Source organism: Mytilus trossulus, chromosome 4 (assembly GCF_036588685.1).
Source record: "Mytilus trossulus isolate FHL-02 chromosome 4, PNRI_Mtr1.1.1.hap1, whole genome shotgun sequence".
In the NCBI taxonomy this organism is placed as follows: domain Eukaryota; kingdom Metazoa; phylum Mollusca; class Bivalvia; order Mytilida; family Mytilidae; genus Mytilus; species Mytilus trossulus.
This window is the reverse complement of record NC_086376.1, coordinates 51,281,428-51,569,785: the sequence shown is the minus strand read 5'-3', so window position 1 is coordinate 51,569,785 and position 288,358 is coordinate 51,281,428. Positions and strand designations below refer to the sequence as shown.

Here is a 288,358-nt window from a genome sequence, read left to right as displayed (position 1 = left end):
TAGACGGCAGCAATTTCAATATTTAAACTTATAGAAATGATGAAGAAAATAGAAACTACAGGAGACAAAACAGAAAACTGAACTTCCAGACCAGTACATCCTGCCCTTACCATGAAATTCCATTCTCTCACAGATTTCCTCCCTCTCTAAATTCCACTCACAATCATATACCCTCACCCTCTCAATCATTTTATTTTCCTCCCTCCCTTCCTCGCCTTTTCATTTATTCGTAACACCCTTAACCACCTACCACCTATACCCCTCAGTTCTGCTTCGTGTTAAGTCCCTATGAGAAAATTTGGTTAGTAGATGAATACGATATTTTATGATGTATCAGATATGGAAGAACTTAAATTTTAGAAATAAGAAGGAAACTTAGAACTTGATATTAAACATAAAAATATGATCCTGAGCCACTTTTAGAAATGTAGTCTTATTTTCTACACATAATGGTTATCATAGCATTGGTACAAAAGATTAACAGCCAAAGTTACAGAAAGCCAAATTGTGTAATGTAAATTTTAAAAATAGAATGCTACCTTGATTAATAAACATCATGAATGCCAAAAGTGTATATTTAACTCTCAATTTAAGTGTTTTGGGCGTGTTGAAAAAAAAGTACATGAAAAATGCCAAATGTTATAAAAATCCAAATAGTTCAAAACACATAAAGCAAAAAGCCAAATGAAAAATGCCAAAGTTTAAAAATGCCAAATGGTATTAAAAAAAACTGTCTGCTTGTACTAGCCAGCTGGCCTGTGGGTTAGCTGGACTTTAAGGTGTTATTTCAAGAACTTATAAATAGTAAAATCTATCTGGTGTCTTTTAGGCTTGTTCAAATCTACTTGGGCAACATTTTAAAAGTACTTTGTTTCTAGTAAATTCTATTAGGTGCCTTATAATTACTTTTATTTCAAGGATATTATGATTATTTATTATTACAAATGTTCATAAACAAACTGATATCGTTGTACAATTTATTCATATGAATTAATAAATGTCAGCGATTGTTGGAGTATTTAACGATGTTTGCATGTTTTAATTTCTAGGACACCTTCATCAGAATAAGTAAGTAATAATTCGCACTTCAAAGTGTCAACAGGGGGAATAATCATAAATAGAAAATGAAAGTAGGTATGAAAGTAAACTTTAAAAAGAATGTTAAACAAAATTTGTTTAAAAGTGTTTAATTAATTTTGCAGAGGTACATGCTTCCAATTGGCTTCACTCAGAGTTACATGCCTCTAATCGGGACCGCTCTGCCAGTGGTACATTACTTCCAATTAGTGTTAGCAGACAGAGATATACATGCACTGCTTCCAACTGGCTTCGCAAGGACAGAGGGTACACTCCCAATTAGCTTCACTAAGAGGTACATGCTTCCAATTGGCTTCGCTCAGACAACCGTACATACTTCTTCAAGTGTTGAATTGGTACGGGACTACAAGTCTGTACTATTTCCAATGTAGGAAATGATACATAATTGCAAGTAAAATGTCGTCCAAATTTATAAAAAAAAAAAAATGTATTTAACATTCTTGATCAAGTTATCTTTCACATCTACTTTCACTACCTATTTATAATTTCTCCTGATGGTGACATTGTAAAATACTAATTTTTTCTTCAGGCTTTAGTATACCTCTGTAGTTTTAATTCTGATGAAGGTGCCATAGATACCAAACTATGTCTATCTTATCAAATCACTTCAGCAATCCCTAAAATCTTGTTCTTATAAATCATTTTATTCTGTGATTTATCAAAACCCAACCATTCATATATGAATCACTTTCAGATTATATCATATTGGATTTTGGATTGATTGATTGTTTGTTAAATTTTAGACTGCAGCAATTTCAATATTTAAACTTAAAGAATTGATGAAGAAAATAGAAACTACACGAGACAAAACAGAAAACTGAACTTCCAGACCAGTACATCCTGCCCTTACCATGAAATTCCATTCTCTCACAGATTTCCTCCCTCTCTAAATTCCACTCACAATCATATACCCTCACCCTCTCAATCAATTTATTTTCCTCCCTCCCTTCCTCGCCTTTTCATCTATTTATAACACCCTAAACCACCTACCACCTATGCCCCTCAGTTCTGCTTCGTGTTAAGTCCCTAAGAGAAAATTGGGTTAGTAGATGAATACGATATTATATGATGTATCAGATATATGGAAGAACTTAAATTTTAGAAATAAGAAGGAAACTTAGAACTTGATATTAAACATAAAAATATGATCCTGAGCCACTTTTAGAAATGTAGTCTTATTTTCTACACATAATGGTTATCATAGCATTGGTACAAAAGATTAACAGCCAAAGTTACAGAAAGCCAAAATGTGTAATGTAAATTTTAAAAATAGAATGCTACCTTGATTGATAAACATCATGAATGCCAAAAGTGTATATTTAACTCTCAATTTACGTGTTTTGGGTGTGTTGAAAAAAAAAGTACATGAAAAATGCCAAATGTTCTAAAAATCCAAATAGTTCAAAACACATAAAGCAAAAAGCCAAATGAAAAATACCAAAGTTTAAAAATGCCAAATGGTATTAAAAAAACCTGTCTGCTTGAACTAGCCAGCTGGCCTGTGGGTTAGCTGGACTTTAAGGTGCTAGTTCACCAAGACAAATGCCCACAGTTAGGTCACCATCTTTTCCTTTCGGAGTACCAGTTTTTAAGTCTTTGATTTGACTTGGGGGCTTAACATTTTTACTAAATAAAAAAAAAACCAAAAAAAAAACCAAGTCTCTTGTACAAGTAAAATATTCAGTCCCCCATTCCCAAAATGGATTGATAAAATAAAATAAAATACCCTTTTCCCCTTAAAAGCATGTTACAGAGCTTTCACATGCTGAGCCCTATTTGGAAAAAACATTCCCAATTAGAATTTGATAAAATCAAATAAAATACCGAGTCCCTTTTCAAACAATAAGATATTTCCAATTAACATTTAGATAAAAACAGTAAAATAGAAAATTTTCAACTTTGCTATCATGTGTAAAAACATACAAGTGTTCGGTAAACAGGAAGTTGTCGAGTGATGAATCTGAAAACGCATCACACGGTATAGCTGACTTATATAAATCCTGAAACTAAATTTCAGAAATCCTTGTATTGAAGTTCCTGAGAAAAATGTTACGAAAATTTTCAACTTGGCTATCATGTGTAAAAACATACAAGTGTTCGGTAAACAGGAAGTTGTCAAGTGATGAATCTGAAAACGCATCACACAGTAAGGCTGACATATATAAATGTTGATATTTCCCATAAAAGCATGTTACAGAGCTTTACATGCAGACTGAGCCCCCTCACTCTCAGTTTGTATAGAAAAAACATGTTACAGAGCTTCACATGCAGACTGAGGCCCCTCACTCTCAGTTTGTTCTAGTAAAAACAGTAAAATACCCCCAATTAAAATTTGATAAAAACAAATAAAATACCCTTTTTTTTCCCCATAAAAGCATGTTACAGAGCTTCACATGCAGACTGAGCCCCCTCACTCTCAGTTTGTACCAGTAAAAACAGGAAAAACAGTAAAATGTCCCCAATAAAATTTGATAAAAACAATTAAAATACCCACTTCCCCTTAAAAGCATGTTACAGAGCTTCACATGCAGACTGAGCCCCCTCACTCTCAGTTTGTATCATAAAAACATGTTACAGAGCTTCACATGCAGACTGAGCCCCCTCACTCTCAGTTTGTATCGTAAAAACATGTTACAGAGCTTCACATGCAGACTGAGCCCCCTCACTCTCAGTTTGTACCGTAAAAGCAAATATGTTTTGACTGAGCCTCCTCACTCTCAGTTTGTATCAGTAAGAATGGATACTTGATATGTATGGTAGGGGACGTTACTATACCCAGAGCAGAGGTATAGTATCTGTGAACCCTAAACACAGATGGCGACTTAACTTCCCATACGTGTACACAAGTATCTAATGCTAACTGATACATAATGTTGTCATGTTTTTCATTTTCAGTCACTGAAAATAATTTTTAAATGTAACAACTAAAAGATTAACAAAATCCTTGAATCCAAGTTGCCTGTGTTAAGAAGTGAAATAACTTCTTTATACAAGATATCTAGTTTTGATATCATTGATGGTTTTTGTAAGGATTGAATAAGATGTTGCATTCCAGTAAATACAGTACAGTGTGACAGCAACTCAACTAAAGAGTAAAACCAGAAAGATATGACTTGGATGGTGAATTGCCTCATTGACACTCATACCTGACACATATTCTTATATCTATTTAATAATGAAGTTTTTTATATGGTAAGCTGTTTTACTATTTATTTGAATTTCAAGATATCTCATATAATTAATAAGATATCTTATTTATTATATACGATATCGCATATAACAAATAAGATATCTTATATATTACATACGATATCTCATATAATAAAAAAGATATCTCATATAGCAAAAATGATATCTTATATAATATGTTTTTTCTAAGATATCTTATGGGGTATAGAAGATATTAGATATCTTATACAGTTTATAAGATACCCTATATAGTATATAAGATATAGCATGTACTTTATCTCCTAGTTTATTAGATATCTTATAAATATATTTTATATAAGATATCTTATAAATTAAATATGATATCTCATTATCTATATGAGGTATCTCATAAACTATATATGATATCACATGAACTATATAAGATATCTAATGAATTATGTAAGATATCTAATGAACTATATAAGATATCTTTTTAACTATTTGAGATAACTTATAACTACATAAAATATCTTATAAAGTTAATGAGATATCTTATGAAGTTAAAGAGATATCTAATAAAGTTAACGAGATATCTATAATATCTCAAATGCTTTTCTTTATAAGATATCTTATAAATTATAGTAGATATCTTTTATAATATAGAAGATATCATAGATATCTTATAAATTGTATAAGATATCTATATATATATATATTATACAAATATAGCCTTTGTATGAGGTCGATACACGGATATATTGACCTGAAAGAAGTATATTGACTGAGGACGAAGTCCGAGGTCGATATACTTCTTTGGGTCGATATATCCTGTATTGACCTCATACAAAGGCTATATTTGTTATATTATTAATTTCCGACCATATTTGTATCAAAATCGTCATTTAGGTTTGTTGGAATTTTATAAATATTACATCAATTTGTCTCCTTGACAATAACAACATTTCAGTTGTTATTGAATTTACTTTTTTTTGACATCTTATGTATTTGAAGATTTTCCGTCAAATTATTGATCACAGATAGCATGTGTTTCAAAACGTTAAACAATATCCTGAAATTCATTACATGACGTCACAAAGTATATCGGTTTTTAGATATTCTAAAAATAACCGTGCGATATGCATTTTGCCGGTCAATATGCTTTTTGCTATACGCCGTTTTCTCTCTACCTTCGAAAATATAGTTTAACATGTGACTATGCCTAAACGAATCAAATTTGTTAAATAATACGAATTAATAATATTATAAAATATCTTATGTAATTTATAAGATATCTTATAAAGTATATAAGATATCTTATATAAAATATGTTTATATAGTAATCTCTCTTTTGCTTTAAATCCATGATACACTATATATGTATACATTATCTTTGATCATTGGCATTTATTTTAAGGATAGTTGTCTCATTGGCAATTCTACCATATATCATTTTTTTTTAATATGACTGAGAGATAAATGTAGTTTTTGTGTGAATAACCAGTGCATTGAGTTGTACGTTCAGACTAAAAATAAACTTGTTAATTTCAAGAACTAGTATATAAGAATTTATTTTGTAAGAAGTTTCAAGAAAGAAAAAATAATTTACCGGTATGTTGTTTTTGTATATTTAAGATGCAAAACATTTTCATAATTCATTTAAATGAGCAAAAATTCTTCAATTCATACTCAGAATTTACTGTCTTAAACAAATTCTACTGAAATCTGAAGAAGGCAGTACAAGTTCTTCAAGTCTTTAAACATGATAAATGCATACACATGTTGCCACAGCCTGCCTTGTAAGTCTTCATATGAAAAATACCACATTTGGGTCATACAAATGTTATTCCAGATAACATCCATGTAGTCTTTGAATTATTTGATAATTGTCTCATTTCTGTTTAGGCTTCACTTCTAATACAACTGACTTTATTCAATGATGACGTGCTGACAACTCCTCTTCAAACATAATAGCTTGTTCTGAACTTCTCTCAACATACTGAAAAGTAAAAATAACATTTATTATTCCTAAAGTATTCTTGACCTATAATGGTTTACTTTTATAAATTGTTATTTGGATGGAGAGTTATCTCATTGGCACTCATACCACACCTTCCTATACATTTTGTTTGAGTTAAATCAGCCATTCATATGACAAGTTTAGTTTGATAAATTTTGAATTGGCAAATTTTTATAAAAAAAGATGTGGTTTGATTGCCAATGAGACAACTCTCAACAAGAGACCAAATGACACTGAAATTAACAACTGTAGTATAAGTCACAGTATGGCCTTCAACAATAAGCAAAGCTCATACCACATGGTCAGCTATAAACAGCTCCAAAATGTTCATTGTAAAACAATTCAAACAAGAAGACTAATGGCCTATATATATATAGCTAATATAATTACAAAATAAGGAACAAAAAACAAATACATGAGACAGCCACAAATAACTACCACTGAATTACAGTCTCCTGACTTTGGACAGACACAATCATACATATTGTGGTAGGGTTAAGCATGTTAGGGGATGCCCAATCCTCCCCTTCAAAAGGGAATAAGGGAGAGGCCAAAGGTTAAAAAATTTGTGTACATAGGAACTAGACAAAATAATAAAAATATATTATAAAAAATTGCAAGAGTTTCACCTACTTTTGCTGTAAGTCACAAGCTCAACAAAAAAAAAATTAAAAAAAATCCTCCAAGTTTGGTAAAAATCCAGGAAGATTTATGAATCTTATAAATGTGTTAAAAACTTGAACTGCAGACTTTATGTAATATAAACTAGAAGAAAAATTAACAGGAAATCAGTTTTTTTCAAAATTCTCTTCTACTAAGATCATGAAGATACTAATTTTCTATCATAAATCATTTTTAAGCTTCTGTCCATGTTTAGTAGACATCCAGGTTAAAATCATGAATTAGGATTAACAAATAGGAATACTTTTGGAAAATAGATATTAAGTATTAAACTATATATATAGCTAGGTAATTTTGGAATAACAAGTCAACCCTGCACTACAAATAAGCAGTACAAAGAAAGATAACTCTGTTCATTTTATATGACATTATCAACAAAAAAAATGCCAGCTTTAAAAACTATGGTTTAACATGTTTTGGATTAAAAAAAAATTCAAAATGTAAAAATGTCTGATATGTGGCTTGGTGGAGAAAGAAACAGAAATAAGTCAACGGAGAAAGAATATCGGGGAAACTGAAAGTGACATAAGAAAATGGTTTCACCATTATTTTCAGATAAAACCTGTTAACCAGAATACGTGAATGATAGCTTTGCTGATGAATACATTCCTGATATGCCATTTACCGTAGTACATATATATAATTAAATTTACAGAATTGGCTCAATTAGATGATCATTTTATTGGCACAAATGATACATTCATACAGTCTTTTTTAAATGAAATGGCGCTGAGGTAGTATTGGCACAAATGAGTTCATTTTTGGTGCAAAACGGTATATTCTACCAATATAGATCCCCTTAAACTGACACAATCACGAGTTGTCTCATTGGCATTCATATCACATCTTCCTATATCTTCAATCAGGAACTAATATCAGGGATGGTTCCAGGTGTTTTCAAATGGGTCCCTTGACTATAAAAATTGGGAATTTTCATGCAATTGGGATTTTTTTTCCGGCATAAAATCTATGATGAATTGACACTATTTTCCTGTAAAAACGGAAAATGTATCAAGTTTTACCTATATTTATATATACAATTACTGCTGTAAGAAGTTGTAACATTTTGAATAATCCTTATGGAGCTACTCAGCGGATTATCAAATAATAGTATATAAATTTATTATGATTACCAGATGAAATTCTGACATTGGATTGGGACGGGTAAAACTAAAGTTGTTACATGTACATGAAGTTTATTGTACTTCTATTAGTAGTTTGCATCTTAGCTTTGGTAACCTTTTTACATATATAGCAAATAAAAAAATCCATTGGGTAATTTTAAACAACTAGTCATCTTTATAAATTGACATTGCTTGAAATTAATTTCAAATTGGACTAGCACATAAGTTCTGTTGAATTCACGAAAGCATTTACAATGGTTTAAGTCATATTTTGGCAAGATATTTTTTGGCAATTTTGTTGCTGATAAAATTATATGGGAGGTTGTCATAGTTTTACCCTAGGTGTAATCCTAAGGAACAATAAAATTTAAACATTGAACCATGATAATTTGTTTTCAAATTTTAATTGTTTGGATGATTTCCACTATTCATATCATTTTCATCTAGACTACAAAAGAAAGAGTAAATTCTGTATTTATTTAATATTAATTAAGTTTAATTCTCCATGAAGAAACAATATTTTTTTCTGTGCCCAATAGCATTGTATCTTCTTAAAATACTAACCCGAACCTCAACCCCAAAACATTTATATTTAAATACTTATTTATATTTTTCATAAATATATTTGATAACGAGTTCTGTTAATCGATCTGCTTTTACGATAGTCCAAGATTACTCTGACGTCCAATGGCTGTTTAGCCAGACAAGCTGGTCACATGGCCCAGCCTGCTGGCTAAACAACCGTTGGACGTCAGAGTAATATCGGACTACTTTTACAAGATCGGCGCACATTAAAATCAAAGGTATTGTCAAAATTAATAAGTTTTGCTCCCTGCCAAGGTCTGCTCACAGGGGCTTGTAACAAGCCCCTGTGGTCTGCTTTTACGAGACCCATTTTAGCAAAAAGCATCTGTAATCGACCTGCTGGGCGATCGGCTTTTACGAGATTGAATAGTCTCCCATGTAAATTTTTTTTGTCAAATTTATGATATTCTAACTATAAGGTCTCACTCTGCTTTAAAATTACGAGAACAAAGGTATTGAAAAATTTCTCTTAAACTCTTGAAAGAAAACTTGCTCATTTACCTTATCTTAACAATCTTCCGTTGACATTATTCTTATTCGGTTTTTAACACGCTTTGACGAGAAATGCGAAAATTGTAATTGCCTAAGTCAAAAACGGAAAAATTTCTGGATTTTAAAAAAACCTTTCAATTGGGAATTTATTTTCACCCATTTTTTTCAGGGCCGCTAAAGGAATCGAGGGCCTAAACTATATAGTAGAATCATCCCTGAAAATAATTGTTGACACCAACAATTGCGGTCTTGCATTTTGGCTTTTCAAGTCCAGATATTAAACAGAATACAAAACTTACCATGTATGAGGTACAATTGTCCTGTATACACAAAACTGTGAGGACCCTGGATGTGGTACTACATCATGTACAATCTTGGAACAGTCTGATTCAATATCTGCAATAAAAAACATTATCATAACTGTTGTGGGTAAGAGTTTCAGTTTGATCAATTTATAATAACAAATATGTCTTAACATACAAGTTAATAATCAAATCAAATCAAATAAAATATTTTATTGTCATATAAACTTTACAGTTTGTGACCATGGCCAACATATATTAATACAATAAACACAATAAACATATATACATACATATTAAACATACACAATAACAACAGCCTTAAAATTTATAACAAACAAGCTGTTAAGAGTCCCCTGCCCTCAGTTCTAATGACTTTTTCAAGAAGGATCCTAACTTATTTGTTTGTAAAGACGATGATGGATTTAGTAAATAATGATTTTTTTCTTCTTCATTTCTTAGTTTTATTATATTCACAATAGAGTAAAAAATGTTTCTCATCCTCTAGTATTTTACATTTATGGCAAGGTCGTTCCTCTCTTGGGATTTTAAAATATTTCCCCTTTTATCACTTATTCTAAATTTAGTGATTAATCTCCTTATCTGAAAATTAGATGTATTTAGATAAGGTTCTAGTTTGTAATCTTTTTTAAGTTTTAACTTTTTTATAAAGTAAAAATTTACTTTTATCATCAATGTTTTGAAATTTAGTTTGAATTAAATCTTCATTTCTATTTTTCATTTTTAACTTTATATTGTTTTTAAAATGAGTTTTTTATTTTATTTACATCTTTTATGTCCTTGCAAGTAGAAAGAATATTAAGGTCAACACTAGTCTCTTTAACAATATTTTTTGCATATGTATACCATGAGTATTTAAAGTTCCTGTCAAGTCTAGAGACTGCTAGAGAAAAAGCTTCCTTTAACAATGGATTAATATTATTTTATATAGTCTAGCTAAATATAAAAGGGTTTGTGTTTTGATAAAACATTCTATAGGCAATCTTCCTAATTCAACTCTTGCTCCTAAATTTGTTTTTTTTCGTCAGCTCTAAAGTACTTTGTGATAAATTTCCATTACAGTTTATCAACATTCCCAAAAACGAATATTCTGTTACACTCTCTATGGCTTTATTCTCATAGTAAATATGTGATATTTCACTATTATGTTTTGACTGACTAAAATCATGGATTTAGTTTTGTATGTATTCAAAGAGAGTTGCCATTTGTTACAATAAAATTTAACATTATTTAAACTCTTTTGTAGACCCTCTTTTGATTCTGACAGGATTAAAAGATCATCCGCAAAGAGAAGGACTTACTTTTAATTGGTCAGTGAATTGTATCTCAAATAAGGTATAATTCATCATTTGACATATAATGAGGTATAATGACATTTTTTATCCACAAAAAAAACATAAATAAATATTGAATGAAAACAGGGCGATTTGACTCTATTGGGGTACAAACTCAAGGCATACTTGACGGTCAGACCTGATACCAGAAATATTGGAACATGACTTCTTATATTTCTCCGCCATTGATGTAATTGATTCACAAAACTCGTCAAATCAATAGTTATTCCTGACATGTTTAATCTTTAAAATATTTGGAATCTTTTATTTTGACCATTTATGCAATAAAATCATATCAGACCATATCAGTTATATGTTACAATTTGAGATATTGCAAATGCCATAAAAGAAAACTTACCTTTTGTTTTAAATTTAAAGATATCTATAAAATATGAGTAAAAACTATATCAGCACCCCTCAGTTCAAGATATAAGCAAATTTTAACCAAGACAAAAGAATTTCCCTCCAAAAAAAAGACATGTGACTAAATGAACCAATCATTATAAAGAAGAGAGACTTGTCATAACCCAAACTTGTAAAACCTAAGAGGTTATAACAAACCTAACTCACTGATCCATGGAGATAATCACTAGTGCATGACTTGAAACTACTCACTAAGTAATTTAGGATTAAAAATATTAACTCATCAGATATATTATTTTTTAGAATATTGTTACAAGAATTTATAATTGTTATATAATTACCTCCACTAGTCTGTCTATAAGTTTATTCACTGGAAGTTCTGCAAGTTTCATGTGATATGGGGTAATCTGAATCTTAAAAAAAAAATCAAATATAATTTTCAAAATTTCTATTATATGGAAGTGCAGTAATATTGCATACAAGTGTTATGTAATACCAAAAGATTATGGATATGTTGATAATTTTAATAGCCTATTAGTCCAGAGCCGTAAATTACATAGAGGCATGTAGGCAGTAACGTTGCCTCCTATTGCAAACCGAGAAAAAAAAGAGAAAACATGAAGAAAAAAACACTGAAAAAAAACAAACAAATGGTTAAAATCATGCTTTATTTTAATAGTACTGGTTGTTACTCTTACGCCTTTTAAAGAGGTTGGGTAAAAATATTCGATAGAGCAAGCATTCAAACGTAATGTCTGAATGTCATGCAATTAAAACATGGAACAGGTGAACAATGACAGAAAGCAGATCGTGTAATCTCTCTGTGCAACACATACATCTACATAGAAGTCACAATGTTGCAATATTGAATGCATATAAGTGCTAAAGAGATGGGATTTCGACCAGGCATAGAAAAATCCCTTTAGCATTTGACAAAGCCTAACCGAATAAAACTTTCAGTGTAAACAAACTGTGTTACGCTATAATAATTTGAATTTGAATTTGATTAGTATGCATTTTCATTTTAAGGTTTGAAAATTGTGTCTCTGAAATGAAGTGAAATAGCTCCATTTGGAAAGCCAAAAAAACCCTGATAAACCATCAAAATAGATATTCAACTTCGGGGGCATTTCATTTTAAGTACGCAAATTGGTTCCCTAAAACTTAGCCAATAATAGCTTTTGAAGAGTCATAAAGCAGGACAAAGGATAATAAAAAGTCATACTTTAACTGCACACGCTATCCTACTTTGGATAATAAATATTTTCAATATATTATCATATATATTCCAGGCGCTTATTTATTGAAAAATTACAAAGATTTAACAAGAGGTGAATTCTGGGGAAGTACATTGCATTTTCTGCATAAAAAGGTCCACAAAATGTTTCGCCTCGCGTCCTCAACTGCCTCCCCTTATAGGGAAGGCAATTTACGGCCCTGTTAGTATACATGTACAGTAGTATCTTTTAAAAACACTGCTGCTTACAAAGTTGGCAAGTTATAATTGAACTCAGAAATTGTGTTTCTATTCCTTTCTTTTCTTTTATAGTATAGAAGTATTAAACATACATGTACAACTTCAAAAGCTAAAATCAGCCAGTACTAGCAAGCTCTCTCTGTATAAATTTCTTTTCATGCCTTGTTTATCCAAAGTTCTGTTCGTGTTTTGTCGGCTCTGTTTTTGTCTGCCATATATTCAAAGTGCCATTTGATCTGATATAACACGTGTTATAGTAGTCGCAGCATTTGATGAACTAATGGGAGATAACTCTATATGAGAAGCACTTCCAGAGTGGAGTGGGGGTCAGGATGGGGTAGGGCACCACTTTTTAGGAGTTTGAATGTCCTTTTGCATCTTACACCTATTCACACCTCTCTTGGAACATTTCTATATGCACTCATATGGTCTTTATTATGAAGTTTAAAACAGATAGAAGACGTAATTAACAAAAGTAACAGAAGCTCATTTATGTAGTCAGGTGCGGATCCAGCCTTTTAAAAAAAGGGGGGGTTCCAACTATATGTCCCTATTCAAATGCATTGATCGGCAAAAAAGGGGGGTCCAACCCCCGTACCCCCCTGGATCTGCCAATGGTAGTACTGAACAGGTACTGTTGGGCCGTAGCGTAATGGAGGCAAATGAGGCAAATGCCTCACTTTTGAAACGACGACCAAACTTTAAAGTGTCACTTTTTTAGTTATATTTTATATTATCAATATGCGAGTTTCGCGTTTCAAATTATCTACCAGCACACTACTACATACAATATGTCCAATCTGCAGCAGCGATTGCTGCTTTTATCATGGCGATGACGGTAAAAAAATAAATGTTCCGAATACAAATCAAAGTAAAAAAAAATGAAACAAATATTAATGTCCTTACAAAACTGGTTGAACATGGGTTCTTTAAGGTAAAAAAATATGAAAAAGGTAACTCATGAGTATAAACACCCCCTTTAAGTATGCTGGCTTATTACTTTCCTTGTTGTTTTTTTAAATCGATAACGCTATAGTTATTAATCTTTACACTGAAATAATTCATTGGCCAAAAATATAATAATTATTCATACTTAATATAAACAAAATCATGAAGCGCCTTTTCTATGGAAGTCTTTAATGTATAAGGCAATTCTTGATTTTTAATTTATCTTTAAGAAAAGTATGAAATATATTTTTGGTATTGTTTGAAAATATCTTTTTTCGTGTTTCTTTTTCTGTTAATGATCAGCATTGTCTGGTTGTATGCAAGCGTGTTTCATTGATTCTAGCGCGGTAGGTCGTGTTCGAACCCCGGTAGGTCAAACCAATTTAATGACTTAAAAATTGATAGAATAATGTGTCCAGGTATAGGTCTTCCAGCAGAATAATGTGTCCAGTCTTCCAGCGGAATGTTTACAGATAACTTGTGATCACTTGTGACAGTAGAACGTAAAAAAATCGGTTAAGTAACAATTAATTAATGTTAGTCTATTTTTCTCTGTACCTATTCTTATGGTTAATAATTATGTACAATAAATATATTTTTATTGATGCTCGTCTTTTAGAAGCTTATCACTTGCTGTTGGACATATATATATATACATAAGAACTTTTGAATAGTGCAGGTCACAGGAGAATCGGAAAGTTTTAGTTGACCAACAGAGATTAACTTTAATATTAAAACTTGATTTGTTACTTACTAGGCCAATTTTTTTTTTTTTTTTTTATTATAGATGGTAATGCTGGAAAAAGCTTCTCCCGTTTCAGGCACCCGAACCACCCTAAAAAAAAGCCAAAAATTTGTTCGCCTCGCTCCGCTCGGCGAATTGCCTCACTTTACGGCCTTGCTGTAGATGTTTTCTATGAACACTAAAATTGGATCTCTTTTATTCACAGAAGATCACAGAAGCACCAATAATTTTCTATGTTAACTTCTAGTTTGACCTCATCTAATATAATGTTTTAATGTACAGTTGAAGTTGAATATTATTTTTTAAGTTCAATAAAAGATGGATAAATTAATCTACATTAACACTGAGCAAGATCTCTTTTACTACAGTAACAGTAAGCTGTTTTCTTTGTTCGGTAGCAGCTGGAACTTTTAATTTAAAGTATTTCTATGAATACACCTTATAACATTTGTCCACATTTACAGGACATCACAGAGGTTCCAATAAAAGAGAAAATGTCTGAAGTCCCAATGGAAAAGTGATAGATGTATGACGTCAAATTAACTTTATTATTGATATTGAACGTTATTCGTCGTACCAGAAACTGTTGCGTATCACGTCATATGTACTACGATTTATAGAAAACTGTAGAATTGAAAGGAGTTTAAGGACATTAGAACATTTAAAACCAAGTGAGTTATGGATTCGAAATTGTCAGGAAACGGTTTTTGCTACGGAATATAACGCATTGAAGTTTAACAGTAAATCACATAACAGTTTACCGAGAATCAGACAATTAAGATTATTTCTTGACGACAAGAACATCCTCAGATGTGGAGGAAGAATCCAGAATGCACCCTTATCGGAGTCCACCAAATTTCCGTATATCTTACCTAACGATCATACAATTTCTAAACTTATTGTATTAGATGCCCATGAAAGAATCTGTCATTCAGGAGTAAATGCCACAATCGTACATTTGAGACAAAGTTTTTGGATACCCGCAATTCGACAGTTTGTTCGTAAAACACTCAGGAAATGTGTTACTTGTAGACAGGTTGTTGGACAACCATATGCAGCACCGGATCCACCGCCATTGCCTAAAATTCGACTACAAGAAGCTGATCCTTTTACAGCTACAGGGATAGATTTCACAGGCGCATTACAAGTAAAAGATAACGAAAATGTCATAAAGAAAGTCTACATATGTTTATTCACTTGTGCCTCTACTAGAGCGATACACCTTGAAGTCGTTACAAATTTGTCAGAAGAAACATTTTTACAAGCTTTTCGGCGCTTTTCAAGCAGAAAATCTTTACCAAAAGTAGTTATGTCAGACAATGGTTCTACTTTTGTATCCGCGTCAGAAGACATCAAACAACTTTGTAATTCAAAAAAGTTAAAAGAGACATTATCAGCACAAGGAATCGACTGGTTTTTCATCCCTAAACGTGCTCCATGGTTTGGTGGATGGTGGGAGCGTCTTATTGGAATGACGAAAACGAATTTGAAAAAAGTACTAGGAAATTTAGAGACTCTTCAGACAATCGTTACAGAGATAGAATCCGTCTTAAATGATCGACCCTTAACATATGTGTCTTCAGACCCGGAGGATCTTCAACCACTTACACCAGCTCATCTTCTTTAAGGACGAAGAATCTCGACAGAAGAAAGAACCAAGTGCGACCACAAGCCGGATGTTGCCAAACCGAGAAGCAGCCAGAAGAGCCAGGGAAAATATTAAAAAATGGACTAAATAATGCGTAAACTATTAACTGTTCAGATTTATTATGGACTTTTACGAATATACCTGATTTAATTGGCTAAGTGCAAAATACAATAATTTGACTATGTGAACAAGTGCGCGAAAAATATAGACACTGTTAATTATCGAAATAGACTGATTGGGATTTAATCGAAAGATAACTAGTCTGGAAGCAAGTGACTGTGCTAAAGATTTAAGTTTAAGTTTGAATTTGAGAGACAGTAAATTTAATTCATTTTTTTTCTTGATTGTAATTTAATTTTGATATTTACTTTTCGCCGCCCGGAGAATGTCGAGAATACCGCGGGAGTCAACACGACGTCGCGTTTTACTGTTTATGTATCTAGGGTTGACGTCAGGGAGACGTCGCCTTAGCAGTTCTGATATAATGAAGTAAACGTCAAACTGTATGGTTGTTCTTGTTTTCTGTATACGATATTAGAGAAGTTAGCCTCGACAAGTTGCTTATCTGTTTATCTTTCTATTAATAATACTGGCTTTTATAGACTAGAGATTTCATGCGTTCAAACCCGACCTAAAAACCCATGTTTTATTGACCCTCATGGGATCCAGGCCGTCCTTTTTTGAATTTCGTGATGTCGGGATATGATATTTTTTAAATTCGGGACTTCGGGATTTCATGTTTTTTATTTCAGGATTTTGGGATCAGGACCACTCCGATCCCACTCTTAAATAATGACTTATTTAGACTTACATTCTGTAATACTATATAAAAATCACAACTCAGAACAGCAATGACACTGACATGTCTAATTTACTTCGACTACTGGTCAGCTGATATGCAAAGCTAAAAACAGACGCAAAAATGACATAAAATAGTGATTGAAAGATTGATTGCACTTTAAATGTATAACTAGAAAACACCCGCGAAATCGCGGGCATATACAGCTTGTGGACTGTTGTAGGATGATTTTTTGTAAAAGATATTATATATATGTATGGAGAATTTCATAAAAGGTATTAAAAGCCTCTCCCTTTTCCAATGTCCGATAGTTGTTTCCTTTCTGTTAAATTCAATTATTTTCGTGTGTATGGCCTCAGGCCACAATTATTCTTCTTCTTTGCTACAATGAACATGAAATAAATGGAACTGCTTATATTTAGACCATTATTAGTCTAATGAAATGTGCATCTATGGGACAATTCATCAGTGGTTTTTTTCTTTCTTTTGAGAGCCTTATTAAAATGTCAATGGTAGGATATGAATCATGCATAAATGACTAAGGCCAATCTGAGGGGTGGTCGGATGGGTCCTGATCTCGGATCCCCGGGCTTAAAACCATGAAATCCCGAGATGCAAAATTCAAAGAAATGCATATCCCAAAATCTCAAAATCGAAAAATATATTCCCGGATCCAGTAAGTATCATTCCCTAAATCCCGAGCTTAAAAACACCCGATCCCGACGCCCCGAAAAAGGTCATGTCTACTACTAATCAGGAGAGAGGTATAGAAAGACCATTCACAATTTGTTTTACATTCGGTTTTTTTCTTTAATTAAGTAAAAATAATAATAAACCTTTCAAATGTAGAGTTCATAAGATAAAAATATTCCCGTGTCTGTGTCTGTCCCGCTTCAAGTTAAAGTTTTTGCTCAAGGTAGTTTTAGATGAAGTTGAGCATGTTTTACTTATTTTAATATACATTCAAGTGGTATGACCCATTAAATAGGAAAATTTCAAAGAAAACAGGAGACAGAATCAGGGCCGACTTTCTATACTAACATACTAAATCTACTAACATACTAACCTACAAAGTGACTGACAGAATACAGACAGTTTCTATATATTAAAGTAGTATAATCGTAGTTTACATGTAGATAAACGCGAAAACTTGATAATTATCTTCTCTAAGGAGGTATAATAGTTGTGGTTCTAGCGATCTAAACACCATGATATAAAACGCGAAAAATAATTGTCCTCTCTAAGGTGTGATTCTTGCGATCTAAAAACCATGATATTGAGAACGCTCTGAATGGCTCATTTTTGTTTTCATTTTTGTTATCCATCATCCAATCAGTGGATGTACTTGTGTCAATTGTTTTACTTATTTTAATATATATATATACAGCTGGTATGACCTAAATAGTAAACATTTCAAAGAAATCAGTAGACAAAATAGAGAGAGTCTCTATATAAAAATCGCAGTTTACTTGTAGATAAACGCGAAAATAATTGTCCTCTATAAGGAGGTATAATAGTTGTGGTTCTTGCGATCTAAGCACCATGATATGGAGAACGCTCTGATTGGCTTATTTAATATTCATTTTTGTTATCTATCATACGATTGGTTGTATTTGTGCATCTTAAAAATCGGAAGTCTTATCTTTGACTAAAAGTCAGTCCGATGACGGAATCATATCCGGACTCATTTTTTGTCGTTTTTCTCCCAAAATAACTCAATCTGAATAATCATAAGAATGGATGACAAATGCGACTATGCATGTAACTTATAGGACACAGAGGCATGATGATTGATTTATTGTGGAAGGAAGAGAAGCGACACCCAAAATGAGGTCTTCTCGTTTAATAGTATAGATTCAGACACGTGTTACATGAGGAGCCGGTTTGTTTACAAATAAGAATGTCACGTGAAGGCGCACTGACGTCACAATTGGATTGATCTCGCAATACAGTACAGTTCACTCATACAGAACCCATTATCATGCAAACATGCAACGTGAATGTGATTGAATATAAAATAATACAGAATAATTTATCTATGTACAGTTTTGGAGGAAATTAGTTCATCAAATAGATTTTGACACGAATAGGTCGGGTTGACATTTTTGGGGATAATATTGGGATAAATGGGATTAAACTGACTGTCAAAAATGTCTAGAGAAGCACATCTCGAGAACCTTATAATTAATAAAAAATACTTACCAAAATTCCACTATATTGATAAACCCTATGTGTAAGTGAAATTTCACAATGATAACGATAAATAATTTTGATGATGGCGATGAATTAAGCTGGTTAAATTGGCGCCAAAAATATTCTTACTCTTATTGCTTTGCGTAATAAAATTTGTATAGAATTAAATTTGATTGAAGTTCAGCATTAAACAATGTGAATTTGCAGAAACATGACAATATATTAATGATAAAGTGTGTATATATTTCTGTAAACGCAGTTGCCTGTATACTTCACTAAGGATTACATTTGAGCGCAAGGAGATCTCTATTTGTGATTCAGTTTATTAACACCTTTGAACCCAGGGTCGAAGTTCAAGGTGTTAAAATATTAACGGAAATGTTTAGCGTTGCTTTTACCATTGAGGCCATCTATTTCTATTTCGGTTTTTCACATATTTAAATTGGAATTATAGAAAAGATGGAATGTTGTAAGCAGAATCAAAACAGAAAATAATGAACACTTGATTATTTTCAGCAATACATAAATTGGATTGAGGGTCTATGTATTCACATTATTTGTAAAACTCTTCTTATTCCTGTGAAGCGTGTGCTTTCCACTAAGGCTTGGTATGCTTTAAATCGACGCCACACAACTTCAACCAATCACGGAAGGTTTAATTGGGGCGTTTGACCTATTTTAACTCAGATTTTGGCACATCTTAATCGAAGTAATAGAAAAATGGAATATTGTTAGTACATATAAAATAGAAAAAAATGAATACTTTTAGCTAAAGATGATTTGGATGGGGGTTCTGTGTTTTCACATTATTTGTACAACTCTACTTACTGATGCCATATTTTGGAATTTCCGTGACCTAAATGGTTCGGGAAAATTAATATTTTTTATATATAGAATAGTAATTAAATATATGTGTTTGTACAATTTTAAGTATAACGGAGGACATTTCTGAAACTTATATACAACAAACCTTCCTCTTATTTTAGCAACATTTAAACATCCTTATACTTAATGTAGTAAGTCGAGTACACCCTTTCAAGCTAAACATGTTTCATAAGTTTTCAGGATGTGAATTTATTGAAATGTATTCGTGTTATTTAGAAACATACCACCTTCTAATGTATCGTAACTAACTTTGAAATCACCACTAGAATACAGTGAAATAAAGACTGATCATACAGTTTCAAAATATACAAGCGAGACTGATCATACAGTTTCAAAATAAAAAAGCGAGACTGATCGTCCAGTGAAAAATTCAAAGAAGTTTAATTTTCTTATTTCTGGCTTCAAAGATCTGGTTGAAACTTTTACCACCAGTTGGAATATACTTCATTTACTTGATTAAGTCTGGTTTTTACGTTAATTTGTACAGGAGGAGGGTAAAACAGATTTGTTTTTAGGTTCACCGACTGATTTTCCTTAGTGATGCACTTGAAAATCTCTTGAAAAAGGCAAAGATACGAATAATGAATGTGCTGAATTCTAAAGCATTTGAGAATATCGATGTCAGCTGAATTAATCATAAAGAAATGTACAGATGATCAACTTGCCGTACAAATTTGGTTAAAGTCATATGAAACCAGTGAGTGGTGAAAAATAATGTTTATCCAATTATTGAACCAATGCATGTATATATCATAAACTTAGTCCTTTGTGCACGATTTTTATCATTTTTTACGCAAATATGTTGTATAATCGTCATTTTTTCTCTCTCTGTCTGGTATGCTTTAACAAAATAATGGCTGCTAATTAAATGTCGTGTTTTGAAGCCGAAGTTTACCGATTGTCACCTTATAGTAAACAAATAACAAAAAGCATGGGTATTGAGCACGTGTTTAACATGTACAATTAGATAATTGTTTATTTTAATGACAGATTCATGCGCATTGCGATCACCGGATTTTTACGAGGAGGGTTACGCTCAGGTCACTTTGCATACGGAAAATATGTCGGCGAATACACCTAATCGCTATTTATTCCATTCCGGAGAAGTTCTAAAATTACACATCTTTTTCATCCAGTCGAAGCTATCTGGGACCCTGTTTGAACAATTCACCATGCATGATACTTTTTAATGAGACCTGTTTAAACTACCGTAAATACTTCAAACAGAATATTTTTTTACTTCAATTTGAAAAAAGTGGATCCTACTATATCAAAGTTTCTTGATGATCACTTTCTTAAGTTTTTCCTCCCTCAGCTCACTGCTGGTGACCTCCATTATGGGCCCGCGTGACCTAAACAGGAAGTTATATAAATGACTGTTTTTTTCAGGAATGGACTAAATAACGATAAGGTGTATTGCTTCCCGGAAGCAAGCAATTAAAAATAAGTAAACTTCTTCTTAATGCGGACAGATTAAAGAACTTTCCTCAGAAAAAAAGAATCTTTACATAAGTTGTATAATGAAAACTATCCATTTAATTTTAAAAAACATATACCTAATTTTTTTTAATTTGAGGTTTCTTAAGGGCTCGAATTAATACTCAGATATATAACCAACAATGTGATTAACTGTGCATAAAATTTCTATAATTATCGGTATATAGTCAAGTCGACTCTAACGACATGTTTTTTTTTCTGTTAAAACCATTTATTTTTCTTTGAATTTTGAAGAACCTTTTCAAAAAGAAGGGCTTATATAGAAAACTGTTCATTTTAGGGGAATTATGACTTTTTCAATAATTGTGCAGTGATTTTTTGAAGAAAAGTATTAAATTATAGTTCATCTTGTACACTAGTAAGAATATAAATTTGAGTGTACCAGCGCAATCGCAAACTTGAAATGCGCTAAAAGTCCGAAGTCATTTCTTAAAGATGATATGGTAAAAGAGACAAAAATCACTAAAATATCCTGAATATTTTTTGCAAAGTTGAAATAGATGTAACAAAACATGGTTTCGTCAGCGTTGGGGTATGATAAAGTTGAAAACACTTTTTTTCACATAAAGGAACATGCATATTTCAATGGGGAAATGACTGACTAAGGAGTTGATTCTTCCAATATTTGCGTAAAAATCATGCAGTTAGCAACAAAAATATATCATCTGAACACATAATTTCTAAAAGAAAAGAAAATGAGAGAGCATCTTCTTAATTTTTTTTTCCGATTTTGAGTAGTCGAGTTAAGTACTTACATTTCAAATGTTTCCGGACTCTGCCAGTGGTACAGGGGTATGCTGTACTATCCCATGGAAGAAAGTTCGTGTGTTCGAATCTCACTGCCGGGTGTAGAAAAATCATCTCCTATCTTAAATGTTAGTTTTATTTCGGAGTTTAGTACGGCATCCATTATCACTGAACTATAGTACACATTTTTTTAAACCAGTAAAGCAAATTTGAAGATATTTTTGGGGCATTTAGACTTGTTTCATCGCCATTTGCTGACGTACAGTTTACTGTGCATCAAACTTCTACCATTATCGGTTTATATATACTAGTAGTCAAGTCGGCTCTAATGACATGTATTTTTTTTCTGTTAAAATCATTTATTTTTCTTTGAATTTTAAAGAATATTTTTTAAAAAGAAGGGCTTATATAGAAAACTGTTCTATTTAGGGGAATTATGACTTTTTCAATAATTGTGCAGTGAGTTTTTGAAGAATAGTATCATAGTAAATTAATAGTTATAACTTGTACACTAGTTAAAAATGTAAATTTAAGTGTACCAGCGCAATCGCAAACTTGAAATGCGCTAAAAATCCGAAGTCATTTCTTAAAAATGTTATGGTAAAAGAAACAAAAATCACTCAAATATCCTGAATATTTTTGGCAAAGTTAAAACAGATGTAACAACACATGGTTCCGTCAGTGTTGGGGTGTGATAAAGTTGAAAACACATTTGTTCACATAAAGGAATATGTATATTTCAATGGGAAAATGACTGACAAAGGAGTTGATTCTTCCTATATTTGCGTAAAAATCATGCAGTTAGCAACAAAAATATATCATCTGAACACATAGTTTGTAAAAGAAAAGAAACTGGGAGAGGATCTTCTTAATTATTTTTTTTTCGATTTTGAGTAGTAGAGTTAAGTTACTTAAATTTCAAATTTATCTGAACTCTGCCAGTGGTACAGACACGGGTATGCTGTACTATACCATGGAAGAAAGGTCGCGTGTTCGAATCTCACTGCCGGGGATGGAAAAATCATCTCCTATCTTAAATGTAACTTTTATTTCGGAGTTTAGTACGACATCCATTATCACTGAACTATAGTTCACATTTTTTTAAACCAGTAAAGCAAATTTGAAGATACTTTTGGGGCACTTAATACTTGTTTCATCGCCATTTGCTGATGTACAGTTTACTGTGCATTCAACTTCTATCATTATGGGTTTATATACAGTCAAGTCGGCCCTTATTACATGTACCCTTTCTGTTAAAATCATTTATTTTATTTTAAATTTTGAAGAATATTTTCAAAAAGAAGGGCGTAGAAAACTGTTCTTTTTAGGGGAATTATGACTTTCTTCAATAATTGTGCAGTGACTTTTTGAAGAATAGTATTGATTTAAAAGTTATAAAATGTACACTAGTTAAAAATATAAATTTAAGTGTACCAGCGCAATCGCAAACTTGAAATGCGCTAAAAATCCGAAGTCATTTCTTAAAGATGTTATGGTAAAAGAGACAAAAATCACTAAAATATCCTGAATATTTTTGGCAAAGTTGAAATAGATGTAACAAAACATGGTTTCGTCAGTGTTGGGGTATGATAAAGTTGAAAACACTTTTGTTCACATAAAGGAACATGTATATTTCGATGGGAAAATGACTGACAAAGGAGTTGATTCTTCCTATATTTGCGTAAAAATCATGCATTTAGCAACGAAAATATATCATCTGAACACATAATTTGTAAAAGAAAAGAAACTGGGAGAGGATCTTCTTAATTATTATTTTTTCGATTTTGAGTTGTAGAGTTAAGTACTTAAATTAAAAAAAATTCAAGACTCTGCCAGTGGTACAGGGATATGTTGTACTATTCGAAGGAAGAAAGGTCGCCTGTTCAAATCTCACTGCCGGGGATGGAAAAATCATCTCCTATATTAATTGTAACTTTTATTTCGGAGTTTAGTACGACATCCATTATCACTGACCTATAGTACACATTTTTGTTTAAGCAGTGAAGCAAATTTGAAGATATTTTTGGGGCATTTAAACTTGTTTGGTACAGGGGTATGCTGTACTATCCATGGAAAAAAGGTCGCGTTTTCGAATCTCACTGCCGGGGGTGAAACATTTTTTTTCCTTTTGATCACAATCGATCATCTGGTAGATTCCCGCCACGTTATTTCATGATTTAAGTTCTTTAAATTCTTAAATTAGTACATTTTAACCCCGTCGCATTCTTGCACCTGTCCCAAGTCCAGAGTCTCACTGACCTATGTGTATAGTCTTTTAGGTTTTTATGTCCCACCTATACGATAGTAGGGACCGTGGCATTATGTTTTCTGGTCTGTGCGTCCGACCGTCTGTCCCGTTTCAGGTTAATTCTTTAGTCAAGGTAGTTTGTGATGAAGTTGAAGTCCTATCAACTTGAAACTTAGTACACATGTTCCTTCTGATATGATCTTTCCAATTCAAATACCAAGTAAGATTTTTACCCCAATGTCACGGTCCACTGAACATAGAAAATGATAGTGCGAGTGGGGCATCCATGTACTATGGAAACATTCTTGTTTTAATTTTAGAATGCTTTGGAGTTTAGTATGACGTCCATTTCCCCTGAACTAGAACACATTTCTATTTAGGGGCCAGCTGAGGCCCACTTCAGTCCGGGTGCCGGATTTTACAAGCTGCATTGAAGACCCTTTGGTGGCTTTCGGCTGTTATCTGCTCATTGGTCGGGTTGATGTCTCTTTTACATATTTCCCATTTCAATTTTCAATTTTACATAAAACAATGATATAGGAAAATTAATTACAAATCTGTTTGAAAATGACGTGCTTGAATGTGAGAAAATATGAGAATACTTTTCTATAGCTAAGGCTATATTGTCTTGAATGATTTACTTGCAATACTCATAGAAGAAGACCCTATATAATACTGAACGAATAACAATGAGATAAAGAACAACGATCAAGAGTTGTTGACTTTTTTTTTAACTATGTTGAAGCCCTTCCTTTAATCACAAAGTGATAAATGGTTCAGTACAGTTGATTATGCTATTGCAAGTGAGAGTCTTCTGCCTGAGGTAAAATACTTTAAAACAAATGACTTTACATATAATATCAGATCATGTTCAAATAAACTTATATATGATTTGTTCTATTATATCAGATACATGTATGAAGAAATGTTTAGATGAAAAGAGATGGCATTTGATAAAATCATACAAATGGACAGAATTGTCATCTTCAAAATTAATTGATGTTCTATCATGTCATGGGTTCGATATGGTAACCAAAGTTCAACTTTCTTCAACTGTGGTGTTGGTGTTAGGCAGGGTGAAAATTTATCACCGTTTTTATTTTCGGTGTTTTTGAATGATTAAGAAAACTTTTTTTGTGGAAAATGATGTAAAAGATTTAGAATATATTTCTAAAATCTGTGAAGAATTGTTACAAGTGTTAGTTAAAATCTTTTTTGTAATTTTGTACGCAGATGACACTGTTATTATGTCTGATAGTAAGGAAGAACTACAACATGCACTCGATGTTTTTGAACAATATTGTAACATATGGAAACTCCAAGTTAATATAGATAAATAAAAAATTATTGTGTTTAGTAAAAAAAAAAAAGCTACGAGAAAACTTTGATTTTCATGAATATAGTAATGCTATAGAAGTTGTAGATTCTTACAATTATTTAGGAATAACTTTTAATTATAACGGTATTTTTTGTACTGCTAGAAAAAGGATTTTTGATCAAGCGCAAAAAGTAATGTTTGCTCTCTACGGGAAGAAAAAAACATATATTATTGCCTATTGGTATTCAGTTACAACTCTTCGATGCTGTAATTGCACCTATATTAATATATTCATCAGAGGTTTGGGGGTTTGAAAATAAACAGAATATTGAGAAAATGCATTTGCAATTCTGTAAAAATATTCTTTGTGTTCGGAATAGTACACCAAATTTTATGGTTTACGGGTAATTAGGTCGGGTTCAGTTAGATATCTCTATAAAACTTAGGATGGCATCATTTTAGTGCATAACTATTAAAACAGAGAAACAGAGAGCAAACTGTCAAATATCCTTCTAAGACTTATGATTAAACTACATGAAACTAATCCTACCAAATTTAAATGGATTCAATATGTAAAATCTATATTTGATGATACAGGTCTTAATAGTTTTATATTGAACGATCAATTAGTTGTAAATATTGATTGGTTAAAAAGTATGGTTAAACTATCAGCATTGGTTCTCGCAGATACATAATGCATCTAGGGGGAATTCTATTCTTTATTCAAACTCGAGTTTGGTTTGGAACCGTATCTATTGCGATTATTACCAAAGGACAGATATTACATATCTAAACTTCGATGCTCGAATTTGAAGTTACCTATTGAGACGGGTAGATGGGCGGGGATCGCGAGGGAAAATAGAATATGTACATTATGTAATGAGGGAATAGGGGATGAGTTTCATATATTGTTTACTTGTAAAAATGCTGATGTTTCTGCTCTTAGATCAAAGTTTATACCAAATTACTATGTAATGATCCCAAAACATGTATGATCAGCTGGACCGTACGCGTATACTCATACGGTCCGACCGTATGCGTATGGTCGGACCATACGAGTATACGTATACGGTCCAGACCGTACGCGTACAGTCTAAATTCTCATTTGGTCTGGAACATATATATTGTTCTCTTGTACACAAGTATGTGTCTGAGGTTATGAATAAAATCTCTTGAAATCTCTTGAATCAACAGAAAATGTTAAAAAGGAAATTTTAGATTTAAAGATGCAACATTTTGATAGCAATAAACTAGCAGGTCTAGATATAATTGTGAATGAAATACTCAAACACTCACAACCTGTGATAATTGATTCTATTGTCAAAATTTTTAATTTGAATGAATGAATGAATTCTTTATTTGCAAAGCAGTAGTTACATGCTATAGCAACACAAACATATTTACATTGCGACACACAATAAACAACAGAGAACAATTTCATTAGATAGTACAATAGAAAAATGCAGTCGTACATTTCTATACACAGTACACACTAAAGTAAAATGGTACTCATCTTCAACACTTTTCATATTACAGCAAGTACATAATCTGTTTTCTCTTAGTATATTTGTATAACGGCCTATCTCAACATTTAACTTCATAGTACTACTACGTAGCTTTGTGAAAAAATGTGAATTATAGTTATAATCTACGTAATCTTCAAAACAAAAATCTAATTTTAAAATTCTGTACATAGTTAGTTTCTCACAATCCTGCATAGATGCAGACCAGCTTTGAATATATTGATCTTTTAATCTAGTTTTTATAACATCTAATGATATATTCATACCAGACTGCTGGTACCATACAAAGTTTAAACCAATACTAAAAAATAGGTCACGAACATTAGAAACCCAATTAGTTTTACCAGTATTTGCATCTCTGAGTAACAATATATAGATATCATACACAATAAGTGGTTTATGAGTTACAATTTTTAACCAGTATTTTAAAACTTTTTGTTTTCTTATTACATTCATTGGCAAACGCCCTAGTTCGCCATATAAAAATACATTTGGAGTACTTTTACCAAGTTTCAAAATAGATCGACAAAAACGGTTATGGATAATTTCAACATCATTTCCACGATGGAAACCCCAAATTTCCGAAGCATTATTTATCACAGACGCAACCATACTGTCGAACAATTCACATTTCTTTTTCTTCGTCAAGTATAAACCATTTGTAGAATTATTCAGAGCTGCCAAAGATCGTGAACCTTGTGAGGCTAATCGCTTCTGTGTTTTTAAACATTTTCCATTACAGTGTATCAAATAATTTTATGTATCAGCATACCAAGATATATATATACGAATCGACAATTTCTAGTTCTTCGTTGTTGTAGAAAAATTTTGCAGTTACGGGTTGCCAGCCATTTTTGAATACAACAACTTTCGTTTTTTTAATATTCACTTCTATATTCCATTTATTACAATAAATAAGTAGTTTGTCTTGGTAGTTCCTGTAGAATTTCAGGAGATTTCCCAAATAATATAGTATCGTCTGCAAATAGTATTAAGTATATCAGAACTTCATTAATGTTAACTATGTCAGCTGAAGGACTAATGTTCATGTCTTCAATCAAGTCATTTATAAAAAATAAAAACAGTAAAGGTGATAAGGGCTCCCCTTGTTTTACACCAAGAAAATTTTCGAATGAGTCGGACAGTAAATCGGCAGTTTTGACACGCATTTTTACAGATGAATATACTGATCTAACCATAGTTACAAATTTTGAGATAACACCACTCCGTAATAGTTTATAAATGAGAATCCTCCTGCTAATTTTGTCGAACGCTTTACGGAAATTCACAAACGAACAATAAAGTTTTTGTTTATTTTGAAGTGTATGCGAAATTATTCCAAATAAAATAAATATAACGTCTACAGTTGACTTGCCGGGTCTAAATCCAAATTATCGATTAATATGTCTTCTTCTTCGGACCAACTGAGTAAACGATTTGTCAAAATAGTAGTATAAAGTTTCGATAAAACACTGATCAATACAATCGGACGATAATTATTAGGATCTGATAGATCACCACTCTTTGGGACAGCAACTACTAGACATTCTGACCACGAATCTGGGTATATTCCCGAACTATAAATGTAATTAAACAGAGTCTTTAATATTGGCGCAAATACGTCAGGACATGCAGAAAATATTTCACTTATTAGTCCATCGTTACCTGAACTTTTACCGGACTTAATTTTTTTTATTGATGCTACTACTTCGTCTTCAGTTATATCAGAGTCTAATTGTGTAACATTTATATCGCCAAATACCGTATTGTCTATGCGATTACGAACTTCTTCACATAGATCCTGCGAATTATCTTCTAGTTTTGACTCAAAATGTTTCATCATGGTTTCGTTATCAATTTTACACTTGTTGTTCACTTCTCTTCGTTTTAACGACGACCAGAACTTTCGCGGTTCGGTACTAGCTAAGTCGCAGAGTTCGATACCTTTTTGACGTTTGTATTTTTAAAAATTGTGCTTTTCGTTTCATTTTATTATAGTTGTTTCGTGAAATAACGTATGCCTTTCGGTTGACGTCTGACGGGTGATGTTGGAAAAAGTTTCTAGCCACATGAAAATCTTTACGTGCAATCGTACAAAAAAAATGTTACTCGAGAGATTTAAAAAGATATATAAAATTGATTTGATTTTAAAGACAGCTAGGTAATTATCCATATTCTTGGAAATTATCTTTCATGATCCCTTTACATTAAAAAGGTGGACCCTAATAAATATAGAGGAATTTCTCTTATAAGTAATCTACCAAAAAATGCCATATTGAATAATAGGCTAATTAAGATTGTTGACAAACAATTAAGTGATTGTCAGTTTGGTTTCAGAGAAAATCACAGAACAGCTGATAGCATCTTTTTATTGAAGTCCTTGTTTAATAAATATTTACATAAAGAGAAAAAAAAAAGTTTATGCCTGCTTCATAGATCTGAAAAAGGCTTTTGATTCAGTATGGAGAACTGCTTTACTTTATAAATTATGTAAAATGGGAGTTGGCAGGTCTTTTTACAGAGTTATAAAACAACAAAACTAAATACTAAATCATCTTTAAAATATAAAGATTATGTATCAGAATATTTTAATATTGCTAGAGGGGTTAAACAAGGAGACACACTAAGCCCCACATTATTTAATGTCTTTATAAATGATATTGTAAAAAAATTTGAGGGAAATGATTCAAGTCCCCTTAAGGTTATAAATAGTAAGGTGGGATGCCTCCTTTTTGTGGATGATCTTTTAATCCTGTCAGAATCAAAAGAGGGTCTTCAAAACAGTTTAAATAATGTTAAATTATATTGCAACAAATGGCAACTCTCTTTGAATACAAACAAAACTAAATCCATGATTTTTAGTCAGTCAAAACATAAAAGTGAAACATCACATATTTACTATGAGAATAAAGCCATAGAGAGTGTAACAGAATATTTATTTTTGGAAATGTTGATAAAATGTAATGGAAATTTATCACAAAGTACTTTAGAGCTGACAAAAAAGGCAAAAAAAGTATTTTTTGCAATAAACTCCTATACTAAATCATTGAATAATCTCCCTATAAAAGTAGCACATAATCTTTTTGATTCTTTAGTAAAACCAATTATGACCTTTAATTCAGAAGTAACATTTTTGGATACATATATTTCTTTTCATAGAGCCAAAAACAGAGACCTCATCTTCAGGAAAACAAATTAATCAATTTGATTTTATAGACAAAACCCCTATTGAAAATATGCATCTTAAATTTTGTAAATCTACTCTAGGAATAAGAAAAAATGCATCCAATTTAGGAGCAAGCGTTGAAATAGAAAGATTGCCTATAGAATGTTTTATTAAAACACAAACCTTTTATATTAAGCTAGACTATATAATTCCATTGATAAATGAAGCCTTTTCTCTAGCACAGTCTCTAGATTTGACAGGAACTTACTCATGGTATACATATGCAAAAAATATTGTTAAAGAGACTAATGTTGACCTTAATATTCTTTCTACTTGTATGGACATAAAAGATTTAAATAAAATAAAAAACGATATAAAGTTAAAAATGAAAAATAGATATGAAGATTTAATTCAAACTAAATTTGAAAACATTGATGATATTAAAGAGTAAATTTTATCTTTATAAAAAAACTGAAAAAAGATTACAAAGTAGAATCTTATCTAAATACATCTAATTTCCAGATAAAGAGATTAATCACTGAATTTAGAATAAGTGATCACTCCCTCTCGATTGAAAAGGGGAGATATATTAAAATCCAATGAGAGGAACGACTTTGCCATAAATGTAAAATACTAGAGGATGAGAAACATTTAATTTTTTACTCTATTGTGAGTATAATAAAACTCTAAGAAATGACTTTTTTCAACACATATGTACTGAAAATAATAACTTTAATAATTTAAATGAAGAAGAAAAAAATCATTATTTACTAAATCCATCAACGCCTTTACAAACAAATAAGTTATGATCCTTCTTGAAAAAGTCATTAGAACTGAGGGTAGGGGACTCTTAACAGCTTGTTTATTGTTATAAATGTTGATGCTGTTTTTATTGTGTATGTTTGATACGTATGTATATATGTTTATTGTGTTTATTGTGTTAATATATGTTGGTCACAAACTGTGAAGTTTATACGACTATAAAATATTTGATTTGATTTGATTAAAAATTAATCTAGAGTTGTCTCTCTTTGTCTCTTGTTAATTGTAATTCACAAATACCAAAATTAAAATACTACAGACTTTCTTTATATTATACTCATTTGTGTAGAGGTTCCATCCTCTGTTTTTCATTTATAACTTTTACAACTTATACAAAAACAATCCTTTGAATTAAACATACATTTTATTACACTCAAGAGTATTACCAATGCTCCAGTTATTAGTGCCCCACCTGTTGGCAGGTGTAGGCCTCCCCTCTATAAGATGAGGTGGAGGAGGTCACAGAGTTACCCATCTGTAGACCCAATCGTAACCACTAACCACATTTTCCAAACCTTCAAATTGAAGAACTTGTCAGGCCCAGAGCAAAGGCCGAGTGGAATAATCCCCAATCACTACCAGTCTCCCTGGACCGCGACATGAGAGCCCAAGTCAGCCACCAAATCTGACTTGGGTTCTCGCCTCCACAAAAGTTTCATTATTGAATCATTGGAATAGTTGATTTTGTTCTAATTACCCCTCCCCCTTGGATATTATTTAAGAAACCTGATTTCCAGTTTGTGACGAGTGAGTTCCATCTGTTCTGTATAGAGACACTTCACTTGCCCTAATGTTCTCATGTTATATAGCGACGAGGTTACTGTTATGTATGGAAGCCCAAACGAAGAACTTAACTCTAGTAATACTCGCGTACGTAGAACACAGGCTTTTCTTATCCGGGCTCCACCAGCATGTTCAGTAGTTTGGCCAGGATGTTACGGCGAATACGACATCCCATCGGAAATAGAATCGGATTGCATTCTCGCGGTCGAGCCTCACACTGACGCTTCTCGTACGAAAGATTGGCTCAGTCCCCAAATTGCTCAGTCCGTCGCAGGCAAAATACGCATCGTGAATAACACGTCGGTACCGCAGTTCATACAACGAAATGAACATTTCTGTCGAGTACGACTTACGACTACCATAGACAACGCACCAGAGGCTCCGGACAATATCCGTGATATAAAAACAACATACTACATAGACTCCACACATACTTCCCAATTTTTCAAACAAGTCTCTGTAGACCCAGATAATTTACTTAGTCCAGATCTCCAAACCCAGTTTAATGAACTTCTTCGAAAGTTCAGTGAAGTTTTTAGTCCTAACTTTGAAGGTTATAATGGGGAAATAGGTCCTTTTGAAGCATCTGTTAATATGGGTCCTGTCCAGCCTCCCCAACGGAAAGGTAGAATGCCACAGTATTCAAAAAATAATTTGGTAGAACTCCAAAACAAATTTGACGAATTAGAATGCAAAGGAGTGTTCCGTAAACCCGAAGACGTCGGAATTTCAGTTGAGTATATTAACCCGTCATTTCTTGTCAAAAAAGCTTCCGGTGGTTTCCGACTTGTAACAGCATTTGCCGATGTTGGCAGATATAGTAAGCCGCAACCTTCTCTTATGCCTGACGTGGATTCCACACTCCGTACGATCGCACAGTGGAAATATATAATCAAGTCTGATCTTACGAGCGCATTTTATCAAATCCGCCTGGCAAAAGATTCGATGAAGTATTGCGGAGTCGCGACCCCTTACCGTGGAGTTCGCGTATATACACGTTGCGCGATGGGAATGCCTGGTTCCGAAACGGCTCTTGAAGAACTAATGTGTCGTATAGTGGGGGATTTCTTACAAAATGGTTGCGTAGCTAAGTTGGCAGATGACTTATTTTGTGGCGGTAATACACCGGAGGAGCTTTTATACAATTGGGAGTGCGTTCTTCAGTCGCTACAAAAATCAGGTATTTGCCTATCACCTAGCAAAACTGTTATTTGCCCAAAATCGATAACAATCCTAGGTTGGATTTGGTCACAGGGTTCGATTTCCGCTAGCACACACAGAGTAGCAACACTAGCCTCGTGTCCCGTACCAGACACTGTGCGGGGTCTTCGATCATTTATCGGTGCGTACAAGATGCTAAGCCGCGTCATTCCGAATTGCTCCAACTTAATTGCCCCATTAGAAGAGAAAATAAGTGGTATGAAATCAGCTGACAAAATTATTTGGTCCGACATGCTAAGAGAACATTTCGAGTTTGCCCAAAAGTCTCTGAGCTCCCGTAAAGCCATCACGCTACCCAAATGCAGTGATCAACTGTGGATAGTCACAGACGGTTCCGTCACTAAACGCGGTATCGGAGCGACCCTATACATAAATCGTGACGGTAAAGTGTCCGTAGCAGGATTTTTCAGTGCTAAGTTGCGTAAACATCAAGTGTTGTGGCTACCGTGTGAAATCGAAGCGCTTTCCATTGCCGCTAGTGTCAAACATTTCAGTCCCTTTATTATCCAGTCAAAACTGCAAGCTAATTTGTTGACAGATAGTAAACCATGCGTACAGGGATTTGAAAAACTATGTCGCGGTGAATTTTCGGCCAGTCCGCGTGTCACATCGTTTCTTTCTGTTGTAAGCCGATACCAGGTCAGCGTCAACCATTTATCCGGTCGTGCAAATATTCCATCCGACTTTGCAAGTAGAAACGCACCCATTTGTACAGAGCCTAATTGTCAGGTTTGTTGCTTTATATCGCGTACCGAAGATTCTGTCGTTCGAGCCGTAAGCATTCAAGACGTTCTCAATGACGAATTTCGCTTACCTTTCACCACCAGGTCGGCCTGGATTAATATTCAATCAGAGTGCCCCGATCTTAGACGCACTCACGCTCATTTAAAACAAGGCACTCGGCCCTCCAAAAAACTGACAAACATCAAAGATGTCAAACGTTACCTGAATGTTGCATCAATCGCCAAAGACGGTTTGTTAGTTGTTCGCCGGTGTGATCCTCTTGCTCCACCCAACGAATTGATCGTTGTTCCACGTAACGTTCTTGACGGACTCGTCACAGCTCTACATATTAAGTTGGACCATCCGTCAAAACACCAATTAAACCTCGTCTTAAAGCGTAACTTTTACGCTTCAGACATGCCAAAGACGGTCGAACAGGCTAGTGACTCCTGTCACACATGCGCGTCTTTAAAACGGTTTCCTAAGAGCCTCGTCGAGCAGTCTTCAGAAGACCCACCGGACTTGGTTGGCATATCTTACGTGGCCGATGTTCTTACGCGCAACCGTCAACTCATACTGGTCGTCAGAGAAACTGTAACGTCGTACACTAGTACATGCTTTATCGAAGACGAAAAACTATGTAGCTTGCGAGATGGGCTAATACACCTATTGATACCTTTAAAGCCTTTAAACGGTCCAAGTGTCACTGTTGTCGTTCGAGTTGACCCGGCCCCGGGTTTTCGCCCTTTATGTGACGATTCATACTTAAAGCAACTCAACATATCAATTGAAATTGGCCGTGTTAAAAATCGGAACAAAAATCCAGTTGCCGATAAAGCCATCGCTGAGCTCGAAGACGAGTTACTTCGTGTGGAACGCGATCATTCTACTCTATCTGAAAATACACTTGTAATAGCTACTACGAGACTTAATTCTAGGCTTCGCCAGCGTGGATTGTCCTCCCGCGAACTATGGACTCAAAGAAGTCAGTTTACTCATGAACAGTTGCCAATTTCTGACATGAACCTTATTTGCGCACAGCACGAAACTCGAAATAAAAATCACGGATTTAGCGAAAAGTCTAAATGCAGTCGACCCGGTCGTCCGACCCCTGATATTAATATAGGGGATTTAGTTTACCTTTATACCGACAGATCAAAGACCCAATCGCGAGATCGGTACCTTGCTGTAGCCCGTGATGGCGAATGGTGTTTCATCAAAAAATTCTCAGGCAATCAACTCCGCGCCTCGTCCTACAAAGTAAAACTTTCGGAATGTTATAAAGTTTTAAACACTGTAAGTGCCCAGCAAAATCCAAGATATTCTCAGAATGTGTACAATCAGGAGTCTGATTCAGATGGCCATGACGAAGATAGCCTTTCTGGGCCTATCTGTGACCTACCACCAGATCGCGCGGAGCCCCCGCCAATTCTTATTTGCGAAAATATCGACGATGTTGAAAATCTGGACGAGCCGACTGCGCAACATGATAATAGTCTAGAACGTGTGATTGATGGGTTATTTCCCTTTACTGTTTACCGCCTCACGATCATTATTAAATGTGCCTTTCTAACGATCACATGTGTTATGTTTTCTCTGCTTACTGGCGCAGGTTGCCCAATCCAGGGGTGCGCTCGGTTGGCGAGTTCCAGACGATCGGAATGCACGGAATTAACCGGAAACTCAATAAAACAAGACAGAACTGTGTTCTGAACGAGTTCCAAGTGTGCCGAAAAAATAGTAGGTGCAGACAGAATTCAAAATGGCGGAGAAGGCAATTATAAGATAAAGAAACAAAATGTTTAGCTTTCCGAGATATAAAAACTGCAAATTTATAATCTGTTCAATCAAGAATTTGTTTAGTAGGACTATACAAATCATTGGTTCTATGTATTTCAACGTACTTGATCATAAAAGCATTATTTTTAGGGAAATATGCAACAAAGCTCTCTTTTTCTGTAAGTATAACACTTTATAGTGGCCGTCTGATGTCTTTATCTTATAAATGATACTCATGACAACTTCGAAATCAGTCTTTTTTATTTGGACACTAAAAGATGTAATGTTTTGTTCGGAAAGGCCAAAGATTCAGCCTACGGAAAAGGGAAGCAAGTTGCAATTATGTCTTGCCACTCCAAAATTAAAAATATTTATTATCATTTCCAGAGACATGTCTCTGTCATTTCTTATTTTTTTGATATATTGTTATAAATGACAATCTACGCAATCTACAATGCTGACTTGTTCACTTCATTTTTTTTTATAATACATAAATACTAGCAGGCCGAGTTTATTATGATCCGAGTTTTCGATATGCCGAGTTTGTTCCTTTAGGCCAAGTTAATAGCAGTGAGATACATCCGGTTCCAATTCGTTCGATTGACGTCTGGATTCAAAACAGACGGGACCTGTTCAGAACACGCCAACCGAGCGCACCCCAGAATGTTGTAACACCTTTTGACGACAGTCGCAAGTTGTTCCTACCACATTTCTTTGCCTCTACGTTGGCCCAATGAACAAGGGAACTTCCAACAATCCATAAAATCTTGGGACCTGTGAAAACATGTAGCTTGTTAGCCTTTTGAAACTAGGAAAATTGCAACCTAAAACAGCAAGAATAAGCATGCGATTTCCATCTGCCTAATTTCAAAATGACCTTCTCTGAGACCCCCTGCCTGGCTAGTTCCGTGGCGCCCCCGTTTCTAAAACTATGTGACCTAAAATGACCTTGAGGCTTCTTCGTCGTAAGTATTATAACTTGAGACTTAATTCTAATCTGATATTTCAGCCAATTTATGTCGAGAAGTTATTTTACGGATGCATCTCTATGCTAAATAGTATTTATAAATATCAAAGTTAAAACCAATAGAGATCATACAAGTATGTTTAGCAAATGATCATGTTCCATAGAAAACAGTAAGAAAGGGCTGACTCGTGAGACTGAACCGAAACATAAAAACAGCAATTACTAGTATTTCCAAATAAACTATGTATCGATCTGATAGTATCCAGACCTGCTGAACGCTATCTTAAAAACAACTACAACTTATAAATAAGGAATAATTATCAAGTTTATAATACTGATCAACTATGTCGTACTGTTACACCATTGACCTAGTATGGATGCGTCTATCCCAATTCAGGAACCTGTAATTTAGTGCTTATCGTTGGTTGTGTTTTCGTTAAAAAGCCTTATTTGTTTAGGGGCCAGCTGAAGGACGCCTCCGGGAATTTCTCGCTACATTGAAGACCTGTTGGTGACCTTCTGCTGTTGTGTTTTTTTATTTGGTCGGGTTGTTGTCTCTTTGACACATTCCCCATTTCCATTCTCAATTTTATTGCTTATTGTTGTAAGCCGTACAATGGCCTAAGGTTGTTAAAATTTCTGTGTCATTTGCACTCTTGTGAAGAGTTGTCTCATTGGCAATCATACTACACCTTGTTTTTAGTACATTTCACAAATTAAGTATACAAAATTCATTGACAGTCTAGAAAAGCAAGACTTTTCGTCATGTAAAGAGCACAGTGTCTGTCGGACTATTAGTGGTCATAACTGTATGGCAGATTTGTAGTTTCCATGTGTCCATTAGATCACAGGCGCTTGGGACTATGATACAGTTTTTTTTTTATTAAAATATTCAATTTTCTATTTTTATAATACATATCTATCACTTCTGTGCATGTCTCACCTAGTTTCGAGTGATTTAAACGACCCAGAGAAAATACCAAATTTTACTATCCATACTAAGAAATGGATAGTAAAATTTGGTATTTTCTCTGCGTCGTTTAAATCACTCGAAACTAGGCGAGACATGCACAGAAGTGATAGATATGTCTTATAAATTTAGAAAATTGAATATTTTAATAAAAAAAAAAAAAAATCTGTATCATGGACCCAAGCGCCTGTGCATTAGATTACACGTTAGTGTCACATTTTTGTGTTCAGCGAGCTACTAAATCACGGAAAAAATCAAATTCAGTATGTAGTCTTAACTCATAAATCTCAAGCGAGATGTCTAATGTTCAGACATTTTTGTTTATGAAGTATTTATCAAAGTCAAACGACAATCGTGTAAGTTTTATTCTTGCAATACAATTTGTGATTAAGATATTTGAAAAAGGTAACCCGTTGTAGTTGTCGATAATTGATTTCATACTGACAAGCGGAGCGATGCGAAAAATAATGTGGACAATTATACGCTAAAAAGTTGTATAGATATTGTGGAAACATGAGATTTTCAGCGATCGAAAAGGGGGGAAGGGGAGGGGGGGTACGCCATCTACCCTGTATCCTCGAATGCACGTTAAAGTATACATGGACATACATTTGTTGGTAAAGACGAAAAAGTACTGTTTGAAAAATATGACAATGATATCATATGAATCAGTGTATGTAAAGTGTATGGAAAGCCAACGGGGTCAAAATTCTTAATTCGTAACTTGTCAATTCGTAACTTGTAACTGTGTAATTTCTAAATTGTTATTTCGTAAATATTCAATTTGTAACTTGCACCTTTGTAGTTTCAAAATACTTCATTTGTTAATTGTCAATTTGTAACTTGTAGATTTCATAATTCTTTATTGGTAAATTGTCTTTTTGTATATTGATGTTTTGTAACTTGTAACATGTAACTTGTCGATTCGTGAATTGTCGATGTGTGAAATGTCGAAGTGTTAAATGTCCTCGAAGTTGTATTATGCTAACGATAATTATGACGACAGATGGCGCTCGGGTTCTTCTTCGATGTATAATCGTCTTGTAAGTAGGAGTACCGCCAAGTGGAATGTATACCTAAGTGATTTTAATCCATTAATTACAGCAAATGCGTCTAAAAAAGAAAACCAAAAATGTATAGGATCCCAGTTTTATTTGTTTACTAACGTGGACTTTTGTTTGAGAACGGAAACTATAGAAAAAAAAACATCCCGACTAGTTCAGTCCCTCAACGTAATTGATCTCTCCTAATTTCGGGGTTAATGTAATAATCGTTGGTCAGTGGAATATTACGACTGGATTATTCAGGTATATACAATAAGGAGATGTGTTAATACGAATACAAATAAAGTCGATGTAAGCATCTATAGGCAACCTGGCTACGGCCTTCATCAATGACAAAACCTAATACCATATAGTCGGCTTTAAAAGGCTACATCATTACTGGAAAACCCAGGTACTAGTAATAAACGATTTCTATTAATCATAAAATGCCATTATCGGACCATTTTATTCTGACAGTAAAGGACTGACATATATATTCTATTCTGCTGTTGTCGGTTCTATGGTCGGGTTGTTGTCTCGATGACACATTCCCCATTTCCATTCTACATTTTATGTATTAATATATATGCCTTCTGAATTTTTCTGGTAAAGAAGCTTAAAAATTGTCGCTACCAGATTTCCTAATAAAAATGTATAACCAAAAAGTCAAATATTCACGAGTCCCTCGATCTCAACAGCTGCTGAATGCCCCGTACTCCCGATATGAACCCCACCTGGTGCCACACCTCCTTATAGCCCGCCAACCTTACTAAATCTAACATGTTGCCAATCGTTAATTAACTGAAATGATTTACGATTTTAATCAATAAATCTGGGTTTTTTTAAACTTGCATGACAAATATAAAATAAAAAATCATTTGCAATGAATTCGTAACAATAAAATCCTAATATCCTATTGACAAACCAGGTTGTATTCCGCCTGCCTCTTCTGTCGAGCAGTCAGCCAGGATCCTAGGCTATCATTTTACTCTAAAAATGACCAAATACATACTCTTTTGGCCAAACCCCAAATAATGTGCAAATATGTTCTCGGAGTAATAAAATTTAAGAACCTTAGTGAGCGCGCTCACATGCCCCACGCCCCCACATTGGCAATGGAGAAATAAAATACCTTTAAGAAAAAAAGTTGTATAAGAAAAAAAATTAATTATAATTTCTTGTCGATAAATCTAAATAGTATATGACTTTGTCCTTATTATCTACAAGGTTTCATGAAATTCTGTAGTGTGGTTTCAGAGGAGTTGCGACGATAAATTGTTGCAGAGGTATATCCTAAAGCACATAAGTTCAAAGGGGCGTAACTTCCAGGAAAAAAAATGAATTGTAATTTCTTGTCGATATGCAAATCTACTTAGTATGTCCTTATTATCATGAAACTCTGTTGTGTGGTTTGAGAGGAGTTGCGATGACAAGAAACAGGACCGAGAGAATGACGTACGTACGGACAGGTCAAAACATTACACCCTCAGCAACTTCGTTGCGTGGGGTATAAATAGTGTAAGCATATATAAGAGATAATTGCCTCTTTCATGCAAACGGCGATATGGCAATATCTTTTCTCTGACAAGTCAGAGGGAGAGGGCGTCAATTTGTTTAAAAGTGGGAGTATTAGGAAGGGGGGTTTGAGATTTCCAAAAAACACTGGCCTTTGTTAGTCTTGTATGATTTTTATTTTAAATTTTATTTATTTGGTTTAATTCGGAGTTCAGTATGACGTCCGGTATTACAGAACTAGTATACATATTTAGGGGCCAGCGGAAGACTGACTCCTCCGGGTGCAGGAGTTTCTCGTTGCATTATATACCCATTGGCGGCCTTCGTTTCTTGTCTGCTCCATGGTCGGGTTGTTGTCTCTTTGACACATTCCCCATCTCCATTCTCAAATTTATGTAGGTAACGCGTGTAGTAAAAAATAAACAGTTTCATAGTTTAACGATCATGGTCATTAAAAATATATATAGAGGGGACACCTCCTAGTATATTTCGATCTAGTACCATGATCATTTTATATCTGTATCTGTAGAACGTTGTAGATACAACAAGTGAAACTGCGAGCTACTGCTCACTGATGATACCCCCGCCGCAAGTGGATAATATAAATAGTGTAAAAATATGCAAGTGTTCGATAAACAGGAAGTTGTCGAGTGATGAATCTGAAAACGCATCACACGGTATAGCTGACTTATATAAATCCTGAAACAAAATTTCAGAAATCCTTGTATTGTAGTTCCTGAGAAAAATGCGACGAAAAATATTCATTGGACGGACGGACTGACTGACGGACTGACGGACTGACGGAAGGACAGACAGAGGTAAAACAGTATACCCCCTTTTTTTTAAAACGGGGGTATAAATACCGGCTTTAATACAACGGTAGAGATGTATTGACGATGCACGAGTGTAGTTTCTGAACGGCTGTCAACGCTCGGTGTACGCACTACGCTTCTTTAATGTGGTTCTATTTGAATACTGTTTTTAGGAGAAAAAAATTAGTTAAAATATTGTTGTATTTTACTCGTTGACATCTCAAAACGTTTCGTGTAGTTTTTAATCTGGATGTTTGTTCACAATAGTTCTTGACTGATTATTGTTAAATCGGGTCCTTGGCAGCAATTTAGTGTTCTTTTGGACGAGCTTTTTTTTCAAATTGTCTGGTTCTATATCACTGCGACCACCTTGTACAGTAATATTAGCTTCTGATTTGAGCGTCTTGTCTGTATGTCTTGTGGTTTCAGATTGGTGAGCGTGTTTGAGACGCAGCCAACTTCTCTGGATTTGTACTCTCCTGTTATAAATCTGACAGGTTGTCGGTATATTCTTTCAAGCTTATTGATGTTTGTAGATGTGAACTGGTCCCATACTATTGTCGATATGATATCTTATTATTGACCTGAACATTTAAATATACGCTGTTTTCTCGCATTCCGATTGACAATATCTCAAATTTTAGGACCTCGGTTAGTTTTCTCGTTCCTTTATATTTTATTACAAAATAGTGCATATTCAACACAGTCTTGATATATAGTATACATTAAAAAAGTGAGTCATTTAAAGTAATTTGTCATTCAGTTTGTTTTGCAAAGTACCTATATGATATCATTAAACATTTTTATAGATATTGGAAGATGTCACGGGTATGAGCACCAATGAGACAATTATCCATCCAAATAACAAATAATGAAAGTAACCTATTATAGGTCAAGATACTGCCTTCAACGCGGAGCCTTGGCTCACACCAAGCAACAGGCTATAAAGGGCCCGAAAATTACTTGTGCAAAACTATTCAAACGGGAAAACCAACAGTCTAATCTATATAAAAAAAAAACAAGAAACGAGAAACACGCATAAATTTTATAAACAAACGACAATTACTGTACATCAGATTCCTGATTTATGTTCATCACTCGGGAGCTAAATAAAGACTGTTCGTCCATTTGTTTCTTGTATTAAAACATAAAAATTATCATTAGATATTTACATTCTTTTCTGAAATTTCAATATTGAGATTATAATATTAATGAATGATGGTTGTCAAACCATTTCTGCCATAATACATTGAGTCCCGGAAATTTGCGGGCCCAGGACAATATTAGTATTTTTCCAGCACCGTCTTATATTTCATGTTTTGAGTCTTGTTTTGACCCGTTTAAATATTAATTAGAAATTTCTTGCCAAGTGACAGTCATAAATTTGCGAAGTTGATAAAGAAGCGCGTTCCAGTGACACATCCATATACCATGTATACCTTCATATTATATAAAAGGAAGTGACATACCTCATTGCATGTTAGGTGACCAGTACATTAAATAAATATGTTTATACGAGGTTACCTAAATATAAAACCGAGTCCCTGTTATACATGCCATATAAAACAAACAATGTATTTATTTATTTGTTATCTTTTATATGTATGCGCTGTACATAATTGAATTAAACTCCTTTGGTATATATTCCATATGGCGGTGCTCCTACTTACAAGAGGATTATACATCGAAGAAGAACCCATGCGCCATCTGTCGTCATAATGATCGTTAGCATAATACAACTTCGAGGACATTTAACACTTCGACATTTCACACATCGACAATTCACGAATCGACAAATCACCTGTTACAAGTTACAAAACATCAATATACAAAAAGACAATTTACCAATAAAGAATTATGAAATCTACAAGTTACAAATTGACAATTAACAAATAAAGAATTTTGATACAAAGATACAAGTTACAAATTGACAATTAACGAATGTAGCATTATGAAATTGCACAGTTACAAGTAACAAACTGACAATTTACCGATTAAGAATGTTGAAACTACAAAGGTGCAAGTTACAAATTGACAACTTACGAATTAGGCATTATGAATTTAACAATAACAAGTTACAAATTGACAATTTACGAATTAGCAAGTTAGAAATTACACAGTAACAAGTTACGAATTGACATGTTACGAATTTAGAATTTTGACCCCGTTGGCTTTCCATAAAAGTGCGGATCCTAAAATATCATTTTTACTGTATATGCCATAAATGTCTAATGTAGAATGATAAATAAACAGACGAACTTTTTTTTAATTTTTGAAGGAAATGAAGAAAATTAGTTAAAATGTATATATGTTCAGAAATACATAATACTAATTAAACAAAGTAAGAGATGCGAGCGGGGTTTCATCGCGCCTAAAGCCATCCAGCTGTGAAATATATACCAAAATAGGTGAATATTTAGGACATTTCACGAACAGATCGTGCAGGTGCTTTATAACTAACGTGTAGGATGTTGTTGCAGTAAAAAATATTCATTTTAATACAATTATTAAGTTGTGTAACGTAGAATATGTTTTGTCATTCAGTTTCTTCATATTTAACTAAATTCCACTATGATGATTTCGTAATGCTAGTCATGTTTACTGTCGAATAATGATACTATTCTTTCATTTTCACTGTGGAGCGAATCATTAGTATTGTATATGCGGTGCATTTTCACTGTATTATTTTTTTATCTATTACAGCTCATTTCTTTAAGCATGTAGAGCAAGACTTTAGTTGATTTGCTTGCTTTTTTTTTTTATTGGATAATCATTATGATAACACCCAATTTAATTCAAATATTAGAAATACAGGTTAAACTATGCCTATTCATATTGTTTAAAAATGTCAATCTTATTTACAAAGTTTGTATAAACAATTTTACAAACAAAGCAAGCAAGCCAACCGAAGTTTTGCTTTACATGCATTAGGAAATTAGCTGGAAAGCCTTAATTTAGCCGACTTGCTCAAACAATAGATAAAGTTAGAGAAAGATTTGATAAAATTTAACTTACGGTGGAAAGTTTGGTTTTAAAACACTCTAATAAATTCAATAGAAATAACATTTATTTCAAATGTATTCCATTTAGTTTCTTATAAAGCGTAAAGGGATCTTTATCCTTATTTTTTTTATCCATTTCCATGACACTTCACCACTAATTACGTACATCTTGATATATATTGCACCTTTGTTTTCCCGTTTAAAAGGTTTTTCACTGGAGCCCTTTATAACTTGCTGTTCGGTGTGAGCCAAGACTCCATGTTGAAGACCGTATTTTGACGTATAATGGTCTACTTTTATAAATTGTGACTCGGATGGAGAGTTGTCTCATTGTCACATACGACATGGTCATCTATATATGGCTCAAAAACGAAACGAGACGGGATAAAAAATCCACGCTACTTTTTTAATATATTTATAATGGACTTAATATGAGTCAAAATAGAGTAAAATAGTGGGTCGCATTTGGGTATAAGCGTCACGCAAGATTGCCGATTTTTTGCTAGCGTGACAGGTGAAAGTCAAATGATTGTGTAGTGAAAAACGGGAAATGAAGTCTAGCGGGACGCGGATAATTACAAAAAATTAGAACTGCATAGTATAAGCGGGATACGGGAATCTGACAAAACAATAAGCGGAATACGGGAATCTGCCAAAACAATAAGCGGGATCCGGGATCAGAACCCCCCAATGAGACCCCAGAATAAGACATTTTTGTATATTCATCCTATTGTTACAGTCATGCCTTCAATAACAAATGAATCCGATGCATGCATTTTTTTTTATATTTTTGATCCCATTTTCAATTTTGTGGGGTCCAAATTTATAGACAAAAGTCCTTTAATATAGATATTTGGAATTCGTTGACATGCTGAATCTAACCGTGTATCTAGTTTGGGGATGTTTTGCCTAGTTGTTGAAATAGCCCACATAGAGTTCCCAAGGGTCTAAATTCAACAAAAATGAATTGTAGCATGCATTTCGTGTACAATAACCCAAATGTGCATGGTTTTACCTCTGCGGTAGTATCCATTCGCGGATCTAGATTTTTTCTTAAAGACAAATCCTTCTATTCAGATCTACCAATAATATCTTCTTTATATTTTATATTTACTTTAGGTAAGGCAAAAGCTTCAAAATAAGCAAATAAAAAAATGGGGTCACCGACCTCGTTTTCGATTTAGAACGCCGTCTTTTTCATGGAATTTGGAAATCGGGACCTCTAGTCAATAGCAGTGTGATATTTTTTTTTAAAGTTGGTTTCCCATAAAATTTGTTTGTTCTGTTAACCAAGTTGTTAATACAAACTATTTTAATAACATTACCAATTTCTGAGGGGAAAATAATGGCGATAAGTTGCTATGATAATTTTCCCGCCTTTATTTATTGTGTAATAACTATAAAAGAATGATGTTTAAAAAAAAAATACCAATATTTTCTCGATGAGTATCCAACAGAATATGCGTTGTTTATTTCTAGATAAAATCATGAAATAAAACGATGAGTTCACCGGAATTGAAAAAAAGATATTTCTACAAAAGGGTAAACAATTTGAAATGGCGGGAATACATTGCGCCAATTCTAATATAACGTCGAAAGCCGTTCCGCCGGTTTTGGCGTTATTCCTATACAAATTACGGACAACACATTTCTCGTTATTTGCTGTTATGTTTTTTGTTTGTTTTCAACTACTATTAATGCATATTAATTTACACGTGATCATGAGTACTTAGTTTTCAGTCAGTTTCACAGACACGTAATATAAATGCGGTGGTTGGAAAACAATGCGTTGAACAAATGTACACGCGAATGGATTATGCTTCTATGAACAACATTTCTATTCAACTTATTTATAGTGCTTATGTGTTGAACAGAAATTCTACTTAAAATAGTGAATACATTTGTTATATCATTTCATAGTTCAGTCAAAGTATATCTGAAAGACAAGACAGACCTTTGCTTTTGATATCATGAATTCTAATTTCGGCTAAGAATGTTGTTCCTTTTTATTTTGATGATAATAACTTAAAATCAATAGAAATCTAAGACCCCTAACAATAAAGATCGAGGAGCCGGTATTGCAAATATGACTCGGAAAAATCGGACTTAAAAATACCACTTCCAAATGTAGTTTTAAAAAGATTGATTTTTTTATGAACCGGTTCCGTTCATATCGTAGCGGATATTTACATACGTAGTTCTACATAGATTTTGATCTTATGAACGAGTAGCTAGGCTAGCTGCAATCAATATCTATGTAGCAGCTAGACTAGTTACATGTTCAATAGTCATAAATCTACGTAGCCCTATGTAGCCACTACGATATTGAACGCAACCCTGATCTTTGTTTAAGTTTAAACGCTTAGATAAATCGATCTTCAATTCAAAATGTGTTATGTAGATATGAAAATAAATCTGCGCATGGTCAGTTTAATATATTCTTATAAGCAACTGATTTCAGAGTTTCATCCGTATACACAAATGATTTGACAGAACATGAAGATACAAAAAAAATGTATACGTCGTTTTTTTGCGCAATTTTTCTGAAAGATAAAGATATGATAGCAAATAATACAAATTTCCACAAGAGACCAATTGACACATGAACTATTTATAATAGGTCACCGTACGGCCTTCAACAATGATCAAATCTCATAATGCATATAAAGCTATAAAAGGTCCAGAAATGACAAATGAAAAACAATTCAAACGAGAAAATAACGGCTTAATTTATGAACAAAAAATAAATACATGAAAAACAAATATGTAGCACTTAAACATACGACAACTACTTAATTACAAGCTCCTGACCTTGGACAGGACCCGTTTCAGTGCTCGACTGATACCGTTACTTATTCGTTCCGTATTCGCTAAATATACGTGTGTTAATCGGTGCACATTTTAAGAAATATCTTTTCAATTGTAATTATTCATTATTATTTATTTTTTTATTATTTTCTGTAAATTCCTCATCTGCAAACAACATGACCGTTATAAGTAAAATTATTCTGACATTTCTTTGTTTTAAAAGGATTTATGACATATTAATCAAAAAGATAATTAATAAATGCAGAAGCACATCTAATGAACCAAATATTTTCTAATTCTATTTACTACGAGTTTTTTTTTTTAACGAATTGACCGATTATTTTAGGATTGCAATGTATACTAAATTTAAAATCACAAGTTCTAAAAAGATCGTAAATGAGAGATGCTCTTAAAAGATCGATTCAATTTCGTGTTAAGTGTTAACGGGGTCTATTTAACATACTACTGTTTTGGTCATTCATCCATAGGCATCTATCATATCAAAATATTCCGACATTTTGCTAGAAACTCGGTCTAAGTATACTCTTCCAGTTGTCATCTCGTGATTATGAATGGAACATAGTCCGACTTTTCTTCTCAAATCAACTATTGATTTTTTATGCCCCACCTACGATAGACTAGTAGAGGGGCATTATGATTTCTGATCTGTGCGTCCGTTCGTCCGTCCGTCCGTCCGTCTGTCCCGCTTCAGGTTAAAGTTTTTAATCCAGGTAGTTTTTGAAGTTCTCGTTGCTTATGATATGATCTTTCTAATTTTAAGACCAAATTTGACTTTTGACCCCAATTTCAAGGTCCACTGAACATAGAAAATGAAAGTGCAAATTTCAGGTTAAAGTTTTTGGTCAAGGTAGTTTTTTGATGAAGCTGAAGTCCAATCAACTTGAAACTTAGTAAACATGTTGCTTATGACATGATCTTTCTAATTTTAATGCCAAATTAGATTATTTTACCAAATATCACTGTCGATTGAACATGGAAAATGATAGTGTGAGTTGGGCATCCGTGTACTTTGGACACATTCTTGTTGCATATGCATTCCTCTTTAATTCTCCATTCCGACAACTTTTAAACACAGACAGGCTTATGTTGTTTTTTGTAAAAAAAAAATTGCGCACCTAGTACATAAATATAAAATTTGGCAAATCGGATCATACTCGGGAGTGGTCAAATACAAAAAAACCTACAATGTTAGAAGCGTAAATGTTAACTTCTCTAGATGGACTTTATTTTACACGTATGCGTCGCTTGGTTACTGATTTGTTGGTGCTTATCAGAAATCTGAATATTATATTCGTGTAAAAATGTTATCGCCTTAGACATTAAAAATACGTATGTACAATTTGCCATATACATATAACGTTAGGGACGTAAGGTTTCTAATTCTATAGATACATTGAATTTTGATGACATGATTGATGATTTTCGTACTTTCTTAATGATTTGTGGACATATAAATACAATTTAAAACCTAGGCTACCAAAGAAATTGTTTCTATAGAACATATAAATACATACACGTAGCAAAGTATGGTAATTAGTTTTATATTATAATATGATTGGCCAATCCCGAAATCCCGGACTTAACGAGGACTTATCCCGAGGTCCTGAATTAAAATAAAGTAAAGTTAAAAAGGATTCCCGGATCCCGAAATCCCGAGCTTAAAACACTCGATCCCGGAGTCCCGATAAAGGTCCTATCCCCTTTCATCTTGTTGTCGAGTATGCAGATTTTTGTTTCGTTTCTTGACAGTTGTTAGTTTGCTGTATAGTTGACTCTCTTTTTATTCATATATTTTATCATTTGCTGTTTTGTTGTTTGTTTCAGACACACTTAATTCACATAATTAATTTATATATCCAATTCTGGAACATGTCTACTATATAAAAACAATTTTCATTTTCTTCTCGGAAAATCTACTTATCATAACGTTTGTCACTCTTTCCATCGGCTCAAAAAGGAATAACTCTCGTTAACGTTTCGGGTTCGCGGAAACCACGACGTCATAAAACGCTGACGGCATAGTACTGTTGCGCTGGTATATGCGCATAAACAATAGAGGGATTTGTCTTTAAGTAGGGGCCGACTGACTGCCTTAGAGGGCCCAATGCCGTCACGCTCCAGTGATTCCCTATATAAGTTAAAATCAAGGAGAAACGTAATCTGAAGAATACAATATGACATTTTGAGAATCGCTTTTGTTACAAGTTTGAAAAGCTATATATTTGATGAAGAATGAATGAGGAGTTTATATTTCAATTTGAAAATACATGTATCATAAATCCTAAAGTCATCAAATAAGTTTTTTTCATTTGCTGCAAGTGCATTTATGACATAATTCTACAATAAAAATTCCTCGCATCTTTGAAAATTCTACATTAATAATGACTCCACTAACAGTGATAATTCATCGCATCTATAGTTAAAATGGATCGCTTTCAATATGCTATATTATGATGCTTTTATAACACTTATTTGAACTTTAATGCTATGTTTGTATATTATAAAGACATATCACAATGAAAATATGTTAAAACTTAACTTAAAATCCTTTAACTTGATATTTTCAAAACGTAAACAAATAAAGTTTCCCCATGATCCTTTATTCTACAATAGACATTCCCGCATATAACAGTCAAAATGAACTAGCTGGATTCTCACTTTATATACACTGTGAATTGCATGCCCACATCAAATAATCTCCAATTAAATTATAAATGGTCGAGTACACCTTTTACATTCGGGTGTGTTTGAATCTTCTTGGAATGTTAAAACTTGTAAAAACAATTAAAATACAACCTTCTCGCTTCGGAATTCATTATTTTAATATTTTCATGCTAAATTTTGTCTTGGAAGTTTTTAAAATTCATAATTGGAGAAGAATTAAAATATGGGTCAAGTGAAATGACAAGAAATGATGGGTGTATTTGATTCAAGTTTCTAACTTACGTATTCCATTATAATATTTGTGTCAATAAACTCGTTCAAAGTTTCATGACAAAATATTTAACGATTATAAAAAATAGTTAGGGTTGATTTTTACTTAAAATATATTCCAGCAAACAATGCGTATTCAAAGAGCAAAAAATGTATGCAGTGTATTATCAACGTGAATCTCGACTATAGAGCGAATAGTCGAGATTCACGTTGATAGTAAACATGCATATTTAGAGTATAAATATGGTATATTAGTATATATATGGTACAAATAAGTGATATATATAGAAAAATCTGAGATTTATGATAAAAAAAAAGGGGGGGAGGGACTATATGGGGCTCATACAGGATCCTGTCCTCAAGCACCTGTGGGTTGGACGGAACTAAGTTAAACTTAGTAAATAAGGTCGTTAGTTTTCTCGTTTGAATTGTTTTGCATTGCCATTTCGGGGCCTTTTATAGCTATTTCCTAAAAAAATTATTCTGATCCTCAATTTGATGAAAACATAGTGGTCAAGGCTGAAGCAGATGTAAAAAAGATCAAAAAAGTTTATCATGAATCCAGATTTTCCCCATCATACCTAAAAGCGTTAAATTTGAAATAAACTTTGAAATGACTCGGTTTGATTGATAGCGTCGAAAAATTACAAAAAAGTGTTTCAGTGGCCCTGCTTGATATTGTATTTTCTGACTGAGACCGGATACCACACCCCCTTTGAAGTTAAATTGTTGCTCCCTTACTATTACACAATGACCAACACAACAGGGTGTGTATTTTCAGGTGAGCTATTTACGTTAAGTTCAAGGTCAAATATACATTTTCTGTTTACAATGAAAAAAAAGGGAAATCTTAAATATTTGAAAATTAAACAAAAGTATGCAAACAAATAATATTATTTATTTTCTAGCTTTTATACTTTGATAATATTAAGAAATTTAATTACATTACTAATAAATAATCGACCATTTTTACTCCGGGACTGTCTGACTTCGCTCTTTGTTCGTCCATTACTGCATGCTATTTTAGACGTTATTTTATGTTGTTCCCACTTCGAAGAGATTTTACTGCAGATTTAATGATAATAAGACTATGACAGTGAGTGTAATTTAGTAGTTGAGGGAAATATTTATAATTGCAATATCTATCTTTTTTAATGTATTGACAAATTGGCTTCAAGAAAAAAGATCATAAAAGGGGGGAAGATCTATCTGCCCTGAAATTTTCAGACCATTCAGGCAATCCGTTGTAATGTTGCTGTTCTGAATTGGTAATTTTGCAGCTTTTGGTAGTTATCTTGAATATAATTACAGATAGAGATAAACGGTTAACCGGCAGCAATAATTTACAGCATAGAAAGACCTGAAAATTATTCAACATGACCAAAATGGTCAAGTGACCCCTTAAGAAGTTAATGCCGTTTAAAGACAATCTTTAACAATTTTATTAAATTTTTTAAATTTTAACAAAATATTTTCCACTGCAACTACTGGGCCAGTTTCAATATAGATCTATTCAAATAATTGTAAGCAGCAAGAATTTCAGGAAAGTATTTTAAAGATCCATCATCAAAACACAATTTGTCATGAATCATTCTTTGTCCTTTGTTGAACAGGTTGGGAACAAACCCCCTGGATGGTGATTATACCTGTATAGAGGGATAAACCTTCTTTAGAGGGATACAATTATCCCTCTATAGAGGGGTAATTGTGTTTGCACTGGATTTAAAGCAAATTAGGGCAGAATGGCATTTTCTAATTATATTGGCTATAATCTCTAGCAGTAGGTGCATCAACATATGCACTTTACTAAAAATAGGGATAACCCGTTTCTGCTAAAGTGACAAAACTTGAAATCTATTGACATATTTAAGACACTTTTTAAACACTTAAGTGTCTATTTCAGTTAATTCAATATTAAAGTGAATGTGAAAGATTTTAACTGATTTACTCATTAAAATTGCTCCGATTCTAGCTTAGATATGAAAAATCTTTCAAATATGCCCAAAAGTGTCACTTTTGGTTTTTGTCATCCATGTTCATCCTCAATCTTTATATAAATGTTATGTATAATAACCAAATACAACTTACATTTCAATATTAAGAATCATCCTCAATCTTTATATAAATGTTATGTATAATAACCAAATACAACTTACATTTCAATATTAAGAATGAACACGAATGCGGCCACTTTCGTTTCATATGGAAACAGTCTAAAATTTAACTAAAATGCTAAAATTGTGAAGATTTCAGTAATTTAGCATGACTTAATGATGCTAGTATCCGATATATGTGCATTGTATTGTCAAAAACAGCCCATATTTGTGTAGCAGAAGCATTCTACTTTCCAATAAATAACTAAAAGTATACATTTTAAGAGTTTTGTAAAACTGCTATATTTTGGGGCCAAAAAGGGGTCTTACTGAACCTACTCCTTTTTAGCTCACCTGGCCCAAAGGGCCAAGTGAGCTTTTCTCACCACTTGGCGTCCCTCGTCGTCGTCCGTCGTAGTCATCGTCGTTAACTTTTTACATTTTGATCATCTTTTAGAGAACCACTGAATGGAATGAAATCAAACATGGCATGAATGTTCCTTATGAGGTGCTGACCAAGTGTCGTTACTTTGTAGCCGATCCATCATCCAAGATGGCCGCCAGCGGGGGACTTAGTTTAACATAGAACCCTATGGGAAATGCATACAAATGACTTCTTTTAGAGAACCACTGAATGGAATAAAACCAAATATGGCATGAATGTTCCTTATGAGGTTTCGACCAAGTGTTGTTACTTTGTAGCCGATCCATCATCCAAGATGGCCGCCAGTGGGGGACTTAGTTTAACATAGGACCCTATGAGAAATGCATACAAATGACTTCTTTTAGAGAACCACTGAATGGAATGAAAGCAAACATGGCATGAATGTTCCTTATGAGGTGCTGACCAAGTGTTGTTACTTTGTAGCTGATCCATTATCCAAGATGGCCGCCAGTGGGGGACTTAGTTTAACATAGGACCCTATGGGAAATGCATACAAATGACTTCTTTTAGAGAACCACTTAATGGAATGAAACCAAACATGGCATGAATGTTCCTTATGAGGTGCTGGCCAAGTGTTGTTACTTTGTAGCTGATCCATCATCCAAGATGGCCGCCAGCAGGGGACTTAGTTTAACATAGGACCCTATGGGAAATGCATACAAATGACTTCTTTTAGAGAACCACTGAATTGAATGAAACCAAACATGGCATGAATGTTCCTTATGAGGTGCTGACAAAGTATTGTTACTTTGTAGCCTATCCATCATACAAGATGGCCGCCAGTGGGGGACTTTTGAATGAAATTAAACATAGCTTGAATGTTCCTTTCCGTATGAAGTTGTGTTGTCACTTTTAGCCAAATTTATATTTTTTTATATGATTTCAAAAACCTAAGTAGAATCAGGTGAGCGATACAGGCTCTAGAGAGCCTCTAGTTATACCCTAATATCAACAATTTACAAGGATTACCGACCTTGCAAGGGCTGAATAGCCAGTCGAGGTCGTTAAAAACTTCCATTAGTTGTTATATAAGGTTTGATGTTAAAGCTGCACAAATGTATGTAAAGTAAAACCATATTGCCACATTGTGTGCTATAGTATGAATATGAAATGGAATTAAGGTAGTGTAACACAAATCTATTTATGGCCTTCAAGTGCAATGAAATAATAAAATGTAGTTATAGGACTGCAAAAATTAATAAAAAATTTTGGTCGTATATTGGTATCACGTCGTCGTCAGCATCGTCCAAAGACAGATTGTTTCCAGATAATAACTTTTGAATAAGTGAAAAGAAATCAATAAATTTTAACACAATGTTAATAACCACAAAAGGAAGCTCGGGATTGATTTTGGGGGTTATGGCCCCAAAGGTTTAGGAATTGGGGGTCCAAAGGGGCCAAAAACAACATTTATCTAGTTTCAGGTCAAAAAGTTGTGTATAAGTATTTCAATTGTTTTGAAATTGTACCACAATGTTTAAAACCATAAGTAGAAGGTTGGGATATATTATAAGGGGTTATTGGGCAAACAGTCTAGGAATTGAGGGCCAAAACGGGGCCAAAAACAAGCATTTTTCTAGTTTCAAGACAATAACTTGTGTGTAACAGTTTGGATCACTCTGACATTGTACCACAATTTTCCATCTAACACAGGGAAGGCTGGGATAGAGTTTGGGGTTAATTTTCCCGAACATGTAGGAATAAGGGGCCAAAAAGAAGCATTTTTCTAGTTTACAGACAATAACTTGTGTTTAAGTGTATGGATCTTTATAAAAAAATTTCAATACCACTAAAGGAAGGTTGGGATTGATTTTGGGGGTTATGGCATCAATAGTCTAGGAATTGGGGGCCAAAAAGGGGCCCAAAATATTCATATATGTTGTTTTCAAACAATAACTTATGTTTAAGTGTATAAATATCTCTGAAATTAAACCACAAGTTTCCATACCATAAAATGGTGGTAAGTATTAATTTTGGGAGGTTATGGCTCAAAATATTAAGGTTATAAAAGGGGGAAAACTAGGTATTTCTGGTCAATGGACAATAAAGACAATTTAAAAGCAGTGTAAGGGAGGTAATTCTAAAACATTTAACATACAAAGTTGGGTATGTTCAGATTAACCTCCCTTACACTACTTGTATATTATGTATAAAGAAATGTCAGGTTTTGGACTAATTGCAAAAAGAAAAAGGAGGGTGGTAATTGTTTTCAGGTTTTTTTTCTTCAAATTTCTCAAATTCCAAATTTTTGAAAAGTTAAAAGAAGAAATCTTTTATTGCACAATATTGCTCAATAGATTTGTAAGATCTTGACATTTGTTTTGTGTCAGAAACTCATATTATGTCAAAATTTTGATCGCAATCCAAATTCAGAGCTGTATCAAGCTTGAATGTTGTGTCCATACTTGCCCCAACTGTTCAGTGTTCAACTGCTGTGGTCGTATAAAGCTGTGGCCTGCGGAGCACCTGGTTTTAAATTACTTGACCATGTGAACATGTTTTGGAAATTGCTTACTTTAAATTATATGAAAAATGTCCACTAAATCATGAAGTTCTCCTAAAAAAGTTGGTACGAGTTATGACCTGAAATTTCTTTGATGCATTTTCTTTCACTGTCATAGGTTGACAGGTATGCTTGTCACAAATTATTTTCCAAGGCTGAGCATTAACGTTCAATGTACAATAATCATTTAATTGGAGATTTTTTATACACCCGTGATGGGACATATTATGGTATACACATGTCCGGTGTCCGTCCGTCTTTCTGTCCGTGCCTCTGTCTGTCGGTCGTAAACATGTCGCACCGTAACTTGTCTCCCGCCATGTCTCAAAAACTATATATGGTTATTGCTTAAAACTTTCTCAGAAACTATTTATGATTATTGCATATAACTTCCACATAAGATGTTGGGCGTATCATGCGCTCTTAGCGCAGCTGTTTATTTTCTAAAACATCAGGGAGGATTCCACTATATAGTTTACAGCTGCTGAGAAGCCCTTAAATCAGTCAGTTGCCTCTAAAAATTGTATATGAAAATAAATTCCCAATTCTGAAAATGAAACAAAAATCGATATTTCCGGTAAAAAATTCCATCACTGATTTAGGCAACTAATTTTTAGCTCACCTGAACTGAAAGTCGTTATCTTTTACAAAAATCTTCTCCTCTGAAACTGATTGGACGAATTTAACCAAACTTGGCCACAATCATCATTGGTTATCCAGATTAAAAAATGTGTCCTGTGTTAGTTACAAAATGTAGTATATTACGGAAATTTTGAAGTTTTTTGCTATTATCTTAGACATTATTATACATTTGTGTAGTATCTAATCATATCTTATGCTATAAATTATGATTTTAACCTCATAAATTTACATGATTTCCAAAGCATCATTTAATGCAGGTGAGCAACACAGGCTCTTTAGAGCCGTTTTCCTAAAGGGTCGCATATAACACATGATTTTAACTCCGGAGGAAAAACCTACATTTTTTATGAAATTAGGTACAATCATGTATTTGAATATAAAGTTAATGTTGTTTTACACTAACTTTATATTCTGACATTTTTCAAATTGTCCAAATAAAGTTTTGCAAAAACTTACTAGTCCAAATGAAACTTTACTATCAGACTAGGGGCTAACTGTGCACTGACTGCATTTCAAATCAATGATTGTCAAAAAAAAAATGGTCCAGGAACCCTTTGGATCCACCACTGCTTTGTGATGGATTTTCAGATTAAGAATCATCATGTTTACCAATGCAATCATACAGGAAATTTTCTTTGCTTATTTTGCAAAAACTAAAATTGTATTATAACAAGATTTATTACTGGTGTGTCACTTTTATAATGCTTTAATATACTTGAAACAAAAATTATAGAGTTATACAAATTGGTTACAATTTGCTCACCAAAGTTACAAGTCTCCAGAAGTGTGTTACAGTGTATGCAAAGGTTCATTTAAAATTTGTTGATACAAAATATTAGAAATTATTTTAAATTAAGGAATGTATCTCCCTCATGCAAAGCTCTGATTCCTTTCACAGATTTGGCTATACTTTTTGGACCTATTGGGTTATAGCTCTTCATCTTTTATATAAGCTTTGGATTTCAAATATTTTGGCCACGAGCATCACTGAAGAGACATGTATTGTCGAAATGCGCATCTGGTGCTACCGTGCAAGAACATTGGTACCTTTAATTTTATTATAGACATCACCTTTGTAGCACTATGTCATTAGTATATATGTTAGAATTTTTCTCAGTTTCACAAAACCTAAATTGGATATGCCTGCTTAACTAGTAGTCCACAGTTCTGATGGAAATTTTAAATTGAGTTTTTATTATTGTAGAAGATGATTTGGTAGAGGTGGATCATAGTCCTAGTGTCATTTCTTGAGATGACTGCTTGGGATGTCAGATAGAAAATACATGTTGAAGAAATCATATTTTACAGTGGATGCAGTTCTAGTCACACTGGACTTGGGTAAGTATGATACTAGCATAACCTGAAGGGTGATAATAATTAGCTTTTATGTCTTTGCGTCTGCCTGTGTTGGTGCAACTGTCCATTCAAAACTCAAGCATATATATGAAAAGCATTTACCCTGGATAAAGGGGGTTCCAACCATATGTCCCAATTCAAAAGCGTTGATTATAACAAAAAAGGGGGTTCCAACTCACCCCCTCCCTCTCCCTTCTGGACCCCCTACTGAGTTGTAAGATAAAAGTTAATTTCTTCAACAGGATAAAGAAAAACTGGACAAGAATTACCAAGACTGATTTAATAAGGAGTACTGAGTTGACTTGTGATTTGAAGTATATTCAAACGTCATGAGACAAAATCATGGCAATGAGGATTAAAATAGTTGTTCTTTTGTCACATAGGTCATTTAAAGTCACGGAAACAATTTCAGTTGTAGACAATGATTATCTCTAAAGACTGCATGCTTGCCAAAATTTGTGGAAAGTTAAATACCAGATGTAATTTGATTGTTGGTCAAGCCAAGCTGATATTTTTGGCTTAAATAATGTTTTAAAATTTTATTTAGAAATTAGTGTATTGGAAGTATTAGTTTTAGGATGGTCTTGATTGGAAGACAAATTTGGCCATGTTGACTTATTTGAAGATCTTACTGAACATTATTGCTGTTGAGAGTTAAATCTATTTATAAAAATATTCAAGACAATAACCAAAAAATAGCAAAATTCCCTCAAAATTAGCAATTCAGACCCAGACACCCAACAACGGGTTGTCTAATTCGTCTGAAAATTTCAGGGCAAATAGAATTTGACCTGAAGAACAATTTTACGCTATGTCAGATTCGCTTTAATGCTTTGGTTTCAGAGATATAAGCCAAAATCTACATTTTACCACTATATTCTATTTTAAGCCATGATGTCCAACTTGGTTGGCAGGCCTGGTCATGGAAAACATTTTTATACAACGGCAAAAAGAATTTGGCTTTGTATAATGGTATGAAGTCATCGTCTTCTGCTTTAAAGATGGTTCAATACCACATAAGGAAGGTTGGGATTGATTTTGGGGAAAAGGGGCCCAAAACAACCATTTTTATACGCCCATCGTCTTTTAGACGGGACATATTATGGTATACCATTGTCCATCTGTCCGTCGGTCTGTCCGTCCGTCGTCTACACTTCAGACAATAACTCAAAAACACTTTCACCAATTTCCATGAAACTTAAGTGAATTGTTTATATCTATTGACGTAAGCTCCTTTTCGGTTTTTTTCAATTTCAGATATTAAGTTTTGGATTTATGGGGCTTTATTCATAAAAAAGGGGGTCCATCGTCCACACTTCGGACAATAACTCAAAAACACTTACACCAATTTCCATGAAACTTAAGTGAATTGTTTATATCTATTGACGTAAGCTCCATTTCATTTTTTTTTAATTTCAGATTTAAAGTTTTGGATTTATGGGGCTTTATTCATAAAAAAGGGGGTCTGTCTTCCACACTTCGGACAATAACTCAAAAGCACTTTCACCAATTTCCATGAAACTTAAGTGAATTGTTTATATCTTTTGACATAAGCTCCCTTTCGGTTTTTTTTAATTTCAGATTTTAAGTTTTGGAATTATGGGGCTTTATTCATAAAAAAGTGGGGATTTTCAACACTTCAGACAATAACTCAAAAAGACTTTAACAAATGTCCATGAAACTTTGGTGAATTGTTTATATCTATAGATGTAAGCTCCCTCTCAATTTTTATAAATTTCAGATTATAAGTTTTGGATTTATGGGGCTTTAGCATAAAAAAGGGGGATTTTTAAAACTTCAGACAATAACTCAAAAAGGCTTTCACAAATGTCCATGAAACTTTGATGAATTGTTTATATCTATTGATGTAAGCTCCCTTTCAATTTTTATAAATTTCAGATTTTACATTTCCGTGTTATGAATTTTATGCTTTAAAAAGGGGGGATTTTCCATTTTTTTTTAAAAGAGCAACGGACGTATCATGCGCTAAAGCGCAGCCCTTTATTCTACTTTAGGATAAAAACTTGTGTATAAGTATTTCATTTGCTCTGAAAATGTACCACAATATTAAATACAACAAGTAGAAGTTTTGGATTCATTTGAGGGTTATGGTGCCATCGTTAAGAAGTTAAGGGCCAAAACAAGCATTTTTGTTGTAGTTTCTGGACTATAACTTGTGTGTAAGTGTATCGATCTCTGACATTTTAGGCCTAAAAAAAAAAGATATGTGTTTCCGATAACATCATTTTGAAAAATAGGGTCGGTAGGTTGGAATTTTTTTTTTTTTTTTTTTTTTTTTTGACATCGTAAATGAAATCCGGAAAATTATCATGGTTTAACCTGATGTTCCATACATATACTCTGGCTGAATCCACCAATCGGAATTGGTGTGAAACAAGATCCAATAGTGCTGAAGGTAGAAAGCAGTATGAAAATGGTAATCAAGAATTCTCTAGTCATTTTAATGGAATATTACTACCATACAACTTCTTCCATCATTAAAAGCTAGGCTGCACAACAGAACCAATTGCGGTTCAATTAGCATTATGGTAATTTCCCCCTTTTCCAGTCTAGTTTTAAGGGGCTGTAATATCTGCCACTGTTTTTGTTTTGATGGTTTTTCTTCAAAGGTTCAAATAAAAACAATGCATGAAGCTTTAACATTTTTGATGTTTCAAACAATAATTCAATTCTTTTCATTGCACATTCCTTGTTTGCGCTGCTGTATATTTTACTGCGGAAAGTTTGTGTTGTTTAAACAATTGAGTTCTTCTAAATTTTAATGAATCATAGTTAAATTTGCCATCTTCAAAAAAAAAAAGTAGATATCCAAAATTTTTTAATCTTTTATCTTTAATTTAAAAAAAAGTCCATTGTACAGTTTTTTGTCCAATTAAGACCTAGGCAAGACAACAGAAGGTAGTATTATGGTAATTTTAGACCTTCCCAGTCCATTTGATGGTGTGGTATTATCTGCAGCTATTTCCTTCCTAAGGGCGTTGTTCCATACATATACTCTGGCTGAATCCACCAATCGGAATTGGTGTGAAACAAGATCCAATAGTGCTGAAAGTAGAAAGCAGTATGAAAATGGTAATTAAGAATTCTCTAGTCATTTTAATGGAATATTACTACCATACAACTTCTTCCATCATTAAAAGCTAGGCTGCACAATAGAACCAATTGCGGTTCAATTAGCATTATGGTAATTTTCCCCTTTTCCAGTCTAGTTTTAAGGGGCTGTAATATCTGCCACTGTTTTTATTTTGATGTTTTTTTTCAAAGGTTCAAATAAAAACAATGCATGAATCTTTAACATTTTTGATGTTTCAAACAATAATTCAATTCTTTTCATTGCACATTACTTGTTGGCGCTGCTGTATATTTTACTGCGGAAAGTTTGTGTTGTTTAAACAATTGAGTTATTCTAAATTTTAATGAATCATAGTTAGATTTGCCATCTTCAAAAAAAAAAGTAGATATCCAAAATTTTTTAATCTTTTATCTTTAATTTAAAAAAAATCCATTGTACAGTTTTTTGTCCAATTAAGACCTGGGCAAGTCAACAGAAGGTAGTATTATGGTAATTTTAGACTTTCCCAGTCCATTTGATGGTGTGGTATTATCTGCAGCTATTTCCTTCCTAAGGGCGTTGTTCCATACATATACTCTGGCTGAATCCACCAATCGGAATTGGTGTGAAACAAGATCCAATAGTGCTGAAAGTAGAAAGCAGTATGAATATTGTAATCAAGAATTCTCTAGTAATTTTAATGGAATATTACTACCATACAGCTTCTTCCATCATTAAAAGCTAGGCTGGACAATAGAACCAATTGCTGTTCAATTAGTATTATGGTAATTTTCCCCTTTTCCAGTCTAGTTTTAAGGTGCTGTAATATCTGCCACTGTTTTTATTTTGATGGCTTTTTTTCAAAGGTTCAAATAAAAACAATGCACGAAGCTTTAACATTTTTGATGTTTCAAACAATAATTCAATTCTTTTCATTGCACATTCCTTGTTGGCGCTGCTGTATATTTTACTGCGGAAAGTTTGTGTTGTTTAAACAATTGAGTTATTCTAAATTTTAATGAATCATAGTTAGATTTGCCATCTTCAAAAAAAAAAGTAGATATCCAAAATTTTTTAATCTTTTATCTTTAATTTTAAAAAAAGTCCATTGTACAGTTTTTTGTCCAATTAAGACCTGGACCAGACAACAGAAGGTAGTACTATGGTAATTTTAGACTTTCCCAGTCCATTTGAGGGTGTGGTATTATCTGCCACTATTTCCTTCCTAGGGGCGTTGTTCTATACATATACTCTGGCTGAATCCACCAATCGGAATTGGTGTGAAACAAGATCCAATAGTGCTGAAAGTAGAAAGCAGTATGAATATTGTAATCAAGAATTCTCTAGTCATTTTAATGGAATATTACTACCATACAGCTTCTTCCATCATTAAAAGCTAGGCTGGACAATAGAACCAATTGCGGTTCAATTAGCATTGTGGTAATTTTCCCCTTTTCCAGTCTAGTTTTAAGGGGCTGTAATATCTGCCTCTGTTTTTATTTTGATGGTTTTTCTTCAAAGGTTCAAATAAAAACAATGCATGAAGCTTTAACATTTTTGATGTTTCAAACAATAATTCAATTCTTTTCATTGCACATTACTTGTTGGCGCTGCTGTATATTTTACCGCGGAAAGTTTGTGTTGTTTAAACAATTGAGTTATTCTAAATTTTAATGAATCATAGTTAGATTTGCCATCTTCAAAAAAAAAAGTAGATATCCAAAATTTTTTAATCTTTTATCTTTAATTTAAAAAAAAATCCATTGTACAGTTTTTTGTCCAATTAAGACCTGGGCAAGTCAACAGAAGGTGGTATTATGGTAATTTTAGACTTTTCCAGTCCATTTGATAGTGTGGTATTATCTGCAGCTATTTCCTTCCTAAGGGCGTTGTTCCATACATATACTCTGGCTGAATCCACCAATCGGAATTGGTGTGAAACAAGATCCAATAGTGCTGAAAGTAGAAAGCAGTATGAAAATGGTAATCAAGAATTCTCTAGTCATTTTAATGGAATATTACTACCATACAGCTTCTTCCATCATTAAAAGCTAGGCTGGACAATAGAACCAATTGCGGTTCAATTAGCATTATGTTAATTTTCCCCTTTTCCAGTCTAGTTTTAAGGGGCTGTAATATCTGCCACTGTTTTTATTTTGATGGTTTTTTTTCAAAGGTTCAAATAAAAACAATGCATGAAGCTTTAACATTTTTGATGTTTCAAACAATAATTCAATTCTTTTCATTGCACATTCCTTGTTGGCGCTGCTGTATATTTTACTTCAGAAAGTTTGTGTTGTTTAAACAATTGAGTTATTCTAAATTTTAATGAATCATAGTAAGATTTGCCATCTTCAAAAAAAAAAAGTAGATATCCATAATTTTTTAATCTTTATCTTTAATTTAAAAAAAAGTCCATTGTACAGTTTTTTGTCCAATTAAGACCTGGGCAAGTCAACAGAAGGTAGTATTATGGTAATTTTAGACTTTCCCAGTCCATTTGATGGTGTGGTATTATCTGCAGCTATTTCCTTCCTAAGGGCGTTGTTCCATACAAATACTCTGGCTGAATCCACCAATCGGAATTGGTGTGAAACAAGATCCAATAGTGCTGAAAGTAGAAAGCAGTATGAATATTGTAATCAAGAATTCTCTAGTAATTTTAATGGAATATTACTACCATACAGCTTCTTCCATAATTAAAAGCTAGGCTGGACAATAGAACCAATTGCTGTTCAATTAGTATTATGGTAATTTTCTCCTTTTCCAGTCTAGTTTTAAGGTGCTGTAATATCTGCCACTGTTTTTATTTTGATGGCTTTTTTTCAAAGGTTCAAATAAAAACAATGCACGAAGCTTTAACATTTTTGATGTTTCAAACAATAATTCAATTCTTTTCATTGCACATTCCTTGTTGGCGCTGCTGTATATTTTACTGCGGAAAGTTTGTGTTGTTTAAACAATTGAGTTATTCTAAATTTTAATGAATCATAGTTAGATTTGCCATCTTCAAAAAAAAGTAGATATCCAAAATTTTTTAATCTTTTATCTTTAATTTAAAAAAAAATCCATTGTACAGTTTTTTGTCCAATTAAGACCTGGGCAAGTCAACAGAAGGTGGTATTATGGTAATTTTAGACTTTTCCAGTCCATTTGATGGTGTGGTATTATCTGCAGCTATTTCCTTCCTAAGGGCGTTGTTCCATACATATACTCTGGCTGAATCCACCAATCGGAATTGGTGTGAAACAAGATCCAATAGTGCTGAAAGTAGAAAGCAGTATGAAAATGGTAATTAAGAATTCTCTAGTCATTTTAATGGAATATTACTACCATACAACTTCTTCCATCATTAAAAGCTAGGCTGCACAATAGAACCAATTGCGGTTCAATTAGCATTATGGTAATTTTCCCCTTTTCCAGTCTAGTTTTAAGGGGCTGTAATATCTGCCACTGTTTTTATTTTGATGGTTTTTTTCAAAGGTTCAAATAAAAACAATGCATGAATCTTTAACATTTTTGATGTTTCAAACAATAATTCAATTCTTTTCATTGCACATTACTTGTTGGCGCTGCTGTATATTTTACTGCGGAAAGTTTGTGTTGTTTAAACAATTGAGTTATTCTAAATTTTAATGAATCATAGTTAGATTTGCCATCTTCAAAAAAAAAAGTAGATATCCAAAATTTTTTAATCTTTTATCTTTAATTTAAAAAAATCCATTGTACAGTTTTTTGTCCAATTAAGACCTGGGCAAGTCAACAGAAGGTAGTATTATGGTAATTTTAGACTTTCCCAGTCCATTTGATGGTGTGGTATTATCTGCAGCTATTTCCTTCCTAAGGGCGTTGTTCCATACATATACTCTGGCTGAATCCACCAATCGGAATTGGTGTGAAACAAGATCCAATAGTGCTGAAAGTAGAAAGCAGTATGAATATTGTAATCAAGAATTCTCTAGTAATTTTAATGGAATATTACTACCATACAGCTTCTTCCATCATTAAAAGCTAGGCTGGACAATAGAACCAATTGCTGTTCAATTAGTATTATGGTAATTTTCCCCTTTTCCAGTCTAGTTTTAAGGTGCTGTAATATCTGCCACTGTTTTTATTTTGATGGCTTTTTTTCAAAGGTTCAAATAAAAACAATGCACGAAGCTTTAACATTTTTGATGTTTCAAACAATAATTCAATTCTTTTCATTGCACATTCCTTGTTGGCGCTGCTGTATATTTTACTGCGGAAAGTTTGTGTTGTTTAAACAATTGAGTTATTCTAAATTTTAATGAATCATAGTTAGATTTGCCATCTTCAAAAAAAAAAGTAGATATCCAAAATTTTTTAATCTTTTATCTTTAATTTAAAAAAAAGTCCATTGTACAGTTTTTTGTCCAATTATGACCTGGACCAGACAACAGAAGGTAGTACTATGGTAATTTTAGACTTTCCCAGTCCATTTGAGGGTGTGGTATTATCTGCCACTATTTCCTTCCTAGGGGCGTTGTTCTATACATATACTCTGGCTGAATCCACCAATCGGAATTGGTGTGAAACAAGATCCAATAGTGCTGAAAGTAGAAAGCAGTATGAATATTGTAATCAAGAATTCTCTAGTCATTTTAATGGAATATTACTACAATACAGCTTCTTCCATCATTAAAAGCTAGGCTGGACAATAGAACCAATTGCGGTTCAATTAGCATTGTGGTAATTTTCCCTTTTTCCAGTCTAGTTTTAAGGGGCTGTAATATCTGCCTCTGTTTTTATTTTGATGGTTTTTCTTCAAAGGTTCAAATAAAAACAATGCATGAAGCTTTAACATTTTTGATGTTTCAAACAATAATTCAATTCTTTTCATTGCACATTACTTGTTGGCGCTGCTGTATATTTTACCGCGGAAAGTTTGTGTTGTTTAAACAATTGAGTTATTCTAAATTTTAATGAATCATAGTTAGATTTGCCATCTTCAAAAAAAAAAGTAGATATCCAAAATTTTTTAATCTTTTATCTTTAATTTAAAAAAAAATCCATTGTACAGTTTTTTGTCCAATTAAGACCTGGGCAAGTCAACAGAAGGTGGTATTATGGTAATTTTAGACTTTTCCAGTCCATTTGATGGTGTGGTATTATCTGCAGCTATTTCCTTCCTAAGGGCGTTGTTCCATACATATACTCTGGCTGAATCCACCAATCGGAATTGGTGTGAAACAAGATCCAATAGTGCTGAAAGTAGAAAGCAGTATGAAAATGGTAATCAAGAATTCTCTAGTCATTTTAATGGAATATTACTACCATACAGCTTCTTCCATCATTAAAAGCTAGGCTGGATAATAGAACCAATTGCGGTTCAATTAGCATTATGTTAATTTTCCCCTTTTCCAGTCTAGTTTTAAGGGGCTGTAATATCTGCCACTGTTTTTATTTTGATGGTTTTTTTTCAAAGGTTCAAATAAAAACAATGCATGAAGCTTTAACATTTTTGATGTTTCAAACAATAATTCAATTCTTTTCATTGCACATTCCTTGTTGGCGCTGCTGTATATTTTACTTCAGAAAGTTTGTGTTGTTTAAACAATTGAGTTATTCTAAATTTTAATGAATCATAGTTAGATTTGCCATCTTCAAAAAAAAAAAGTAGATATCCATAATTTTTTAATCTTTATGTTTAATTTAAAAAAAAGTCCATTGTACAGTTTTTTGTCCAATTAAGACCTGGGCAAGTCAACAGAAGGTAGTATTATGGTAATTTTAGACTTTCCCAGTCCATTTGATGGTGTGGTATTATCTGCAGCTATTTCCTTCCTAAGGGCGTTGTTCCATACAAATACTCTGGCTGAATCCACCAATCGGAATTGGTGTGAAACAAGATCCAATAGTGCTGAAAGTAGAAAGCAGTATGAATATTGTAATCAAGAATTCTCTAGTAATTTTAATGGAATATTACTACCATACAGCTTCTTCCATCATTAAAAGCTAGGCTGGACAATAGAACCAATTGCTGTTCAATTAGTATTATGGTAATTTTCTCCTTTTCCAGTCTAGTTTTAAGGTGCTGTAATATCTGCCACTGTTTTTATTTTGATGGCTTTTTTTCAAAGGTTCAAATAAAAACAATGCACGAAGCTTTAACATTTTTGATGTTTCAAACAATAATTCAATTCTTTTCATTGCACATTCCTTGTTGGCGCTGCTGTATATTTTACTGCGGAAAGTTTGTGTTGTTTAAACAAATGAGTTATTCTAAATTTTAATGAATCATAGTTAGATTTGCCATCTTCAAAAAAAAGTAGATATCCAAAATTTTTTAATCTTTTATCTTTAATTTAAAAAAAAATCCATTGTACAGTTTTTTGTCCAATTAAGACCTGGGCAAGTCAACAGAAGGTGGTATTATGGTAATTTTAGACTTTTCCAGTCCATTTGATGGTGTGGTATTATCTGCAGCTATTTCCTTCCTAAGGGCGTTGTTCCATACATATACTCTGGCTGAATCCACCAATCGGAATTGGTGTGAAACAAGATCCAATAGTGCTGAAAGTAGAAAGCAGTATGAAAATGGTAATCAAGAATTCTCTAGTCATTTTAATGGAATATTACTACCATACAGCTTCTTCCATCATTAAAAGCTAGGCTGGACAATAGAACCAATTGCGGTTCAATTAGCATTATGTTAATTTTCCCCTTTTCCAGTCTAGTTTTAAGGGGCTGTAATATCTGCCACTGTTTTTATTTTGATGGTTTTTTTTCAAAGGTTCAAATAAAAACAATGCATGAAGCTTTAACATTTTTGATGTTTCAAACAATAATTCAATTCTTTTCATTGCACATTCCTTGTTGGCGCTGCTGTATATTTTACTTCAGAAAGTTTGTGTTGTTTAAACAATTGAGTTATTCTAAATTTTAATGAATCATAGTTAGATTTGCTATCTTCAAAAAAAAAAAGTAGATATCCATAATTTTTTAATCTTTATCTTTAATTTAAAAAAAAGTCCATTGTACAGTTTTTTGTCCAATTAAGACCTGGGCAAGTCAACAGAAGGTAGTATTATGGTAATTTTAGACTTTCCCAGTCCATTTGAGGGTGTGGTATTATCTGCCACTATTTCCTTCCTAGGGGCGATGTTCTATACATATACTCTGGCTGAATCCACCAATCGGAATTGGTGTGAAACAAGATCCAATAGTGCTGAAAGTAGAAAGCAGTATGAATATTGTAATCAAGAATTCTCTAGTGATTTTAATGGAATATTACTACCATACAGCTTCTTCCATCATTAAAAGCTAGGCTGGACAATAGAACCAATCGCGGTTCAATTAGCATTATGGTAATTTTCCCCTTTTCCAGTCTAGTTTTAAGGGGCTGTAATATCTGCCACTGTTTTTATTTTGATGGTTTTTTTCAAAGGTTCAAATAAAAACAATGCATGAATCTTTAACATTTTTGATGTTTCAAACAATAATTCAATTCTTTTCATTGCACATTACTTGTTGGCGCTGCTGTATATTTTACCGCGGAAAGTTTGTGTTGTTTAAACAATTGAGTTATTCTAAATTTTAATGAATCGTAGTTAGATTTGCCATCTTCAAAAAAAAAGTAGATATCCAAAATTTTTTAATCTTTTATCTTTAATTTAAAAAAAAGTCCATTGTACAGTTTTTTGTCCAATTAAGACCTGGGCAAGTCAACAGAAGGTAGTATTATGGTAATTTTAGACTTTCCCAATCCATTTGATGGTGTGGTATTATCTGCAGCTATTTCCTTCCTAAGGGCGTTGTTCCATACATATACTCTGGCTGAATCCACCAATAGGAATTGGTGTGAAACAAGATCCAATAGTGCTGAAAGTAGAAAGCAGTATGAATATTGTAATCAAGAATTCTCTAGTCATTTTAATGGAATATTACTACCATACAGCTTCTTCCATCATTAAAAGCTAGGCTGGACAATAGAACCAATTGCGGTTCAATTAGCATTATGGTAATTTTCCCCTTTTCCAGTCTAGTTTTAAGGGGCTGTAATATCTGCCACTGTTTTTATTTTGATGGTTTTTTTCAAAGGTTCAAATAAAAACAATGCATGAATCTTTAACATTTTTGATGTTTCAAACAATAATTCAATTCTTTTCATTGCACATTACTTGTTGGCGCTGCTGTATATTTTACTGCGGAAAGTTTGTGTTGTTTAAACAATTGAGTTATTCTAAATTTTAATGAATCATAGTTAGATTTGCCATCTTCAAAAAAAAAAGTAGATATCCAAAATTTTTTAATCTTTTATCTTTAATTTAAAAAAATCCATTGTACAGTTTTTTGTCCAATTAAGACCTGGGCAAGTCAACAGAAGGTAGTATTATGGTAATTTTAGACTTTCCCAGTCCATTTGATGGTGTGGTATTATCTGCAGCTATTTCCTTCCTAAGGGCGTTGTTCCATACATATACTCTGGCTGAATCCACCAATCGGAATTGGTGTGAAACAAGATCCAATAGTGCTGAAAGTAGAAAGCAGTATGAATATTGTAATCAAGAATTCTCTAGTAATTTTAATGGAATATTACTACCATACAGCTTCTTCCATCATTAAAAGCTAGGCTGGACAATAGAACCAATTGCTGTTCAATTAGTATTATGGTAATTTTCCCCTTTTCCAGTCTAGTTTTAAGGTGCTGTAATATCTGCCACTGTTTTTATTTTGATGGCTTTTTTTCAAAGGTTCAAATAAAAACAATGCACGAAGCTTTAACATTTTTGATGTTTCAAACAATAATTCAATTCTTTTCATTGCACATTCCTTGTTGGCGCTGCTGTATATTTTACTGCGGAAAGTTTGTGTTGTTTAAACAATTGAGTTATTCTAAATTTTAATGAATCATAGTTAGATTTGCCATCTTCAAAAAAAAAAGTAGATATCCAAAATTTTTTAATCTTTTATCTTTAATTTAAAAAAAAGTCCATTGTACAGTTTTTTGTCCAATTATGACCTGGACCAGACAACAGAAGGTAGTACTATGGTAATTTTAGACTTTCCCAGTCCATTTGAGGGTGTGGTATTATCTGCCACTATTTCCTTCCTAGGGGCGTTGTTCTATACATATACTCTGGCTGAATCCACCAATCGGAATTGGTGTGAAACAAGATCCAATAGTGCTGAAAGTAGAAAGCAGTATGAATATTGTAATCAAGAATTCTCTAGTCATTTTAATGGAATATTACTACAATACAGCTTCTTCCATCATTAAAAGCTAGGCTGGACAATAGAACCAATTGCGGTTCAATTAGCATTGTGGTAATTTTCCCCTTTTCCAGTCTAGTTTTAAGGGGCTGTAATATCTGCCTCTGTTTTTATTTTGATGGTTTTTCTTCAAAGGTTCAAATAAAAACAATGCATGAAGCTTTAACATTTTTGATGTTTCAAACAATAATTCAATTCTTTTCATTGCACATTACTTGTTGGCGCTGCTGTATATTTTACCGCGGAAAGTTTGTGTTGTTTAAACAATTGAGTTATTCTAAATTTTAATGAATCATAGTTAGATTTGCCATCTTCAAAAAAAAAAGTAGATATCCAAAATTTTTTAATCTTTTATCTTTAATTTAAAAAAAAATCCATTGTACAGTTTTTTGTCCAATTAAGACCTGGGCAAGTCAACAGAAGGTGGTATTATGGTAATTTTAGACTTTTCCAGTCCATTTGATGGTGTGGTATTATCTGCAGCTATTTCCTTCCTAAGGGCGTTGTTCCATACATATACTCTGGCTGAATCCACCAATCGGAATTGGTGTGAAACAAGATCCAATAGTGCTGAAAGTAGAAAGCAGTATGAAAATGGTAATCAAGAATTCTCTAGTCATTTTAATGGAATATTACTACCATACAGCTTCTTCCATCATTAAAAGCTAGGCTGGATAATAGAACCAATTGCGGTTCAATTAGCATTATGTTAATTTTCCCCTTTTCCAGTCTAGTTTTAAGGGGCTGTAATATCTGCCACTGTTTTTATTTTGATGGTTTTTTTTCAAAGGTTCAAATAAAAACAATGCATGAAGCTTTAACATTTTTGATGTTTCAAACAATAATTCAATTCTTTTCATTGCACATTCCTTGTTGGCGCTGCTGTATATTTTACTTCAGAAAGTTTGTGTTGTTTAAACAATTGAGTTATTCTAAATTTTAATGAATCATAGTTAGATTTGCCATCTTCAAAAAAAAAAAGTAGATATCCATAATTTTTTAATCTTTATCTTTAATTTAAAAAAAAGTCCATTGTACAGTTTTTTGTCCAATTAAGACCTGGGCAAGTCAACAGAAGGTAGTATTATGGTAATTTTAGACTTTCCCAGTCCATTTGATGGTGTGGTATTATCTGCAGCTATTTCCTTCCTAAGGGCGTTGTTCCATACAAATACTCTGGCTGAATCCACCAATCGGAATTGGTGTGAAACAAGATCCAATAGTGCTGAAAGTAGAAAGCAGTATGAATATTGTAATCAAGAATTCTCTAGTAATTTTAATGGAATATTACTACCATACAGCTTCTTCCATCATTAAAAGCTAGGCTGGACAATAGAACCAATTGCTGTTCAATTAGTATTATGGTAATTTTCTCCTTTTCCAGTCTAGTTTTAAGGTGCTGTAATATCTGCCACTGTTTTTATTTTGATGGCTTTTTTTCAAAGGTTCAAATAAAAACAATGCACGAAGCTTTAACATTTTTGATGTTTCAAACAATAATTCAATTCTTTTCATTGCACATTCCTTGTTGGCGCTGCTGTATATTTTACTGCGGAAAGTTTGTGTTGTTTAAACAAATGAGTTATTCTAAATTTTAATGAATCATAGTTAGATTTGCCATCTTCAAAAAAAAGTAGATATCCAAAATTTTTTAATCTTTTATCTTTAATTTAAAAAAAAATCCATTGTACAGTTTTTTGTCCAATTAAGACCTGGGCAAGTCAACAGAAGGTGGTATTATGGTAATTTTAGACTTTTCCAGTCCATTTGATGGTGTGGTATTATCTGCAGCTATTTCCTTCCTAAGGGCGTTGTTCCATACATATACTCTGGCTGAATCCACCAATCGGAATTGGTGTGAAACAAGATCCAATAGTGCTGAAAGTAGAAAGCAGTATGAAAATGGTAATCAAGAATTCTCTAGTCATTTTAATGGAATATTACTACCATACAGCTTCTTCCATCATTAAAAGCTAGGCTGGACAATAGAACCAATTGCGGTTCAATTAGCATTATGTTAATTTTCCCCTTTTCCAGTCTAGTTTTAAGGGGCTGTAATATCTGCCACTGTTTTTATTTTGATGGTTTTTTTTCAAAGGTTCAAATAAAAACAATGCATGAAGCTTTAACATTTTTGATGTTTCAAACAATAATTCAATTCTTTTCATTGCACATTCCTTGTTGGCGCTGCTGTATATTTTACTTCAGAAAGTTTGTGTTGTTTAAACAATTGAGTTATTCTAAATTTTAATGAATCATAGTTAGATTTGCTATCTTCAAAAAAAAAAAGTAGATATCCATAATTTTTTAATCTTTATCTTTAATTTAAAAAAAAGTCCATTGTACAGTTTTTTGTCCAATTAAGACCTGGGCAAGTCAACAGAAGGTAGTATTATGGTAATTTTAGACTTTCCCAGTCCATTTGAGGGTGTGGTATTATCTGCCACTATTTCCTTCCTAGGGGCGATGTTCTATACATATACTCTGGCTGAATCCACCAATCGGAATTGGTGTGAAACAAGATCCAATAGTGCTGAAAGTAGAAAGCAGTATGAATATTGTAATCAAGAATTCTCTAGTGATTTTAATGGAATATTACTACCATACAGCTTCTTCCATCATTAAAAGCTAGGCTGGACAATAGAACCAATCGCGGTTCAATTAGCATTATGGTAATTTTCCCCTTTTCCAGTCTAGTTTTAAGGGGCTGTAATATCTGCCACTGTTTTTATTTTGATGGTTTTTTTCAAAGGTTCAAATAAAAACAATGCATGAATCTTTAACATTTTTGATGTTTCAAACAATAATTCAATTCTTTTCATTGCACATTACTTGTTGGCGCTGCTGTATATTTTACCGCGGAAAGTTTGTGTTGTTTAAACAATTGAGTTATTCTAAATTTTAATGAATCGTAGTTAGATTTGCCATCTTCAAAAAAAAAGTAGATATCCAAAATTTTTTAATCTTTTATCTTTAATTTAAAAAAAAGTCCATTGTACAGTTTTTTGTCCAATTAAGACCTGGGCAAGTCAACAGAAGGTAGTATTATGGTAATTTTAGACTTTCCCAATCCATTTGATGGTGTGGTATTATCTGCAGCTATTTCCTTCCTAAGGGCGTTGTTCCATACATATACTCTGGCTGAATCCACCAATAGGAATTGGTGTGAAACAAGATCCAATAGTGCTGAAAGTAGAAAGCAGTATGAATATTGTAATCAAGAATTCTCTAGTCATTTTAATGGAATATTACTACCATACAGCTTCTTCCATCATTAAAAGCTAGGCTGGACAATAGAACCAATTGCGGTTCAATTAGCATTATGGTAATTTTCCCCTTTTCCAGTCTAGTTTTAAGGGGCTGTAATATCTGCCACTGTTTTTATTTTGATGGTTTTTTTCAAAGGTTCAAATAAAAACAATGCATGAATCTTTAACATTTTTGATGTTTCAAACAATAATTCAATTCTTTTCATTGCACATTACTTGTTGGCGCTGCTGTATATTTTACCGCGGAAAGTTTGTGTTGTTTAAACAATTGAGTTATTCTAAATTTTAATGAATCATAGTTAGATTTGCCATCTTCAAAAAAAAAAGTAGATATCCAAAATTTTTGAATCTTTTATCTTTAATTTAAAAAAAAATCCATTGTACAGTTTTTTGTCCAATTAAGACCTGGGCAAGTCAACAGAAGGTAGTATTATGGTAATTTGAGACTTTCCCAGTCCATTTGATGGTGTGGTATTATCTGGAGCTATTTCCTTCCTAAGGGCGTTGTTCCATACATATACTCTGGCTGAATCCACCAATCGGAATTGGTGTGAAACAAGATCCAATAGTGCTGAAAGTAGAAAGCAGTATGAATATTGTAATCAAGAATTCTCTAGTCATTTTAATGGAATATTACTACCATACAGCTTCTTCCATCATTAAAAGCTAGGCTGGACAATAGAACCAATTGCGGTTCAATTAGTATTATGGTAATTTTCTCCTTTTCCAGTCTAGTTTTAAGGTGCTGTAATATCTGCCACTGTTTTTATTTTGATGGTTTTTTTTCAAAGGTTCAAATAAAAACAATGCATGAAGCTTTAACATTTTTGATGTTTCAAACAATAATTCAATTCTTTTCATTGCACATTCCTTGTTGGCGCTGCTGTATATTTTACTGCGGAAAGTTTGTGTTGTTTAAACAATTGAGTTATTCTAAATTTTAATGAATCATAGTTAGATTTGCCATCTTCAAAGAAAAAAGTAGATATCCAAAATTTTTTAATCTTATATCTTTAATTTAAAAAAAAGTCCATTGTACAGTTTTTTGTCCAATTAAGACCTGGACAAGACAACAGAAGGTAGTACTATGGTAATTTTAGACTTTCCCAGTCCATTTGATGGTGTGGTATTATCTGCCACTATTTCCTTCCTAGGCGCGATGTTCTATACATATACTCTGGCTGAATCCACCAATCAGAATTGGTGTGAAACAAGATCCAATAGTGCTGAAAGTAGAAAGCAGTATGAATATTGTAATCAAGAATTCTCTAGTGATTTTAATGGAATATTACTACCATACAGCTTCTTCCATCATTAAAAGCTAGGCTGGACAATAGAACCAATTGCGGTTCAATTAGCATTATGGTAATTTTCCCCTTTTCCAGTCTAGTTTTAAGGGGCTGTAATATCTGCCACTGTTTTTATTTTGATGGTTTTTTTCAAAGGTTCAAATAAAAACAATGCATGAAGCTTTAACATTTTTGATGTTTCAAACAATAATTCAATTCTTTTCATTGCACATTCCTTGTTGGCGCTGCTGTATATTTTACTGTGGAAAGTTTGTGTTGTTTAAACAATTGAGTTCTTCTAAATTTTAATGAATCATAGTTAAATTTGCCATCTTCAAAAAAAAAAAGTAGATATCCAAAATTTTTTAATCTTTTATCTTTAATTTAAAAAAAAGTCCATTGTTCAGTTTTTTGTCCAATTAAGACCTGGGCAAGACAACAGAAGGTAGTATTATGGTAATTTGAGACCTTCCCAGTCCATTTGATGGTGTGGTATTATCTGCAGCTATTTCCTTCCTAAGGGTGTTGTTCTATACATATACTCTGGCTGAATCCAACAATAGGAATTGGTGTGAAACAAGATCCAATAGTGCTGAAAGTAGAAAGCAGTATGAATATTGTAATCAAGAATTCTCTAGTCATTTTAATGGAATATTACTACCATACAGCTTCTTCCATCATTAAAAGCTAGGCTGCACAATAGAACCAATTGCGGTTCAATTAGCATTATGGTAATTTTCCCCTTTTCCAGTCTAGTTTTAAGGGGCTGTAAAATCTGCCACTGTTTTTATTTTGATGGCTTTTTTTCAAAGGTTCAAATAAAAACAATGCATGAAGTTTTAACATTTTTGATGTTTCAAACAATAATTCAATTCTTTTCATTGCACATTTTCTGTTGGCGCTGCGGTATATTTTACTGCGGAAAGTTTGTGTTGTTTAAACAATTGAGTTATTCTAAATTTTAATGAATCATAGTTGAATTTGCCATCTTCAAAAAAAAAAGTAGATATCCAAAATATTTTAATCTTTTATCTTTAATTTAAAAAAAGTCCATTGTACAGTTTTTTGTCCAATTAAGACCTGGGCAAGACAACAGAAGGTAGTATTATGGTAATTTTAGACTTTTCCAGTCCATTTGATGTTGTGGTATTATCTGCAGCTATTTCCTTCCTAAGGGTGTTGTTCCATACATATACTCTGGCTGAATCCACCAATCGGAATTGATGTGAAACAAGATCCAATAGTGCTAAAAGTAGAAAGCCGTATGAATATTGTAATCAAGAATTCTCTAGTGATTTTAATGGAATATTACTACCATACAGCTTCTTCCATCATTAAAAGCTAGGCTGGACAATAGAACCAATTGCGGTTCAATTAGCATTATGGTAATTTTCCCCTTTTCCAGTCTAGTTTTAAGGGGCTGTAAAATCTGCCACTGTTTTTATTTTGATGGCTTTTTTTCAAAGGTTCAAATAAAAACAATGCATGAAGTTTTAACATTTTTGATGTTTCAAACAATAATTCAATTCTTTTCATTGCACATTCCTTGTTTGCGCTGCTGTATATTTTACTGCGGAAAGTTTGTGTTGTTTAAACAATTGAGTTATTCTAAATTTTAATGAATCATATCTTCAAAAAAAAAAGTAGATATCCAAAAATTTTTAATCTTTTATCTTTAATTTAAAAAAAGTCCATTGTACAGTTTTTTGTCCAATTAAGACCTGGGCAAGAAAACACAAGGTAGTATTATAGTAATTTTAGACTTTCCCAGTCCATTTGATGGTGTGGTATTATCTGCAGCTATTTCCTTCCTAAGGGCATTGTTCCATACATATACTCTGGCTAAATCCACCAATCAGAATTGGTGTGAAACAAGATCCAATAGTGCTGAAAGTAGAAAGCAGTATGAATATTGTAATCAAGAATTCTCTAGTGATTTTAATGGAATATTACTACCATACAGCTTCTTCCATCATTAAAAGCTAGGCTGGACAATAGAACCAATTGTGGTTCAATTAGCATTATGGTAATTTTTACCTTTCCAGTCTAGTTAGCTCACCTGATATGAAAGGTCAAGTGAGCTTTTCTCATCACTTGGCGTCTGTCGTCCGTCGTCCGTAAACTTTTACAAAAATCTTCTCCTCTGAAACTACTGGACCAAATTATACCAAACTTGGCCACAATCATCTTTGGGGTCTGTAGTTTAAAAAATGTGTCCGGTGACCTGGCCATCTAACCAAGATGGCCGCCATGGCCAAAAATAGAACACAGGGGTAAAATGTAAATTTTGGCTTATATCTTTGAAACCAAAACATTTAGAGAAAATCTGACAAAGGGTAAAATTGTTGATCAGGTCATGATCTATCTGCCCTGAAATTTTCAGATGAATCAGACAACTCGTTGTTAGGTTGCTGCCCCTGAATTGGTTATTTTGTTGAAATTTTGCTGTTTTTGGTTATAATCTTGAATACTATTATAGATAGAGTTAAACTGTAAACAGCAATAATGTTCAGCAAAGTAAAACCTACAAATAAGTCAACATGACCAAAATTGTCAGTCAACCCCTTAAGGAGTTATTGCCCTTTATAGTCAAATTTTAACAAATTTTCGTCAGTTTTTGTAACTTGTACAAAAATCTTCTTCTCTGTTCTCTGAAACTACATGGCCAAATTAAACCAAACTTGGCCATAATTATCATTGTGGTATATTGTTTAAAAAATGTGTCTGATGACACCGCCTACCAAACAAAATGGCCGACATGGCTAAAATTAGAACATAGTGATAAAATGCAGTTTTTGATTTATATCTTTAAAACTAAGACATTTAGGGCAAATCTTTCAAGATTTAAATGTCCATCAGAATAAGATCTATCCCCTTGCAAATTTTCAGATGAATCTGACAACTCGTTGTTGGGTTGCTGCCCTAAAATTGGTAATTTTAAGGAAATTTTGCAGTTTTTGGTTATTATCTTGAATACTATTATAGATGGAGATAAACTGTAAACAGCAATTTTGTTCAGCAAAGTAGGATCTAAAAATAAGTCAACATGATAAAAATTGTAAGAGTACCCCTTAAGGAGTTATTGTCCTTTATAGTCAATTTTGAACAACTTTTCGTCATTTTTGTAACTTGTACAAACATTTTCTTTTTCTAAAACTATGGGCCATATTAAACTCAACGTGGCCACACTCATTACTATGGTATCTATTTAAAAAAAGTGTCTAATAACCCCATCTACCAACCAAGATGACCGACATCAGTAAATGCAGTAACATGTGAGCGACACAGGCTCTTGAGAGCCTCTAGTTTTATACTGCAACTGTGCCATTTTTAAAGTTAAATTGAATTTGCTGTACTGATAAAGATTTATAATCTGCAATCACAGACTGTTAAACAACTTGTTTCACCTACGTTAGTAGAGGGGCATTATGTTTTCTGGTCTGTGGCTCTGTTTGTCTGTTCATTCATCCGTTTGTTTGTTTGTCTGTCCGTTAGTTTGTTCGTTTGTTTGTTTGTCCGTCCGTTTGTTTGTTTGTCAGTTTGTTCGTTCATCCTGCTTCAGGTTAAAGTTTTTGGTCAAGGTAGATTCTGATGAAGGTGAAGTCCAATCAACTTGAAACTTTAAGTACACTTGTTGCTTATGATATGATCTTTCTAATTTTAAAGCCAAATTAGACTTTTGGCCCCAATTTCATGGTCCATTAAACATAGAAATTGAAAGTGTGAGTTTCAGGTTAAAGTTTTTGGTCAAGGTAGTTTTTTGATGAAATTGAAGTCAAATCAACTTGAAACACTTATTGCTTACAAAATGTAATGTTTTTTTTCGTTCTCAATTCTATTCTGTATGTTATTGTGATTTAAAGCTTTATTCTATACCTAGTTTTATTTGAAAAATAAATAAATAAATGCCTTCAAACGACATATGTATATGGGAATTTCAACATTTACTATTTCATTATGGATTTATAAATACATTTATCTTAATTTAGCAGAAAAGGATTTGCAGAACAGGATGCAACCCTCTGGCGCACTGTGAAAAGTCGTAAGGTTGTAAGTCCCTGGCGTAGATGGAAAATGCTCGTAAACTTGGCCTGCTGCAAATCAAATTATGCACATGTTTTTTTTGTGAGGATGGGTAGGAGGGAACATTTCATTAAAAATTAGACTTGTATGCATGTTGTTTTGTGAGGTATTTCAATAGTAAATTCATTTGTTTTTCTTTCTCATTTCTATTCTGTATGTTATTGTGATAATTTAAATGCTCTATTCTATACCTGTTTTTATTTGAAAAATATATAAATAAATGCTTTCAAACGACATGTGTATATGGGAATTTCAACATTTACTATTTCATTATGGATTTATAAATACATTTATCTTAATTTAGCAGAAAAGGATTTGCAGAACAGGATGCAACCCTCTGGCGCACTGTGAAAAGTCGTAAGGTTGTAAGTCCCTGGCGTAGATGGAAAATGCTCGTAAACTTGGCCTGCTGCAAATCAAATCTTGCACATGTTTTTTTGTGTGAGGGTGGGGAGGAGGGAACATTTCATTAAAAATAAGACTTGTATGCATGTCGTTTTGTGAGGTATATCAAAAGTTAATAAATTTGTTTTTCTTGTTTTTTTACTCTTCAAACATACAGACATTTCAAATAATTAGAAAAATATTCCTTTTTAAACTAAATTTATCACCAAAAAAGTAGTTATTACTTGTGAAATAAAAGGCTAGTTGTCAAAAGCAAATATTTTGCTTTTTTTTTTGGTCCAAATTCAATAATTACCTGATTTACTAAATCTGCACACTAGTTTCGTGATAATGGATGCCATGCTAAATTCTGAATTATACATGAGAAACTGAAATTAAAAATCATACTAGACTAACAAAGCCAGAGGCTGCTGACTTGGGACAGGCGCAAGATTGCAACAGGGTTAAACATGTTTTTAGCTCACCTGACCTGAAAAATATGCAACTAAAAAAAAGTCCAGAACCTAAAATTTTATGGTGCTGATTTCTATTTGGAAAACTAGATATAGCGATTCTTTTCATATGTCCTGATTTTCAAATGTATCGCAGGACTGGATTTGATTTAAGGTACCCATTCTGATAAGACTTGGCTGAGTAATTGTAAATTTATCACTGCCTTGAGCGGTTTTGAAAAAAAGTACAATTGTTTAGTCATAACATTATGATATCATTTGACAGAACTAGTGTTCTTACTAATCATTTTTTTTTTAAAACCACAAAGATTGTTTCCATGACATTTGGTATATGGATGTAAAACCCATGATTTAGGAAGACTTTTGTTTGACTGATAAAATAAGATGACTAGTGTTCGCACTGTTTATCTTATAACATTTTAACAACACTTTTACTTTTTGGGAATTGTGCCCCTTAAAATTGTTGATCAGGTCATCATCTATCTGCCCTGAAATTTTCAGATGAATCAGACAACTCGTTGTTAGGTTGCTGCCCCTGAATTGGTTATTTTGAGGAAATTTTGCTGTTTTTGGTTATTATCTTGAATACTTTTATAGATAGAGTTAAACTGTAAACAGCAATAATGTTCAGCAAAGTAAAACCTACAAATAAGTCAACATGACCAAAATTGTCAGTCAACCCCTTAAGGAGTTATTGCCCTTTATAGTCAAATTTTAACAAATTTTCGTCAGTTTTTGTAACTTGTACAAAAATCTTCTTCTCTGAAACTACATGGCCAAATTAAACCAAACTTGGCCATAATTATCATTGTGGTATATTGTTTAAAAAATGTGTCTGATGACACCGCCTACCAAACAAAATGGCCGCCATGGCTAAAATTAGAACATAGTGATAAAATGCAGTTTTTGATTTATATCTTTAAAACTAAGACATTTAGGGCAAATCTTTCAAGATTTAAATGTCCATCAGAATAAGATCTATCCCCTTGCAAATTTTCAGATCAATCTGACAACTTGTTGTTGGGTTGCTGCCCTAAAATTGGTAATTTTAAGGAAATTTTGCAGTTTTTGGTTATTATCTTGAATACTCTTATATTTAATGCGTTTCCCTCGGTTTTGGTTTGTTGCCCTGATTTTGTTTTTTGTCCATGGATTTATGAGTTTTGAACAGCGGTATACTACTGTTGCCTTTATAGATAGAGATAAACTGTAAACAGCAATTTTGTTCAGCAAAGTAGGATCTAAAAATAAGTCAACATGATAAAAATTGTAAGAGTACCCCTTAAGGAGTTATTGTCCTTTATAGTCAATTTTGAACAACTTTTCGTCATTTTTGTAACTTGTACAAACATTTTCTTTTTCTAAAACTATGGGCCATATTAAACTCAACGTGGCCACTATCATTACTATGGTATCTATTTAAAAAAAGTGTCTAATGACCCCATCTACCAACCAAGATGACCGACATCAGTAAATGCAGTAACAGGTGAGCGACACAGGCTCTTGAGAGCCTCTAGTTTTTTAAAACCACAAAGATTTTTACCATGACATTTGGTATATATGGATGCCAATTTTGATAATCCCTTCAGGGAATTGGGTACTGCAGAGAGGGTTTTTCTGTTTGACCGCCAACACAATCAGAAAAATTCTGCCTAGGTATCTTAAACCCAAAAGTGATTATCTGGTTCTCAAGGATTAACAAAATTCAGCTTCTATAAGCGTCAATATGCACTCAACTAAAACAAAGTTCAGAACCCAAAATTTTATGGTGCTGATTTTCAACTTGTAAACTAGATACAGGTATGGCAATACTTCTTTAATGTCCTGATTTTCAAATATGCTTGCAAACGGCTTCAGATTTAAGGTACCCATTTTGACAAGACTTGGCTAAATAATTGTACATCCTTCACTGCCTGGCCTTATAGAAAATTGGGTACATGTTAAACATCACATCATGATATCATTCGACAGAATTAGTGTTCTAAAAAATCTTTTTTTTTTTAAAACCACAAAGATTTTTACCATGACATTTGGTATATATGGATGCAAAACCCATGATAAGGAAGACTTTTTTGACTGATAAAATGACTTGTCATAAGATGACTCATGTCGCAATGTTTTATTTTTATTTTTTATTGCTCAATCCACAAATTAGAGTCGGAGAATTTTCTATAGATCAATCAAAGGCTTACTTGATCAAACCTTATCAGATTTTATAAAGAGTTGTCTTTTCCTAGATGCATTACCTCCCAAGGCTGATGATTTTCATCTGGTTAGCTACTAACCTATAACTGGAGCAAGATTAATGAGTGCTAGTCCATGTCCACAGGCAAGGGGCCTCACACTACACCTAGGGTCCCTGCTAATCAGATCTGAGTCTACAGTTATGCCTAGGATACTAGATCCTAGTAACCATATGCTGTCACAATGAGGCGGGACTAAACTTAACGGTCACCAGGTCACCTAATGCAACCAGATATTTTGGCTGGATGAATATATATCATCCAGATTTCCAAGCTGGCGACAAATAATATTTTGCATTGAATCCAATGTCTATCCTTTCCTCACTTTATACTTTCATCATGGAGGAAAATAACAGCTTAAGCAATATTGATAGACAGATGCCAAGTGATAACTTTTGAAACCTACATGACATGTAAGCACACAGGAGATAATGAATGGAACACAGGAGACGATCAGCCAAGTGACGCCCCTAACACATTCTATGTAATCCTGGATACTACTGTGCTTTATGATTACCTCAAGTCACCTCTAACTTAACTTTCAGAGATCCTCTTATATGATCGTTTCTTCAAGTGTTGCTCTTTAACCCTGGCATGGCCGGTGTCAAATTATACTCAACATATACATGTACATGTATATACAACATGGGACTGTCTCTCCACAACATTGAATTTCTCATTGTTCTGTCCATCAAATCCTCCAAGCACTTACCACCTTGTGGTCTATCCTGTGTTTAGACTGCTCCCACCAGCTCACTATCAGTATGCATTGCATCTTTCTATTCAGCTTATAATGTAAACCAAGAAATAAGATAGACAATGAATAATATCTTATGGCAGATAAATCTCAAAGCACAGCTTTTATGTGTGACCCAAGACAAAAAATATTACAGCTTTTTATGAAAGCTAGTACTTTGTATATGAAATGACAAGCCAGGTAAAATCAAAAGGACAGAACTGGAAAGCAGAGACTAAATAACACTATACTTAAATAAAATGATTAAATTCAGTTCAATTCTCAATAATGATTATGTTTTTTTTTTTAAAGCGGCCATTTTGAAAATAGTCACCTTTTTTAATTTGAAATATAGATCAAAACAAAATCATGTTAAGTACACCAAATCATTAAAATATGTTGAATTTTGTGTTTCCAGCATCAAATCAACTTTGGGTTGTGTAATACTTGAAAATCATTTTAGAATGTATGACCGCCATCTTGAAATAAGCCACCATATTGAATTTTGAGGGTGGATCCATAGCTAATATTGCTCAGTACACAAAAATGTACCTTCATGCAAAATTTGGTGCTCAATTCCTCATTATTTGAGCAATTTTTTCACCGATCAACTAGAATATTCATCAAAGAATTACACTTGCCATCAGGCCACATTGAGTCCACACAAATACTATAGGCAACCATGAAATTGAACTGTATTCAGTGGTAATGAATTTAAAAGTTTCTTTTGTCAAATACTAAATAAAAGTTTTCATTGGTAACTTTCAAGAAGTTAGAACTGGTAAAAAAGGGTGACTCATTTATTAAACTAAAGACCAGCCTACATTTACTTTAAGGTATCAATTTTACCCCAAGGGTGACTGGGGAATAGAAATATGGTCACTTGGTCATCTGACCGGCAGTAAAACCCTGACCAGGCCAGGCTGTCCAGGATGTACAAGTACTCAGCCAAATCTGATCAGAAGGGGGACCTGAAATTTGATGCTTTGATCTGTAGTAAATATATTTGAAAATCAGAAAATTCAAGAAGTATTGGCATATTTATAGTTTACAAGTAGAATATCAGAGACATGAAATTTTGGTTTCTGAGCTTTGTTTTTGGTTGAGTGCATATGAATGTTACAGAAGCTGAATTTTGACAATCCTCGAGAATTTGATAATCCCTTCAGGCAATTGGGTACTGCAGAGAGGGTTTTTCTGTTTGACCGCCAACACAATCAGAAAAATTCTGCCTAGGTATCTTAAACCCAAAAGTGATTATCTGGTTCTCAAGGATTAACAAAATTCAGCTTCTATAAGCGTCAATATGCACTCAACTAAAACAAAGTTCAGAACCCAAAATTTTATGGTGCTGATTTTCAACTTGTAAACTAGATACAGGTATGGCAATACTTCTTTAATGTCCTGATTTTCAAATATGCTTGCAAACGGCTTCAGATTTAAGGTACCCATTTTGACAAGACTTGGCTAAATAATTGTACATCCTTCACTGCCTGGCCTTATAGAAAATTGGGTACATGTTAAACATCACATCATGATATCATTCGACAGAATTAGTGTTCTAAAAAATCTTTTTTTTTTTAAAACCACAAAGATTTTTACCATGACATTTGGTATATATGGATGCAAAACCCATGATAAGGAAGACTTTTTTGACTGATAAAATGACTTGTCATAAGATGACTCATGTCGCAATGTTTTATTTTTATTTTTTATTGCTCAATCCACAAATTAGAGTCGGAGAATTTTCTATAGATCAATCAAAGGCTTACTTGATCAAACCTTATCAGATTTTATAAAGAGTTGTCTTTTCCTAGATGCATTACCTCCCAAGGCTGATGATTTTCATCTGGTTAGCTACTAACCTATAACTGGAGCAAGATTAATGAGTGCTAGTCCATGTCCACAGGCAAGGGGCCTCACACTACACCTAGGGTCCCTGCTAATCAGATCTGAGTCTACAGTTATGCCTAGGATACTAGATCCTAGTAACCATATGCTGTCACAATGAGGCGGGACTAAACTTAACAGTCACCAGGTCACCTAATGCAACCAGATATTTTGGCTGGATGAATATATATCATCCAGATTTCCAAGCTGGCGACAAATAATATTTTGCATTGAATCCAATGTCTATCCTTTCCTCACTTTATACTTTCATCATGGAGGAAAATAACAGCTTAAGCAATATTGATAGACAGATGCCAAGTGATAACTTTTGAAACCTACATGACATGTAAGCACACAGGAGATAATGAATGGAACACAGGAGACGATCAGCCAAGTGACGCCCCTAACACATTCTATGTAATCCTGGATACTACTGTGCTTTATGATTACCTCAAGTCACCTCTAACTTAACTTTCAGAGATCCTCTTATATGATCGTTTCTTCAAGTGTTGCTCTTTAACCCTGGCATGGCCGGTGTCAAATTATACTCAACATATACATGTACATGTATATACAACATGGGACTGTCTCTCCACAACATTGAATTTCTCATTGTTCTGTCCATCAAATCCTCCAAGCACTTACCACCTTGTGGTCTATCCTGTGTTTAGACTGCTCCCACCAGCTCACTATCAGTATTCATTGCATCTTTCTATTCAGCTTATAATGTAAACCAAGAAATAAGATAGACAATGAATAATATCTTATGGCAGATAAATCTCAAAGCACAGCTTTTATGTGTGACCCAAGACAAAAAATATTACAGCTTTTTATGAAAGCTAGTACTTTGTATATGAAATGACAAGCCAGGTAAAATCAAAAGGACAGAACTGGAAAGCAGAGACTAAATAACACTATACTTAAATAAAATGATTAAATTCAGTTCAATTCTCAATAATGATTATGTTTTTTTTTTTAAAGCGGCCATTTTGAAAATAGTCACCTTTTTTAATTTGAAATATAGATCAAAACAAAATCATGTTAAGTACACCAAATCATTAAAATATGTTGAATTTTGTGTTTCCAGCATCAAATCAACTTTGGGTTGTGTAATACTTGAAAATCATTTTAGAATGTATGACCGCCATCTTGAAATAAGCCACCATATTGAATTTTGAGGGTGGATCCATAGCTAATATTGCTCAGTACACAAAAATGTACCTTCATGCAAAATTTGGTGCTCAATTCCTCATTATTTGAGCAATTTTTTCACCGATCAACTAGAATATTCATCAAAGAATTACACTTGCCATCAGGCCACATTGAGTCCACACAAATACTATAGGCAACCATGAAATTGAACTGTATTCAGTGGTAATGAATTTAAAAGTTTCTTTTGTCAAATACTAAATAAAAGTTTTCATTGGTAACTTTCAAGAAGTTAGAACTGGTAAAAAAGGGTGACTCATTTATTAAACTAAAGACCAGCCTACATTTACTTTAAGGTATCAATTTTACCCCAAGGGTGACTGGGGAATAGAAATATGGTCACTTGGTCATCTGACCGGCAGTAAAACCCTGACCAGGCCAGGCTGTCCAGGATGTACAAGTACTCAGCCAAATCTGATCAGAAGGGGGACCTGAAATTTGATGCTTTGATCTGTAGTAAATATATTTGAAAATCAGAAAATTCAAGAAGTATTGGCATATTTATAGTTTACAAGTAGAATATCAGAGACATGAAATTTTGGTTTCTGAGCTTTGTTTTGGTTGAGTGCATATGAATGTTACAGAAGCTGAATTTTGACAATCCTCGAGAATTTGATAATCCCTTCAGGCAATTGGGTACTGCAGAGAGGGTTTTTCTGTTTGACCGCCAACACAATCAGAAAAATTCTGCCTAGGTATCTTAAACCCAAAAGTGATTATCTGGTTCTCAAGGATTAACAAAATTCAGCTTCTATAAGCGTCAATATGCACTCAACTAAAACAAAGTTCAGAACCCAAAATTTTATGGTGCTGATTTTCAACTTGTAAACTAGATACAGGTATGGCAATACTTCTTTAATGTCCTGATTTTCAAATATGCTTGCAAACGGCTTCAGATTTAAGGTACCCATTTTGACAAGACTTGGCTAAATAATTGTACATCCTTCACTGCCTGGCCTTATAGAAAATTGGGTACATGTTAAACATCACATCATGATATCATTCGACAGAATTAGTGTTCTAAAAAATCTTTTTTTTTTTAAAACCACAAAGATTTTTACCATGACATTTGGTATATATGGATGCAAAACCCATGATAAGGAAGACTTTTTTGACTGATAAAATGACTTGTCATAAGATGACTCATGTCGCAATGTTTTATTTTTATTTTTTATTGCTCAATCCACAAATTAGAGTCGGAGAATTTTCTATAGATCAATCAAAGGCTTACTTGATCAAACCTTATCAGATTTTATAAAGAGTTGTCTTTTCCTAGATGCATTACCTCCCAAGGCTGATGATTTTCATCTGGTTAGCTACTAACCTATAACTGGAGCAAGATTAATGAGTGCTAGTCCATGTCCACAGGCAAGGGGCCTCACACTACACCTAGGGTCCCTGCTAATCAGATCTGAGTCTACAGTTATGCCTAGGATACTAGATCCTAGTAACCATATGCTGTCACAATGAGGCGGGACTAAACTTAACGGTCACCAGGTCACCTAATGCAACCAGATATTTTGGCTGGATGAATATATATCATCCAGATTTCCAAGCTGGCGACAAATAATATTTTGCATTGAATCCAATGTCTATCCTTTCCTCACTTTATACTTTCATCATGGAGGAAAATAACAGCTTAAGCAATATTGATAGACAGATGCCAAGTGATAACTTTTGAAACCTACATGACATGTAAGCACACAGGAGATAATGAATGGAACACAGGAGACGATCAGCCAAGTGACGCCCCTAACACATTCTATGTAATCCTGGATACTACTGTGCTTTATGATTACCTCAAGTCACCTCTAACTTAACTTTCAGAGATCCTCTTATATGATCGTTTCTTCAAGTGTTGCTCTTTAACCCTGGCATGGCCGGTGTCAAATTATACTCAACATATACATGTACATGTATATACAACATGGGACTGTCTCTCCACAACATTGAATTTCTCATTGTTCTGTCCATCAAATCCTCCAAGCACTTACCACCTTGTGGTCTATCCTGTGTTTAGACTGCTCCCACCAGCTCACTATCAGTATTCATTGCATCTTTCTATTCAGCTTATAATGTAAACCAAGAAATAAGATAGACAATGAATAATATCTTATGGCAGATAAATCTCAAAGCACAGCTTTTATGTGTGACCCAAGACAAAAAATATTACAGCTTTTTATGAAAGCTAGTACTTTGTATATGAAATGACAAGCCAGGTAAAATCAAAAGGACAGAACTGGAAAGCAGAGACTAAATAACACTATACTTAAATAAAATGATTAAATTCAGTTCAATTCTCAATAATGATTATGTATTTTTTTTTAAAGCGGCCATTTTGAAAATAGTCACCTTTTTAAATTTGAAATATAGATCAAAACAAAATCATGTTAAGTACACCAAATCATTAAAATATGTTGAATTTTGTGTTTCCAGCATCAAATCAACTTTGGGTTGTGTAATACTTGAAAATCATTTTAGAATGTATGACCGCCATCTTGAAATAAGCCACCATATTGAATTTTGAGGGTGGATCCATAGCTAATATTGCTCAGTACACAAAAATGTACCTTCATGCAAAATTTGGTGCTCAATTCCTCATTATTTGAGCAATTTTTTCACCGATCAACTAGAATATTCATCAAAGAATTACACTTGCCATCAGGCCACATTGAGTCCACACAAATACTATAGGCAACCATGAAATTGAACTGTATTCAGTGGTAATGAATTTAAAAGTTTCTTTTGTCAAATACTAAATAAAAGTTTTCATTGGTAACTTTCAAGAAGTTAGAACTGGTAAAAAAGGGTGACTCATTTATTAAACTAAAGACCAGCCTACATTTACTTTAAGTTATCAATTTTACCCCAAGGGTGACTGGGGAATAGAAATATGGTCACTTGGTCATCTGACCGGCAGTAAAACCCTGACCAGGCCAGGCTGTCCAGGATGTACAAGTACTCAGCCAAATCTGATCAGAAGGGGGACCTGAAATTTGATGCTTTGATCTGTAGTAAATATATTTGAAAATCAGAAAATTCAAGAAGTATTGGCATATTTATAGTTTACAAGTAGAATATCAGAGACATGAAATTTTGGTTTCTGAGCTTTGTTTTGGTTGAGTGCATATGAATGTTACAGAAGCTGAATTTTGACAATCCTCGAGAATTTGATAATCCCTTCAGGCAATTGGGTACTGCAGAGAGGGTTTTTCTGTTTGACCGCCAACACAATCAGAAAAATTCTGCCTAGGTATCTTAAACCCAAAAGTGATTATCTGGTTCTCAAGGATTAACAAAATTCAGCTTCTATAAGCGTCAATATATATGCACTCAACTAAAACAAAGTTCAGAACCCAAAATTTTATGGTGCTGATTTTCAACTTGTAAACTAGATACAGGTATGGCAATACTTCTTTAATGTCCTGATTTTCAAATATGCTTGCAAACGGCTTCAGATTTAAGGTACCCATTTTGACAAGACTTGGCTAAATAATTGTACATCCTTCACTGCCTGGCCTTATAGAAAATTGGGTACATGTTAAACATCACATCATGATATCATTCGACAGAATTAGTGTTCTAAAAAATCTTTTTTTTTTTAAAACCACAAAGATTTTTACCATGACATTTGGTATATATGGATGCAAAACCCATGATAAGGAAGACTTTTTTGACTGATAAAATGACTTGTCATAAGATGACTCATGTCGCAATGTTTTATTTTTATTTTTTATTGCTCAATCCACAAATTAGAGTCGGAGAATTTTCTATAGATCAATCAAAGGCTTACTTGATCAAACCTTATCAGATTTTATAAAGAGTTGTCTTTTCCTAGATGCATTACCTCCCAAGGCTGATGATTTTCATCTGGTTAGCTACTAACCTATAACTGGAGCAAGATTAATGAGTGCTAGTCCATGTCCACAGGCAAGGGGCCTCACACTACACCTAGGGTCCCTGCTAATCAGATCTGAGTCTACAGTTATGCCTAGGATACTAGATCCTAGTAACCATATGCTGTCACAATGAGGCGGGACTAAACTTAACGGTCACCAGGTCACCTAATGCAACCAGATATTTTGGCTGGATGAATATATATCATCCAGATTTCCAAGCTGGCGACAAATAATATTTTGCATTGAATCCAATGTCTATCCTTTCCTCACTTTATACTTTCATCATGGAGGAAAATAACAGCTTAAGCAATATTGATAGACAGATGCCAAGTGATAACTTTTGAAACCTACATGACATGTAAGCACACAGGAGATAATGAATGGAACACAGGAGACGATCAGCCAAGTGACGCCCCTAACACATTCTATGTAATCCTGGATACTACTGTGCTTTATGATTACCTCAAGTCACCTCTAACTTAACTTTCAGAGATCCTCTTATATGATCGTTTCTTCAAGTGTTGCTCTTTAACCCTGGCATGGCCGGTGTCAAATTATACTCAACATATACATGTACATGTATATACAACATGGGACTGTCTCTCCACAACATTGAATTTCTCATTGTTCTGTCCATCAAATCCTCCAAGCACTTACCACCTTGTGGTCTATCCTGTGTTTAGACTGCTCCCACCAGCTCACTATCAGTATTCATTGCATCTTTCTATTCAGCTTATAATGTAAACCAAGAAATAAGATAGACAATGAATAATATCTTATGGCAGATAAATCTCAAAGCACAGCTTTTATGTGTGACCCAAGACAAAAAATATTACAGCTTTTTATGAAAGCTAGTACTTTGTATATGAAATGACAAGCCAGGTAAAATCAAAAGGACAGAACTGGAAAGCAGAGACTAAATAACACTATACTTAAATAAAATGATTAAATTCAGTTCAATTCTCAATAATGATTATGTATTTTTTTTTAAAGCGGCCATTTTGAAAATAGTCACCTTTTTAAATTTGAAATATAGATCAAAACAAAATCATGTTAAGTACACCAAATCATTAAAATATGTTGAATTTTGTGTTTCCAGCATCAAATCAACTTTGGGTTGTGTAATACTTGAAAATCATTTTAGAATGTATGACCGCCATCTTGAAATAAGCCACCATATTGAATTTTGAGGGTGGATCCATAGCTAATATTGCTCAGTACACAAAAATGTACCTTCATGCAAAATTTGGTGCTCAATTCCTCATTATTTGAGCAATTTTTTCACCGATCAACTAGAATATTCATCAAAGAATTACACTTGCCATCAGGCCACATTGAGTCCACACAAATACTATAGGCAACCATGAAATTGAACTGTATTCAGTGGTAATGAATTTAAAAGTTTCTTTTGTCAAATACTAAATAAAAGTTTTCATTGGTAACTTTCAAGAAGTTAGAACTGGTAAAAAAGGGTGACTCATTTATTAAACTAAAGACCAGCCTACATTTACTTTAAGTTATCAATTTTACCCCAAGGGTGACTGGGGAATAGAAATATGGTCACTTGGTCATCTGACCGGCAGTAAAACCCTGACCAGGCCAGGCTGTCCAGGATGTACAAGTACTCAGCCAAATCTGATCAGAAGGGGGACCTGAAATTTGATGCTTTGATCTGTAGTAAATATATTTGAAAATCAGAAAATTCAAGAAGTATTGGCATATTTATAGTTTACAAGTAGAATATCAGAGACATGAAATTTTGGTTTCTGAGCTTTGTTTTGGTTGAGTGCATATGAATGTTACAGAAGCTGAATTTTGACAATCCTCGAGAATTTGATAATCCCTTCAGGCAATTGGGTACTGCAGAGAGGGTTTTTCTGTTTGACCGCCAACACAATCAGAAAAATTCTGCCTAGGTATCTTAAACCCAAAAGTGATTATCTGGTTCTCAAGGATTAACAAAATTCAGCTTCTATAAGCGTCAATATATATGCACTCAACTAAAACAAAGTTCAGAACCCAAAATTTTATGGTGCTGATTTTCAACTTGTAAACTAGATACAGGTATGGCAATACTTCTTTAATGTCCTGATTTTCAAATATGCTTGCAAACGGCTTCAGATTTAAGGTACCCATTTTGACAAGACTTGGCTAAATAATTGTACATCCTTCACTGCCTGGCCTTATAGAAAATTGGGTACATGTTAAACATCACATCATGATATCATTCGACAGAATTAGTGTTCTAAAAAATCTTTTTTTTTTTAAAACCACAAAGATTTTTACCATGACATTTGGTATATATGGATGCAAAACCCATGATAAGGAAGACTTTTTTGACTGATAAAATGACTTGTCATAAGATGACTCATGTCGCAATGTTTTATTTTTATTTTTTATTGCTCAATCCACAAATTAGAGTCGGAGAATTTTCTATAGATCAATCAAAGGCTTACTTGATCAAACCTTATCAGATTTTATAAAGAGTTGTCTTTTCCTAGATGCATTACCTCCCAAGGCTGATGATTTTCATCTGGTTAGCTACTAACCTATAACTGGAGCAAGATTAATGAGTGCTAGTCCATGTCCACAGGCAAGGGGCCTCACACTACACCTAGGGTCCCTGCTAATCAGATCTGAGTCTACAGTTATGCCTAGGATACTAGATCCTAGTAACCATATGCTGTCACAATGAGGCGGGACTAAACTTAACGGTCACCAGGTCACCTAATGCAACCAGATATTTTGGCTGGATGAATATATATCATCCAGATTTCCAAGCTGGCGACAAATAATATTTTGCATTGAATCCAATGTCTATCCTTTCCTCACTTTATACTTTCATCATGGAGGAAAATAACAGCTTAAGCAATATTGATAGACAGATGCCAAGTGATAACTTTTGAAACCTACATGACATGTAAGCACACAGGAGATAATGAATGGAACACAGGAGACGATCAGCCAAGTGACGCCCCTAACACATTCTATGTAATCCTGGATACTACTGTGCTTTATGATTACCTCAAGTCACCTCTAACTTAACTTTCAGAGATCCTCTTATATGATCGTTTCTTCAAGTGTTGCTCTTTAACCCTGGCATGGCCGGTGTCAAATTATACTCAACATATACATGTACATGTATATACAACATGGGACTGTCTCTCCACAACATTGAATTTCTCATTGTTCTGTCCATCAAATCCTCCAAGCACTTACCACCTTGTGGTCTATCCTGTGTTTAGACTGCTCCCACCAGCTCACTATCAGTATTCATTGCATCTTTCTATTCAGCTTATAATGTAAACCAAGAAATAAGATAGACAATGAATAATATCTTATGGCAGATAAATCTCAAAGCACAGCTTTTATGTGTGACCCAAGACAAAAAATATTACAGCTTTTTATGAAAGCTAGTACTTTGTATATGAAATGACAAGCCAGGTAAAATCAAAAGGACAGAACTGGAAAGCAGAGACTAAATAACACTATACTTAAATAAAATGATTAAATTCAGTTCAATTCTCAATAATGATTATGTTTTTTTTTTTAAAGCGGCCATTTTGAAAATAGTCACCTTTTTTAATTTGAAATATAGATCAAAACAAAATCATGTTAAGTACACCAAATCATTAAAATATGTTGAATTTTGTGTTTCCAGCATCAAATCAACTTTGGGTTGTGTAATACTTGAAAATCATTTTAGAATGTATGACCGCCATCTTGAAATAAGCCACCATATTGAATTTTGAGGGTGGATCCATAGCTAATATTGCTCAGTACACAAAAATGTACCTTCATGCAAAATTTGGTGCTCAATTCCTCATTATTTGAGCAATTTTTTCACCGATCAACTAGAATATTCATCAAAGAATTACACTTGCCATCAGGCCACATTGAGTCCACACAAATACTATAGGCAACCATGAAATTGAACTGTATTCAGTGGTAATGAATTTAAAAGTTTCTTTTGTCAAATACTAAATAAAAGTTTTCATTGGTAACTTTCAAGAAGTTAGAACTGGTAAAAAAGGGTGACTCATTTATTAAACTAAAGACCAGCCTACATTTACTTTAAGTTATCAATTTTACCCCAAGGGTGACTGGGGAATAGAAATATGGTCACTTGGTCATCTGACCGGCAGTAAAACCCTGACCAGGCCAGGCTGTCCAGGATGTACAAGTACTCAGCCAAATCTGATCAGAAGGGGGACCTGAAATTTGATGCTTTGATCTGTAGTAAATATATTTGAAAATCAGAAAATTCAAGAAGTATTGGCATATTTATAGTTTACAAGTAGAATATCAGAGACATGAAATTTTGGTTTCTGAGCTTTGTTTTGGTTGAGTGCATATGAATGTTACAGAAGCTGAATTTTGACAATCCTCGAGAATTTGATAATCCCTTCAGGCAATTGGGTACTGCAGAGAGGGTTTTTCTGTTTGACCGCCAACACAATCAGAAAAATTCTGCCTAGGTATCTTAAACCCAAAAGTGATTATCTGGTTCTCGAGGATTAACAAAATTCAGCTTCTATAAGCGTCAATATGCACTCAACTAAAACAAAGTTCAGAACCCAAAATTTTATGGTGCTGATTTTCAACTTGTAAACTAGATACAGGTATGGCAATACTTCTTTAATGTCCTGATTTTCAAATATGCTTGCAAACGGCTTCAGATTTAAGGTACCCATTTTGACAAGACTTGGCTAAATAATTGTACATCCTTCACTGCCTGGCCTTATAGAAAATTGGGTACATGTTAAACATCACATCATGATATCATTCGACAGAATTAGTGTTCTAAAAAATCTTTTTTTTTTTAAAACCACAAAGATTTTTACCATGACATTTGGTATATATGGATGCAAAACCCATGATAAGGAAGACTTTTTTGACTGATAAAATGACTTGTCATAAGATGACTCATGTCGCAATGTTTTATTTTTATTTTTTATTGCTCAATCCACAAATTAGAGTCGGAGAATTTTCTATAGATCAATCAAAGGCTTACTTGATCAAACCTTATCAGATTTTATAAAGAGTTGTCTTTTCCTAGATGCATTACCTCCCAAGGCTGATGATTTTCATCTGGTTAGCTACTAACCTATAACTGGAGCAAGATTAATGAGTGCTAGTCCATGTCCACAGGCAAGGGGCCTCACACTACACCTAGGGTCCCTGCTAATCAGATCTGAGTCTACAGTTATGCCTAGGATACTAGATCCTAGTAACCATATGCTGTCACAATGAGGCGGGACTAAACTTAACGGTCACCAGGTCACCTAATGCAACCAGATATTTTGGCTGGATGAATATATATCATCCAGATTTCCAAGCTGGCGACAAATAATATTTTGCATTGAATCCAATGTCTATCCTTTCCTCACTTTATACTTTCATCATGGAGGAAAATAACAGCTTAAGCAATATTGATAGACAGATGCCAAGTGATAACTTTTGAAACCTACATGACATGTAAGCACACAGGAGATAATGAATGGAACACAGGAGACGATCAGCCAAGTGACGCCCCTAACACATTCTATGTAATCCTGGATACTACTGTGCTTTATGATTACCTCAAGTCACCTCTAACTTAACTTTCAGAGATCCTCTTATATGATCGTTTCTTCAAGTGTTGCTCTTTAACCCTGGCATGGCCGGTGTCAAATTATACTCAACATATACATGTACATGTATATACAACATGGGACTGTCTCTCCACAACATTGAATTTCTCATTGTTCTGTCCATCAAATCCTCCAAGCACTTACCACCTTGTGGTCTATCCTGTGTTTAGACTGCTCCCACCAGCTCACTATCAGTATTCATTGCATCTTTCTATTCAGCTTATAATGTAAACCAAGAAATAAGATAGACAATGAATAATATCTTATGGCAGATAAATCTCAAAGCACAGCTTTTATGTGTGACCCAAGACAAAAAATATTACAGCTTTTTATGAAAGCTAGTACTTTGTATATGAAATGACAAGCCAGGTAAAATCAAAAGGACAGAACTGGAAAGCAGAGACTAAATAACACTATACTTAAATAAAATGATTAAATTCAGTTCAATTCTCAATAATGATTATGTTTTTTTTTTTAAAGCGGCCATTTTGAAAATAGTCACCTTTTTTAATTTGAAATATAGATCAAAACAAAATCATGTTAAGTACACCAAATCATTAAAATATGTTGAATTTTGTGTTTCCAGCATCAAATCAACTTTGGGTTGTGTAATACTTGAAAATCATTTTAGAATGTATGACCGCCATCTTGAAATAAGCCACCATATTGAATTTTGAGGGTGGATCCATAGCTAATATTGCTCAGTACACAAAAATGTACCTTCATGCAAAATTTGGTGCTCAATTCCTCATTATTTGAGCAATTTTTTCACCGATCAACTAGAATATTCATCAAAGAATTACACTTGCCATCAGGCCACATTGAGTCCACACAAATACTATAGGCAACCATGAAATTGAACTGTATTCAGTGGTAATGAATTTAAAAGTTTCTTTTGTCAAATACTAAATAAAAGTTTTCATTGGTAACTTTCAAGAAGTTAGAACTGGTAAAAAAGGGTGACTCATTTATTAAACTAAAGACCAGCCTACATTTACTTTAAGTTATCAATTTTACCCCAAGGGTGACTGGGGAATAGAAATATGGTCACTTGGTCATCTGACCGGCAGTAAAACCCTGACCAGGCCAGGCTGTCCAGGATGTACAAGTACTCAGCCAAATCTGATCAGAAGGGGGACCTGAAATTTGATGCTTTGATCTGTAGTAAATATATTTGAAAATCAGAAAATTCAAGAAGTATTGGCATATTTATAGTTTACAAGTAGAATATCAGAGACATGAAATTTTGGTTTCTGAGCTTTGTTTTGGTTGAGTGCATATGAATGTTACAGAAGCTGAATTTTGACAATCCTCGAGAATTTGATAATCCCTTCAGGCAATTGGGTACTGCAGAGAGGGTTTTTCTGTTTGACCGCCAACACAATCAGAAAAATTCTGCCTAGGTATCTTAAACCCAAAAGTGATTATCTGGTTCTCAAGGATTAACAAAATTCAGCTTCTATAAGCGTCAATATGCACTCAACTAAAACAAAGTTCAGAACCCAAAATTTTATGGTGCTGATTTTCAACTTGTAAACTAGATACAGGTATGGCAATACTTCTTTAATGTCCTGATTTTCAAATATGCTTGCAAACGGCTTCAGCTTTAAGGTACCCATTTTGACAAGACTTGGCTAAATAATTGTACATCCTTCACTGCCTGGCCTTATAGAAAATTGGGTACATGTTAAACATCACATCATGATATCATTCGACAGAATTAGTGTTCTAAAAAATCTTTTTTTTTTTAAAACCACAAAGATTTTTACCATGACATTTGGTATATATGGATGCAAAACCCATGATAAGGAAGACTTTTTTGACTGATAAAATGACTTGTCATAAGATGACTCATGTCGCAATGTTTTATTTTTATTTTTTATTGCTCAATCCACAAATTAGAGTCGGAGAATTTTCTATAGATCAATCAAAGGCTTACTTGATCAAACCTTATCAGATTTTATAAAGAGTTGTCTTTTCCTAGATGCATTACCTCCCAAGGCTGATGATTTTCATCTGGTTAGCTACTAACCTATAACTGGAGCAAGATTAATGAGTGCTAGTCCATGTCCACAGGCAAGGGGCCTCACACTACACCTAGGGTCCCTGCTAATCAGATCTGAGTCTACAGTTATGCCTAGGATACTAGATCCTAGTAACCATATGCTGTCACAATGAGGCGGGACTAAACTTAACGGTCACCAGGTCACCTAATGCAACCAGATATTTTGGCTGGATGAATATATATCATCCAGATTTCCAAGCTGGCGACAAATAATATTTTGCATTGAATCCAATGTCTATCCTTTCCTCACTTTATACTTTCATCATGGAGGAAAATAACAGCTTAAGCAATATTGATAGACAGATGCCAAGTGATAACTTTTGAAACCTACATGACATGTAAGCACACAGGAGATAATGAATGGAACACAGGAGACGATCAGCCAAGTGACGCCCCTAACACATTCTATGTAATCCTGGATACTACTGTGCTTTATGATTACCTCAAGTCACCTCTAACTTAACTTTCAGAGATCCTCTTATATGATCGTTTCTTCAAGTGTTGCTATTTAACCCTGGCATGGCCGGTGTCAAATTATACTCAACATATACATGTACATGTATATACAACATGGGACTGTCTCTCCACAACATTGAATTTCTCATTGTTCTGTCCATCAAATCCTCCAAGCACTTACCACCTTGTGGTCTATCCTGTGTTTAGACTGCTCCCACCAGCTCACTATCAGTATTCATTGCATCTTTCTATTCAGCTTATAATGTAAACCAAGAAATAAGATAGACAATGAATAATATCTTATGGCAGATAAATCTCAAAGCACAGCTTTTATGTGTGACCCAAGACAAAAAATATTACAGCTTTTTATGAAAGCTAGTACTTTGTATATGAAATGACAAGCCAGGTAAAATCAAAAGGACAGAACTGGAAAGCAGAGACTAAATAACACTATACTTAAATAAAATGATTAAATTCAGTTCAATTCTCAATAATGATTATGTTTTTTTTTTTAAAGCGGCCATTTTGAAAATAGTCACCTTTTTTAATTTGAAATATAGATCAAAACAAAATCATGTTAAGTACACCAAATCATTAAAATATGTTGAATTTTGTGTTTCCAGCATCAAATCAACTTTGGGTTGTGTAATACTTGAAAATCATTTTAGAATGTATGACCGCCATCTTGAAATAAGCCACCATATTGAATTTTGAGGGTGGATCCATAGCTAATATTGCTCAGTACACAAAAATGTACCTTCATGCAAAATTTGGTGCTCAATTCCTCATTATTTGAGCAATTTTTTCACCGATCAACTAGAATATTCATCAAAGAATTACACTTGCCATCAGGCCACATTGAGTCCACACAAATACTATAGGCAACCATGAAATTGAACTGTATTCAGTGGTAATGAATTTAAAAGTTTCTTTTGTCAAATACTAAATAAAAGTTTTCATTGGTAACTTTCAAGAAGTTAGAACTGGTAAAAAAGGGTGACTCATTTATTAAACTAAAGACCAGCCTACATTTACTTTAAGTTATCAATTTTACCCCAAGGGTGACTGGGGAATAGAAATATGGTCACTTGGTCATCTGACCGGCAGTAAAACCCTGACCAGGCCAGGCTGTCCAGGATGTACAAGTACTCAGCCAAATCTGATCAGAAGGGGGACCTGAAATTTGATGCTTTGATCTGTAGTAAATATATTTGAAAATCAGAAAATTCAAGAAGTATTGGCATATTTATAGTTTACAAGTAGAATATCAGAGACATGAAATTTTGGTTTCTGAGCTTTGTTTTGGTTGAGTGCATATGAATGTTACAGAAGCTGAATTTTGACAATCCTCGAGAATTTGATAATCCCTTCAGGCAATTGGGTACTGCAGAGAGGGTTTTTCTGTTTGACCGCCAACACAATCAGAAAAATTCTGCCTAGGTATCTTAAACCCAAAAGTGATTATCTGGTTCTCAAGGATTAACAAAATTCAGCTTCTATAAGCGTCAATATGCACTCAACTAAAACAAAGTTCAGAACCCAAAATTTTATGGTGCTGATTTTCAACTTGTAAACTAGATACAGGTATGGCAATACTTCTTTAATGTCCTGATTTTCAAATATGCTTGCAAACGGCTTCAGCTTTAAGGTACCCATTTTGACAAGACTTGGCTAAATAATTGTACATCCTTCACTGCCTGGCCTTATAGAAAATTGGGTACATGTTAAACATCACATCATGATATCATTCGACAGAATTAGTGTTCTAAAAAATCTTTTTTTTTTTAAAACCACAAAGATTTTTACCATGACATTTGGTATATATGGATGCAAAACCCATGATAAGGAAGACTTTTTTGACTGATAAAATGACTTGTCATAAGATGACTCATGTCGCAATGTTTTATTTTTATTTTTTATTGCTCAATCCACAAATTAGAGTCGGAGAATTTTCTATAGATCAATCAAAGGCTTACTTGATCAAACCTTATCAGATTTTATAAAGAGTTGTCTTTTCCTAGATGCATTACCTCCCAAGGCTGATGATTTTCATCTGGTTAGCTACTAACCTATAACTGGAGCAAGATTAATGAGTGCTAGTCCATGTCCACAGGCAAGGGGCCTCACACTACACCTAGGGTCCCTGCTAATCAGATCTGAGTCTACAGTTATGCCTAGGATACTAGATCCTAGTAACCATATGCTGTCACAATGAGGCGGGACTAAACTTAACGGTCACCAGGTCACCTAATGCAACCAGATATTTTGGCTGGATGAATATATATCATCCAGATTTCCAAGCTGGCGACAAATAATATTTTGCATTGAATCCAATGTCTATCCTTTCCTCACTTTATACTTTCATCATGGAGGAAAATAACAGCTTAAGCAATATTGATAGACAGATGCCAAGTGATAACTTTTGAAACCTACATGACATGTAAGCACACAGGAGATAATGAATGGAACACAGGAGACGATCAGCCAAGTGACGCCCCTAACACATTCTATGTAATCCTGGATACTACTGTGCTTTATGATTACCTCAAGTCACCTCTAACTTAACTTTCAGAGATCCTCTTATATGATCGTTTCTTCAAGTGTTGCTCTTTAACCCTGGCATGGCCGGTGTCAAATTATACTCAACATATACATGTACATGTATATACAACATGGGACTGTCTCTCCACAACATTGAATTTCTCATTGTTCTGTCCATCAAATCCTCCAAGCACTTACCACCTTGTGGTCTATCCTGTGTTTAGACTGCTCCCACCAGCTCACTATCAGTATTCATTGCATCTTTCTATTCAGCTTATAATGTAAACCAAGAAATAAGATAGACAATGAATAATATCTTATGGCAGATAAATCTCAAAGCACAGCTTTTATGTGTGACCCAAGACAAAAAATATTACAGCTTTTTATGAAAGCTAGTACTTTGTATATGAAATGACAAGCCAGGTAAAATCAAAAGGACAGAACTGGAAAGCAGAGACTAAATAACACTATACTTAAATAAAATAATTAAATTCAGTTCAATTCTCAATAATGATTATGTTTTTTTTTTTAAAGCGGCCATTTTGAAAATAGTCACCTTTTTTAATTTGAAATATAGATCAAAACAAAATCATGTTAAGTACACCAAATCATTAAAATATGTTGAATTTTGTGTTTCCAGCATCAAATCAACTTTGGGTTGTGTAATACTTGAAAATCATTTTAGAATGTATGACCGCCATCTTGAAATAAGCCACCATATTGAATTTTGAGGGTGGATCCATAGCTAATATTGCTCAGTACACAAAAATGTACCTTCATGCAAAATTTGGTGCTCAATTCCTCATTATTTGAGCAATTTTTTCACCGATCAACTAGAATATTCATCAAAGAATTACACTTGCCATCAGGCCACATTGAGTCCACACAAATACTATAGGCAACCATGAAATTGAACTGTATTCAGTGGTAATGAATTTAAAAGTTTCTTTTGTCAAATACTAAATAAAAGTTTTCATTGGTAACTTTCAAGAAGTTAGAACTGGTAAAAAAGGGTGACTCATTTATTAAACTAAAGACCAGCCTACATTTACTTTAAGTTATCAATTTTACCCCAAGGGTGACTGGGGAATAGAAATATGGTCACTTGGTCATCTGACCGGCAGTAAAACCCTGACCAGGCCAGGCTGTCCAGGATGTACAAGTACTCAGCCAAATCTGATCAGAAGGGGGACCTGAAATTTGATGCTTTGATCTGTAGTAAATATATTTGAAAATCAGAAAATTCAAGAAGTATTGGCATATTTATAGTTTACAAGTAGAATATCAGAGACATGAAATTTTGGTTTCTGAGCTTTGTTTTGGTTGAGTGCATATGAATGTTACAGAAGCTGAATTTTGACAATCCTCGAGAATTTGATAATCCCTTCAGGCAATTGGGTACTGCAGAGAGGGTTTTTCTGTTTGACCGCCAACACAATCAGAAAAATTCTGCCTAGGTATCTTAAACCCAAAAGTGATTATCTGGTTCTCGAGGATTAACAAAATTCAGCTTCTATAAGCGTCAATATGCACTCAACTAAAACAAAGTTCAGAACCCAAAATTTTATGGTGCTGATTTTCAACTTGTAAACTAGATACAGGTATGGCAATACTTCTTTAATGTCCTGATTTTCAAATATGCTTGCAAACGGCTTCAGATTTAAGGTACCCATTTTGACAAGACTTGGCTAAATAATTGTACATCCTTCACTGCCTGGCCTTATAGAAAATTGGGTACATGTTAAACATCACATCATGATATCATTCGACAGAATTACCCTCATGAAATAAAATGTCTGAATTTTTGCTGAGTTTTGCTGAATAGGTTCTGGACCCTAGCTGAATGCATGCTGAACCAAATTTTGGGATCTGAAAAAGTGCTGAAGCACTTTTTCCAAATTCTGAACAAATACTGAAAAGTTACTGGAATGTTCAGATTTGCTGAAAAAGTGCTGTAACATTTTCTGAAAAGTTCAGACTGTGCTGAAAAATTCAGACATTGCTGAACTGAAGCTGAAAATAATCTGAACTGTTCAGTTATTTCTGAACTCCTCAGACAAACATCTGAAACTATGCTGAAAACTTTTTGATATCTTTGAACAGTGCTGAATTTTTCAGAACAGCCCTGAAATGTTTCTGAACAGATTTTTAAGATCCTGAAATGTTCAGAAACAATACTGAAATCATTCTGAGCAGAATTAATACTTGCTTAATTTTTCAGAAAGACATCTGAAAATGTGTAGAACTATTCAGACAGTGTTGAATTGTTCAAAACAGCTAAAAAAAACTTTCTGAAATGATAGAAAGCTGAACTGTTCAGAACAGTTCTAAGAGCTTATATGAACAGATTAGCCAGATGCTGAACTGTTCAGACAGAATATTGAAAATCTTCTGAAAATAATACAAACAAGAATGTGTCCACAGTACACAGATGCCCCACCCACACTATCATATTCTATATTTAGTGGACCTTGAAATTGAGGTAAAACTCTATTTTGGCATTAGATCATTAGGAACATGTATACTAAGTTTCAAGTTGCTTGGACTTCAAGTCTTAATAAAAAACTACATTGAACAAAAACTTTAACCTGAAGAGGGACAGACAGATGAATGGACGGACAAACAGACAGACGAACAGACCTGAAAACATAATGCCACAGGCCTCTACTATCGTAGGTGGGGCAAAAAAAATATTTTAAAAACTTTTATATCAGATTAGAGCAGAATACATGTACACCAAAGACCACCAAACTGAAGTTGTTTTTTTAATCACACATGTTACATGAGTTGATCTGAAGTCAATTGGCATAAACAACGTAAACAATTCATTTTTAGAGCAGAGTTATTGATATAACATATAAGCATTGTGACATATGATTTTTAAGGGAAAGTTTGAGAATTTGGATCGTATCTTTTTGAGATATTAGCCAATCAGTAAAATCAAATATATTCGAAGTGAAATTAGTTTATATATAAACAAATAAAAAATCTCAAAATCATTAACTACATGTACCAAAAAAAGGGGGTGTGTGGCATTAAGGATTCTCCCACTCAGGGGCACCCAAATGTAATCATGTCCCCAGGTACCTGTGAAATCTACAATAAACAATTAAATAAGCTGACTTTCTGTTTAAAGTCATGAGTACTCTATTAATAATGTTACATTAAAAACTGAAGAACTTATATCATTGACTCAATTACAATTTATAACAAGTTTGTTGTTTCTGTAATAAATTTCCTTTCTTTAAAAGTCATGATTCCCCAACTTGCAAAACATAATCTGTTCATTTTGGGGGCGAATTAACCAGGTCCGATTTGACTAGGTGCCGAACTGTCTATAACAGTGCCGATTTGACAAGGTGCCGGAATGTCTAGAATTCATTTATATGAAGACTTGAGAGGTAACCAAGGTCCTATGTTATATTAAAATATTGACACCGGAGGTCTTGCCACGTGTCAATGTGTCTTGGTGTCGAAGTATTAATAAAAATTCAAAATTTGAAAAGGGAACTTACGTTGAAATTATTTGCTATTTGTTCTATAGCCTATCCGTTTTTGCTGGTGCACTGCCAGTGTTAATTTTATCTGTAGAAGAAGTTTTCTGAATCTCTCTCCAAGTTCTTTAATATGCCTTACTTAATTGTATTTCGGCATAAAAAAAGAACTAAGAAAAATATCAGATAAGTCAATCGTTGTTGTTGTAAACTAATACAGTGTTAATTACAAGCATTGATAGTACAGCCAGTTATATAGGGAGTTAAAACGTTTTCATGATCTAAGCTGGTCCCCTGCTGGCTATTACACTATGTTCGTAGAAAGTAGATACCAGTTTAATAAGTGAAACCTTTCTGAACCGGAAACGCATAATAAATTACGTCAACAAAAAAACTATTTAGGCGCCCTAAATACGATTTGTGAAATGATAGCTATATTTATCAGATAAGTATTTTACAGTTTGAACTGAAATGTTTATTGCTAATTTTAAATCTAATTTAAAGATTAAGTTTATTGAGACAATCTATAAATTCTATTTTTGAGAAAGTCAACACCAGAAAATAAATAAAAATGAAGAAAATCCTTGAAATGTTTATACTTTTTTCTCTTCCCTTCTAACTTTTTTTCTTTCATGATATCAAATCAATCAGTTTAAAAAATGGCATTTAAAAATTTAAAAAAAATCATAATTTATATTGAATTAGAAAATAAGTAAGACATTGGATTCTTTGTGGATTGTATTTTCTTGCAGGTGAAAGTCCTGCATCTTCCACAGAAACTTTTTGAAATTCAAGCAGAAATTGAACTGATCTAAGTTTGAAGCTCTGAAACTTCAATTTTGATTAATACAGAAAAAAAGAGAAGTTTACATATATATTTTAATCTGATTTTTATTTAATATACAAATGATTCTCAATTTCTGAATTAACAGAATTAAAAGTTCATGAATAATTCATGATTCACATTATTTGAAATAATTATCAGGATGTTGAAATTGGATTGATCAAGGATTTGTATAGTTAGATCTAACTATACAAATCCTTGGATTGATGATTTTCCCTATTAACATAAGAAAATTTCAAAGGGTTGAAGGACAGGAAAGAGTCCAAAAGACTTCTTTTATTAGTTGGAAAATAGAACAAGACACATATATTGTTAATATTGTTAATGTTACTGTTATAGATATGAAATGTTTCAAGTGAAAGACATGAGATTACATGTAGATTTACTGTAGTGCTCCTTTCGTGTGGTAACCTAACGGTGTACAATACTTGGCCCAAGTATCAACAGCAGCATGGGAGCTTTCACTTGGGACAATTATATGTTTATTATACAAAATATAAAAATAATTAAATGTGGCATGATTGATGCTGAGCAAACAATTCATGGATAAAAAAAAAAAAAAAAAACCCAGAGATTTAATAAACGGTCATTACTGGTCAGTTAAAGATTAAAATGGGCAAAATCTATACTGGAAATAATAAAAAAGACAAAGACACAACTAATTATTCTACTTCACATATGACACCATTGTATTTCTTAAATAATGTTTATTTGTTTTGGATAAAAAGTGTCTTTCAGACAGAATATTAAAAAGCTCAAATTGTCTAAATACCAATGGAAAATTTCCTGAATTATAACTGAAAATCATCTGAACCTTTCTTGAATTATAACTGAAAATGGTCTGAACACACCCTGAACAATAGCTGAAGACTGAATATTGGCTGAGTATAGATTAATTCAAATTTTTAGTGAATTTTTGCTTAAATATAGTTTTGTTTGTTGAACATTTTAGAAAGAAATGCTGAAAAGTTTACCTTAAGAGTCTTAGATGAACTTTAACTTAAGAGGTTCTGAATATTTCAGCAAGTTGTTCAGAAAGATTCAGAAGTAATGCTAATTATTTCTGAATATTTACTGTCAAAAATGTCTTGCTGAATTGTAACTGAAAGTTTGCTGAAAACTTGCTGGAATGTCCCAAATTCAGCCATCTTTAAGCACAAGGTTTTTTATAGGTTCTGAATATTTCAGAAAGGTGTTCAGAAAAATTCAGAATTAATGCTGAATTATTTCTGAATATTGCTGAATAGTTACTGAAAATGACTTGCTGAATTGTTACTGAAAATTTGCTGAAAATGTGCTGGAATGTGCCAAATTCAGACATTTTTAAGCAAAAGATTTTTAATAAATTCTGTAAAATTCAGCAAGGTGTTCAGAAAAATTCAGCATTTATGCTGAATACTTACTGAAAACGTACTGCTGAATATTTCCTGAAAATGTGCTGAAAACTTGCTGGAACGTGCCAAATTCAGGCATTTTTCAGAGAAGGGTTTACTAAATGTGTTCAGTAAAATTTCAGCATCCAGTTCAGAAAAAATTCAGAAAAATATTTTCATGAGGGTAGTGTTCTAAAAAATCTTTTTTTTTTTAACACCACAAAGATTTTTACCATGACATTTGGTATATATGGATGCAAAACCCATGATAAGGAAGACTTTTTTGACTGATAAAATGACTTGTCATAAGATGACTCATGTCGCAATGTTTTATTTTTATTTTTTATTGCTCAATCCACAAATTAGAGTCGGAGAATTTTCTATAGATCAATCAAAGGCTTACTTGATCAAACCTTATCAGATTTTATAAAGAGTTGTCTTTTCCTAGATGCATTACCTCCCAAGGCTGATGATTTTCATCTGGTTAGCTACTAACCTATAACTGGAGCAAGATTAATGAGTGCTAGTCCATGTCCACAGGCAAGGGGCCTCACACTACACCTAGGGTCCCTGCTAATCAGATCTGAGTCTACAGTTATGCCTAGGATACTAGATCCTAGTAACCATATGCTGTCACAATGAGGCGGGACTAAACTTAACGGTCACCAGGTCACCTAATGCAACCAGATATTTTGGCTGGATGAATATATATCATCCAGATTTCCAAGCTGGCGACAAATAATATTTTGCATTGAATCCAATGTCTATCCTTTCCTCACTTTATACTTTCATCATGGAGGAAAATAACAGCTTAAGCAATATTGATAGACAGATGCCAAGTGATAACTTTTGAAACCTACATGACATGTAAGCACACAGGAGATAATGAATGGAACACAGGAGACGATCAGCCAAGTGACGCCCCTAACACATTCTATGTAATCCTGGATACTACTGTGCTTTATGATTACCTCAAGTCACCTCTAACTTAACTTTCAGAGATCCTCTTATATGATCGTTTCTTCAAGTGTTGCTCTTTAACCCTGGCATGGCCGGTGTCAAATTATACTCAACATATACATGTACATGTATATACAACATGGGACTGTCTCTCCACAACATTGAATTTCTCATTGTTCTGTCCATCAAATCCTCCAAGCACTTACCACCTTGTGGTCTATCCTGTGTTTAGACTGCTCCCACCAGCTCACTATCAGTATTCATTGCATCTTTCTATTCAGCTTATAATGTAAACCAAGAAATAAGATAGACAATGAATAATATCTTATGGCAGATAAATCTCAAAGCACAGCTTTTATGTGTGACCCAAGACAAAAAATATTACAGCTTTTTATGAAAGCTAGTACTTTGTATATGAAATGACAAGCCAGGTAAAATCAAAAGGACAGAACTGGAAAGCAGAGACTAAATAACACTATACTTAAATAAAATGATTAAATTCAGTTCAATTCTCAATAATGATTATGTTTTTTTTTTTAAAGCGGCCATTTTGAAAATAGTCACCTTTTTTAATTTGAAATATAGATCAAAACAAAATCATGTTAAGTACACCAAATCATTAAAATATGTTGAATTTTGTGTTTCCAGCATCAAATCAACTTTGGGTTGTGTAATACTTGAAAATCATTTTAGAATGTATGACCGCCATCTTGAAATAAGCCACCATATTGAATTTTGAGGGTGGATCCATAGCTAATATTGCTCAGTACACAAAAATGTACCTTCATGCAAAATTTGGTGCTCAATTCCTCATTATTTGAGCAATTTTTTCACCGATCAACTAGAATATTCATCAAAGAATTACACTTGCCATCAGGCCACATTGAGTCCACACAAATACTATAGGCAACCATGAAATTGAACTGTATTCAGTGGTAATGAATTTAAAAGTTTCTTTTGTCAAATACTAAATAAAAGTTTTCATTGGTAACTTTCAAGAAGTTAGAACTGGTAAAAAAGGGTGACTCATTTATTAAACTAAAGACCAGCCTACATTTACTTTAAGTTATCAATTTTACCCCAAGGGTGACTGGGGAATAGAAATATGGTCACTTGGTCATCTGACCGGCAGTAAAACCCTGACCAGGCCAGGCTGTCCAGGATGTACAAGTACTCAGCCAAATCTGATCAGAAGGGGGACCTGAAATTTGATGCTTTGATCTGTAGTAAATATATTTGAAAATCAGAAAATTCAAGAAGTATTGGCATATTTATAGTTTACAAGTAGAATATCAGAGACATGAAATTTTGGTTTCTGAGCTTTGTTTTGGTTGAGTGCATATGAATGTTACAGAAGCTGAATTTTGACAATCCTCGAGAATTTGATAATCCCTTCAGGCAATTGGGTACTGCAGAGAGGGTTTTTCTGTTTGACCGCCAACACAATCAGAAAAATTCTGCCTAGGTATCTTAAACCCAAAAGTGATTATCTGGTTCTCAAGGATTAACAAAATTCAGCTTCTATAAGCGTCAATATGCACTCAACTAAAACAAAGTTCAGAACCCAAAATTTTATGGTGCTGATTTTCAACTTGTAAACTAGATACAGGTATGGCAATACTTCTTTAATGTCCTGATTTTCAAATATGCTTGCAAACGGCTTCAGCTTTAAGGTACCCATTTTGACAAGACTTGGCTAAATAATTGTACATCCTTCACTGCCTGGCCTTATAGAAAATTGGGTACATGTTAAACATCACATCATGATATCATTCGACAGAATTAGTGTTCTAAAAAATCTTTTTTTTTTTAAAACCACAAAGATTTTTACCATGACATTTGGTATATATGGATGCAAAACCCATGATAAGGAAGACTTTTTTGACTGATAAAATGACTTGTCATAAGATGACTCATGTCGCAATGTTTTATTTTTATTTTTTATTGCTCAATCCACAAATTAGAGTCGGAGAATTTTCTATAGATCAATCAAAGGCTTACTTGATCAAACCTTATCAGATTTTATAAAGAGTTGTCTTTTCCTAGATGCATTACCTCCCAAGGCTGATGATTTTCATCTGGTTAGCTACTAACCTATAACTGGAGCAAGATTAATGAGTGCTAGTCCATGTCCACAGGCAAGGGGCCTCACACTACACCTAGGGTCCCTGCTAATCAGATCTGAGTCTACAGTTATGCCTAGGATACTAGATCCTAGTAACCATATGCTGTCACAATGAGGCGGGACTAAACTTAACGGTCACCAGGTCACCTAATGCAACCAGATATTTTGGCTGGATGAATATATATCATCCAGATTTCCAAGCTGGCGACAAATAATATTTTGCATTGAATCCAATGTCTATCCTTTCCTCACTTTATACTTTCATCATGGAGGAAAATAACAGCTTAAGCAATATTGATAGACAGATGCCAAGTGATAACTTTTGAAACCTACATGACATGTAAGCACACAGGAGATAATGAATGGAACACAGGAGACGATCAGCCAAGTGACGCCCCTAACACATTCTATGTAATCCTGGATACTACTGTGCTTTATGATTACCTCAAGTCACCTCTAACTTAACTTTCAGAGATCCTCTTATATGATCGTTTCTTCAAGTGTTGCTCTTTAACCCTGGCATGGCCGGTGTCAAATTATACTCAACATATACATGTACATGTATATACAACATGGGACTGTCTCTCCACAACATTGAATTTCTCATTGTTCTGTCCATCAAATCCTCCAAGCACTTACCACCTTGTGGTCTATCCTGTGTTTAGACTGCTCCCACCAGCTCACTATCAGTATTCATTGCATCTTTCTATTCAGCTTATAATGTAAACCAAGAAATAAGATAGACAATGAATAATATCTTATGGCAGATAAATCTCAAAGCACAGCTTTTATGTGTGACCCAAGACAAAAAATATTACAGCTTTTTATGAAAGCTAGTACTTTGTATATGAAATGACAAGCCAGGTAAAATCAAAAGGACAGAACTGGAAAGCAGAGACTAAATAACACTATACTTAAATAAAATGATTAAATTCAGTTCAATTCTCAATAATGATTATGTTTTTTTTTTTAAAGCGGCCATTTTGAAAATAGTCACCTTTTTTAATTTGAAATATAGATCAAAACAAAATCATGTTAAGTACACCAAATCATTAAAATATGTTGAATTTTGTGTTTCCAGCATCAAATCAACTTTGGGTTGTGTAATACTTGAAAATCATTTTAGAATGTATGACCGCCATCTTGAAATAAGCCACCATATTGAATTTTGAGGGTGGATCCATAGCTAATATTGCTCAGTACACAAAAATGTACCTTCATGCAAAATTTGGTGCTCAATTCCTCATTATTTGAGCAATTTTTTCACCGATCAACTAGAATATTCATCAAAGAATTACACTTGCCATCAGGCCACATTGAGTCCACACAAATACTATAGGCAACCATGAAATTGAACTGTATTCAGTGGTAATGAATTTAAAAGTTTCTTTTGTCAAATACTAAATAAAAGTTTTCATTGGTAACTTTCAAGAAGTTAGAACTGGTAAAAAAGGGTGACTCATTTATTAAACTAAAGACCAGCCTACATTTACTTTAAGTTATCAATTTTACCCCAAGGGTGACTGGGGAATAGAAATATGGTCACTTGGTCATCTGACCGGCAGTAAAACCCTGACCAGGCCAGGCTGTCCAGGATGTACAAGTACTCAGCCAAATCTGATCAGAAGGGGGACCTGAAATTTGATGCTTTGATCTGTAGTAAATATATTTGAAAATCAGAAAATTCAAGAAGTATTGGCATATTTATAGTTTACAAGTAGAATATCAGAGACATGAAATTTTGGTTTCTGAGCTTTGTTTTGGTTGAGTGCATATGAATGTTACAGAAGCTGAATTTTGACAATCCTCGAGAATTTGATAATCCCTTCAGGCAATTGGGTACTGCAGAGAGGGTTTTTCTGTTTGACCGCCAACACAATCAGAAAAATTCTGCCTAGGTATCTTAAACCCAAAAGTGATTATCTGGTTCTCAAGGATTAACAAAATTCAGCTTCTATAAGCGTCAATATGCACTCAACTAAAACAAAGTTCAGAACCCAAAATTTTATGGTGCTGATTTTCAACTTGTAAACTAGATACAGGTATGGCAATACTTCTTTAATGTCCTGATTTTCAAATATGCTTGCAAACGGCTTCAGCTTTAAGGTACCCATTTTGACAAGACTTGGCTAAATAATTGTACATCCTTCACTGCCTGGCCTTATAGAAAATTGGGTACATGTTAAACATCACATCATGATATCATTCGACAGAATTAGTGTTCTAAAAAATCTTTTTTTTTTTAAAACCACAAAGATTTTTACCATGACATTTGGTATATATGGATGCAAAACCCATGATAAGGAAGACTTTTTTGACTGATAAAATGACTTGTCATAAGATGACTCATGTCGCAATGTTTTATTTTTATTTTTTATTGCTCAATCCACAAATTAGAGTCGGAGAATTTTCTATAGATCAATCAAAGGCTTACTTGATCAAACCTTATCAGATTTTATAAAGAGTTGTCTTTTCCTAGATGCATTACCTCCCAAGGCTGATGATTTTCATCTGGTTAGCTACTAACCTATAACTGGAGCAAGATTAATGAGTGCTAGTCCATGTCCACAGGCAAGGGGCCTCACACTACACCTAGGGTCCCTGCTAATCAGATCTGAGTCTACAGTTATGCCTAGGATACTAGATCCTAGTAACCATATGCTGTCACAATGAGGCGGGACTAAACTTAACGGTCACCAGGTCACCTAATGCAACCAGATATTTTGGCTGGATGAATATATATCATCCAGATTTCCAAGCTGGCGACAAATAATATTTTGCATTGAATCCAATGTCTATCCTTTCCTCACTTTATACTTTCATCATGGAGGAAAATAACAGCTTAAGCAATATTGATAGACAGATGCCAAGTGATAACTTTTGAAACCTACATGACATATAAGCACACAGGAGATAATGAATGGAACACAGGAGACGATCAGCCAAGTGACGCCCCTAACACATTCTATGTAATCCTGGATACTACTGTGCTTTATGATTACCTCAAGTCACCTCTAACTTAACTTTCAGAGATCCTCTTATATGATCGTTTCTTCAAGTGTTGCTATTTAACCCTGGCATGGCCGGTGTCAAATTATACTCAACATATACATGTACATGTATATACAACATGGGACTGTCTCTCCACAACATTGAATTTCTCATTGTTCTGTCCATCAAATCCTCCAAGCACTTACCACCTTGTGGTCTATCCTGTGTTTAGACTGCTCCCACCAGCTCACTATCAGTATTCATTGCATCTTTCTATTCAGCTTATAATGTAAACCAAGAAATAAGATAGACAATGAATAATATCTTATGGCAGATAAATCTCAAAGCACAGCTTTTATGTGTGACCCAAGACAAAAAATATTACAGCTTTTTATGAAAGCTAGTACTTTGTATATGAAATGACAAGCCAGGTAAAATCAAAAGGACAGAACTGGAAAGCAGAGACTAAATAACACTATACTTAAATAAAATGATTAAATTCAGTTCAATTCTCAATAATGATTATGTTTTTTTTTTTAAAGCGGCCATTTTGAAAATAGTCACCTTTTTTAATTTGAAATATAGATCAAAACAAAATCATGTTAAGTACACCAAATCATTAAAATATGTTGAATTTTGTGTTTCCAGCATCAAATCAACTTTGGGTTGTGTAATACTTGAAAATCATTTTAGAATGTATGACCGCCATCTTGAAATAAGCCACCATATTGAATTTTGAGGGTGGATCCATAGCTAATATTGCTCAGTACACAAAAATGTACCTTCATGCAAAATTTGGTGCTCAATTCCTCATTATTTGAGCAATTTTTTCACCGATCAACTAGAATATTCATCAAAGAATTACACTTGCCATCAGGCCACATTGAGTCCACACAAATACTATAGGCAACCATGAAATTGAACTGTATTCAGTGGTAATGAATTTAAAAGTTTCTTTTGTCAAATACTAAATAAAAGTTTTCATTGGTAACTTTCAAGAAGTTAGAACTGGTAAAAAAGGGTGACTCATTTATTAAACTAAAGACCAGCCTACATTTACTTTAAGTTATCAATTTTACCCCAAGGGTGACTGGGGAATAGAAATATGGTCACTTGGTCATCTGACCGGCAGTAAAACCCTGACCAGGCCAGGCTGTCCAGGATGTACAAGTACTCAGCCAAATCTGATCAGAAGGGGGACCTGAAATTTGATGCTTTGATCTGTAGTAAATATATTTGAAAATCAGAAAATTCAAGAAGTATTGGCATATTTATAGTTTACAAGTAGAATATCAGAGACATGAAATTTTGGTTTCTGAGCTTTGTTTTGGTTGAGTGCATATGAATGTTACAGAAGCTGAATTTTGACAATCCTCGAGAATTTGATAATCCCTTCAGGCAATTGGGTACTGCAGAGAGGGTTTTTCTGTTTGACCGCCAACACAATCAGAAAAATTCTGCCTAGGTATCTTAAACCCAAAAGTGATTATCTGGTTCTCAAGGATTAACAAAATTCAGCTTCTATAAGCGTCAATATGCACTCAACTAAAACAAAGTTCAGAACCCAAAATTTTATGGTGCTGATTTTCAACTTGTAAACTAGATACAGGTATGGCAATACTTCTTTAATGTCCTGATTTTCAAATATGCTTGCAAACGGCTTCAGATTTAAGGTACCCATTTTGACAAGACTTGGCTAAATAATTGTACATCCTTCACTGCCTGGCCTTATAGAAAATTGGGTACATGTTAAACATCACATCATGATATCATTCGACAGAATTAGTGTTCTAAAAAATCTTTTTTTTTTTAAAACCACAAAGATTTTTACCATGACATTTGGTATATATGGATGCAAAACCCATGATAAGGAAGACTTTTTTGACTGATAAAATGACTTGTCATAAGATGACTCATGTCGCAATGTTTTATTTTTATTTTTTATTGCTCAATCCACAAATTAGAGTCGGAGAATTTTCTATAGATCAATCAAAGGCTTACTTGATCAAACCTTATCAGATTTTATAAAGAGTTGTCTTTTCCTAGATGCATTACCTCCCAAGGCTGATGATTTTCATCTGGTTAGCTACTAACCTATAACTGGAGCAAGATTAATGAGTGCTAGTCCATGTCCACAGGCAAGGGGCCTCACACTACACCTAGGGTCCCTGCTAATCAGATCTGAGTCTACAGTTATGCCTAGGATACTAGATCCTAGTAACCATATGCTGTCACAATGAGGCGGGACTAAACTTAACGGTCACCAGGTCACCTAATGCAACCAGATATTTTGGCTGGATGAATATATATCATTTTTTTTTTTGAAGATGGCAAATCTGACTATGATTCGTTAAATTTAGGTAACTCAATATTTTAAACAACACAAACTTTCCGCAGCAAAATATACCACAGCGCCAACAAAGAAAGTGCAATGAAAAGAATTGAATTATTGTTTGAAACATCAAAAATGTTAAAGCTTCATGCATTGTTTTTATTTGAACCTTTGAAAAAAACCTATCAAAATAAAAACAGTGGCAGATATTACAGCACCTTAAAACTAGACTGGAAAGGTGAAAAATACCATAATGCTAATTTAACTGCATTTGGTTCTATTGTAGTGCCTAGCTTTTAATGATAGAAGAAGCTGTATGGTAGTAATATTCCATTAAAATGACTAGAGAATTCTTGATTACAATATTCATACTGCTTTCTACTTTCAGCACTATTGGATCTTGTTTTTACACCAATTCCGATTGGTGGATTCAACCAGAGTATATGTATGGAACAACACCCTTAGGAAGGAAATAGTCACAGATAATACCACACCCTCAAATGGACTTTTTATACGACCGCAAAATTTGAAAAAAATTTCGTCGTATATTGCTATCACGTTGGCGTCGTCGTCGTCGTCCGAATACTTTTAGTTTTCGCACCCTTACTTTAGTAAAAGTGAATAGAAATCTATGAAATTTTAACACCAGGTTTATGACCACAAAAGGAAGGTTGGTATTGATTTTGGGAGTTTTGGTCCCAACATTTTAGGAATTAGGGGCCAAAAAGGGCCCAAATAAGCATTTTCTTGGTTTTCGCACTATAACTTTAGTTTAAGTTAATAGAAATCTATGAAATTTTGACACAAGGTTTATGACCACAAAAGAAAGGTTGGGATAGATTTTGGGAGTTTTGGTTTCAACGGTGTAGGAATTAGGGGCCAAAAATGGACCCAAATAAGCATTATTCTTGGTTTTCGCACAATAACTTTAGTTTAAGAGAATAGAAATCAATGAAATTTAAAGACAAGGTTTATAACCACAAAAGGAAGGTTGGTATTGATATTGGGAGTTAAGGTCCCCACAGTTTAGGAATAAGGGGCCCAAAGGGTCCAAATTAAACTTTGTTTGATTTCATCAAAATTGAATAATTGGGGTTATTTGACATGCTGAATCTAACTGTGTATGTAGATTCTTTACTGTTGGTCCTGTTTTCCAATTGGTCTACATTAAGGTCCAAAGGGTCCAAAATTAAACTTAGCTTGATTTTGACAAAAAATGAATCGGTTGGGTTCTTTGATATGCTGAATCTAAAAATGTACTTAGATTCTTGATTATTGGCCCAGTTTTCAAGTTGGTCCAAATCGGGGTCCAAAATTAAACTTTGTTTGATTTCATCCAAAATTGAATAAATGGGGTTCTTTGATATGCCAAATCTAACTGTGTATGTAGATTCTTCATTTTTGGTCCTGTTTTCAAATTGGTCTACATTAAAGTTCAAAGGGTCCAAAATTAAACTTAGTTTGATTTTAACAAAAATTGAAATCTTGGGGTTCTTTGATATGCTGAATCCAATCATGTACTTAGATTTTTGATTATGGGCCCAGTTTTCAAGTTGGTCCAAATCAGGATTTAAAATTATTATATTAAGTATTGTGCAATAGCAAGTCTTTTCAATTGCACAGTATTGCGCAATGGCAAGAAATATCTAATTGCACAATATTGTGAAATAGCAAATTTTATTTTAATTAGAGTTATCTTTCTTTGTCCAGAATAGTAAGCAAGAAATATCTAATTGCACAATATTGTGCAATAGCAAGATTTTTTTTAAATTGGAGTTATCTCTGTTTGTCCAGAATCAACTTAAATCTTTCTTATATACAATATACAATGTATATTCACTTTTTACTACCAACTGATAAATTAAAATAATCTTTACCATTCAGTGATAACAAGCAGTTTTTTAACATCTTAATATTTTATGATGTATTTAAACGAGTAGTTATTGTTGCAAACTATATTAGAAATTTTAATTGAGATTAGTTTTGAAATAAGGGAAAGGGGAATGTGATTGAAAAAATTGGGTTCAATTTTTTTCATTTGAAATTTCATAAATAAAAAGAAAATTTCTTCAAACATTTTTTTGAGAGGATTAATATTCAACAGCATAGTGAATTGCTCTAAGAGAAAACAAAAATTTTAAGTTCATTAGAACAAATTCATTCTGTGTCAGAAACCTATGCTGTGTCAACTATTTAATCACAATCCAAATTTAGAGCTGAATCCAGCTTGAATGTTGTGTCCATACTTGCCCCAACCGTTCAGGGTTCAACCTCTGCAGTCATATAAAGCTACGCCCTGCGGAGCATCTGGTTTTTAAATTAGAGATAAAAGATTAAAAAATTTTGGATATCTACTTTTTTTTTTGAAGATGGCAAATCTAACTATGATTCATTAAAATTTAGAATAACTCAATTGTTTAAACAACACAAACTTTCCGCAGTAAAATATACAGCAGCGCCAACAAGGAATGTGCAATGAAAACAATTGAATTATTGTTTGAAACATCAAAAATGTTAAAGCTTCATGCATTAATTTTATTTGAAACTTTGAAGAAAAACCATCAAAATAAAAACAGTGGCAGATATTACAGCACCTTAAAACTAGACTGGAAAGGTGAAAATTACCATAATGCTAATAGAACCGCAATTGGTTCTATTGTCCAGCCTAGCTTTTAATGATGGAAGAAGCTGTATGGTAGTAATATTCCATTAAAATGACTAGAGAATTCTTGATTACAATATTCATACTGCTTTCTACTTTCAGCACTATTGGATCTTGTTTCACACCAATTCCGATTGGTGGATTCAGCCAGAGTATGTGTAATTGGAACAACGCCCTTAGAAAGGAAATAGCTGCAGATAATACCACACCATCAAATGGACTGGGAAAGTCTAAAATTTCCATAATATTAATTCTGTTGACTTGCCCAGGTCTTAATTGGACAAAAAACTGTACTATGGACTTTGTTTTAAATTAAAAATAAAAGATTAAAAAATTTTGGATATCTCCTTTTTTTTTTTTGAAGATGGCAAATCTAACTATGATTCATTAAAATTTAGAATAACTCAATTGTTTAAACAACACAAACTTTCCGCAGTAAAACATACAGCAGCGCCAACAAGGAATGTGCAATGAAAAGAATTGAATTATTGTTTGAAACATCAAAAATGTTAAAGCTTCATGCATTGTTTTTATTTGAACCTTTGAAAAAAAAACATCAAAATAAAAACAGTGGCAGATATTACAGCCCCTTAAAACTAAACTGGAAAAGGGGAAAATTACCATAATGCTTATTGAACCGCAATTGGTTCTATTGTCCAGCCTAGCTTTTAATGATTGAAGAAGCTGTATGGTAGTAATATTCCATTAAAATGACTAGAGAATTCTTGATTACAATATTCATACTGCTTTCTACTTTCAGCACTATTAGATCTTGTTTTACACCAATTCCGATTGGAAAGTCTAAAATTACCAACACAAACTTTTTAACTAGTTATTAGTTAAAATATTTACACGACTAACGTTTTATTGCCGCATATTATAAGGGACAAGCTTTGCCGATATGCATGTAATGAAAATTTTTAACAAGGTCGTAATTTTTATCAAAACATTTCATTCGAAAAGGAATATAACAATTTGTGAGATGAATGACTTTCCTATGAAATACTGGATTTGAGTATAGAATTTGTTTTTTTTCATATTTTTAACCACTTTGATGCAATTTACAATTTAAAATCAGTATAATAGCTGTCAGTCATGGTGTTTTGCTTCAATATCAAGACTGAACCCTGTCCGTTTACAGTTTTATAAACTTTTCCATCTTTATAGAATTATTGTACCCAGCACAAGCATTACTTTCCTATGACATACGGGATTTGAGTATAGAAGTTGTTTTTCTCATATTTTCAACCACTTTGAAGCAATTTACAATTTAAAATCAGTATTATAGCTGTCAGTCATGGTGTTTTGCTTCAATATCAAGACTGAGCCCTGTCCGTTTACAGTTTTATAAACCTTTCCATCTTTATAGAATTATTGTACCCAGCACAAGCATTACTTTCCTATGACATACGGGATTTGAGTATAGAAGTTGTTTTTCTCATATTTTCAACCACTTTGAAGCAATTTACAATTTAAAATCAGTATTATAGCTGTCAGTCATGGTGTTTTGCTTCAATATCAAGACTGAGCCCTGTCCGTTTACAGTTTTATAAACTTTTCCATCTTTATAGAATTATTGTACCCAGCACAAGCATTACTTTCCTATGAAATACTGGATTTGAGTATAGAAGTTGTTTTTCTCATATTTTCAACCACTTTGATGCAATTTACAATTTAAAATCAGTATTATAGCAGTCGGCAATGGTGTTTTGCTTCAATATCAAGACAGACCCCTGTCCGTTTACAGTTTATAAACTTTTCCATCTTCAGAGAATTATTGTACCCAGCACCTGCATTACCTTCCTATGACATACTGGATTTGTGTATAGAAGTTGGCTTTTTTTCATTATTTCCACCACTTTGATGACATTTACAATTTTATATATATTTACAATCAGTATCTGACAGCTTTCTTTTTTTTAACCGGGTCCTGCATGCTATAAAAGAACAAGGATGTTGATCAAATTTACCTATCAGTGCAGCATACAAGAGATATAATATCATACATGGGCTGAATGTAGGACTCCCAAGTCTTTCTGATTGAAAATAAAGACTCCCTGGCAAACAGGAACAACTAGTGATGACTTTTTCCAAAAGTGACGGCACAGTCATGTAGTGGACTGATTACTACTATCAATGTGATACTTAAAACTAACAATGGTTATGTAAGAGAGAAAAGTACATGTGCTTATCCTGACTGTAAAATGGATAAAAAAGCAAATAAATATCTTGTGTTCAACTTCATTAGTCTTATTTATGTTTACAAAGTTTACATAGTTTTTTACAAGAAACCATACATGTAGATGTATAACAATATGATGATGTAGTATGATTGCTAATGAGACAAGGATTTACATGTATGACTATCATTGGAAGGCCACTCTATTCACAAATTCCTTCCTCTCCATGGAAAGTAACATATGTAATTGTTTACATAAAATGACAAAATGTGTAGGAAAAGAAGCAAGAAATGTTCACTCTGCTACTGTACACTAGTCGCTTACATTGGTCACCATCTATGTTTGTTTCAGTCCTTTAAAAAATTGTCAATGGTGCTTATTTATATTTCTCTAATTCTACGGAAATTTATCCCTTTCCGAACCCATTGTATAAAAAAAATTAATCAATGTGTGGTTGCTGGTGATCTCTAAAGATCATTGGATGATTTTAAGGGTCAGGACCTTTTTAGCCAACTGGATGAATCAAAATATGCCAACAGGTGTTGATGAAATTGACAACTTCGTACAATGTGAAAGGCACTCCAAGGGGATTTTCGGTTAACAAAAAAAGAAAATGTATTGTTTAATCATTAGAGAAACAGATTCTTACATAGTTACTCGTGGATTATCGGATTTATCCAATCTCGATAGTTAAATTATAAATTTTAAAGTCCTCGCCGAGGAGGCTTGGACTTTAAAATTGATAATTTAACTATCGAGATTGGATAAATCCGATAATCCACTGGTATCAATGTAAGAATCTATATTTATCTGTTGTGTTGTGTTGTTTAAAGTTTTACATGTCCTCATTCTGTGATCACTATTTCACCTCTCCTGTTTTGAAAAAATGTTTATGCTAATATTTTCTGCAATAAGTTGAAAAGGCACAGATGCTATGACTAAACAGAAATGTGAGGTATACTAGTATGTCAATGAGACAACAACACAACGACAACAATATTCTTTGCACATTTAATGCTATGAATATTTTAAGAATTCTTGTGAAGGTCAAAAGCACATAACGTGTACTTATATAACCATGACCTGGTACATGTACATGTATGTACCTCTTGGTGCATTCCGTCCTAACTGACAAAAGTTGTGTGCAGAGACCAAGCAGTTTATATGCTTATAAACATCTGATATTAAATGAATTCCTGTATAACAAATTCCGGGAATGAGACAATTTTATTTAAAACAGATGAGATATTTGTGGTAAAGGTTTAAACAGAAGCAGGAGATGTCAAGGGGCAAATTTAAAAGTACAAGGTCGTGTAACACAGAGGAAAAAAATAACAAATGAAACGAAAATTACTGCACAGAAAATTACCTTCAACAACATAAACCCACAAAAGATCAGATAAAAGTTGTGCACAATTTTAAATCTTTCTAATTTCAAACTCAAGTTTCACTACCCATCCCGATAGGGAAGAGTAAAGATAAGAATGTAGTACTATAGGAAAGAGTAAAGATAAGAATATTGTAGTACTATAGGAAAGAGTGAAGATAGGAAAGAGTAAAGATAAGAATGTTGAAATACTCCAGTGGTTTATGAAACAAAACATTAAAATTCTACAATTGAGCATTTTACTGTACTTATGAAACATATTGTTTTTAATCAAAGTCTGTGATATTGTCTTTAAAAAAATACAAATAATGACGGATTCATATTCAATATTTCATGGCAGCTAAAAATAGTGATTTCGACAACACTATAATGTATGGTCATTAAGGAAATTTACGAAAATGTTCCATAAATAATTTTATTTTAGGTCAATCGACAATTAAACATTATAATTAAATTAAAACATATAAATTCAGTTTCTCACGAGACAAAATTCGACCACAAAATTCTACTGGCTACATATTTTTTTTATATAAAAGTTGCCTCATTTCTTTTTTTGACATGTTAAAAGACTCTTTTTGTTTTCCTTACACACTATAGTATTGCCGAGTGCTTCTGTTAAAATAAAGTTCTGGTCATGGTTAAAATAATATGTCAGAATTTGTTTATTTTTAAAAACAATTACCAAGTAATAATCCATTAGAACTTCACCTCCGGTAATATTCAGGTGATCGGAGGGCAATAATATAAATTGCGTAATCGCACACCTGTAAATCAACAGTCACAACTCTATTAAGGACCTAATTATCGGAAAATCGGACACACACAATTTCACTGTGTAATCGAACAAACTATTTCAAAGATATGCCGTACCGATAATTTTCTTGTAATAACAATTGAGCATTACCAGATTTGAAATTTTAATTATGAAATGCATATCATATAAAAATATGGCACTGGCTACGGTTTTATTATTGTTACATTTCCATGTAACCGTAGCCAGTGCCTAAAAATATTTTTCTCAATAAATGCTTTGAAAAAGATAAATATAAAATTCAAGTATTTTTAATAGAAAAGAAATTATAATATGATCTGATATAATTTTCCCATTGCTTTTCTTGATTATCAGGTTATTCATCCCTAGACTGGTTCCCGATCGCAATATTAAGTATGTTACACATATACCAATGTGAGAGAGTATGCTAATAGCTAATACCTGCATGGAACGTAGTCCCGGGAACCAGGATAATTCATCCCCGACTTGATCTGTTGATTGCATGTTTTGAGTTTTATCGACGAGAATCTCATTCCGGGTCGCGATCTTTAACGGGATTTCACGGAGTTGCCAATCTCTGTGGATATATGTCTCTGCAAAAATGAAATCGGCGCAAATGAAAGAATGACAATTTTAAAAATCGGCAAAAATGTCATACGCCCAATCTCAAATGGCACTTGTTACAGGGACGCATTGCGTTTGCGCCAATTTTTACAAAATCCAATCTTATATAATTTAATTACACCACAAGCTATGTTACATTTCATTTGCGGCAAAGAAATAAAAATACATGTCTCTGATAAATATCAATTTGACACCATTTTACAGGTAGAATATAACACGAGCGGACCATATATAGACACTTGTCTCAGAAATTGTTTTCTTATATAAATATAAGATTATTTTTTTTTCTGAAACAAGTGCCTGTGGTGCGGACTCAAGTTTGAAGGATACATGTCAACTCGTACTTTCGGCAACTCGTACTTCTACCAACTCGTACTTCTACTAAGTCGTACCCAACATTTTTATTAGCATTATAATATAAGTTTTCTACGTTTATATCCGTAGATATGGATATTTTAACTCCCTGAAGTATCCCAGTGCACCCTGAGGTAGATCCATAGAATATGAATTAATAGGATATTTTTTAGTGAATATTGCGTGTAACATGTCTTAGTTTTTTCGTGTTAGTAGAAAATATTTTTAACATTATAATGCTTTATATTTTATTATTTACCTACTGATTTATCTACTGATAGGATTTATATCTAAAAAAAATCCTCAAGTGTCAAAGTGTGCTCGATCCTTTATTTATTTGAAGAGATTTTTTACTGAATATTGCGATAAACACGTTGTTTGCTGATGTATAATAACACTTTGTTTTTTGTTCTTTTTTTTATATAAGTATGGCAGTCAGTTCGTTTTCTCGTTTGAATTGTTTTACATGGTCATTTTATAGCTGACTATGTGGTATGGGTGGGCTTTGCTCATGGTTGAAGACTGTACGATTACCTATAGTTGTTCATTTCTGTGTCATTTTTGGTCTCTTGTGAAGAGTTGTCTCATAAGCAATCATACGAAATCTTCTTTTATATATGTCTTATTTCGTATATTTTATGTATATAATGAATGCATTTCTAATATTATTGAAACCATAAAGCACATGCATGTATAAAGCAAATTGCAAAAGATTTATATATTTTTTATTAGATACTATAATCAATAACAGATAAGAATAACAATACATTAAATAATTTGATTTATCTGAATCAAATTCATTTCATATAACTGCAGTTCATCTCAAAATGTTGACATGTTCAATAAATGTTCAATACTGTTCAATCACATAATTATTTTAATGTGCATATCAAATAAATTGTCGTCCAAACAATTTCAAACAATCAATTCTAAGGAATACTAATGATTATAACGATAAGCATTTGATAAGCTTATTTAAAACAATTGTAATTGCATTTTATTAGCAATGAAAGTTGTTTTTTTATTTGTATTTTGCTAAATAATAATATACGAAAGAAAGTTACAATAACTATGCATATAAACTAGATAAATAATATCAAATAAAACATAGGTACGAGTTGGTAAAAATAGGTTACGAGTTGGTTGAGTACGAGTTTATGGCGCAGGAATAGTGTCACGATGGCGTTTTAATGCAATCGCATAATTTATTTATGCGATTGCATAATTCATTTATGCGATTGCATAAATAATTCTGCGATGGCATAAATAATTATGCGATTGCATAAATGGCGTTTTATGCCATGGTTTAATTATTTTGCCATTGCAAAATTCTATTTTTGCAATGGCGTAATTATTAATGCGATCGCACTTTCATTAATGCGATCGCACTTTCATTAATGCAATCGTAAAAAGCTTTATGCTATCGCATAATTACATTAATGTTATGGCAAAAATGATTTCATTGTCCAATCAAAATCTTTCTTACATGCTGTATTTATGGTGAAATTTTCGGAACAACTTTGTCTAAGGGAATGGTAATTTTCTTTCATTAGGGGATGGGCGGTAGCAGTGGAATAAAAAAAAAAGATTAATTAAAAAAATATACACCAAATTAAAGCTTATGGATTGAGGAATAAACTGAGTATAATTGTTATATGCCGCAATGACCATTACAAATGTTACAGAGGGAATAAATGCCAAAGTATGCGTGAAAATTAAAAAATAGCTAATTTGGAACAATGAAATGGATATTTTGAATAATGATATGGACTTGCAGGACCCTTTAGCTCCTAATTACAGATATATATATTATAGCTCAATCGAAAGCTTATCAAGAGAGGAACAAAATGTTTATAGTCAATATGTTCGGCAACGGATATTACAGGAGTAACGAAGGACTTAAACATCGACGAAATACGGGTGAACATTTAGAAAGAGCCAATTTTCAATAATGAAATTGATATTTTGAATAATGGAATGGACTGGCAGGACCCTTCAGCCCCTAATTACAAATATATATTATACCTCAATCGAAAGCTTATTAAGAGAGGAACAAATTGTATATAGTCAATATGTTCCGCAACGGATATTACAGGAGTAACGAAGGACTTAAATATCGGAATACGCCTGAACATTGAGAAATAGCCAATTTTGAATAATGAAATTGATATTTTGAATAATGGAATGGACTGGCAGGACCCTTCGGCTCCTAATTTCAGATATATAGTATACCTCAATCGAAAGCTTATCAAGAGAGGAACAAAATGTTTATAGTCAATATGTTTTGCAACGGATATTACAGGAGTAACGAAGGACTCAAACATCGACGAAATACGGGTGAACATTTAGAAAGAGCCAATTTTGAATAATGAAATTGATATTTTGAATAATGGAATGGACTGGCAGGACCCTTCAGCCCCTAATTACAAATATATATTATACCTCAATCGAAAGCTTATCAAGAGAGGAACAAAAGGTATATAGTCAATATGTTCCTTAACGGATATTACAGGAGTAACAAAGGTCTTAAACATCGACGAAATAAGGGTGAACATTGAGAAAGAGCCAATTTTGAATAATGAAATTGATATTTTGAATAATGGAATAGACTGGCAGGACCCTTCAGCCCCAAATTACAAATATATATTCTACCTCGACCGAAAGCTTATTCACATAGGAACAAAAGGTATATAGTCAATATGTTCCGCAACTGCATGATCTTTTTGAATGTTCACGCGTATTTCTCTAGTTAAGTCCTTCGTTACTCCTGTAATATGCGTTGCGGAACATATCCTCTCTTAATAAGTTTTCGATCGAGGTATACTATCTATCTGTAATTAGGGGCTGAAGGGTCCTGTCAGTTCATTCCATTATTCAAAATATCCATTTCATTATTCAAAATATGATATTTCTCAATGTTCGGGCGTATTTTGATATCTAAGTCCTTCGTTACTCCTCTAATATGCGCTGCCGAACATATTGACTGTATGATACTTAACCCCTAACGGGAGGGATTGTGCCTGATATTCATATGATGAAAACATAATCTTTCAATCAGTTTGATTGAAGTCTGGAGCTGGCATGTCAGTTAACTACTAGTAGTCTGTTGTTATTTATGTATTATTGTCATTTTGCTTATTGTCTCTTGTTACATCTTCTGACATCAGACTCGGATTTCTCTTGAACTGAATTTTAATGTGCGTATTGTTATGCGTTTACTTTTCTAGAGGTATAGAGGGAGGATTGAGAGCTCATGAACATGTTTAACCCCACCGCATTTTTGCGCCTATCCCAAGTCAGGAACCTCTGGCCTTTGTTAGTCTTGTATTCTTTTTTATTTTAGTTTCTTGTAAGTATCGAGTTTAGTATGGTGTTCATTATCACTGAATAGTATATGTATTTGTTAAGGGCAAGCTAAGGAGGCATTCGGGGCCAGGCAACCTTAGGCAATTGCCTATCATTTGTACCTAGTGTGGACAAAAGCTTTGCCGAAGGGATTTTCTAATGAATTAGAGAAGGGAGGTGGTAGAGTCACACTACCCCAACTTTGGGCATCATTTCAAATAGTTCAGTAACTTTTACCACCTGGGCCTTTGGGGCCAAGCAACGTTAACCTTAGGCAATTGCGTATTATTTGTTCCTAGTGTGGACAAAAGTTTTCCCGAAGCAAGACATTTTTATGAATTAAAGAAGAGAGTTGGTAGGGTCACTCTACCCCATCTTTGGACCTCAACAAAAAAAAAATCCATAACTTTACCCCCCTGGGCCTTTGGGGCCAGGCAACCTTAGGCAATTGCGTATTATTTGTTCCTAGTGTGGACAAAAGTTTTGCCGGAGCAAGAATTTTTTATGAATTAAAGAAGAGAGTTGGTAGGGTCACTCTTCCCCATCTTTGGACCTCAATTAAAAAAGTTCCGTAACTTTATCCATCTGGGCAATTGCCTATCATTTGTACCTAACTATATAGTGTGAACAAACGCTTTGACGTAGGGATTTTTTTATGAATTAAAGAAGGGGGTTGTAATGTCACCCTATCCCAACCTGAAACCTTTGAATCTGTTGTTAGCCAAAATATACTTTATTGTAGTGAGAAATCGTCACTAAATATTGCGAAGAGCAGCAAAACTTCAATTCCAATCTTAATCAATGGAATTAGTAAAACTTCAAATGAATTTGTATTCGTAAGGGTTCTGCGGAACACAGTGTCTCGCCTACTTTTACTGTTTTCGACGACGACAGAATGTGGGATCGTTATGTCTCGATTTTGAGACAAAAGTCACAGGCTCGACAAAAATGGGGAAACAATGATTCAAAAATTTACATCTCGAAGCTATTTTTTGATTGTAAGAAGCTTCTGTCCAAGTTTGGTAGAAATCCAGGATGGTTTATAAATCTACTAAATGTTTTAAATACTTTAACTGCAGACTGTATAAATAACACATAGTTTTTTAGTAATTGTGGGACAGTGCATATATATATATAGTGCTGAGTATTCAACACCAGTGGCGGATCCAGAGGGGGGGTTCCGGGGGTGCGCACCCCCCCTTTATTTTTGCCGATCAATGCATTTGTATCGGGACATATGTTTTGCACCCCCCCCCCCCCCCTTTGCCCTGGGTTAGCACCCCCCTTTCGAAAATTCCTGCATCCGCCCCTGAACACTACAGTTCTCCAAACAGTGGAGGAAAGACCTTTTCAGTTCCTTGATGTCAGACCGAAGTAAATGCACAATATATACAATAACTTCATCTTTCCTGAATTGCTTGGACAAACCCTAGTCAAATTCACAGGCGCTTGGGTCCATGATACAGATTTTTTTATTTTTTTTATTAAAATATTCAATTTTCTAAATTTATAAGACATATCTATCACTTCTGTGCATGTCTCGCCTAGTTTCGAGTGATTTAAACGACGCAGAGAAAATACCAAATTTCTTAGTATGGATAGTAAAATTTGGTATTTTCTCTGGGTCGTTTAAATCACTCGAAACTAGGTGAGACATGCACAGAAGTGATAGATATGTATTATAAAAATAGAAAATTGAATATTTTAATAAAAAAAAAACAAAAAAAAAACTGTATCATAGTCCCAAGCGCCTGTGGTCAAATTTAGTCCGTCCAATTTGTTGGAAGAGTATGTATTCGTAAAAGCGATCAATCAATATAGTTAACGGCGCTATGATCAATAATCAAGCAACATTCTGGATAACGCCTTGTGCGAGAAGCCATCTGTCTGTCTGATCCTCCTATTTGTACCATGATCTGGATGGTAATCTAGGTTTACTTTCAACTAAGTAAAGTTCATTCGAACGTACTTTGACTTTTCCTTAAAATTCAATGTAAGATTAAGTCGATGTTATATCAATTTTCATTGGTTAAAAAAAAAATATTCTGCGATCGCAAAAATAAATAGGCACTGGCTACGGTTACATGGAAATGTAACAATAATAAAAATATTATTGTTACATTGGAGACTAATTTCCGGAATGCAAAGTTGGGTAAGGAACTGATTAATTACGAATGTAACAATAATTATTGAGGCTATGATTACATTGCGTTATTGTTACATGAAAAACGTAGTCTACGATCATGGGACTATATGTACTAAATAATAAAAGTTGACGAAATTTATTTTATATTTACAATACATACAATTTCTTTATTTTTTTATATTTACAATGACAGTTTCTACATATCCATCCAAAGTTTTATTTTTTTTATCACCCAAAACTAAGTTGGTAATAGGAATCTCTTTGTCCTTTGTTCAAAGTATAATGACAGTTATGAGAGTAGGTGTGCAGTTTAATACTGAGAAGTGGACACTCTTCTCAGCCCGAGTTCCCAACAACAACCCATTGAACTATATTTTTCGCCTTTGGCGGCACTACTAATCTAAAGTAAAATTGAGAATGGAAATGGGGAATGTGTCAACTTAAAAGCGACAACAACCCGACCATAGAGCAGACAACAGCCGAAAGCCACCGATGGGTCTTCAATGTAGTGAGAAACTCCCGCACCCGGAGACGTCCTGCAGCAAGCCCCTTACTAGGACAAATATGTATACTAGTTCAGTGATAATGGACGCTATACTTAAGTCCGAATTATACACAAGAAACTAATATTAAAAATCATATAAGACTTACAAAGGCCAGAGGCTCCTGACTTGCAAGTTGGGACAGTATCTTAAAGAACACCAAAACCATTAATACATAAACTATTCAAACACAATTTGTTGAATAATAATACTAATTATTTGTCATTATCACAAGTATTATTGGGTACATATGAAAGAATTAAGCAACATAACTATAGAAGATTTAAATTTAATAAATCCAGCGTATATTGCTGTTTTCATGTAACAATAACGCAATGTAACCGTAGCCTCAATAATTATTGTTACATTCGTAATAAATCGATTCCTTACCCAGCTTTGCATTCAGGCAATTAGTGTTCAATGATTATGTAACAATAGTATTTTTATTATTGTTACATTCCCATGTAACCGTAGCCAGTGCCAAATAAATATGCGGTTGCGTAAATGTAAAGATATTTTTGCGATCGCATAAATAGATTTATGCCATCGCATAATTATATTTATGCAATCGCATAAATAATAATGCAATTCCATAATTATTTATGCCATCGCATAAACATAATTATGGCATCGCATAAATGAATTATGCGATGGCATAAAAACGCCATTGTGACACTATTCCTGCGCCATACGAGTTGCCGAAAGTACGAGTTGTCGTGTACCCAGTTTGAATTCCAATATATAAGAGACATAATGTACACATGTATATATGTCTCTGATATATCCATTTCTATAAGGGTGGTAAAGGGTTATTTGCATGCAACGTTTGCGGCCTTTTTATTTCACGTGTTTTCGTGTTTTGGCGTTTTATTTATAATTTCTCATTTTCTCGTGTTTGGTTCCAAGGCCGTAACTACCCTTGAGGCAAGTGAGGCAATATTGCCTCACTAAAATTTCGACACTGATTATTTTTGTATACATATATATAAATATAATAGTCATTTGTTGTTCTGTCTCAACCTTGATTTCTATAACTTAATTGTCATCATTCCTTTTAAACTATTCTTTCTGGATATAACTCAGCATCTCAACGGGTGATGTTTCTCGATTACATTGACCTAGTAACGATAATCATCATGGATCTCTAGTTATAAATGGGCTATTGCAGAAAAAGAAAAGCGACACTGAAGGTAAAGAAGGAATAATTCTGGTAGACTTTTTTTGTGAACAGAGTCTGAGTATTGCATATAACTTCATTAGTGCAATCCAAAAACGATAAGTAGATAAGATAAGATAAGAAATTTTATTTTAAGTCGGGTTACATTAAATACAAACATAAGCTCTGTAGAGCTATGTAGACTGACAAATCAAGTACTGGTCATCGGAAGGGGAGTCATGTCTGCGTATTCATTTCTCCTTTTCACCAACTTTTGACAAATCAAGAACTGGGCATCGCAAGGGCGCAGTCCTGTCTGCGTATTCATTTCACGAACTTTAATCTTTCTCCGGTTTACAGGCGGGTCACAGATAAATAAAATATAAAAAATATGAAACATGCATGGATTAGTTTTTATCCATGTTTTTTTAACCTTAAAAATTGAAAGAATATCCCATATTCCAATTTAATACTATTGAGGAATGGTAGAACCTTTAACACAGGATTTTGTATTTTCTTAATCGGGACTACGGAATTTCGCTTCTTTATATTCGGGGTTTTGGAATCGGACAACCCCAACCCCTAACCCCTTGATTTATAGATTCCGGAACTAAAATTACGGACCTACTTGTAAACGTCAAAAACTCCATTCCAATTTCCCCTGTACCCATATCAGATATACTTACTATATAGATAGAATCATATACTTGTATCTTATCTCATTCTATCCCTAGTTTGTCTATTCTTTGTCAGCATAACAGCGAGTTTAATATTTTGTAACTGCGATTGTATGATGGTGCTTACAGGAAAGCTTAATTACCTTTTGCAAACAATACTGTTACTACAGATGCTGCTATGGAATTGCTGATGGAGAAGGAATTGGAAGAGGACATTTGTTATTGTGTTGATGATAATGTGCTACCTTTAGAAACACAGACTGCCCTAAAATGACTGAAAACTTGGAAAAGAGCATGCATGAGTGGAGAGATTGTGCAGTCTTGTCATGCTCCATGCAATAAGGATATCAGCAGACCAAATTATAATTCTGAAACAATTTGACTGAACCGCCGTAGAAAAATTTGGCATACTCTACTGAATCGATGTTTGTTCTATGTTCTGGCAGCAGACTCAAATCAGTGATATTTGGATGATTATCTAACATTGATGTTAGTAAAAGTCTTAAAATATGAAAAATTTATATAAAAAGTGTCCAAATTCAAAACATTATCAAACTCTCTAAAAATGCCTAGAATGCAGGATTTTGCACCATTCATTTCATACGCTCGGCTCAATTATTTTGCCTCACTAAAATAAGATGCCTAGTTACGGCCTTGGGTTCGACTTGCGTATTTGTGTCTCCCATTATGTTCTGATCTGTTCTGTGAATCGACAAAACCGGAAAATCATGTGGTCAGTGTTTTTTAAAGTTTTATATTGTTTAGACTACTTCCTGTTTGGAAATTCAGCAGTCCTGCAAGTTGACTCACGATACTGTTTACACAATTCTATTTCTATTTCGCACCAGACAGGAAAACTGTAATACCAAAGTAAATCATGGCAGATCCTAGAGTCAGACAAATAAAGATAAAAACAGGTGTTGTCAAAAGGTAATACGCATTTAAAGTCACAAGTTGCGTCAGCGCGCGTAGCAACAGAAACCGGTTTAAATGAATCGTGCAGTGTTTTATATTTATAAACATGCGTCACTTTCATGTATTTTTTTAAATCGGGATTTAAGGTTTTCATGGAACGTTTGGGTAGAATGTCCGTGTTAACATGTGACGGGATTGCTTCCCTTAGAAAACTTAGTAGATTCTTAGTCAGTCGTAAGCGGTTGAGCTAAGCCTATATAAGGAAGTACTTCTTTAGCTCAGTCAGTTAACACGCTGCCTTATATCACAGAGGTCCCGAGTTCCAGCCCTGGCGGAGACAAGTAATTTTGTAATGAAATTCATGCTCTCCGGTTACAAACATCTCAAAAATACCTTACACCTTTCAGTGTGTGAAACCTTTTTGGCACTGGCTACGGATACATGGAAATGTAACCATAATAAGAATATTATTGTTACATTGGAGACTAATTGCCGGAATGCAAAGTTGGGTACAATAATTATTTTTATAATAAACTCTGTGACTGCCGTGGATAGTAAACTTGAAAATGATAGCAGATAGAATTCTTAAAATACACTTTATTCTTTGTATATGTACAAAATGTATGTTCAAACTTTGAACTTCAAAGTATACAAAAAAACACAAACCGGAAGTCTAATCTGACTTAAAATTTCGTCCAATGACGGGACAATATCTGGATGCCTTTTTTCTCGTTTTTCTCCAAAAATAACTTAATCTGAATAATTATATGAATGGATGACAAATGGCACTATGTACTGTACCTATAGGACACAGAGGCATGTTGATTAATTTATTGTGGAAAGAAGAGAAGCGACACCCAAAATGAGGTCTTCTTGTTTAATAGTATAGATGCTATTTGAAATATTGTTCTGCTATGTACACTGTAAAGATTATTTTGCTGACCTTTTCTTCCCTTTTATGTTATTTAAAAGCTGGATTAATAAGCAATGTACCACCTAAAGATTATTTTTTTTACTTTTCATTAACAAACTGAATTAAAAATTAGCATCTTATTTTTCCATAAATGCTGTTCATTTAAATATTCATTATATTTGTAATTAAGTTTTTATTTACAGTTTATAAGATATTTAATCTTGCTTCAACCTTCAAAACATATTTTACATTGCCAAAAGGAAAGTGAAAGTAAATTTGTCTATCTATAAAGCACAGTTTGATTGGGTTAAGTTTTTCCGGTCTCACTAATTAGTAACAAGAAGAATTTTAGCGACAAGAAGTGTCAAGAAGCAACAAGAAGAATTATTTTAGCGACAAGAAACATTCTTTTTTTTATTAAAATTACTTATTCCAAAAAAATATTAAAAAAATATGCAAAAGAGAACAATTTTAGAGACAAGAAACTTAATATTGATAGAAAAAAAATTGAAACATTTATTTACATGATATTTTATCATTTATTAAAACAGCAAGTATTATGTTTACCCTTTCGTATAATGATATTACTTTTACTTGTGTTTTAAAACATAAATATATTTATCGTATAATTTGTTTTTTAAACTCTCCTTGTACAGTTTATAAAAAACTTGCAGAAAATACAGACACATATATTGTGAAATACAAAGAACTGAAATCAAACAAGAGGAAAAGAAAATTAAAATGTGAATATTTTTCATCATTTTATTTTGTGTATTGCCTAATTCAATGATATTTATCATATATATGCATACAGTACACACAGAGAGGATGTAATCTCATACTCCCTACACTGTGTAAAAACTTGGTGTCACACCAGGAAACTCCAGCAACTTTCTCCAAAATTTGGGAGGAAATTGGGAGAAACTTGGAGTAATTCCTCCCTAAAACTCCTTAATTGTTTATTACCTTGGTGTGGTTTCTCCCAACACCATGATTTTTATTGCTATGTTTACCTTTGAAGTGTGCTAGTAGTTGATGACTACAATAAACATTTCTTGTGTTTCCTGTCATTAAATGACAGTCACAAAAATGATGAAAAGTGTGAGATTTGTTAAATTTGATCAGATATATTATAATCTAATTTTATTAAAGAATCCTGCATAACTTATTTAAAAATATTTATTAAAAATATATTCAGCATTTGTTCTGACATTGTTGGTTTTTCATACCTAAGGAACATAATTAAAACAAACAAAAAACATCTTTAAGTGGAGTATAATTAATAGAAAATAAAGACATATATTTTATTTGAATTTATAGAATTTTTTTTTTATAAATTTAAATAATAAATGAAGATTAAATCAGTCTATAAAATAAAATATGTATGAAATTTATCTACATTATTTTATTTTATTCATTTTTTTTGTATCATTACTTTTATTTTTTAAACCATGCATTTATTAATATCTATATGCTTAAAATGAAATTAATACAACTTATTGTAAATATCAAGTTGCCATTCTTAATTATGAGATTTTGAACGAATGTAAAAAAAAATCCAATCTAAAAATACTTATATATAATTTTTCATAATCATTTCATAAACTTTTTTTTATAGCTTTCAGAAATAAAACAAAATAGGAAATGGTTGAAATAGGAAGAAGTGAGAGAATAGTTGACATGTAATTATATGTCACTGTCAGGCCATGTAGTCATGCTTTGTTGATTTTTATTACTTTTACCTGCAATCAGCAGCTCATAAAACCCTCCCAGGTGGGAGTAATTACTTGGTGTTTTTTGGGAGGGAAAATCTGTGTTTCACAGTGTGACACTGTGATACACCAGAATCAGTGTTGGGAGTATGAGATTACATCCTCTCTGTGTGTACTGTATTGATTGAAGATTAAAGGAAATTAATGACAATCTTGAGTTTTCCACAGTCATGACAGTACAGGTGTTCACTATTTATGTATATTCTGGCCCATGTACAAAGTGTGAGCGTGTTAATTGGATGTTATTGTAGCAATAAAACAAGGAACATGCGCCTGGTTAATATCAATTTATTTCTGCTCGTATATTTCTTTATATTTAAAAAAAAAAATGTTTTCTTGTCGCTAAATAGTCTTGTCACTTCTTGACGCTTCTTGTCGCTAATTAGTGAGACCTAGTTTTTCATACCACTGTCATCTAGCCAATCAGAACACATGTAACATAATATGTATCATCTGGGCCCCTGTTTAAGAAGTCAAGGATAACAGTATAGATTTTGTGGGGAAATATTTTTGTTACAATCTTTTTGAAGGCTTGATTCAAAGTCACCACAGAAGAGCTACTCGCCACCAGGGTGAGTTCTATTGAACCTGGACTCGCCAAATACCATTCTTACTCGCTGTTGGCAATTGGCCAAAGGACACACACTGTCATGTTTGTATAGATTACTGTGAAAACTGTCTAAATATGAAAATATAAAGGGTGGCAACTGGCATGAATGAAAAGATAAATGAAAAATGAACAAATAATTCAAGGTTGTCAGTCTGTCCCAGAAGCAACAAAGCAGTGCATCCATTTTGACAGGCAAATATCCACTTTTTGATATGGGACTACTATGATATCCCACAGCCCCAGTTGTCTGGCGAAACAGCCAGTTGGACATCAGAGTAATGTTAAACTAACAGGAGCATTTAAGGCATATAGTATCCATGTATCATAGCATGACCCACATTTTTGTAGATAAATAGATTTCAACATGTTCAAATGCATTTTGTATTTGAGAAAAAAAAATCCTGGATTTTGCTGAACTCTTTATTTTGTTTCTTCTAAAAGTTTTACCATGCATACCACAATAACTATAAATTATAAATGTTGTTTTCAGTAATTTGTGCATCTCTGTAATCATGGTAATACTATATCTAACAGGAAATGAATATGATAGGCTATTAGTATAAAATTTAAAAATTCTCAGACTTTACAAGACTGCAATAATTTATGGATTTTGGTAGCGTCTGATTGAAAAACTAATGAAACTGCTCAATAAAGTAAACACATAATTCTAAGCATAAATACAAAGAAGTTTAATCATAAAGGATATATATTTTGTCCTAAAAAATGACCAAAATAAGTGTGATGTATAAATAAAACACTTCATATCAATACTGTATTGATATGAAGTGTTTCACAGTGTATTGGAATTTGGAAAGGCAATCAATGCCCTCTTTTTATACCCCCGCTTTAAAAAAGGGGGGGTATACTGTTTTACCTCTGTCCGTCCGTCAGTCTGTCAGTCAGTCCGTCCCATGAAACTTTCGTCACATTTTTCTCAGGAACTACAATACAAGGATTTCTGAAATTTGGTTTCAGGGTTTATCTAAGTCAGCTATACCGTGTGATGCGTTTTCAGATTCATCACTTGACAACTTCCTGTTTACCAAACACTTGTATGATTTTACACATGATAGCCAAGTTGAAATGTTTCGTCACATTTTTCTCAGGAACTACAACACAAGGATTTCTGAAATTTGGTTTCAGGGTTTATCTAAGTCAGCTTTATCTTGTGATACGTTATCGGATTGATCACTTGACAACTTCCTGTAAACAAACACTTGAATGATTTTACACATGATAGCCAAGTTGAAAATTTTCGTCACATTTTTCTCAGGAACTACAATACAAGGATTTCTGAAATTTGGTTTCAGGATTTATATAAGTCAGCTATACCGTGTGATGCGTTTTCAGATTCATCACTTGACAACTTCCTGTTTACCGAACACTTGCATATTTTTACACTATTAATATTATCCACTTGCGGCGGGGGTATCATCAGTGAGCAGTAGCTCGCAGTTTCACTTGTTATTACCCTGTTTGCATTCTGTACACCTCTGTGATAAAATGAATGAGATTATAATTAATTTAAAGTGACAGTAGAAGTTTGATACACTCAGGCATCACTCAGTTTGAATGACATAACATTATTTATCAGAAATTATTAGGATAATAGCGAGTACCTTTTTAAAACATGTCTGTTTCCATATTGTGTATTTGTTAACTATATGTATAACCCGACGATGAAAATGGCTGAAATTAGGTAGTGTCAAGTCCTGTCAATAGATATATATGTTCCTGAGCTGAATGATTAAAAATATGTATTTTCAGACTGACAAAAGAGAAACTTTCCTATGAAAAAGAGTCAGAGCAGCAGGAAGCAAAAATAGAGAAAATGAAGACAGAAGGAAAGGATGAATATGATATAAAGAAACAGGTATTCACATTTTCAGTTTATTCAGAGCACATAAAAATGTATAACTAAATTTCTGGTTATAAGTTTTGGAAATTATTTTAGATTAAAAGATACATCTTTCTAATGCAAACCCCTGATTCCTTGCCCAGCTTTTACCTACCGAATTAGACTATTTACCGGATTTGTAATCACATAAGCAACAGGACGGGTGCCGCATGTGGAGCAGGATCTACTTTCCCTTCCGGAGCACCTGAGATCACCCCTAGTTTTTGTTGGGGTTCGTGTTGTTTATTCTTTAGTTTTCTATGTTGTGTCATGTGTACTTCTGTTTGTCTTTTTCATTTTTAGCCATGGCGTTGTTAGTTTGTTTTAAATTTATGAGTTTGACTGTCCCTTTGGTACATGTATCTTTCCTCCCTCTTCTTTTACTATACTCTTGCCCATTTTGGTTAATACTGGTATATTTTTTTCACATGTCGCACTGTATCTCAAAAACGATTCTTGATTATGGCTTAAAACTTTAAACACTTCTTAGTTATTTTAATCTTAATATTTGTATACTTTTTGGTGATGATTCAAAATTTCATTTTTGAGTTATTGAGTATTTTGTAAAAAAGGGGGAGTTTTTTTTTACATGTTGCGCCATATCTCAAAATCGATTTATGATTATTGCTACAAACTTTACACATGTCTTTGTTATATTGATCTTAAGATCTGTATACTTTTTGATGATGATTAAAAATTTCATTTTTGAGTGATTGAGTATTTTGTAAAAAAAGGGGGAGGTTTTTTTACATGTTGTGCCATATCTCTATAACAATTTATGATTATTGCTTAAAACTTTACACACTTCTTTTTTATATTGATCTAAAGATGTGTATACTTTTTGGTGATGATTCAAAATTTTATTTTTGAGTTATTGAGTATTTTGTTAAACAGGGCTGTATCTCAAAAATGATTTATGATTATTGCTTAAAACTTTACACACTTCTTTGTTATATTAATCTTAAGATCTGTATACTTTTTGGTTTTGATTCAAAATTTTATTTTAGTGATATTTAGTTTTTTGTAAAAAAAAAAAACAGGGTGGGGGGTTTCCTGTCGTGTCTCAAAAACTATGTATGGTTATTGCTTAAAACTTTCTCAGAAACTATTTATGATTATTGCATATAACTTCCACATAAGACGTCGGGCGTATCATGCGCTCATGGCGCAGCTGTTTATTGTTGTAATATTTACTGTATGAGTGTCACATGTAAATAGCAGAGAATATAACATTCAGATATTATTATAGGTAGAAGTCCTAGGGGAGTGTAAACAAATGATTCCAGACTCATTGAAAAGACTGAAAGTAGCCCATGAAGAATTAACTAAATTATTGGTAAGTTTACTTTGGATGTGGAAAAACGGATCTGGTTACTTGTGGTGTATTTATTCAACTGTTAGTTACTCTTAAATATGTTTTGCAAACATAATTTGTTTAGAAAAATAGGATTTACTGCGATCCTGGTTTGTTTAGTGGCATACAGTAGGTATTTGGGCAGGAACCCAGGCTACTGCAAGAATATATAAGTATGTTCAAACAGCTTTAAGGGGGTACTGTAAAGGTAGAAACTGCCTTCAAACTTAAACAAAATCAAGATAGAGAACTACTAACCTCACCTAATGGGTGAACTCAGGTCTTCCCAAAAAGGGAAAAAAAACTGCCTCCTGCACTTGTTGCACCAATTTTATTGCTCATGGTTGAACTTGGAATTTGGGCTACAAGTAAAGCATATCCATGGACTTGGTTGCCTTTGTGACTTTCAGATGCAAATATTTGATATAACTGTTACCAAAACCATGATTGCCTTCATACAACCTTGGTATGGATTTAAAAATTGCCATCAGGAACCGAAACCCTTGATTCAATATTTCACTCTAATTAGCAAACAATCAAAAAAATTAAAATTTGATATTATGTTCATCCTAAATAAATAACCATATTCCCAAAATATTAAAGGTTTATTTGTCTAGATAAGCAAGACGCCATCTTGAAAACTAATGACCATGGATATCTAATTACCACAAAGTCCTAGTACCCAGCACGACATGTCCGTTAATCAGTGTTAAAATGACTTGTCAAGCTGATGGATGTTCTACACGACCAAGTAATGGAAGAAGTCTTCATAGTTTCCAAGATCATCAAATCAATTAATGCTTCACTAAGATTGATAAGAATATTTCCAAAAATACTTAACAAGACATCTTAATTTTTTTTAGAGGGTTAAATATTCAGCGTACAATGCTGAAGTCGGGTTAAAAAGCTGTAAATGACATAAGATCGTACATTGATTTTAGCTCGTCATTACATTTTTGGCACCAAGATACAGTATCAAGTATAATATAGGAATTATGCTATAATAATGTTATAGTTATAGTCTCAATAAAGTGAAAAAATATTTGGAGAATTAGAAACTGAGATTTATCTCTTTTGAAAAAGTTTTTTTAACTGCTTTTTTTTTACGTATATTTTTAGCTTATTATGGGTTTTTACCTAATTTGAGCAACGTTTAAAAAGTTGTCTTCTTGTAATCAGCATAGCTTAATACCAGTAATTACTGGGGTATTGTAAAAGTGACATATTCAGGTATTCCAACGGTCGTCTTCCTGGCAGGCTTGTGTAATTTAATACACAATGAACAAGGTAAATATATCATGTATCTGATCACGAGTAAACCAGGTGTGCACAGGTAAAATTTATAAAATATATACTATACCAATATAAAACTGTCTGTGATATACAGCCTGTGTACAAAATTTAACAAAATTTAAGCGGTCTCTAAAACACCGCAAAGGACCTCCTTTGTGCACAAAGGAGCACTAAGGACCCCAAAAGATGTGTTATAGTAGTCTCAGCCAAAATATAATGCCAAACGCTAGAAGTAAAAATGTAATACCTTTCATTTGGTCATGGCTTTTAAATGTTTAAGTTAAAGTGTTCCCATACATTTTTTGCCTTAGGAAAATTAAAATGCTTTTGTAAAACTAGTTCTATTTCCCCCTTTTAAAAAACATAAATAAATGATAATATCAGATTATTACATGGTATTTTCCATATCGCATGTATTATCAGCCCTAGGTTCAATATCAGCCCAAGAGCCGCATGATAATACATGCGATATGAAAAATTACATGTTATGATCTTTTTATCATATGCTTCAACAATGGAGCAAAATAACAGATTCATATATTTATCCTTTTACGTGGTTCCCAAATAGAATTTCAAAGAGTGAAAAGTTCACGGAAGTCGGACCCCAAATTCAGTATTGTCTATATTAAATCTTTCTATTAAATGCCTCAACAGAGAAGAAACATATTTCAATATGGACAAATCGACAAAAATATAAATAATTTACATAGAAAACGTAGCATTGAGGTGTATTTTCCGGAATTTGCAGAGTATCACTGGAATGCCATGCGATAACGTTATGGAAAGGCATGTGATAACAATCGAAGCATGTGATAAACTTTTAATATCAGCCCGCTAAGCACCAATTAAAAAAATATGGAATTTACGTTAATTTTATGCTATTATCATACAGTAAAAATCATATGTTATTTAGTCAAAGTATATGATAAGAGTGTATATTAATAATTTCTTGTGCTGTCTACAAAAAAAAATAGAAATATTTACGGTAAATGTAGAAAATTTATCTCATGAATGTGTACAACTGCACGTCTGTGCGTTTTATTTTCTTATTATCGAATTGTTATTAGATATACCATTAGTCATCAGCGCACTTACGAAAACATTAAAATATGATTAAAAACCAAGACTTGTATTTATAAATTTCGGCATGCAATACCAGGAGAAAACATCACAACCTACAGGAAGTAGTTAATACTTTTTTCTTTAATTATTGAATTTCTCCTTTATTACTACACAAATAGCGATGAAACTTTGTGAATATGTATTTTATTTCATAATGAACATATTTAAACCATAAGTAAAAAATCACGAATTTTCCCTTTAAAGGTAATCCTGATAAGAAATAAAATCCTTGGAATATAGTATCAACTGCGAGATATACATTCCACAAGCACTGCTTGTATGTTACCATAGATAAATGGAAAGTTCACAATAGGAAAATTATACTGAACTCTTTTGGAGTAAAGTTAAGTTCTCAAATTACCCCCATTGTCAATTTCTAGATGTAAGTGAGGATATTGTATCCTAAATTTGAAGTTCATTAGAAAAGATTCATTAAATTTAATGACGGGTGAAAAGACTTTTCTTGATTATATATTTTTTTCAAATTTAAAACTTATAACAGATACTATTGTGGCTAAATCTTTTTCCTCAGATTGCATATCCATGAATTTTTATTCTGTATTGCAGGAAAAAGAAGAAGATTTAAAGGAAGCTGAAGAATACAAAGCTGCCGAGACATCTTTAACAGAAGCTAATGCTGTAATGGGATAGATGTTTTTTATAACTTGTAGTTATAATACACAATGTATATATTTGTTATCACAGGAACTGATCCTAAGGTTTTATTCCTTGCACAATTCATCCATTAGTAAGAAGTAGAATTCCTATTAAGTCACTAAAATTTTACTGACTACTGCATTATAATTGACAATGATTCTTCATTTATTTTTTGAATGTTGCCAATTTTTTACTTGAATCTGTCTTGAATCATAATGAGAATGTGACGTTGGATTTTATGTTATCCCATCATCATTTAAAAAAATTAGTTGATATTTTACATTTCCATTTGAAATATTTACTGAATTTAATAGCCATGTTCTATTGTATTTTTATTCCAGGTTTACTTTTCAGGGTGTTTAAAATACCATACGACATCAGAAATTGTTTCTTTCTTTTCTGTTTTTTTTTTTTAGATAAATGTTATTCAATTCATCATTATTTTTTCAGAAATTCTTTCCTAAATTTTGGCCTGGTTTCCACAAAAGTAATTATTGAGAAACACAAAAGTTCAATATTCAAATTAATCATGCATTTAAAAAGGGCTTGGAATTCCATATCAAATATACATGAAAGCATGTTTGTTTTTAGACTTTTTGGAAAAATACAAAGCTTGAATGAAAATGGTATGAGGAATGCTTATGGATGTTTGATACAGAGTTGTGATCTATTATGGATTTGGAACAAAAGAGATGTTGTGCTATTAAAATTGTTGATAAAACTGTGCTTTTTTATATACATATTTCATATACAGTTGTATTGTTAGCTTAGAAATAAAAAAAATCCAATATGACGACTACTTTAATCAGTACAAAATTATCATTTCTGAATTTCTGAAGTTGCCAGATAACTTATTGATTGATTGTTTGTTGTTTAACATCCAGTGGAAAATATTTCATGCATGTTAGGACGAACCAGATAATGGACATAAGATGACTACCACTATAATTTTATATCAATTGAATACTCTTTCAATTCTTTGATAAATTAGGATTGAAGTTTGAATTTACTATAGTAAATAAAATGCCAGGTGATTGCATTATTATCCCTCTAACTCTGGTTAAAATAGACATAGCTAGATTTCTTAACTAGACCCTACAAGGAGACAGAATACAATGCAATGGAAATATTTCAAATAGTTTAGAGCAAGAACACCTACAAATTTGTAATATCTGGCTGATTTCAGGCATATTGTCTGGTTTGTAGATCTGTTGTGTTCCTGTTGATAATTTTTGCATTTTTTAAAACTCTTTTTAGCTCAGGAAGGAACAGTGAGCTTTTGTCTTCACTTGGGGTCATTTGTGGTCATAGCTGTCTGGTGTAAACTATTTCAAACATCTTCTCCTCTAAAACTACTGAACCAATTCCTACCAAACTTTAGCTGAATAATCCTTATGGTATCTAGAATAAAGTCTGTGTTTTATTTTCTGTTTCATCTAAAAACATGGCTGCCATGGCTAAATATAGAACAGGGGTAAAATGCATTTTTGTCAAGCCTGTGACTTTAGTTGCAGAAAACTCTACATAGGGATAGTGATCCAGTGGCGGCGGACGCGGTGTTAGCTCACTTCTTTAAAGCTTTATATTTTAGTAGGTGGAAGACTTGGATGCTTCATACTTTGTATATAGATGCCTCATGTTACGAAGTTTCCGTCAGTCACATGGCCAATGTCCTTGACCTCATTTTCATGGTTCAGTGACTACTTGAAAAAAAAGTTAAGATTTTTTGTAATGTTTAATTCTCTCTTATTAGTAGTAATAGGATAAAGATATATGTGCGTACCTTGCAAGATCCTCATGCTCTTCAGACAGTTTTCACTTGACCTCGACCTCATTTCATGGATCAGTGAACAAGGTTAAGTTTTGGTGGTCAAGTCCATAACTCAGATACTATAAGCAATAGGTCTTGTATATTTGGTATATGGAAGGACTGTAAGGTGTACATGTCCAACTGGCAGGTGTCATCTGACCTTGACCTCATTTTGATGGTTCAGTGGTTATAGTTAAGTTTTGTGTTTTGGTCCTTTTTTTTATACTGTATGCAATAGGTCTACTATATATGATGTATGGAATGATTATGAGGTGTACATGTCTAGCTGGTAGGTGTCATCTGACCTTGACCTGATTTTCATGGTTCAATAGTCAAAGTTAAGTTTTTGAGTTTTGGTCTTTTTCTCTAATTCTATATGCAATAGGTCAACTATATTTGGTGTATGGAAATATTTTATGATCTAATTGTCAGTTGCTCACATTGTATTTGACCATGACCTCCTTTTCACGGTTTATTGCTCATGTTGCTCAGTGTTAAGTTTTTGTGTTTTGGTCTGTTTTTCTTAATCTATAAGCAATAGGTCAACTTTTGTTGTATGGAAGAGTTGTAAGCTGTACATGTCTGCCTGGTATTGTCCATCTGACCCAGGCATGGGGTAATCGTAATCAGTAATCGTAATCAGCTGTAATCGATTACATTTTGCAGTGTAATCCTATGTAATCAGTAATCATGCCATTTCTGATTACAAGTAATCATAATGTAATCGATTACATGGCCAAAAACAGGTGTAATCATGATTACTTTTAGATTACTTTAAGATTACATTCATATGATTACTTGCTGATTACAAATATTGTATACTGGTATATAGGAAATAGTGTTTTTGATAGACAATATGAAAATGTAGAGCATGAAAAAAAACATAAACTAGTATTCACTATGATGGGACTTTGTTTCATTTAATAAACAGTATCATCTATATAACAAGTTTTGTATAATCAAGTGTTTTATTCTGTTAACAGTTTACGAAAGGAATTTTCTTTCCGGTGTTTGTGCGATTGAGCTCTTATTATATAAGAGTATGTCTTGAAAACATTTTTATTCATTGATTGAACACTTCTGATATTAACTCCATTTGTATATAAGTATGCCCAATATTTTTAAAAATCTACAATGAAATTCAAAAGCAGAAAACATTTAGTTCGAATTTGAATTTGAGGGTCGACATACATATCTGCATGAGCCCTTTTATTTTAAAAAGGAATTTAAAATCATATTTCATTTTTGACAATTTTAATAAATTTTGTCTTCTATAAATATTATGATATATGAATTCAAAATTTTCAAACAAATTATAACAATCAACCACTTAATAACTTTATTGATATTGCAATTAAGACAATAAAATTTTAATACCCAAGCTCACCTATTGTTTGATAAAAAATGGAAGTAGTAATTAACACCTGTAAAAACATTGATAGATGTGTCAATTATGTCCCCACTGACAATAAAGCTTTATACTTAATTGATTTTTTCATTATTTGTACAGTTTTTTTTTGTGAATTTGGCAGTTGGTTAAAATTTGTAGAAAAAACGAAGTTATATCTTTTACATAGAGAAAGGACACTTGTCTATGCCTATGTTATCAAATAACACATGTTACACTGTACTTGTCTAAATTCTTTTAAATAAGATAAATAAATTATGGCTTAAAAAAATCAACAAAATTAGCTTTTTTGTGAATATAAAAAGTTACTAGAAATTCTTCAATATTGCAATATACAATGTAATCATAAGTAATCACAAGTAATCATGATTACTTTTAAGAAAAGTAATCTAATGTAATCAATTACATTTGAAATAAGGTGTAATTGTAATGTAATCGATTACATTTTATAAGCAAAGTAATTGTAATTTAATCGATTACATTTCAAAGTAATCGACCCCATCCCTGCATTCTGACCTTGACCTTATTTTTCTATGGTTCATTGGTCAATGTTTAGTTTTCTTGGATAATGTTAAGTTTATGTGACAGTTGTAACTAGATATCATTGAAATGGAAGCCATCTCTGTGGGCCCCGCTGTCAATAACGTTGGGTAAATAAATATAGTGTGAATCAAAATTGTAAGTGATGGACAGACCAACAGACAGACAGACCTTTGACCTAGGAAGTTGTACATGCATCATGACACACCCTCTGGTGTTTGTTAAAATGGATGTCAAGTATAATATTTGAAATCAAAACGGTTCCCAAGATATAGAGCGGACACAATCTTCAACTCAGGACACAGGGTTGTCAACTAAAACCAAAGTTTTATTTACCTTGACCTTTGACCTAGGAAGTTGTACATACATCATGACACGCCCTCTGTTGGTGGTTAAAATGGATGTCAAGTATAAACTTTGAAATCATAAAGGTTATCCAGATATGGAGCAGATACGATCTTTACCACAGGACACAGGGTTGTCAACTGAAACCAAAGTTTTTGACCTTGACCTTTGACCTAGGCAGTTGTACATAAATCATGACACACCCTCTGGTGTTGGTTAATAAACATGTTAAGTATTAAGTATAAAATCAGAACGTTTATCTAGATATGTAGCGGACACGATCTTCATCACAGGACACTGGGTTGTCAACTGAAACCAAAGTTCTTGACCTTTGACCTAGGAAGTTGTACATACATCATGACACACCCTCTGGTGTTGGTTAAAATGGATGTCAAGTATAAACTTTGAAATCATAAGGGTTCTCAAGATATAGAGCGGACACGATCATAACCACAGGACACAGGGTTGTCAACTGAAACCAAAGTTTTTTTTACCTTGACCTTTGACCTCGGAAGTTGTACATACATCATGACACGCCCTCTGATGGTGGTTAATAAACATGAAAGGTATAAAGTATGAAATCATAATGGTTTTCTAGATATGGAGCGGACACAAAGTTAAAGTGTTATGGACGGACGGACAGACGGACGGACAGACGGACAGACGGACGGACGGACGGACAGACTGATCACTATAGGGCGACCCGACTTTTAGTCGGGGCCCTAATAAAGCTTTATATTTAGGACTATCTACAAAATATCAATGATTAGTAAAGAAGGCGAGACATTTCAGCGTGTGCACTCTTGTTGGCTTATACATGTATCTCAAAAATCAAAGCATTTAGAGCAAATCCTACACAGTAAAAGTGTTCCTTAGGTAAAGTTCTATCAGCCCTGAAATTTTCTGATGAATCTGATAACCTATCATTGGGTTGCTGCTACTAAATTGGTAATTTTCAAGAAATTTGCAGATTTGGTTATTATTAGCTCACCTGGCCCAAAGGTCCACTTCTCATCACTTGGCATCCGTCGTCGTCTTCCGTCGTTGTTAACTTTTACAAAAAAACTTCTCCTCTGAAACTACTGGGCCAAATTTAATCAATCTTGGCCACATTCATCTTAGGGTGAATGAGTTTCAGAATATCTAGTATAAACTTTGTATTTTATTTCCTTCTACATCAAGACACATAGCCACTATGACTAAAATGGAACATAGGGAGAAAAAATGCCTTTTTTTCACTTTTGAACAGAATATGACAGATTCATTTAAATGAAATTTTTAAGACACTCATTTTATGTATTAAAAAGCAAAATAATCATGGAAAGATTTTAAGCAAAAAATAACAGGTGAGCAATTCAGGCTCTTGAGAGCCTCTTTTTATAAAGAGCAGACGGGTGGGTGTTTGACAACAGTTCCCATGTGATTACTTATGAACAGTTCAACTGATCCTTTTCAAATTATATATGTCAATTCTTATGACCAAATGGAGGTCAAATTTGATATTTACAATTTTCACCTATAGTCTTATTATACTCTTATACTCTTCAGGAGCTATGTTCCTTGATCTATTGGAAAATGGCACTTTGTTGTTTCTGTGCAATAACTTTAAATATGAACCATTTTACAAAGAGTTTTCAAATTATAATTTGTTGCATCTAATGAATGATAAAATAGCAGTCAAGTTTGATATCGACACATTTCACTTTCACCATTCAAGAGTTAGGATCTATTGGAAAAAGGACCTTTATGTCATTTCCATGTCATAACTGAATGATAAAAAAATGGAGGTCAAGTTTGATATTGAATATTTTCACTTTTGCTGCCCAGGTTTTGTTGTTCTTGATAGTTTGAAAAAATGGTTTTTGATGTTGTTTCTCTGCAATTACTTGTGAATCTAACCTTTCAACCAACGCTAAATGAAGTTTAATATGCTGTTACTTATGGCAAAATAGTGGTCAAGTTTTACATGACGAGTATCATTTTAGCAATTCTGGAGTTATGGTCCATGCCAAGAGACCACAGAAATTAAGAACTATAGGTCACCATACAGCCTTCAACAATGTGTAAATCCTTCCATAGTCAGCTTTTAAAGACTCTGAAATGACAAATGTAAACAATTCGAGGAAAACACATGGCCTGATTTATATACATAACATTGAACAAAACCTGGGACAGTTGTGCAACAGAACAACATAAGAACAAACTATAATAAATTGCTTTGCTGAATGCAGCTGGATACAACAGCAGAGGTCCAAACCTGAACAGTTGGGGCAAAAATGGACACAATATTGGCACTTAATACAGGTCTGAATTTGGATTGTAATTAAATATTCGACACATAATGACACAGAATAACTGTAGTCAAGGAACTTAGAATTGGTTATTTGATTTGAATTTATATTATTTTTTTTGCTTTTGTGCAATACACTTTGCTGTTGCGAATTGACCATAATTACCCTTTTAAATACATTGTTCTTAAAATGTAATTGGATTACCTCCCTTACACTGCTTTAAAATTGTCTTTATTGTCCATTAAGGTGGCTCGTGGGTACAAAAATTTTAGCAAAAAATTAAACCTTTATTTTTTCATTACAAATTTTATTTATTACACTATTAGTTGTTACTTTATGATATGGTACAAAAAACAACCCCAAAAAATGATTTGGTTTGGCCCCAGATGACTTTAAAAATTGAAAAAGCTCCAAATTATCTCCCTTTGGTGCAAAAATGCCATTTTTTGGCCTTGAATTTGAAATATCTTTTTTAACTCATCAGTGACCTATATTTTTTATTATTGTTTTCAAATAAGCTGTACATAAACTAAATAATTGAAAAATTTAAGCGATTTCTTATATTAGGTTATTTTTTTAGTTCGATATTTCCTCTTTTTCTCCTATTAGTTCTACAGAAAAAAAGGACATTAACAAAAATGTATGGTTCTTCCAGAGGCAGATTTTAGCTTAAATTATGGTGACCCCATTTTTTTAATTCATTTTTCTTTTAAGTATATGATAAAGTTCATTTATGAAAAAATATAGCGAAATCCTAAATTAGAAAAAAAAAATCATTTATACCCAGGAGCCCCCTTAACCATGAAACCCTTGGTTTTTCCTCCTTTTATTCCCCCCAATTCCTAAATGGTTTGAGCCATAACCCCTCAAAGTCAAGCCTAACCATCCCATTGTGGTATGGAAACTTATGATATAATTTCAGAGAGATTCATACACTTAAACACAAGTTATTGTTATTATTCGTGGTTGTATAAAGACACCTAAGTAAAATCTGAGGGTACTCCGGTTCCTGACAGTTAGTTAAAAGCCAATAACAATTAATAAAAACATGCATTTATTAAAGACAAAACGTGGAATATTTTCAGAAAAGCTAAGATGATGCCAAGTGATGGACAAAGCTAACACTTGTCCTTTGGGCCAGGTGAGCTAAGTAAAATGTCTACAATTCAAAATGTTTCATCAAATTTATTGTGTCAAAGATATATATATGATCACATAGTTTACAAATTCAACAAAATCATTATACTGTAAAAATACCTATCTCTAATGGGCAATCATATTCCCATGCTCATCTTATCAAATAAACAAGGTTTCAACACTTGAACAACAATTAAAATTCTGTCACATATATCACATTCATGCAGATTACACCAAATTAAGTAACTTTCACACAAAATATGAATTATGATAAAAACATTCCATAATTATGTTCATATATGAATAATGTCTATCCAAACTTGCACAAATGAGAATATCTTCTAAGTTTTCTGCATAAACATGTTAATTTAAAAAAACATAATCTTTGTATTACTGCACATTAACAACTAAAATGCTTAGAAATTTACAGCATTCTCTTTCAAATAAATTTTAAAGAATACCCTGTACATGCAAATGACAGGACTTTTGCAAATGTTTTCAACAAAAAAATGAATGATCTATAAATGCTGGATTTACATGCTTTCAAACAAATACTGACAGTTTTCACAACAAAAGTCACAAAAATAAGTCTTTGTTCAATACTTTATGCTGATTTCTTTTTTCTTTCAACACCAATTACTTTTTTCCTCTGACTATACATGTAATTCAACAACTGGTAGCCTCCTGAAATTTAATTTAAACATAGAAAGATGTTTGTGTAATAGAGTTAACTGGTACATATTTTATTCAAGTTAAACACATTGATCTATTAGTCATTGCTCACAAATAAAAACCCTGCTGTAATCTCTATAAACAAAATTTTGATAAGCAATGTATGTGAAAACACATGGTATAACATGCTCATATGAAACTTTTCTAAACTTCTGAAAGCCCAGTTTCTGATAAAATAACACAACGTGTAAGAATACACAAGTATGACTGTGGATAACTTTCAATGTTCAATGTAAAGTATTCCTAGTTTTGTTTGTTTTTCCTATGCTGTAAGTAACAGGTGAGGTCAACTATATTGATTGTAAGGTAAACATGGCAGGCTTCATCTGCAATTGATCTCATTTTAATTGTTCATTCACAAATTTTTGTGGATACATGTGTTTTTTGGATACTATAAGCAGTAGGTCAACTATATTTGGTGTATATGAATATTACTTGTAGTAAACCTCTATCTTAACATGCCTGAAATATAACCAATTGAAAAATGTATATAAGTTTTAATAAAACAATATACATATGTACTCACCAAATAAAAGAAGGAAGAGGTAAACATGTAGTAAATATGGGAAATAGAATGCCATGTTGGCAGAGTTAGGTAATTGTAATGTAAACATCTCGGTATCTTCATATAAAGGTATAGCCATAATACCAACTGTACCTGTAAACAAAAACAAACAGCATGATATACTGGAATACTAAACTTGATATATAATATTTCCTCCACTTTTTTCCTATCTTATGTTTGTAATTTTCTTTCTTATTTTCTCTATTCTAAATATCCTACTATAAAGATCATTGTCATTCTGCTGAAGGCATTATGCCATGGCTTTCAAAATGGGCATTTATTACAGACATTTATAAATTTACGGGACATTGTCAGTCTGGGATAAGCATGAAATGGTCATCTTCATTTCAGTTTTCAAGGCTTTCCTACGAGACGGTCATTTTAACATTTTATGTGATTTATTTTACCCTAAATTTTGCCTTAAACAGGCACACATTTCCGGTCATAAAAGTGACAGGATGATTAAGTACTATCAAAACGGCTTATTCTCATTTCGCCTTAGCTGTCAAAATCTTTATATAAATTTAATCCCATTTTGCCTTAGTACAAATTTTCAGGTAAAAGATAATTAACTAAGGCGAAATGGGAACTTGTGTAAACAATGGAATTAAGTTACTTTTTGTTTGTATTGCAATTACTTGATATTTGTTATTTTAATGTAAAAATCTGCCATTATACTTGTACTTTTTCCACTTATATGATATATTTTGTAAATGAAACAAAGTCTTGTTGTTTCTTATTAAAGATGAAAAATCTGTAAGAAATATTTCATATTTCAATAAATAGAATAAAGATAAATATTATACATTCAAATTATAATTGCAGCAAAACATGTAGACAGAGCATGTTAACTTTTTTGTAAATTGCTGTCCCTGACTATCCTAAGACCATCATAAGACACCTCTTGTGCAGTCCTAACTTTATGACCAACTTTAAGTCATTCTAAGTAAGGACCACTTTGAAAAACCCACTAAGCCTATGAACCTCCTAAGATATGTTGTAAGACCATTCTTAGACATGTCTTAGTCCTAAAATTTATTTCCCTATTTTTCAGCTTGTTATGTCAGCCCTCTAAGTGATTGTTTGTCCTCGTTCTTGTGATGGTTCCATGCAGGTTGGTTGTGGGTATATGCCTTCTATCCATGTCATAATTGCACGTTAATTTGGTGCAGGCATCTCTCTATGGTGCGCTTTCCAGGGCATGAATTTTAGTCTAGTATTTGGTATTTGTGGGACAGTTTTTGTCTGTTATGTAGAGTGTTTATCTCTTGCTTTCGAATGAAGGCATTTTTTTTGGTGTAGTCTCATTAAGGGTCTAGGCCATGGTAACTTTAATTGGTAGTTTGGGCCAATCTTGGAGAAGTCAAGACATTGTATACTTATATCATGGATTTTCCTTATTGTATATAATCAGCATAATTTTAAATGTAAATTGCATAAAATTTCTCAAATTGCAACTTTTATTATTAAAATGAAACAAACAATATTTCAAGAGAAGCAACTTTCCTGACAATTGTTTTTATAGGAGATTGTTTCTGATTTCACAACTGTAAATCATAAAAATTGTCATTTTTATTTAAGGAATATAATGTTAATGTTTTATAATAGATGCATTCTTTATATAATTTTTAATGTTATAGTTTCACGTAGTTCTGTACAGAATGGCTCTCTTTTTATATTTATATATTTTTACATTTAATGTAATGTTGTATTATATATTATTGAGAGATGAGACTTCAATAAAATATTGCATTGAATTAAAAATATTAAAATAAAAATTCAACACTTCCCTAATTACATGTTATTTACATTGTTATAAAAACACTTTAACATTTTTATCTAAATTCACATTTCGCCTTAGTTCAATTCCCATATCGCCTTAGTATTTTTTTTACCTTTTTTACCTGGAATTCACAACTAAGGCGAAATGGGAACACACCATCAAAACTACCCATCCCCTTAATTACAGTTTCATTTTAATCAAGAACAGCTGAAATTTATCTGTTGAGGTGACAGGTTAACTATTTTGTATCAGACCTTGATCAGTCTATTCAAAGTTATTTTCTTACATTTAAGCAGTTTGCATCTATAATTAATTCAGCCAAAAAGATTAAAATTATCAGATATACGCATTTAAATATGTTTTGATGAAAAAATTTAAAAGGTTTTAAATGAAAAATCAACAGAACCACGTTTGAACAAGTACACATGTGCACAAGTGGGAAATTTAATTATGCATTCTAATTTCTTTAAAAATGCTAAAATTATCATTGATACCTTTATCTTACATTCTTTTCAAGTATTTTCTTGAAGAAATAACAAAAAAGAGCTTCTTACACTCAATCGTGCTTTAAAAATGTACAAGGATTTTACGTATGCGTCTCTGGTCCATGTTTTATCATTGTCAAGTCAACATCCAGTATAAGGAAAATGTGCTTTTTAAAAACGAAAGTAAAGCTTTTGACAATGTTATTTTGCACAAATGAAGAGTATATAAGTACGCTGATTTTGCACATTTTGAAAGATGCACTGACAATTTTACAGAACATGGAATTATATCAAAGTAAAGTTTAACATTGTTTTTTAATTTCGATCATTGGTTATATGATGGCCAACCAATTTACATAATTGCCTTTTGTTACTTAGTCGTTATGGATTAAAATGGGATAAGACAAAAAATGTCCGGCTGGCTCAAATATTTTTTGAAAGTCCTGCCGTATGTTGTCCTATAGTTGCTAGCTTTACATTATTTGGTGGTCAGCCATCTCATTGGCAATCATACTCCATCTTCTTATTGTCATATTAACCACACTACATTCTGTATGGTATGCATGTCTTCATTCAGAAGCCTGTGAGCCAATTGTTGTCTGCCACAACAGTTTTTTTCTTCAGATTTTATCAAGCTGTTTGTTGTTTTTTTTCACTTGTTTACATTTTGTTTTCCCAGGCCTTTGATAGATTAATATACAGTATGACCTGTAGCTGTTAACGTCTTCAAACATCTTGCATCGATTGAAGTATTTTTTTATTTCATTATTCATGTATGTGTGTTTGTTTGATATTTTGTAATTGTTTGTTATATTTCATTGTATTTCATGAGGGCCTCAAGGAAGATTAGCTTCATAGCTAACTGTGTCAGTGTTTTGCATTTGCGCCGATCTGCATTTCATTTGCGCCGATTTTTTCTTTCATTTGCGCCGATTTTTACTTTCATTTGCGCCAATTTTTTTACAGGTAAATTACAAGTGAACAGATATAAGAAGATGTGGTATGAGTGCTAATGAGAGATCTCTTCATCAATGTCATTTTATTTTCCATTCATTATAGACCCCTTCCGTTAGCCACTTGTACAAAGTTAATGAATTATCAATCATAACATGTTACTGTTGTATATGACTTGTTCTCTGCTCATCACAGGGAGGTAGAAGAAGGCCTACAAGATACCTCTCCGGACTTTTCCTTGACCGTACCCGTAGTTATTTAGCCTCTGTCTGTTGGACATCTGCCACATGGTTATGCTCGTTCTGTGTTTTGACAATAGAATCCGTGGTGACTCTGGCTTTCCACAATTCTATGGTACATTAGTAGATATGTTGTTACAATGTATGTTTCATGACACTTACATTTTGATATGTATGGCCTTCGATGATTGAAGACTTGACTCCTCGGCCCGTTTCAGTGTGCAATATGTCCATCGTGTTACAACGAAGTTCCAGAACAATATGAATCTAAATTAACATAAAACTGAACAGCATTTATAACCAGATTTTACCAATGGTACCGCAAGAATGTGTCAGTTCAGTGTTTGACAGCCATAAATCATAAAAGCAAAAAAACTTCTATTACCTTCTAATAATATTCCTAATGGATACAGAGGAATCCATGCTGTGTATCTCAGCCATGTTATAAAACCAATCTTTTTACCTAGTGTTGACAACATATAAAATGGATATCTGAAAAACAACAATATCAAATAAACCAATTTTTAACCAAAGCTAGATCTTTAAAATAAATACATTGTTTCTGTGTTTGAAATTATCACATCTTTAATTTTAAAATTTGAACACACATTTTTGTTTTGCACAGGTCATCTAAATAGCTCCTTTCTGTTTCATATCTCTAAAATTTGGAATTGATTGGTTTGACAATAATTTCATATAAGGATAAATTCTGACTAAAATAATAAATGAACTTACTGAAGAAATTTGTTTGAAAAGGGCTGATTGACAGAAACCTTTTTAAATCTTTTGATTGTTTGTTTTTGGTTATTTTTTTTGGAAAAGTATAAATCAGTTCATATCTGATCAGCTAGCTAGTTATATTGTATGACATATCTGATCAGTGAGTTAGTCGTATTGTTTTACATAAGCAGAGATACTAATTTTTTCTTTCCTCACCTGAAACATTCAATGGCACTCCAGACAAAAAATAGACAGAACACAGCTGGTGCTGTATGTAACCTTGGCTCGTGATAAAGTATTACAAATAAACTAAAATTTCTCCCCAACACCTAAAAATATAAAAATTTATCATCACATGCAATATTTGGAACAGTTATTATATTGTCTAGATCATCTTAATTAGTATTTTAGACTTAGAAAAGATCAAAATTGGAACAAAATATAAGATATATAATTTATTTAAAGTGACTTTGATTATCAAACAATCAAAATTTAACCACAATTAAAACAGCTTTTTTCGATCCAAGAATTTATAGAAGGGGTTGTACTTGGATAAGTGGCCAATTGGTCCTAAAAATAAAATAAGAACAATATCAATTCATTTTTGTGTCAGAATAATTGACAGGTTTGTCCAAAATAACCTTATATTCACACGTTCTTTATATAGACAGAGACATTCAAAAATTATATACATTGTTGAAGGTAGTACCTTGACCTATAATGGTTTACTTTTATAAATTGTGACTTGGATGGAGAGTTGTCTCATTGGTGCTCATACAATATCTTCCTATATCTAAGTACATATACATGTTTCGTCTTCTTTTCAATTTTACAACAGCATTACTTCTATTGTTTCCAGGAATAAATCTTCTTACCCTTAAAACCCAAAAGAACTTTGACCATAATTTTTTCTACATATATCACTTTCAACAATTTTGATCGATTGAACATGTTAACATGTAAAAACACTATTGTCCTAGGAATAAATCTTCTTTCCCTTAAGCTTTAAACCCTAAAGTACTTTGACCAGAATTTTTCTAAACATATGACTGTTTATTTAACGCATCATGTAAATATAACGGATTTAATGAGACTGTTATTAAAGTGAGAGGGTTAGCGCTATAGAACCAGGTTTAATCCACCATTTTCTACATTTGAAAATGCCTGTACCAAGTCAGGAATATGACAGTTCTTGTCCATTCGTTTTTGATGCGTTTTGTTATGTGATTTTGCCATGTGATTATGGACTTTCCGAATTGATTTTCCTCTGAGTTCAGTATTTTTGTGATTATACTTTTTTTTCAACATTTTTGATCGATTGAACATGTTAAAATGTAAAAACAGTATTTTAGCTCAATTTTGAAAAGTCTAATTTTAGGATAAACATACCTGTAAAAATGGAGCTATAGCACTAGTTTTGACAATGCCCAGCAGAGGATGAACAATTTCCATGACAGCTACAGCTTGCACTACCATTAATTGTGTTCCTACTGTATCAAATCCAGTCTTCAATGCAGCTAAAATTAGTTACTTTATTAAGGGAATTGTTTTCAGAATATAATTTCAGACTATCATAATCATTTACTATTTATTAACTTGAACATAAAACACAAACAAAGTTAAGAAATGTGTAATGAACAATTTACTCCTTTTGAATGCTGACTACTCTTCAAAATGCTATACCTACACAATTTAAGATGTTGCGCAATTATCTTACTTAGTCATGAAGTATATAATGAAGGTATAAGTGACCGACCTACATTTATAAGATACTGATCATGCTGATGCATCACATTAGCATATAAGCTCTTTCAAGTATAAATTTGGTAGACATGTTTCAAAATCAAAATTTGTCAAATTTCTGAAAATTATAGTTTCCACAAATGTTCATACTAAAAGATAAAACCAATTGCATATTACTTTTATGTAATCTGTTATCTGTAAAATTTCAACGACCCTGACACTTTTGTATTCATATAATTAATAAATACTGATAATTAACAGATCCTGATTTTTTACTGAACACCTTTTCAAATGTACTTGAATTGTTTACACTTTTTTTTTTAAATGTGAAAAGATTGTCTTCCTTCACAATATCCGATTCTCTTTAAAATTTCAGGGAACATTGATATTGTCATCATAATATATATGAACTGATTATAAAAATGTGAATTTAAAAAAAATTAGGATTTTCTACCCAGTAAAGTTCCTTAACTGAATATAACAAAACCTTTGGGAATTTGGGTCCTCAATGCTCTTCCACTTCGTACTTTATCTGACTTTTTAACCCTTGTGATTCTTAGTAACTGATCTCAAGAGTCTTTTGTAGACACATGTGTCTAGCATACAAAATTTTAATCCTGGTGTCTATGATGATTGATTGATAGGTGATTACTTGATGCCACATCAGCACAAAAAGGCTATATTGAGTCAAGTATCTATGAAGAGATTACTTACTGTAGATTCATTATTATTCGTTTAATACCAATTTTCATGTGTTTCGTGGGAACAGGTTAACCATGAATTCAAATCTTCAACGAATTACATAATTTCAATAGGTTTGTATACAGAGATTGGCAAAACCATGAAATAAAATATTCATGAATATGCAAGTTTTTAGCAATCCATGAAAATTTAAATCCACTAAAATAAATGACTCCACAGTAACTATCAAGGCAACATTTATATAGGTTACTTACCCTCACCAAGCCTTGTGTACTTGACTATCAAGGCAACATTTATATAGGTTACTTACCCTCACCAAGCCTCGTGTACTTGACTATCAAGGCAACAGTTATATATGTAAACCCTACAAACTGGAACAAATTATACAAGAACAGGTAACCTATTTTAAAATCTGGAACATCTAAAAAATAAAAAATAAAGAATGAAAAATTATTTGACTGATACACGATTGTAAAATATAATAGACTATAAAACTGAACACATTAATTTTCTTTTCTTTTGTCAATATGGTTTTATATGAAATATCTTGTAATATCTACTTAAATATGATCAGACTGTATATATAATATAGTGTATTCATTATTCTTTGTTGTATACTAATTTTCTTGGATTTCATGGGTATATGTGAGCCATGAAATTAAAACTTCAACGAATGACAAATCTGCTATCAGCATGTATGCAGACTTTGCCAATACCACAAAATTAAATAACCAATAAAAATACTACCCATATCAAATAAATGAATCCACAGTATATGAGGTCTATATATCTAATTTACATAGACGTAATAAATGATTATTATATTCTTTATCTTGTTCTAAAGAGTAATATTTTTTATTGATTCATTGATTGATTAGTGTTCAATGCCACTTTCAGCATTATTGTGCTTTTTTGTGAAGATCAGTTTTTTATTGATGGAGGAGAAACTCTGACCTTCAATGGGAAAACTGACAATCCTACTCAATCGATATTAGAGCACACCTGCTAAGTGTGGAATTTGAAGATCAAGGCTGTGATAAAAAAGGAATAGTGTCATTATCTCAAATTTTTTAGTTGCAGTAACGTTATGTTGAGAGATGTATTATAGTTATATACATGTATCTGGATTGAAATCCTGATTGTGTCTATTTTTCTGTCATTAAATTGATGCTTCAACACTGCTTAATTTGCCTACATAAAATAGGCAATATAAATTGCTCTACTGTCTTGTCTTTTTCTTGTTTAAGGGAATACGATACAGTAGCAGGGGCAGATAATAACGTTTTCAAAACTGTTCGTGTTGTTTTCGCGACGTTAGTAACCAGGACGTTGTAATTTCGCGATGTTTCTAATAAAAACGTTAATATTTCGCGAAGTCGCTCTACAAGAAGTCATATTTTGCGGAATATTCACTGACGTCATTAATTTCGATTGTGGGAATTTCAAAAAAGTACCTGCTAAAAAAGTGGCCATGCCGTTTCTAAAAGACGGAGAAATCCGCCGAAAAGCAGTGAGATTAAAGAAAATACTTGAGATGTACAAAAATAAATCAATTCAAATACAATTTTGCATGACGAAATTGAAGAAATGTTGATAGACACAGAAGAGAGTACTGACAGTATAACATGGAAAGACGGAAAAAGAATTGTGGTGGCACTGAATAACTGCAAAACCAGCACGGCCGAGCGGAATCTGCTCAGCGTAGAGAAAGAAAAATGCAAGGAATTGGGTCTATCTTACTATTCGTTGCTTAAACTGTAACATACTGAAAAACATTTTACCAATAACACAATTCGGAACAAAACGACCTGCAATAGCTAATTATGAGTATTGGTAGCGGCTTAACGTCCAGTGGCAAATATTTAATTGCACTTTTATGACATCCAAACATTATTTTAATGAAACTTAAAGAAATGAGTAAACGTATGAACCCGTGATTAATGAAAAAAAAATATCAAAATATGATGGCTGAATCGGGTCTGGTGTTGAAATCCATGCACATAAGTCATAACTACGGCGTGTTGTACAGCTGTGCAATATTTTTCATGACGAGAACAGTTATTTTCATTTATTGATAATGAAGTCGAAATATAACAATATCTTGAATTGAAAAACATCGGAATCAAAATTATTAAGTTTGTGTCTTTTTTTGTTTTTTTTTGTTTTGCATTTGGCAGCCTCCAAATTTTACGGAGAAGTGTCATTGTAAGGCCAAATAAAACAGACTATCAATGAAATAACAAAACCGACTGCATGTGCGAGACCCTCATTGGTGGACAAGTTCGTATAACACACATATTCATAAATAAAATAATAAACAAAGAGAGTGTCTCATCCTTTTCTTGACTTGAAATTGGCACATAAAAAAAATTGCCGATTTTAAGTGATATTTTAAAAACATATGATACTGTATGTGTATGTAAAAAATCTGTCAATAAAAATCCGTTAAAAAGATTTCAAAAAAATGTATTGGTGTTGTTTTTGGTTTGAATTTAAGCAAAATATAACCAATAGATACAGAATTGTCACACGTTAGTTATTATTTATGTATATGAAACTGGATGTAAAAGACCAAAAGAAGAAAACGCCCGTTCACATGCTGGTAAAAGGGCTTGTATTTAAATGGTGTTGTTTGGTATTGTTCATCATATTTGAATTTGTTCATTGTTTTGTACTTAAATCAGGCCGTAAGTTTTCTGTTTGAGTTTTTTTGCATTTGTCATGTAGCTTTATAGGGGACCTTTCATAGTTAACTATGCGGTATGGGTTTCATTCATTGTTGAAGGCCGTCCGATGTCCTATAGTCGTTTAGCCATTTGGTCTCTGGTTGAGATTTGCCTCATTGGTAATCATACTATGTCTTCCTATTTGTATAAGTATGTCCCTATTGTACTTCAATGTATTGAGAGATAAAAATTGAATTATCGGCAAATGTACACTAATTGCAGACAGACAGATCAGAAAGTGTAAACACGTTAAAACTCGTCGTATAGTTAGACAATCGGACAGACGAGCAAAGTGTTTCTCATTTTTTTTGTGATTTCCCTGGTCCTGCTAGACCTCATTTCCCGTTTTCACGACAAAAAAATTTGATTTTCACTTGTCACTCTTACAAAAAATCGGCAATACCGCGTCACGCTTCGACCCCAATGAGACACACTTTAGATATAGCTCTTCTTCTAGACAAACAAGTACGCCAATATTCATACGTATACGCCGTAAAAAGGGTTATGTAACTTATCTATTGATAAAGACATCGTGCAATGTTATTCTCTTATATCGGCTGCTGTACTTCCTATGAACAATTATATTACAACCTCATTTTCGGTCGATTGAGGCAATAATGGCATGAGTTAAATTGTACAAATGAAACCAGCTCTTTATACTATAAAACAAGAAGTATTGCTTATAATTAAAATTTGAGAGATGATTATCTTTTGAATGTAAAAAAAAATCAAAATACGTCGGGACCTTTTAAAGTCCTGTTGACGATACGGTATCGGATTTGTCATTGTTGAAGGTAATACTGTTATCAATTTATAGTATCGCCTCACTTAAATTATAGTTGGTTCACATGTTGTCATGTCAATAATGTTGTCTATCCTCTTACAGTACATGAAGCAATTTAGAACTTATGTTGGACGGAGATGCACCTGTATACTTCTATCTGATTTTCTTTTTTGCTGTACATCTGACAAAGCAATCTGATATAGAATCCTTTTATATAGTTTTTTTTTATTATGAAAAGGATCCTGTTCAAAGTTCGTTTCGTAAATGTTTAGCACAAATGTTTTTCAATTTTATGATTAACCATCTTATAATTTTTTATGATAAGTAACAACGCTTTGAAAAACACCTGCATATACTTGACAGCGAACTCGTGTACGGCGGGAATGAGTACACGACGTGGTTGCGATTAAAACTTAATTTAACGTTATTTAGCGCCATACTGACAGACGTCGTAAAAAATTAAGGTTTATGGCTTTTATCGAAAAAACAAGCACATGGACCCCATTTTTTTTCTTTTGCAATCAATCAAGTAGTGTTTCAAGAATACTCGGCCAAAATTTCAGGAAAAATTCAACGATCAAATTTTTTCTGCACTTCCGAAAAGACGCAAAAATATGGTCAATTTCTTTATTTCGGATATAGCACTCTAAATCCGGAACAAGATGATTTGATATAACCTTAAACTTATTTCAGCAGGTTGATGCCACGGATCAAGGGAATATTTTACAAAAAAAACGATGAAGTTATGACTTTTCGTTCAAAAGTATCGTTACTTTCTTTAAAAGTCATAATTTATGAAATTTCAGGGATTTTCTTCCAAATATGCAAATTTCAAACCAAATTATCTCGAAAAGTAAGTCATGAAGGTACATTTTTCTTTGCATATTTGAAAAGTACACATTGAAATTGACCTTCTATCAAAATTTTAAGAAAAAATCAACGAGGGATCTCTACTGTATCGTATGCCCTTAATTGCTTAAACCTGAACTTTTTACTGATCTTTGTAAGTAGGATAATAATAAGTAACCTGATTCTATTGACTTCAATTCCTTTTCTAACTGTTTCATCATTTCTTCTTCATTGCTCATCTAAAAGAAATAAAAATAATCGATAAAGATATAATGTAAGAAACGGAAATGTGTATAAATAAACATATACGGAAAAACAATTACACGACACAAAAGAAAAAAACAATATCTAGAAAATTACTCAGATATGGATGAACTTTAAATGATTTATATCAATCCAAATGTATATGCACACTAAAAAATGAAAATTTCAAGATCAGCTTTAAAAGAAAAACAAAGGATATGGGGTATCTATGGAGGACAGAAAATCAGTACAAGCATAACAAAAATACATACAACAAGAATGTGTCCATAGTACATGGATCATCGGATGCCCCACTCGCATTATCATTTTCCATTTTCAATGGACCATGAATTTGGGTTCAAAACTTTAATTTGGCATTTAAATTAGAAAGATCATATCATAGGGAACATGTGTACTAAGTTTCAAGTTGATTGGACTTCAGCATCATCAAAAACTACCTTAACCAAAAACTTAAACCTGAACTTCGCACTATCATTTTCTATGTTCAGTGGACCGTGAATTTAGGGTCAAAACTTTAATTTGGCATTAAAATTAGAAAGATCATATCATGGGGAACATGTGTACTAAGTTTAAAGTTGAGTGGACTTCAACTTCATCAAAAACTACCTTGACCAAAAACTTTAGTTTGGAGCGGGATGAACGGACGCACAGACGGCAAGACGTACGAACAGATGCACGGGGCATAAAAAGCAAAGGAACAGTGTTCCTACCTCTGCCCTATCACCCCAAAGTCACAGTGAGACCTTTTAAAGTAGATTATTAAACTTCCTAAATAAGGCTCCATTTTGTATGAAATGCTATGATGCAGAAAAACAAAATGAAGATGAGAGCTTTTACTTCCTCTGAACTACAAATTGCTATTTCTGGCATAAGTCTTTTATCAGCCTCCTTCCAAAAATATTGGCCTCTATTCAAAATTTAATTTTAGGATCTTGTTAGTCATGTTAGTAGATATATCTTTATGTTTTTTTTTGTTATTTGGAAAAATGGCAGGTCTTTTTTTGTTTCTGTTAAATTCATAAGCAACTTCAAACAATTCTGCAATATTTAAAGCTCAACATAGTTGGCCTTATGTTTCTCTATAAATGTCTTTTGAATATTTTTGTCTTTGGGTTGCACATAATGATGTTTACCACGTATCTCATTTTATTCATTTAAACCTTATCATTTGGTTCCTCTTCTGATTCTTCATAATACACCTTATCAAAGTCTATCTTTAACCAGGCATATTTGACTTTATCTTCAGTCAACCTCGGCCATACTTCAGCTCCTCTCTTAGCTATGTGGAAATCAATTCCTCTCTCTGTAATCCTATATTTACTATTCTGAAATATACGTGAAATTAACTGTAAATTTAGAAATTATTGTGTGCATTTATTGTTGCGATTTTTGAAGAATGTACAAAATTATTGGAATTATACAAATGTATGAAAAATTGCATACAGATATATGTATCAGATTTTAGAATGTGAGTTTCTTTTATTGCAATACTCAATATTGTCACATTTTCCCTAATAATAAAAATCTAGCAATACTTTCTGAATTTACAGTATAAATTAACATATGTGAATGTCCACAATTCAGTTTTTGAATGAAATTTATCTACATATTGTATGTAAGAACATATATTTTATATAAAATCTGTTTAATATTGTACTATTAACCTTGTTTTTTATGCAATGCAATTATATTTTTTTTCTTGTACAAATGTAAATGTCTGCATTTTTTGTTCAGTATCAAAATATTTGAATGCCTAACATGCCTAAGCTGTAAATTGAAAATAAGTCTGTCATTAAAAATATTATTCTAGTCTTTGTTCTATTCATATAGAAAAGTACTGAATATTCTGAAACTACTTAACCTTAAACTGTTTTTTTTAAGGATATTTTATAAAACACAAACAAATCTTGTGTTTGAATTTTTGTTTGTTTGTCTGTCAGTTGTAAGGTAAAATTTATTGTTTATATTAGCTTTCTGTACATGTACATTTGTCAATTAGCAATGAGCACAACTTTTAATTACTGCTTTTATCACAACAATCTATATATCTTATTTTATTTTTTGTTTTTCATAGATGATATTCAAGTTGAATTGTTTAAAAATAATACTGCTTTGAATGCATTGACACGTATTTTTTAATATTTGTTATGATTCTGGTAAAATTCCATCTTTGTGGAGTAAGGGTATGATAACGCCAATTCCAAAGTCGTCCACTTCTGACCCACATGATCCTATGTCATATAGGGGAATAACTTTAGCCCCGTCATCATATAAACTTTATTGTGGAGTACTTAATGCTAGACTTACAAGTAAGCTTGATGATTTAGATTGTTTAAATGATGAACAGAATGGTTTTAGAAAAGACCGTAGCACTATTGACCATTTGTATACATTAACAACTATCATTGAAAGCAGAAAATTAAAAAAGCTTTCAACTTTTTGTGCATTTATAGACTTTAAAAAAGCCTATGACTGGGTTAATAGAGGCTTATTGTTCACCAAACTTGAGTCATTAGGTATAAGTTCGAAAATGTTAAAAGCATTACATGCTATTTATAATAATGTACAGTCATGTGTTAAAATAAATGGCCATATGACAGAATGGTTCAATGTAAAGTCAGGATTAAAGCAAGGGTGCATTTTATCACCTCTTTTGTTCAATATTTTTATTAATGATCTTATTGATGAGGTCAAGAGGTTAAATGTTGGCATAAAACTTGATGATGATATTGTTTCTGTACTTGTATATGCAGATGACATTGTATTTATGTGTGATAATGAAAAAGATTTACAAAAAATATTAGACATTTTAAGTCAATGGTGTAACACTAATGATCTTGTTGTAAATTTAAGCAAGTCAAAAATTGTTCATTTTAGACCCCAGTCAGTACAAAGAACAAAGTTTCAATTTATGTTTAATGATAATAGCATAGATATTGTAGAAAAATATACATATCTGGGACTAGTGTTAAATGAATATTTGAATTATATAGATATGGCAAAAGCTGTTGCTAAGTCTGCCAGTAGGGCATTAGGTTTGTTAATTGCCAAAAGTAAAGCTAATGGTGGTTTTGAGTTTTCAATTTTTACAAAACTTTTTGATACACTGGTTATGTCAGTTATTGAATATGGTGCCTCAATATGGGGAGCTAGGGAGTTTACATGTATTAATGCAATTAAAAATAGAGCCATGAGATTTTTTATGGGTGTTGGTAAATATACCCCAAATTTATCATTATATGGAGATACGGGCTGGATGCCATGTATTATTAAACAATGGTCATGTATTTTTAGAAATTGGTCAAGATTTTTGAAAATGAATGATACCAGACTTAATAAAAAAGTGTTTTTATGGGCAAATAGAATATATAACAGTAAAATTAAAAACTGGAATTTTAGAGTTCATAGTAAATTTAGAGAACTTAATATTGAAAATTTTATTTATATAAACTGTACTTTTAGTAAAAATGTTTTTGATATGTACAAGAGAAAATGGTGTAATGTTTTAAACACAAATGATCGCAGTAAACTGCGTACATATAGATTATTTAAACAAGAATATTATAAAGAACATTATTTAAGTGTTCATATGCCAGGAAAATATAAAAGCGCCTTTTCTAAATTTCGATGTGGTGTGGCGCCGATTAGAATAGAAACAGGCAGATATGAAGGGGTTTTAAGTGAAAATAGATTTTGTTTTAATGATTCATGTATACAACAGAAACTCATTGAAGATGAGAAACATGTTTTACTTAAATGCCCTTTATATTCACAGGCAAGACAAGAGGTTTTTACTAGAGCAGTTTCTTTTAATATTGATTTTTTAGACTTAAATGATGATGAAAAATTTATATTTTTATTTACAAATAAAAATTTATGCTTTTATTCGGCCAAAATCTGCCATGATATTTTAATTCAAAGGAAGAATGTTTTATATAGATAAAAAATGTTTTATATTTTTAACGAGCTGTCCTTTTTTATGTAAAAGTCTCTCATAACTCTTTTGAGAGTGGCGCTCGAATGTTTTTAAGATTGTTTTGTACTTTTAATTAAAACATGTTGTATATATACATTGTATATTGTGTTCATGTTTGTATTGTACATGTAGAGAGGTGAGACTATAATAAAATATTTGATTTGATTTGATTTGATTCATTTTATAATATATAAATTCAATATTTCACAGACAAATAAAATTGACAATACCTCTGGATCTATTGGAAGATAAAAGTTTATATGGAACTGGTATCTATTTTGACCTTGAACTCCATGTCCTTCACTGCAAAATGTCAAACCATCTTCTGTTATATCTACCTTTGGATCCTGAAATATGTAAATTATATATAGCAAGTAAGTCCACGGTGACAAGTAACAGGTTCTGCATGCATTGCACACAGAATTGGTCAGTCTTTCATGCCTCTAAAAATCTGAGAACTTATTTATTAAAAGAAGAATTTGATAATAGAAATTTAAGTTTCTCAACAGTTCCTCTGTTCTGTCATACCAAATTCATCTTTGGTTTAACTGCATGAGATTAAAGCCAAGATTCTTTTCCATGTTTAATTTGAGTCAGGTACAGACGTGGGAGAGGAATTGTGGATAAGTTCAGCAAGATGACTATGCAAGACAACAAAAACAGATACATTTATAAATATATTATATAATAATATCTTTAAACATGTTAAATGAAAAGAAAAAAAAAGTGGTCAGAGTATTCACAAACTTGTCTTTGCTAAGCAAGTTATAATAAATTTTCAAACCAATTGATGGAACAAAATCTACAGAATATTCAATTTAAGTTATCTGTAAATTCTGGTCTCTTAACTTTTTTTTTTATAGTTAAGTTAAATGAATATTTAAGGAAATATTTTGCACAAACTGGCACACAAAAGGTAAGAATTTATATAGTGTATGCAGTAATTTTCAGCTGTCATTTGGGTCAAGTTGAGTGCAAAATTCTTTCTAAGCTGAATAATGGCTTTGGCATTATAACTTTAAATGAAGGCGTCACAGCAAAATGGTTAAAATAGTCTTTCAAAAATAGTCTGTAAACAGAAAAAGTTTGTGCAGAATCTGTCAATATTTTTTTAAATTGTACGAACGATAAACATTGGAATGGGGAGAAGTTTAATCCTACATGACATCAGATGATAAAATATAAATGTAGCAGTATTTAAATGTGACACGTATTTAAGATAATGTGGAAATCTGATGATGATGATCGTACAATATATACCAGTACAGGAAAATTAAAATATTCGTTCTATGTGTACAGCTCATAGTTAAACCATTAATATTTTTAATTTTATATAAAGTTAATTACGAGAGGCGGCAATAGAAGTTATCAACATATTCCAGGTAGAATTCTTTGGTAAAAATAATAATATATAATTTAATTTTGGATGTAACACGTCTTCTGATCGGCTGACGTTATTTTGTTATCAGCCCATAGATATAATTTAGTCATGTGATCGTGACGTCATCAATGTTTTTTCATGGTTTTCTACGGTTTAAAATGGAATTAAGAATTAAATTATAAGAAATGACTGTAATATTTTTTTCTGTCTAATCGGAATAACATAAAAAATGTGGTGCACACTGTTAAGGTTCATCATAACAAATGGACAAATATGGCCGAATTTTTAACTAAAAAATTACTTTGTGCGCAGACTTACCTGTGCAGTTTGAAAAGTTTTAAGGCCTAGCATCCACTAGATATATATAAAAGTTAAATGTATTTTGCATATCAGAAAGATGAAATCTTTTTTGGATTTTATTGGGCATTTTTTTTCCTTCCTGTAGAAGGTGTAAAAATAAACTAAGTTGGGATATAACTTTGAGATGCTCCCTCTCAGGTAAGAACAGGTTTGTCTTGCAATTGTATTGACTGTCCTTGATTGGCATGGACAATAGATATCTACACATGTATAGGCGAGTTAAAGAGTTTATCTGAGTGGACAGTATCAAAGTAATTCAGGTGTTTGTTTATTTTTACATCTTCTGCAGGAAGGAAAAAAATGCCCATCAAAATCCAAAAACGATTTTATCTTTTTGGAGCACAAAATGCATTTAACTTTCATATATCTAGTGGATGCCAGGCCTTAAAACTTTTCAAACTTCACAGGTAAGTCTGTACACTGAATGACTGAGTAGTTTTAGAGTTGAAAATACGGCCATATTTGTCCATTTGTTATGATGAACCTTAAATAACCCACTACGCGCATTATTCAGTGTGGGTCTCATTGGGGTCTAAGCGTGACGTGGGATTGACAATTTTTTGTAAGCATGACGTGAAAGTCATTTTATTGTGTCGTGAAAACGGGAAATGAGGCCTTGGGGGACCCAGGAAATGACCAAAAAAAGAGAATTGCTTACTTACATAGTGTAAGCGGGATACGGGAATCGGACAAAACCATAAGCGGGATCCGGGATCGGAACCCCCCAATGAGACCCCCTTCAGTGTGCATCAAATTTTTTATGTTATTTCTACATAGACAGAAAAAATATTAGTCATTCCTTAAATATTTTCTATTGTAATAATTATGTTATTGAACTGGGTTGTTGTATAGTAATTGTAATGTTGCAAAGACCCATCAAGAGTTAATTCCCTTCTTGTTTAGTTATAAAGTCTATAGCAGATGGAGGACAACATTTTATGTTTTCGTTCAATACAATATTGCAAAATGGCAAATCATGTCAAACATAAGCACGGGATATATTCTCGCACATTTTAAGATAATCTCTATGGCTGCGTTTTGCACATAATACATGATGTGCATTTGGAGGTATGTGATATATGCTTCTGTTGGGAATTTACAATTTATACCTAATTATGCAATATCAGATTAGCTATATGGATTTAAATCTTAATAACACATACAATGACTTCCCTCAAGTCCACTTTTAGTGAGACTATATTCGATTTTTGTCCCCAATAAACAAATGGGCTGAGCTTTTCACCCATTTTGGGTTTGATCTAATTACCCAAAAGTCTTTATATAATGTAGGACATTAACGTTCTATCTAGGAAATGATGAGTTACACAGTATATCACTCATAGCCTGTTCACATAATGATTCTGGAGTTTCAGAAATAAGTGTTATATTGTTTTTGACAATATTATATTAAGGTCAAGTTACAGAAATGGGCTATGTCACAGATTTTGATACATTTATCTTTTTTAATTTTTAAAATACTACTGGTTGAATTCTTTCAAACTGAGACTACTATAACGCAAAAAGTTTGATATTTGTCCTTATAGTTAAAGTTAAAAAGTTACAAATTCAAAAGTTATAGTAGTCTCAGTTTCAAAAGAGATGAATATTTGTATAGAAAGCACATAGAATAAGTCAAAAACTTTCTTAAATTTGTCTTTAAATCTTAAAATCTCAAATTTCTCCTCCATTATAATTTTTCTTAAAACAGTGTATGATTGTTTACCAGAACAATTTGGAATTTGTCGCTGATTAAAAATAGTTTCTTAAATATTAGAAAAGTTTTTCAATCGATAACTGAAAACACGAATTTATATTTATAGCTTAAAAAATGGGGAGGTAGGGTAATAGGAAAAAGTAAAATAACAAAAATACTTCAACTCCAAGGAAAATTTAAGAAATAATTCCTTCATGTCATGCTCTAGTCTATGCTCATTTTAACATGGTTAGGCATTATATTTGTCGATATTTTACACTGAGCGTTAGCAGAAGGGTTTTGCAGCCACTGCGGAAGGCCCAAGAAGCTATAGAACAAATGATTCAAAATCGTGCTTTCTGGGTGTTCCAAAGACCCTTTCATAATCTGAAAATACAAGTTTTGTTTTAATAATTTTTTGACAATATTTTGGTCTCAAAGCAAAATGTATAAATTCAGTGTAAGACTTAAAAGAGGGACGAAAGATACCAAAGGGACAGTCAAACTCGTAAATCTATAACAAACTGACAACGCCATGGCTAAAAATGGAAAAGACAAACAGAAAAACAATAGTACACATGACACAACATAGAAAACTAAAGAATAAACAACACGAACCCCACCAAAAACTAGGGGTGATCTTAGGTGCTCCGGAAGGGTAAGCAGATCCTGCTCCACATGCGGCCGGCACCCGTCGTGTTGCTTATGTGATTACAAATCCGGTAAATAGTCTAATTCGGTAGGTCAAATTCATGAGAGGGAAGGGGATTGTAGTTACGACGTAAGGAACATATCCGATATCATTTGTGAAACGGTTATTCCATAACGGTCAACCAACTCGTGAAGGCGTCCGTAAAATTTACGAAGCCGGGATGATTTCAACTTCACCATTTAGAACTCTTGGTTTAATAGCTTCCTTGTGAGCAGTAACCCTCTATCAAGAAAATCATGATAGGAAATGCAAGCACGGGAATATCGTATCAATTGGGAGATATATACCCCGCATGCAGGTGCTGCTGGAATATTGCTACTTAGAAATGGAAAGTTCACAATTGGAAAGCTGAAATCATCTCTTTTGTCGTAAAGTTTTGTCTTCAACCGACCCTCATTGTCAATTTCTAGATGTGAGTCAAGATATGAAGCCGACTTAACTCTATCTGTAGTATCCTTTATCTCCAATTCGATGGGATTGATGCGATCCACATAGTCACCAAATTTTGAATTGTTTAGTGAAAGAACGTCATCTATATAGCGGAAAGTAGAGTTAAAGGATATTGCTAACTTCTTATCTTTCTTCCTAAGAAGTTCCTGCATGAAGTCAGCCTCATAATAATAAAGAAACAAGTCAGCAAGTAAAGGGGCATAGTTTGTTCCCATTGGGATGCTGACAGTCTGTTGAAAAACACGTCCTCCGAACGTAACAAATATGTTGTCAATCAAGAAATCAAGCATCTTGATAATATCGGTTTCAGAGAATTTTTTGTTTGAATCAGAATGATTCTTTACAAAGTAGGATTTATCCCTCCCTAAGACAAGATACTTGTATCTACGTTGGCCATTCTTTTTTATGAAGCAAAGTAATACCAACTCTTTTAATTTGTCTTTTAGTTTGGAATGTGGAATACTTGTGTAAAGAGTAGGAAAGTCAAATGTTTTGATACTGTTACAAGATGAAAGAGAGTTAGATTGTATGTACTCTAAAAGATCTTTGGAATGTGGAATACTTGTGTAAAGAGTAGAAAAGTCAAATGTTTTGATACTGTTACAAGATGAAAGAGAGTTAGATTGTATGTACTCTAAAAGATCTTTGGAATGTGGAATACTTGTGTAAAGAGTAGAAAAGTCAAATGTTTTGATACTGTTACAAGATGAAAGAGAGTTAGATTGTATGTACTCTAAAAGATCTTTGGAATGTGGAATACTTGTGTAAAGAGTAGAAAAGTCAAATGTTTTGATACTGTTACAAGATGAAAGAGAGTTAGATTGTATGTACTCTAAAAGATCTTTGGAATGTGGAATACTTGTGTAAAGAGTAGAAAAGTCAAATGTTTTGATACTGTTACAAGATGAAAGAGAGTTAGATTGTATGTACTCTAAAAGATCTTTGGAATGTGGAATACTTGTGTAAAGAGTAGAAAAGTCAAATGTTTTGATACTGTTACAAGATGAAAGAGAGTTAGATTGTATGTACTCTAAAAGATCTTTGGAATGTGGAATACTTGTGTAAAGAGTAGAAAAGTCAAATGTTTTGATACTGTTACAAGATGAAAGAGAGTTAGATTGTATGTACTCTAAAAGATCTTTGGAATGTGGAATACTTGTGTAAAGAGTAGAAAAGTCAAATGTTTTGATACTGTTACAAGATGAAAGAGAGTTAGATTGTATGTACTCTAAAAGATCTTTGGAATGTGGAATACTTGTGTAAAGAGTAGAAAAGTCAAATGTTTTGATACTGTTACAAGATGAAAGAGAGTTAGATTGTATGTACTCTAAAAGATCTTTGGAATGTGGAATACTTGTGTAAAGAGTAGAAAAGTCAAATGTTTTGATACTGTTACAAGATGAAAGAGAGTTAGATTGTATGTACTCTAAAAGATCTTTGGAATTTTTAAGTATCCACATCTAGAATAGGCAGTTTCACAATAACTTTAAAGCCCGTCGCTGATAAAAAAGATGTTAATAATTTAGAAAGGGGTTTCGTGGAGCACTTGGAAGACCCAGCAATATACCGTTGTTTGTAAGGACACTTATGTAGTTTAGGTATCCAATACAGTGATGGAAGATCCAGTTCTTCATCTTTGGTTGACATACCAAAGGAACAAAGAACAGACCTATGATTATCCAGGATTTCCTCTTTGGTAAGTGTCGTGAGGGTATATGTTGGGTTTCCTAGTGAATTGTCTATACCTAATCCGTTTATCAAGCAATTAATGTAATGACTTTTACAGACAAAAACGATGTTATTTGGGGCTTTGTCTGCGGGGACAACAACATATTTATCATGGAGGTCAGATAGATGTTTAGCAACATTTGGATCTTTGAAGATTGACGTAGCATGGGCATTGATGGACCCATTCAGTGTCTACGTCTCCCTTCTCGCGCTTAGCCCATTGCCTGGCATAATCCTCGACTGAATCCATCAAAATTTTAAAGTTGCATTTCCAATTGATGGATTTAGGCTCACGATATTTCGGACCTTTCGATAACACGTTTCGTAGAGAAGTGTTATTAACAATGTTAAGGTCACCGGTAATAACGTGGCCAGCAGGATTATATGTGAATTGGGAACTAGCACAAGTGCAATCAGGAGGTTTAGACTTGAAGTCGTCAATATCGAGATTCTGCAAAACGCGTTAGTTTCTAGGGACAACATCAAAAGACCAATGTGCATGTCAGATAAAGTAAAAATGGAATTCACATAGTTAAGTCTGTGGCTGCTGTTTTTTTTAAACTCATGATCAAGTTCATAACAAAATTACTAGATTACAAAAGGAATGCAACACTTACAGAATACAGAAGGGCAATCAATGAACAAAAGACAAATCATTGAAATAAAAACATTGATCCCGAAAAATCAAGACTACGTCTGAGGGAAACTGAACTTGCTTCTTGCAAGGCACTCGCCTTGAACACAATTTGATATTGAGACAAGCATTTGGTTTTTAAATTTCCTACATGAGGCATTTGCCTCAATGTAGTTACGGCCCTGTAATAAATTAAAGTGAGGTAAGGTTTCCTGAAACAATATACCTCAAGTTAAATGAAACCAATTTTCAGACATTTCAAGTGTATTTAAATAATATTTATACTTTTATTATTAAAAGAATTGGGAAGTGTTTCTCGATTTTTTTTGGGAAAAAAAGATGAACTTGTGAAGAATCTGGTGCCATCTCATACTTTCCATTAGACCTGCTGAGTTATTACTATTTTCAATACATTGCAAGTCAAGGGTAATTCATTTTCAAACTACCACAGAACAAACCATTTATTTTTGTGATTATCAAGGCTGAGTTATTTATTTTCAGAATCCTCCTGCCCCTTTGTGAACTTTACAAGCAGAAGCATTTAGTTCTAGTAGAGGAGTCATGAACTTATGCGGTGTAGATATATTTAAATTCAATTTCAGTGGCCAGTGATTGCACATATGATAGTTATAATCCCCCAAACAACGAAGTTCAGATTGCGGCCTATCTAGTAACGATAACGATTGCGGCCTACATAGTAATGATAAATCCCAGACCATTAAATAGTAATCTATATTTTTATTAATCATTTTATTTTTTGTTTTCAAGAAAGAAATAAACTCAAGCCAGTGTGTCCTTTTAGTTTTTACTATTAAATCTTTTTCACTCCTTTTAAATCTGTGCTTTTAAGATATCTTAACTAACAATATTTTATTCTTAATGTACATAAAAAAGGATGTGTAAATATCTTTATAATAGATTTTACATTACTTCGTGATTTTAGGACAACAATATTTTTGAAAGGATTGTATATATGTTCCAGACCATATGAGTATTTGGACCGTACGCGTACGGTCCAGTACGAGCTGACCATACATGTTATTTGATCATATGGGTTAAATTGAAACAAGCATTTATCACAATCTTTATTTTTAGTTTTACAAATTGTTATTGATAATTTATTACAATTAGATAGATAAAATGAACAAACGAACAATTGAAATTACATGTAAGTATTTGTTTAATTTTATATCTGAATCCTATTTTGGTGCTCTCGCCCAAGGTGAAACAATTCAAGTAACGTAATATTTTTTATATTTTTATGTATGCAGTTCATGCATGTTCCTTTGCATTTGCACTTTTTGGTAAAGTTGCTAAATATTCTAAAACAATAGACCACTTTCGAGTTCATCCGTCACAGGAAAAAACTCGTCAATTATACGCGCCTTTATCACCGTCATTTGTGCGTTTAGGGGCGTCGTCACTTCCCTTCCAATGTTGAGCGAGTGGTTGGAAAACTATAATTCTATATTGTACGAATTATTCGGCAAATTGAATTCTCAAAATTGACAATCAACACTGCTGTCATTAGGGAATTGTCAGTAAGTACCTACAGAGCAACCATTATTTCTAGTTTATCCTGCACAAAGACGATCACTAAGACGCTTGATGAACGTAAATAGTGCAGGGATACAGGCGACCCCCTCTATCTGGTAAATGACGTCATAAAGGCGTGCATAATTGACGAGTTTTTGCCGGTGACGGATGAACTCGAAAGTGGTCTATTGACCTCCCACATTATGTTTACTTCCGATATCTTTAATTTTAATTTCAGTGATCATAATTCAGTTAATGTATTACTGATCGACATGCTTAATACAAGATACTTACAGATTTAATTAGCGTGAATTTAAAAAAAAGTATAAATATAAAGTTTTTGTTTCAATTACAATTGAACTTTTTTAGATTAATTTGATAGTTAAGTTATGTTGATCTGCTATATGCATTTGTAACTAATAAACTTAACCAACTTTTAAATAAAAATATAAAAAATATATACGCATACAGTATGAGTATTTTGAAAAAGTACGCATACGGTCCAGACCGTACGCGTATGGTCCAAATACTCATACGGTCTGGAACATATATACTAAACTAGTCCGTTCCATGTTTTTAAGCAATAATAAATAAAAATAAGGGCTTTTTTTTACCGTGTGACACGGGTGCCCGTTGCGGAGGAATTTACCTAGAGTAGAAGAACACCTCTTCCATCCGAGGTTTATCACAGTCATCAAACTCATCTACACAAACACAAGGACGTATAACTAACATTTACGTCCTTGACAAACACCTGGAATGTCATAGTCATATTTTGGCGGAGAGGCCACTATACAAATTGGTAAAACAAATAGTTTTTAATTCCTTGTTCTTCCTATCACCATAAGAACAAATGTTATGCCTGCAACAGTTAAAATATATATGTGCTATCGCGAAAATCATTTTTTTTAAATAGTACGTTGTTGTCTTCTTTTTTCAAAAGGGTTATTCAAAACTACAACTGTATCATGTGACGCATGAAACTTCCGGTTTTGAAAAGCAGCCGATAACAACATCCTAAAGGCTAATATAAATTGACTGTACGAAAAGTTAGAAAAGTTTATTAAATTTATAGTTATGCAGCATGGATAGTTAAAGTAAACATTCACAATGACTGTTCGATAATATGGAATTCCAACAGACGCCTTTTGAAAATGATTACGATGTAGGGGATGAAATTGGAAGGTAAAGTCTGCATAGTATAGTAGTATACTGTATACAGTAGTTTGATATAAATAGAATAAGTCAGCAACGATAATCAATGAGTTTTCTAATATCTTAATTTTATGAAATTTATTGTTTATGTTGTAACATAAGATTTAGATCAGGATATTGTCAAATAATTAAAACAGTGAAAGTACGACAAATACTTTAAATGTTTTAATAAAATTTAATATTAAATTAAAACAAAAGTAGAAATACACACCTACATGTAACTGCTAAAATGAAACCAGACGAACTCTAGAAGAAAACCTCACCATAATCAAAACATACAAATTTGTGGGAATAGGTATTCCAAAGATTCATTTGTGGGAATAAGTTATATACATTCATTAGTCAAATAATTATGACGTCTTGAAAGGCTATTATAATTTTTTTCTTTGACGCCTTACATCAACGAAGTAAGGCGTCAAAGAAAAAAATTATAATAGCCTTTCAAGACGTCATAATTATTTGGACTAATACATTCATATGCATTTGTCAGTAGCAAACAAATGTAAATGACATTTTGATTTATTTCATCACTATCCACTCTAAAAGAGGGAATAACATAATTTATTTTAAGAAGTCGGTCAACTTGTATTCCACAGATTCAAATTTGCAGGAAATGATGTGCCTCTTGTTTACTTATAAGTTACTTTATAACTTACAATAAGATTACGGCTGAAAAATTCAGAAAAGAAACTAAAAATGGTAGAGGGTTTTTATTGACAACAAAGTTCTCACAAGTTGACCGACTTCTTAAAATAAACTATGTTATTTCCTCTTTTAGAGTCAGTGATATTGTTTGCCTCAAATTAACGGATATTAATGGCTTTTTCCCCTGGAGAAGAATCCCAATTTGAAAAAAAATGGCTTAAAATTATTCCCAAAAAGAAAACTTTTTCCCCAAACAGTGCAGTCTCAGTAGTAATTGTGCATGAATTCAAACTGAAAAACACTCATTTATACATTTTTCATGCATAAAATTGCTATATGTGCAGATTTTAGAGTCTAATTATGTATCATCACTGTCTTATTTCAAAGCAGGGTCTGACTCTTGAAAGGGGTCTGTAAATTGAAGTTTCAGCAAAGTCATGATTTATTCTAAATTTCCCAATTTGATGAAAATTACGCATATTTTCCCAATTAAAAAGGGTAGAGGTAGTTTTGAAAAAAGCCAACAATATCACTGAGAGTGGATAGTGATGAAATAAATCAAAATGTCATTTACATTTGTGTGCTACATGTACTGACAAATGCATATGAATGTATATAAGTTAACCTGTATTCAACATTGAATAACAACAGCTTCAGAAATCACAATTCAACATTTATAAAGGAGTAGGTCCTGTAAGGGCTGATTTTGGCCTCAAATTTCAGGTCCATCTGACGAAATATTTTGGACACTTTTTAAACACTTAAGGGCATACAATACAGTTACAGGGGAGATAATGACGTTGCTAACGTAAAATATTATTTTCGCTACGTCAAACTGTGACTTATCGTGAAAAGATGCATTTTTCGACTGATTTTTATCATTCAAACTAATTTGATTTGAAAACGAGTTCATGGACCCCTTTTTTTTGAAACAGCTATTTGTTTCATTTTGCAGGGAGATTATGTGACCCAAATTTTATAAAACTATGAATAGAGTTTTTTTTTAATTTTGATAAACATGCAGCAAAAAATGACGTATTTTCCTCAATTCATGAACATTTGATTAATATGAGTTATTTATGAATAAAAAAGCTTAATGTTTTAGGATACTTATAAAATACAGAAATTATCGATTATTTAACAAAAAACAATTTGTGTTTATCTTTTATAACAAATAAGTTAGGTCTTTATTTCGAAAAAGAAATTACGGCCACAAATCTGATTTTTGAGTAAATATACAAAATTTCGACCTCATTTTACTCAAAAAGTAGCACATGAAGGTATATTTTTAATTACATATTTGATTTAATCAGGTAAAAAATAGCCTATATGCAAATTTTCACGAACTTGTAAATACAGGATCAAAACTGTATCGTATGCCCTTAAGTGTCCATTTTAGTTGATTCAATTAGTTTAAGTAAATGATTCTAACTGATTTTGTCAATAAAAACGATCCGATTCAAGCTTAGATGAGAAAAATCTATCAAATATGCAAAAAAACATCACTTTCCAGATGGTTGTTGTCAAAAACAAAAGTGGCCGCATCCGTGTTCATCCTCAACCTTTAAATATGTTTTGTATTATCATCAAATACAACTTACATTTCAATATTAAGAATGAACACAAATGTGGCCACTTTCATTTAAGACGGAAATTGTCTAAAATTTAACTAAAAGGCTAAAATTTTGAAGATTTCAGTAATTAAGCTTGATTTAATGATGCTAGTACACGATATATATGCATTGTATTGTTAAAACAGCCCATATTTATGTACCAGAGGCATTCTACTTTCCAACAAATAACTCAAAGTTTACATTTGAACAATTTTGTAAAACTGCTATATTTTGGGGCCGATAAGAAGTCTTACCGAACCTACTCCTTTTTAATGTTGATTGTCAAAGACTCAGATAAAGACTTTAACCCTTTCCTCCATAATGACGCCTTTAGACGCCACCCCCTTTACTCCATAATGACGCCTTTTGACGCCTGTGTAGTACCTTAGTTAAAACGCTTTGACTCAAAAATGTCAGCATCAGACTTAAAAAAAAATGTATCCAATATGAAAATGAGATTCATGAGAATATCTGTCTTGAATATCATTGATGAAATATTTGTTTTCACAATGCATTAACACTTAAAACCGGATGATTTTTTTTTAACGAAAAAAATCCTATGTGAATCAAGTATGTTAAAAAAAAATCCACGGAGGAAAGGGTTAAAGAAATACAAAGAATTTTCTTTTAAAATTTTGAATACATCTTGTACATGTTTACTGTAATACACTACCTATTAAGTATTGCAGCCCAGTGTACATACAGGAGCCAGTTCTTTTACATTTTTTATATGTGTAACTCTAATTGAAATGCACTATTTTGAATGTGCATTGTATATATATTTCTGAATTGCCATTATGTACAAAATGTCAGGCAATTAAGTCGTAGCAAATAGGTTTTTAATAATGTGTCAATGCAATATTATATGAATATATCTTTATGATAGTGTATACAAAAAGATTGACAACTGATATGGAAAATTAATAAATAAACATTGTAATTTAACAATATCCTATATCTTTAATGTATCATTATATTTGTTGTCTTTTTAATCCTGAGTGACCCTTGACTAACAATAACATATATTGGAAGGTTAGAAGTTCTGGTTTGACACACAGTAGATGTCATCTGTGGTTTAAATGTTAATGATACAATTGACAAATCTTCTTAAGCAAAATTAAATAATCAGCAAAAATAACTTTTGCTCAATTAAAGTGTTTTGTATGTAAACTGTCTATTGAGATGCAACATTTGTATTTCTTTTAAATTGTGTTATTTTAAATGATTACCTTAGCACTGGAATAACCTTGGTTTAAAGTCAGTCATTTAAAAATCTTTTACATGAAAGTTAAAAAAATATGGGTAATGTAATATTGTATGAAAATGAAATAAGCAGGAAATCATTTCAAATTGTAATAGTGTTCTTGTAAGTTGTATACATTTTAAACAAATGAATATAGCCTTTTGCTTACTGTCAACTCTTAAAATTAGATTAAAATTCATGCAGGGGTTTTCTGGCAAAACTTAAAGTAAATTACAAATGCTGCCTTTGAAAACAATGAATTTTAGGTCCATAAGGCCTGACCATGGTGAATGATACCAATTTAATTTGTGAACTAAAATGATGTATTGACATTGGTTAATTTTCACTTATGGTCCTTAAATTTCAACTGCTATCTATAGTGAAATTCCAAATTATATTCATTACTTTATAATCTGAATGTATCAATGAGGAAAAAAAAATACATGCAATAAAAAAATAAAAAGAGTGTTGAAGAACAGTTTAAAGACCAATCCACATAACAATTTTGGTCTCAAAGACTTCGTTGTGCTGTGTCTTGTGTTGGCGATGTCAGCAATTGTGATTTACTGATTAGGTTACTAAAGTTAACCAAATCTTTTTTCTCTGTGTTACAGTTTATTTCATATTTAGTTATAAAAAATACAATTTTCACTTTTTTATTGGCCGTCCAGACATTACCATGAACAAATACAATAAACAACATATACAATGTATGTCATAATAAACAATTTTAAAGATCTAGAAAAAGCTAGAATTACCAGTTTTACATTTTATTTTCAGTAAAAAATAAAAACTTGTAAAGTGAAACAAGAAAAATTTAAAAATAGTTTCAGCAACATTAAATTAGAACTGAATCTTTGAGATTATTCTTTCAATCCAATTTTCTTTAATTGTAAGATTGGAGACCAATATTAACAATAAAGTATACAATGTATGAGGTATAAAAAAAAAAGGGAAAATTCTAAAACTTCTTTTCAAACTTTTTCATTTGCATAGACTATAGTGTATAAATAAAATCATCTACATTTGTATATTAAAGTATATAGGTATTTTTTAGGGGCAAGTAACTGTGCTTTGTAGAATTTTAGAAGTATAAAACAAAATACTAATGTGAGCATACCATACATTTTTATACGACCGCAAAAATTGAAAAATTTTCGTCGTATATTGCTATCACGTTGGCGTCGTCGTCCGAATACTTTTAGTTTTCGCACTCTAACTTTAGTAAAAGTGAATAGAAATCTATTAAATTCTAACACAAGGTTTATGACCACAAAAGGAAGGTGGGGATTGATTAAAGGAGTTTTGATCCCAACATTTTAGGAATTAGGGGCCAAAAAGGGCCCAAATAAGCATTTTCTTGGTTTTTGCACAATAACTTTAGTTTAAGTAAATAGAAATCTATGAAATTTTGACACAAGGTTTATGACCACAAAAGGAAGGTTGGGTTTGATTTTGAGAGTTTTGGTTCCAACAGTTTAGGAATTAGGGGCCAAAAAAGGGCCCAAATAAGCATTATTCTTGGTTTTCGCACCATAACTTTAGTATAAGTAAATATAAATCTATGAAATTTAAACACAAGGTTTATGACCATAAAAGAAAGAATGGTATAGATTTTGGGAGGTTTGGTCCCAACAGTTTAGGAATAAGGGGCCCAAAGGGTCCTAAATTAAACTTTATTTGATTTCATCAAAAATTGTATAATTGGGGTTATTTGATATGCTGAATCTAACTGTGTATGTAGATTCTTAACTGTTGGTCCTGTTTTCCAATTGGTCTACATTAAGGTCCAAAGGGTCCAAAATTAAACTTAGCTTGATTTTGACAAAAAATGAATCGGTTGGGTTCTTTGATATGCTGAATCTAAAAATGTACTTAGATTCTTGATTATTGGCCCAGTTTTCAAGTTGGTCCAAATCGGGGTCCAAAATTAAACTTTGTTTGATTTCATCAAAAATTGAATTCTTAGGGGTTCTTTGATATGCCAAATCTAACTGTGTATGTAGATTCTTCATTTTTGGTCCTGTTTTCAAATTGGTCTACATTAAAGTCCAAAGGGTCCAAAATTAAACTTAGTTTGATTTTAACAAAAATTGAATTCTTGGGGTTCTTTGATATGCTTAATCCAAACATGTACTTAGATTTTTGATTATGGGCCCAGTTTTCAAGTTTGTCCAAATCAGGATTCAAAATTATTATATTAAATATTGTGCAATAGCAAGAAATTTTCAATTGCACAATACTCAGCAATAACAAGAAATCTTCAATTGCCCAGTATTGTGCAATAGCAAGAAATTTTCAATTGTACAGTATTGTGCAATAGCAAGAAATCTTCAATTGCACAGTATTGTGCAATAGCAAGTATTTTCAATTGCACAGTATTGCACAATAGCAAGAAATATCTAATTGCACAATATTGTGCAATAGCAAGACATTTCAATTGGAGTCATCTTTCTTTGTCCAGAATAGTAGTTGAATCAACTTAAATCATTGTTTTATACAATATACATTGTATATTCACATTTACTACCAAATGATAAATTAAAAAAATCTTTACCATTCAGTGATAACGCACTTTTTTTACATTTTTTAAAATATTTTATTATGTATTTAAATGAGTAATTCTTGTTGCAACTCCCTTAGAAATTTGAATTGAGATCGGTTTTGAAATAAAGGAAAGGGGGATGTGAAAACAAAATTGGGGGGGGGGGGGGGGGGGGGGGGGGGGGGTGCAATTTTTCTCATTTGAAATTTCATAAAAAATTATTCAAACATTTTTTTGAGAGGATTAATATTCAACAGCATAGTGAATTGCTCAAAATTTTTAAGTTAATTAGACCACATTCATTCTGTGTCAGAAACCTATGCTGTGTCAACTATTTAATCACAATCCAAATTTAGAGATGAATCCAGCTTGAATGTTGTGTCCATACTTGACCCAACCGTTCAGGGTTCAACCTCTGTGGTCGTATAAAGCTGCACCCTGCTGAGCATCTGGTTGTATATATATAGACTGTAAAACAAAAGACAATCGTTTCCTGTAGGTAAAGAAATAAATTTGTAAATAATAAAATACTTAATGTTCATATCATATAGCCATTATATACCAAAAAGGTGTTTTTCATTTCCCCAATAAACTATTTTAGCTTGTATTTTATTCTGATTTTTGGTTCTGTGTACATTAGTACAAGCTGATGGTGTTTATGATAAAGAAATAGCCTTAGGATTTTATCTTGTACATCATGTTGTAAGGGTTACAGGTCCTGAAAGATTAAATTCTCATCAAATGTTTTATTTTTGTACAAGATATTTAGTACTGTCAACTTTCTGAAGTGTAAATATTTCAATGTTTTTAGGATGCACAACTTGACAAATTTTAAAATGTCAAAAAAAAAGGTAAGACAGAATAGAGTGAAAAATAAAAAGGCAGGACAGAGATTACAAATAAATAAATAAAATTGGTCATTCTAGTCCCCCCCACACACACACCTCACACACACTCCATAAAACCCATAGAAATCAAATGATAGCTCCCTATATATATATAGCTAAGTCCAAATCATTAAACCTAAAAGACCAAAGGGCTAGATTGTTGTAGAATTTTCTAACCAAAAAAGTAGCGATTTAAATTATGTCATGAGTTATTTTCTTTTATGTTTAAAAGTTAAAGTTAATTTAAAATTAATAAGATTAACATTTATACAAAATGAACATAATCTTCAAACCACATTCTTAGAAACTTTGTGGTATAACAACAATACTTTATTTTAAGAGGGTTACACAGTTAGTTGTATAACGTATCTTTCCTGAGGACCTCATAATAGAAAAGCATACACAAATTTTTGTTGAAAAACAAAAACGCAAACATGTTTAACCCATCCACAATCTGTATGTATCTGTATGTATCTATGTGCCTGTCCAAAGTCAGGAGCCTGTAATTCAGTGGTTGTCGTTTGTTGATGTGTTACATATTTTTTTTTTTTCGTCTAATTTTTGTACATAGATTAGGTAATTAGTTTTCTTGTTTAAATTATTTTACATACATGTATGTCATATGGGCTTTGCTTATTGTTGAAGACTGTATGGTGACCTAAAGTTGTTAATTTCTGTGTTATTTAGTCTCTTGTGGAGAGTTGTCTCATTGGCAATCATACCACATCTTCTTTTTTATACATGTTCATGTTCTTCATTAGTATAAAAGATAAATGTATCTCTATATGATATGACAGCTGTGGATAGTAAACGGGGAATTGATATTAAATAGTAAATTTATACAAGTTACTTGTAGTATATTTATGTTCATTATGACATACTATACTGTAAAACATGAAAATAATTTAAATTAAAAAAATAACTGATTTTGGAAAAAAAGGGGGGGACAAAAACAAATTGGCCTGTCCCAAAGTACCTATGTGCATGATTGCCTCAATGTATTGTAAATGGTTGCATGTCCTTGTCAGGGGCGGATCCAGGATTTTCAGTTAGGGGGGGCGCAAAATTTTTGAAGGTAAAATTATTGAAATATTCTTCTTAAGGGGTGAAATGTAGATAGCTCGAACTATTGTGTGTTAAAATAAGCGAGGAATTCAAGTTTAAAGCTGAAACAGCCTTAATCCACACCTGACAACAATCTACAGATAGACGGGCGGACAGACGGACGCAAAGTGAGACAAGACAGATCACAATTGCTCACCTAACCAATATATTTTTCAAACGAAAAGTTCTACTAGTACTTTTACCAGCGATTTTTAATTGTCCTTTCATACTATCTGTTTTTTACTTTTTTGATTTTCGGAGGTCGTGCCAGACTTCACTGTGTTCGCCACAAACAACTAAAATCAGAATGAGATGCATTTACGCAGATATTTTTATTTACTTGGGATTCCAAGCATACGGTAATACGGTACAGAATTCGACTAAATATTTAGGTTGCAAGGGAGAAATAAATATAGACCAGAGATACAAATTAATAAACTAACCTTTCGCTGAAAACAGTATTTCTATCTTTCATTACGGATATTATAAAAGAATCTCACCTGCCGACTGTTTTCTGGACCGTGTCATGATGAAATTGTGAATGTGATTTAGGGATGTTTTGGAACTTCGATTATCAAACAAATTGATTATAAAAACCGCAAACACAATGTTATAGCTGTTTTTACTTTAACAGCTAAAAACCTATTATATCTGTCATCAAACGCAGCTCCGCGATTGACACATTCCTTTCAAATTATTGATAGAACTTTGATAAAGCGTAGGTCAGTTGATTAGTAATCACGTTGATTCTGTGAAACTGACTGTTTTATATATACTTTGAATGTTAAAAAAGATTGAATGGTCTCTTCTGATACTTAAATATGTTGAAGTCAACCCATGATTTGCAATTTTTAGGGGGGGGCGCACGCCCGCCACGCCCCCGCCTAAATCCGCCCCTGCTTGTTCTGTTCTTTTTGAAAACAATATTAAATATGTTTGACTTTTCAATCACAATCAGGCCTTGCGGTCATAAAACTTTCGAGTAAGTTTTTCATACTCGTACTCGAAAATCAACCAATCAAAACATTGGATTTAATGTTTTGAGCATGATTTTTGTGCTCCAACCCCCGGGCTAGAAAAAAATATCTTTTTGAGCTTATTTTTAACTCAGGTTTGTAGGTGATAAAACAATAGCAGGTAAAGTTATACATTGAACATATAGATGACAGGGAAATTATATAGTATTTCTGAGATTGGATTGCTGGTTGCAATGATCAAACAAATAAGAAGAGTATTAAATCTATGGACTGTGAAATTAGAAACCTAAATTTTATATGTTTAATGAATATTTTAGCTGTGCAATGACTGAACATTGCATAATAGTAAGAATTGTTTTTGGATGTCTTGTATCATGTTTCTTTTGAATTGCTTCTGTGATTTGGAAGATTTACTTGATTTAGTGTCAATTTAAGTCTCAGCTTACAAACTTAAAGAGAGATATTCTGTCAATTCTGACCAACATTTCATACTTCAATGGTGCATTTAGGGAAATCTAGAAGTCATTTCACACTTCATTGACCTTGGAAGTTGAGATTGATGCCTGCCTACAGTTCTTAGTGTGCTTCTTGACTAAGTATTGTGACTTCTTCAGCTGTATGTAGGAGAATCTTGGGTTCTTAAATTTTCACAAAAAACTTTTTGGACAAAAATTGAAATGTTCATGATTTAAGAGTATTTTTATGCCACCGTCATTGCAGAGGGGAAATGGAAGTTTTACCATTGTCTGTCTGCACATCAGTACGTACCTCCTTAAATTAGTTTCTGTTCAAACAAAAGTTTGCCTCTGAATATGCAATACATATACGTCTTATTTGCACAAAGCACAGATCAAGTAGGAATTTTGGTAGAATTTCTTCAATCTTTATTGAGGGGCGAAAAGGGGCATCATCTTTGTCCTACGGACTCATTTCTAATTTATTTCTTTAAACAGAAGTTTTGACTTAAATCTGAGAATTATAGTGAGTTTAATAGTAAGTTAGAGCCAAACTGATGGTTTCTATATATATAGTATTATGTCTCTTCTGTAGAATAAAATTGAGAATGAAAATGGGGAATACAAACACTTGCAAGTTCATTTATTCCATTGTTTGTCATAAATGGGAATGAAGATATACATGTATATATATAGATGTACATGCCCATGATATTATCCCTGTTTTTCTCTCTCTCAAATATATGGGAATTAGGAATGAAGATACATATACATGTCTATGATATTGATTCAAGGTATATGTAGACTTTAAATACCTGCAATGCATAATTCAACCTTGTTGCACAGTCTGTGTTCTAACAATAAACTTAATTATTGCAGCATTTTAAACATTTAAATGGGTTTTTCAATGTCACTTTACAGAAATTAATTTCACTATACAGAAAAGTTATGACAGGTTAATAATGATGTTGAGATGAGAGCATACAGTTAAACTTGTTTTAACAAAACCCTACAAGTGCATTCACAATTTTACTTAAAACTTTTTAAATTTAACAATATCTGTTTTTTCAAGGTTCTCAATTTTATAATAATGCTTCAAATTTTCACTGGACACTATAAACATTGTGTGCTGCCAGGGATCTCATAAATGTTGACTGTGGTAGTGTCACCTCATTAAAGTATAATCCTCCTCTAAGTTATTCATCAAAGTTATCATGGTTATAGGGTAAATTGAAATTAATTGCTGTGGCAATATTGCAAGCTTATTGAAAAGGATTGACATGTACAGGTGTCACTGAATTAGATTTACAAGTACCAGCTTTTAAAATTGTTATCTTGCAATTGAAGCAAAATACCATTCAATTTCTCATAAAATGCACTAATACCTGGATTAATTCCAGAGATAGCAAGATCTAAATGGGTTTCAATTTAATATGAAATCAAATTTATTGCTTGTCAACATGGACAAATTATTACATGTTCATGTAACCTATAACAAACAACATGTTCCATGTAAGTGCATGTTGTCCTTAAGGTAGAACAATGTATTGATTGCATACATGCATATTGCCAGATTAGTATACTAACCAAGTTACCATTAATTCCCAGGCCAGTCTTGAAAAGGGTAAAGGGATAGAGTTTCATTCAAAATATCAATAGTTGTACTCAGAAAGTGAACCCTGTATTTCGCAAAATTCTGAATATTATCATTTATTAAAGGATGCATTTATATTAACAATCTTCTAGACTCTATAAATTAAAAGTTGTCTATGATATACAGTTTTTTGCCCAATTTTAGTTCTTATTAATTAATAATTCAACTCTTTTGAGATTTAAAAAATGAAATGAGAAAGACTCTTGATATTTTTTTTTTTAATTCTGGATAAGTTATCAAAGAGGTGGAATGAAGCTGAGATGATGCGAAGCTGAGATGATATTAAAAGCACTTGCTACCATAATATGAATACACAAGACAAATTAACCAGCTTAAAGGTTAACTAGCTATTATTTATTATACCCCATGCAACAAGTTGCGGAGGGTATAATGTTTTTGACCTGTCCATCCGTCCGTCAGTCCTGTTTCTTGTCATCGCAACTCTTCTCAAACCACACAACAGAATTTCACGAAACCTTTTCAGATAGTAAGGACATACTATGTAGTTGTGCAAATCGACGGGAAATTGCAATTCAATTTTTTTTCTAGGAGTTACACCCCTTTGAACTTATTTACTATAACGTACTACTGCAACAGTTTGTCATCGCAACTCCTCTCAAACCACACAACAGAATTTCACGAAACCTTTTCAGATAATAAGGACATACTATGTAGTTGTGCATATCGACGGGAAATTTTGTTTCAATTTTTTTTCTAGTAGTTACACCCCTTTGAACTTATTTGCTTCAATGTACTACTGCAACAGTTTGTCATCACAACTCCTCTCAAACCACACAACAGAATTTTACGAAACCTTTTCAGATAATATGGACATACTATGTAGTTGTGCATATCGACGGGAAATTGCGATTCAATTTTTTTTCTAGGAGTTACCCCCCTTTGAACTTATTTACTATAATGAACTACTGCAACAGTTTGTCATCGCAACTCCTCTCAAACCACACAACAGAATTTCACGAAACCTTTTCAGATAATAAGGACATACTATGTAGTTGTGCATATCGACTGGAAATTGCGATTCAATTTTTTTTTCTAGGAGTTACGCCCCTTTGAACTTATTTACTTTAATGTACTACTGCAACAGTTTGTCATCGCAACTCCTCTCAAACCACACAACAGAATTTCATGAAATTTTGTAGATAATAAGGACATACTATTTAGATGTGCATATTGGCAGGAAATTAATTTTTCTTATACAATTTTTTTTTCTTTCACTTATTTAATTTCTCCAATGACAATGTGGGGACGTGGGGTATGTGAGCGTGCTCACTAAGGTTCTTTAATTTTTCTTATTATACCAGACATTTCATGATAGGTATATACATGTATATGCCACTTTTACGTACTGACATGTTGACATGTGACTAATTGGTAATAAACGAAGGCGAGTTATTCCCCCCTAATTAGTGATGACAAATTAAAGTAATGTGTATCTGTATGTGTCTGCAAACACCTATCTCCTCTTTAGGAGGATATAGAAAGAAAGTTCTATTGGATCATTGTGTTAATTAATTATAATGAACCTTGTTGTTTATTTTTGCTCTGACCTTTTGAACCATGCTTATAAGTTTACAGCGGTCAAATATAATTCATCTAATTAGTTTTGGAATGTGTGTAATTTGTAGTTGAGTCAAATCTGAGACTACTATAACAGTAGTCTCAGGTCAAATGCAGTAACTTGCCCTCTGCAAGCAACCATCTTGAAGAAGAAACAATTACAATTTGAATTAATTTCGAATTGAATGTGAATAAATTGTATGGAAGCAGGACAAATCGCCCAACTGGCAAAATGCCCCATACCAAATCGCCCCACTTTTTCACCAACTCGCCCCACTTTTAAAAAAATCGCCTCACTTGTGAAAAGGGTTAAATCCCGTTAATGTTTCCCCTGTCAACTCAACCCACTTATTGAAAAAAGGTAAAATCTACTATTGTATAATTTTCAGGTCTACCAACTAGCCCCACTTAAGTGAAAATTAATCTACACTGTCACAGAATACCCCAAAAAAAACGAAATTTACCATTATTTTTGAAATTAAATGATGTTTAACATTCTTAGAATATAACTGCAAATACATTTTCGTATCATTATTGGAGAATAACTTTATACTTGTAAGCTTAGTTATTTGTAAAGCAATTGAAAATAAACCTGTTAATTGAATTATATAATCATACAATTGAAGGATTTCAATTAACAGCAATTTGATTTATAGCACTTCACTAAGGTTTTCATGGGTATTTTATTGAAGTGGGACAGGGACATAGATATACAATGGGATTGCATCTTTTTTCATAAGTGGGTCAAGTTGGCACTAATAAAATCATCTTGGTTTATCTATTTTTCAAGAGTGGGGCGAGTTTGCAGACCTTAGTTATGTCAGGGTGATTTTAACCGTTTTCATAAGTGGGGCATGTTATCCAACCTATTTGCAATGTGATTTTAGCCTTTTTCATAAGTGGGGCGAGTTGGTAAACAAGAGTAAGGCAATTATTTAGAAGGTGGGACGAGTTTGTGAAAAATGGGGCGATTAGGTGTGGAGCGATTTGCCAGTGGGGCGATTTGTCATGGATTCAAATTGTATCATGATGAAATAGACATACTTTTTTATGTCCCCGCGGCAGCAGAGGGGATAAAGTTTTTCCACTTGTCTGTCTGGATGTCGTAACATTAGGTTTGTATCAACTATATTTTATAAAACTCATTGTAAATTCAGAAATTATTTTATATTATTGCGATGGTTGAAGAATGGACAAAAATGCAAGTTTAATTATTAAGATTTCAGGAAAATATATATATGCAAACAGATATACATGTACCAGATAACAGAATGTGAGTTCTTGTTATTTGTTGCATAATTCGCAATAATAAAAACCTCGCTGAAGTTTTTAATTCACAAAATATATATATAGATCAAGCTTGAACTTGGACGGCATCACTTTCAAAGTTCTAAAGTTATGTGCCTTCATTCATTTACAAGCACAGGCATCTGTATTCTATGGACACATTCTTCATTTATTTTGTCTGTCATTTTGCAATAGTTAGCTTCAGGATTTGTCTTCTGTGTGGTCTTTCTTTTCATTTTGACATAACACAATCACGATATGTTGTTAAAAGTAGAGTCAAAGATTGCTCTGATGTCAGCAACCTGTTATGGGGACTGACTGAGATCTCAATAAGACTTGTTCCCCAAACTAGCACTAGGACTAGTCCACACACAGGATTTTGGATGAAATCTTGGACTAGCCATGCATTGCTTGAAGTTTTGGGTATTTTAATAATTATACTTTATATGACTGTAATATATAAAGTATAAGTATTTAATTTCTTTAGAATCTACGCTAATGATGGTACATATCATAAATAACTTTAAACTGAATCAATATATATGTACAGTAATCCTATATGATCTTATGAAATTATGTAATGAAAAATCTTCCTGACATATAAACCTCTGAGATGACATGTGGTATAGCATTTAAAAATAAATTTTGAATGAATGGAGAACCTAAAAACATCTGCCTCTTATCTTTCCATCTCATCTTAACTTTCTGATTCAGGTTTTTAACATCCCAGATAGATAAACAAAACTTTTACAGATCTTACATATGTTTTCTTGATTGAACTATAATTACAAAACTTGTAAAAAAGTCCTTCAGTTTAAAGAATTTCCCAAAAGAAAGGAGGCATTCTGCCAACATGATAAGAAAGTTATACAGAGAACAAAACGAGGAATTTCTAGTTTTCTAAATTCTCTCTATATATATATATATGAGAAAAATGTTCTTGCTTCATTAATCAGGACCAGTAATAGATTTTAGTAATATTAATGTTATAGTTTTTTTATTTCCATTTTATATTAAATGATGTTATGGAAGGAAGTTTCCATTTAACATACAATTAAAAAAGATATCAAAACATGCATTACACATATTTTATGATTCTCTTCTGTTATTATATATTACTTAAAGTAAGTACGTTATCTTGGTTGACCAACCATATTCAGTGGTATATTAGGTCCCATGTTGTTTCTTATATTTAGTCTCAACTATTGAAGTATTGGTATCATTTTCATTGTTGTGTAGCTGAGGAATATATGTGTCCATTTTAGTAGTTTAAAGAGTTAAATGTGTTATTATCAATTAATTTATAAGTAATTTATAAGTTAAAAAATATCAGAAATGTACCACTGGTATCTGTCAATCTGACTTTTTGATACCTGGCCTTGGCTTCATTTTTTTTTATTGTAAATGCATTTTTGAATGAAACATATGAAGTAAAAATACATTAACTGCTTGATTAAATGTCAAAACCTTAAATTCTATGAGTGCATGATAAATCAGAACATCTGTGGCTATTATGAAGAAAAAAATATTAATTTTCATTATCATTATTTAATGATGAATTATTATTTGTAGATAGTAGTTTTTGTTTAGTACATCTGAAATTGATCTTACATTTCACATATTTAAATAAGAAAGGACATTTTTTATATTTTTTTCCTGACAGTGGCAACTTGTCCTATACTGATGATTTTGTTAGATTGGTCAAGTAAATGTACAATACAGTCTCTGAGTCTGGGAATCTTAGTTACCCCGGAAACATTGTGTAAAAAAGATAAAGGTAATTTGAAGGTATTGTTGTTTTACCAACAGACATGACAGACATAAATAGGTAATTTAGATAAAGATCATTTTCTTTATCTTCAACAAGTTTGTCAGAAATGGAATGTATAGAAGGAAATAGATATTGATGAGAGGTCAGAAGACTAGAGGTCTATATGTACTTGTTGTTTAAACTGTATGTGCTTGTATCATAATTGTACTGTCTTCTGTCTACAGTAGAATAATTTGATAGTCAAGAAAGTTAATGTTGAAATCGTAGACTTACTAGACTATGTGTTCTTCGTCTTTATACCTATAGAAGATTTATTTCATAGCCTCTATACAGAGAAAATGATAGCCTTTAACAAATATATTGTGCACCTCAGCAAAATTCACCAACCATCACCACCTACAGCAAATTGTGGTTTTGTACTAGAAAGAGAGCACTTAAACAAATAAGGGGTAAATAACCTACATTGGTATATATATGTACACCCTAAAAAAAGATTTTTGCTTTCCCTGTGTAGTAGTTGCTTATTTAAATTTAATCAATATTTGTTACTACTGCATGTGTCTGGATGGTTCCCACCAAGATAATGGCAGTAACAATCTCCAGATAGACTAAAAGCTCTAAAACCTGTGTTTAAAAGTAAAACAGTAAAAGGTAAACTTAATGATAAGTTTATAAAAGATGTTAACATTTACTCTGCCATTTACTCTGTTTGGAGTTAACATAATATACAAATAAGGTCATCAAAGGTTGATGTCCTTTAAATATTTGAGGAGGATAAAAGAACCAATTGCCTTGTCAGTTTTCAACTGTCACTGAGAAGAAATTACAACTCAAAATTTCAAATTATAAAAAGTAGTATTCTGTTTTCATTAGAATCATATATTTAAACTGCAATGTTGTTGTAAAAGTTTGACAGGATAATGAATCTGAAATTGAAACAGATTTCCGCTGAGATGATTTGGGCTTTGTTACTGGATAATAACTTGCCACTTGATATGTAGGTACAGTATACATAGGAAAGGTAATCTATGGGACTGAAGTAGATGTTAATCTCTCTTTGATCTTCACTTTGTACAAATATTATTTTACTAACAATAAAAAAATCAATGGTTCAATAATTTGAAACCTGTGATCCTATACAAGGTTAAGATTGAACTGCATAAACTGAAGTTTTTTTGTTGTTACAAATTGTTTATGGGGTTATGAACAATGTACATGTAGTTTATACATACCAGTCAATGTCCTGTCCTTATAAAATAATGATAGAGTTGTATCTTTTTTATGGCCCCACAACGAAGTTGTTTGTTTATGGCCCCTCAACGAAGCTGTCGGTGCCATATAGTTTTACCCTTATCCGTAATTCTGTAATTCCGTCATTCCATAATTCCATCATTCCACCATTTCGCAATTCTATCATTCCGTCATTCCGCAGCAATCCATTGTACTGACCTTTTTTCTAAATGCTTTCAGATATTGGGCTGATTTTTGGTATGTGAGCTAACCATGACGAGTTACAGATCAAGTTTAAGTTTGTTCCACTCTTCTAATTTTTGCCAAAATTAAGGGTTTACAACTTTAAAAAATGATGAAAAATCACAGTTATACAGGTTTTTTTTCAATATGCATCCAGATTTTGAGCTGATTTTTGATGTGTAAGACTAACATCATGTTTGTGTCCACAATGTGTTATTGAAATTGCAGATTTTTCAACTTTTTGAGACGGGGCCGTTCGTGTCGCTTTGACACATCTAGTCTTAATTGATATCTGAAAATGAGGTATAAAATTCTGTTATGATATTAAAGATAAGTTACTATGAACTAAAAAATCATCAGAGTAAAATTGGTTAAAATCACTTGTTACCATATAGCATAGCTGGAAAAGGTTACACCACTGAAGTTTGAAACACGAATCAGATTCTCTGAAGAAGCTTCCAAGAGACTGCAAATTTTATTATAGCCCAAACATATATCTAATCCAAATAAGAAAAAAATTGAGAAGATGTGCCAATGAGACAACTCTTTATGTTGATGTGCAAGGGACCAAATGTCACAGAAATTAACAACTTTAGGGCACCATACTGTCCTCCAATTTCCTATTCCTCTCAGGAATCACCTTGATTTTGATCATTCAGACTCTTTTCATCATCAGAGAATCATTTTTTTTGCATTACTCAAAAAAAAATTCTTGTTATTATATGACCGCAAATTTATTTTTGGGTTTGTATGCTACAATGTTGTCATCGTCCGAAGACACATTTGATTTCCAGATAATAACTTTAGTAAAAAAGAATGGATTTTTGGGGTCTTTGCACAGGCACTCTGGCTTTCTCATCTAAAACAGCCAAAAGTGTTTAAGGTGGCATTAAACACAAACAAACAATCAATCATTCAATCATGTTGAACAGGACAATATGGAGGATAATCAGAAAATGAGCTATAAAGTAATACATTAGGCAGCTGAAGTACATTTAGTTACTTATCTCAATTGGTGTAGTAACAAATTTTTTCATTAACAAAAGACATTATTTTGATTTCAATTAAGAAATTTCAACTATCTTGTTGAACAGGAAGAGATTTTAGCCCATTTCTAATCTGTAATGGACGAAAAAAGGCGATAAAAGTTTCATATTCCTACTATATTTCCTTTACTAGGGTTTTAAATCGGTAAATTTATTCCATCATGCAATTGATTACTTCTCTGAAATCAGTCAAACAAAATTGAATGACTTGTAACTTAATTCAAACTATGAAGTAATTATCTATCTTAACAACTTCCCCCAGATGTTTACAACAGACAGTAAATACATCAAAAGGTAAATCATCATGGTGATCACCTGAAATTCATTACAGCAGGTCCAATTTCCAATTTTTATGTACATGTCATTTTCATGATAATAGCTTTATTGGAAGAATTTCATTAAGGTTTTATCATTGTCACCCTATATACCTGGATAATAGTTTAACCCCATGTGGACTGTCACTACTGAATCAACAGAATCAATATATCGAAATTATAAAAGTAACTTAAGATTACTAATGTTTGTATTATCACATTGGACTGTCAAACCCTGTAATTTTGAAAAGAAAAAAGTTGTTATAAGTCTTCCAAACATAACAATTTTATTATTTTATAAAGTTTTGTAAGAAAAGTCTTCTCTGGAAATGGCTTCAAATTGCTTTCTTTACTTTTATGAAAAAGTTCAGATTCATACTTGTGTAAAAAAAATTTGTGAACTTTTTAATCAGTTATATTTCTGTAGCAAATGTATGTTCTGATTTCAAGACAGCGGTGAATGTTAAACTCATCAAAATTCTATTATACAGGGAAAGCTGGCTAAACCGAACCTCTTCTGGACTTAAGATTTTGTTCGGTTTAGCCGATGTTCGGTTTTATCAGGTTTACAACGCATACTAATTGATATGACGGCTCTTTAAAGAACATGTTTGGTTTATTCAGGTTTTCGGTTTATGCAGGATTCAGTTTAGCCAGGTTTCACTGTAGTTTCAGTTCTAAGAGATATGTGGAATATCATAGGGTTACATAAATAGATAGATTGTCTTTGTACACCTGGTATTGAGATGAAATACTATTTATCTAGGAATTGTGTCATTATTGTAGTCATAATCTATAATTGATAATACATCATCATCATCTGTTAAGTAATAATAAATGTTGATGTATAAGACATGTACAAGTTCTCAATGACATGCAGATATTTAAGGTAATGGTAGTCATACTCCTCGTTTTATGGGACAGAACTCAACATATGATTCTTTGTGATTCATATGAGAAGGCATGCTCGGCTTCTAATGTAGCTCTGTGTCTTACTTAGCAAATAAAATGTTTTACTGTAAAAATTTTACATAATCAGTGAAAATTTTAGGGCCTCAAACTGAAAAAAGGGAGAGGTAAAAACTTTTTCTGCGACACATCAAATTTTGGGAAGAAAGATTGTTTTTGGCAATTTAAATTAATTCATCATTTTTGTCCATTTGACCAAAATAATTTGTCTGACATTGCAAGCATATTATATCCCACAAAAAGTTATTGAAACATGTAATTGTAATTGAATGTAATTATTAAAAAAAATGTATAAATTTACATTTTGTAATTGAAAATGAAATTTGTTATTGATTATTTTTCCAATTACAATTAATTGAAATTAGTTAATGACATTGAAAAATAACAAATTATTTTTCAGTTCATTTAGTCACTTAAAACTTTATACTATGACTTATAATATAATTGATATACATGAACTTCAACCTCACTTCAACATGTTACTGTCCCTAAAGGACTTTCTGTCTTTTTTCAATAAAATTGTCTCTAAGGCAATGTACAAATAATGTGCAGCTGTAAAGTAACTTCACATTTTGTGACACATATGACATGAATGATTGTAAATATAAAAAATGATAGCAATCTTAAATTAATTTAATCCATAGAACATGGCATGTTGATATGTTCATAAAACATTGTTTCAGACTGGGATTACTATAACACAGTGGTCTCACTTCAAAACTTTGATAAATAGTATTCTATGAAGATTTTCATGTCATAATTTTTGTAAAATATTATTTATTGGTATGAACTTTTATTTAATAACATAACATTTCAAACTTATGAGATTGAGTTTGGTAGGTGCATAGTTTCTTGAAATGCCTTAACACAGTTATAAAATTCTGCTGGTGTGTTGTTTAATCTTAAGTAGGTTATAGTTACTCAGTGAGTACATAAACTCATTGTTCCTGTTTTAGTGTATATATCCAAGTTATTTTTCTAACCTGTCAGGTTTCTAGTTATCAGCTATAAGGTGTTTTAAATTCTTTTGGTTTGTTCTTCAATCTTAAGTTGGGGCCTGGTTGGCTGAGTGGTCTTAGTAGTTACTACTGTAGTCACTAGCCAGTCAACACTGAGGTTGTGAGTTCGTTAAATGTAAAAAAGAATTGATTTGACCTTTTTACAAAATACTTTCAATGTATGGATGAATAATTCATAAACAGTATGAAGTACCACAAACACCTTATTTTTTGTAAAACATATTTTGCTTAAAATTTGCTAGATCTGCCAGATTTAGGAGATGGATTGTATGCCCAGTAGAGTATCTCTACTTACAGAATAATGATACCTCTGTTAGAGTTTACATGACAATTACATGGGTGCAGCTGCTACACATTGTAATAGAATACAAGATGCATGACTGAAATACTTTGTTATTTACATTTTGTGCCAGTAAACACACAAAAGTGTCTAACTTCATTCAAAGAAATTTTTATTTGAAAGAAAAAAAATAGATGTGACCTCAATTTTCTTGTAGAATGCAATGATGATTTTTGTCGAGCTTGCGACTTTTGTTGCAGAAAGCTCGACATAGGGATAGTGATCTGGCTTCGGCTACAGCGGCGTTAGCTTACTTCTTTAAAGCTTTATTTTTTAGAAGTTGGAAGACCTGGATGCTTCATACTTTGTATATAGATGCTTTATGTTACGAAGTTTCTGTCAGTCCAATGGCCTTGACCTAATTTTCACGGTTCAGTGACTACTTGAAAAAAAAAGACTTTTTGTAATGTTAAATTCTCTCTTATTATAAGTACATGTAATAGGATAACTATATTTGGTATGTGCATACCTTTCAAGGTCCTCATGCCCAGTGATCTGGAAGGTTTTTTCCACTATGGGCCCAGGGCCCCTCAAAAATAAATTCAATGGGCCATTTTAAAAAATATGGGGCCATGTTGTCAAATGAGTGGGCCATTTGAATTGACTTCTGTAAAAAAATAAAAAATATCATTATTTTCTCATGTTTTGGTAAAGAGGTGTTGGTACAAGTTTACCTTTATGATTTTAAATAATATTGTTCCTGTGATTCTGTAATTTCAATGAATATATACAATAACTTCTTCCAAAACGGACAATATTAAAGATAAACCTTTATTTACAATGTATAAACTGTTACTGTTGCCTTGGCTTGTTCATGTTCATGTTTTTTTTAACATTAAATTTGGGTCTTCGTCGATACCATACTCATTCCAGATGTTCCGTATTAGAGGACATTTCAGGAACGTCCTCTGCACTTCTTGTATTATTATTATTACTTCATCAAGATGACAAGAATAACAGTAGAGAGTACCATTAATTGATAGAACAAAACAATAATTCGCTGAAGTCATGTTTACAAAATGTCAAAACAAGCCAAAGACCAAAAAATGACAAGGACAGTTAAGCGCCTTTTATGGAGACAAAAACTATATTCATAAAAAGGCTTCAGGGGTTTTCAATCAAAATAATAGCAAGCTAAACTAAATTAAAAGATTATTATTAGGGTTAAATCTCGTCTGTAATAGCCAAATTTCACAAATGTTAAGTTGTAAAAACTTATAAAAAAATATATCATGAATGATGGTTTATTGCATTTTTTGGGTTATCAGTTAAACCGCATGGTTCTATTATTACCATAGGAAAACACCCGAGACGTTAAACCGCATGGTTCTATTACCATAGGAAAACACCCGAGACGTTCTAAAAATATATGGGTGCTCCTTTGATTGGAGGAACATTATACAGTTGTGTACACACACATGGCGGCACGGAACACGATCGGAAAACTATTTGACGATATCTAAACGTTTCGAAACGATGTGAAAAATATCGTGCGCCACGTGGGCGCTTACATTTGTCACTCTATGCGCCATTTTTGGTGAATATGCGCTATAGGTGCAGGGCGCAAGTCCTTCCCGATCACTGATGCCCTTCAGACAGTTTTCACTAGACCTCGACCTCATTTCATGGATCAGTAAACAAGTTTCTAGGTTAAGTTTTAATGGTCAAGTCCGTACCTCAGACACTGTAAGCAATAGGGGTAGTATATTTGTTGTATGGAAGGACTGTAAGGTGTGCATGTCTAACTGGCAGGTGTCATCTGACCTTGACCTCATTTTCATGGTTCAGTGGTAATAGTTAAGTTTTTCTGTTTTGGTCTTTTTTCTCATACTGTATGCAATAGGTCTACTATATTTGGTGAATGGAATGATTGTAAGGTGTACATGTCTAAGCTGGCAGGTGTCATCTGACCTTGGCCTCATTTTCATGGTTAAGTGGTCAAAGTTAAGTTTTTGAGTTTTGGTATTTTTTCATATACTATATGCAATTTGGTGTATGGAAATATTTTATGATCTATATGTCAGTTGCACAGGTTTTATTTGACCTTGACCTCATTTTCATGGTTCATTGCTCAGTGTTCAGTTTTTGTGTTTTGGTCTTTTTTTCTTAACCCTTTCCTCCATTGAAATTTGTGTTTTGCATACTTGATTCGCATAGGATTTTTCAACAAAATGCTGAAAATATGCATTGAAGTATTAATGAATTGTGAAAAACAAATATTCCATCAAATAAATTAAGTTGGATATTCTTTTGAATATGCTTTTCATATTGGATCAAATTTTATTAAGTCTGATGCAAACACTATGTAGTCAAAGCCTTTCAACTGAGGTATTACACAGGCGACAATAGGCGTCATTATGGAGTAAAGGGGGTGGTGTCAAAAGGAGTCATTATAAAGGAAAGGGTTAAATTATAAGCAATAGGTCAACTCAATTTGTTGTATTGAAGAATTGTTAGTTGTACATGTCTGCCTGGCATGGTTCATCTGACTTTGACCTCTTTTTCATGGTTCATTGGTCAATGTTTAGTTTTCTTGGTTAATGTTAAGTTAATTAGAACTATCAACATAATATCAATGATTAGTAAAGAAGACGAGACATTTCAGCGTGTGCACTCTTGTTGAATTGGTCAGAGTTCATTTGAGACTGATTTTCTGATATCTGATATTCTGTACAAACATTCAGTATAATCTCATTTATTGCTGTGACTGTACAAACATTCAGTATAATCTCTGTCATTGCTGTGACTGTACAAACATTCAGTATAATCTTAGTCATTGCTGTGACTATACAAACATTCAGTATAATCTCATTCATTGCTGTGACTGTACAAACATTCAGTATAATCTTAGTCATTGCTGTGACTGTACAAACATTCAGTATAATCTCATTCATTGCTGTGTCTGTACAAACATTCAGTATAATCTTAGTCATTGCTGTGACTGTACAAACATTCAGTATAATCTCATTCATTGCTGTGTCTGTACAAACATTTAGTAATATCTCATTCATTGCTGTATCTGTACAAACATTTAGTACTGTATAATCTCATTCTTTGCTGTAGATTGAATCTTTTACCAGTCTGTCTTCATTCAGTCTATTCTCTGCAGCTTATCATACTTATTATAGTAATTACCTCATTTATGATCTTGATTGAGTGTTTGCAGTTTATTTTTTTGTTATTTGTCATTAACAAATTATTCTGAGCAATGCCAAATAAAAGTAGATAAGACAAAAATATGAATAAAGTAGATCTTTGGTACCTATATGGCAATAGAACAACTCAAAAGACACAAAAACGAAAAGGTGTACATCAATAAACGGGCCTAGGTGTCAATGTAATATGGATATTAAAGACATATATTAGTCTGATTTAATCTTGAGGATTCAACCCAACAACAAATAAATACATACCTCTAACAAAAAGATATCTAGCGGTAAAAAAACTAGCTTTATAATTAGCAGTTTAAAAGATTAGTGTCATAGAAAAACAGCACAGTTATCTTGATTAAGACTATTTTAAGATGAAGATATCTTTTTCCTCACCATAATTGTTGTTTATATGCTATTTATTGATGAGTTACTTATATATATTTAATAAAGAAATAACTGCAATTTTCATAGAATGAACTATTTCTCGTTTCAGTGGGAAGTTTGCAATTGTAAAAAAGTGTGTTAAAAAAAATACAAATACAGAATATGCCGCCAAGTTCATACGGAAGCGTAGAGGGGGAGGTCGACGAGGAGCAAAGATGGAGGACATTAGAAAGGAAGTGGACATTCTCCATCAGATTGATCATCCTCACATAATACATCTCTATGAGGTCTATGAGACTAGGCTAGAAGTTATATTGGTGCTAGAATTGTAAGTATTACAGATGATTATTGTCTCATGTATTTAGGCAGTAAGCTTTCATGTTATTTTTGTTATTCAAAATGATGAATTTCTTGTGGCTCAACTAAGTTACAAAACAGATGAAAGGAAAGCAGAAAAAGAACTACTTAGAAAGTAAGGTTAATCATCTTGAAAGACACTTCCTACCTTCATTTATTTTACTTTAAAAGATGATATTAACATATTGGAATGTTTATTAAATATGTATAGGTACACTGGACACCAATCTAGGATGTCAGGCTATATTGTAGTCTGTATGTTTGTCTGTTTGTCTGTCTGTCTGTGACACTTTTCACATGTATTTCTAAACAGAATACTGATAACAGGCTATTATTTGAACTTGGAATTATTTTTAATTATGGAATTTGCATAATTTCTTGTGTTTAAAATTTTTAATAAATTCTATGTTTATTTGGTATTATAATCTTTTGAGCGGTTAATAACACTTTCCATAAAATGTATTTTGGTTAGATAGTGTTGTGCGCGGCACAGTACATTCTATTGAAAATATACTATTTTCTTTGTAATAAAAAGTGTTGTGCGCAGCACGGAACATTTCAGTACAGAATAAACCTGGAATTTAGTAAAAATTTCAATAACAAGAAATCAAGCAAATTCCATAATTAAAAATAATTCCAAGTTCAAATAATAGCCTGTTTGATGTAAAGTCTTTCTCATATTCATTGCCTTCCATGAATGAATGTTCAATAAGCCAATGAAATTATAATTTGGTCTAGTAAGTTAGAATAAACAAAATATTATTCTCCATAATTTCTTTTATGACAAAATTGGTAAACACAAAACATAAAAAAATAGTCAGTTGAAAAAGTATACTCACACAATGTGCAATTATATTCAAATAATCAACAGATTTTCATATTTATTTCAGGGTGTCTGGTGGAGAATTGTTTGACTATATATCAGAAAAGGATCATTTAAGTGAAGAAGAGGCATCAGCATTTATCAAACAAATTCTAGATGGTGTGGAACATTTACATAGTCAAAATATTGCACACCTGGATTTAAAGGTAAACACAACACATTGATACAAACTGTATATAAAGTGTCTTGATTTTAATACAGTAAAAATACAAAAAAATGTGTTAAAATCATAGAACTTGTTACATTGAATATCAATGAAAACAAATATTTTCATAGTGAATATAGCATGTCTCATACACAATGATAGCATTGGTTTAAATACAGGAAATATAGATTCTGAATGAATTAAAAAGCACTTGAATTGACATTGAATAATTATATTGCTGATATGAAAGATATTTTGAAATGTAGACAGTAAAATACAGCACATCATAAGGTTGTGAAATGATGAATGGGGCATGCATTTGGAAGTGAAATAAAAAAAGACACAGAAACTTTTTGCTTCACTATGCTTACCAAAATTTATGAGTTTCATAGCTCTGTCCAGAGATATTTTGAACATCAGACCAATTTTATCTGATTTATTTATTTGGTTGCAGCTTCATACAATTCCTATGTTTAAATATTGCAAAAAATTATTTCAGTAAAACTTTAAAAATGTTCAATTACATGAATGTATTTTTTAACCATATAAGAAAATATTAAGGTCATCATCTGATTATCAAGGGCCATTTAAGTGCAAGAAACTACAAGATGTGAAACAGACATGAAAATAGATCAATATCTGATAAAAAGATTGATAACAAATCTGAAATGCAATATTAATGGTTTTTTAACATGTTTTGTCAATCTGACACAGAAAACACTTCATAATGCATTGTTCGTTTTTTGTGTGGCTTTAAGGTGCAATTCCGTCACCTTGTCATGTTATTATAAATGCATTATTAGTACATGTGACCTTAAGGCCATCAATACAAATATGACTAAATAGAGCATGTCATAGATAGTCATAACTTCTTTTTTTAAATTATTCAATCTTCTGATAAAAAACATGATCAATTAGGTAGAACAGTTATTTAAACAATTTTATGTATATAGGTTTAATCATTTGTCATAATTTTTTTGGGAAAATGGAATTTGTCAATAGGAAAGTAAAAACAAAATGTATATGTCATGCATGTATAACCTAACCTTACTTGCATGTTAAGGTTCACTCATGCTTGGTTATCAAGGTCATTCATTTTTCATTCCTCAACACAATATGCTTTAATATAATGTTAATGTACTTTATTACAAGTTTGACATTACCCCATACATAGAGTCATGATAGAGATAGTGATTCACTGGTTTAAGTCTAAAAGTAATATTTAAAAACAATAGAAATTCATCATAGTTGTATTTCTCATATCTGTTCCTATAAAATATTGGCAAAAAATGAAATTTAATTGATACAGATATGTTCTTATCTTCTCTCAATAGGGATATTGTTTTCTCTTTACTAAGAATACAAAAATGTATGATGCTAAAAGATAAATTGGTTATCAGATATTTATATAAATTATGTTCAATGTGATACATGTACATACTGGAATCTGGTCTGATTCTTTAGAAAAAAGAAAGAATTAAACTAATGACTAGTTGATGTAGTTAAATAGCCTTGGCCTTGAATATTTCTTTTATATCAATTGTGACAAACTTGAAAATCTGCTGTACACTATAGCAAAATCCATCAATCAGAGTACTGAAGTACTGGGCATCGGATGACTGCAAGTTCTTGACGGTGGTCACAAGCACTTGTTTCATCCACTTGTATATCATTCTATTCTACTATATTAGTAATAGTGCAGTGCAAGTGTAATAATTTGAGTTTTCTAATAGATTGGATTTGAGTAGGCATTCATATTTCTCTGCAAAACCTTCAATGTCCCATGCAAAGTTAACCATCCTTGAGAGAGACCAGTAATTCTGCATTTGAGATTTCAAACTTTCTTGGGGTATTCTTCCGCATGCGTTAACACACTTTTTCTGTACGTGTGCATATATAGATGAAGATTTTTTACTTTTAAAAATATATATATTTCTAATGACAAAAAATGTTCATGTTATTAATTTATGTTCTAAACAATTGTTTTAGGAGTATCCATTGAAAAAATGAATTTTTCACAGCGATAAGGAATGTTATTTTGCACTCAATAATGTCTGTGTATTTATAATGTTTTATATAGATCTGTTACAATCCCAACATGAAAGGAGTAAGTTCGGTAAGGGCCATATTTGGCCCCAATTATAAAGTTCATAGTTACAAGACAATAAATGTTTTAAGTTGCCTTAAAGACATGTTAGAAAGTTAAACAGAACTGTTTTTGTCAAAGTTTAATTCTAACACGTTGATTTTTACATCCAAAAAAGGTGAAAATATGGGATTTTGGTGAAATTTGACAAAATTAGCTAGATTTCAACCGAATAAAGGACAAGGAAACATAGAGCGCAGGCGTCGACACGCTCAAGATTCAAATTAGACATGTGAAATGTAATCACAGACATTATTTTAAAAGATCTTTGTTGTCGACGTATGCGCTCTATGTATCCTGTCCAATAATCTATGGAAATTTACACATTTTCATTGATTTTTTCGTGAAAAATCAATATTAGTTCAACTTGTGACGTCATAATGAAACGCAGAAACGTAAAATTTTCAACAAAATGGTTTATATCCTAGCTAGTCAATGTATTAGCTGTAATTTATTGTGATAATGGTCGCTAAATCTGAAGTTGAAATTTACGCAAAAAAAGAGGGCCATTTTGAACCTTATCGAACATACTCCTTTACTTAATAGAAATCTAGCCACAGCAATACACGGGAATGCCCTCAGGGTCATCTGATGTAAAAACAATTGATTTGAATGGCAATCAAGAACACATGACCTATTGCATCTGCTATTATGAAAGTCAGTAATAGGGTGTCATAAAACATAGAACAACTCAGATTTTGATTGTATTTATTGAATCCTGAAAATGGTTGAAAAAAATGCCTTTTAAGTATCTTTGAGTTTATTGGTTCTTTTGATAAAAACTTGTGATCTTAATTAGTTTTAAGTTATTACATGTACTTAACATTCATGACATAAGCAGTCTTTGTGTCATTAATGTGATAACCTTTTGAATCCACAGAACTCAATGTTTTATTTAAACATTTAAGTTAAATTCTGTTAATCTCTCACTCTGGATATGATTTTTACAGACTCGAAATCAATTTTACAATCCTGGGCAGGTGGGCTTTTGGTTAAGTGTAAATTGTGTAATAGCATTTTTTTTCTCATAGCAAAGGCTTACCCTTGATGTCCAAGGAACATGTAAACACTTCAAACAAACTAAGAATACCTACACACAAATTGAAAACAGGTACAAAATACACACATGTTTTATTAACAGATCACCAGTCAAGATAAAAGTAATCTCTAATGCACCAATGACTGTATTAGGGCAATTGAAAAGTAAATATAGCACATTAAAGGAGAGAGCAAAACAAAGGTCATAGATAACAGGATATTAGATAACAAAGGGTGTCAACCCTTTCATGTCAAGTGCATGCATTATCATTGTCACTTAGGAGGGGTAAATTAAAGATTATAAGTGTCCTGGATTAAAGGATGCCCAAGAAGCAGAACATATCAAAGAGTAGTGCAGATTTTAACTATATCATATTCTGTTTGTATTAATTTATTGGCATGCACAAGGTTAAATCATATATATTGGTCTTTCATAAGTTTGCCACAAGCAGAAAAAATAAAAAGTAGTGCAGATTTTAACTTTATCGCCAAATGTTTGTATTAATTTATTGGCATGCACAAGGATTAATTAAATATAGCTATATATATTGGTTGTCTTTTATAAGTTTGCCAAAATAGATATATTCAAAGTTGTATACATGTATCAAATGTAATATCAGATCAATTCAATAGCATTCATAATATGTTAAGTTTCATGAAGGAGTTCAAACAGAATATTATACTTTTTATATTTATATTTTACTTATAGTAATGAGGGTATTTTATGTTATTCAGTGATCTGTATATAATTTGATAAAAGGATTGTTTGGCTGCAGTACTTGGTTTATAAACATTTGATCTTTATAAAGTATTTCAATTTATTAAGATATCTAATATTTTGTGCAAGCTGAAGGACGCCGGGTGTGGGAATTTCTTGCTGCATTGAAGACCTGTTGGTGACCTTCTGCTGTTGTCTTCTCTATGGTCGGGATGTTGTCTCTTTGACACATTCCCCATTTCCATTCTCAATTTTATTTAGTAGTAAATCAATATTGATGATTCAGAGAAAGTAGAATAAAAAACAATGATCAATGATCAATTGTTAGGGAAATCATACTTTTAATATAAACCTCAGTAATTGTCTTTATTCACCATGAAAAATCTTTTACTAGCAGATTCACATTTGTTCACCATTTTAAAAGGACTGTTGCCTATTAGAGCTAATTTCCTAATGCATGTAGAGCAAGACTTTGGTTAGATTATTTGCTTTGTTTGTATATTGTACATTTGTAATTGGGATAACGTTGAATCAGATTTAAATATAATATATACAGGCTTGATTATGCCTAAATATATTGTTTGAAAATGTCAATCTTAATTACAAAACTGGAGTAAATGTTTATAATATACAAACAAAGCAAGCAAGCCAACCAAATTTTTATTCTATAAGAATTCAGAAATTAGCATTTGATAGAATATCAGTTGCTGATTTTCTGATTGATAGCCATACAAAAATAAGATGTGGTATGATTGCCAATAAAACAACTATCAACTAGAGTTTAAATGTACTGTAAATTCAGAAATTATTGCGTGCATTTATTATTGCGATTTTGTCATATAAGACTTAAATGCGATTTTAATTTTTACGATTTTGAGAAAAATACTGTTAAATTCATAAAAATATTTCAAAATGCGAGTTTAAATTATTGCGTTTACAACTCAGTCGCATTTTTTGCAATAATAAAAACCTTGCATTAATTTCTGAATTTACAGTAGTAAATGAATACAAATACAATGCAATCAAGCAGCCTTCAACAATGAGAAAAAGCTGCACCATAGATATAGTCTATCTTAACATGTAATGCAGTAATGATTTATCTACACGGTACAGACTCTTGAGTTTCTGTGCAGATTAGAAAGTGTTAAGGAATGTGACATAGCACTTGTTGGATAAAGAATGGAAGCATTATTTCTGAAAACTGTACCAAGTCATCTTCTTATCAAAATCTGCATTCAGATCTTAAACTGACAGTTTAAATTTTTCAAATATTAGAATTTAAATATAGAATCACAGTTTAAATTTGAAACTAGTGATAAATTTGCTTGCACCATAGTTGTTTGATGTTTATCTATGTCATCATGTGGTAAAACAGTGCAATAAGAGTGAGTAATGTAGTGACTACTAGAAAAAGATAATTAAATTGAGTAAATTTCAGACCAACTTAAGTTTCAACTTAAGGATAGTATGGTGGTACTAACACAACCTGACAGAAAATGACCTGGCCCATTGGTACACATTTGTACAATATACCGGGGTACAGTGAAGCCCATTTTAGGGGGAGCAAAAAAGTGGCCACTTAAGACATGTGGTCTTTTAATACAGGTTCAATTTATATGAAATGTACTACAGAGGGATCTAATATTAATGGTCTGGTCTCTTGAGCAGGTTGGACTGTATATTGGCATTTGAAAGAATTGCTAAATTTTGTTTGTTTTATTATTTTCAGCCAGAAAATATCATGTTACTGAACAAGAACAGCACAAGCATTAAACTGATAGACTTTGGACTTGCTCAGATAATTGGACCAAATTCTGATGTCAGGGCAATGATGGGAACAGCAGAGTTTGTTGGTTTGTGATATTTGAGAGTTTGAATTTTTTGCCAAAATTGCAACAGGATCTATAGGTTTTGAAAAAAATAAAACTCAAAATTTACTTATTGATAGTTTTAGTTGTAGTCGGCATTTCATGATTTCAATTGTTTGCAAAACACAAGAATAAATGCACACAGAGATTCTGAACTCACAGTATTAAGAATGCCATATCAGGTGAAGACTATCTCAAACAAATTCATTTGGAAACCATATTACTATCTTAAACAAAGCTTTAATATTAATAGAAACAAAATGAAAGTGCAATGAGATTCATTTTTTTATTTTCAAACCTTCTTGCTGTTACCAATTTACCAATTTATGTGATACTGAAGTTAAAAATACTATCACAAAATATTTGGTTGTAATAGATATAGATTACCAATAACATTGTTGTATAAGAGTAGCATAGACAAGAATGTGGTAAATTCCCAAGACTTATCCTTCATCTTGTTTTTTTATTCACACTTGTATTCATGCAACTGAATAAACTAATTTTAAAACTGACATTTTTAAACACCGAGAATTCTTACTTTGAAAAAATATTTCTTTTCATAGCAAAAAGTATGGAATTACATGTCTTTAAACTGATATCATAGAAAACTCAAATGCACCAAACAAAGAAAATATGCTACAAATTTCAAAATAAAAAAGAAGATTTATTTGTACATTTTTAGGTTTTGGTGAATTTGAATAATATGAAGCTATGTTTTCTTATATTGTAGCTCCAGAAATAGTCAGTTATGAGCCTTTGTCCTCAGCAACAGATATGTGGAGTATAGGTGTTATCACCTATATATTGTAAGATATATACATTTTCTTCTGAAAATTTACTTTCAATTTGACCTTAGAATGAGACTCGATATATATGCTGTTGATTTGTATTTTTTTTTATTTCTAAGGTATTTTATAATGTTATTTGGTGAATTAGCTGTTTAATATGAAAATAAGAAGATGTGAGCTGTTTAATATGAAAATAAGAAGATGTGGTATGAGTGGTATCTATATAAAAATGTATATATAAGTCCATTATAAACAAAAATATCTTAGACAAGTTTGGCTATGCTGGACTAATCTATGATGCTATCATGATTGTGGTAGATATTTTTGTCCTATAAAAGAATAACATCCTTCAGATATTCACAAGACATTATATAATAAGAATCAAATGTTGACTCTTATCATACCTTCTCCTTTGGTAGTTTTTGGAGGATGATATGTAAAAATCATCAATTGTTTGATGAAATAGATAAAAGAAGATGTGGTATGAGTGCTGATGAGACAACTCTCCATCCAAATCACGATTTGTAAAAGTAAACCATTACAGGTCAAAGTACAGTCTTCAACACAGAGCCTTGGCTTAATTTTTGTTAACAAAATAAAATGACAAGTCTATTGTATATCTTTTGGGATGTATATGTTCATTTGTTTAAGATAGTATTCTATGTGCAAAGTAATTTGTTTCATTAATTAATTGATAGTAACAATTCTTATAATTATTTTTCTGATATCTTCCACATGTGAAGAGACTTTCCTATTCTTACTTTTTATCCACAGTTGATAAAAGAATTGCATAGTGAAAAGTTTTAATAATGAGTTGTGAAATAGGAAACTTTTCTTTCATTGACTGCACTTCCTTTCATTAATGGGAAGTATAAGATCTGTAATGATGATGAAATTTACTAAATTAATTATTTTCCCATGCTTAAACTGAAAGAGATTCTGTCAGAAGAGTTGTTATTTGATTATTGTAAAGGGATGGCTTAAAATGTATTGATCGCTGCACTTGATGATGCAATCAATGAACACATGCATGTGTTGAGCATTTAAAATTGACTAAAATCAATGATGTAATGAATTTTATAATAGATCAGCAATTAAATATAAAAGATAGAAATTTAAAGTATGTCATATCATGGGCTAATCTAGACAATTTTTTATTAAGATGAGTTTTAATTATTCTTTTGTTAAAATAAAAACACAACAACCTAAAACCTTCGTATGTGTTACATACTTACAGAAATTCTAATTCATTTTTATACAACCGCAAAAATTTAAAAAAAGTTGTTTGTATATTGGTATCATGTCATCTTCGTCATGTCAACGTTGTCCGAAGACAGATAGTTTCTGAATAATAACTTTATTATAAGTAAATAGAAATTTTAACACAAGGTTTATATACACTGAAGGAAGGTTGGGATTGATTTTTTAGCTCACCTGGCCAAAAGGCCAAGTGAGCTTTTCTCATCACTTGGCGTCCGTCATCTGTCGTCCGTCGTTAACTTTTACAAAAATCTTCTCCTCTGAAACTACTGGGCCAAATTAAACCAAACTTGGCCACAATCATCATTGATGTATCTAGTTTAAAATTTGTGTTTTGTTACACGGCCAACCAACCAAGATGGCCGCCATGGCTAAAAATAGAACATAGGGGTAAAATGCAGTTTTTGGCTTATATCTCAAAAACCAAAGCATTTAGAGCAAATCTGACATGGGGGTAAAATTGTTTATCTGGTCAAGATCTACCTGCCCTGAAATTTTAAGATGAATCAGACAACCCATTGTTGGGTTGCTGCCCCTAAATTGGTAATTTTAAGGAAATTTTACTGTTTTTGGTTATTATCTTGAAAATTATTATAGATGGAGATAAACTGTACACAGCAATAATGTTCAGCATAGTAAGATTTACAAATAAGTCAACATGACCAAAATGGTCAGTTGATCCCTTTAGGAGTTATTGCCCTTTATAGTCAATTTTTAACCTTTTTTTCGTAAATCTCCACGATCTTAAAAAATCTTCTCCTCTGAAACTACCGGGCCAAATTAATCCAAATTTGGCCACAATCATCATTGATGTATCTAGTTTAAAATTTGGGTTTTGTTACCCGGCCAACCAACCAAGATGGCCGCCTTGGCTAAAAATAGAACATAGGGGTAAAATGCAGTTTTTGGCTATAACTCAAAAACCAAAGCATTTAGAGCAAATCTGACATGGGATAAAATTGGTAATTTAAGGAAATTTTGCTGTTTTGGGTTATTATCTTGAATATTATTATAGATAGAGATAAACTGTAAACAGCAATAATGTACAGCAATTTAAGACTCAAAAATTAAGTCAAAATGACCAAAATGACCCCTAAGAAGTTATTGTCCTTTATAATCAATTTTTAACAATTTTCATAAAATTTGTAAATTTGTTCTAACATTTTCCACTGAAACTACACGGACAAGTTCATTATAGATAGAGATAATTGTAAGCAGCAAGAATGTTCAGTAAAGTAAGATGTACAAACACATCACAATCACCTAAACACAATTTTGTCATGAACTGTCTGCTTCCTTTGTTTAATTCACATATACCAAGGTGAGCGACACAGGCTCTTTTGAGCCTCTAGTTTATGGTCCCAACTGTTTAGGAATTTGGGGCCTAAAAAGGGGCCCAAATAACCAATTTTTTAGTTTCCAGACAATAACTAATGTGTGAATGTGTACGAATCTTTCTAAAATTGTACCATAAGGTTTCATATCAAAAAAGGAAGGTTGGGATAGATTTTGAGGGTCATGGCCCTCATTGTTTAGGAATTAGAAGCCTAAAAGGGGCCAAAAACAGGCTTATTTCTTGACCAATTTCAATGGGGTTTTATTTCTTGAATTCTTAGGATTCTTTAATATGCTGAATATAACAGTGTATTAAGTTTTTTGGTTTTTGGGCCCCGTTTTCAAATTGGTCTACATTACGGTCCAAAGGGTCTAAATTAAACTTAGTTTGATTTTAACAAAAATTAAATTCTTGGGGGTTCTTTGATATGTTGAATCTAACCATGCATTATTTTAGGTAATACATTTGTATCTTCAATTTTTCACTTATTCTTACTTCATTTGTATAAACTTCAAGATTATAATTATTTTTTTTAAAACCGGTTTTTCTAAAGTGAATGTTGATTGGTTAAATTTTTCTCAGTGATGTCCTGCCATGGCTTTGTTTGAATTTGTTTGTTAGCTTTTCGGTCATGAATGTTTGTCTCTAATATTTAATTAACTGTGCATTTGTATTCAGATATCGCAGATCCAATTTATTCGTTCATTGTGTAATCATACGTTTTTTGATTGAGTTAAGTCTGCCAATTGATATTTTATTGTATGTTTTTCTATGTTGTGATGTTATGCTATTGTTTCAGAAAAAGGGAGAAGGTTTGGATCCATTAAAATGTTTAATCCCGCTGCAAATGTTTGCACCTGTCCTAAGTCAGGAATCTGATGTACAGTAGTTGTTGTTTGTTTATGTAATATATACGTGTTTCTCGTTTCTCGTTTTGTTTATATAGATTAGACCGTTGGTTTTCCTGTTTGAATGGTTTTACACTAGTAATTTTGGGGCCCTTTATAGCTTGTTGTTCGGTGTGAGCCAAGGCTCTGTGTTGAAGGCCGTACTTTAACCTATAATGGTTTACTTTTTAAATTGTTATTTGGATGGAGAGTTGTCTCATTGGCACTCACACCACATCTTCCTATATCTATTTAGATTTGCCCAGTTTTCAAGTTGGTCCAAATCAGGGTCCAACATTTAACTTTGTTTGATTTCAATTATTTATCTGGCTAGAACAAATGCTATGATTTGCCAATGTAGTTAATAGTTATCAAAGGAACCAGGCTTATAATTTGATATGCCAGACACATGTTTATAGATATAGGAAGATGTGATATAAGTGCCAATTCGACAACTCTCCATCCAAGTAACAATTCATAAAAGTAAACCATTATAAGTCAAGGTACTCCCTTCAACATGGAGCCTTGACTAACACCTAACAGCAAGCTATAAAGGGCCCCAAAATTACGGGAAAACCAATGGTCTAACCTACATAAGACTCATCAGTGATGCTCAAATCAAAATAGTAAGAAAGCCAAACAAGTTTAAAGTATAATAGTTTTAATAAATTTTGAAGCATTTTTGATATTTGGTGGTAAAAGTCTATAACTGTTAATTTTATACAGTGTAAAAGCAGATTCCTAGTGACTAATTAAATTGATTACATGAAATGAAAAAATATTTAAACATGTACAAATGCCAATAAGATGACTGTGGTCTACATTTCAAACCTGTTTTTTTTTAGCTTTATCTAATATATAGATGATTATTATTTCTTGACCTGTTGATTTTTAAAAAGAAAAAGAAAAATCTATTACAATGTCATTTTTTTTGTGTCTTTCCCATGAAATTCCTATTGTGAGAATGTGACACCTGAAAAAAAGCAACCATGCATGATGATGTCCCATAGAAAGAACACATATCTCTTTGAAGATCACTGAAAAAATTTGTCTCATTATTGTGTAAAAGTCATTTATAGAGAAATAGATTCCACCACTGAATCTTGTGCAAAATGATATTTCTCCACTCTAGACAGTTTAATTTTAAATTCTTTTTAAGCTTGTCTAGCCTCTAGAGTGGAGAAATATTGTATCACACTTGCTGAAGTGGTAGATAATCCCTATTCTCAAGTCTCACTTCAGTATTTATTAAATTGTATATGTGATTTAAAGAATTGAATCAGTGAATATTAGTATCAATTTTAGGTCACCTGACTTAAATTACAATGTAAAGGGACTGGTAAAGTTTTATTCATCTAACTACCCAATTACCGACCTAACCAAGTAAAAACTAGAGCAATCTATTGTCCTTCTATTGAAACTAGGTCACTTTGGTTGCTGAGATATTTATATGTCATTTGTAAGAAAGTAAATGTAGTATGTTACTTACTTTAGGCTTTTATGGTTTAGCAGATATTGTTTTGCTGACCTACTTTTCGTGCTTGACTGAAATTTAATGTCTGCCTTGCTACTTACAAGTTTTGAAGTTTCAGGTATTCCAAACTCTGCTTTTATGTTATTTTTAGTTTGAGTGCAACCGTTCCTGTAAGTGTTTTTATATAGTTCACATATGAGGCTGTTGATATTGTTAACACAGATAAATTCAGGTACTTTTTTATGTTTGCAGATTAAGTGGTGCTTCTCCATTCCTGGGGGATGAACAACAGGAGACATATGAGAACATTACCTCTGTATCATACCAGTTTGATGAAGAATACTTCTCTTCTACCAGTGATTTAGCCAAAGATTTCATTAAAAAACTGTTTGTCAAAAACACTAGGTAATTGTAAGATAAAATTGAGAATGGAAATGGGGAATATGTTAAAGAGACAACAACCCGACCAAAGAGCAGACAACAGCCAAAGGCCACCAATGGGTCTTGCATGTGAATGATGAGTTTTAATTTATAGATATATCTTTATTGGAAATTACAAACCTTACAACTGTACACAATATGTCTAAAGGTTGAAAATAAAGAGATATTGATTAATGTGCAGAAGACAAAGTATCCCATGAAGTACTTGTACATAAGCAATACAGTTGAGGATCATCACTATTATTGCTGTTCTTCATCTAAATTTATATTGGAAGGTCTTTAACAGTGATCTTGATGTGAAAAGCTCTTACGTTACTGCAAGGACTAGATAATAAACTAAAAACTATAAAAAAAAAACCATCTCAAAATAAAAAAAAATCCAACTAGATCATAAATGATTTGCTTAATATTTTAGCATACTATTTATGAAATGCATTTATTTAAATTTCAAGATTTGTAGTACTCTACTTTTATATTTTTCATTGTTTTTTTCTTCATTAAACAGAAAAAGAGGCACAGTGCAGTCCTGTCTACAGCATCCTTGGATTAAAGTAAGTTAATTTACAACACTCTTGATAATGTTAAATGTATGTGCAGTATGTACCGGTATTGACATCTTGGAAGGAATGTTACAAACATATATATTTTATGTGTATGTGTGTTTGTATTTTGGAAAAAACATACATTTTAATGTTTCAATACAGTGTGTCACTAAGAAGTGATTTGAACTTATGCACATTTTTTCTTTAAAAAAAATTAAATAAAAAAACAATAAAAATCATACAAATCCCAGATTATTTATTTTTACAGACTATTCTAATATGACGTGCTTCTTTTGCTTTGTGAATAAACCCATGCTCTAAATCCAATAATTTTTGTTTGCACATGCTTATATTGACTACTGCAGAATAATGAATTTTATCAAATTGGCATGCATTTAATATATTTCATTATCTTAAAACACTTCCAAACTCTTAAAAGATGTACACATTGTTAATAATTCATTTATTATGACTGTAATGTGTTGCATTTGGAAATTGATATATTTGACCTACATACGACACCCGTTCATGCTGGTTTTTCAAAACTCCTCCCCTCAGTGCCAGTTGTTTGCTTCTTTACAAACAAAAAAGGGAGGTTCATGGAAGAGCCTACACAATGGCTTTACATTTACACTTATACACACCAGACATAAAAAAAAAATACCTTAATTGTCCTAATCGGAATCGAAATAATTGATGCAAGCTATACTTTAATGTAGTTTTAACATGGGTAGGCATTATATTCATGTTATTTTAGCCCTCACTATTGCTTGGGCCAAAATTATCACATTTACTGACTTTTGACTTTTCAACTTTTTTCGGAGTATATAATTTTGCAACATGTTACCTATTTTGTGGTTGGACATTCTGGTACCTGGTCAAGAAAGGGCAACTAAAATAAGTAAAATGGAGCTTGTCATTGTATCAATTCTGGGGAAACATAACTGCTTCATTTTTACCATACACAACAAACCATCTGAAAACAGCTAATAATACATGTATCTTTCCCCTTATTTTTTCAATGTTAAGCCTGGTTTTATATTTTATACCTGCATTTCCTTGACGAAGTACCAGAATGTTCTACCACAAATAAAGTAACCTGTTGAAAAATTATATACGCAGGAGAAAAAAGTCAGTAAAATGAAAAAGTCTATTCAAACCTTTGCAAAAAACGTACCCTGATTTATTCACTATACTATTTTGAATTCTGGTAATGATTTTGGTCCATGATTTCAAGTATAGATTTATTATTATTCAAATTCATTAAATAATGATTTGTCATAATCAATTAAACATACTGAACAATATTTTGGGTGACTTTAGTATATTAGCTAAGTGATTACTTCACTGATGTATTGTTTACCCCTCTGTATGTATAAGAATGAATTGTGTTATAATGCCGTAAATTATTTTGTAATTAACATGAATTTGTTTTCACTTTCAACCTTCATGATTTACAAGACAATAGATGAATGATCTAAGCATAAGTACCACAGAACTCGTGGAATTTTATCCATAAATTATTGAGCAATAGTCAATGTTTCCAGAAAAGTATTTTTATGCAGTGTTCTAAGGGAGATAATTGTAGTGTATAGATATGCATGCCAAGGAATGGTTCATTGTTGGTATGCTAGCATGGAGTGACCAGTATGATTAGATTTCAGTTAGAATATGTTGAACATTACATCTTGATAACCAGTACTTGAGTATTAGGTCCAAATAAATCAATTTACTGAGTTAATTTCAAACAAGAATTACATGAATGCCAATAAGTTAACATTGAAATTAAATTTTTAACTTAGTTGTAGAAATTATCAAATTATTGTGAAGCCTCACTTTTATATGCAACTCTCTACATTTTATTTGCTTTTCCTTAAAATTTAAGATTGTTAAAGATTCATTGAGAAAAAAATATCGTTCCATTTAATTTCAGAATCTTGATAGATCATCAGAAAGATGAAAACCCTCATTTCATACACGAGATAAAAACTATTTGGCTTTCATAATATACTGTGGATTTGAATATTTCTATTGAATTGTACGTGGACTTCAATAAAACCATGAAATCAAATATCCAGGAAAATCAACTTTTTCCTCATTTCATATAAATTGGTACCCAAGAAATCTGATGAATCCACAGTAAATGGAATACAGTAAATTGGTTTATTATAGTCATTGTTTAAATGTATAGACAAATTAAAACTGTTCAAACATAATTAATTAACAAGCATGTATATTCAACTAACAATTTTCTTCAGCCAAAAGAGAAAACTGAACAAGACATCAGAAGAACTTCTACTATAAATATAGAACATCTCAAGGCATTCTTAGCTAGAAGACGGTGGAAGGTATTATATTATAAAAAAAACACTATGTCAATAAAATGTAGTTGAAAAGTTAAAACTTGATAGTAGTGTTATATTTATATTTGTTTTGATAATAGTGAAGTCACCTATTAATAAATGCAGATATTGAATAAGCTGTTTGATGTATTACTCAAATGAAAATATTGTATGGAAGACAAAATCTTTGTTACTAATAAACTACAACCTACATTTATTCAGGATACTGTAAACCAACTAATATTCAAGGATACTTTATTTCACGTTTAGCCCTTTTTTTCCATTTTGTGGCTATTTAATTTCGCCATTCTATATTAATTGATAAAGAAAAATAAGGGGATAATCAAAGTTTTACATATCTGCGACAATCAATGTTTGCGTTATTTTTCTTCTTGCAAAAATATATAGCTCATGAAAGTTAGTTGTTTTACAGTATTCATATGCTTGAAATATTTGTCATTAGGTTAAGAAAAATCACTACCTCAATTTTTCTAAATGTGTCTAGAGTTTACCTTTACCTCATGGCTGACATTTTGCAAACTTTGCCTACAGCTAATTATTGTAATGAAAATCATAATCATGATTTAAAAATGGAATTTCTGTTTCATTTTGGTGGCCTACATTTAATAGTATTTTATACATGTTTTTTGCAAAAACTTTTAGACTCTCATCCACTCAAGAGCCCTTAAGATATGATAGACACCAATGCCCTCTATTAAAAATATATATAGTCTTAGGCATGTTGTCAACTGTCAAGCAAGATTTTAATTTGTGATATGCAACTAGAATATAGAAAAGTACTCATATTAAACATTTATTAACCAGTTAAGATTTTTGACTGATTATTGCAAATAAAAACCCTGGCATATAATAGAGATGTAGATATTCATGCATATTTTCAATAATGACTGCACGCCTAACATATCAAAGAAGTATTTATTCAAGAGACAACACTTTAAGGCACAAAGACATGAAAAAGCATGTAGATCTATTATAGAACAAATAGACAGATAAATTGCTATCTGAAATATATGTTATTTATGTGTGCATGCTGTGTAGTTTGTTGCAAACATTCCTGTTAAGTAGTTAACAGATTCATTTCAAACTAGCCAATTGAAATTTGGTTAATCTTTGATTGTACATACATATAAGGTAACTGTTTTTCTGTATTGAAATTTCCAAATTCATAAAAGTTTATCCACAAGTGTTATATGAGTGTATAAGAAATATTCCAACTTAATAATTTTTCAGCAATCTTTGAAGATAGTATCATTATGTAATCGTCTGTCTCGCAGTGCACAGTTACGGAAGTCAAGAAGTTTAGATTTACTAAGTAATGGAAGCAAGAATACCCTGGATGAAGAGGATGAAGAGGTTTGTGCATTTAATGTTTTTTTCCCTCAGCTAGGGGCATTATGTTTTCCAGTCTCTGTTGTCCATTCGTTCGTCAGTTAGTTTGTCTGTCCCGTTTCAGGATAAAGTTTTTGGTCAAGGTAGTTTTTGATGAAGTTTTAAACCTATCAAGTTGAAAATTAGGACACATCATGGTACGTTATTTCTAATTTTTATGCCAAGTTAGAGTTTACTATGTACTATGGACACATTCTTGTTTAATCTTTGTATAGAAAAGTCTTTCATAAAAATGTTATTTCCATTTTTATGATGGTCTACCTCTGTCAGATAGGCTGTTTTACGAGTTGCTTGTTACAAACTAATAAGCTTTATTATAATACAATAGAATGTATGTTGACTGAATCATAAGAATATCCTTCCTGTAAGGTGGGTCATATAGATTCTGTCTTAGAAAGGGATATTTTTCTTTCAGTTTAGAGATGGTTTATATTCTTTTTCAGCCTGTTGTTTTACATTTTTAACTTTGTCTTTTTATGTATGAAAAAGAGTGAAGAGCATTGAAATGATTAGCTATCTGGTTTTGAAAATTTTCATAGTACACTTATTTTTTGTTCAATGGTGTTCTATAAAAACACACATAGAACCCAGGGGCAACTTGAATTTATCACTATGGATGTGTGTGAAATATTGTGACGTACAAGTTTAAAATGTATGCAGATAACTAAAATTGATTCTATGGGTGGTTACACAATTCACAATTTTCATACTGCCTTCCGTTGCTAACATGTATGTTTTGATGGAACATTCCCCTAAAACAAGTGTTTTAATAACATGACTAGCTGAAGAGTGCTTTTAGTGAAAGAGGAAAAATAATTATTAATGCCACAATGCACTTCGCAGTCACAAAACTTTTGATAGATATTAGGTAGAAACACATAAAACACCAAATGTTCAACAGCAGCATTCATTATACATAACATAATACATTTGTACTTGTAAATGGAAGAAAATATCTTGAGTTATCTCCTTTGTGGTAATGTTCTGATTATCTCAGTGATGCAATTTCATTTATTATGATACATGTATTACCTTTTACTACAACAAAAATATGTTCAAATGGATAACAACCATGTGTAATGCATTTTTTTTAACATATTGGTCAGCTAGACATATTTTTATCATGGATTGCAGCTGCATTGCTATATTTTATTTAACATTAATTATTTAACTAGTTTTAAAATTTTAGTCAGTATACAGGATATACATAATTCTTCAATTTTTATAAAAAACCTATTTGATCATTAACATGCATTAGCAAGTAGGCTGTTCTAGTCAATCTATTTATGATGTTTTATTATTGGAATACTGTGAAAGTACTTTTATTCGTGGGGTACCAATTTTCGTGGTTTTCTTGGATGACTTTATTCACGAATTTAAGTGTCCAACGAAATAAAACAACCATTGTCCAAATCAAGACATTGAAAGATCCCCATCGGTATGTTTGACTACTGATATGATCTAGAAAATGATATATTGAATAACGTCAAAACTGAGAATACCTTAATAGCGGTCACAGAACTACAACTGCATGCAGGATTTACCCATTTAATCTTTAATAACCTAAACTGTACAACTTTTGATCTTTTAATAAAAAATAGTTTTGATCGATGAAAGGCATCTTTCCATTATTGATATGCTAGTATGATAAAGTGTCCATTTTATATCCTCATAGTCCTCGCACTTATGGGAAATAATAATTTCATGCTGGGCTTTAATAAGAATTCTTGGACAATATAAGATACGTTTATAGCATTTGTTTATATTACTGTTTTCTTTAGGTGACATGTTTATGGCCTAATTAACACCTTTGATGGTCTTTAATCTGGTGATCACTTTATCATGGGTTAATTGGTGTTATCACTAAGATTTACACGGGTCAATGTTTACTTTGCAATTTCCTTCATGATCCAGACTATTTGTTACCTTCGTTTCTAAAGGCCTTTTTTTTTTTTTTTTTTTTTATAGATTTCTAAAATCCACGAATTTAAAAACCCACGAACATGTAAATATTGTTCAAACCACAAAAATTGATACCCACGTTTTAAAGTACTTTCACAGTACTTGTTTTAGGGTCAAGGTTATGGTAATGGTTAGAAAGGGAGATAATTCTAATTGTTTTTTATTACACATGGTTTGCGTCATTCATATGGTCACATTGTGTGTAAGCAATGAACACAATTTACTAATGGTATTTCATTCTTTTTCTCTTCCTTTAGGAGTTCTCAAGTGTGGAGGAAGATACAGACCATAATTCTGACAATTAACTCTCATAATTATCTTGGCATAGAATTAATTGTACCATAATTTAAAAAGACCAAACCTTGTTTTCTTTTTGTAACACTTTACACAAATTTGTTTTCCTTTTTTTGTACAATAAATTTTTTTTATTGCACGATTTTAATGAAAATATTTCATTAACTTTTAAAAAAGGATAAAGAGGTTTTGATCGTTTAATATGATCTTTCAAGTTAATTAACATAATTGCATGGATTTGATTTCCATTTTATGTTATGGACCAAACCACAACATATGGCCACATGCTTAAGTAACTGAATTCTATGCTAAGACCTGCTATCACTAACTTTTCTAACCACTTTTCAGATATTCACAGCTTTGTAGAGGAATGAATCACCTGCCAGTCTATGTTGTCAATATTACATGCTTGCTAAGGCCATTAGATTAGTTTGTGTGTCATTATATGTCGCTGCATCATGACTTTAAATATCAAATAAATAATTTATAATTATAAATAATTTTAATTAGAAGACACTCATGGCAAAATCCTGAACTTACTTGTAAGGAAATGAATTAATACTTTGAAATGAAAGTCAGAAAAATGATTCATGAATGTTCATACAAATTATTCTGATGGTCTTAGTTATGTAAAGTATAATTTTACCTAATGTTTGATTTAGTTTAAACATATTTTATTTGCATAAATACAATGGAATAAGACATAAGCCAAACAGACTTATGGAGTCTTTTCCATTCAGCATACTGTGGACTCATTTATTTTCGTGGGTATCAATTTTTGTGGATAAAGAAAAACTTGCATATTCATGGATAATCAATTTCATGGATTTGCCCAGGTCTGCATACAGCCCTATATAAGATTTGTCATTCGTTGAACATTTAATTTCGCTGTTAACCTGTACCAAAGAAATCATGAAAATTGGTATCCCACAAATAATAATGAATCCACAGTATTTAATAATACAATGTATAAGAGAAATGTGTGATTACATGTCAACTACAATAAAATCAACAGATATTTATTAAAAGAATAAAACAAAAGGATAGAGTTACCTCCCATTCACTGTAGTTGTATGATACCAGTAATCTGAACATACCTTCAATGTTACTAACAGTGGAATTGAAATGCTACATGACTAACAGTGGAAATTCTTGTGTTCAGATAAGCATGGTTAGGTTGATAGTATCTTTTATATTTTTTTTAACTTAAAAGTTGTAACTAGATGTAAATCTTTGCTGTTGTAAGTTTAAAAATATTACTAGGATTTTGAAATCATTTAAATTCAAGAATAAAATGTAGTTTGTATTAAATAAACGTAACACACTCTAGATTCCAATTAATTGACCCCTTTATGTTTTTTGTTAGGTTGATTTTATTTCTTGAAAAAAGATTGTGCATTTTATATAATCAGAACATATGATGAGCTAGTTTCATGAATATTTATATTTTTCAGACATTCCGATTTACTTCAGTTTTACATGCATTAAAACTGTCCTATTTGTTATGTGGTGTCTGTGTAGGCAGAGAATGGAGAGAAAAGATAAATCAATGTCGTTTGATTTTTAATTCAGAAGATTTTACAATGTTTTCTACCCTAAATGAAATCATATTAACAAAGTGAGCAAAGTTTGTAAAATCATGAGTTGTGGTTTTATATGTTTCTGTTTACCTCCAAAAGAAGTGTTTGATGTTTTTCTATGTTCTCTTTATCTCCATAGAAGAATAGGATAATCACTTTGGTTTACACCCAGTAGTTCTTTCTATTGTAAGAATAACATCTAGTTTTCCTCTTGTGAGCATATGCCTAGGAGTTTTCCCTCTTGTAAGCATTATGCCCAGGAGTTTTCCCTCTTGTAAGCATTATGCCTAGGAGTTTTCCCTCTTGTAAGCATTATGTCTAGGAGTTTTCCCTCTTGTAAGCATTATGCCTAGGAGTTTTCCCTCTTGTAAGCATTATACCTAGGATTTTTCCCTCTTGTAAGCATTATGCCTAGGAGTTTTCCCTCTTGTTAGCATTATACCTAGGAGTTTTCCCTCTTGTAAGCATAACAGCTAGGAGTTCTTCCTCTTGTAAGAATTATGTAGGATTTCTTTCTCTTGTAAGCATAAAAGCAGGAGTTCTCCCTCTTGTAAGAATTACACCTATAACTTCTCTCTCTTTTAAGAATTACACCTATAACTTCTCTCTCTTGTAAGAATTACACCTAGGACTTCTCCCTCTTGTAAAAATTATAGATCAGAGCTCTCTTTCTTGTAAGAATTTTCTCATTTTTTTCATAAATCAGTCAAAAACCGAGTTTCTTTTACACTGTTAAAAGCTGCTTATCAGAGGAGATTGTTTATAGTGGTGTAATATTGTGATGGATTTATATTTGTTTGTGTGTGTAACTGTCTCAATGTGGTTTTGTGATAATTTAAATGTTCTAAATAGTGCTATATGTTATACATGTGTGTTTGTCTTGACTACAGTGTTGCATGATCCCACTGTTTGTAGCGTCTTAGAAAGCGACCTGGGTCTATACATCCAAAGTCATTTTGCTTAAATATTGAATTCTTTTATATAAAAGATAGAAAAGGTCCATTATTTTTTTATAAGCTTTTTATAATGATAGAACTACTTGTTTATAATAGAATTTTTCTACAGATATGCTAATTTTGGAAACCTACAATAATAAAAAAGGTATTTTCTGTCCTAATCTGAATATTATAAAAATGTATAACTCAAAAAGATAATACATAATGGAAAACTCATTGTTTTACACAGGTCAAAGGTTGCTGACATCTGTTGACACTTTTTGTCTGCTTTTATTAAAATTGTATCATCATCTCCTTTATAAAAGAATTAAGTTTAATAATTGAAAAAAAAGCATTTAGACTTAGTTCATTTAAGAATATACAGTGTTGGGTGGGGGTCGTACCTTATCAGGACTCTGGGATCCGGTATTTTTAAGCTCGGGATTTCGGGATTGATCCGGGAATTCTTTTTTCGAATTTCGGGATGTCAGGATTTAAATTTCTTTAAATTCAGGACTCTCGATTTCATGTTTTTTAGCCCCAGGATTTCGGGATCAGGATCCCTGATTCCAGGATTAAAACTTAAACTATGTCCTTCTTAATTAATACAATATTTCATCCAGATGTTTTAAAAAAAATGTTGCAGATTTGTTTTGTGTCCTTTTGTGAAAGTGATGACTTCATTTAAAATAGAGTGGCAATCATTTTTACCATTCCATTATCATTATGGTTGTTCAATGATGTTATTATTGTTTTTCTAAATTTTGTTTGAGGCAAGGGTGAAGGTCATCTTCATTGCAAAATTTTTGGATTGTCTAAAAACATTTCTCTTTGGTATTTAATTATATTAAAATCATTGTACCTATGTTTGCTTATAAGTTCAAATTCAAGGAATTTCTTGAATCTGAATGAAATTTGCCTTTTCAACCATTTCTGGATAATTGTTTTTGTTAAAATTAGGGACGTCAACTCAGTGATGATTTACTACTCGAGTACTCGTTGGATTTACCGAGCGATACTCGAGTGCTCGCTTGGTAAAACATCTACAAAATGGAAACACAAAATTATATCCATTTTAAGTATTGTATGCTGTTTTCTTATGAACATTAAACCCTTAACATTATATCCTAGGAGTAGATAATCGCCAAAGGCATTTTATCCCATAACTAATAGCTCATTTAATAATTAACAAAGGGGTGATATAAATACTTTCTAATGCCTTTAATCGTTGTCTGAGGGGGGAGGCATGGTGCTTTGAATTTGTTATTATTCAAAAGTATTATCTGCATAAGTTTTCTGGGACGAGGGGATTTCTCAACTTTGTTAGGTAAATAACAGCCCTGCTGATGAAAATATATGCTCTGACAGTATAGAGGTGGGGAGTAACTAAGACAAGCTAAAAGTGTAAGATTTGGAAAAGTGGTCTTGTTCAAAATCTACATCAGTTTGGGAGAATTTTAAATGACAGTTTATGCAACCAATCGTATTGTATTTTATTTTTTTATTAATTTATATATCATATTTAATTTCCTGGGAGGCGCTCTCAATGAAGACATTTTTGTTGAAGCTTGGGAAAGCAGCAATATTCAAACAGGAGACCAATTAGTAGACTATCATTTTGGTATTCGATACTATAGTACTGAGCGATACTCCAGTACTCGAGTACTCGTTGACATCCCTTGTTAAAATCATAATATTTTGCTTTGCATTGTAATTTGACTGTTTCAATTGTCTCATGTTTATTCCAGAATAACATTGTAGGCTTTGGTTGCATAATGATTGAACCTTCAGAAAAAATATGCATAATTATAAACTTTGAAATTATCAAAAATAAATTATTTAAAGCATACAACTGTTGTCATTTGTTACATGCTTCATATATTTTCTTTTTACCTAAAAATCAACATTTGATTGGTTGAGAACTAAACATAACAACCACTAGAAGACTTTAATTTTCCTATTGTCAGCTTTCCATTTTATGTAGCAGCATTCAAATAGCAGCTGCATATTGAATAAAGATTTTTCTGATATACCAGAGCTTGTTTTTCTTATCAGGATTTCTTTGATTAAGAATTGATGCTTACAAGGAAGCTGTTTAACCATTGTTTCTTGGTGGTAAAAGTTAGGTTGTCTATTTGAAAGTTTTAATGGACAGCATTATGTCTTGAAAATCACAAATGATCATTTGCTCAAACTGCAAGTGGACCAGAAACCATTCAAGGGCTTGTACACGACTTGCTTTAGATTGGGTTGATGTTATCCAACTTTTAGACAGATACATGTACCTTTAATTTGACTCCTGCTGTCATGTCAGTACCATAGTCTATGACAATACAAGACAATTACAATTTTGAAATTATAAATTTTCCTTCCCTAAGGAGCAATATACCAGCTTCACCAGTTTATAGACTAAGAGTATACTTTTCATTACTCATATACAATATTCAAGAGCTAACAACTGCAACTCAAGGTACTAAGACCTAATAAATATATATTCAGCGTTATTTTCACAAATAATACAGGATGAATGTATGCTCTTGACCTAGCTTGGAATATAATCCATGCATCCAACTCTCAGAATTTTTGGCTTTGAGCAGTCCTGAAGCAGATGTGTCCAGAGGGGCTCTTTTGACAGATGGAATTTTTGTGGTTGTATTCTTATTTTGTGTTTCCCTTGTATTTATATTTTACCTAATTTGTACTTTATTTGTGTGTATATGTCATTTTGCTTTATAATAATTGTGTTCTTTGAATTTTTCGATATGTAACATGAATATAACTTTTTGTCACTTATTTCTCCTGGACTACTGAACACATTGACTTCCATATTGAAGTCAGCATCTCAAAAATTATGAGGAGTAACATGTGTGCTTTCTCTGATGACACTTATCCACTTTCTGTTTTCTGATATTTTGAAATAGAGTAAGGATATGCTTATTCTTGTTAGTCTGAAGTTATACAGGAGTTTAAAACTACAACCTGCAAAAGGTAGGGTCAACAAGCATACAAGAGAGTAAAATAGCCTAAAAGTAAAAGCTGAATGATTTATATTTCTCAGATTCTCTGTAAGTTGTGATCATTAAACTTGTAAGGATTAATGAGGGGAATTTTGTAAGCTTCCTTCCTGATAATGGCACTCTGATCTATTTTTCCATCATTACATTTTCAGGAACATCCTAGTTCATCTTGCTGAAGTTACAATCAGTTCTTTTCATGCTGAAATTGTATGTTTTTTTGCCTTAAATGTATTCATTAAGTTTAGAATTAAAATGTAAATGGGCTATTATTGAACATGGGAATTTTGAAATTCTAGATTAATGGGTTGTGGTTCTACCTTTCACATTTTGTTGATCTGCAACCTTGAAAATGTCTTGACAAAATTCTATCAATGCTCACTGTCTGTTTTACATACAATGAAGTAATGTGCCTGCTGTTATAATTTTTATAAGTGACTTTTTCTTGTCATGTATGCACACCTTCTATTTAAGGACATGAAGTGGTGGTGCATCTGCTGTGATATTTTTTTATCACAGTTATTTGGGGCTTTTCCATACTAAAAGATGGACTTCCTAATTTAGGCTCACACTATTTGGATTAAGTGACCCCCAAAAAGTCAGTAATAAAAATTATAATAGCAGGCACACAACTTCATTGTATGTAAAACAGACAGTGTGCACTGCTGGAGGCACAAATCTGTTTTGGAAGACTCACATGAGAAAGGTTTGAAATTGGAAATTATGACAACAATCTCTATTAAACTTTAAAAAAAAACAATTTTATCCTGATAAAGGAGTAGGTCCGGTAAGGGCCAATTTTGGCCTCAAATTTCAGGTTTATCTGACTTAAGATTTTGGATACTTTTTAAACACTTGAGTGTCTATTTCAATTGATTCAATTAGTTTATGTGCAAAATTTTAACTGATTTACTCATTAAAAAAGTTCTGATTTAAGCTTATATATGAAAAATCTATCAAATATGCCAAAAATGTCACTTTTCAGATGTTTTTTGTCAAAAATGAAAGTGGCAGCATCTGTGTTCATCCTCAAACTTTATATATGTTATGTATTATCATCAAATACAACTTAAATTTCAATATTAAGAATGAACACAAATGTGGCCACTTTCATTTAAGATGGAAACCGTCTAAAATTTAACTAAAAGGCTAAAATTGTGAAGATTTCAGTAATTTAGCATGACTTAATGATGCTGGTACACGATATATGTGCATTGTTTAGTCAAAAACAGCTCATATTTATGTAGCAGAAGCATTCTACTTTCCAATAAATAACTAAAAGTTTACATTTTAACAATTTTGTGAAACTGCTATATTTTGGGGCCAAAAAGGGGTCTTACTGGACCTACTCCTTTGCAAGTTTCAGCTATTTTCCTTTCCAAGTCTGTTAGAAATTCAAGTAACTCTTTTATAATGATAACAATTTGTGGTCTTTGTAAAGACCTAAAGATCCAAATTGCATTGATAAGAAAAGGAAGTATTTGACATGTGATTATCAAGATAAGGAAGTATTGCTTTATTCAAACTGGGTTTTAATGTTATCTACAATTGAGGATCTCTAGTGAAATCTGTAAATTAAAAGTTCAGAAAGATCAAATTTATCATGTGGAATTATTATTTGTTAAACATTTGTTTGACAATGGATTTATACTTTTATCACTTAAGAGATAGGATACAACCTGTTCACATGGGACTTGGATTTTTTTTTATAAAATATCACAATCTATCAACAATTCTAAATATGTTTATTTGGATTTGTTTTCCCCCCACTGTATTGATTAGTCTTTTGAAAAAAAACGTAAAAAAAAAGTCATGTTCATTGTAGATGCTAAATAACTGAAGTGAATATCCATATAGCATCATATGTAAAAAATGCAATGGAAAAAAAATCTATTATCTATGCTGCTGCTTTTAAATATTATGTGTACAAGTAGTATTTCCCTCTATCCTAAGCTATCAGAAAGATCTCTAGGTATTACTAAGGGCATGTTGACAAAGAAAACAAAATGGCATTAATGCTTCTTTATTCTATCCTAGATTCTATTCTCAGACTAAAGCTTACTTGTAAAAAATAGAATTAGTTTCATATATTTAATTTTATTTAATTTTTTGAAAGAAGATTAACAAAAAATAAGATTTTAAATTTTAATTATTTTTGAAGATTTTTAACCTGTAATTTTATGCCAGAAGGAAAAGACCAAAAGTTAATGCTAAGTTAAATATGCAATTTCAAATTTTGAATTTTAAAATCTTTTCTGAACTGTCTTTTGAAATTTCATGCAGATTTTCTATTCATAAACACTTATATTTACTTAGTGAAGCATTTATAGCAAATAAATAACTCTATTGAAATCATATAATAAAAATAATTGTTTAATATTGGCAGTGTATAGAAAGTCTTATCTATGTATGTCATCCTTTAAGATTTTTCTGTGTGAGATTGAATGGTAAAACTATCAAAAAAACTGGGGTAAATAATATTTTTATGATTTTGTTGGCTGCATAATAATAATCACAGCTTATAAACATGGAAGTAATTTGAAAGTAAAATTATTGGTATAAATTTTATCCCATTATTTGAGGAAGAAAGGAGCTTGCATATTAGTTGTGCAGATGTGATTTAAAGTGTTGATAGCAGTTTTAACTTGCAATAAGATAAAAAAAATATCTATATTAAGAAAATATAAATGTGAAAAATGTTCTTGACATCATTTTAAGTGAAGTGATTTTAAAAGTGGACCAAACTGGCTAATTATTTATTAAAGATCTAAGGATGTGTAGAATTAAATGAGAGACAATTAATTTACATATAAACTTCATAGTAAACAGTGGGGGAGTTCAGAGACCTGAATTAGGAAAATATAATAAATAGATAATCGTTGACTTGACATGTTTTGATAAATAAGTGGAAAAAACAAATGGACTAAGGTCATTAGGATTAATCTTTTGAAACCTTCATCAATTAGGACAAACACGCTAATGATAGAAATTTATCATGGATTGATCAGGGCTTTATTAAATCTTTAAGGGGAGGATAAGGAGCTTGTAACGTAATCATAACATATAGTCTACCATTATATAGGCAGAGAATTTAGTATAGGTATAGAAGCACCTGTCGAGGAGTAGAAATCTATAGAAAACCTTTACCATTGATTGAAATGTAATAGGAGAAGTGTGACATGCAGCATTTATCCAATGTAGAACAGAATTTATTGAGTTTTTTGTGTGGTTTTGCTGTCAATAGATATCAGGTCAATAAATATCCATTGATGTAGGTCTTATCAAACTAATTGGAAAGTCATCACAGTTAACATTTAAAAACAAATGTTTGGAATATCAAAGATTTAATGCTTGACAGGGATGTAGATTGAGAGTGGTTTGAGGATTTTTTACGATCTGAAGAAGTCGTGTGCAGTAATAAGAACTACATCGATCTGAAATGTAACATGATTTTGTTATTTAAATACAGTGCACAGTTTACTTTGTTGATGTTTTACTATCATTTAAAGTCAGTTGATTTTCTTAAGTAGTGATATAAGATTATACATATGTAACAGCTCAGATTAATTTGATGTGAAGAAGTTAAACTAATTTTTTCGTATGTGTGGATATTTTTTACTGCCAGATATATGGTTATGTTTGCCAGATATATATGTTCAATGAAAGCAGAATAATTAGTGAATAATGATTTTGTAAACAAATCACTACATATATGTTATTAATCCTTTGAATGATTGTTAGTGCATAAGGAAAAATTTTCACATATCAGGAAAATGAAAATTTGTGAAATTTAAAACTGCAACTTGTGATTATGAAGGACATAAAGCTGATAGAAACATATGGTGAAATATAAATATCATAATTCTATGAAATGAAAAGGATTGAAACAGCTGTTATGTTGCATAACTACAGGCTCCAGTTGTAATTAGTTATGTTATTGGAGAAAATACAAATAGATACAGACATGACAGACTAGTACAAAAAAATATTTGTGTTTCAAGGTTAAGAATGTTGTGAAACAAAAAATTTGAGGCTGAGCAAAAGGATTGATGTGTAAATATTGGAAAAAGGATTATTATTTTAAATGCACATGCATTCGAAATACCTAATTTAAATAAAGATAGAAAGTCTTTATGGATGCAAAGTGCACTGTGAATGACAAAAAACTATTAAACAAAGTGCAGTGGTGCATGTCTTCTGGGGAATGTAATAGATTTTTGTGCAGAAATAAATTTGTTTATAGAACATTAATGGAATGGGCTCCCTCTATTTTATAATTAAACTACAAAGAGATAATGGATTAGGCAAATAAATTGAAGCATATGGCAGGGTATAATAATTTAAAGATGATTCATAAAAGTGTATAAAAAAACAAATATTGGGTAGAAAATTACAGGTGACGATCGAGGATTGAATGACAAAGATATGTTATCGGATTTTAGTAATATCTCAGATAAGATCAAATAGCTATTTTATTGATAATACGCGGATGAAAACATAGAGATGTTATATAAAGCATATGGTTATACAATTAATATTCAAATTTTCTAAGAGATGTAAAAAGTGAAATTTTATAGACCAAAACTTGATGCTTGCCTGTAATCAAAGAAATTGGTTAGCTATCATAGGCAAAAAAATTGGATGTAGAAATATTTATTGAAATGTTAACTACCCAGTCTAAAGAAAATTCTGTGAATTGTGAAGTTTGTAAACATAATCATCAATATGACTGATCACTCTACACTCTATAAAGCTGACAAGATCAGCATCAGTTATAAAAATGTGGCAAAGAAAAGTGATAAATCTAGCATTGCAGAGAACTTTGATGTAGATTCTGGCTTAGTAATGCAGTTTGATGATTCTGACAATGGCAATGATTCGATACCTGAAGGGAGTTTACAGAAATTTGATAATGTCTGTCTTTTTCGTGAAGAGGACAAGGGAGACAACTCTTATACATTTCAAAATTCTTTAAATGACAATTCAAAAACCACCACAGCAAAGCCTTATATTTGCAAATTTGAAAGTGAATATGGTGATTTTGAATGGGATAGTGAAATGACAGAGGAGTCTGAGGAAAGTGGGACCATAGAACTCACTGGAAGTCATTCTATGATATCTGAGGGCTTTTTGGAAGAGGATTCCTTTGAAATGGAGGAAATCATTTCTGGAGAGATTTTGGATAAGGGAGAAATTCCTGATAATCAGTCAGTCACTATTTCTAACATTTTTGAGGTAATTTTTAAATTAAATTTATAGCAAAGGATAAAATAGGTTTGATTTTTATGGTCACCTAACATCTGGTTTTCTTATAAAATAAGTCAGAATTAATAGATTAATAGCTGTTGCATTACTGAGGAATTTTTGATAAATATTGTAACAAATTTAATTTTAAAAATCATTAGGGCATTTATCATTTATTTCATGACAACTAACCATTACTATGAATAGAACTAAAGAGGGTAAAATAGTTGTGAAAAATTTCTGATAATGGCTCTGATTTTTTCCCCTTGTCAGTTTACCTTGCAAACATTGAAGTGATTTATGCAAAGCAGTGGTATGAAGTTTTTTGACAAATCGCACAAGATGTAGATCTACTTTTTACCAAATTTCATTGACTACAGTTCCTAGAGAAATGTTCAACATGACAATATCCTCAACTGTTGTCTGTCCTCAATGCAGATGTTTATGTCATTTCACAAGGTAACAGTCTGCAGGAAGATATGTTACTTTCCCTTAAGACATCATTCATGTCAGATTCAGAGTCTTCGCTTTAATTTCTAACTGCCGAATGGTTATTGGAGAAGCAGCACTGACTTATTTTTGACTTTTTGGTATGACCTCATTAGGGATAGAGGCCATAGCCTTCAAAACAATCTTTCTTCCTAGAAATCACTGCATCAGTAGCTATTTTTGGTTCACTACTTATTATATGAAAAGTTCTGAAAATCTGAAACAAATCTTTTTGACATGAAAAACTAGTGATAGTCTGCACAATCATTTTTCAATGCCCTTGTAGCTAATGGGTTGCTATTCGATATATACAGTTGAGATTTTCTTCAATTGACCTACTTTTGACCAAATTATGACAATTAAGTAGCTGGTTGTAAATTTCCATACTTTTGTTACTTTTGATTGGTTTATTAACTCATAGCATGAGTATGAGTTTGAACCTCGCTACTTTTCAAATGAAAACATGTCACCATTGTGACTGAATACTTTTTGCACGTCTTTGTATATATTGATCTGACAGCTGGTGCAATGTATTCATGTTATTTATAATTATATAATTATATACTTCTTTAAGTTATTTGTCAAATGTCTTTTCTTTTAAAGACCTGCCTACTAGAATATTTTATCAACAGATTTCGCAAATACGGCAAAATTAAAATTTGACATTTAACTTTGTAAGCACTAATGCTTTAAAGGTTTGAGAGTAAATTCTATTAGACCTCCTTATATTAAAATTCCATGAAAGGCCAATGACAGTTTTTGATACAGTTATAACCCTTAGATAGGAATTAATGGTTTAATAATGTTCAATAGGGTACACAAATTAGTGGACCATAGTCCAGTGGCGGATCCAGGGGGAGGGTTCCGGGGGTTGGAACCCCCAATTTTTTTGGATGATCAATGTATTTGAATGGGGACATATAGTTGGACCCCCCCCCCCCCTTTTTTGTCCTAGGTTGGGACCCCCCTTTTTAAAATGGCAGGATCCGCCCCTGTAGTCCCAATCAAAAGCTATAATGATTTAAGGTGCTCATAATTTAGGTAAGGTTTCTTTAGAAAATACTTCAATGGGCCCTACTAATCTGAATGTGATGCAGGCTTGACTTAGGCTTTTTATTATCCTACAGATTTGTTAAATTTGTTCATCAAGATGTGAAGTTGTAATGCTACATTCTTTAAACAATGAATATCATATTTGAGTTTCCAATAGGCACATTAGTAATAAAGTAAATTTCTATACGATCAAAATGTCTATGTAACTCTGGTGTTTCTTACTGCCAAAATTTATTTTAAGATCATTGATATAACTATTACATAAAAACACTTGAACTTGCTCTTTTATAACACGTTTGATGTACGAAATTCATAGATTAAACTTCTCAAAGATTATGGTGGCTTCATAAACTATTTGTGAAACCATTAGGCTGATTGATTGTTGTTTGTTTATTGTCCACTAATTGCATACATATTCATGACAAGAAGAAGTTGAACAAATAAGTAATTCAGATATATTGACTATTTACTATTTTAGAGTTTGATATAATCATGGAAGTATGATACTTCCATGATATAATGTAAGTTTGAAGTTTTACACAACTAGATAATTGATTATCAAAGGGTACTTAATAAGTAGTCACTACTTATTGTATCTAATCTTTTGTCTTCCCATTATTTCATGCTTTATAAAAGATGAGATATTTAGACATGTTAAGAACACACAGAAACACTTTGTTATTTACAAATAATTGTATAAATAGATCAAAAGTTTTTTTAGTTATTTTTAGGATTTAATTGATCGATTGACATATCTGGTTGAAATGGAATTAAAAACAAATAACAAGTGTTTTCCATCAGTAAATAACTTTTGGTATAAAAAAAAAAGCACACATTGGATCTGGTGTATGGTCAGACATCTGTTTTCAATGGAAAAACAGTATTCTGACAGAATTTAAAAACAAGATTCTAAAAGAATTGTTTCTAAGCATACACAAATATGTGATTTCTTTAAAAACAAAAATTAATAATGAGTAATTTTTCAAAAGAATGTCTTGGTAAAATTGGCTCATTTTCAAACACTTTTTATCCTTGCCTGATAAGTCTAAGTTTGTAGTTTCTTTTTTTTTTTTTTATAAAATAAAGCTTGAATTATATATAGCTGGTTAATGTCCAGCAACAAATATTACATGTTTTGTATTTGGACTCCTAAGGTTCATTGATGAACTGTTTTAGTTAATTGTTTTTGCTCAGTTCTTCTTATTTTTATTATTATGTCACCATGAAGGAGGTCGGGTGACATATTGTTATTGGTCCATTCTTTTTTAGCTCACCTGACCTGAAAGGTTAAGTGAGCTTTTCTCATCACTTGGCGTCCGTCGGCGTCCATCGGCCGTAGTCTGTAAACTTTTACAAAAATCTTCTCCTCTGAAACTACTGGGCCAAATTTAACCAAACTTGGCCACGATTGTCATTGGGGTATCTAGTTTAAAAATTGTGTCTGGTGACTCGGCATACCAACCAAGATAGCCGCCACGGCTAAAAATAGAACATAGGGGTAAAATGCAGTTTTTGGCTAATAACTCACAAACCAAAGCATTTAGAGCAAATCTGACATGTGTAAAATTGTTAAGTAGGTCAAGATTTATCTGCCCTGAAATTTTTAGACGAATTGGACAACCCATTGTTAGGTTGCTGCCCCTGAATTGGTAATTTTAAGGAAATTTTGCTGTTTTGGGTTATTATCTTGAAAATTATTATAGATAGAGATAAACTGTAAACAGCATTAATGTTCAGCAAAGTAAGATCTACACATAAGTCAACATGACCAAAATGGTCAATTGACCCCTTTAGGAGTTCTTGCCCTTTATAGTCATTTTTTGACCATTTTTCATAAATCTTAGTAATCTTTTATGAAAATCTTCTCCTCTGAAACTACTGGCCCAAATTTAACCAAACTTGGCCACAATCAGTATTGGGGTATCTAGTTTTAAAATTGTGCCCAGTGACCCAGCATACCAGTCAAGATGGCCGCCACGGCTAAAAATAGAACGTAAAATGCAGTTTTTGGCTTATAACTCAAAAACCAAAGCATTTAGAGCAAATCTGACAGGAAGTGAATTTGTTAATCATGTGAAGATCTATCTGCCCTGGAATTGTCAGATGAATCAGATAACCGGTTTTTAGGTTGCTGCCCCTGAATTGGTAATTTTAAGGAAATTTTGGCGTTTTTTGTTATTCTCTTGAATATTATAATGGATAGAGATAAACTGTAAACAGCAATAATGTACAGCAAAGTAAGACCTAAAAATAAGTCAACATGACCAAAATGGTCAATTGACCCCCTAAGGAGTTATTGCCCTTTAAAGTCAATTTTTAACAATTTTCATAAAATTTGTAAATTTTCACTAACATTTTCCACTGAAACTATTGGGCCAAGTTCATTATAGATAGAGATAATTGTAAGCAGGAAGAATGTTTAGTAAAGTAAGATCTACAAACACATCCCCATCACCAAAACACAATTTTGTCATTAATCCATCTGCTTCCTTTGTTTAATGTTTACATAGACCAAGGTGAGCGACACAGGCTCTTTGGAGCCTCTAGTTATGTCACCTGATCGACAATGTCGGGTGACATATTGCTTTTCCTCTGTTTCTTTTTCTGTATTATTATTATTATTCTTCCACCTATTTTGTCCGGCAGTTTTCTCGGAGCCAATGCAACCAATCTTAATGATAGTTAAGTATAATAGGGAACACAAAATTTTGGGTTTCTGTAGTCTTAAGACCATTAAAAATGGCTGCCGTTACTGGAAATTTTTTCTAGCTAATTTTTTTTTGTAAATAGGGTTTTAAAAGAGTGATGATGTCTGACAGATAACATTGTTTTGAAATCACATACAGTGTAATTCTCTTCATACTTATATTATCATCAGTGGAATGGAATATTTGGTGGATTGTTTCTAGTATTGTTTATTGCAGTCTGATAAGGGAATTCAAGATTCCAGTTACAGTATTTTGTTTATCATTAGGTTGCTGTATATTCCCTTCATCTCTTTTATTCATAAGGAAAACTCAAGATGAAAAAGTCTCAATCTTAGGCAGTCAATTTTCTGAAATGTCTTGTTGAATTGTAAAAATTGGACCATTTCCTAAATGCTGTTGCATAATGGGATTTTTTGGGTATTCAATTGTATTTCTTTAAAGAGGAGTCTGGTCATGTATTGTGCAATGTTATTTTAAACAAGAAAGACAAAATAAATCCCCTAATGAGAAACCATTCTTTGTCAAATGGACAAGAAATAAATACAAATTAAATTGTGACTGTGATTGACTAAGTATCTGTTACGCCATAAACTATAGAAGTATGACAGTAACCCATTTGTACTTTTGGGGTCATTTCAATTTGAATGTCATACATAATTATTGAAGAATTACTGAGCAGCTTCTGGTGACCTACTCTTAGTTGCAACCTGAAATTCATCTGAAAACTTTTTTGTTTTATTTTTTGACATTTATATAATAGCTCTTATTTGATAGAAATGTAGATAAACACATATGTATGACTAGTTTCAAGAAAATTGGTGAACTCATGTATTGTTTCTATTGTAAAGTTTGGAGTATATTTACCTTTGAATTCTTAAGAATATTTATAGCTTAAATTTCATAATTGATAATGTTGTAGTTTCCTTGTTAGTAGAAAAACTACCTTGTAAAGTCAAAGTACAACATGAATAATATGCACATTTGTACATATTCAATTGAATAGAGTTTTACATTATGATAAGCAGTTGTCTGGAAGTTTCAGTCATGCAAGGGAAATAAATCAAAATGTAATTGAGGTTAGTGGAGCAAATGTTAAAATTTCAAAACATGATTTATTAGTCCTGAGTTATTTTCACATTATTTATGTTTTTCGTCTTCACTTTGGAGTCACAATCAAACAAGTCAATGCATGATTGTTTTGGTAGAGTTTATGTTTATCTGTTTTTTTTGGCAGTTATTTGATTTAGATTAATAAACATATAAACAGAAATGTATTCTGTCTACTTCAAAATAAATTTAAAAGCTTGATATCAGCATATTTTCTGTGTGTGTTCAAGGAAAGTTCAAACCATTCAAAAAATTCAAAGTCTGTAGAAAACTTTTTTATGTTTTTTGAAACAAAGAAGGTCAAAACCTATAGTACAAAAATGTAGTATGACTGGCAACAGAAAGCCTCAAGCTCAAATCTTGCTCATTAGTAATAAAAATCTAAGTTAGTGGAGGAATAATTGTTGTTGAAGTGTGTTGAAATAACGATTTGTTATTGTTACTTATTATATGCCAATATCCATTGATAACATGACAAAGTACTTTCTCACTGATGATCATTACTGTTATCACATTTTTGGCACATCAACCACTTGTACATCATTGTACAATCTTCCTTTGATTATCGTGTCATGTATGGTAAGTTCTCCATTTTCCTCACATAATATTTCCTATTTTCTGTTCTATTTTAGTCCTCTACAGATTAATGAATTTTATCCAGTGATTAATTTATTTGTTTTCATTCAAGATTAAGTTAGACTAGTACTACAGGAACACTTGTGTTAAATTGCAGGGGATGGTTCTGACATTTAATAAACTTTTACACAGGTCAAGGATCTGTCTAAGGACAGTTATCCTCTTGTCAGGTGGGAATGTCTTCAGTCCAGTGGGAATGTCTCCTGGAATTATTTTGACTGATGAAAAGAAGTTATCTTCAATAGGCACATCAACACTTAGTTACCACTTACTACAGAAATGAGTCAGAAAGAAGAATATAAACAAATCTTACAAGTTTGTTTTTGTTTTGATACAGGTTTAATGACTTGTGATAAGAAATACATGCTGTAGAGATGATTTGACATAAAAATGAAAAGTCTGATTTGAAATACTGTTGCAGGATATCATTTATTTTAGTAAATACACTAGCATGCTTTTACTGATAGTAATGTCAAATAAATTACCAATTGATTAAGACAATGTTTAAATATCATTGAAATGTTGCTTTTTACTAGATAGCTGCGTTATTCTATCAGTAATTAACATCTGTTTTATCCTCGGTTTTAGCAAGATAAAGAACCAATTTATAAATCTGTAGTTTTGGGTTATTGTCCGACTTAGAATTTCAGTATTGTATTTTGCAAATTGAAATCTGCAGACGATGGGATAGCAATTTTGTTCTAAAGTATTTTGGATTATTTCTACGAAAGGAAAGAACAGTGAATTAGTTTCAAAACATACAAATCAAATGATATGACATGACTACTTATTTAAATTGAATTTCTGAGGTATGTCTTGGACCTAAAAGTTGAGTCACTGTTCTTATGAAAAGGCATTGACCATTTTGAAAAATGCATCCTTTTGAGCCACAACTCATTTGTACTTATGCACACTTAATTAGCTCCACTGAGATTATGAAATGCAGAGTGTCCTTTTTGGCAGAAATGAATGACATGTATACTATTGCATCTATTCTGAAATGATATTGTCTTTACACACTCTAAAGTCAACCAGATTTCACTTCCTTGATGGCTGATACTTGCATGTATTCCACTGTTTACAGTTATTGATATGAAACTGAAACCGTCAAATGGTTCTGTGGCCAGGAAAGAGCAATTTTACATTTGTTAATATGTGTGATTCGTTTGAGGAATTTATTTTAAGTTTTGACAGACATTGTATTGGTTAATTTTTTAATAATCTAGCTCTTACTATATGAATTTAAAGAGGTATAGTTTTTCAAGTTCAATAGCTTTGGCCTGCTCTTGTATTTGATGAGAATATTTGTGTTACAGTTCACTATCTATACATGCAATAACAAACTTTCACATGCAATAAACTAAAACTGATCAGTTTAAAGAAATGATTTCAAACTGAAATTCAAAATACATTTTAGCCAATGGGTATTGTAAAAGGGCAATGTCAATTTTATTAGCACAATATATGTCACTATATCAATATTTAGTTAACCAATGCTGACTGTTGTGGTAGGTATGACTGTATTGCCTCTAGAAATTGACTGTATTGCCTCAAGAACTTACAAGGTTTTATTGCAACATAAATAAAAAATTATATATTTATCTTGCAGGAGAAAGCAGAAAATTTTGTAATGGCAGCTTTGTTTGGAGCTTCAGAAGAAGGAAATTTACAAGGAATAAAAGATCTTGTTAAAATGGCACAGAATATAGATTTATTGGCCACTAATAAGGTATAAATTCTCTTTATATAGCTATTTAATGTGACAGAATTAATCAGAATAATTTTGTCATTATATTGCTGTTTTAAAATGGCTACATTAACGCTTAAATGCATAGACATGAAGAAAAAATTCAATCAATTAAAATTAGCTTGAGACTTTCAAAAATCTCTTTGAAATTGAGGCGACTACTAATTGGTCACCTCTCCAACAAGGCACCAATCAAAAGCCTGGATTCAAGTTTCGAGTTTCTGGTGTAAAAGGAATTCTGACCCTTGCAAGTAGGGGAGATCAATAGTGTGAGGTACTGAAATTTTCAAGTAATGACAGAATGGTCTTCTACAGCTATATATATGCACTAGCTAGAAATCAAATGGGCAGGGCTCTTCTTGTGTTTGGAAAGTATACTTTTTGTGTATATCCTATCAATATTTAAGGTTTTCTTCTACATTAGCCCAGTGTACTGCATTATTGATATGAAAATACATAGAAAATTAATATTAAAATTGACAGCTAACTAATTTTTGTATCAAAATAAACTACACAAGTAACAAACTTATAAGACTGTTCTTTTTTTTTTAGCATGGTGAAACTGCTTTACACAATGCAGCTAGTGGAGGTCATACTGAAATAATAAAATATCTACAATCTAAAGGGGCAGATGTTAATGTTGTTGACAAGGTAAACCTTGTGGTCATAAATTTTTGAAGTAAAATTATTGTACTCAGACTCAGAAATTAGCCAATCAAAACTCTGGATTTAGTGTTTCCAGCACTAAAGAGTTCTGAGTTATGTTTTATGAATGAGAGTCCTGAACCCTGTATTTTTAGTCTTTACGAAGTAGATTATGAACTGCTATATGTTAATATCCTACCATTAAAACCCCAACAACTTATATATCCTAACAAAGTAACGAAGATAGAACAGTTTAAGAAGGTTAGTTAGTACATTACAATATAATATCATGATTTCCTGGTAAAAAAAGATAAACCCAAATAATTTCACATGTGTTATAAATCCTATGATTTCAATCCTGTGACATCATACAACAAAGTGTGTTGTCATTGGGTGCACTTGTTTCTACTAAGCCGGTCATGTGAACGGCGTATGCCTATTCGTGCGAGAAACAAGTGAAACAGCTTATATACCGGCAAATCTAACATTGCTGCCCAAGGACCATTACTACCAGCTATAATAGGTTATAGCCTATTCAAGCTGTTTTAGGACGATGAAGAAGGAAAATTGCAACTATATTTTTCACAGACTGAATTGTGATATTTTTATTAAACGTTCACAACTTAACCCTAGTTTTTCATGGGGTTTGTGTTGTTTATTCTTTAGTTTTCTATGTTGTGTCATGTGTACTATTGTTTTTCTGTTTTTCTGTTTGTCTTTTTCATTTTTAACCATGGCGTTGTCAGTTAGTTTTAGATTTATGAGTTTGACTGTCCCTTTGGTATCTTTCGTCCTTCTTTTAACAAAAACGTTCTCAAGAGCGAGAAAGCATTTATACGTTGATAAATTATTAACAATTAACAACAGGATAAATATGATAATAATAATAACAATAAATAATTTATTTATAAAGGTTGACTACAATTAGTTACGAAATATGAAAATTTTTATTAAAGAAAGCTCAATTATGAACAAATACTTATCTTCCCTTAAACCTCGGCAATTCTAGTACAGTATATAAATACAAATGTTAGTTTGTTTAGTTAGGTTTTATGCCGTTTTTAGCACATTTTGGCTATTTCGCGATGATTTCCAATAGCTTTAAATTCACAAATTCGGTTCTTACAACAGTCGGCCATGTTTTTCGCCGCTTAGCCGGTCAAATCAAACCGGCTCGAGCGGCGTAAGCTGGGCATGCGCAGTACTGAATATTTTTACAAACAAGTGTCATGCCGGTTTGCCGACAGCTAACGGGTTAGCCGTTTGCTAGAAACAAGTCCCACCAATGACATTGCATTAAGTGAAACAGGAAACCCTAGAAAAACAAATTTACTTGCATTTCTACTTTATTTCCATTAAAAAGACCATAATCAATGTAATAAAAAGAATAACTAAATACATAAATTCAAATAATGAAAATTGGTCAATTGGGACCGGACAACTAGGATTTATAACTCATGTGCTACACACATTCCTAAATTAATGTGTTGTTCAGCCACTCTCTTAACATTTTTATGCCCCGTTTATGGGCATTATGTTTTCTGGTCGTCCATGGTTGTCCATTAGTTCGTCCGTCTGTCCTGCTCCAGGTTAAAGTTTTCAGGTGAAAGTTTGGTCGAGGTAGCATTTGATGAAGTTGAAGTCCAATCAACTTGAAACTTAGTACACTTGTTTACTTTGATATGATCTTTCTCATTTTAATGCCAAATTAGAGATTTTACCCCATTTTCACTGTCCACTGAACATAGAAAATGATACTGCGGATGGGGCATCAAAGTACTATGGACACATTCTTGTTTTTATATACAAATTCTTGGATCTTTCAGTATTTTTCTACATTATGTATATTTGAATTCTTCAAGGATCTTTTTGAAGATTGTTTATACTTGAATTCTTGGATCAGTTATTCTATTATTTATATCTTGCCTATGTTACTTGAATACGGATAGAGAACTGACTCCTGTGTCTTTTATTTCTAATGCTTCCTTTATTAGGCTTTTTTATTGCTCTTCCTATATTTGGATTTTTTATTTAACATGTCATAGGTACAGGAGCACTTCCTTCAGGATTTTCCATATTCAACTAATCAATTATTGGTCAAACTGCTATTTTGTTACAAAACCTGTTCATGACAAATTAGGGAAGTTCTCAATTACTGGTGGTTGCAGTGACAGTCAATTTTTTAATACTACTTCCTCTTTCAAGTAACATTGATGTACTTTTATAAGTACATAAGGTTACATTGTTTTTTTTATTCAAAAGTTGAATGGATAAGGTTACTTACTACATTGTAATGTTTTGTAATGTTTTCCAATTGTTTGTACAAAATGTTGACCCTAGTCTAGAATTTTTGGTGGAATTTTTTTCAACAGTGCCAATGAATCTAGACTTGAAAACAAACTATTATGAAGCACTTACAATGTACTGGGTATTTCCTATCAAAGGGCAGTGTAAATTTTCTCCAGACACCCTGGCTTCCTCCAACAATTTACTGGCTACCATGAAATAGCCCCAATGTGGTGCTTAAAAGGGGCACTTAAAAACAACGATCAATGAATCAATCATTGAACTAAGGTTGCAATTTTAATCAACCTGTAGTTGTTAAATCTGGAAAACAGACTTCTTAACCTCTGTTAAGATATAATTGACTTTTAAAAAGAAGCTTAAAAACTTTAAAATGTACATACAAAACTATAGTTTGGGTTTTGTTTAATTTTTTGGTGGTTTCTCATATCAAAACTGTGACTATGTAGTTCAAACATAAGGGGAATGGACATTTAATTACTATGCAAGCTTATAAATCATAAAAATTATTATAAACCCCACCAACTTTCAAAAGGACCGGTGTTTTGCATTTGCGCCGATCTGCATTTCATTTGCGCCAATTTTTTCTTTCATTTGCGCCGATTTTAGTTTTCATTTGCGCCAATTTTATTACAGGTAAATTACAGGTGAATAGATATAAGAAGATGTGATATGAGTGTCAATGAGAAAACTCTCCATCCAAGCCATGTTATTTTTCATTTATCATTATAGACCTCTTCCATTTTCCACTTGTACAAATGTAATGAATTGTCAATCACAACTTGTATATAAGTGTTGTCCCCTGCTCACCACTGGAAGGTGGAAGAAGGCCTACAAGATAAATTACAGGTGAATAGATATAAGAAGATGTGATATGAGTGTCAATGAGAAAACTCTCCTTCCAAGCCATGTTATTTTTCATTTATCATTATAGACCTCTTCCATTTGCCACTTGTACAAATGTAATGAATTGTCAATCACAACTTGTATATAAGTGTTGTCCCCTGCTCACCACTGGAAGGTGGAAGGAGGCCTACAAGATACATCTCCAGACTTTTTTCATTGTTGATCGTATCTGTAGTTCTTAAGCATCTGTCTATCGGACATTTGCCACATGTTTATGCTCGATCATTCTGTGTTTTGACGGTAAAAGGGTTCACAGGAAAAAAAGTCACAGGATAAAAAGTCACAATATCCCTAGGAAAAAAAGTCACAGGAAAAAAAGTCACAATTTTTTTAAGTAAACTTATTTGTCAGAATTATGTTGAAATGCATGTGAAAAAGTAACTATGTACATGATTCATGTATGCAATAAATAATTAAACTGGAGTTTTTGAATGCATTGAAAAAAAGTCATAATATATTTGTATCGTATTACTTATTTAAGTTATGTTAGTGGATAATTTTCAAAAACTATAAAGGAATTATATTATACTTATAAAAGTGTATTGGAATAAATAATGTTCTTATTTTTCAAAACTGACTTTTTAACAAACGGAAAACTGGTGTCCGAAAGAAATTGTTGCTGTTAAACTCACATCTCTTAAGATATATAAAACAAATATATTTACAACAAATCCTTGAAAACATGTATCAATCTAGTACACCAGCATGTTCATGTTCCATTTAAATGTTTTGCGATTTATATTTAAATTTCCAAAGCTAGTTGTATAAAATTAATTAAAAAATGTCTATTTCCAAACAAATATCTATTGGGAATGTTTCCCAATATATTCATATATATATATGTGCAGCCTTATGACCATTTCCATAAAAAATACAAATTGGGAATGTTTCTCCTGTTAAAACATGTACGTGCCCGACCCTATGACTATTTCATGCAAAACATATATATTGTGACTTTTTTTCCTGTGACTTTTTTTCCGTGACTTTTTTTCCTGTGACTTTTTTTCCTACATTCGTTTTGACAATAGAATCCGTGGTAAATCTGGCTTAACATGATTTTATGGTACGTAAGTAAGATATGTAGTTATGTTTCAGAACACTGACCTTCCGATATGTATGGCCCTCGATGATTAACGAATTGACTCCTCGGTCTGTTTCAGTGTGCAATATGTCCATCAAGTTACAACGAAGTTCCTGAACAACATGAATCAAAATTAACTAAAACAGGGATGAAAAACAATTATAACCAGATTTGACCAATGCACAGTACATGTATAAGTTTTAACTTACCTGTAAATCTAATTAGGAGCAAATATAAAATCAGCTCAAATGAAAAAAAGAAATCGGCGCAAATGAAAGAATGGAAATTTTCAAAATCGGCTCAAATGTCATACGCCCAAAAGGACAGACTGTTTTACCTTTGTTTGTTTGTCATCTGTTTGTTTATTTGCCAGTCTGTTGTCCATGCAGTAGCTTACAGTTTAACTTGCTTTTATAATGAATTGGTTGGAGCATTTATATTGAACAATACCATGTTGTACCTCCATCTTTGATTCAAATAATGTTATGAGGTACTCATTACAAAGAGCTTACTTTCTTAACTTAGTAACTTTAGATAAGTGAGTTTTGGACAAGAAGGGTAAACATTACTATTAGCTCAGTTCTTATTATATTATTCCATTATTGCTTCTCTTTAAATTAAGGAACAAGTCTTCAATTTGGGAATCTCGTAGTTGTGAACCAAACACAAAATGTTTAAAACATTAATTTTGGATTAAGTGCATAAGTAATACCAGATATTTGTCTTTGTAAATTACATGATAAGTTCATTGAGTATATATCCATTAAGAAGTGTTTATCAATGGGAGGATTCACAACTTCCCACAAATAGATGCAACTTCTCACAAATAGATACTGAGTGATGATATACAAAGTAATTTATACCTGTTAATTATCTGCAAGTAGCTTTGATGATTGATATAGCTAACATGCTGATTGCATTATGATGAAATATTACTTTTCTTTTCACTCTTAGATAATTGACTACATCTCGAGTCTGACCTGGTTAAGGTTGCCTATTTCAAGACCAGGGAAATTATTTAGTAACAGGGTGTGAATTTGATTTTAAAAGCTAGATACAATTCTGTTTTTTTATTTCCTCAATGACTGTTGGTTGCATTATGTCCAGTGGCAAATATTTTTAGCAAATAAATAATAATTTGTATTGATAGGAAAACAAATCCACAATGTATCTCCGTGGATAATAAAAATTAGATCATTTCTTTGTTTTGAAGATTTTTTGTGGGTTTTGGATATTTTTTACAGACAAGTCAGAAACTCATGTCAAAGTGAGGGTACATCTTTAATAGTTCTTAAGGTCCATTTATAACTTGGTCATTGTTACCAATTTTGTATGCTTGAGCTATATTTTTGTAGAGCCCCTTTTTAAAAATGTATAATAGCCAATGTTACTCTATATTAAATATAAACTAGAGGCTCTAAAGAGCCTGTGTCGCTCACCTTGGTCTATGTGCATATTAAACAAAGGACACAAATGGATTCATGACAAAATTGTATTTTGGTGATGGTGATGTGTTTGAAGTTCTTACTTTACTGAACGATTTTGCTTCTTACAATTATATCTATCATGAACTTTGCCCATTAGTAACAGAGAACTATATTTGGTAAAAATTTACATAAATTTACCAAATTAATGAAAATTGTTAAAAATTGACTATAAAGGGCAATAACTCCTTAAGGGGTCAATTGACCATTTAGGTCATGTTGACTTATTTGTAGATCTTACTTTGCTGAACATTATTGCTGTTTACAGTTTATTGCTATCTATAATAGTATTCAAGATAACCAAAAATGGCAAAATTTCTTTAAAAATTACCAATTTGAGGGCAGCAACCCAACAACCAGTTGTCCAATTCATCTGAAAAATTCAGGGCAGATAGATATTGACTTGATTAACAATTTAACTTCTTGTCAGATTTGCTCTAGATGCTTTGGTTTCATAGTTATAAGCAAAAAACTTTATTTTACCCCTATGTTCTATTTTTAGCCGTGGCGGCCATCTTGGTTGAATGGCCAGGTCATCGGACACATTTTTCAAACTAGATACCCCAAAGATAATTGTGAACTAGTAGTTTCAGTGGATATTTTGTAAAAGATTACTTAGATTTATAAAAAATGGTTAAAGATTGACTATAAAGGGCAATAACTCCTAAAGGGGTCAACTGACCATTTTGGTTATGTTGACTTATTTGTAGATCTTACTTTGCTGAACATATTGCTGTTTACAATTTATCTCTACCTATAATAATATTCAAGATAATAACCAAAAACAGCAAAATTTCCTCAAAATTACCAATTCAGGGGCAGCAACCCAACAACCGATTGACCGATTCATCTGAAAATTTTAGGGCAGATAGTTCTTGACCTGATAAACATTTTTATCCCATGTCAGATTTCCTCAAAATGCTTTGGTTTTTGAGTTATAAGCCAAAAACTGCATTTTACCCCTATGTTCTATTTTTAGCGGTGGCGGCCATCTTGGTTGGTTGACCAGGTCACGCCACACATTTTTTAAACTAGATACCCCAAAGATGATTGTGGCCAAGTTTGGATTAATTTGGCCAAGTAGTTTCAGAGGAGAAGATTTTTGTAAAAGATTACTTAAATTTACGAAAAATGGTTAAAAATTTACTATAAAGGGCAATAACTCCTAAACGGGTCAACTGACCATTTTGGTCATGTTGACTTATTTGTAGATCTTACTTTGCTGAACATTATTGCTGTTTACAGTTTATCTCTATCTATAATAATATTCAAGATAATAACCAAAAACAGCAAAATTTCCTCAAAATTACCAATTCAGGGGCAGCAACCCAACAACCGATTGACCAATTCATCTGAAAATTTTAGAGCAGATAGATCTTGACCTGATAAACATTTTTATCCAATGTCAGATTTCCTCAAAATGCTTTGGTTTTTGAGTTATAAGCCAAAAACTGCATTTTACCCCTTTGTTCTATTTTTAGCCGTGGCGGCCATCTTGGTTGGTTGACCAGGTCACGCCACACATTTTTTAAACTAGATACCCCAAAGATGATTGTGGCCAAGTTTGGATTAATTTGGCCCAGTAGTTTCAGAGGAGAAGATTTTTGTAAAAGATTACTTTAATTAACGAAAAATGGTTAAAAATTTACTATAAAGGGCAATCACTCCTAAACGGGTCAACTGACCATTTTGGTCATGTTGACTTATTTGTAGATCTTACTTTGCTGAACATTATTGCTGTTTACAGTTTATCTCTAACTATAATAATATTCAAGATAAAAACCAAAAACAGCAAAATTTCTTCAAAATTACCAATTCAGGGGCAGCAACCCAACAACCGATTGACCGATTCATCTGAAAATTTCAGGGCAGATAGATCTTGACCTGATAAACATTTTTACCACATGTCAGATTTGCTCTAAATGCTTTGGTTTTTGAGTTATAAGCCAAAAACTGCATTTTACCCCTATGTTCTATTTTTAGCCGTGGCGGCCATCTTGGTTGGTTGACCGGGTCACGCCACACATTTTTTAAACTAGATACCCCAATGATGATTGTGGCCAAGTTTGGTTTGATTTGGCCCAGTAGTTTCAGAGGAGAAGATTTTTGTAAAAGTTAACGACGACGACGACGACGGACGACGACGGACGACGACGGACGACGACAGACGCCAAGTGATGAGAAACGCTCACTTGGCCCTTTGGGCCAGGTGAGCTAAAAATTGACTATAAAGGGCAATAACTCCTAAACGGGTCAACTGACCATTTCGGTCATGTTGACTTATTTGTAAATCCTACTTTACTAAACATCATTGCTGTTTACAGTTTATCTTTATCTATAATAATATTCAAGATAATAACCAAAAACTGCAAAATTTCCACAAAATTACCAATTCAGGGGCAGCAACCCAACAACGGGGTGACCGATTCATCTGAAAATTTCAGGGCAGATAGATTTTGACCTGATAAACATTTTTACCCCATGTCAGATTTCCTCTAAATGCTTTGGATTTTGAGTTATAAGCCAAAAACTGCAGTTTACCCCTATGTTCTATTTTTAGCCGTGGCTGCCATCTTGGTTGGTTGACTGGGTCACGCCACACATTTTTTAAACTAGATACCCCAATGATGATTGTGGCCAAGTTTGGATTAATTTGGCCAAGTAGTTTCAGAGGAGAAGATTTTTGTAAAAGATTACTTTAATTTACGAAAAATGGTTAAAAATTGACTATAAAGGGCAATAACTCCTAAACGGGTCAACTGACCATTTTGGTCATGTTGACTTATTTGTAGATCTTACTTTGCTGAACATTATTGCTGTTTACAGTTTATCTCTATCTATAATAATATTCAAGATAATAACCAAAAACTGCAAAATTTCCACAAAATTACCAATTCAGGGGCAGCAACCCAACAACGGGTTGACCGATTCATCTGAAAATTTCAGGGCAGATAGATCTTGCCCTGATAAACATTTTTACCCCATGTCAGATTTCCTCTAAATGCTTTGGTTTTTGAGTTATAAGCCAAAAACTGCATTTTACCCCTATGTTCTATTTTTAGCCATGGCGGCCATCTTGGTTAGTTGGCCGGGTCACCGGACACATTTTTTAAACTAGATACCCCAATAATGATAGTGGCCAAGTTTGGTTTAATTTGGCCCAGTAGTTTCAGAGGAGAAGATTTTTGTAAAAGTTAACAACGACGACGGACGACGCCGGACGCAAAGTGATGGGAAAAGCTCACTTGGCCCTTCGGGCCAGGTGAGCTAATAAAAGGGATAAATGATATCATAAACATCAACATAATAGTCACCAAAGTACACATAAAAAAGGTAAAAAAATAGCTGTAAATCAATAAAACTCATTTAAATCCCCTGAAGTCTAAGCAAGTAGTGAACAAATCCAACCAAGAGTTCTAAATTTTCACCATCTGAAATTTGAATATATTTTATTTCAGAATTTAGATGGTTTGATATACTGGGCAGCAAGACAAGGACAACAAGAAGTCATAACGTATCTTAAAGAAGAAAATGTATCTCTGGATACACAAAACAAGGTAAATTCCAAAACCTTGCAGCCTACAGAATTGACCAATTATCATTAAACAACTGTTAGCAACTAATTGATAATAATGGTTTATTCCTGATTGTCCCACTTAAAAAAAATTTAGAGTTCTAATTGTCCCACATGAAAAGTTCTGATTGTCCCAAATTCCCTCCGCTCCAATTTCGATGTAATAAAACAAAACTCAACACATAAGTAATGATAATCATATTTTGGCATAAATAACAATTTACAATCATACATATGTCATAAATAAATTTCTCATTTAAAGTCCATATTCTTGATAAATATTAATTTCCAAAATATATAAATGCACCAGTCACTTCTCAAACAGACATCAAATTCATCAATCTGCATTATCTGAAAAAGACTAACTTCTTCTATTTAATAAGGTATAACACATGTACAAAAATAATCAAATTATACAAAAATAAAATGGGCGGGAGGGTGGGTAAATTTAACGTGTTGAATTGACCAGTAAACTTTTCGAAATGACCAGGAAATATTTATGAAAATTTACCTGAAGTGAACAGGTATTTCAATTAACCAATCAAATGCGTATAAATTACGAACGATAAATTTTTGTACAAACAGGTAACGAGTAATATCGAAAGGTAACGAGTAATGTCGAAAGCATCCGAGATGGAATTAAGTATTTTTAATTAATTAAAAATTTACCAATTCCCTCCGCTCCAATTTCGATGTAATAAAACAAAACTCAACACATAAGTAATGATAATCATATTTTGGCATAAATAACAATTTACAATCATACATATGTCATAAATAAATTTCTCATTTAAAGTCCATATTCTTGATAAATATTAATTTCCAAAATATATAAATGCACCAAACCAACGGCCACTATAAAGTGTGCAGTGTTAAAGAAAAAACTACATTATAATATAAACATACCTGATAATACAAACAAAAACAGTTACTTCTGGAATCCTGCAAACTAATATAGGTTCACAGGTAAACCAGATGTAGAAGTAATGGTCTAGCCCAGCTTTCTTGACCATCATCTTCTGAAAAATAAAATTAAAAACCACAAAGTATCTTGACCAAAAATACATTTAAATACAATATTCTATAATTACAAATGATTAACTACACCTATGAAAAAGTTTCTTAAAACTGAAACACCAAAATAACTTAAGTGTAATCTATCTTTACAAAAACATTTACTTTTATAAATAGATCCTGGTTGCTGAACAAATTGCTTATAAGTTTTGACAAATAAAACATTTTTCTTTAAAGTTAACTTAGCCAAAGCTTTATTACATTCTATAACAGTTTGTTTCGTGTCATCAAAATCTAAAGGTCTTGGCAAAATTGCTGAAACTATTATCTTTAAAGAAGGAAAAACATTGCAAATAAAATCAATCAAATTATTATAATATTGAACAATCAATTTACTGGATAAACCATTCCCAACATCATTTGTGCCTACATGCAATAACAAATGTGTGTATTTTCTTAAAAGTGATTTGTTGTCTTTTACAAATTGATGAAGAGTGTATATATTAGCACCAGATATAGCATTGCATTCCAGCCAGTTAATGTTATTTACATATTTACAAGTAGAATCTGACAGCAACAAAACCTTATTTTTTGACACAGTGTCTACAAAAAATAAAATAAGATAAGTTAAACAAACAATATTAATTCAGAATTTCACCAGCCATAGCTCTTGAAATAGACAATTTGTCATGTAAATCAAATTCTAAATAAACTTTATATGCGTCACTACGCCAATCCCCGTGAAATTGTATCAACTCGGAAGGAACTTTACTGTGAAAAGCCCATGTAGCCCCTCCTCTGCGAAAAGAATGAGAGGAAAAATTGGAAGAATTTAAACCACACTTTTCTAAAATGTCCCGAAGTCTTTTTTGAAAATAAGAATAACATAAAATAGGCGTCCCTATTTAACGTGTTGAATTGACCAGTAAACTTTTCGAAATGACCAGGAAATATTTATGAAAATTTACCTGAAGTGAACAGGTATTTCAATTAACCAATCAAATGCGTATAAATTACGAACGATAAATTTTTGTACAAACAGGTAACGAGTAATATCGAAAGGTAACGAGTAATGTCGAAAGCATCCGAGATGGAATTAAGTATTTTTAATTAATTAAAAATTTACCCATTATTTTATGAAGTAAAATGTTCTTAGATAAACAAGGTAACTGTTGTATGTTTTGCTAAATAGACAAGAATTAATTATGGCACATTTAAAATTAATTTTAAAAGAATATATAAATGGTTTTTTTAATAATTAGTATTTGATTAAAAAAAGTATACTATTTCTGATTTATGAAATATATCTACAATGTTATTTATAAAACAAATGAAAATAGCACTAAATACCGAAATTCTAATTACCTTTTTTTGTAAAGTTTTTAAATAGATATAGCAACAATGCATGCAATTTAAAAAAAAAAGTATAAATTCATTTGCATCCTACACTCTTACCCGAACTGGTTGATGGAGAGATGTTTCTTTGGAATTTTATAAGGGAAGTCCGAGTACATTGATACACTATAAAGAAGCACCAGACTTCCTTCAAAAATAAGAAATGGTATGATTGCCAATGAGACAACTCTCCCTAAGAGATCAAATGACACAAACATTAACAACAATAGGTCACCTGGGACAGTGTTGAAATAGTACACTTAAGAATTAAACTAAAAAGTGAGTAGAAAAATACTTATATCTCATCAGATATGGATACAGAAATACATCTTAAAAAACTTGACAGTCACACAGAGTGGACTTATACTTCACCACAACAAAGACAGATCTGAGCGTATTCGCAGTTACTTACAGCTAGTTAAAAATATAAAAAAAAAATATGCAACCAAGTCTAAATTTTATCATGGCTATATTATATTCCATGTTGGATATTACTTCAATAGTACATACTGAACATTCAGAATTTTTTGCGAAAATGCGACAGGGTTAAAATAGCATAAATTTAAACTCATATTTTAATTTTTTTATATGAAGCAATTAAACAGGATTTTTCTCAATATTCCAAAAATTAAAATCACATTTTAGTCTAAAATGACAAAATTAATACACAATAATTTCTTAATTAACTATGTGCAAAATAGAATATGTAAATATTTCATTTGTTCATTTTTGTCCATCATATATTTTTATAAGTTACATTGATGACCTTTAATTAACTTCAACATACTATAAAAACAAGTTAATCACTACCAAAACAATTTCCAATTGTCCCACATTTAAACTTCACAATTGTCCTACAAACATATTCCCGATTGTACCACAAAATTTCATTACTTTTTTACTTGCAATTTCAAAAAGTGGGACAATCGGAAAGACCCAATAATAATATATCTATATCAAAATTGACCTCTTTTGTCTTATGAAATATGAATAGTTAGGTTTGTGTTACAACAGTATGTCTAAGTGAAAATGGTTGTGCATATATCTTAGATTTTAACAACTGTTCTTTACAAATATTAGATTACTGTGACGCTACATGTCAGCATAAATACTTGGTTTAGTTACACTTAAAGTTTAAGATCCAATACACAATAGGTTATAGATGAACTGTAATTGATAAGTGTATGCACCTTCTTGATTTCATAGATATGTCTATTCATCATTGAAGTAAATGCATTTTGCCATATATGACATTCATTTTATGTTACAATGAATTTGTATACTGGTAATTTCCTTTTTTTTTTTTAAATAAATCAGGATCAAGCCAAGGAAATCAGACTGCTTCAGTTCTTATTTCATATTTATTATACCCCCGCTTTAAATTATACCCCCGCTTTAAAAAAGGGGGGGTATACTGTTTTACCTCTGTCTGTCATTCCGTCCGTCAGTCAGTCCGTCCGTCAGTCAGTCCCTCCCACAAAACTTTCGTCACATTTTTCTCAGGAACTACACATCCACCCTTTCTGTAATTTGGTATCAACATTTATATATGTCAGCCATACCGTGTGATGCATTTTCAGATTCATCACTTGACAACTTCCTGTTTACCAAACACTTGTATGATTTTACACATGATAGCCAAATTGAAAATTTTCGTCACATTTTTCTCAGGAACTACAATACAAGGATTTCTGAAATTTGGTTTCAGGATTTATATAAGTCAGCTTTACCGTGTGATGCGTTTTCAGATTCATCACTCGACAACTTCCTGTTTACCGAACACTTGTATGATTTTACACATGATAGCCAAGTTGAAAATTTTCGTCACATTTTTCTCAGGAACTACAATACAAGGATTTCTAAAATTTGGTTTCAGGATTTATATAAGTCAGCTATACCGTGTGATGCGTTTTCAGATTGATTACTCGACAACTTCCTGTTTAACGAACACTTGCATATTTTTACCCTATTAATATTATCCACTTGCGGCAGGGGTATCATCAGTGAGCAGTAGCTCGCAGTTTCACTTGTTACTCTTGAATTTTGTTTAAAAACATGCAGGTTCTTTATTCTGTCAGAATTTGCCAAATTAGTTTGAAAAGGTTAATTTGATTTTACAAATGCTAAGATGGATTTATATAAATAGTGGCTGCCTATTTATTGAAAGTTTAGAATCTCACATCAGTTAATGAGTTGTAATCTTTTAAAACATTAATAAGATTAAAGTTTTTGTATATTTGATAGTCTGGAGAATGTGCCTTACATGTAGCAGCCAGGTATGGACATTCAGCTGTTATTGCCTATCTTGTGTCAGAAGGTGCTGAACTAAACCTCCAAGATACAGTAAGTACTGTCATCAACTTCTTCACTTACATTTACATCACAACATTATTATTTACTGCATAAGACTTATAGCAGTAGACCTGGTGTCTTTTGATCCGAAAATCATCATTTGACTTTAATATGAAAATCATCATTTGACTTTAATATGAAAATCATGATTTAAATTTTGATTAACACATTTGATCTAACATTCTTATAAAGGTATAATGAATAATATATTCACAGTACCAGGGCTTTCAAAACAAATTGAGCCATTTCAGACTTTAATTTTCCATCCTGATTTATTGTACTTTGGCAACTAAAGCCGTTCAGGCCAATCAAAGTCACCATAGACAGGGATTAAGGGTTAGGAAATAGATAACAATATGTGAAAAGAATGCTTCTTACTATGTAAATTGTTCAATTTACTGATGATCACTCGTACATTTATATAGCTTTAGTAAACTAACAGTGATACTTTGAAGTGCAGATTGTCAAGGGACTTTAGCGTATGCTATACTCTTTATTGATGCCATAACATTCTGATGAGAAAGTTAAGTGAATCATTGTGTTGCTAGTAACTTGAGGTGTGGACATATACTATAGGCAAATTTGTATTCCAACGAAAGTTTATTAACCTTTATTAAAACCAGTGAACACAGTGATATATTCTCATAAAGATTAATACATTCCATTTTACATTCCTAAATATGAATATGTTCCATACAAATATGTCATACTCTAAATATGATTTACTGAAAAGAAAACAAAAAAATACTGTCATTCACTAAATAACAAAAGTTTGAAACATTGCAAAATACATGTTATCCAGAGAAAAATATACAAATTTAAATGGATATATACCAAAAATTGTAAACATCTTGTTTTACCCAGTGAAAATACATTAAAATAGTTTTAACCATAAATCAATGAAACATCATTGACACAAAAATGTAATTATCTATTTACACATTACAACCTGTGAAATATCTGTTTATAGAATTATAACATGCGTCTGAGAGGACTTTGACACTTAAATTCACTTAAATTCACTGAATAAAGTTCTTAAACTTATGCAATAAAACACACCAAATTAGAAATATTTCCACCAAAATTCAATGCAAATTTTGTCAAGTTATTGACTTAATATTCATTCGGAACTCTCTAATAATCACAGTACAAAACAAGACATGACAAAATACTTTATTTCCTCAGACACAAACGTGTACAAGAGGTCAAAACATAATAAAGTATACATATAAATCGACTGCAGAGTAGTGTACAATAATATCACGTGATTTTCACAACATTGAGATATATACATTGTATATATCACCTATTGATAATATTTATGAAAATTGACAATAAAAGCATCTTTACCTTATATTGGATAATGGCTTGACAGCAATCAAACTCAACACAGAGACAAAATGTGGAAATTTGTTGAAAAAACTGTATATTTCTATCAAATACCCAAAGCTTTGTGCCTCTACATGTTTGTTCAAATAAATACTGAAGAGAAACTTTCAATGTACACCTGTGCATGAAGGCACACTGATACCTATGCAAACAATGTTCATCTGTCCATTTCTTGCTCAAAAACGTTTTTGATTTGATTAGTTTTAATATTATTTTGACAAACCTAATCATTAATTGCTTACAATAATACATTGCAAACTAGTTAAACATGAAAGACAACTTTAAAAAGACCAATCAATGTCTGGTACTTTTTTACCTGCCAGGTGTGCAGGTAATTCACAGCTGCAAATTAAAACTTGTCACTACATTAAAATGTGTTGATGAGAGGGTATCTAATTAGAGCTTGGTTTTACAAAAAAAATCTCTTGATGTCAATTATATGACCAGAATTTTTTTTCCGTGTTAGGGAAAACTGTCAGGCCAAGAATGAATGTCTTAATCTTGATTATTATTTTTTAATCACATGAAATATTCTGAAAATCTGTTTCAGTTATACTAAATCCAGACATTTATTGAAAAAAGAAAAATTGTCTGAGAAATTCTTGCAAAAATTACTGTTTTAGAATCCCTGCATGGTAACCATTTTAAAATCTATTAAACTGATAAACTTTTATTTTCTTCATTCTTTTTACCTTTCATCTTTTTTATACGCCCGTCAAAATTTTGACGGGACGTATTATGGTATACAAATGTCCGGTGTCTGTCTGTCCACCGTAACTTGAGAACGACTTATCCAAATTTCATGAAACTTAAAATAATTGTTTCTTATGATGGTCAAATGATCTGTATAGTTTTTGATGAGAAAAAAAAATTAAAACTTTTTGAATTACGGCACTTTGTAACTAAAACAGGGGTGTGTTTTTTTTCATATGTCGCACCGTATCTCAAAAACGATTCTTGATTATGGCTTAAAACTTTAAACACTTCTTAGTTATATTAATCTAAAAATATCTGTATACTTTTTGGTGATGATTCAAAATTTTATTTTTGAGTTATTGAGTATTTTGTAAAAAAGGGGGAGGGTTATTTTACATGTCGCACCATATCTCAAAAACAATTTATGATTATTGCTTAAAACTTTACACATGTCTTTGTTATATTAATCTTAAGATCTGTATACTTTTTGGTGATGATTCAAAATTTCATTTTTGAGTTATTGAGTATTTTGTAAAAAAGGGGAAGGTTTTTATTACATGTTGTGCGGTATCTCAAAAACAATTTATGATTATTGCTTAAAACTTTACGCACTTCTTTGTTATATTTATTTAAAAATCTGTATACTTTTTTGGTGATGTTTTAAAACTTTATTTTGGAGTTCTTGAGTATTTTGTTAAACAGGGGAGGTTTTTTTTACATGTCACGCCGTTTCTCAAAAATAATAAAAATCATTTATGATTATTGCTTAAAACTTTACACACTTCTTTGTTATATTAATCTAAAGAACTGTATACTTTTTGATTTTTCAAAATTTTATTTTAGTGATATTTATTTTTTGGAAAGAAAAAAAACGGGGTTGGGGGTTTCACATGTCCCGCCGTGTCTCAAAAACAATATATGGTTATTGCTTAAAACTTCTCAGAAACTATTTATGATTGTTGCATAAAACTTCCACACACGTCGGGCGTACCATGCGCTCATGGCGCAGCTGTTTATAAGCTATTAATATATTAACTGTTTTATGTCTAGCTAGGTGACACAACTTTATACACAGTGCCACCTTTTATGTTTTTTAGCTATTAACCTATTGACTTTTTTACATTAGTTAGGTGACACAGCCTTACACAGTGCTGCCTGGCACGGGTTTAATCAGATTGTAGCATCTCTGTCTTCTGGTGGAGCCGATCTTAACAAACAGAATAAGGTAGTTACTAAAACACATATAAAAACACAATTTAGTATATTTTTGATAAAATTTATTCATAAGCCTTATGATCTACATCATTCTAATTATGTTACAGGGTCTTTATACTTATGTGGAAAGATGGCAAGAATTAGACAGAACTATGAAAACGTGGCAACATGAGGGTGGAAAATAGGAACAGCAATGACATTTATATTTCTCAGAAGTTTATACCCCTGTATCACCCTCCATAATATTAAAAAGTGTGTGCTTGTCCACTAAACTTTTTGAGGAGCATACAGATCTTGCTTTGTCTATCTGCACATTCGTTTTTGGGGCCTAAACAAATGCTTTACATATGAAAAGTCTGATTTGCCGAATTCCATGTTTTCTTAATAATCTAGACTCTGATGTCCCACTGCTAAAACAAGACCTTAAAATGCTGTCATACACCAGACCACCCTTGGAATAGGTGACCTTAACTTGAATGTTTGCTGGATTTATGTCATCACTCTGGATTAAGTCTTACATACCTGCCAACTGTCACTATTTGTGGGGGATTTCCCCCATGGAGGCTCCCAAATAGAAATTTTGAAAGAGCAATTGCGTCCACAATTTTAAACAAAACAACAGATTAACAATAGCTTAAGGCTTTTAAAATTATGAAGAAGCCAAAAAAACAACAACATTAAAATAAATTTGCAGGCCCCCTTCAAGGTTTTGTAGGACTATGAGAGTTATTGTGCATGTAAAACCCCCATGGGCATTTTGAAAAATTGGCAGGTATGATTAAGATGGTGCAGAATTCTGAATAACTTATCACAAAAGTAATGACTTGCAAATAGTATAAACATTATTTTAAACCTTTAGTACCAACTTTTTAAGATTCCTTTAAATTAAAAAAAAAAGAAGAGAGGTTAAACAAATTAAGCTAAGTTGAAACTTTTTTTTTATGTCTCCACCATAGCAGAGGGGGCAGGGCATTAAGTTTCACCCTTGACCCTCTGTCTGTCTGTCTGTCTGTCTGTCTGTATGTATGTATGTTCTAAAGTTGGTGTCTGTTCTCTTACTTTAGTTTGCCTCAACCAAATGGTATGAAACTTATACACAATGCTTATTACTACATAGGTAATACAGATCAAGTATGAATTTGGGTGGCATCACCTCAACAGTTCCTGAGTTATGCCCCTTTTTAAACATAAAAATTGCTGAATTTTATTTTCCGTTCTCCTACTTAAGTTAGCCTCAACCAAATGTTATGAGACTTATACATAATACTTATTATTACAAAACTCACATGTAGTACAAATTTGGGTAGCGTCATTTTTACCATTCTTCAGTTATGTTCCTTTATAACTTTATATGATACAGGCCTCGACAATAACGCTTGTCCGATTGTCCGGTACCAGAGGTAAAAAAGGTCAGACAAGTAAAAGCTATACCAAGCTTGTCCGATGGGACAAGTAAATCTATTCTGCAGAAAATAAATTTAGACCAACTTTGATGAACAAAGAAATTATAAACAACAAAGAAGAAAACAAGTATTAATTTGACACGTGTCTGTATTCTGTTTTTTCAACAGTTCAAATGCAAAACTTTTTTCTTCAACATGTTTACAAGCAATCGATCATTTTATACTGGTTCCTTGTCAGGTACTTTTTAAGAGGTAAACAGTGTATTTTTCTCGGAAACCAGTCTTGCTGATCCGAATCAGTGATACGCTTTGTAGATTAGGTAACTTGACAAGACAGTTCGTCACCAGCTCGGAAAGGATTCAGTTCCAAGCTTAATAGACAGTTTGGCAACACAGGACACATTACAGGACCTAGACAAATCAGTACCTCCTTTTTCTACCTTATTCTGTTCCTTATAATAAATACCATACCGGTAAATTTTTTAACAAACATATTTTTAAAATAAAAATGAAGAAATTATTTACCAAAATATTCACAAAATCCTATTTGTTTATAAGTAGAAAAAAGTTTTATAATTAACATTTTTTGTTGGACAAGTAACAATTCCATTCGGACAAGTAAGTTTTGGTATGTAAGTTGGAAAAAAAATTATTGTAGAGGCCTCTGATATGTAAACAGGGGCATCATCTGTGACACATTCCCCATTTATTTGTTAGATATTTATTAAAAAAATGACTGTAATTATTTTTTTGTCTATGAAGAAATAATAACATCTAAAATGTGGTGCACAATGAATAAACTGTATAGCTGATAGACAAAACACTGTCAGCCAATCAGAAGACACATTACATCCAAAATTAAATTATTTAATAATGAGTTTTGTTTTCATGTAGGATGGAGAAACATCATTACATTGTGCAGCAGCAAGGGGATATTTAGACAGTGTAAAAACCCTGTTAGACAGTGGTGCTCCAATCAATCAATTAGACAAGGTAAGAAAAGTTCAGACTATGGGCTTATTGGGAAGGGTCAATGAATACTAAGATGGTTGTGATTTTATTAACCTGGTAGATAAGTACATAAAAGTTCATATTATGTGCTTATCAGGAGGTTCTAAGGTTACCTAGACAGTGCTGCTCCCATCAGCTAGATGGCAGAGAAGTAAAAGTTCTGACTACAGGGTTGTCAGGGAGGGTCATAAGTTTCCAAGACTGGGCTCCAATCAACCACATAAATGAAAAAGAAAACAGTCAAATCAATATGTTAGTATAGTGTTCAAATTTGTCATATGCCATTACACTTGATAGACATAGGTGTAATACTTTAAACCTTTCAGTGCTCAATCTGGTAGATGGTGCTCTACAAAATTTATAAAGTTTTAGTTGTAGTTGATCTAAAACCTTTCCTTGGACCAGTTTATCTGATAGTCTTTGTATTATAGGAGATTATTTTTGACTCTCTACTATATTTCTTTTACAGATAGGATGCACAGCATTACATTTGGCCTGTAATCGTAGACACAGCAACATAGCTATGTTATTACTACATGCTGGATGTAATATTGATACTGTAGAAAAGGTATGTATAGTATAAAGAAAGGGGAAAATAGTAACATATCTAGTCTTCAAATATCAGAGTCAAAATATCAAGAAAATAAAAAAAGTACAACATTTTTATGTTAGTTTTTGAATACTTATGGTTGCCATCTTGGAACTCAAATGTTCAGTCACTATAGAGCTACTGACCTATTTAATAGATTTTAACATTTTGGAATCAAATCAAAATTTGAGCTTACAAAGTGGAGAATTATAAACCTTTAGCTATAGTTTGTGTTTCTCAGCTAGAATTTCATAATTTATTTTATTTTCAATAGAAATATAGTAAAATATTTGTCCATAAATTCCACTTGAGAATATATGAAATAAACAATTGTTTAATGATTAGTGGTTACATGTACCACTTGTATAACCAATTTTACCTCAAGCTAGTAGTATTTGAAATAAAGCAAACTTTAAATTATATTATATAAAAAAAAATGGGTAGAATGAGTACACAATTTATTTTTTCTATTTTGAGATTTGATGATTTTTTCATCTGATCAGCTTTTTGATAAATCTACAATTTACATCATAAACTTAAGATAAATTAATTGATTCGTTTTTGTTTGCTTTATTAGACTAATGATATTCAAGTTATATATCATTTTTTGGCACCTCAATATTTTAAATAAAAGTGTTTAAAAAGTTTATGCACTCATATGATCAGTCTAATATTGAACTTGTAAATGATAAGGACTTTAGCATAATTTTTTTTTACAGTGCTTTTATTCAAAACAGCATGAAGGACAGTATCTTGCAATAAAGTTTATAAATAATTTGATTTAACTTACCTCAAATTAAAATTATGAATGAAAAGAGGTGCAGGGTGAATGAGACAGCAAACTAACAACACAAAAGACTAAAAGAAAACTAGAGGTCAGCAGTGAAATATGTAAGATGTAACTTCCATGTTTTGGAATTCTGCTTTATAGTGAAATTTTATGGAATGTTTAGCCTTTATTCCAAACGTGTTTATCTTAGAACTATTGATGTATTTAAGTAAAGTAAAGAGAAAAATATATTTGTTTTGTAGGAGTCTGGTGACAGTCCTTTAAATTGTGCTGTGAAAGAAGGTATGACAGCAGTGGTACAGACAATGTGTGGGTATGGATGTCAACCTAATGTGGTCAATAAGGTAACTATATCCTCTCCCTTTATAAACCATAAGCAGTGATACAGACAATGTGTGTCTACAGATGTCAACCTAATGTTGTCAATAAGGTAACTATATCCTCTCTCTTTATAAACTATAAGCAGTGGTACAGACAATGTGTGGCTACGGATGTCAACCTAATGTTGTCAATAAGGTAACTATATCCTCTCTCTTTATAAACTATAAGCAGTGGTACAGACAATGTGTGGCTACGGATGTCAACCTAATGTTGTCAATAAGGTAACTATATCCTCTCTCTTTATAAACTATAAGCAGTGGTACAGACAATGTGTGGCTACGGATGTCAACCTAATGTTGTCATAAGGTAATTATATTCTCTCTCTTTATAAACTATAAGCAGTGGTACAGACAATGTGTGGCTACGGATGTCAACCTAATGTTGTCAATAAGGTAACTATATCCTCTCCCTTTATAAACCATAAGCAGTGATACAGACAATGTGTGTTTACAGATGTCAACCTAATGTTGTCGAAAAGGTAACTATATCCTCTCTCTTTATAAACTATAAGCAGTGGTACAGACAATGTGTGGCTACGGATGTCAACCTAATGTGTTCAATAAGGTAATTATATTCTCTCTCTTTATAAACTATAGGCGGTGGAACAGACAATGTGTGGCTACGGATGTCAACCTAATGTTGTCAATAAGGTAACTATATCCTCTCTCTTTATAAACTATACTGAACGGCTTTAGAAACGCAACACTAGATTATTTTTGTGTTATTTTTGAATGAATGTGTCAACGTCAAAAGCGATGACTGCCTGTTACTAACGCTAAAATGATTGTCAGAAAGGTCAACAAATTCTGTCTGACATTTTTGGGGTTCTGTTTTACACCTTCTGATTTTGCATTTGTTCAACCCATTAGTTGGTTTTGGCAATTATGCGGTTGGAACTTGAGGGCTTTACAGGTTTTCCTTCAGTCAATTCTTTGGCAATGCAGTTCATGTGAAACATTTATGGCATGAATCTGTACTCAAGGGGCACTTGGCAATTTGGTAATCAGTTGACGTTGCGGCCGTAAACATGATTGGCAAATGACGTTGCATAATCAAATTATGTTGTTGTTTCATTGTCACTACACGTTGATATGTTCATTGATGGCCAGCAACAAATCTTGTCTACTTGCATCGTTGTCGGAAGGACAGTAGAACGAGTTTCTGAAGTCATACGGTATGGTTGCAGCACATTTACTTTTTCATGTTTGCAGTATTCTTAAGGGCTAATTCAGTTGTTTGTTTGTTTTATTTCTCAGACTTGGCAAAATGGAGATGCAACATTTAAAAAAAAAGTAAGTCAGGCAAAGGATTAAAAGAACTGTTTCACAAAGCAAAAAAACTGAAACAATCTTTCATGGGACCAAAATTTCGCTTTAAGAAATTCGTGCGACTTCAAAAATTCGGTATGTTCAATAACCACAGGTAAGACAGATTTTGATTTTTTGTAAGGAGAAAGAAGCATAATAAGCATGAAAAGTAAATGTAAGAGAATCAAAAAAGATTTGGTAAAAAAATATCAAAAAATGAGTGTTGCGTTTCTAAAGCTGTTCAGTATATAAGCAGTGGTACAGACAATGTGTGGCTACGGATGTCAACCTAATGTTGTCAATAAGGTAACTATATCCTCTCTCTTTATAAACTATAAGCAGTGGTACAGACAATGTGTGGCTACGGATGTCAACCTAATGTTGTCAATAAGGTAATTATATTCTCTCTCTTTATAAACTATAGACGGTGGAACAGACAATGTGTGGCTACGGATGTCAACCTAATGTTGTCAATAAGGTAACTATATCCTCTCTCTTTATAAACTATAAGCAGTGGTACAGACAATGTGTGGCTACGGATGTCAACCTAATGTTGTCAATAAGGTAATTATATCCTCTCTCTTTATAAACTATAGACGGTGGAACAGACAATGTGTGGCTACGGATGTCAACCTAATGTTGTCAATAAGGTAACTATATCCTCTCTCTTTATAAACTATAAGCAGTGGTACAGACAATGTGTGGCTATGGATGTCAACCTAAAGTTGTCAATAAGGTAATTATATCCTCTCTCTTCATAAACTATAGGCGGTGGTACAGACAATGTGGGGCTACAGATGTCAACCTAATGTTGTCAATAAGGTAATTATATCCTCTCCCTTTATAAACTATAGGCGGTGGAACAGACAATGTGGGGCTACGGATGTCAACCTAATGTGTTCAATAAGGTAATTATATCCTCTCCCTTTATAAACTATAGGCGGTGGTACAGACAATGTGGGGCTACAGATGTCAACCTAATGTTGTCAATAAGGTAATTATATCCTCTCCCTTTATAAACTATAGGCGGTGGAACAGACAATGTGGGGCTACGGATGTCAACCTAATGTGTTCAATAAGGTAATTATATCCTCTCCCTTTATAAACTATAGGCGGTGGAACAGACAATGTGGGGCTACGGATGTCAACCTAATGTGTTCAATAAGGTAATTATATCCTCTCCCTTTATAAACTATAGGCGGTGGAACAGACAATGTGGGGCTACGGATGTCAACCTAATGTGTTCAATAAGGTAATTATATCCTCTCCCTTTATAAACTATAGGCGGTGGAACAGACAATGTGGGGCTACGGATGTCAACCTAATGTTGTCAATAAGGTAATTTTATCCTCTCTCTTTATAAACTATAGGCGGTGGAACAGACAATGTGTGGCTACGGATGTCAACCTAATGTTGTCAATAAGGTAATTATATCCTCTCTCTTTATAAACTATAGGCGGTGGAACAGACAATGTGTGGCTACGGATGTCAACCTAATGTTGTCAATAAGGTAATTATATTCTCTCTCTTTATAAACTATAAGCAGTGATACAGTCAATGTGTGGCTACGGATGTCAACCTAATGTGGTCAATAAGGTAATTATATCCTCTCCCTTTATAAACTATAGGCGGTGGAACAGACAATGTGGGGCTATGAATGTCAACCTAATGTTGTCAATAAGGTAACTATATCCTCTCTCTTTATAAACTATAAGCAGTGGTACAGACAATGTGTGGCTACGGATGTCAACCTAATGTTGTCATAAGGTAATTATATCCTCTCCCTTTATAAACTATAGGCGGTGGAACAGACAATGTGGGGCTACGGATGTCAACCTAATGTTGTCAATAAGGTAATTATATCCTCTCTCTTTATAAACTATAGGCGGTGGAACAGACAATGTCTGGCTACGGATGTCAACCTAATGTTGTCAATAAGGTAATTATATTCTCTCTCTTTATAAACTATAAGCAGTGATACAGACAATGTGTGGCTACGGATGTCAACCTAATGTGGTCAATAAGGTAATTATATCCTCTCTCTTTATAAACTATAGGCGGTGGAACAGACAATGTGTGGCTACGGATATCAACCTAATGTGTTCAATAAGGTAATTATATCCTCTCCCTTTATAAACTATAAGCAGTGGTACAGACAATGTGTGGCTATGTATGTCAACCTAAGGTAGCACTCCAAAGTTAGAAAATTAAATTAAAAATGAGCCACAAAATGTTTACTCATCTCCTATTCCTGGATTTCTAATACATTAACCTTACTGTTTGTGTTGTACATGTGCATATGTATGTAATCAGTATCTTCCATAGATTTCATTTTTCAAAGTTAAAAGGGTGAAAAATAATTCCTTTTATGTGTATCCATGGCAACATTCTGCATTTATTTACAATAAAATATTGCAAAAAGGGGGGTAAACATGTCACATATCCCCCCAAAATTTGGATCAAACTAGAATTTCAATGCCTTTGAGTGATACCTTTTTAGAAACTGTTTGCATAGATCTTCCTTATGATCAAATAAAAAATGGGTGTCTTTCGCCTCATTTTTTCGTAAAATCTAATCACAAAGTTCGTGCGACAAAAAGTTGGAAAAAAACATTACAATAATTGCCGGACCAATGTATGGTATGGGCATGCAAATACGGACTGTCATACAGAAAACAGCCTATATTACATAATATTGATGTTCATATAAACCCAATATGAAGGCTATTTTAGTACTCAGCAATCCAAAAATGAATTTTATTTCACACTAGCTCTCATATTTAAAAAATCCACAGGGGCCAAAATGCGAAACTACACACCTAACTGTGGAGTGCTACCTAATGTGGTCAATAAGGTAATTATATCCTCTCCCTTTATAAACTATAAGCAGTGGTACAGGCTCTGTGTGGCTACGGATGACAGCCTAATGTGGTCAATAAGGTAATTATACCATCTCTCTTTATAAACTAAAAGCTCTTGACATGAGTTGGTTTTTTTTAACTTAAATTTTTGGCTTGCTACACTAAACCTCAAAAATGTTTATGCCCCCTCTGTAGTGGAGGGGCATTATTTAGTTTCCCCCTTGTCCGTCTGTCCTTATGTCCTGATATTGGTTTTCATTCTCTAACTTAAGCTGGCCCCTACTAACTGTTATGGAACTTAAACAAAATACATATTACCACAAAACAATTGAGAAATTGCAGATTTTTTTTTTCTGTTCTCTTACTTCAATTTGCCTCAACCAAATGTTATGAAACTTATACACAATGCTTATAACCACAAAACACAGATCAGTTTTATTGGTTTTATAAACAAGCGGGAGCATCAATTGTGTACCATGGACTCATAATTCAGATAGTTCATAATTAAGAATTTTTAATGTTTTCAGGTTGGACTTTCACCACTACATATAGCAAGCAAAGATGGACAGTCAGAAATAGTCAGGGCATTGTTATTAAGGGGAGCTAATCCAGACTTATACTACAAGGTATTTTATGTGTGTAAATGACATACCTGTCAACCTGTGACGATGAAAATGCAGGTCATGACCTGCATTGAAGAATAAAATCTCAGGTCATAACGCGTACGAATTTTTTGCGAGCTGAATTTCAGTATTTATGGTACATTTTTTTACAATGCATATCAAAGATACCAAAACATCAATGCATGTTCACTTGGTTAAGTCATTTTAAGTCTTATTATTAATTTGTATGTCAGTGCACTTTTGAGGATTTTTTATAAATACTAGAACACACCCGTGATATCGCGGGTCTGTGAATGAATTAAAGTATATAACTATGCGCGAGCCTTGTCATCTGATAAATTCATGCCGATTATAAGATACACAGTTTTCTCTGCTTTCAAATCTTTCTGTTTGAACCCGTCGAACTGGAACTTATAATTTATTTGGAAAACTATATAACTATGCGCAAGCCTTATTTTAGTATTACTGAGTATTGTCATCTGATAAAGTCATGCCGATTATAAGATACACAGTTTTCTCTGCTTTCAAATCTTTCTGTTTGAACCCGTCGGACTGGAACTTATCAATTATTGGTAATAATAATTATTTGGAAAACAAAAGGTCCTGGAATGGAGTATTTTTTAATCAACAGCATTGTAATATATTAGTTATGAATAAAGTTGAATTCTTTGATTCGCTGTTTAATGTCATGCATGCCCACAAACAAATTGAAAACTGTACCTATACGCCTTATTTTTTGTCTAGATTTGTTATCTTAGAAAGTCTTACTGATTACTATACTACAATTGGTAACAATTTGACAATTTAGTAGTGTCAACCCTGTGATTATGACCCGTGTATATAGCATATTAATCCTGAATACACCGTTTCGTGGTGCGCCTGTCAGATGCGGAACGTACAGATAAGGTAATAGGTAACAGGTGAAAATACTTTTGGTATCGGTATCGGACTCGACCTGGAACTTCTTAATTATTGGCAATTTTAATTACGTGGAAAACAAAAGGGCCTGGAGTGTTGTAATTTTTAATCTACACCTTTGCACTATATAAGTTAAATATAAAGTTGAATTCTTTGATTCGTCGTTTTTACGTGATGACGGCTGACAAATTGGACCTCGTAATTTTAGTATTATAGATGTGTAACAGAGTCTTCTCTTTTTTATTTCTAGTATTTATCTAACACTTCAATTTATTTTTGCCTTCTAAAATGTTAATTCATATTAGCAAGGAAATAAGACTATAATAAAATATAGTAATATATATGGAAGTGTTTAACGACCTTGACTGGCCTTTCAGCCCTCGCACGGTCGGTAAAAATATAGTAATACAGTTAATGGAAGTATAAATGTAAAAAATAATTTGCAACTTTTTTTTAAATATTGTATAAAGGTATGAAAATAATGAAAAGTTATTTTTCATTATGTATTTGAATTTTATATTTTTATGATTTAATCTTTTTCATCCATAAAACGCGAAAATAAGGAATAATTTTGAATGGTGACAAATAAGGGGAAGTAACTAGTTGAAATATGTTTGTTTATGTTTATAGTGCAATTAATTTACGACCTAAAGCTAAGGTAATTTGTGTTAATTAACAGTGCGTTTGACACCAAAGCTGTCAAATAAAGCCATGCACTTAATGGGTCACTTAATTTGACAGTTTACATAGTTAGATGAACTTCCTGTTCATGGAAGAAATTACGAATTTGCCGGAATATTACTAAATCAATCTCAAGGCTAAGAAATACGGGTGAAATCGGGTCATTTAAGGTATTCCCGGGTTATTTCAATGACCCGGCGGGTGTCCCGGGTGATCCCTCAGAATTGTGAAAATCTCGGGTCACACCCGCAGAATACGGGTCAGTTGACAGGTATGGTAAATGATGAATGGAGAAACAGTAAGAACAGAAATAATTGCATATGATTGTCAATACTGTTGTGTTGTACTCCAAACAAAATAAGAGTTTGCCAAGAATAATTATATTGAGGTGTTTATCTACTTTAGAATAAAAAAAATTGGCATACTGACCCTGGATATATTGAGTTAATGTAGAGAGTATTTTGTTAAAGAATAGCACATCTTATTTGTATTTGAATTATTATTTATTATAAAACTTTAATTAAGTTTTGGAATACTTGCTGGGTTTTGAAAAGATAAAGGCAACAGTCGTATACAGCTGTTCAATAGTCATAAATGGATTAAAGGAAAACAAATATGGGTCATAAACCAAAACCTAGGGAAACACATCAAGTGTAAAAGGAAAACAACGAAGCAACAGAACCACTGAACTGCAACAAAAACATATGCCAACATGCATAAAAACAGACTATTTAACAACATCTGCCACATTCTTGACTTGATACAGAACATTTTAAAGAAAATATGGTGGGTAAAATAAATATATTGGGTATTGATGGAAGTTTTAATATGATTTATATTACGATATATATACGTCTTCAAAGTAAAATAATTTATTGACAGGATGGTGTTACAGCTGAAATAATGGCATTGGCTCAAGGTTTTACAGACATCTCTGATATCCTCAGTAAAGTCAAAGGGGTGAGTGATGATTATATTTATCGCTATTTTGTGCATTTTTCCTTTGATCTTTTTTGGGGATAATTTTTCATATCATGTAGTTGCTTGAGATGGAAAATTATTGCTAGAAACTAAGGAGGCACGAGGCATTGCTAACAAAATTGACAAAGTCATCATAGGTAAAATAGCGATAAACAGATTATCATTGGTCATTTCAACTCTTGCTTTTCTCACTTTCGCCGTACCAACTCAAGCGAGAAATTCAATATCGTTGAAATGATCAACTATAATCTATTGTTATAGTCTTTCCTTTTGCCTGTATCACCCAGCTCAATCGCTCCAGAATTCTTGTATCAAAACTTAGATGTTAGTAGACATTATTAGCAACTTCACAATGTCTGAGGAGAAGTTATCAGTGACATCAAGCATTGTCACTGTCTAAGTGAAGATGAAATAAACAGATTATCCGGTTTTCTACACATATAAATATCATCTGCTCAACAAATGGTGAAGCTTTTTTGCATGTTCACTGTGCTCACTGCCAAAAAGGTTCACATTGTGGCATGCAGCTGATAATACACATACATCTTTGATATCCTCAGTAAGGTGAAAAAAAATTGTTTTAAAAAAGAGTGATCAATGATCAGTGCTGTGATACAAAATGGACTACATAGTAATTTGTGGTATATATTATCATTTTTAAAGGATTTTTGTTGTTCTTCATTTTTTTTAAAAGGATGATTTAATAGACTCTAATAAAACAAAAATCTGTTTATTTGCACTTCTTTTAAAAGAGAAATTAAAAAAATTAAATATCAAAATATTAAAAAACTCTGAGAGCGTATAGAATTTCCTTCAGTGAAAGATTTTAAAAAATATTGAAGAATCCATCTGACATTATATAATCTACTTGCAGGACAGAGGAGAGGTCTATATAAGCCAGTTGGTGCCTCTACCTCAAGCATTATCAAGAATCAAACTGAAAGTATTCGGTGCTAGTGGTGTAGGGAAGACCACATTTATAGAGTCCATGAAATGTGGCATGTTTTCTGGTTTCTTCAGGAGATCATCTACTAGATTGTCAAGCCAGTCAGCTACCAGTATGACTAAAGGTAAAAATATTGGAATGACTTGAAAACTGTATCTAATTATTTAAAAAGGTGAAATTTATAAACTGAAGAAAAAGGCAGAAGAAATGCTGATGTCTAATAATATTGCCAGTACTGTCAATTTTTAAGTAGTCTAATACAATAGCTTGGACATCACATCAACTTTCAAGTAACTATGATAATGATTTTCAGATCTCTTTTGGCAGAAATTAATATGTTTCATTTAAAGATGTTGATTGGTGTTATAGAAAAACATTCATTCTGCTTCATATATTTTGGTTATAAATAAAATAGAATAATTATAGAATAACTTATCAAAGAATACAAATAGAGAAAAATATTAAACATGTGACAAACAACACAAATTTATGAATGCATGTAGCGCATCAGTTAATTTTCAGTGTTGTTCGTCACAAGTTGAATATTTTTCGATTTATAATTTCTTCGATAAGTTATCCTTTTTATTACATTGGAAAATGGCTTTGTTTATCTGACATTAAAGTAGAAAATGTAAGGAACTATGTCTTATTCTACGCATTCACAATTTGTTTTGATCTGTCGTTATCGATGTTTTGCCATCACCTATGGTTGGACCATGTCAGACGAGTGAAATAACCATGTGAAATTATCTTTTTAATACGACCGCAAAAATTGAAAAATTTTTGGTTGTATATTGGTATCACGTTGTCTGCGTCGTCGTCCGAATACTTTTAGTTTTTCGCACTCTAACTTTAGTAAAAGTGAATAGAAATCTATGAAATTTTGACACAAGGTTTATGACCACAAAAGGAAGGTTGGGATTGATTTTGGGAGTTGAGGTCCCAATAGTTTAGGAATTAGGGGCCAAAAAGGGGCCCAAATAAGCATTATTCTTGGTTTTCGCACCATAACTTTAGTATAAGTGAATAGAAATATATGAAATTTAAACACAAGGTTTATGACCGTAAAAGGGAGGTTGGGTTTGATTTTGGGAGTTTTGGTCCCAACAGTTTAGGAATAAGGGGCCTAAAGGTTTCAAAATTGAACTTTGTTTGATTTCATAAAAAATTGAATAATTGGGGTTCTTTGATATGCTGAATCTAACTGTGTATGTAGATTCTTAATTTTTGGTTCCGTTTTCAAATTGGTCTACATTAAGGTCCAAAGGGTCCAAAATTAAACTTAGTTTGATTTTAACATAAATTGAATCCTTGGGGTTCTTTGATATGCTGAATCTAAAAATGAACTTAGATTTTTTATTTTTGGCCCAGTTTTCAAGTTGGTCCAAATCGGGGTCAAAAATTAAACTTTGTTTGATTTCATAAAAAATTGAATAATTGGGGTTCTTTGATATTCCAAATCTAACTGTGTTTGTAATTTTTGGTCCTACATTAAAGTCCAAAGGGTCCAAAATTAAACTAAGTTTGATTTTAACAAAAATTAAATTCTTCGTCATTTTTGATATGCTAAATCTAAACATGTACTTAGATTTTTGATTATGGGCCCAGTTTTCAAGTTGGTTCATATCAGGATTCAAAATTATTATATTAAGTATTGTGCAATAGCAAGAAATTTTCAATTGCACAGTATTCAGCAATAGCAAGAAATCTTCAATTGCACAGTATTGTGCAATAGCAAATATTTTCAATTGCACAGTATTGCGCAATAGCAAGAAATATCTAATTGCACAATATTGTGCAGTAGCAAGAAATTTTCAATTGGAGTTATCTTTCTTTGTCCAGAATAGTAGTTGAATCAACTTAAATCATTGTTTTATACAATATACAATGTATATTCACTTTTACTACCAACTGATAAATTAAAACAATCTTTACCATTCAGTGATAACAAGCACTTTATTTTACATTTAAATATTTTATGATATATTTAGATGAGTAGTTATTGTTGTAAACTCCATTATAAATTTGAATTGAGATCAGTTTTGGAAAAAGGGAAAGGAGGATGTGAAAAAAAAAGGGGGGGGGGGGTTAAATTTTTCTCATCTCAGATTTCATAAATAAAAAGAAAATTTCTTCAAACATTTTTTTGAGAGGATTAATATTCAACAGCATAGTGAATTTGCTCAAAGGCAAAAAAAATATTTTAAGTTCATAAGACCACATTCATTCTGTGTCAGAAACCTATACTGTGTCAACTAGTTAATCACAATCCAAATTTAGAGCTGAATCCAGCTTGAATGTTATGTCCATACTTGCCCCAACCGTTCAGGGTTCATCCTCTGTGGTCGTATAAAGCTGCGCCCTGTGGAGCATCTGGTTTTATTTCACTTGGAAATCTATGTAATTCATTGCAACAAATGAAATAAGATATATTATTGGTTTTTGTATGTATTTTTTTTTGTTAAATAGTTTGAAGTGTGTGCAATGTTTTAATGATTCTTCTATTTTGTACTCAGGAAGGGATGGCAAGCTGTCTCGACAATATAGTCTCCCTATACCATTGACTTATAGTGTCAACAATCCAACATACACTAAGGGTATTCATGTACAACAAACTAGCATATCAGGTATGTTATAACCATCTTTACAGTATCATTATATGTATAATTGAATTACAACAATCCTAGCCTTTCAGAATCTAATGCATTGTGAGTAATATTTACAAAAGTGTACACCAAAATGTTATGAATGGTTTAAAATGTTCTTAACAATGGAAATTCAACCAATGATGTAACGTTATTTTCAATTTGGTGTACAAACAATGGGCTTACAAAAGTCCTTTAAATTTTAAAAAGGCAAATTTAGATAGGAGTGGAACACACCTTCCATGTGCTGGGTTGAACTTAAAACCTTAGTGTTGACTGTCCAGTGATACAGTAGATGAACTATAGATAGGAGTGGAACACACCTCCAATGTGCGGGGTTGAACTTAAAACCTTAGTGTTGACTGTCCAGTGATACAGTAGATGAACTATAGATAGGAGTGGAACACACCTCCAATGTGCGGGGTTGAACTTAAAACCTTAGTGTTGACTGTCCAGTGATACAGTAGATGAACTACAGATAGGAGTTGAACACACCTCCAATGTGCGGGGTTGAACTTAAAACCTTAGTGTTGACTGTCCAGTGATACAGTAGATGAAATACTTAGACCACTTGTCCACTGATGCCTTTCGTCGCTTTTAAAAAGGACAGATATGATAAAAAAAAAAGGAGAAACTGTTTTAATTAATACAAACAGGAGTAGCGAAAATACTACTCTGTTGAAATATATTGTATTATGATGTAAAAATAATTGGATAATTAAGTATTAATAAAAGTAAGACTATATTCTATGACTTACAGAATGTGTCATTTAGACATTTCTACAATGTTTCGTTTTTCACAATATTTGTATTTTATCTTTCAAGCTATGAATCCTACCAAATGTTGTTTATTTTACAGGGTTAGGAGAGCTGAGTATATGGGATTTTTCTGGTTATGAACCTTACTATATGTTATATGACCATTTCATGGGAGATACAAACTGTATAAACATAGTGATGTTTAACTTGTGTGATGATGTTGCTGAGCAAGTGGCCCAAGTCATATTCTGGCTAGGGTTCATTAAAGGCAGGATTTCACCACAACTTCCATTAGGTAAATTTAATAAAACAAATGATATATAATATTCACTGGCTTTGATTAATTTAAAAGTATAATTTCAAGGTGTGAAAAACCTTATAACTTGTTTCAGGGATGCACCAAGAGGAGTTTACAACCTTAGCCAAAAAAAGGCCCCTGAGACCTATTTTTCTTGCCTTTATGATTTAGATTTGTACTTGAATTAGGTTTTCAGATAACTAAATGATCTGTCTGAGAGGTTTAGTGTCAAATAAGTAAAGAAGGTTATCTTCATTCATTTTATTCAGAGTAAGGCAGTGTTAACAGCCTTAAGTTTACAAATCCACTTTAATGTACATTTAATATATTTACTTCAATCTTAGTACAATGCTCATCATTTAATATGCTATGGATTCATTTATTTTGTGGGTACCAATTTTCGTGAAAGTTGTTCTTAATTGAACATTTAGATTTGGTTCACCTATTCAATGAAATGAATGAAAAATGGTATAAGGCACCAAAGCAATGATAGTACCAACATATATATCCAAGTGATACTCACCTCACCTCACCTCACCTCACCTATCCTCTTCATGTCGGTCGGCATTTCAGGCCCTGATACATTCTTTCCATTTTACACAGTCTTTAGCTGCTGTTCTTGCTGTAGCCCTGCTGTTCCATCCAAGTGATGTTTTTTCAGTCTCTATAGTCCGTCTCCAGGTAGTTATGGGACGTCCAACTTTCCTCTTTCCCTCAGGTTTCCATGTCTGAGCATATTCTCTTGGTATCCATCCTAAGTACATGGCCAATCCATCTCCATCTTCGTTCTATTATATCTTCACTTAGCTTCTTTGTACCAGCTTTTATGTGAAGGTTTTCGTTGGATATTGTATCAGGTCATCTTAATTTCAGTATCTGTCTTAAACATCTGTTTTGGGAGGTGTTTAATTTCTTCTTGTCTTGTTCGCTTGTTTTCCAGGTTTCACATCCATATAGTAGGACTAATGTGACTAAGATGTTAAACAACCTGACCTTCGTTTTAAATGACAGTACTGGAGATCTCCATATTTTTCTTAGCCTGCTAAATTGGCCTTTAGCTTTCTTCAACCTGTTGTCCATGTCATTGTCACAGCCACCTTTTGTTGTTACTACTCCTCCTAGGTAAGTGAAGGTATCGACATCCTCTAGGTCTTTCTCGTTTAACTTCACTTGGTTGTTATTTGTGGTGTTCATTCGCATTACTTTTGTTTTAGAGGTGTTAATTTTAAGTCCTATTTTGCTGGCATTCTCTTGAAGTTTATCTGTTTTCAGTTGTATGTGTTGGAATTTGGAAGACAGTAGCAAAATCAAGGTCCTCTAGTTTGATGGTAAATTTCCATCTGATTCCTGTTCCAAGTGATACTAGTACCAACATATATATCCAAGTGATACTAGTACTAACATATATATCCAAGTGATACTACTACCAACATGTATATCCAAGTGATACTAGTACCAACATATATATCCAAGTGATACTAGTACCAACATATATATCCAAGTGATACTACTACCAACATGTATATCCAAGTGATACTAGTACCAACATATATATCCAAGTGATACTAGTACCAACATATATATCCAAGTGATACTAGTACCAACATATATATCCAAGTGATACTAGTACCAACATATATATCCAAGTGATACTACTACCAACATGTATATCCAAGTGATACTAGTACCAACATATATATCCAAGTGATACTACTACCAACATGTATATCCAAGTGATACTAGTACCAACATATATATCCAAGTGATACTAGTACCAACATATATATCCAAGTGATACTAGTACCAACATATATATCCAAGTGATACTACTACCAACATGTATATCCAAGTGATACTAGTACCAACATATATATCCAAGTGATACTACTACCAACATGTATATCCAAGTGATACTAGTACCAACATATATATCCAAGTGATACTAGTACCAACATATATATCCAAGTGATACTACTACCAACATATATATCCAAGTGATACTAGTATCAACATATATATCCAAGTGATACTAGTACCAACATATATATCCAAGTGATACTACTACCAACATGTATATCCATACTAGTACCAACATATATATCCAAGTGATACTACTACCAACATATATATCCAAGTGATACTACTACCAACATGTATATCCAAGTGATACTAGTACCAACATATATATCCAAGTGATACTACTACCAACGTGTATATCCAAGTGATACTAGTACCAACATATATATCCAAGTGATACTAGTACCAACATATATATCCAAGTGATACTACTACCAACATATATATCCAAGTGATACTAGTATCAACATATATATCCAAGTGATACTAGTACCAACATATATATCCAAGTGATACTACTACCAACATGTATATCCATACTAGTACCAACATATATATCCAAGTGATACTACTACCAACATGTATATCCATACTAGTACCAACATGTATATCCAAGTGATACTAGTACCAACATATATATCCAAGTGATACTACTTCCAACATATATATCCAAGTGATACTAGTACCAACATATATATCCAAGTGATACTAGTACCAACACATATATCCAAGTGATACTAGTACCAACATATATATCCAAGTGATACTAGTACCAACATGTATATCCATACTAGTACCAACATATATATTCAAGTGATACTACTACCAACATATATATCCAAGTGATACTACTACCAACATGTATATCCAAGTGATACTAGTACCAACATATATATCCAAGTGATACTAGTACCAACATATAAATCCAAGTGATACTAGTACCAACATATATATTCAAGTGATACTAGTACCAACATATATATCCAAGTGATACTAGTACCAACATGTATATCCATACTAGTACCAACATATATATCCAAGTGATACTAAAATGTAGTACCAACATATATATCCAAGTGATACTACTACCAACATGTATATCCATACTAGTACCAACATATATATCCAAGTGATACTACTACCAACATGTATATCCATACTAGTACCAACATATATATCCAAGTGATACTACTACCAACATGTATATCCATACTACTACCAACATATAATATCCAAGTGATACTAGACATCTTTACTGATGTCAGTAGTGCAAGTTTGGTTTTAGGAAAAAAATAACTTAATGTTTTAATACAATGCAGTAATCCAACAAAAGAAGGTCAATGTAACCTACATTGGTTTTTGCATTCTTAAAATCTTTATTTCAGCAATAATCAAGTATCTAGGTAAATTGCATTCCCTTTAATGTTTGATGTTAGCTTAAAAGTAGTCATTATGAGCATTTGTCCTTTTCATTTTTCATAAAAAGTTATGTTTTATACTTTATAATTATATTATGTAAATTTCATATAATTTTAACAAGAGAATTTATGAATTTCTAATTTATTTATTTTCTTATGTATATTTGACAAAAAAATATTTTCTACAGTCAGCTTTTAACACAACAACCAGTATTATTAGAAAGAATAACAAACAAAACTGTTTAATAATTTAAATCCTCTAAAATTATAGTTCCATAAGACAGATTCTTGAAAAAACAAATCCTAGAGAGAATTGTGAAGGATTGGATTAAAAACAAACAAAAAATGTAAAAAAATATAAATAAGGTTCATGAATCTAAATTGTATTAAAAAAAACCTCATTCCTTTGAATTCAGATGTTTCAGAGGATATAAATACCAGTTATGATGTAGTTAAAGGTACTTTGTTTTTGGTGTAAAGACTAAGAATGGCTGTCTTTTTTTTATTATTTTTTGTTTAGAATAAAGTGTAGAGGTGCATTGAATTTAGGAATTTTATGTCAGTAGTGTTAAAAAAGAGTTACTAACTAAATCTTATTCAAATTATTAAGTGGCCTGAATTTAACTTGACAAATTAACTGATTCTAGCTGCAACATAACCTAGTTGTAACATTACCTCGTTGTTACTTGGCCTGAATCTGACTTTAACATGGATCTAGCTGATGTATGTCCTGAATCGAGCGTTTGCATGACATGAATCTAGTTTACATAACCAGATTCTAGCTGTAACTTGGCCTGAATATAACTGTTTGACCTTTGATATACTGATATCAGTTCAATACAACATTGAAATAGTTCATGGTTAAAAAATTGAATTTGAACTTTAAGTTTTTACAAAATATGTGTAAAGAAGTGGATAGATTTTGTTGTAAAATAATTGTGAATTTCATTGTTAATTCTTGTATCTGAACCAGCTTATTTAAAAGGGAGGGTAACATTCATATATCTGTAATTACTGTAAATTCAGATATTATTGCAACAAATGCGACAGAGTTGTAAACGCAATAACTTAAACTCACATTTTGAAATATTTTATATGAACTAAACAGGAGTTTTTTCAAAATTGTAAAAATTAAAATCGCATTTAAATCTAAAATGACAAAATCGAATAATAAATGCATGCAATAATTTCTGAATTTACTGTACTGAAAGGAAGACAAAATACTGAAATATTCCAAGAATGCAAACAACTCAGTTCTATTTGTTTTGAAGAGAAAAAATTAAAAATGATAGAATCTTTAAAAATTAAATTTTGATGCATGAAGTATTATAATTTAAATGTTGAAATTAAAATAGCAACACCTTAATATGTAAATTTTGCAAAATTTCAAAGTCTAGGGACCATGGCTGATGGGTTGGTCCAAAAAATATCCATGTCAATGATATTACAACTTCCTATCAAATACCATTGACTTACCATTATTGATTCCCCTTAAAGTGACTTATTCTCAAACTTTAACAAATATTGATACAGACACTGGAATCCCCATCTATAATCTCCAAACCTTAGCAAGTTTGTCAATTCTAGTCAATAAACATCTATTTGTTTTAGATCATGTAAAAATGTTTGATAATATATTGTCTATGTAATTAATTTTAGGATATAGTGGAAGACTGCCAGTTAGACCAAAGATCTTACTGATAGCCACACATGCTGACAAAGAGAGATGTCCTAAGAATTCTCGAGGAGAACATACAGCCACAGACAATATGAGAACGGTATATAACAGAGCCCAGGAGATGTTTGGATCAGATATAGAGCTAGTGGACAGGATATTTATAATGGATGCCCATGCTGCCTCATCTCACGATATGAAGGCCATTAAACATCAGCTGGGTTTGGTCAAAGGTCAAATTTCAAAAGTAAGTGTACTTTAATTCAACTTACAATAATTGTATATACATGTAACTGTAGATTCATCTTTTGTTCAATAAGTGACAAAAAAATACTATGGATTAATAGTTTTAATTCCTTGCATACAAATTTTTAATTCCTTGCATACAAATTATCATGGATTTCATGGGTATAGAAAACCATGAAATTAAGTATTTAGTTATGAATAGATTTTCTATAGACCTTTACACCAAATTAGTCATAACCACCAAATTTATCAGTTATTCACAAAAATACATTTTTTTCTCAATCCACTAAAATTAAAATAAAACCCACAAAATCACTATTAATTTTTTTTAAAGGGATGTGTTCAGATGTGCTCAAACCATTAAAGACTTGCTGTGTTATGTAACTTTGTGTTATAATAGACATAAAAGGACAGAAAGCTATCCAAGATAAATGAGTGATACATTTGTTAAGCTGTAAACACACAAATAATGGGTTTGAATACACATTTGTTGGTCAATAATGCAGGATATAAAGACTCAGACTGCATTTATGTCTTCTCATTTTCAGGATTTACCAAAGTCCAGTAGATTTTTTGATGCCATGGTGCTACAGTTAGTGTCATGGAGAAGAGCATCTTCATCATTTCCTGTATTATCATGGCAACAGTTTATTGATTATGTGAGGGCAAAGGTCAATCCGTTGGCTGGTGATGAACACATGAAGCATTTGGTTAAACAGTTACAGTTTACAGGAGAGGTGAGTGTCCTCTTGATAATAAACACATTTTTTAGGACACAAATTTCAACACTTTGAAATATAATTAAGAAATTTTGGTTTACAAATTATAGCTTGAAGATCTTTGGTACCAAGTTTAATATTGGTAAGCTCTACTGTGTGCTTTTTCTCCTTTCTGCTGTCTGCCTCTACATTGTTTGGTAATGCAGGATAACAAATCATGTTATTCTGTGACTTCTTCCAAAGAAAAGAAAAATACTGTCTCACAGAGAAATTGTTTGATTTATCTTAATAAAAGGAGTAGTTGCCAATGTGACAGTAACAAATGCCACGAAAAGTCACCCAGAGTGTCAACTGGTGTTGACAATACAATGTACAAACTAGAAACATTCCAGCAAGGACCCTGTTTGTACTTTTTTCTGTGAGGCGCAAAATTAATATTTAGTACTGATTCAGACAAAGCAATACAAGTTCTCCAAAATTTTAACAATAGGAATCCAACCGGGATATATGTTTTATCAGCACTATGATTTTTTTCATGTCTTTTGTTGGAAATTAGTAATTTAGAAAAAAAAACAGTTTAATCCAGGGCTTCCAAAAGATATTTGAGCCAGCCAGACAAAACACATTTAATATCTGATCAGGATTTTAATCCCTTATTAAAGACTTATTTAAGTCGCAAAAGACAATTATGGTATAAATCAGATGGCCATCCCAATGATTGACATTAGGTTAAATTGGAGTGCATCATTCGAAGAGTGCACATCGACGTGCTCTTATCTGCCTTAGACTCTTAATTTGTGTAAAATGATGTTGTCAAAAACTTTTTACTTTCGTTTTCAAATTACATTTTCCTAAACTGGATGTTGACTTGACAATGGTAAAACATGGTCCAGAAACGGATACGTAAAATCCGTATACGTTTACAAAGCACGACTGATTGAAGAAGCTCTTTCCACGTTATTTCTTCAACAAAATACTTGAAATGAATGTTAGATACAGCTATCAATGATAATTTTAACATTTTTGAAGAAACGTAGGATGCATAATTAAATTTCACAACTGTGCACATGCGCACACGTGTTCTAGTTTGTACAACTTAGTTCTGATGATTTTTCATTTAAAACCTTTCTAAATTTTTCATCAAATCATGTTTATAAACATATTTCTTATGACTAAATCAAACTGCTGAAATGTAAGAAAATAACTTTGAATAGACTGATCAATTTATTTGATGTACGGTACTGAAAATAGTTTACCTGTCACCTGAACATGTAGATTTCAGCTGTCTAATAACTAATTAGCCCTGATTAAAATCAGAAAGTATTGAACTAGGGTTTGTTTTGATAGTAATTAATCATGTCACTTTTATGACCGGAAAAGTGTGGATGTTATATATTAAAGGAAAAATGTTGGGTCAAAAAGATCATGAATTATGTTAAAATGACTGTCTCTTAAGAAAGCCTTGAAAACTAAAAAGTAGATGACCATTTCATGCTTTGCCCAGCTGGACTTTTACCGGACATTATACAAATTTCCGGAATATATGACCGTTTTGGAAGCCTTGGTTTAATCTGCAACTATGATACCAGGAATATTTTGAATACCTTTTCATACATATGTGTTTAGTTGAGAGCCCTGGTGTAGTTGTTAGTGCATCTGACTACTAACACAAAGGTTTCTGTTTTTGGCTCTCCATTGACACCATTTGCAAGTATTGTCTTGAGGAAATGGTGATAGTCCGTTGGAAGGGGACGATAAATGGCTGACCCATGTTAAGAGAGAGCCAAATCTCTTGCAGGTTAAAGACACCCTTGTAGATTTTGAAAAAGAGCAGGCTAATGCTGCTACAAGGCAGCACTCGCACCCGCAAAGTGGAAAGGGATTAATATATGTTGCAAAACTTGTTTCCCAATCCACTATAAATAAATATGTTTAAATTAAAAAATATGAGTTCAGTTCACCTATAAAGTCATTTACAAATATATACTTGTTTGTTTCAGGTAATCTATCTTGAAAGTGACTCAGGCCAAGATCTTGTTGTACTAAATCCACACTGGCTCTGTAGTGATATTATAGGAAATCTGATTTCACACGAGAAAATCATCCAGTCTCGCATCACTGGCTGTTTTACGGTAGATGATTTCCAGTTGATGTATCCAGAGACTGATGCCTTAGACTTGCTACAAGTTTTAGAAACATTGGAAGTCTGTACTCGGTGTGACTCTGAAGATGAAATTGAATATGAATTCCCATGTCTAAATTTTGTAGAAACTTTAAATGGTCTCTGGCAGAGAGATACAAAAAGGTTTGGAGATGGTGTATATGGTGGGGTTCGAATACAGTCAAGTCCATTTTATGTGAACCAGTTGGTTCATTTGTTTCCAAGGGTACAGGTACTTTTACGACGGACGGTTCTCCATGAGACTGAAGATCCTGAGGCTGAGTTGTATCAGTGGCATTATGGGTCTAAATACTGTTGTGCTGATTTAGAAGGAATGATAAGTATGGACCCCATGTTTGACTGTATTGAAATCAAAGTAAGAGGACCTAGTGATAAGAGAACACAAATTTTCTATTTTCTAGAGGATTTTATCAATGTGGTAGAACAAGTGATACTTAATGTATGTCCTGGAGTTTGTACTGAACGACATATTCTTAGTAGTCAGGAACTTAAGGACCACCATCGAAATGTCCGTGCATATTCACCAAAGGAAATGATAAAGATGCAGTTAGAGAAAAAGACATGCTTGACTCTGTGTGATTCAAAACAGGAAGAATTTTCAGACATTGTTTGCATGGGTTCAAACGAAATAGTCCAAAATATCTGTCTCGGAGTAGATTTACCTGTATCTCATTTAACAATACATTCACGACAACGCCTTGCTCAAGTGCTCGATCCTGCCGATAAGATGGGTCGGGATTGGTGTCTTTTAGCCGTTTTGTTAGGTCTTGAACATTTACTTCCTGTTTTAGATACTATTGACGGAAGCATAGAAAGTAAGACAGACAAAGTGTTAGTTGAATGGTCAAAGGTGTGTACTAATCCAACCATTGGTCAGTTGATATTGAAATTAAAAGAACTTCATCGTGAGGATGCTATCGAAGTTTTACTGCAGTCAGGACCTATATTTAAAGTAGTGGTTTATGACGATCATAGTACTGACGATAGCCAGGTAGCAGGCCCCACGGGGACTGATTCAACAAATACATTGTCCAATGTATCCAGATGACTAAGAGAGTCACATTAGATCTTTTACAATTACTAATTTACAATGTTTATTCAGTATCATTATCAAATATATATGTAAAATTTAATACTGAATGCCACACATTTGGAGTATTTTCTTATGGGTAAAAGAGAAAAAATATGTTTTTTGCTGTTTTTTACACAGCCAAGTATTTTTTAGAGAAAATAACTAATCAAAACGATCAAGCAATTGTATAAAAGTCCCAATCCAGATAAACATTCAAGTTGTTCAAATATTGAAAGGATCAATGCTTAAGACATTTTTTTATATTCACTATGTATATTTTGTTCATGGCATTGGTCAGTTTTTGTACTTTAAAACATTCCTCTACCACCAGTTTTGACAATCCTTTAGAAAATGTGTAAACATTATATTATTGGAAAAAAGTTTATTTTCTTCATACTTTGAATGTATAATTTTATATTTTGCATTTTTACTAAATGAATTGCTGCATTGAACCACCCAAGTATTTATAGGCTTTAGATTTCATAAATTGTTACATAGTAAAATAAATTAAAAAAATGACATATTCTTATCTTAAATAGTGTACTTTTGTTTTGGTTATTAGACCAACCCCAATTTTTAGCATTTCCAAAAAAATAGAAAGTTGAGAGTAACATTCTTTGGAGTAAACTATAATGGTTTTGTTCTGTAGCATAAAGAATAGAGACAAAGGTCAAAGTATAGTTGATTAGAATTTAAAGCAAGTATACAAATTACAATATGAAATTTGAGTTTTGGTTTTAAAAAGACGTTAAGGTGTGCCTACATTCTAATTTGAACAAGAATGACTTTTCAAGATTAATAATTTTGTACATTTGATTAGCATGGAAAGATAAAAATCAGTCTAAAGTAAAACTTCAAATAGTTCAAAACTTATTTTAGCTTTTTCTCATTTGTGCCTTATTGCATATATTTGAACCATTTCTGTCTAGCTAAACCAAATGTTTTTTTTTTTTAGTTTTATAAAGCTTAAAACTTGCTTTATTTCATCAATGCTTTATGTCTACCAATGTATAATCCTACCTCATTTACATAATTCATAATAGAACCAAGGGCCAAGTGAGCTTTTCTCATCACTTGGCGTCCGTCGTCCGTCGTCGTCCTCCGTCGTCGTCGTCCGTCGTCGTTAACTTTTACAAAAATCTTCTCCTCTGAAACTACTGGGCCAAATCAAACCAAACTTGGCCACAATCATCATTGGGGTATCTAGTTTCAAAAATGTGTGGCGTGACCCGGTCAACCAACCAAGATGGCTGCCACGGCTAAAAATAGAACATAGGGGTAAAATGCAGTTTTTGGCTTATAACTCAAAAACCAAAGCATTTAGAGCAAATCTGACATGGGGGTAAAAATGTTAATCAGGTCAAGATCTATCTGCCCTGAAATTTTCAGATGAATCGGTCAATCGGTTGTTGGGTTGCTGCCCCTGAATTGGTAATTTTGAAGAAATTTTGCTGTTTTTGGTTATTATCTTGAATATTATTATAGTTAGAGATAAACTGTAAACAGCAATAATGTTCAGCAAAGTAAGATCTACAAATAAGTCAACATGACCAAAATGGTCAGTTGACCCGTTTAGGAGTTATTGCCCTTTATAGTCAATTTTTAACCATTTTTCGTTAATTAAAGTAATCTTTTACAAAAATCTTCTCCTCTGAAACTACTTGGCCAAATTAATCCAAACTTGGCCACAATCATCTTTGGGGTATCTAGTTTAAAAAATGTGTGGCGTGACCTGGTCAACCAACCAAGATGGCCGCCACGGCTAAAAATAGAACAAAGGGGTAAAATGCAGTTTTTGGCTTATAACTCAAAAACCAAAGCATTTTGAGGAAATCTGACATGGGATAAAAATGTTTATCAGGTCAAGATCTATCTGCCCTAAAATTTTCAGATGAATCGGTCAATCGGTTGTTGGGTTGCTGCCCCTGAATTGGTAATTTTGAGGAAATTTTGCTGTTTTTGGTTATTATCTTGAATATTATTATAGATAGAGATAAACTGTAAACAGCAATAATGTTCAGCAAAGTAAGATCTACAAATAAGTCAACATGACCAAAATGGTCAGTTGACCCCTTTAGGAGTTATTGCCCTTTATAGTCAATCTTTAACCATTTTTCATAAATCTAAGTAATCTTTTACAAAATCTCCTGAAACTACTAGGCCACAATCATCTTTGGGGTATCTAGTTTGAAAAATGTGTCCGATGACCTGGCCATTCAACCAAGATGGCCGCCACGGCTAAAAATAGAACATAGGGGTAAAATGCAGTTTTTTGCTTATAACTATGAAACCAAAGCATCTAGAGCAAATCTGACAAGAAGTTAAATTGTTAATCAAGTCAATATCTATCTTCCCTGAATTTTTCAGATGAATTGGACAACTGGTTGTTGGGTTGCTGCCCTCCAATTGGTAATTTTTAAAGAAATTTTGCCGTTTTTGGTTATCTTGAATACTATTATAGATAGCGATAAACTGTAAACAGCAATAATGTTCAGCAAAGTAAGATCTACAAATAAGTCAACATGACCTAAATGGTCAATTGACCACTTAAGGAGTTATTGCCCTTTATAGTCAATTTCTAACAATTTTCATTAATTTGGTAAATTTATGTAAATTTTTACCAAATATAGTTCTCTGTTACTAATGGGCAAAGTTCATGATAGATATAATTGTAAGAAGCAAAATTGTTCAGTAAAGTAAGAACTTCAAACACATCACCATCACCAAAATACAATTTTGTCATGAATCCATTTGTGTCCTTTGTTTAATATGCACATAGACCAAGGTGAGCGACACAGGCTCTTTAGAGCCTCTAGTTATTTTACTTGAATCTCACCTTGTAATGTATTAGGTGGTGAGAATTATATGACTAGTCTTATTACAATCTTCTTCATTTGAGCTACTTCAGATAGAAATCGAACTTATGCAAATGAATATTTGCCATTATCAATGCATCTGTTAAATTATTTCTGGTTGAAAAAAATCTGTATGCAAAGTCTGTAACTGTTTGGAAATTGAGTTGATATAAAAACCTTTCGTTTTTCTTACACCAATCTTAGTCTTATACATATACATGTATACATGCATTTGCAATTTGGCAAAAGGTCAATTTCTATCATACGCAGTTCATTTTATATTTAGTCATTTTAGTACAAAGTATCAAAGTATTGTTAAAGGGTAAGCGTTTTTTTCCTTCTTTAGAAAACATTTCTGATGACCTTTTTCAAAACCATATAAAAAAACTACAAAAGTTTTTTTCTTTTGAATTCCAATAACACTTGGAACACCATGTGACTTTTCTGTAACTGTAAGTCATATAGTCATATATTAAAATTTACCTTAGTAAAGAGATACAACCACAAGTGAAGTTAACTTAGACCCCAATAAATAACAGTTTGTGTGTGAAGATGATATTGAACCAGTTACCATGTAAGAAGGACATTATGTTTTATATTATTGCAACTTAAAATACAGAAACCATATATTTACATTAAGCATGCTACTGAGAGGTCTTTCAGAAACTAATATTTTGGGATTGTAATGATGTATAATTTTTAATAATAAATAATTATTTGATATTCAACCTAAAATAATGATATGTGTGATTTTTTTACTTGTTTGTGGATGAGTTTTTAAGGTGGCCTTACTACTATATCACTAGTGGTTGACACCGTTGTGATTTGGAATCCTGCATGTAAAAGGTGCACTTGACTCCAATCTCAATTGACAAGGATTGTCAGTTTTCCTACAGAAGGTTGTGGTTCTCTCTGGCTTCCTCCTCAAATTTAAACTTAAAAGCCAATTCATCAATCAATCAAATATTTGTTTGTAGTAATGATACTAGTATCTTAGAAGAATGTAGGATTCTGCAGTTCTTCATCTTTTACAATTTAAGATGAATACTTTCAACTTGGATATGTAGAAAGGTAAACATGAGTATGACAGCAACCTTACAATTATTTTATTAGGGTGAAAACCATACCAGTAAGGCTTTACACACTTAAATGTCTGACTTGTTAGTTTTTGTCAAGCCTGTGACTGACTTTTGTTGAAGAAGCTTGACATACGGATAGTGATCCGGTGGCGTCGTTAGCTAATTTCTTTAAAACTTTTTCATTTTCATTTTCATGGTTCAATGACTGCTTGAATAAAAAGTCAAGATTTTTTGTAATGTTAATTTCTTTCCTACTATGAGTAATAGGAAAACTACATTTATTATGTGCTAACCTTGCAAGGTCCTCTTGCCTGTCAAACAGTTTTCATCTGATCTTGACCACATTTCATGGATCAGTGAACAAGGTTTAGTTTTTGTGGTCAGGTCCATATATCAGATACTATATTTGGTGTATGGAATTATTGTAAGGTGTACATGTCCAACTGGCAGGTGTCATGTGACCTTGAACTAGTGGTCAATATGTTACGTTTTTGAGTTTTGGTCTTTTTTTCTTAAACTATATGCAATAGATCAACTATAATTATTGTATAGAAGAATTGTAAGGTGTATATGTCTGTCTTGCAGGTATCATCTGACCTTGATCTCATTTTCATGGTTCATTGGTTAATGTTAAGTTTTCATGGTTAATAGATATAGGAAGATGTGGTATGAGTGCCAATGAGACAATTCTCCATCCAAGTAACAATTTATAAAAGTAAACCATTATAGGTCAAGGTACAATCTTCAACACAGAGCCTAGGCTCAAACCCAACAGCAATCTATAAAGTCTAATCTATATAAAAACGAGAAAAAAAGAAACATGTATGAACTTCATAAACAGACGACAAGCACTGTACATCAGAATCCTGACTTAGTACAGGTGCAAACATATGCAGCGTATTTAACGTTTTAATGGTACCAAACCTTCTCCCTTTTATGAAACAATAGTATAACATCACAACATAGAAAGACACACTATAAAATATCAATTGGAAGGCTTAACTCAATCAAAAACTGCAAATAAACACACAATGAACGAATAAATTTGATCTGTGATACCCGAATACAAATACAAAGTTAACAAAAATTATAAGGGATAAATAATTAAGGTAAAAAGTAAACAGGTTAATTATGTTTCTTAGATACTATAAGCAATAGGTCAACTATATTTAATGCATAACATAACGGTACCCAGATTGCACCGAGTACCCAAATTGCACCTATTTAGCAAAAATAGCAGCGGGAATCTTACAAGATTTCCTAGAGACTAAACAATTTGTATTTTTATGATTTGATACTATGCATGTCTTTCAACATAGGTAAACATATTTAGATATACGCATAACGTTCACAGTATTTATCAACAGGTGAAGTGTTTACTGAAAAAGCAAAATGTACCATAAGGTCGCCATGCGACGTCATCAAAGCGTCATCTTTTTAAAATTAGCAAATACAATATGTTTCAAGTATTCATTTCTTAAATAATGAAGAGTAAGCATGGACAAATATCCAATTGTTCAAAATATTTGAAAAAATTAAACAAAAGCTCTGTTACTCGACTTTTGACGATGTGAATTTAAGAATGGATGCAATTTGGGTACTCCTCATTTCAGAATCATTGATGGTTTGGAGGTTAGTTCAGACCAATTTTTCTATGATTCCATATGGATTGAAAATCAAATTGGTGTACCTATATAATAAAGAAGGATAGGGCTACAAAATAAACACTAAATGGAAATTGTCTTGATCATAAAAAAACGTAGTTAAAAAAACTGTCAAAATAGGTACAATTCGTCACGTTAGATTAATTTTAAGGTGTACATGTCTACCTGGGATGGTTTTTCTTGTTTGGTTTATCTGACCTTGACCACATTCTCTTGGATCAAGTTAAGTTTATGTGATCTTGTAGGAAAGCTTTTTATTTAAGACAATCAACATAAAACCAATGGTTTGTAAGGAAGGCAAGAAATTTTAGCTTGCACAAATCTTGTTGACATGTATACATTGTTTTTACTAAATTCATCAAGCAAAGAATGTTTAAAAAAAACAGGCAGAGTGCCATATACATGTGATACATGGGGGGTTTCAGATTTTATCTAAAATTGGCCTAGTAGAAGCAATAAATGAATACTGCTCAAAAAATAATTTTGAGTGGGAAAATATGAGTGGTTGCCATGGTAACAGACACACAATTTTTTGGTTGTTAAGCGTTGTAAAATCTTTCAAAAATCAGCTAAATCACCACATTTCAGAGCCTGATTATGAATAGAATCATGCATTTTTCATATGTAACATTGATAGAACTTGGTTTAAGCTTCATTTTAGTGAAGATTGCATGTCAACCAAATTTGTAAATTTTGCGAAAAAATTTGGATATTTCGAAATTATCAAATTTTCTCTGGTGTTTTTCAGAAAAGTGCAAATGTGTTCAGAGTAGTTAGCACTGTAGTTATGATGTTTGGATACTACTTTACCAAATTTTTCCTTGGATACCGTTCATTTGCAGAATATTGCAGTTTAAGAGCTAAAAATGTCCTGAATTGTTTTATAACTTATAAGAAAATACATAAAAGCTAACGCAAACTTTAAATTACTATCGTCAAGTGTTGTTGACTTCAATTGTTATCACGGAAAGACTTATTATCCATAGCAACATCCACTAAAAAACTGCATAAATAGAAATTTATGTAAAAAAATATATAAATAGAGGGTGTTATTTTCAAATTGGAATATGACTTCAATCTTTTCTTCACTCACAGTCTTGTCTGAGTTTTTTTCTTCAGATTGTTCAATAAATGTAATATGTAATGAAACATTGAGGTTGGGGGGCTTGGAAAAAGGGTTGAGGGGGGTATGTTGATTTTTTAAAATGTTGCATACAAGTAGACAATTGAAAAGATAATTGCGTTTCGTCGTCCGAAGACACATTGGTTTTCGCACTTTAACTTTAGTTTAAGTTAATAGATTAGAAATCTATGAAATTTAAACACAAGGTTAATTACCACAAAGGGAAGGTTGGGAATGATTTTGAGAGTTTTGGTCCAAACAGTTTAGGAATGAGGGGCCAAAAAAAAGGGCCCATTTAGGCATTTTTCTTGGTTTTCACACATACTTTAGTATAAGTAAATATAAATCTATGAAATTCAAACACAAGGTTTATGAACGCAACAGAAAGGTTGGGATTGATTTTTGGAGTTCTGGTCCCAACAGTTTAGGAATTAGGAGCCAAAAAGGGGCCCAATTAAGCATTTTTCTTGGTTTTTCGCACCATCAATTTAGGATAAGTAAATAGAAATCTATGAAATTTAAACACAAGGTTTATGACCATAAAAGGAAGGTTGTAATTGATTTTGGAAGTCCATCTACTAGTAAAATACGGAAAAATGAAAATAAATATTTGAGAAATTTTGCCCTGGATATTGTATTTTGGACATGAAGAAGCTTCTGTCCCAATTTCCAGTAATTCAATTATGTTTGACAATGATTTTGATGTTAAACAAAACTTTAACCACAGAATGAACCTAAAAGCTGACTCTGTCGGTGCAAGGATTTGTATAGTTAGAACTATACAAATCCTTGGTATAAGGTAAAACTTTATGATACCATATGGTCTAGGTGTTGATTGACTTTTATTTTTATGACCTAAGATCAGTGCCTAGAGATATAGTAATGAAATAGCACCCGTACCTTCTTGAATATATAGATGATCTGCTTAAGTGAACACAGCTTGAATCTTCAATCCCAATTTTATTTTTATCACGTCCCTTATACAGCTATATAGTGCACAGAAAACTCATCCTTTCTGCATTTTTTTCTCTAAAAAAATAATTGTTTACAAGAATGTGTCCATAGTAAAATTGAGAAAGGAAATGGGGAATGTGCCAAAGCCGTTCGGAAGGCCACCCATGAGTCTTCAATGTAGCGAGAAACTCCCGCACCGGAGGCGTCCTTCAGCTGCATGGCCCCTTAAAAAATATGTATACTAGTTCAATGATAATGGACGTCATACTAAACCCCAAATTATTCACTTGAAACTAAAACTAAAAATCATACAGGACTAACAAAGGCCAGAGGTTCCTGACTTGGGACAGGCGCAAAATTGCGGCGAGGTTAAACATGTCTCAACCCTCCCCCTTTACCTCTAGCCAATGTAGAAAAATAAACGCATAGACGCAACGTCAGATATTGCTACCATTTAGTTTAACAGAAAAATGACGTTAAATTCTTCTTGCTTTCCTTTTTGGGTAAATGCAAAGTATAACACACAAGTATAAATTAATGCCGTGAGAATCCAATCCAGTATGATTTTATAATTAGCATAGGCTATTCAATTTTACTGCTAGTAATTAGGTGTTTTGGAGGAATATTGCTGCATTATATATTCAACCCGAGTATGATTAATTGCAATACTCATATAAGAAGACCCTATATCAATATTGAACGAATAACAATGACACTGGGGTAAAGCTGATGACCGTAACTGCATTCACGGTCATTCCAAGATGTCGGACGAAAAATTAGGTCAGTATTTGTATTGTCTGTTATTCCCTCGCCAAGGTTCGGACGTACACGTAAACATGACCCAGCTACGCCACTGGTTAAGGTGTTTCT

At 32.4% G+C, this 288,358-nt stretch overlaps 4 protein-coding genes and 2 long non-coding RNA genes across 8 annotated transcripts; 4 read left to right on the top strand and 2 right to left on the bottom strand.

Moving 5' to 3' along the window:
- Positions 1-5,834: 5,834 nt before the first annotated feature.
- On the bottom strand, positions 5,835-12,927 carry LOC134715485 (uncharacterized). Its single transcript, XR_010106730.1, has 4 exons — positions 12,737-12,927; positions 11,509-11,580; positions 9,447-9,543; positions 5,835-6,244 (listed from the first exon to the last, which is right to left on the bottom strand). It is a non-coding gene; the product is annotated as an uncharacterized LOC134715485 (long non-coding RNA).
- A 1,728-nt stretch (positions 12,928-14,655) lies between these two features.
- On the top strand, positions 14,656-15,964 carry LOC134716663 (uncharacterized). The gene is made up of 2 exons (XM_063579670.1): positions 14,656-14,710; positions 14,958-15,964. The coding sequence occupies exons 1-2, from the start codon at positions 14,656-14,658 to the stop codon at positions 15,962-15,964; spliced, it is 1,062 nt and encodes a 353-aa protein (XP_063435740.1).
- Positions 15,965-50,740: 34,776 nt separating this feature from the next.
- Positions 50,741-115,765, top strand: LOC134715484 (uncharacterized). Its single transcript, XR_010106729.1, has 3 exons — positions 50,741-50,857; positions 56,649-56,782; positions 113,785-115,765. It is a non-coding gene; the product is annotated as an uncharacterized LOC134715484 (long non-coding RNA).
- A 14,197-nt stretch (positions 115,766-129,962) lies between these two features.
- LOC134715482 (tubulin-specific chaperone A-like) lies at positions 129,963-140,567 on the top strand. Its single transcript, XM_063577684.1, has 4 exons — positions 129,963-130,171; positions 135,219-135,324; positions 136,598-136,684; positions 139,685-140,567. Exons 1-4 carry the CDS (start codon positions 130,119-130,121, stop codon positions 139,766-139,768), a joined length of 330 nt encoding a protein of 109 aa, XP_063433754.1. The 5' UTR covers positions 129,963-130,118; the 3' UTR covers positions 139,769-140,567.
- Positions 140,568-147,333: 6,766 nt separating this feature from the next.
- On the bottom strand, positions 147,334-166,826 carry LOC134715481 (very-long-chain (3R)-3-hydroxyacyl-CoA dehydratase 3-like). Its single transcript, XM_063577683.1, has 10 exons — positions 166,732-166,826; positions 164,058-164,174; positions 161,012-161,176; positions 159,766-159,826; positions 155,539-155,649; positions 154,173-154,300; positions 153,000-153,112; positions 152,449-152,555; positions 148,564-148,695; positions 147,334-147,989 (listed from the first exon to the last, which is right to left on the bottom strand). The coding sequence occupies exons 1-10, from the start codon at positions 166,813-166,815 to the stop codon at positions 147,910-147,912; spliced, it is 1,098 nt and encodes a 365-aa protein (XP_063433753.1). The 5' UTR covers positions 166,816-166,826; the 3' UTR covers positions 147,334-147,909.
- Positions 166,827-173,303: 6,477 nt separating this feature from the next.
- On the top strand, positions 173,304-280,413 carry LOC134715480 (death-associated protein kinase 1-like). 3 transcript variants are annotated; one of them, XM_063577680.1, is made up of 25 exons: positions 173,304-173,506; positions 198,102-198,320; positions 199,240-199,378; positions 205,009-205,132; positions 205,878-205,953; positions 211,145-211,297; positions 211,839-211,884; positions 214,134-214,223; positions 215,469-215,591; positions 236,259-236,378; positions 236,949-237,047; positions 246,275-246,373; positions 251,044-251,142; positions 254,363-254,461; positions 256,749-256,847; positions 257,335-257,433; positions 258,487-258,588; positions 263,321-263,419; positions 265,898-265,975; positions 266,871-267,066; positions 269,459-269,569; positions 270,447-270,641; positions 275,579-275,841; positions 276,389-276,577; positions 278,560-280,413. In XM_063577680.1, the coding sequence occupies exons 1-25, from the start codon at positions 173,448-173,450 to the stop codon at positions 279,787-279,789; spliced, it is 4,206 nt and encodes a 1,401-aa protein (XP_063433750.1). In that variant the 5' UTR covers positions 173,304-173,447; the 3' UTR covers positions 279,790-280,413. The 3 variants fall into 3 exon arrangements, with proteins under 3 accessions (XP_063433750.1, XP_063433751.1, XP_063433752.1); XM_063577681.1 differs by lacking the exon at positions 214,134-214,223; XM_063577682.1 differs by lacking the exons at positions 173,304-173,506; positions 198,102-198,320; positions 199,240-199,378; ... (4 more) ...; positions 214,134-214,223; positions 215,469-215,591 and adding an exon at positions 226,523-228,647.
- The last annotated feature ends 7,945 nt before the right edge of the window (positions 280,414-288,358 follow it).

What these genes read in the sequence shown, in the direction of transcription:
- LOC134715482 (XM_063577684.1), top strand. Translation starts at nt 130,119, where the DNA reads ATGGCAGATCCTAGAGTCAGACAAATAAAGATAAAAACAGGTGTTGTC. An exon ending in AAAACAGGTGTTGTCAAAAG is followed by an intron (nt 130,172 to 135,218) that starts GTAATACGCATT and finishes ATGTATTTTCAG; the next exon opens with ACTGACAAAAGAGAAACTTT. An exon ending in AAGAATTAACTAAATTATTG is followed by an intron (nt 136,685 to 139,684) that starts GTAAGTTTACTT and finishes TCTGTATTGCAG; the next exon opens with GAAAAAGAAGAAGATTTAAA.
- LOC134716663 (XM_063579670.1), top strand. Translation starts at nt 14,656, where the DNA reads ATGGATAAATTAATCTACATTAACACTGAGCAAGATCTCTTTTACTAC. An exon ending in TCTCTTTTACTACAGTAACA is followed by an intron (nt 14,711 to 14,957) that starts GTAAGCTGTTTT and finishes TACGATTTATAG; the next exon opens with AAAACTGTAGAATTGAAAGG.
- LOC134715480 (XM_063577680.1), top strand. Translation starts at nt 173,448, where the DNA reads ATGGAATTCCAACAGACGCCTTTTGAAAATGATTACGATGTAGGGGAT. An exon ending in CTCTGGATACACAAAACAAG is followed by an intron (nt 246,374 to 251,043) that starts GTAAATTCCAAA and finishes TATATTTGATAG; the next exon opens with TCTGGAGAATGTGCCTTACA. An exon ending in AGTTACAGTTTACAGGAGAG is followed by an intron (nt 276,578 to 278,559) that starts GTGAGTGTCCTC and finishes TGTTTGTTTCAG; the next exon opens with GTAATCTATCTTGAAAGTGA.
- LOC134715481 (XM_063577683.1), bottom strand. Translation starts at nt 166,815, where the DNA reads ATGGGTGAAAAGCTCAGCCCATTTGTTTATTGGGGACAAAAATCGAAT. An exon ending in ATCTTCCAATAGATCCAGAG is followed by an intron (nt 161,177 to 164,057) that starts GTATTGTCAATT and finishes CGTATATTTCAG; the next exon opens with AATAGTAAATATAGGATTAC. An exon ending in CTATAGCTCCATTTTTACAG is followed by an intron (nt 153,113 to 154,172) that starts GTATGTTTATCC and finishes TTATATTTTTAG; the next exon opens with GTGTTGGGGAGAAATTTTAG.